Source organism: Leopardus geoffroyi, chromosome D3 (assembly GCF_018350155.1).
Source record: "Leopardus geoffroyi isolate Oge1 chromosome D3, O.geoffroyi_Oge1_pat1.0, whole genome shotgun sequence".
Classification (NCBI taxonomy): Eukaryota; Metazoa; Chordata; class Mammalia; order Carnivora; family Felidae; genus Leopardus; species Leopardus geoffroyi.
In genome coordinates this window covers 19041777-19281644 of record NC_059339.1, presented here as the reverse complement: position 1 = coordinate 19281644, position 239868 = coordinate 19041777, and the positions used below count along the sequence as shown (strand labels likewise).

At 51.8% G+C, this 239868-nt stretch overlaps 8 protein-coding genes across 18 annotated transcripts; all 8 read right to left on the bottom strand.

The window, feature by feature from the left end:
- Window positions 1-6736: 6736 nt before the first annotated feature.
- Window positions 6737-14431, bottom strand: SUSD2 (sushi domain containing 2). The gene is made up of 15 exons (XM_045457557.1): window positions 14250-14431; window positions 12511-12718; window positions 12211-12362; window positions 11617-11784; window positions 10923-11097; window positions 10589-10790; window positions 10283-10368; window positions 9925-10193; window positions 9707-9850; window positions 9454-9612; window positions 8376-8624; window positions 7988-8260; window positions 7678-7854; window positions 7487-7589; window positions 6737-7375 (listed from the first exon to the last, which is right to left on the bottom strand). The coding sequence occupies exons 1-15, from the start codon at window positions 14329-14331 to the stop codon at window positions 7351-7353; spliced, it is 2472 nt and encodes an 823-aa protein (XP_045313513.1). The 5' UTR covers window positions 14332-14431; the 3' UTR covers window positions 6737-7350.
- A 2331-nt stretch (window positions 14432-16762) lies between these two features.
- On the bottom strand, window positions 16763-173464 carry CABIN1 (calcineurin binding protein 1). Of its 10 annotated transcripts, XM_045458950.1 has the most exons (39): window positions 173377-173411; window positions 172979-172990; window positions 160896-161036; window positions 159296-159372; window positions 158682-158774; window positions 157284-157397; window positions 154365-154499; window positions 153043-153223; window positions 149451-149580; window positions 147628-147777; window positions 144423-144709; window positions 142811-142997; window positions 139538-139674; window positions 138785-139002; window positions 137181-137259; window positions 136427-136614; window positions 135450-135602; window positions 133730-133924; window positions 128937-129179; window positions 127473-127629; window positions 122788-122903; window positions 116518-116679; window positions 115549-115755; window positions 115183-115328; window positions 111629-111890; window positions 105054-105314; window positions 101519-101670; window positions 99631-99809; window positions 85253-85435; window positions 79498-79829; window positions 63862-63975; window positions 31845-32008; window positions 30892-30988; window positions 29321-29995; window positions 26812-26886; window positions 23873-24155; window positions 18707-18871; window positions 17418-17644; window positions 16763-17309 (listed from the first exon to the last, which is right to left on the bottom strand). In XM_045458950.1, exons 4-39 carry the CDS (start codon window positions 159296-159298, stop codon window positions 17166-17168), a joined length of 6594 nt encoding a protein of 2197 aa, XP_045314906.1. In that variant the 5' UTR covers window positions 159299-159372; window positions 160896-161036; window positions 172979-172990; window positions 173377-173411; the 3' UTR covers window positions 16763-17165. The 10 variants fall into 10 exon arrangements, with proteins under 10 accessions (XP_045314906.1, XP_045314905.1, XP_045314910.1 ...); XM_045458949.1 differs by lacking the exon at window positions 172979-172990 and having other exon boundaries at window positions 173377-173464; XM_045458954.1 differs by lacking the exon at window positions 172979-172990 and having other exon boundaries at window positions 142811-142979; window positions 173377-173464.
- A 2421-nt stretch (window positions 173465-175885) lies between these two features.
- LOC123588277 (D-dopachrome decarboxylase) lies at window positions 175886-178442 on the bottom strand. The gene is made up of 3 exons (XM_045458957.1): window positions 178222-178442; window positions 177718-177893; window positions 175886-176134 (listed from the first exon to the last, which is right to left on the bottom strand). Exons 1-3 carry the CDS (start codon window positions 178327-178329, stop codon window positions 176062-176064), a joined length of 357 nt encoding a protein of 118 aa, XP_045314913.1. The 5' UTR covers window positions 178330-178442; the 3' UTR covers window positions 175886-176061.
- A 2425-nt stretch (window positions 178443-180867) lies between these two features.
- Window positions 180868-187772, bottom strand: LOC123587379 (glutathione S-transferase theta-3-like). 2 transcript variants are annotated; one of them, XM_045457098.1, is made up of 5 exons: window positions 187536-187771; window positions 186087-186174; window positions 183867-184017; window positions 181640-181816; window positions 180868-181307 (listed from the first exon to the last, which is right to left on the bottom strand). In XM_045457098.1, the coding sequence occupies exons 1-5, from the start codon at window positions 187645-187647 to the stop codon at window positions 181113-181115; spliced, it is 723 nt and encodes a 240-aa protein (XP_045313054.1). In that variant the 5' UTR covers window positions 187648-187771; the 3' UTR covers window positions 180868-181112. The 2 variants fall into 2 exon arrangements, with proteins under 2 accessions (XP_045313054.1, XP_045313056.1); XM_045457100.1 differs by lacking the exons at window positions 181640-181816; window positions 183867-184017 and adding an exon at window positions 185415-185422 and having other exon boundaries at window positions 180868-181299; window positions 187536-187772.
- A 2336-nt stretch (window positions 187773-190108) lies between these two features.
- LOC123587380 (glutathione S-transferase theta-1-like) lies at window positions 190109-201897 on the bottom strand. Its single transcript, XM_045457101.1, is given in 6 exon segments — window positions 190109-190579; window positions 190765-190941; window positions 199125-199252; window positions 199255-199274; window positions 199865-199952; window positions 201786-201897. Coding segments are annotated over 6 exon segments (720 nt in total). The 3' UTR covers window positions 190109-190384.
- Window positions 201898-208737: 6840 nt separating this feature from the next.
- Window positions 208738-216784, bottom strand: LOC123587377 (glutathione S-transferase theta-4-like). The gene is made up of 5 exons (XM_045457096.1): window positions 215986-216784; window positions 214379-214466; window positions 210962-211112; window positions 210225-210401; window positions 208738-209051 (listed from the first exon to the last, which is right to left on the bottom strand). Exons 1-5 carry the CDS (start codon window positions 216194-216196, stop codon window positions 208854-208856), a joined length of 825 nt encoding a protein of 274 aa, XP_045313052.1. The 5' UTR covers window positions 216197-216784; the 3' UTR covers window positions 208738-208853.
- A 130-nt stretch (window positions 216785-216914) lies between these two features.
- On the bottom strand, window positions 216915-219473 carry LOC123587378 (glutathione S-transferase theta-1-like). Its single transcript, XM_045457097.1, has 5 exons — window positions 219024-219473; window positions 218851-218938; window positions 217724-217874; window positions 217265-217441; window positions 216915-217180 (listed from the first exon to the last, which is right to left on the bottom strand). The coding sequence occupies exons 1-5, from the start codon at window positions 219133-219135 to the stop codon at window positions 216980-216982; spliced, it is 729 nt and encodes a 242-aa protein (XP_045313053.1). The 5' UTR covers window positions 219136-219473; the 3' UTR covers window positions 216915-216979.
- Window positions 219474-230022: 10549 nt separating this feature from the next.
- On the bottom strand, window positions 230023-237431 carry LOC123588377 (glutathione S-transferase theta-2B-like). The gene is given in 6 exon segments (XM_045459258.1): window positions 230023-230297; window positions 230602-230775; window positions 230865-231025; window positions 232299-232324; window positions 232400-232503; window positions 237417-237431. Coding segments are annotated over 6 exon segments (690 nt in total). The 3' UTR covers window positions 230023-230087.
- Window positions 237432-239868: the final 2437 nt, after the last annotated feature.

Here is a 239868-nt window from a genome sequence, read left to right as displayed (position 1 = left end):
ACATTATAAAATAGAATCGAGAGAATATAAAAAACTTGGGGCGCCTGGGTGGCGCAGTCGGTTAAGCGTCCGACTTCAGCCAGGTCACGATCTCGCGGTCCGTGAGTTCGAGCCCCGCGTCGGGCTCTGGGCTGATGGCTCAGAGCCTGGAGCCTGTTTCTGATTCTGTGTCTCCCTCTCTCTCTGCCCCTCCCCCGTTCATGCTCTGTCTCTCTCTGTCCCAAAAATAAATAAACGTTGGGAAAAAAAAAATTAAAAAAAAAAAAGAATATAAAAAAACTTAAATAGGGGCACCTGGGTGACTCAGTTTGTTGAGAGTTCGACTTCGGCTCAGATCATGAGTTTGAGCCCACATTGCATTTGCGCCAACCTGTCAGCACAGAGCCTGCTTCAGGTCCTTGGCACCTCCCACCCCCCCACCCCCATCTCACTCTCTCTCTAAAAAAATAAATAAAGCATTTAAAAAGACCTAAATAGGGGCGCCTGGGTGGCGCAGTCCGTTAAGCGTCCGAATTCAGCCAGGTCACGATCTCGCGGTCCGTGAGTTCGAGCCCCGCGTCAGGCTCTGGGCTGATGGCTCAGAGCCTGGAGCCTGTTTCCGATTCTGTGTCTCCCTCTCTCTCTGCCACTCCCCCGTTCATGCTCTGTCTCTCTCTGTCCCCAAAAAAATAAATAAACGTTGAAAAAAAAATTAAAAAAAAAAAAAAGACCTAAATAAATGGAGAATTATACTATGTTCATGGACTAGAAGGCTTAATGTTGTGAAGATGCCCATTCTCCCCATATTCATCTGTAGAGTCGGTGCAACCCTAATAAAAATCCTAGAAGACTTTTTTGTGGAAATTGGTAAGCTGATTCTAAAATTCGTACGGAAACACCAAGAACCAAGACTAGCCCAGGCAATTTTGAAGAATAACCTAAATGGAGAACTCACATTACCAGATATCAAGAATGAGCTACACAATTAAGTAATTATATAACTGGTAAGTAAGGCAATTTGGTATTGGTGAGAAGATAAACTGGGCAATAGGACAGAACAGAGAGTTACCGTATCTCTGATAGAAGGTTCACAGCAGTGCAGAGGGGAAAGGATGCTCTTTCAACACATGGTGAATGTGTATCCTGACCCCTCCTACCTCACGCCGTGCACAATCTATTCCAGATGGCTTGCAGATCTAATTATGAAGTATGAAGCAATAATGCTTTCATAGGAAAACATAGGACAGCTTTGTGACTTTGGAGTAGTCAAGTGTTCTTAAACAGCACATAGAACTGACTATAAAAGAAAAACCTTGATAAACTGGACTATATTAAAGTGAAGAATTTCTGTTCAACAACAGACATCCTCAAAACAGATAAAGGCATTAAAACAGCAACTCACATAGTGGGAGAATATTTACAGTGTTTACATCTGACAGCAAACTCTTATCCAGAAAAAAGAATTTCTATGAATCAATTTGAGAAATTCAGGTAACCCAACAGAAAATGGGCAAAGGACTCGAATAGGCACCTCACAGAAGAGGTGCTCCAGATGGCCAATGAACGTGTATTGCTTCACTAGTGTCAGAAAAACACAAAATAAGTTCACAGTGTGCTGCCAGAACATACCTCTCAGAGTCACCAAAATGAAAAAGACTGAAAATACCGAGTGTTGGCACAGATATGGCAAGATGGAACTATCATACGCTGCCAGTGAGAATGTCAATTGGTAAAATCACTTTGGAAAGTGGGTATTATCTGCTGAAGCTACCACACACGTAGCTCATGCCCAGCAATGCTGCTCCTGGGAACATACCCAACATAAATTTATATATGTACGCATCAAAAGACACATACAAGAATGTTCACAGCACTAGCCCTTATAGCTCCAAATTGGAAACCAACCCAGTGTGCCTCAGCAGGAAAATGGATAAACAAATTCATTTGATGGACTAATACTCAGGAAAAAAAAGTCAAGTGCAGCCTCATACCTCAACATGATTGAATCTTTTAAACATGCAAAAAAGCCAGACATAAGAGAGGATCTGCTCTATGATTCCATCTATGTAAATTACAAAAACGCTCAAAACTATTTTATGGTGTGAGAAATCCGTGGCTAACCTGGGAAGGAGGGGGAGGGCAGTGACTGACAGAGAATGGTGGCGGGCCAAGGGTTGGTACTGTGCAATTTCTTGACCTGAGTGGTAGTTAACTGGGCATGTTCACTTTGGATTAATTCATTGGGCTGTACCCTGAGCTTTCTTGCCTACAACTTAAACTTTATTTATCAGGGTTCCATCAGAGAACCTGCAACTATGGGAGCTGGCCAAGGAGTCTCTGTAAGGCTGTTGTTTTCCACCTGATGTTGGAGCTGGAGGTCCATGTGGCCGAGCGTCTGGAAGAAAAGTTGGCGTTAAGTGGAGGAGAGGATCCAGAACTAGCTGGTAACCCAGGAGTTGACTGGAACCCACACAGACTGGCTGAAACCCAAGACCCTTCTTGTTGCCAAGGGCGATGAAGATTTCCTGCAGAAGCTGGACCCCTTTGTCAGACATCTGGCCCAGGAGTCGGGGAAGCTCAAGGTGGCCTGAGGACAAGTGGAACAGCTGCACCCATGACCTCTGCTGGAGCCGACAAGCTGAGTCAGCAGATAAGCCCTGATGAGTCTGAGCTGTGAACAACGTTGCTGATTCATTTCCCCATTGTAAATCTTTCATGGAAATCTCTCTTGTGGTCCACCCTGCCTGGAAACACACATGGAAGGGAATTCTGGGAATGTCGTTCAGGGAAAGCTCAGTGGGCCTCGCAACAAGTTTCGTCCATCTGGCAAAGAGCGAAAAATGCGAAGGCTCCTTATGTTGATGAGGGTGTAGAGGACTAGGCTCCGTCAGTAGGTTGGTGGTGTCAACGAGCACAACTCGAGGCACAACTCAAGGAGGAAAATGCACGCACTGCTGAGCCAGTCAATCCTCTGGTGTGAATTTCTCCTCTGAGTCAACCTGAACTTATTTACAAGGCACAACAGTGTTTGTGGAAGCAAAAGACTGAGCACAGCTTAATGCCCACAAACTGGGCACTCGTTAAGTAAACTGTTCTGTTTGAATTTTTTATTTTTAATTGTAAAATACAGAAATACATAACGTTAATCACCTTGACCATTTACAAGTGGCCGGTCCAGTGGCATTAAGCATGTTCACACTGCTATACAGCCATCCCCCTCTCCCATCTCTAGAACTTTGTTGTCTTCCCAAACTGAAACTCTGTCCCCGTTAAACACTAACTCCCCGCTCCCCCTTCCCAGTCCCTAGTCCCTAGTAACTTCTGTTCTACTGTCTGTCTCTGTGAATTTGATGACTCTAGGAACTTCATATGAGTGGAATTGTACAGTATTGTCCCTTTGTGCCTGGCTTATTTCACCAACTATTAGGTCTTAAAGCTCATCCATGTTACAGCATGTGAATAACATGCCACTATATGGATGGACCATATTTTCTCTACCCATTCACCGATCAATGGACACGTGGTTGCTTCCACTTTTTGGCTATCGTGAATAACGCTGCTATGAACATTGGTGTATCTGAGGTGGGTTTTTTTCTTAATTTATTTTTAGTTTTTGTTAAGTTTATTTATTTATTTTGGGAGAGAGAGAGTGCACAAGCAGGGGAGGGGCAGAGATGGAGAGAGAGAGAAGCCCAAGCAGGCTCCACATTGTCAGCGCAGAGCCTGATGTGGGGCTCGAATTCATGATCTGTGAGATCGTGACCAGAGCCAAAACCAACAGTCGAATGCCTAACAGACTGAGCCACCCAGGTGCCCCTTCGTGTCTATAGTATTTATTTTCAACACTAATGAAAAGTGTAAGGCCATCTTTTCGCACCTCTGCCTCTGGTGTATAGAGAAACCAACGGCTGGAACAAATGGACCCCAAAAATGTATTAAGGTTTAATCACAAGTTTATTCCTTGTTCCGGTAGCAGTACTGGATGGTAGCAGTTCCGGTGAGCAGGTCAGTGACAGAGGGAGAGGGTTCCCTGCCACATGCTGGGGACCCACTTGGTCCCAGGGCCAGGGCCACCTTTGCATCAGAGGGAGCAGCAGAGAGATCCTGGAAGGGTACCAGTGAGGAGTGTTATGGTTCAGGCCTGGAAGTGTCCTGCCCTTTTCTGCTGGCTTTGCACAAGCTAGAACTCAGTCACGTGACCACCCCCAATTGCAAAGGAGGCTGGGAAATGTGCAGCATGCGGCCCTGACGAGGCACCTGGGGGGTTGTGGACTCCTCTGCTGCTAGTAGGCACCTACTCAACTTCACTCCCCTAATGGCTTTTGTCCTTTTAAGTTTGGCTGAAATGGGACTCCTCCAGGAAGCACCTCTTGATCTCCCACTCCGGAGATGTGCTGCACTGAGCACCCCTTCCCCTCTGAGCAGCCACTGGACTGTGAGCTCTGAGGACAGAAGTGGTGCAGAGTAGGCACTCAGTCACCCCAGGGCTTGTGGGAGGAACCAGCCTGGCCAAGGAAGGGGTCCTGCTCCCTACTGTGCTGTATCTGTTCCTTGGCCCTGAGTTAATGGAAGGGCAGGAGGAGAAGCAGACACTTCCCCCATCTTAGTCCTGTGGCCCCTGCTAGGGCCCGTGGCTTATGTGGTTCCCACTCTTGTGAACACCTAGGCCTGGCTCTGGCACCCTTTGCTCTGTCCCTCAGCCCAGGGGTGTTACTGCCTCACCAGCTACTTGACTTCCTGACTCTCCCATCACTTGTTTCTAAGTCCCTGGATTACTGCCCCTGCCCCCCTCTGCTCCAGAGCCCGACCAGTACAAAAGGTAGGGGACTGGCCATTGGGTTCTGATGCCCTGGGACTGTGGTTTGGGGAGACCACTTCTCTGAGGCAATGGTTCCCTGACTTTAACGTCTCTAAAGGAAGTCTGTGGGGGCTATGGAATCTTCCCCCTCACACAGGCCCAATAGTACCCGACTCCCTACAGGCCCCCGGGAAAACCCATCAGGTGTTGGGGCTTCCCAGCCTGGCCTGTCCCTGGCACTGGGAATTCCTGATGTCTGGGGCCAGGGCCACAGACAGGGCATCCCTTCTCCTGCTGGGGAAGGGTGGAAGCGGCTCTAGGGCCCAACCTGGAGGGATGAATGAAGGGTACAGGAATGTAGGAATGCAGAAATGTCGGGAAGCCCAAGGGAGGCCATGTTTTACTCTTAGGATAAAGCCCAACCACCATTGCCTGGTGGGAGAAGCGTCACTATTCTTCAGACCAGACTCCACTTCTCTTCCTCTGAGCCTCTGCCCAGGCTGTTCCTCTGCCTGGAATGCCCTCTTTCACCAATCACATCTCTGATAATTGACCTATGCTTTCAGGCATGGTCTGGGAGTTGTGAAGCTGCACCTGCCCACCCTTGTGTGCCTGCTCTCATAGGTCCAGGCTGCTTTGACCAGGAAACTGACCTGTCACCCGCTGACTTGTGCCTGGCCGAGCCAGCCTGGCTTGGCACAGGGACACCCTGAGGACCCAGGTCGGTGGGAGGCCAGCCTTGCTTTGCCTCATCTGCAGAGGAAAGTACCTGCCCGGTGGCCAAGGGGCCAGCCCTCAGCCCCATCCTGCCCTGAGCTGGAAGCCGGGAGACGTAGGGTAGTAGGGAGTAGGGCCTGAGAGAGCAGTAAGCATCCACCCCATTCCCCTCCTTTAGTCTCCTGGGCACTTCCCCAAGGATATCCCCAACCCCTCACTCTCATCTCTGTTCCTTTGAATGTACCCCATTGTGCACACTTGCCTCCCCCAGACGGCACCTGCCCCTACCACTCAGGTTTCCCACCTTTGCCCAGGACTGTCGGCCAGGAGCAGGTCTAAGAGATTGGGGAGGCCTGGGTTCTGGCCCCAGTGGTCAGTGTCAACTGGAAAACCTGTGCTCCTGAGACTGGGGGGTGACTTGAGAGGCCCTCCCAGCAGAGAGAGATGCAGAGGTGGGCTTGCATGAGCCTTAGCCAAGGTTTCAACAGCTGGCCCAGCTGAAGAGCAGACACAGACCGCCCTCCCCTAGGACCTTGGGTAGCCTCCACCTCCCACCTCTGTTCCTACCCTCTGCTGCCCCTGTGTGGCCACTCTCAGCACTGCATGTCGCAGTGAAGGGGGCCTCCACTTCCAATCACCTCTCGCCCAGGGTTGTACATTCCTTGGGCAAATTCCCCCAACCCCCACCTCTCAGCCTGAGCCACGAGTCTGGACCAGGGAGCACCAATCTCCAACCCCACCCTCCAATGTGCTTTCTGTGAGACCCATGATACAAGCTTGACCCTATCATGGCCCTCCCATGGCCCCCACTTAGCACCCTCACCACAAAGAGGGCAGCAGTAGCAGGAGGCCTGTGCTCCATACCCAGTTCCTGGGCACTCCTGGGTAAAGTGCCCAGGGACCCAGAACATGGGCTCTGGTCGGGAGCTACCAGTCACTGCCTTCAGGGCAGTGCTAGGGCAGGTGACTCTGCTGGCCCATCCCAATTTCTGGGTACCCGGCATGGCATCCATGATGAACCCTTTGCAGACACTGTCCTTTGTCCTCAACCCACAAAACAGACACTGTTCGCAATCCTGCTTTTCAGATGGAGACAGGCTGGGGAGGGACATGCCCCAGGTGGCCTGCCAGTGGATGAAGGACTCAGATCTGGGTTGCCCTGGGTGCTTTTGACCCCACAAGGCAACCATGGAACTCTCTGGAACTGGAGCTGAAGCACAGCATGAGCACCAGGACACAAGGGAGGGGGCACCACAGGTTTGTTTTCTCCTGGTACAGGTAGGGGTGGTATTTCAAGTGACATTCCAGAACGGTTGGAATTACAAGCCTGGAGTTCAGAGTGACTCTCCACTAGGGTGTGCTGAGGCCTCTCCACACACGGAGCCTCTCCCACTCAGGCTGGGGCAAGTTCAGCAATCAAGGCAGCTGGGCATTAGGACTCCCGTGTTGAGGCACCAGGTCTCAGGTATATCAGGGGTCAGGGTCATCAGACACGGGATCTGAGGTACTAGCATTTGAGTTTCAGGTGCCGGAGTACTGGGTCTCTAGCAACAGGTATTAGAATTCAAGGGTATGGAGTCTAGGGACTAGAGCACCAGGTGCTGGTCTCGGGAACTGCACGGTTAGAGCCGGGTGTCCAGGTCTGAGGTGACAGAGCAGGTCACCAGTCCTCAGGTCCATGGGCATTAAAGGCTCAGACATCGGTTGTCCGGGGTCCCAGGTGAATGGTGCTAGGGATTTGAGGAGCAAAGTAGTGAGGTGCATGTTCTCAGAGGTTTGGGGCTTTCTCCTGGGAGGTTGGTCTTGGCTCCAGGGTGGCCCCGTGTGGCTCCTGCTGCCGGCCAGATGCGCTCCCCTCAGGGCTGTGAACCCCAGCTGGCCCTGCAACAGAGACATTGTCTAGAGCAGGCATAGAGTCTTAGGAGAGCCAAGGAGGGGTACGGACCAGGGTCCTGCTGGTGGAAACCCAGGTCTGGGTGGGTGGGGTCTTACATGTTGCTCTTCCTGCGGCGCAGCAGCGCGTAGACGAGTGCAACCAGAGCCACCACTGCCAGGCCTCCAAAGATGATGCTCAGCAGCACCGCGTAGCTCCGTCCTGGCGACAGGGCAGAGCAGTGAGGGCTGCCCGAGGGCGGGGGGCAGGGGGTGGAGGTAGGGGGGCCAGGTGGGCAGGGCATCCTCACCTGGCTGGCACACTGGGGTGGGCCTGGACCAGGTGCCATCAGCTTGGCAGGTGCTGGCCTCTGCCCCAACCAGGCTGTAGCCGCTATTGCAGTGGAAGTGGACAGTGGAGCCCATCAGGTAGCTGATACCTTCCTTGAGCCCGTTGGTGGGCGGAGCTAGCCAACCACAGGATCTCACTGGGGTAGGGGACCAGAAATAGACCACAGGTTTAAGCCACTGGCTACCCTGCCCCCTGGCAGCTGCCAGCCTAGGAGGCCTTATCCCAGCGTAAGGTGCCCACCCCTTGCCTGTGCCCCCAGACGCCCTCACCAGGCTTCAGGCTTTGCACACGATGCTGGTGCCACTGATGGGCCATCCGTGTGGCATTGCCCACACTCAGGCTCCCAGTGGCCATTACATCAAATCTGCAGAAATGGTTGTCCCCACACAATTCAGCAGCCTCAGTCGCCTGGCTGGGGTTGGGGGTGGTCTCCTCGGGGAACAGGGGCTGAAAGGTGTGGTCATGCTTGGGCTGGTACAGGAAGTTGTTAACCAGGAACCAGGAGTCATAGGTGAGCAGGGAGGAGGCGTTCTCCACGGCCCCTGGGGAGACACGCAGCAGGTCTTGCTGGTGGTCAAGAGTCCAGAGTCTCCCCCCTTCACTTCCACTGACTGTCCCCCCACCCCCACCCCCAGTGCATGCCTCGTGGTCACTCACAGTCGGCCCCAAAGCGGAACAGCTCTCTGGAACTGGAGCTGAGGGGCAAGACCTTCCCATTGCGCAGGGTGAAGTCATCCGTGGGGTCATCATTGAGTGTGCCGAGGAGGCCTTGTGTGTGGGTGAGGAACTTCTCAGGCAGGAGGACAGCCACACTCAGGAATGGACCCTGGACACTGACCTCCAGGCCAGCCCCCGATGACAGCATGATGGATACGCTGTCCCCGGCAGCTGCCGACAGGAACATACCTGGGCACAGTGGAGTTGGGGTCAGCGTTGCCCACTGAGGTCAGCATTCATGGGCTTTCAGGGAAGGGGAGGGCATCCCCAGGGCCTGCTGGGACACCCTCTCACCCCGTGCCGACACCTCTACTGGGACCCCCGCACCAATATAAAGGGCCCAGGCTCTGAAGGGACCCCTCATGCCGAGGCCCTGCATGTGGGGTCACCTGTCAGTCCTCGCTCCTTGAGGAGGCAGCAGCCATGCCCGCCCCCACCCTTCCTGGGGGTCCCTGCACCCTCAGCAGCAGCAGGGCCCATCCCAGTTACCCCCACTCCCTCCCCCAGCCGCAAATCATTTCATTAGCTCAGTTCCTTGAGGGAGCACCACCAGGGAAGGCGGTCGGGCAGGTGGCTGCTCCTTAGCCCTCAGGGCCAGCCAGTGTCCTTGACGCAGGTGATTCCTATCACCGTAGCTTCCAGCTCCAAGTCCTACTGTCCTGGCGTCTCAGGGTTCTGATCACATGTGTCTGGGGCTCCATATGAAAGCATGAGATCAGACCAGGTCCCCTGGCTACACCTCGCTATCAGAGGCCTAGAGCCTCATCTGCCCACAGACAGCCGTGGGCTGGGGGCATGTGTCCACTGTGCCGGGCCCCTCAGCATGGGGTGCAGGGGTGGGGCTGACTGGTGCACCACGAGACTGGGCACAGTGGGGACAGCATGTGGATCATAGCAAGAGGCCTCCATCTCTGCACCCGTGCTCTGAACCCCAGGGCCAGCGAGAGGGATGGCGGCTCCGGCAGGAGGGAAACGGAGTGCAAGTGGCCCGCTGAAGCTCCCGGGCCGTCTCACTCACCATTCAGGTCCATCCAGCTCTGCTCGGTGAAGCTGAGCACCTCCTGGTTCAGCAGCACTTGTAGGACCCCTGCCCCGCCAGCCAGCCGGACCTCTACCACGTCCGAGTTGCCCTCCTGGACAGCCACGGCCGTCAGCCCTGTGCCTCGGTCCCGCATGCCTGGGGTGGCAGGTGCAGAACACTGTCTGCTCAGCTCCAGCCTCCCTCCCAGGATGACCCTGAGCCACCCAGGGCCCACGGGCCCCGGCCTCACCCTCAGGCGTTGTCCCGGGCTCGGCCCGCCCCTGCACCCTTAGGTTGGTCAGCGTCGCTTCCAGCAGCACGTACTCGCCACGCCCATTGAACGTGAAGTTGGCACCATCGAAAGTGATGAAGTGTGGGTCCCCGAAGGCAGAGGCTGGGGAGAGCAGAGGGTCAGGTGGGCCTGCCTGGCCTGGCCCTGCTTGGGGCCCAGCCGCGGCTGGCACCCACCTAGGCGCGGCGGCCGGTAGCTTCGACAGTCACTGGAGGGCCGTCGCTGCATGTATCGGGAGCAGTCGGGTGCCCACAGACAGCAGTGGTAGAAGCTGATGACATCGTAGAGCCAATGGGAGAGACCAGGCACACGGGGTGGTGTGCGGAATGGGGGCGCGCCCCAGTCGTGGCCACGGTCCGGGGTGCTGCCACCAGTTGAGTCAGCTGTCAGGAGCTGTGTGCCTGCCGCCGTGTAGCAGCACTGCTGGCCAGAGGCGTACCTGGGGCTGGGGGGCGGGGGGATGGGTCAGGGCTGCTGTGGGGACCGTGCCCCACAGCCCTGCCCCCTGCCCCAGCCTCCCACTGCGGGGCTCACCTGGCTTGCACGGAGCGCACGCAGTGCACGGCACCCGGATGGTAGGTACACACGCTGCCACGCTCAATGTCACAGCCATAGTCTGTCTACAGAGCAGGATGTTGCTGTCACCGGAGCTGGCCTCAGGCTCCGTCAGCCCCTCGCTGGGAGTCAACCCCTGAGGGCCCTCGGACCCCAGCCTCACCTCCCAAGGGCCTCTACTTCCCCACCCCACCTCCTGGGCGGGTGCCACCGTGCGCGTAGTGGGGACAGCTGGCCCCACCTGCCCCCAACATCTCCCGTGCCCTGACCCGGGTAAGGGCTTACATGGAAGCGGCCAGAGTCAGCCTGGGCCTGAGCCAGCGTGCAGGGGCAGTCAGGCAGCTCCTCCAGGAATTTGGGCAGTTGGTCCTCCAGCTCTTCCCAGGCCAGGCACTGGGCGCGGGCCCAGGCCACAGGGTCCTCCTGGAAGTCGTCACCCAGGTGCCAGGCCAGCGCGTGCTCGTTGCTCCAGAGTGCGTGCACATCCCTGCGGGGGCCACGCACTCACTGAGGGCTGCACCCACCCTCCCCACCCCCAGCTCTGGCTTCCCTGTGCAGCACGGGGAGGAGCTGCGGACAGACCCGCCAGCCCGTCCTCTTCATGGCCGCTGGCCCTTACTTCTCCCCCGCGTAGTATTTGCTGTTGATGATCCGAAGTGCACCCACTTCCCATCTCTGGTATTTTTGAGGTGCGGGTTTTGGAGTGAAGGTGAAGAAGCCGGAGTTGGGGATGTTTGTGACCAAAGGGTACAGGTATGACCACTTTGCTGTCCACTCCCCTGAATATGGCTTCCCTGAGGGAGAAAAGGCCTTTTTCAGCGCTGGGGCTCCTCCAAAGAGCCCCGAGGCAGAGACCAGTTCCCTAGCATGCACAGAGCAGCCTGACAGATGGACAGATAAACAGATGATTCCCATAGGAAGGCCTGCCCTGCTGCTCCAGCAAGGACCCTGGCTCTAGTGACCACCATCTCCTCCTCCCCCACGCTAGGGTCACAGCCCATGCTCGAGGCCAGGCTAGCAGTCCAGGGGCTTGGAGAGGATGGGCGGAGCAAGCTTTTCTGTTTCCGAGAGCTGGGGATGTCCATACCTGCTTCCCGGAGCTGGACCCCAAACAGCTAGGGATCCCCAGCCTCCCCTCCCCCACCCCACTCCCACCCAGTCCCCTTTCTTGCCTGTACTTTTCTTGCTCGAAATCACCACCTGGGATTTGGCCCTACCTGGAATTCTCTTTCTCCCACCTCTGCAAACCCCAAACTCCCAACCCTACTGGCCTACAGAGCTCCTCCGTCAGTCCAGCCGTTGGCCGGCCTCACCTGTCTCCTCATAACCCCACAGCTCGATGGTGACAGTCTCCGTGGGCAGAGCCGAGGCTTGCCAGGTCAGGGTGAGGTTCCCTGTGGTGTCGGCAGTGCCATAGTATTGCCATTGCGTCTCATTCACCAGCTGGCTCTTCTCTGTCTCCGACACTTTGCTGGGGTGCACTGGGTGGGAGGGGAGGGGTGAGCGGAGGCCCGAGGCCCAGGGGCTCTGAGAGCTGGGGGTGCCTCACAAGGATAAAGCGTGGCAGTCCCATTAGAGCAATGACTCCCCCAGACCCTCAAGTGAGGAAAGGACAGAGGCCATGGGAGAGGCTGCCCTCTGTTGCCCAAGTCTCCACCTGGCTTCCCCTGTCCCCTGGCCTGGCTGGGGACTCCTGAAGCCCCCACTCCCTCTGGGCTGGGTCCCCTGTGTGGACGTCAGGGGGTGGGGAGAGGAGCTGGAGAACCCACGCCCCTGTGGTCGGGCGCGCCTCCAAAGGGACTGGTTAAGCCAGAGAAGCAGGGCATGGTTGGCAGGCAAGGTGTGCATAGATTAGCGCTAGGGAAAGTCCCTGTTGGGGAACCGAGGCCCAGGAAGCTGGGGCTCACCGGCCAGCCAGGTGCCCGAACGCGGGAAGGAGCGACCATTGTCCATCGAGAGTGTGAAGGGGATACGGCCCGTCTCATACAGCAAGGGTGACACACAGTGCACATGTCCAGAGGAGTCCACGTGCCCGAGGGTCTGGATGCTCTCTTTAAACCTGTGGGGGGCCGGAGGTGGCAGGAAAGCCTGGGCCAGGGTGGGCTGACCCTCTCCGAGGCCTGGGCTCCTGACCTCCTCCCTGGGGGACCCAACCAGCCAGCTGTCCCTGGGTCCCCAGCATGCAGGGAGCCCCTCGGGCCTCCCACCTGCAGATCACACCATCAGTGGGGTTAAACCAGTTGAGGTGCTGCACTACAAAGTCCTTGCCACCCATCATAGAGCCTGAGTAGGGCGAGATTTCCAGGCAGAAGTCCCGAAAGTCCGAACAGCAGGTGTTCAGGCCGGAGCAGGTCGGGTGGCAGGAGCAGAGCCCATCCCGGTCTCCACAACGGTGGGAACAGGTCCCCTTGGCACCTGGAGGAGAGGGAGGGCCCTGAGTGCCTGGCTGCCCCACAGGCAGGCCTCGAATTTATTTTCCTGGAGCCCATTAGAGAGAAGCATCCCCAGGAGAATGCCAGCCAGGATCGCACTACCCACCAAAGGAACACAGTGGAAACCCACAGGGCCTGTGGGGGAGGGATTCTTGGTACAAATGATCTAGCAGTTGCCTGAATGATTAGCTAGAACAAGAAGAGATAAGGGGAAATGTCTCTAGACAAACTTTTGCAGTATCAAGAGGAGCCCCCTGGGCAGGAATGACCTTCTGCCACCAAGTCCTGGAAGACCACAGCCTCAGATGGCCAGCAGTGGCTGAGCCCTTGACGTGGGCGGGGAACCCTTCTCTATTCACTGAAGGGTCAATAGACCCAGCCTGGAGGACAGTCTGGGGTCTGGGAAGGTAGCTACTAAGAGGCCCATTGGAGGCCTGGCAAGGGCTGATGTCCGGGCTTGGCGTGCTCCATCTCACTTCGCCAGGCAGCTCACCGACCAGCTCACCGACCGTGGCCCCTGAAGGAGCCCCACCCTTAGGGGAGAGGGCAAGGGGTGCTCCCTTCCTCTGAGGGGAGTGGAAGGACATCTCCAGCAGAGGGCCCAGCAGGGCCAGTGTGAAGGAGAGGCTGGTTTGGTGTGGGGCTGTGGACATCAGGCCTAGGCTCTTACCACCATGGGGACCTATGACAGGGCCATATTTTCAGGGAATCCATCCCTCTGCGGCAGGACGTGGCTGGGCAGATTGGAGGGTGGAGACTGAGCTGGGGTGCAGATGCCAAGGCAGGATCACCCGTCCACCTGGCCTTTCCCTGTGACCCTATCAAAGGGGGCCAGTCAAGTGCTGGGACTGGACCTGAGCCACCCCAGTGACCCCATTTCACTCAGTGCAGGGCTTGGCACTCAAGAGCGTCAATAAACGTTTATTGACGGAGGGAGGATGTGATGGCTCAAGGGAGTGGGGGAGGAGGCTGAGTGATGCCAGTAAGTGAGATAAGTGGCAGAAGGGTGGTGGCTTTTACCTAAGATGGGAGACAGGGGTGGGGTGGGGGGCTGGGGAGCCTGTCACTTCCAGCCCAGTCCAGCCTGAGGCTCTGGAGTAGGAGCTTTCCCCCAGATTTCTCGGTTCAGCCCCACCCTAATAAGGACCCACAATCCTTCCTCTTGCCTGACAGGGGGCTTAGTGGGACTGGGGGTCCTCCACGTGTGAGCACATCCTCGTACAGGCCAAGGGCTCTCCTGAGCCCACCACTCTCCTCTAGACCACTTCCCTCCCAGGCAGCCAGCACCTCCCAGCTCCTAGGGGGTTTAGGGTGGGCACAGCTGACTCTCCATCCTGCCAGCAGCCCCTGGACCCTAGGATCCCCAGAATTTCTTCTCACAACCCCCAGTACAGTCCCAGATGGCCTGACAGATGGAGGAGGCTGAGCAGAGGGGTGTCCGCCCTGGGCCTGGCTGCAGCAGGCAGACAGACAGACGGACGGACAGAGGCAAGAAGGGCAGGGTCGGGGCGTACCTGCTGCAGGCCCGGGGCCTGGGCCTGGGACCGTCGCCAGCAGCAGCAGCAGCAGGGCCCAGAGCAGGAGGGGCAGCTTCATGGTGCGGCCTGAGTCTGCAGCCTGCAGCGCAGCAGTGGCTGGGAGCCTGCAGGCCGGCTCACTCCCCACTGGCCTGGCCCCGCCCGCCCCGCGCACACACACAGCGCAGCCGCCCCGCCCCGTCCCGTCTCGTCCTGCCCCGCCCCACCCCACCCCACCCGGTTCCCCTCTCAAAGTCCACAGGTGCCCTCGTGGGCCGGTAGGGCCCAACCTGCGCTGTTAGCACATTCCTGGCCCGCCAGCCCAGGACGCGGGGGAGGGGGCCCGAGCCTCCAGCTATTGGACCTCTCTGGCACTCGGGGATCTGGATGTCCAGAGGCCACAACCCAACCTAGACCACCGGATCCCACCCCAGGTCAAGCCCCGGGGCGGGCGGCCAGGGTGGGGCTCCGCTGGGGATGGGACTTGGCCCGGTGGGTTAGGCCAGGTGGTCCTTAGAATCTCTGGATTCCAGCGCCCTGGGGGCCCTCAGCCCCAGATCTCCCAGCTCCGGCCTCAGCTTCCCCGCCTGGAGCAGGTAGTCCCAATTCCTCCCCCAAGCCTGGCAGGGAGAGGGAGCAAGTAACTTCCTGCTGATCACTGGCTTGTGTGGGTACTGAAGGAGGGAGGGGAGGAGGGGATCCCTTTCTGAGGGAGGGGGCGAAGGCTGTGGGAGGGAGCCTGGCCAGGGCAGGTTAACAGTGGGGTTAGAGGCTGAGACCAGAACCCCCTGGTCTGGAATCCCCGGAGTGGGGCTGGCCTATGAAACAGGGCTCCAAACAGGCCAGGGAGACTGGGAGAAGAGCCACCCAACCCCGCCCACCCCTGGCAGTCACTCAGAGAATTTGCATTATCTTTTCATTGTTCTCCCTTCTCACTGTGCAAGGAAGGAAACTGAGGTCCTGGTGTGGATAGGTGGGATCACTGGGAGAGGCTGCAGTGCTGGGCTAGGCCCCAGGCAGCTTCCTGGAGACCCTCCTCCAGTCCCAGGCCTGGGACTCACTTGGACCCTGCCGCCTGGGCTGGGTGTCCAGACCGACAGATGGTTGTCTCCCCAGAGGCAGCTTCTAAAGGTGTCCGTCCAAAGGGGATACATCCCCAGAAGAAGGGAACTGAAGCTGGTAGGGGCTATGAGCTTAGGGCCATCCAGCGACCCTCCTCAGCTCCTGCGGTCTGGCCAGCCTCCCTTCCCTGGGCACCCCCCCTTCTCATCTGGCCTGCAGTTTCTCTGGAAAGGAGGCTCCTATAGGCATCAGGGAAGCCAGTTGGGGTGGTCAGGAGCTACATCTCCCAACTTGGTTGCTGGGAGCTCACGGCACCTCTCTAGGTGGGTGCTGATGGCTAGTGCTGGGGCTCATCCCAGGCCTTGGGGCGAGGGTGCTCCTTGTGGCACGTCAGGGGAAGGAAGAGGATAGGAATGATTCCAGGATGGGTCCCAGGTGTCCTTGGGGGTCTGAGAGCCAGGAAGCCCTGGGAGACTGCTGCATTATTCCCAGAACTCTTTCTGGGCACTCCGGTCTGAGAAGAAGAGAAGGTAGGAATTTGGGGAGAGGGGCATCAACTGAGTAACCGCTACCCCTGCCCTGCCCTCGCCTGGCAAAGAACCTGGATTTAGGGATGTTTTGGTGAGGACCTCCCCAAGGCTGCTGTGCTGCTCTGTCCCCATGATGGCTCTGCCAGCCTTGGGCTGGGGACCCTGGCAGTGCCCAGCCCATGAGGGGCACAGGGCAGCAAGGAGCGTCCCCATCTCCACCCTGGACAGCTTTTCAGGGAGACCCCTGGGGGCAGGGCCAGCCCACAGCTGGGGGGGGGGGGTGGGTGACAGCTGGGTCTCCAAGGCACTGGGGGGTTTGACAGTGTAAAGGGCAGGTTGTGCCTCCCCAAAACAGACGTACTCAGAGCCTTAAAAGAGCAGAGCCAGCATCGCGGGCTTGCATAATGCTCTGCTGTCACCTTTAGAAAATTAATTTTTGAACAGGAGCCCCAGTTACATGTTGCACTGAGCCCCATAACTGCATGGCCAGTTCATTGGAAGGCAAGTGTGCTGGGGTGTAAGTACCTTCCCTGCCAGCCCCACCTCCCACTTCCTGACACTGACCTTGCCTCTCAGGGGCCTCTGCATTGGGCGCCCATCACAAGACAATTTCTCGGTGAGGCCTGGCACGACCTGCTCCCTGCAGCCTCCTCCACCCACCCCTGCCCATATTCCAGAGGGGCACCCCCCAACACTGAGCCCTTCGGGGATGCTCTTGAGGCCCCTTCCACGCCCCACTCCAGTCCCACATAGAGGGTCTGCCCTACTTGGCCTGTGCTCACTTCTCCACACTGACTCACCGCCTGCCCAGCCCCTGCCTGCTCCTGGGATGCCCAAGGGCTGGGCCCTGATCTATGGGGAGAAGGGCCCAGAAACCCTGGACAGCAAGCCCCCAGGGCTGAACAAAGAGGCAAAGACAACTGTTCCATCTTTATTAGAAAAGAAACCAGAAAAAGGGAGTGGGGTGAGCCCAACCCTAAATGACCCCTCCACTATGACACAGGCAAAGCCCGGCTCATCCGGGCATCAAGGTGTGGACACGGCCACCTAGGCTGGGCGTGGACACGGTTATACAAAGTCAACGTCTCATAGAAAAGGTTTCGAGCCCCGCTGTGCGAACTGCGGCTGTCTTCACGTGGCCAAGCTCGGCCTCTTCCGGGAGCCCATGTGGTGGGGACAGACCACGGCCCAGGCGGGAGGGGAGGATACCGCAAGGGAGGGAGGCTGGGCGGACTGGGGTCTGTGTGGGGAATGGTGCTCTGCCTGGGCCCCGTATGGCTGAGGGGCTCGGGCCGGGGGGGGGGGGGGACGGCCCCACACTTTAGATGTCCATGTAGTCATCATCCTCGTCCGTCTCACTCTCCAGCGAGGACTCCTGGCTTGACGTCTCCAGGACCTCCAGGGCCGGCTGGCACAGGCTCTCCTTCCTCACGTTGGCGGCCGACTGGGCAGACAGGATGGCCGACTGCACACAGAGTGGGCAGGGCACTGGTCAGGGGTGGCCCAGGCCTGGCCCCAGGTCCCCCTATAGCCCACGTCCCACCCATGCCCCCCACTCGGCACCCGTGGTCACCTTCAGCTTCTGCTTGGTCTCCTCCGAGATGCTGCCTTTGGGCGAGAGCAGGGTCGGGGTGGGCGGCGTGACGGTGATCTCAGGGGGGAACTTGGTGGCAGCCGAGGGGATGACGAGCTTTGGCATGCTGGGGAGGAGGCGCGACTTGGCCCGGCCGGGCTCTGCCTTGTTGGGGGGGCCCTCGGGTGACTGGGCACTTGCACCACTGGGCACCTTGGAGCTGGTGACTGTGGGGTGGACAGTGGGAGCTGAGGCTTGTTCACAGTCTCCTGGGCCTGCCTGCCCCTCCTTGGCTTGGGCCTCAGTTTCCCTTCTGGAAAACGGAGGCACCCAGAACGCCTCCTCCTGCTGCGTCAGGCCGAGGGTGCTTTCTCTTGGCCTTCTGGTCTGTGCTGGCTGGCAGGCTCCAGGCCTCCTGTGTCTGCCTCCGCGACTGCCCAGGTCTGGGGACTGGGACTCCCCCCGCCCCCACCCAAGGAGCACAGTGCACTCTGGGAGTCCAGGGCCTGGGATACAGGCAAGCCCCTGGAGCAGGCCCTCCAGACGCTGTGCACACATTAACGGCCGCATCCCTGCAACAATCCTAGGATGCTTGTCCTACTGGTGTCCACACCACAGGGAGGATACTGGGGCCTGTCGCCAGTCACTCAGCTAGCGCCAGGGCGTTCACTTCTTCACTTCCACTCCCACTCCAGGGCTGCATCTCCCAGGAGGCTGGAGGCAGCACTTCCAGGGCTGGCAGCCTCCGTGAAGCTGCAAGAGCTAGGGGCCACCAGGTCGGCCTGGCTGGTCTCCACATTCCTCCAAGGTCCCATGGCTTTAAAAGCCCATGCTTGGCTCCCTCTGGCTGGTACCAGGCCCTACAGTCCTGAGCAGGGTCAGTGAGATCCCGGACCCTGAGGAGTCCCCAGGGGGCTGGCTGGTTGGGAAAGGGCTCTATCCACAGGGATGACTAGGACATGGACAACTGTCTGGCCAGGCTGGCCACCCCTCTGTCTGCCCCAGACTCCTCCCCCCACATGCCAACCCCTCTCTTGGCCCTGTCTGGGGGCCTCCTCTCTGGGACTCAGCGGCCTCAGCTTGGGCTGGCTACCCACCCTCGCTAGTCTCCGTGGAGCCAGAGGTAGAACGAGGGGGTCTCCACTCTGGGCCTCCCTGCCCAGCTGCCTCTCCGCTGTGCTTTAGCATGACTGGGTCCTCCCCGGGCCCTGCTCTGCCAGCTGGTCACCCTGTGACGCCCTCCACCCTTCCAGGTGAGGCCCACCCTGGCTGCTCCCAGCTCGTCTTACCCTGGCTGCAGGTGGGCTCGGCGCCTGTCCGGGGCGCAGCCTCTGGGGGCCATAAGTGCGGCTCTGCCGAGGGGCTGTCAGGAACAGTCTTCACCTGCTCACCGTGCAGTGGCTCCTGGGGCGTGAAGCCCGTGCCCTCTGCCCCTCCGGCCAGCTCTTCTCCGTCTGTGGGGATACAGGAGGGCTGCAGGTTACAACCCTCACCCAGCCTGCAAGACAGGGCCCCTCCCTCCTGCACCCTGGGACACCTGGCAGGGGACCCGTGCCGAGGCAGCTCGCCACCCCCACCAGGGGACCGGCAGGGGCTTCTCTAGAACAACTGCATGGGTAGGGCCGGGCTGGTACTGGCAGGAAACCGCTCAGCCCCCCGTGGACGCTGGTGTGGCTGGCCCACCACCCGGGACCACTGTGTGCCTAACACGGTAGGGGCAACACGGGGGACTGTGAGGCCCCAGCCCCCTCAATCAAACACTATCACAGGACTTTAAGAGGTGGGCTCATGGGCTCTTCCCACTAGCTTATTGGAGTGGTGCTCAGAAACATGGTCAGGACCCAAAACCAAACCAACCAGCTAAGACCAAAGCAGACAGAGCGGCGTGCTGGCACCATGCCCTTCCACCAGGCCACACCTTCCCTGGCATGAGGCAGGGGCCGGGAACTGGCCTCCTTGAGCCAAGGCCTGATGGGCCTGAGGGGTATAGGCTGAGCCTATGGCCGCCAGCCAGGCCGTTAGTCAGCATCGGGCCACCAGCTCCCAGCCCCCCAGGCCCTGCCTCCAGTGCCCTGCAGCTCCTCCCCCCCGCATCCTGCCCCCTCAGGCTCCCTTCCTCCCCTCACTCCCCTCTTCCTTTTTATTTGGGCCTAGATGGCCATCACCCCGCAACCCTTCTACTCTCCCACTTTCCCACTGAGCCCTTCCTTCCCCTTCGCCAGCAGGTAAAGCCCCACCCCCGCCCCCACCCCAGCCTTGACAAGGCAGGAGTGACAGCTCCTGGGACAGGGACAAAGATTGGGCCACTGAGCAGCCCTGGCCTCCCCACTGTTGGCTTCCAGCTCCCAGAGGACAGAGCATTCCCTAGCTACCTAAGCCATGAGCCATTCTCGCCCTTCCTCAGGTCTCACAGCCTGGCCGGCATGGTCACAGCTTCTTTGTCCCAGCGTCCAGTCCCCTACACTATGGCAGGCAGGGGTGAGCACCTCGGAAGGCTCCTCCTACTTCCCCCTGGACCTGGGGAGCAGGGACAGCAGCCGGAATCCCACACCGCTGGTGCAGGACTTGGTTCGCTGTGGCTGGGCACGCACTCATGAAGCAGACTTGGTGGGTGTCTGGTCTAGTGCTCTGCCTGCCTGCCTGCCTGTGTCCGACCTCTTCTCATGGGGCTGTTCCCTGAGGGCCTGGCCGAGGAGCCTAAAGCGGCTGCTTAGGTGGGCTGGGAGGGCTGCTGGCTTCCTTGCTGATTGGTATCTACAGGACAGGAGCAGGACAGGGGGAGCAGGGTGCAGGGAGGGCCTGGGGCTGCCCTCAGAGGGGTCAGGTGTCAGGCTGGCTCTCTCCTATCCCAGGGGACTGTCCACCCCTTCCAGGCCTTTCCTCTGGGTGGGCCACCATGAGGTGAAGGGACACTCGGGCAGGGGCATCTAGCAGAGAGTGTTAAGCACGTAGGGTAGTGCTCTGTAGGCCAGGCAGCCCCCTCCCCTCCCCACCACCACCCTGGAGGCCCTGTGAGGAGGGCTGCAGGTGAGCCTGAGAGGGAGGGGATTGGCCTGGGGGCCCAGCCTTAAGAGAAGGACCATCTGGGTCCCCCTGGCCTCCTTGGTCTCAGGATCCCTGCCTGTGGGAAACATATGGCCAGGCTGGAGTCCTTTGCTATCGGGCTACTCTCCCTGCTCTCTGGGGCAGACTCATGGTCTGGGCACTGGGTCCCTAAGGACCAGTGTCCTGGAAGCACCAGCCCTGGCTCAGACTTCTCCTGGCTTCTCGGGATGGCATGAGGCTGGCATTACAGCTAAGCCCATCGGCTGGGGGCACCCTGCTCAGGCAGGTGCTTTCTGTACCAGGCTGGTCCCATGGCCTGCAGTGCCCTCTCCACTCTTCCTCCCTGATGTACTTCCCTGCTCCTGAAGGCCTGGCCCCTCAGCAAGAAGGACCCTCACTTACCTGTAGACCAGGCACTATTCTAGCACCAAACCAGGTTCTGGCCTGTAGTGGGCAAATATCCAACGAACAAAGAGATAGCACGTGCTCAGCAAGGAGGTGGGGGGCAGGCAGCAAGAGGCAGGGCCAGGCCCCCTCTGTGGGAGACACACGACTAGGAGCTTCTTGGATGTCCATGAACAACCCTGAGCTCCGCAAGGGAATGGATCCACCACATGAGGCCGGTGGCCCTGGTCAGCATGGCCTGGGTAGTTGGGTGAGGCTCAGGTAGTGACCAGAGAAGCTTGAGACCACTCCTGCCCATCCACAGGCCGCAGCAGGTGGGACAAGTCAGGACTGGACACTCCCAGCCACTGCCGGCCGCCTTCCCCTGGCTGGAGCCAGAGGCCTGTGTGAGGGGCACCATGGGAGTGGGGGGTAAAGGGCGGGGCTATCCACCTTGGGGAGGCTGCCTTGCCCGTGCTCTCACACCTTGGGGACATGTCCTGAGAGGATCCGTCCTCAAGCCTGCTCTCCTAGGTGGCTTGCAACCTCCCGTGTAGCCGTCTCTGGCTTCGGTACCACCCTGTACACCCTCTAGTTCCTGGGTGCTTTTGCAGGGCAGGCCTACCCTTCCTGTCCATCCAAACCTATGCCTGGTTCCAGGCTGCCTGCTGGTCACCAGGAGAGGCAGATGCTGGTCACACTGCCAGGTCACTCAGTCACCCTGCTGGATGGCTCTTTCCTGGTGCTTTTCCCTGTTCTGGGGGTTGTGGGAGATGGGCTCTGGGGCGATGTGCCCATCCCAGCACGGCCCTGACACCACTCCAGGGGATTCTGGGGATCATCAGGGGCACGCCCCCCCCACAACACAACCGGCCAAACACCACCTGCTCGCACATCCTGAGGCAGCCCCAAGAGGCCGGCAGGTCACTCCACATGGCAGGTGTGCAAGTGCAGAGGGCTGGTTTAGGAATGTGCTGAGCACCTGGCCCGTCAGGGGGCTACTCCACTGCCAGGTCCATGCAGCACATATTCTCAGCCCAGGGCCGTCCCCACCCCCGATGTCATGTAAGAGTTCCATTCTAGCAAAAGGCTATTTAGTTTTGGGGAAGAAAATAAAAAAGGATCAATTCTCCGGGACGAAGAAAACACATCGGGAAACATACACTCTTCCATTGATCCGACACGGGAAAAAAGTGCAAATCATAGTTTGGAGCCTGCTCGGGACTGGGGTGCGGTGAGCAGGAGACGGAAGGAAGGCAGCCAGGCTCCCAGGGCCCTGATGACCCTGCCTCCTGTTAGACCCTAAGGAACCTTCCCACCTAGCACCCAGTTGTGTATGGCCGACACCAGTGATGGTCACTCACTTCCAGATTAGGTTATGCAGCACACTGAGGCTTCCTTTGAGTGGTCTCGCTCTTTTAGACCTAGACTCTGGGGGGAAGCCAGCAGCCATGACGTGGGGACACTCAGCAGCCTACGGAGAGGCCCACAGTGGAGGAACTGAGGCCTCCAGCCAACAGCTGGTGAGAACCTGAGATGTGCCAGCAACATGAGAGAATTCAGATGACCAGCTGACAGCTCTGATCCTCAGAAGCTACACCACCATGGAGGCAAGAGTCAGGTGGAGGGTAAGACAGCCTAAGGTCGGGGGGACACCTTGCGGGAGCCACGACTTCATGGGAGGGAGTGATTTCCTTGGGCTGTGGACTCTCACTGTCGCTGCCCTTTGAAATCACCACAATCCACCCCGGGGCTGTGCTTGCTGTCCGCCAAGCACTGTGCTAAACCTGTATCACCTCCATCTGACACACTGTGTGCTGGAAACTGAGACACAACAAGGTACACAGAGGGGAGCAGGGACAGCCAAGGTCACCTGGTGGTAGAACCACCACTTACAATCCTTCAACTGCTCTGGTCCTGCAGCCTTCGGAGGCGCCCCTCACAACAAATGGTTGCAGGAGCTGACTTAAGGGAAGTGATTCCTCGTCTCACAAGGCCACAACCAGGGTAATTGTAACCGACTGGGCAAATGGTCCCTACACTTCCATGATTCTCAAAGCAAACTGGGGATGAGCATCAGGTGAAAACATCAGCGCCTAATGCCAGAACTGTAGGAAAGAGTGAAAGGAGGGAGGGCTGCCACCCTCAGTCCCCACCCAGGCAGACCAGCCACGGCAGGAGCTCTCAGGTCTGATATTAAAATGGCTAGGAAGTGACACAGCCAAGGCTGAATGGCCGAAGGGCTGCATGGAACTGTGACCGGGAAGACTGATAAGCCTGCAAGAGTAAAGGCCCCTGCAGGGCCTCAGCAAGGGTGCAGGCTGGTCCCAGGAGCCGGGGTGAGGGGAAGGCCTGACACCTTGCCTGCTGACCTTTGAGATGCCACCTCAGTGCCCCCTCCCTGGAAAGCTGGTCTGTCAGCTGCCCCTGCCAGTAGGCTGTCATTCCTAAGGGCATCCTGGGTTTTAGAAGGAACCAGGACTCTGGCTGACAGAGCCCTCTGTCCTTTGTAATTCACAAGCCCACCCATGAGCTTTATCCCGCTCCTTGCTGGCTGCTTCCATCTGTCTTACCCTAGGGGGCCTACGCAGGAATGCTCTCCACCACAGATGTGCTCAGGGACAGCTCATAGGCCTGTGAGATCTCTGATAAGCCAAGGTCAAGACCCCTCCCCTCTCCTGAATCCCTATCTATCTATTCATCAAGTTTACATGTAAACATATCACTATTAGTGCTGGCTCCCTCTCTCCTAGCCACACACCCCTATGAGGGGACTGCCACCATCACGTCCCTTTTTGGATGGGAGGAAGGTCAAGAAAGTGGTGGGCACTCCATCAGGTCATGTCCCCTGCCCTCCAGGGCCCCCAAGATGTGCTTCTCAAGGATCACCAGGCTGGAGGTCACCCTGGCCACCTCCCCTCCCCCACCCACACTCTCCACACAAGGAGTAGGACTTGTTGCTGGCTGGTAGCAGGGGCCTGGGCCCAGCTCTGGCCTTGCTGTCTAGGAGATGGGCTGGGACTTACCTGGGCCCAGGGAAGTCATGCTGGGGGTGGCCTCTGCCCTGTGTGGCCGGGGGTGCCCAGGGTCCTTGGACGGGTCTGGACTGGAGGCCGACGCTGAGGGAGGGCAGGGGATGATAGCCGTGGTGGCAGCTGGCACCGGGCGAGGCTTGTTGTGAGTGTCACCGGGCCGCTGGAGAGTGTCAGCGGGCACAGGGTCAGGAGCCGTGGGAGCCCCAGCCCCAGGGAAGAAGTTTTCTCGGCTGTCCTTGGGGTGCTTTGGGGTGGTGGGTGTGTCCCCTGCGGCCTGTGACGACAAAGAGGAGGTGAGGATGGTGGGCACCCCACCTCCTAACCCTGGGGATCCACAGCACCTCCCTGGGAAGACGTCCGGCCCTGCTGGTAGGGACTCAACAGAGACCCTGGGGCTGGCCAGGGCCTCCACCAGACCTCACCCTCCAATTCCTGGGTGCCATCCTGGGAAGACATGACCCCAGGCAGGGGTCATTGAGCCTCATGTGGGGCCATCCCTAGGGAACTGGGGTGACACCAAGAGTCAGCTCCCCGAGTTCAAGACCGCAGCCCCAAAGAGGCAGTGCCGGATAGTCCAGCTTTGGCCACCCCAGAAGCTCTCACCTAGGCCTTCCGTTCTCAGGGGAGCAGGGCCCGCTGGGGCCTCTCCGTCTCCTTCCACACAGTTCTCTCTGCCACCAGGGCCCTTCTACTTTGCACCCAAAGCCTCCGCTCCCAGAACAGTGTGAAGGCTGAAGCTCACTGAGGGTGTGCTGCAGGGTGTGAGCCATCCTCCCAGCCCTAGACACCTAGCCTCAGGCCACACCAGGGCTGCAAATGTGGTCTCACACCTGCCGGGGGCACCATGGTGCTGGGGGTCAGCTGGCTCCCCGCCATAACTCTGCTTCTTTTGACATTTGTTCTGCTTGAAACGTCCTGTCCCTAGTTTCAAGGAGCACAGGACAGCCCCTGTGATTCTGCTGTGTGATATGTATTGGGTTGAACCTGAACCTCCAGTCGGGGGGCGGGTGGAAGGTGGGGAGAGGACAGGAAGATGTGCTGTGTCTGTCCTTGCAGGAGCCAGCCCCAGCCACAGTGACAGCACTGAGCCTCTAATTATGTCCAGAGCACTCTCCAGGTGTGCGCTAGGCTGCCATGGCAACTGGGACCAGCCTCTAGCCAAATGGATCCTGGGGCAAGGGGCGGGGGCAGCAGGCTCAGGGCTCGGGCTGCCCCCTCCCCAGCACTGGCCAGAGGCGCCCAGGCCCCACTTGGGTGCTGGTCCTCAATCTCCTCATCTAAAGGACCCTTCCCTGCCTGTGGCTCCTGCTAGCTCAGGATCTCCTTTTGCCACAAGACAGGGAAGGCAGGCGTTTGGAGGTTTTCTGGGGGGTTCTATCATTTTAAGGGCCTTAAAGACTGCATCAGAAAAAGCCACTCTGTCTGGAGTGGTCACTGCATACCTGACCTCATCTGGGTCAGCAGAGGAGGCAGGAGGGGACCCCTGGGCTCAGGCCCTGCACTGGGGCCCTGAGCAGTTACTCCTGTCCCATGTAGCAGAGGTTGCGGTTAGGGCCACGCAAGCCACAGAAACCACAGCGGCTATGATGTGAATCCTGGCTACTTTGGCAATAATGGGGTGGTAGAACCTGGGGCATGTCTCCCCCGGGATTCTGGCCCTCAGCTGGGGGAACAGGCCCACGTGTGTGGCCCACAGACTGCCTGGTCAAGACTGAACTTCTGGACTTCCTCAGACCAAGAGTCCAGGCAGGAAGGGTAGCATGCTGCCCCATTTCACTAAGAGGAAGCTCTGGACACTGACAGCATCTACAAGCCTGCTGCTAGGTGACCTACAGATGGATGCCCACTGCCCTGAACTCCTGCCTTGGGACTCCCTGTGATGTACTTCCCTGGGGGAAATGCCAAGAGAGGGCTGCGTGTGGGCAAGGATGGGAGGGCAAGGTCTGCTCACTTGTGCTGCTGGGGAAGGGGCAGTTGGGCCACCCCTGGGGGGACAAGAGGCCACACCTATTCAAATGGCAAGTACCTGCCCTTTGACCCAATGACCCAGGCCCAGGGGTCACTCCTGCAGAAATGCCCACATGTGGTGCAGGAAGATGCCCCTCTGGTACTGTTGAGCAGGAGCACTGCAGTGCCCCCCAGCCTTATCCCCCCTCTTTCTCTGCCTGCCAGACTCCCCCTGTGGGCTTTCTCTTGAGCTAGGTCTCTCCCAAGGAGATCCTTCTCCCTCACCCCCTCCTCAGTACCCCTTGCTCCTCAAAATCTGTGGCCTCTGAGCCCCAGACCAAAGGCTTTGGGGGCACCTACACCCAGGGCTCCTGCTTGGACCCCTCTCCGAGGGGAAGATATGCTCCCTCACCCCTCCTTCCTGTCACCAGGTCACGCTGGCCCATCTTCTGCCATCTTGGACCCACCTGTTGCTCACCGGGCCTCTGCACCAACCCAGCCTCCCCACTCAACAGCAGGGAGTCTTTCCCACACCTGGCACCAACCTGCCCCCTCCCTTGCTGAATAAACCCCAGGACCACCATCTGCTCTGCTCCTAACCCATTCCTATCCCAGCCCCACATCACTTCCTCCACCCTCATCCCAAATGAAGTCACCTTTCCAGGGGTCAGCTAGGTAAGGACCATCTTCCCCATTTACAGAAAAGGCAGCTGAGGTGAGGGGACCGCTGAGGTCACATACTCGGAGCTGGGGTCTGGGCCTGCCAAGGCCCCACCTGCCACACAATGCTGCCCCACCTGGGCTGGTGGTCAGGGGCTTCCTGTGAGCCAGAGGCTCACAGGCCTCCTGTCCGTCTCCCCTCGGCCCATGTTCAGCCCAGAAACAGTCCCTCCTGAGGTGTACTGCTTCTCAGCCCACAGCCAGGGGCCTTGGCATGGGGCCTGCCTCGTGTAGGGAGGCCAGCACAGGCTGGGTCTGCTTACCTGTCTCTGGGCGGCAGCCCCAAGGTGGACCTGACAGAACTTCACAGCCTGCTCCAGTGCAGCCTCCTCGTCCACCTAAACAAGGAGATGCTCCAAGTCAAAGGGCCAGGCCATGGTGGCTGGCCTTCTCCCAGCCCCTGGAGTATGAGGACCAGCTCCTCTGAAGATCCCCTGACACTCCAGTCCTGCTGGAACATGGCAGGAGCACACATCTATCTCCCGGGTCCATCCTCCAGGGCGACTGCTGTGGGCTGGGCTGGTCCTGTCAGGTTCATGTCTGGAACCAGGTTATTGAGTCCTCTCAGGGGCTGAGGCTGGCAGAATCTGAGCCAGAGCCTGTCCACAAGCGAGCACGATGCAGGGCCTTTCAGAGTCTGAGGTCTGGGTGGGGGGCAAGGTCTAAATGACCCAGAGACCAACAGCCCAAGGTGCAGGGGGATGAGAAGGAGGCTAGGGAGGCACAGGGGGCCGCCGTGGTGGACCAACGGGCAGGGAAGGAGGGAGAAGGGCTGGAGTGTCAGGAGCACCCAGGCCGGGGCAGGTAGGGTGGGGAATGGCCCGCCCTGACAAGCAGGGAGTGCTGAGCTGGGTTCTTCCTAATGTGTCAGCAACAGAAACAAAGAAAGGTTAATCCTGGATGCCAGTGAGGGGGTGATAAAACAGGCGCTCTCAAAAGCGTCACTATAAACAGACACAATCTGGGAAGAAATCGCTTATCAAGACAGGCAACCAGACTGAAGCAGCCATTGCAGTTCCGGGTCTCTTCCTGTGGAAATCCATTTTTTTTTTTTTCAATGTTTATTTTTTTGGGGAGAGAGACAGAGCATGAATGGGGGAGGGGCAGAGAGAGAAGGAGACACAATCGGAAACAGGCTCCACGCTCTGAGCCATCAGCCCAGAGCCTGACGCGGGGCTCGAATTCACGGACCGCGAGATCGTGACCTGGCTGAAGTCGGACGCTTAACTGACTGCGCCACCCAGGCGCCCCTGGAAATCCATTTTTTGAGAGAGACAGCGAGTGAGCAGGGAAGGGGCAGAGAGAGAGAGGGAGACAGAGGATCCAAAGCAGGCTCTGTGCTGACAGCAGAAAGCCTGATGCAGGGCTCGAACTCACAAACCTTGAGATCATGACCTGAGCTGAAGTCAGACCTGCTTAACCCACTGAGCCACTGAGGTGCCCCTGGAAGGCATTTAAAAAAAAATTTTTTTTTAACGTTTATTTATTTTTGACACAGTGTGAGAGACAGAGTGCAAGCAGCGGAGGGGCAGACAGAGGGAGACACAGAATCTGAAGCAGGCTCCAGGCTCTGAGCTGTCAGCCCAGAGCCTGATGCAGGGCTCAAACTCACGAACTGTGAGATTATGACCTGAGCCGAAGTCGGACGCTCAACTGACTGAGCCACTCAGGCGCCCTTTGGAAGTCATTTTAAATTTTTTTTTTTTTTTCAACGTTTATTTATTTTTGGGACAGAGAGAGACAGAGCATGAACGGGGGAGGGGCAGAGAGAGAGAGAGAGAGAGAGAGAGAGAGAGAGAGAGACACAGAATCGGAAACAGGCTCCAGGCTCTGAGCCATCAGCCCAGAGCCTGACGCGGGGCTCGAACTCACGGACCGCGAGATCGTGACCTGGCTGAAGTCGGACGCCCAACCGACTGCGCCACCCAGGCGCCCCTGGAAGTCATTTTAAATAAAGAAATAGCTATATGTCTAATGCATTTAAAAAAAAAAAAAAAAAAAAAAAAAAAAAAAAAAGGAAAGCAAAGTAAGAAGGGTGGCCTAGCCTCCTTACATACTCAGGGCACCATGTCACCTTCAGAGGACAGCCATGAAGGTCTCTGAGGAAGTGCCCCAGAGACTGGTACTGTGTGTGTTTGGGGTTGGGGGGGTGGCTGTCAGGGGTCTCTTCTCCCTGTGTTGGATTTGATAAGGTTTTGTTTCCTTTACAGTTAAAAATAGAGTTTTTCCAAGCTCACCGTTTTTCCTTTTCTTTTCTTTTTGTATATTTTCCCCAGCTTTTTTTGAAATACAGTTGAGGGGCGCCTGGGTGGCGCAGTCGGTTAAGCGTCCGACTTCAGCCAGGTCACGATCTCGCCGTCCGTGAGTTCAAGCTCCGCGTCGGGCTCTGGGCTGATGGCTCAGAGCCTGGAGCCTGTTTCCGATTCTGTGTCTCCCTCTCTCTCTGCCCCTCCCCTGTTCATGCTCTGTCTCTCTCTGTCCCAAAAATAAATAAACGTTGAAAAAAAAAAAATGATATAATAAAAAAGAAATACAGTTGATAAAATCACCCCGTACTTAAAGCGTGCAACATGATGGCCGGAACTGCTTCTTGTTTTTCGGACTCTAAATCTATGGCCTGCTCATGGTAGAAAACCTCAAATGTAGGGAAATGAACAGCACAGGTGGGGTGGGAATGACACCTAACAAACACCCCGAAGGGCCCTCACACTCCTGGACCAGCCAGGAAGGACCTTCCGTGAGAACCACCAGGCCTGGCCCGTGGCCACCCACCTGCTTGATGAGCATGTAGGTCTCAGACATGATCCTCTCGATGCGGCCCAGGTCGTAGGCCATGCCCTTCTGGCCCTGCTGCCACACTCGGTAGGCATCCAGCAGGAGCGTCTTGCCCGACTCTGTGTCCTCTAGGAGCTTCCTCTTTCTGCTGGGCCGTGTGGGTGGCTCCTCGGGGTGACTGCCCACTCTGGCCCCGGTGGTGGCAGCAGGGGCGGTGGCTGGGGCTGGCTGGGCTGGTGTGAGCGGGCTGGGCTGCTGGCGGGCACTGATGCTCAGCTCCTCCAGAGACAGCTCAGTGGGCCGGCTCTCGGGGCCCCGGTCCCTGGGGGGTCGGCCTGGCTGCGGGGGCGGCGCCCGTTCGGAGTCTGAGCAGCGAGTGGTGGCCTCACCCGTGTCCATGGGCTCGGTAGGCCCTGCCCGGGGGCTCTCCCTGTCTTTTCGCTCCCCAGACTGGTCTGCACTGTCTCCGGCCTCCATGGCCACGGGCCGGTGGTTGAGGGGGCCCACTTTGCCCCCTGGCTCGCCTGCTGGCCCTGAGCCATCAGCCAGAGGGGGCTTCTTGGAGTGGGGGAGGGCCTCTTGACTGTCCTCGGGACTGGCCTTGTGGGGGACGTCGGTGGTCATCCTGCCTCCAGGGAGGCCACAGGCCTTGGGCCCTGGGCGTTCTGACCCCTACGAGAAAACCAAAGGTGAAAGACTGTGTCTTTGGGGCTTCTACCAGAACAAGACACCCCTGGGTGTCAGGTGTGCCCACCCCAGGCCACCCTGGCTCTCCCCGTCTGTTAGCTGGCCCAGGCTGGGCCTAAAGACCTGCCAGAGGAAGTCCTTCCCCGCTCTGCTCCTCCAGCCTTGAGAGGGACTAATGGGGCACTGTCGGTGGTACCACTCCAGAAGAAAAGGCCTGGCCTGGGTTGGGCTGGCCTTCCTTGAACGTGGGCCTCAGGGAAGTCCTGGGTATCTTATGGGGAGGTGATCCACCAGGGGCCACCAAATGTGCTTGCTGCAGAGCTAAATACTCCTGATCTGGGCTCCCACTCGCCCCTAATGCACAGTAGTCAGGGTGGAGCCTCAGGGGTGGGTGCTGCCCCGAGCTCCCGCACGATGGCCCAGCCAGTCCTGCTGGGCAGGGGACACTGCAGCAGCACTGCCCTGGCTCAGGTCCCAATGGCCCTAGGCTGCTAGGCTGGTGACCTAACCTCCTAGGCCTTAGGGTGCTCAGCTAGAGAGGGGGTGAGAACTGTGCTTGCCTTGGAGGGTGAAAAGGGACCAGGTGTGCCCAGCCCACCATGAGCCCACCACCTGCTTCAATATCACAGCTGCTGTGACCCCGAGTTCAATCTGCCGGGTGGGGTACACTGCTCAGGTTGCAGCCTCAGGGAATGTCGCTATTGTCTTCCGTAACCACAAGTCCACATTTGCCAAGCGGGTCAGAGCCTCGCTAAATGTCTGCCGATCCCTCACTGTGCTGACCTTTCCCACCCAGAGAGGCAGGGTCTCTACTTCACAGGTGGGGACACAGGGACCTTCCTAATGGCAGGTAAGTGGAGGGACAGGGGCCATGGGCATACCTCTGCAAGTTCGCTCAGGGTGTCCTCCAGCACCTTCACAGTGAGGATGAAGGCCCGCTGCGCCAGGACCTGGCGGTCAGCATCTCGCAGATACTTCCTGCAGGCACGTGGCCAGAGAAGATGACAGAGCCTCAGAGCCACATGGCACTAGATGGCGGCCCATGCCCTTTCCTGCCCCAAGAACACCTGCTGGTCCCTCAGCCTCCCTCCTGCCTAGGTCCACTCCCCGGAAGCCTGCCCTGAGCCTCCTCCCTGTACAACAGACACAGACTGTCCTGGGCCCTCACGGGGGGAGGGGGCAGGGCCAGGCCAAGTTAGGGCTGGGGGCCTCTGGTTTCTCTCCGCAAAGACTGTGTCCAGTGTGCTCCAGGCCCCAGCTGAGGGCCCCTCCCCAGCTTCTGGGGTGAGTGAGACGAGAGAAGGTGAGGTGGTGCAGGCATGGGCAGCTGCTGGCCCAGTTGGGCCAGACCACATCTTCAGGGATCCCCCACAACCCCTGCAACTGCAGCTGAAGCAGATATCCCTCGGTCCTATCTGTCCCACCCTTTCTGGCAAAGGGATGCCCGGTTACCTCCGCGGCCCAGGTCCCCCTGTTGCCTGGCCTGTTATTACTGGCCTTCACCTGGGGGACCCTGGCTATGATTTGGACACCTGTCTTCCCCACAACCTGACAGCACCCTGAAAGCCCCAAGCTGAAGGGAAGCAGGAGGAAGGAAAGGGTAGCTTGTCCACAGCCTGTGTTCACCCCAGGGTGCACAGGGCAGGGTGCTGTCTAGATACCAGGACAGAGAGGCTCCTGAAAAAAAGGGTGGGTCTAGGCTCCACAACCAGTGGAGAAATGCCCTGGGCGGATGAGGGGCTCCAGCCTGTGTGTGCACCCATGCTCTGACCCACGGCAGCACCAGCTGCCCCCACGGGGCTGACCACACACCGGGCCGGGTGGCTGCACTCACTTGCCCTGGTCCGGGGTCCGCTGCAGCATGGAGGACACCTTCAGCAGGGTGCTGTGGTCCCGGAGCTGGGCCAGCACCTTGAGCAGCAGCACAATGGAGCGGTTCATGTGCCAGGCAAAGCTGCCCGGCCGGTCGATCTCGTCCACGGGGATCCGCCAGATGCCCTGTGAAATGGACAGAGGTGGGCGTGTGAGGTGGGCTGCCGCAACTGGAGCCTGCCATGATACCACAGGGGACTCTGCCCAATCCAGGGTGCCTCGGACCCCTCTTGCTATCCCAAGGGAAGTGGGAGCGTGGCCACCCCCATGTACTTCCCTCCACAGATGGTGGCAAAGAATGCACGCACTATTCTGCACTCTCCTCTTCTGAATGGCTGCAAGGTATGTGTTTACTTGTTCTGTTCCCTACAGGAAGCACACAGGCTGCATCCCCTCAGTTAAATGCAACCAGCGGGAGAAGTCTAGTGCCTCTGCGCCTCTGCACAGGTGCTGACTCAGCCATGAGACAATTCCTAGAGCTGAACTGATGAGTCAAAAGGTGGCCAACGTGAACTTCTGGCAGCTGCTGCTGGCCAGACACGCTCAAGCCTGGGCCCCACCTGTGTGCATTCCCTCCAGCGGCACCCAGAGAATGGAGGGCTGGGCTGAAAATGACCTGCAGCTTGCTGGATGCCCAGGTTTCCTTGAACCCGCCTTTGTCCAGTGTATGCTGTGGCCAGGACCCCCTCCTCCACTTCTCGGCCATCCAACCTCACTGTCTGAAGGCTGCACTGGAGCAGGGCCAGCTCTAAGGATACCCGCCACGGTCTCCCTCAGCCCGTGCTTAGCCCACCCCTGCACCTGGCACCCTGCTCATCGGCAGCTCCATGTCTGGTTCCCTGTGGCATCCCCACACCCAGCATGGTGTCTGAGACACACTCGGGTCCAGTCCAGGTGTAGTGAAGGAAAGGATGACCAAGGGAGTGAATTGTAAGTGAACAGAAGCTCATACCTTCTGAGAAGGCCTGAGGCTGCAGGACCTGGACATTAGGTTTATGTCTCTGGGGCAGGACTTTGGGGACCTGGAAGGAGCAGGCAGGCTCACAGGTGGCTTCCTGAAGCCAACACCCTAGAGAAATTCCTGCCCAGAAATTCCTGCCCAGACCAGGGCTGTGGGCAATGCTGCCTCCTGCACCCGGGGCCCACAGAAGGGTACCCAGGGGGTGCCCTTCCCAGGGCTCTATTCCCGTGGGTGCTCAGTGACTAACTCCCGGCTCCAGCAGTCCCGGGAAGAAAACCAGGGCACCCCCAGCCCTGAGCCACTTAAGCAAGAGAGGAGCCTAAAACCTGCAACTCCAAGCCCCCAGAGCCTCCACACTGGGTCACTGGGCTCACACCGGGCGCAGAGAACTGCTCCCCCCACCCCCTGAGCAGGCTGGGGCACTGTGTGAAGGCTGGCAACTACTCTTTATCCCAGGCAGTACCAAATAAGGCACCAGCTGCCTCCCGGCCTAGACAAAACCAGGAGGCTGAGGCCACCCACATCTAGGGCACTGATACCAACGCTGTATCTTCCCACTGGGCACAGGTGGCTTCTGCAGCAGCTCAGGAAAAGCTGCCACTTGAGAGGACGAGGGGCAGCTTTGGACAGCTGTCTGGCCAGTGTGGCCCTGACACTGTACCCCAGATGTGTGGCAGGGGCTGGGAGGTGCCCTCTCTGTTGTCCACCAGACCCACCAGGCTGAAGAAGAGCTTGGTTCTTTCTCCCGAGGCACTGCAGACGTCACCATGCTCTGCATCACAGGCTGACACAGCTATGTCACCATGACATCGTGACATCTCTATGTCACAGAGATGAGGAGCAACTCCCTCAGGGTCACACAGCATGAGAGGCAGTCCCACAGTTGGCCCCTCACCACCACCACAGCTCTGAGCACAGGCTGGACCAGCCAACCAGCTCAGAAGGAAGCCTCCGTCACCTGCTCTGGCCCTCCACCACTGGCCCCCAGCTCCTTCCTGCACCTAACAGGAGAGGGGGAGAGTCGGAAGCACAGTCCCACCACATGCCACGACATTGCAGGTGTGCACCAGGGCCGGCCCAGGGTCAAGCCAGAGATCTGGGTGTGACCCCACTGCTCCCGGATCTCACTCTTCCTTAGGGCACAGAGGGGCATGCTCTGCTCTGCACCCTCAACCCACAAGGGTCCAGGATGACCCTGGATTTCACTGAATGCCTCCCTCTTCCCTGGCAAAACCTCTGAAGACTCAAAGAACAATCAGCGGTCACTCCTCCCAGTGCACCTTGATCCGGGCTCAGAAGGTCTCTCCCAGCTGCCTGATGAGCAGCTAAGGGTGGAAGGTCCCCTGCTCTCCTTGGGGGAGCCACTGGGGAGGATGAATGGAAGACTCACACTTCTTCCTTCAAATCGTGTTTGGGGGTGGCTGTGTGAGGACAGAGGTGTTGACTTTTCTGGCCCCTCCCCTGGGAAAGTGGCCCTGTTCCTCCCATGTCACCTCTGCCAAGGACTCGGGGTGAGCCTGGCTGTGAGGTGGGCAGAAGCAAGTGTCACGGGGGCCTCAGACATGGCGCCAAAGCCTCAGGAGGCTCCAGGCACTTGGGGTGCTTGGGCCCCAATGCCTGGCCCCACAACACACCTGGTGGGCACCAGCTTCAGCCTGTACATCTCAGGAGCTTACCACCTCTGGAGGTGGCCCGTTTCATCCTTGGTAGATTGTTAGAAAAGGTTTCTTCACACTGTGCTGAATCCCCAGGCTGTCCCCGCACCCCTGCCCCTCCCTGGCACCCAAGCCTGCACCTTATGCCCCTAACATTCCTACTCTGGCTCGAGCCTCATCTTGCCTCTTCCTTCGACTCTTGCTCCCCATTCGTCCACCCGGCCTGGGCCAGGACAAGTTAAGAAAAGGATGGTGTGGCTGCATCCCTCACTGCTTATATCCTTGACAAGGCAGCTCCTTTATCTGCCTCAGCGGAAACCGAAGCCTCACTGGCCTTTGCCCTGTCCCTGGACTCGGGACACTCACCATACCCCCTCACAGAGCCGTGAATTTTACCCTTCTCACTTTTTCAGGCACCCTCTCACTTCCTCTGCCCAGCCAGTTTTCCTGTGTCCTCCCAAGCCTGGCTGTGAGGTCATCTCCTCTCTGAAGCCCTCCTGGCTTGCTGCCCTCCTAAGCCTCTGCCAGGACCACTAGGGGGCAGCCCCTCAGATGGTCAGGGGGTGGTGGGCCGGTGGCTAGGAATGTGTCCTAAGTGGGGGCAGGTGTGCTTCAGCTCCAGGTCCCCAGGGGCCCGACACAAAGCTGGCAGAAGCAAGGGGCCCAGCTTGAGAAGGGCTTCCTGCTCGCAGAGAAGCCCAGCTCATCCACCTCCCCACCAGTCCCTCACCCTGGAGATTTTCCAGGCTAAGTGGGAAACAATTCTGCTCCCAGGGAAATGAATGCCCTTCAGAGCGCTGGGTGTGCACATGAGCCCTGCACTGGGGGGTGGGGGTGGGGGTGGGGGGTGGCGGCACACCTCCTTGCCAAAAGGCAATGATGGCGAGTCAGCAACACGCTCCCTGAGGGCTGGCAGGACTTTGGGCTGCTCAGGGGCATATCCGGCCAAGCTCCTGGTGGGGCAAGAGCTAGCTCTCCTCTCTCCCCTGAAAAAGAAGGGGCTGAGAAAGCGATGCCAGAGGTAAAACACATTTGGCCCTCTGCAGGGTGGACCAGGTGGCCACAGCAGACTTGGCAGAAGGTGGGGGGGGGGGGGTGTGGATAGGGCCCCTGCAGAGAGGGGGTCCCAAATTCCCGCTCTTGCTCCCAAGTTCTGGAATCAAAGACACAGGGCATTTACCTGTTTGGTGTCTCTTTTGGAGAAGGGATGGGATGTGCCAAAACGGGCCAGTGAGCATGCTGAGGAAACCACTCGGGAGGGCCCACCAAGCCACCCCCTGAAGTGGGCCAGCCTGGGACTGTGAGGGGTAGGTAGCCTGGCACCGGTGGTAGCCACCAGCAAGCAGATGAAGGCGGGGGCTGAAGCAAGGCAATGCCTCAGATGAGACGCTTTCTGGATGCACACCGATGGGGGGGTCTGCCTACCACCCGCTCCCTGTCACGCCATGGCGCCACTGGCCTGCCTGTCTTACCCTCTGGGACCGCCCTCCCCACCCCTGCCGTTCCTCCTGCACCCGGTTCCTGATTCCCAGGATGCTGCTTCCAGCCAGCACTGACGAATCCAGTGGCATCTGAGTTACACAATCATGGACATTTTCAAGCACACTCAGCTGGCTGAAACTGCTTATTGTGGAGGTGGGAACCGGAGGCCCACTGAGGGGCAGCGAGCCCCCAGCCACGCTGCTGGATGGTAGCCAAGCCCGGAGTGCATGTGGATTCCCTCCTCACGTCTGGGGCCAGTGGGCCACTTTCCACCGGAGCCACTCTGCACCGGCTAGGCACATCTGTGGGGATCACTCTGGGAGGAGACGAGGGTTCCTATGCTCAGGAGCCAGACTCCCAAACAGCTTTCGGCCAATCCCTGAGGACGGACAGAGGGACGGGGCTCTGGACGCACCCGCTGAGGATAGGTCTACTTTGTACCACACATTTCAGAGCGTGGTTTGGATCCTTTTACATGAGGGTTCCCTGTTAACCCATTCCTTTCCAGATATGCACATGCAGCCATAACATACCGCCAGCTATTTCGGAAAGGAAGACCAAACACATCAGGCAGAGTCCACGGAAAATCAGGAGGGAACTACAGGCACCATAAGCCCTGGGGAGGTTCCTGCAGACATGCAGCTAGCCTCCAGGGACAGCTGGCCCGAGGGCGTGGAGCCACCAGGCAGAGTCTTAAGCTGGCAGGGTGGCAAGCAAGCCAAGGCTCTGCCTTCTGCCTGAGCAGGCAGCGCTGGGCTTCTGTGTTTGCAGCCAGAGCCCCCACGACACCAGCAGCCCCAAGACAAGTGGAACACTTCCCGCCCCGCTACAGAGGGGAAGAAGACAAAGCACACCCCCACGTACTGCCCCTCAGGGAACGACAGCCTTGCCAGGCTGTGCCTAGGGAGGGCTATCAAGCCCCTAAGAGAACCGGGGAGCTCCCAGGGAGGGTAATGCACTGGGAAAGGGATGTCTGCACACTGGCGGAAGGGGCACAGTCAGGCTCCACCTGCAGCAGCAGAGGCCACAAGCACAGGCTTCAGGAAGGGTACAGGGGATGTGCCAGGAGGCATCTGAGAGGGAGGAAGAGGGGATCTGATAAGAAGGGAGTGGGCAGCAGTGCCCGAGAAGAGGGGAGGCCGGCACTTGGGGGCTGAAGGACAGGCCAAAACAGGATCGCAGATGAGTGAGTGGCAGGAGTGGGAGCCAGGGGCAGCAGGGGCCCCATGAGGAGGATCTGGAACGGGGCTCACCTGTGAGGCAGGAAGGCAACACTGGTGCCAGGCGGGGCCTGGGGGGGGCATGACTCAGGGCCCCTCCTGCTTCTCCCCTGTGCCCTCCCCAGCTGCCCTCCTGTCCTGCAGTTCTGGCTGCACCCCAAGACTCCCCTCCGCCAGAGTGCAGGCACACCCAATTCCTGGCTGGGATGGTGTGTGCTTGGAGAGCTGTGGGCAGTTGGGGGCATACAGCAGCAGCCTCAGAGCACTCAGAAACATTGGGACTGTGCTCAAAGCTCCACCTCTGTGCATCTCCTCGGGAGCATCTCAGCCGACCCCCAACCCATCCAAGTGGTTCCAGGCTCCTGGCTGGCAGATGAGGTCACTGAAACAGACTATAACTACCTGAATAATTCATGGAGCCCCAGACTCTGTGCTGAGTGCTTGAGACAAGTTACCAAACCCTCCCTGTAGCCTTGAGACTTGGGCATCTTCCTGCTGCTCTTAAGGAAAGAGAGCTTCGGAAACTGAGCCCCACACTAGAGCAAACCTGGAGGTTCATGGAGGGTGGGGCTGGCTGGCATGGTTGAAGGCCCTTGGAAACCAGGGGAGCTTTCCCACGGAAGCTGAGAGCTGGGTCGGTGGAAGGGGTGGGGTGCTGCCGGGCCAACCGGTGCCCTTGCCCATGAACACACTGTCCACTCACAAAGGGGGTTGGAAAGCAGGGCGAGGCTGGTGTCTGAGCAGGAAGGCCACGAGGTCTTGGCTTCTGGTCACCAAAATCTTGGCAGATGACACCTCAGGGATGGATAGCAGATGCCCCTGCTGGCATGGAGCACACTCCTGGCTGCCAGGCTAAGGTCGTGCTCAGTCCTAAGGCTCATGATGTCTCCAGCACACTGGAGTCTGGGGGAAGCTTCTTCCTAGAGGGGCAGAGACTCCTCTCTCCCCAGATTCCCCATCAGCTGGCCAGCCCACACCTCCCTAACTGCCTCAGTGTGGGCCAGAAGGTCTTGCCCATCCAGGCTCCTGGACCCCTGGCTCCCTGCACACCTGCAGGGCTACCAGCACAGCCTCTTCACCCGGCTCAGGGCCAATGCTGAGCTTGGCGGCCCCAAACGGCAGGTTTTGATTCTCACAGTAGCCCCAACTACCCTGTGCGAGGCCACTGTTCAGGCCGTTCTCAATGGTATGCCCCGAGGTCGTTCTGGGGATCCCAGATGCACCTGCCACCTTCACGGACCCCACCTTTCAGTAATGGCTCTCCCTGGGGCTTCCTGCACTCTAAGGGCACAGGCAAAGGCCCCCCAGGAAAACAAGTGGCCTGGAGATGCCAAGGCAGAGAAGGAGGCAGGTGGGAGATGTGCCTGACTAGGCACTGCTCCATCTGAGCCGCACTCAGACCCAGGGCAAAGGCTTGTCACTGTGTGGATGAAGCTCAGGCCATAGGGACCGGATGGAGACTCTGATTCATCCCAAACCCACACTGGCAGGGACTGTTCGAGTATGTAATCGACGCACCCCTCATTTTCTAGAGGGAAGAACTGAGTTTGGACAGCCTGCCCAAGGCTACCCAGTGACCTGGTATGGGACCAGACTCAGGAACCAGACTCTCCTTCAGGTCCTCTCTGAATGCTTACAAAGGTACAAAAGATCATCAACGTGATCTGTGATTTACAGACTAGAAACAGAAACAGAACTAAGCAGTGACACCAAATCACTTCAGTTTTGAGCCAAGGCCTTTGAAGACCTGAGAACGCCGCCCCCCCCCCCCCCCCCCCGAGAGGGCAGATTGGGACTGGAGCGCCCACTGGCAGAGGGATGGGGAGTGAGTGTCCTGCACCAGTACTTCTGAATGTCTCAGAGACTTCATAATCTAGTCCCTTGAGCCCCTGTTTGGGGCATGGCCTCCAGCCTCGGTCTTCCACAACTTGGCGGGGCTCCTCTCGTTGTCCCCTGCTGCCCTACCCATAGGACTCAGATGTCCCTTCCCCGCTCTGCTATTACTGGGGTCATGCCCAGCCAGGGCACCCAGTGAGGCTCAAGCAGGAGGATAGAGGAGAAAGCAGCCACCCCTGGGAGCACCCAGAAAGGCCACAAAGGAGCCGGGCTTGGGTGCGTTGGGGAGGAACTAAAAGGGGAAAAGCGGTCAGATGCCAAGAGCACTGTGAGAGACCTAGGGGTGCTCAGTCCGCTGAGCAGGTGGGCAGCTGGGCAGGCGGTGTCTGCGACACACAGTGGGCCCTCTCCAGCTCACCCAACGCTGCTTCACCCAGAGGGGCCCATGTCTGCCTGGGGCCTTCTCAGGCCTCCCCTACCTGACCAGGAGTTGCTAACAGAGTGGTTAGAAGGGCTGACCTAGCTCTTGAAGTCAATAGCCAGTCCCAAGGACCTGAAACCTAGCCTGCTCCATCATGGCCTCCCAGATGCTGAGCTGCCCACGGGTGGCTCTGGCTCACTGGCACGTCAGGCCCCTTGAACAGAACCTGGCCTCCTGGGTGGAAGGAAAACCCTTCCACAGGAGAGTCAAACTAGGCAGACAGGGATGTGGGCCCATGGGGCCTGCCCGAGGAGCCTCCAGAAAAGGAATGTTCCAGGTCAAAGCCATAAACCCTGGCCTCCAAGTGTCCTCAACCGCAGTGTAGCCCTAGGGTGGCTCTGAGTGAGTCCCCAGCATGAGCCAAGGCCTGAACAGACTCTGGAGAGTCTATGCCCCAGATGAATCCCCTCTGGGTGCTGGAGAGGCCCACCTCAGAAGTTGCTCCAGAGTGGCCCCTGGGTCTGCCAGGGCAGATGAGCCCGGCAACTGCGCAGTAAGCCAAGTACATCCCAGGAACCAGGAATCACATGGATGGGTCAGGCACACCCACCAGAGGGGTCCCCTGCTAATGGGACAAATAGACACATGTGCATCTAGGGTGAAGGGAGAGAAGAAAGGCTGGTACAAGGAGTAATGGGCTGAGAAAGTAAGGACTTCAGGGATGGGGTGTTCAGGGAAAGCCAGAGAAGAGCCAAGAAGGTGCAGGAGCCAGAGGAGGAGGAGCCTCTGCCAAGTGGAGTTGAAATGGGCAGCCCCTGAGGGTCGACCTTATCGCCTGGAGTGTTCCTTGCAGGAGAACAAAAGAGGGGCAGCAGCAGGGCCTGGGTGTCTGACCTATGACAGGAGGTGGGTGCAGGGGGAGCAAGCAGTCCATCATCCTGGGCCTTCCCAGTCCCAAGCTAGCCCCATGTGCCACAGTATGACAGGTGAACAGGCCTCCCAGGGCTGCTCAGGCCCAACATTTCTATTCACAGAAAACATAGTGCTGTGAGCACCCAGCACCCAAGGGAGAACCCGTTCCCTGGGCAGAGGGATTCCTGCAGCAGCACCCCCCGCCCCCCCCCAGCATGGGTGCAGTGGTGACTCATCGCTCCAAACAGGCGAGGGCGGGCAGCCTGCTGGCATCCTATTCCCAGGAGCAGCGGGCTTGGGGCTGTGGGAGCAGCCTGCTTCCAGCCGAGGACCAGCTTCCATGCGGGTGATTGGAACCCCTCAGTAGGGAGGGGTGCTGGGGTAGATTAGAGCCTCTCCCCCCAGAGAAACAGAAAAATATTCCAGCGTCCAGCCTCAGCGAGGCAGCCCGACCCCCAAGCTAAGCCAGGATGGAATCTGGACTGTAGGCCCTCAGGTCGGGAGCAGCCTTGGGAAGAATACCAGCATTCTCCAAAGTCTTAGGGAGACCTCTGTCACCAGCATACCCATACGAGCCTCCCAAACAGCAAGACTACTTGGAGAGAGCATGTAGAGCTGCGCTGGGTGCCTGGGAGCCCTGGGGGGCCAAAGGCACCCAGAGGGTGCCTGTCCACCTTCTACAACATGGGGTTTCACTTAGAGCTCACAGGGAGAGACTCGTCCCAGGGCACACAGCCAACAGGGAGCTGAAACTACAGCAAAACTCAGACAACTCTACTCTTCTCACTCCACCCCATGTCCCCAAGTAAGGCGAGCATCACAGACAGAGCCAGACTGGCAGGGCAGCACCTCTCCCATAGCTAGTCCAGATAGCTCCATCTCCTTCAGGAGCCACCCTCCTCAGGAGTTCTGAGGCCTTTGGGGCCAGGACTCCCCATCTTCTTGATGCCTTGAAGACCTAAGGGCCCTGTCCCTCCCACAGCACTTGTAACCACTGTCCTGCTCCAGGCCTAAGGTTGGCAGCGCAGCCAGAGGTAGGTGAGGTTGAACAGCACCCGCCTCCCCCCGTCCCTCCCCGCGGCTTCCACTGCAGACCCATCAGGGCCGGCTCTCTGGCCGCAGGGTTGTACAAAACCGCCAGGGGCGCCGTTGCCCTCCACCCAACCAGCGGTCCTGGCTGGGCTCCCGAGGGCAAGGGATTCCCCGCGCCATCCACAGGTAATGAGTCCCCAGCACAGGCAGGGGCTGGGGAAGCCTGCAATTTGCTTGCAGCTGGTGCCCGCCTGCTTCCAGCCTCTTCTACCAAATGAGACGTCGCACACTGGGTCCCCAGAACTGCCAGGCTGTCCCTCCCCTCCCCCTCCCGGAGAAAAGCAGAAACAACAAACAACTAAGTGCGTGGGGGAGCCCAGCCTGACAACTCCACCGCGGCCCCGCCTGCGTGTGCCGCACCCCCGCCCCGCGCCCCTCTACACCCTCCCTCTCATTCTGCCGCGGGGCAAGGTCCTGGCCCGGCTCAGGGCTCCGAGCAGGCTAGGCGCTCTCAAACCGCCGGCACCATCCTCCCGCCCCCGCACAACAGCTATTTATAGCTGGGGAAGCACCGCGCCCGGGCGCCGCTGCCCACCCGGCCGGCCCGCTCACCATCCCCGGGAGCGGCCCTGCGCTGCTCCTCCTGGGCGCCGCCCGCCGCGAAGTTGCTCGGGCCAGCGGCGGGAGAGCGGCTTTGGCTTTCGCTTTCGCGCGGTGCAGCGCAGAGCAGCGCACACCCCGGCGCGCCAGCTGGAGGCCCCGGGCTGGGTCGGGCTGGGCTCGCCCGGGGCTCGCTGCGCGGGCTTCTCCCCCGGCGGCGCGGGTACGGGTGCGGGCTCCGCCGGTGCCCGTCGCCCGCCTCCGTGCGCCGCCGTCCCGGCCCGCCCGGCCGCCCACCTGACGCTGTGCAGGGCGCCGGCCCGGGGGCATGGGAGCGCCGCGGCCCCGCCGCCGGCCGACTTCCTCCGCAGCGGCGCCCGGGAAACCACGGCCCGCGGGCTTCCTGCTGCGCCTAGCGGGCTGGGGGCCGGGGCGGGGGGTGGCCGCCCGAGCCGACCTGGGAAGGGCTGAGCAAAAGCTTCGGAAAGCGGGGAGCCGGTGGGCAGAGGAGAGGCGGTCGCGGCCCAGGCCCCCGCCCCCCGGCCCCGGTCAAGTTCCTACCCGCCGGCTCCGCCGTGGCATCTGTGCAGCGGAGCTAGGGCGGGCGCCGGGCCATGGCCGCGGAGGCTCGTTCGCTCGTGGCGGGCCGGGGCGGGGCGGGCAGAGCCGGACGGGGCGCGGGCACTCGCTCCCTCGCTTGGCCTGGAAGCGGGCCCAGCAGCACAACTGACTTTTGCCGGCCAATCCTCGCAGGTTCCCTGGCCCGGTGCGCGCCGGCGGTGGTGGACTGCCCACCCGGCGTGGGGTGCAGCCCTCACCGCGAGGGGAGGGGGGCTGTGGGTCTCAAAGGCCCCGGACCAAGCGGTGTAGAGGCGGCAGGGAGTGCGGAGGGCCGTGGCAGCCCTCACCCCGCACGCGGTCGCTATGTGAATGGCGCCCCCTGGAGTTGTGCCAGGCGAAGGCCCTGTGGAGGGCAGAGGAGTGGGTGTGTGGGGACACGCAGCTACACTGAGCTGTCCTTGCTGATCCAATGGGGCAGTGAGAGGTGGAGTAAAGACTTTCCCAGTAACATCCTCAGGGGGAAGGGCAGAACAGAGATGCCATGGCAGTCCCCCAGCGGCCTTTACAGCTGGCAGGGGCCTCATCTTCCAGTTGGGTTGTAAGGCTGAGCCAGGAGGAGGCCCTGGGTCAAGGCGGTGGGAGTGTCGAAGCTAGACAGAAGCAGGGTAGGTTCAGGATCCCCTCTCAGACTCTGAATTCCAAGAAGGGCAGTAGCATGCCTCCCTCTCAGCACAGGGCAACCTGGAAGGGGGACTGTGCTCATCCTACAGATGAGGAATGGGAGCAGAGGGAAGAGCCTCACCCAAGAACATACCACATGCCCCCAGGACCCACAGCTCCAGTGTGCACACAGCACTGTGGGGCATGCTGCTCCAGGGCTGTCCACCAGCTACCAGCTGCTCCTCCCGTCCCAGGTGAGGAGAGGTCAAGCAAAGGAGGGGATAGTGGATGACAAGATGCTGCGTCAAGCCCTGGCCTGCCACCAGCACCGCCCCCCCCCCCAGCTCCTCTCTCACCACCTCAGCCCCACGAGCTCCTCACTTCCTCCGCCCTCCCCCCACACCCAGAAGCTTCAGATCCACCTGGCCCCCATCCTAGTGACACTTGTCTGGGTGCCATCTCCCTGAGCCGGCTTGTTTCCACCCATCCTACATTCAGGCTAGCTCCTGCGCACTAGTGTTCTCTGTCCTGCTACGTGACCCTGCCAGGTATCTGTAGTCCCTACAGGCTCGGAGCCAACCTTACCTCTTCAGCCAAAGGGATGTTGCACTCTGCCCTCCATCCCTCCCTCCTGGGGATGGGGGACACAGAGGCAGTGTCTGGCACCCCCTGGGGGACTACTACTCCCTGCCAGGCCCTGGGAGAACCAGGTTTCTGTTCTCGGGGTCACTCGCCTGCAAGGAGACAAGCAGCACAAGCCACCCCAAGGCTACGTGAGGACGGGGGTCTCCTGACCGAGTGCTCACCACAGGTCGAGCCTCAGACAAGGAGTTCTAAACCCACATGCCACTGGAATCACAATAGCCCTTCACCATCTACATGCATATCATCATTTGACACTCACATGTGGGGACAGGTTCAGAGAGGTTGGGCACTGGTTCAGAGTCACAAAGCAGTAAGGTCAGTATGGCCAGAACCTGCTCCCTTGGCCTGGCTGGCTCTGGAGCTGGTTGACTCCTCCTGGCTGTACAGAAGCCTGGAGCAGACAAGTGACACTTGTGCCTTGCACAGCTCATGACCTCACTTCATACTTTATCCACTTCCTGTAAGATCGAGTCAGACCAAAGGAGGCTGAGAACACGGGTTCATCACACCTAGGCCAGGAAGAAACTGTGTTGAGTACGTAGTTCTCTGGAAACCGGCCCTTGTGGTGCTCTCAGGAGCACACTGAGGCCCGGGGAGGGCGGTGAGGGGTTGTATACCAGGCCCCTGCCAAGTCTCTGGAGAGAGACTAGGGCAGCCTGGAAGGGGGACTGTGCTCATTCTACAGATGAGGAATGGGCTCAGAGGGGAGATCCTTGGGGCAATGTGTGCTCCCCGTGATCTCCAGCTTCCTCGGCCCTGCCCTGGGAACCCCACAGTACCCAGCATCCCAAGCCCTCTCCAGAGCCCCATGAGATGGGCATTGCCATCTGTAGCTGACAGGCCATGGCACTGAGGCCTAGAACAGGAAAGTGGGGGTCGCCCTCCCTGACCCCCCCCCCAGGAGGAAGCACTCCTGGGTACATCAGAAGCTCTGTGGGGTTCCATGTGAGAATACTGTTAAAGGGACCCTAGCGAGCCTACACCAGATCCTCAAGAATTCTTTGCACCCAAAAGAGCCTTGTGCCCCTTCTGGGACTTATCAGTACCCTATGCAGGAGAGCGCCATGAGTCCTAATTGCTCACAAGGCACCTGGACGTGCAGCACACAGGCCTCTGACTGCTGTCCGGGCAAGATGGCAGCTCATCCACCTCAGGGCCACCCCTGAAAGCTCACCCGAGAACCAAGTGGTGAGCACTCTGTCAGCCTTGGGGGCCCAGGAGGCCATGCTCACCCACAGTATGGCAGGAGCCCCAGGGAGCAGGGAGAGGCTGGTCTAACCTGTGGGCTGGCTGCTCTGGTCAATCCTGGGGATTGGAGTGCCCCTGTCACCTGCCTGGGTGTTGAAGGGCATGCCCCAGCCTGTCCCTGGAGAAGGACTGATGTTAGAAGTGGACACGCTGGCCCCGGGCTGCACATGGGCCCAAGCGTCCTCAGCCTCAGGGCAGGAGGAGCCCCATACCATCAGGGTGCCTCGTTGCCTTTCCAAGGGATGTCTGACCTTAAATCTCCAGAGCAAATTTTGACAATTGATCATAAGAAACTAAAAGTCCTGGGGATGTTGCCTGGTCACCACAGGGGCTTTCCCAGGCAGACCCTGGCTTTCCCCACTCCAGCTCCAGGATCGGTGGGCCACCGTGCAGAGGATGATGGTGGCGAGGGCCACAGGTAGGTGGCCCTGAGAGCTACCTCCCCACCACCAGCCCAAGGCCCCGGTTTTAAGGGCCAAGTCTGAGAAATGTGGACCCGTCATGTCCTTGGCTGCTGCCCACCCAGCAGCCCCTGGCATCTAATGGTGAAGCAGGTGGGCCAGGGCTCCACCCTTTTTCATGTTGAGAAGTTGGGTGGGGGGAGGTGGGGGGTGGGGGCCAGTGATTCTCTTTGCAACCCCAATCCGGCCCTACCTCCCCACGCTTTGCTGGCTGGCCACATTTATTCTCTACACCACAGCCATTTCTAAAATGCAAACTGCTTGCTGCCCTTAGGTTAAAGGCCTGGCCTCCCCCGAAGCCCAGGGATGGTGACCAAAGCCAGAAGGAACTAGAGAAAGTGAAACTGAATAACTGTGGCCTTGTCTGTGTGCGTAGCCCCTGTCAGGAGCACGTGATGTGAGGAGGAGGAGGGTGAGGAGGGTCAGAGGGCAAAGTCCGAACTGTCTCAAGGTGTCAGCATCGTGTGAGGAACAACAGAGGATGAACACTGGCCCACAGGGCAGACATTGTCATCCTGCGTTACCAAGTAGGAAGGAAGACGTGCCAGGTACCTGGGCGTGGAATCCAGGCCAATGGGTGAATGTGTGTATGTCCATAAGCCTCTGTGTCAGCATGTCCTCGCCCTGGGGCAGACCAGCAGCAAAGGCAGACAGGACACTGTTCACCCTCTCCTGGACACTTTCTGGTCACCGCAGCAGTGCCGCCCCCTTAAGCAGTAACCACAGCCTTCCTTGGAAATAGGTGCTTGGCCTTTGGGTCATGAGGCCGGTGAGTGTGAGCACTCCCGCACATCCCCACTACCAGCAGAGGTGGGTTCCGGGCCCAGTGAAGCCACAGCCTAGATCCCAGAGCTGGGCTGCTGCCCAAAGTGCTGCCAGCTGAGCTGCCCAGAGGGACCAGGTGGCCCTAGTGGCCCCTGCAGCCATCCCTTCTCAAGACTGGAGCCAACATGGACCCGTAGGTCACTCCTGGTTCCTTTCTGTTGGCTGTTACCTCAGTCCCCACTTGACCTAACCCCATCTTCCTCCTTGGCTGAGTCTAATGCTGCCTTTAGGTGGCAAGAATTCTCAGAGTTAACAGTCCCAGTCCTCAGCCTTGGAGTTTTGAGCTGCTAACTGGTTTGGAGGTACAAGTCTTACTACTGCTCACCTGCCTCCCTGCTGTGGGACACCGGCTCTGTGTGACGTGTGCCTGGGCGGCTGCTCTGCCAAGAGCATGCCAGCCCAAGACACTGGGCCTTCCGGTCTCATGCTGGCCAACTTCTTCTCCCCTCCTAGACAGCTAAGACAGCGAAACATGCTTCTCCTCCCCAGGTATACAGACCTCCAGCTACAACCCCACTTCATTCTCTCTCATATGCTAGAGCTTCTGGTACCCAGAAATTCTTTAGACTGTGCTTTATGGCTACAAGGTATCTTTGACATCATTGAATCCAGCTGTTTTGCCTGTTTGACCACGAGTGAGGACAGTGGTGGGGAACAGGGAAGGGACACGCCCAGGGAAACACAGCCCGGCTGCTCTGGGCAGCACTCGATGCAAGCATCCCTGTCCCTCGGGCTGTCTGCCTCGACAGACAGCCGTGCCCGTGCCACGAGCACCAGCACGTGGGCCTCTGGCATGTATACGTTCCTGCCAGTGCCTTACTAAGAGGGAAACGGCCGCCTTGGGAGGGCCACGTCCACATCCCAGTCATCGCGAGGCCGCCATGGACGCCAGGGCTCTCACGGGCAGGCACTGCTGCAGCCGCAGTCCACATCAGCTCAGCTTACCTGGCACTTCCAGCCTGGGGATCAGGAGCAGAGCTGGCCACAGAGGGAGAGAACCGAGGACGAGGCCAAGGGACAGGGCACAGGGCAGCTTCCTGGGGAAGACACGCCAGCATCTGGGCCAGGTGCTGTTAGGGATCTCCCCGGATGGGAACATAGGAGAGATGGAGAGACAGGTTGGGGGGGGGGGGGGCTGGGACATCAGGGACAGCTAATGGGACCACGTGGAGGGGCCTCTATGAAGAGAGAAGGGGGAGAGAGGCAGGGCAGAGAAGGAGGCCAACAGGCTATGAGGCCTCTCGGGGTAAGCTGGGTCTTGGGTGTGATTGATGGGGACCATGAGAGCCTCCTTGGAGCGAGATGGCGCTTACACTGGGCTCCTCTGAGTCCACCCCCACGTCAGGGCTGGGAATGAGAGCTGTGTCCAGGTTTCTAGAATCGCCCACTCTTTGGAGGACTGCTGAGCTGCTTCCGCTTCATCTCAGGAGGGAAGCCTGCATCCTAGAAAAGCCATGTCTGACATGCACACTGAGAAAACTAGGACAGTCTTATCTGTCGTCTGACCCCGGGTTCCTAATAAATGGCCTTTGTGGGCTTGGCAGTGGGGAAGGGAGGCAGCTCTGGCTCTTCTGGCTGGTCTGCTAAGTGAGGGGGCAGTATTAGGAACCTCAGTAGAGTGAGGTTCAAGCCATGAGTGGCTGTAGTGGCCTGGCACCTGTCAGGTGTCTTCCCTGGGTAGCCCGACACAGGATCCTCGTGCAGGGAGAGGCCCAGCTGAATGGGCACCAACCACAAGATAGAGGTGAGGTCCTAGGCATAGCTGGCACACCTCTGTGCACATTTGTGTTCCCAAGCAAGCCCACCACTTTCTCCTGGTCAACGATGGCCACAAGCAGAAGCCCTTCACATCTTGTGTATAATAACTCAGAAGGGGAACCAACTCGTCCAGACTCACCCTGCAGAGCAGAGCTGAGTCTTCAGCCTACAGAGGTACTCCCAAAGCAGAACACATTTGAGATGTGACCAGAAGATGGGACCCAAGGGCAGCACCCCTCCCGTCCCCTCTCTAGAGTGATGTGCAAACTGTTATCGCAGGATGCTCTGCTGGCCCATGGCAGAGGGTCTATGCTCAAACACAGCACTCTTCTATGAGCCGAGCCACACCAGGCTGCAGGGGACATGTGTCTAATTCCTCTGTGGCCAGGACCCACCCTCCTCCAGACTCCCCTCTGACACTCCACAGGGCTCTTTCTAGCCCTACTCCAACATTCTCCCTAACCTCTCTAGCCCCCAGACCCTTCTCCAGGCCTTTCCTCTACACTGCATAGCCCACTGCTCTGAGAGCTGCCCGCTTGACCACAGCACTGCTACCAGTACACCCGTGGTGGGTGTACTACCACAGGACAGAGCCAGCCTGCTGACCATAGATACACATGGCCTTGAGGACAGGCCCAGTCACCCTCTCTACCCCTGTCTGCCTTGAGCCCCGTCAGGACCCTCACACCTCACACGCCTCCCTTAGTTCTCTCTCCTGAAATGCCTTCTCCCTGGTCTGACAATCTGAGCAACTTCCAGGTCAGTCCAGGCCTCCAGGAGCACTCCTGGTTCCCTGCCCCCCTTCCACTCACTGAGAGGCTGGTAGATACCCCTCTCCTGCACCCACGGCTGAGACTCACAAAATAATATACTCTGGGTGCCTGGGCTAAGCGCTGGGGATGAAGCTGAAGGCAGTGGGCTCCTGTGCCCCGCTCGGCTATCTCCTGTCTCTCAGGAGAGGGGGCCTCACCTCCCACCCTTGGGACCAGCCTTCCATTTCAAAGGCCTCCACGGCACCACCTCATTGGGTTTCCCACACCCCTGCAGCAGGGCCAGGTTCATTCCCCACCTGTGAGGAGCCTGGGCCTGAGCCTCAGCCAAAGCAAGGCGTGGAGCCCAAGGCTAGCCCCCTTCCTCTAAGTAGATCCAGGTGGGTAGGGAATAAAGCCCGGCGCTGGCCTGATGGGGCGGAGGCGGCCAGGTCCCGACAGATGCTTCTGCTGCCTGGGGTTCCCGTGGCCAGTGCTGAGTGGGCCTCCCCTGCAGCCCAGAACTGGCCCTTACTTGTACTTGTCCTATGTGGGGAGCTGGAGGAGCGGGCTGTGGCTGGACAGAATCTGTGAGTCTGTGCTGTCGCTGGGCACACAGCGATGGGCTGGAGTTCATGGGGAAGTTCCACCTGCTCTGACATACCTTAATTTTAGACTTCTTGTACATACTCAGAGACCAGCATTTTAAAATCTGTCTTTAATCAACCAAATTCCTATAGTTCCTTCAAGAGGCCTTCCCAATTGGTTCTGATCCATCTCACCTTCTCCTCCACTGACCCTAGTGAACCCCGTCACCCATGTGCCTTATGTCACCAGGGTCCCTTCCCCCAGCTCCCTCCTTCTCCTGCAGGGACCCTTCTGGACCCTCTCTGGGTACAACAACTGCCCCAGGGTACATGGCAGGCAGTACCATTATAACCTCATGAGGCAGGTCTGGTCAGCCCCAGTGTGCAGATGAAGAAACTGAGCCTTACCAAATCTGACTGGCTTGCCCAGGGCCACCCAGCTGTATGGGTGGAGCCAGGTTGGGAGCAGGGCCAGGGCCTGCCCTTGTGAGGGAGTCCTTGCTCCGCCCCCAGGGGTACTGGTGGCCACAGCCTGTCACCATGGAAACCAGGCAGGGACTCCTGGAGCTGGAGCTCTGGTTTGGATTTTAAACCCAATTCCGCTCTCTCAGAAGCAACTTGGTCAAACTTTCCAAAGAGGAACAGTGGAAAAGAAGGTGGGGGGGAGGAGGAGGAGGAGGAGGAAGAGGTGAAGGAGGAGGAGGAGGCGGTGGCAAATTTCCACACTGAAGCCACCCCAGAAAGTACGCCTGGCCACTGAGTTCGGGACACCTTGTCTGGGTTGGCAGAATGGTGGCAGGGCAGAGACCCCACAGCCTCTCCTCTCCTGGGCTCCTGCCCCTCCTTCTTGGGAGCCTGGATAGGGCGGGGTGGGGGGGAGGGCGGCCAAAGCAGGTGGCACCCAGCCCTTCCTGTCCGCTAGAGAGGCTGTCCTTTCATGTTTCCCAGCGGGGCATGTGTGAGAGGGTTCTTTTGGAAAACAGGCTGGAAAACCACTGACCTCATCCACTGGCCCACCTTTGGAGATGGTGAAACTGAGGTCAGCAGGGGCCAGGACCAGGAAGTCAACAGCAAAACTATACTCTGAGGTCAGGGCACCATCCATCTGGTCCAGAATGGGGTACACAGGGCAGATGTGTGGATCAGGCCCAACTTGGACCAGGCATGTGGTACCCCCCATCCCAGCCATGCTTGAGTGCCCCCTGCCATCTACAAGCCCCAGCCACACCTGTAGCGGCTCCTGGCTTGAGGCACCCCCATACAAGGCAACCTCGCCATCATGCACAGAAGATGGCTAGGAATGTGACCTTCAACTCTGGGGCTCAAGAGCAGCCCGGGCCCCCAGAAAGCTTCAAGCAGCCCCGTGCTCACAAGAATCCATCGTGAGCAAAACCTGGCAGCCTTATCATCAGATATGCTCTTGTGTGGAAACATCTCTGGGCCATGGGAGGTACTGTTTGAGCCCCTCACAGGGGTTCCTATGGCCTATGGCCAATGCCCATTGCCTCAGGAAATCCATCCCCCTGGCTTCCACTCGAGCTTGGGCTGCCTCAGATGGCCAAAGGCTGTGGGCAGCTCACCCCCGGGCCCCCAAGTTCCCTCAAGGGAACCAATGACCTGCCTGAAGGGACACCCAAGAAGCCCTGGCGAGGAAGGGGAGGCAAACGGGCAGGGAGTAGATGCTAAAGGGCTGCTAAATGGGCACAGCTCTGGGGAGGGCAGGCAAAGGCAAGCACATACATCCTGCCCTTTCTTCTGTCCCCACCCCTGTCGCAAGACCCCTTTGAGACCCTCAACTGCTCTCCGCCCCTGCCACCTCCCACATCTGGAATCCTCCCTGGTTGGATGATGCTACTACTTCCTGTTTTTATCATCTAGGTGGGTTTTTTTTGGAAACAGAATAGGAATGTTCAATGGTGACAACAGCCCAGCAGTCACCAGTTGCGGCGAGGGCCAGGCAGAGCAGCCACACGCTCTGGTAGAGGTTAGGCCCAGAAAAGGCCACATCCAGGCTGCACAGGGCTACTCCTTGGGGCTCAGATATGTGGCCTGTGACCACCTCAACACAGGGGTGGCACCACAACACTCTTTTTTTTTTTTTTTCAACGTTTATTTATTTTTGGGACAGAGAGAGACAGAGCATGAACGGGGGAGGGGCAGAGAGAGAGGGAGACACAGAATCGGAAACAGGCTCCAGGCTCTGAGCCATCAGCCCAGAGCCTGACGCGGGGCTCGAACTCACGGACCGCGAGATCGTGACCTGGCTGAAGTCGGATGCTTAACCGACTGCGCCACCCAGGCGCCCCTAACACTCTTGAGTGTTAAGTGCTGGACACTCCCACCTCCCATCTCACAGACGAGGAGATGGAGTCTGAGCAGTCATGTCCCACCCTGGTACTTCCACACCCTGGCTCTGTCAGCGGGTAGGCTGGGTCAGCGGGTAGGCTAGGTAGGACGGCACCGTGGCAGGGAGCTAAGCCCTGGACTCATTCCCTACGCCACCACTCCCCGGCTCAGTGGCCTGGGGCTTGCCAGCTCTGATTCCTCATCTGCAAACAGGGTAACGCAGCACCCCTCCTTCCTGCAAGGTCTGGATGGGGCCAGCTGCTTGGAGCCTAGCGAGCAGGATGAAATCCAGGGTGGAGGTGGGCAGTCATGTCTGCAGGCCCCCTCCTGTCGGCCCTGGGCCCCACGACCAACAGCACAGGCTCTGTTTGGGCTCTGACCTCAAACCTTGCCAGGCCAGGTGCAGGCTGGGTGTGGGTGGGTATGGGTAGGGGCAGGGAGAGGTCTGAGCTCTCTGAAGCTAGGCTCCATGGGATGGGAATCCCAGGCTGAGGGATGCTGGGCCTGGGCTGTCACTGTTCTCAGCCTCAGCTTGCTCATGAGATGGGGATCATGGGGTTTCAGTGAAGAGTAATGAAGGAGGTGCCTTCCACCCCCGAGATTCTTTGCACCCATGGAAGCAAGCCCTGTGGCCTCCCTCCCCTCCCTGGCGGGGGCCCACTCACTGACATTTTTTCCCATCTCAGCTTAGGAGCCAGGTCATACCCACCAACTCGCCCCCACATCCTGAGGATGGGGCCTAGGGAGGGCCTGCCAGGGAGCCTCCTCATCTTCCTGGCCCTGAGATGGGGTGCCTACAGCCTCAACAGTCATAGCCCTCCCTCAGGCTCTCCCCTTGCTCCCAGCCAGCCTCAGGTCCTTGGTCTGAGTGAGCCACCTGCCCTGTTCTGCTCTCCAAAGCCTTGCCAAGGCCTCCTCCTAGAAGTGCACCTCTTCCTGCTGCCCTCAGCACAAGGGTGCTGCCCCTCCAGATGGCACTCCTGGGCCTGGGGCAGTGTCCTAAAGGGATAAAGCTAAAAGCTCGCTGCCCAAACTGAGACAGTTACGTGCAGTGCCTCAGAAAGATGCGGCAGGGACACTTATTCAAGAGCAAGCCTCTAAAAAATAACTTGCAGTGGGAAAAGAAGTCCACACTGGAAAATGTTCTTCTCTTCAGGAATGTTAAACAGCAAGCTCCTGAGTGAGCACCCCCAGTGGCTGGGTGGAGGGGGCTGTGGGCTGAGGTCAGTTCTGGACATGTACACAATCACTGCCGGCCCCCTGGGCTGGCCGGAAACTCTGGAGTGGAAGCTGGACTGCAGGATGTGGGTCCCGGGCCTGGACTCCAGTCTGGGATCTGCCATTTGCTGGCTGTGTGGCCCACGGCAAGTCACAGCTGTGCCACCCGCAGGGGTCTCTGCACCCCTGCATGGGACCGGCACGGTGGGCAGTTGCGGGACTATCATGGTGTGTGAGATTGCGAATGCCAAGGGCTTAAACACATCATCTCCCTCTGCCCAAGCGTCCTGGCACTGCCACAGCTATGTATCCATATCTGAAGATGGAAATTGTCTCCAATGGTCAGAAAAGACTGTACTCTGGGGGATGATCATCTAAAGGCTGCTTACACTGGATTATTGGTGGTTTTTAAAAAATTCTAGCTGTGAATGAGGGCAGCTGGGCTGGGGCAGGGATTGATGATTGTGCTGTGGTCCTGTCAGGGTAGAGGCTTGGTTGTCCTGTGGCCTTGTCCCTACTGCCCCACTGCATGCCAGCCCCTTGGGCCGGGATACTTGCAGCTTCTCAGGTGGGAACTAGCCCCTCCCCACCTGCCACTTCTTGGGCTCAGGCTGTCATCACAGACAGGGAGGCAGGGATGTGGACGGGAAGGCCTCCAGCACCTGCTCCAGGCTGAACCTGAGCCCAGCAAGCCGGAAGCTGTGAAGTTCAACAAGGCTTGCAGAGCTTTGCAGGACATGGGAAGGAAGGAGAACCCAGGGATAAGCTAAGAAGCCACACAAGTTTGCTAACCTTTTTAAGACTCTTAAAAACCGGACCTTTTTTCCCTGGAGAACTTGAAGTGAATCTTTTGTTTACTTTTGCAACTGGCCCATAGATCATCTCAACAATGCTAAAAATAGCACCACTGCAGCCATTTCTACTACAGCCAAGGAGCTCAGATTTCCTCAATTTAAACTTTTCCCTTCTTTTCTGTTCTCTAACTCTCACCATGATGTGACTAGGTTTCCTTCCACCCCGTTGACGGCGCTGCTGCTCGGCTCTGGGGATCTTCGTGAGGATGAGGGGGAGGCCAGGACACCTACCACAGTCCCCTCCACCGAGGGCAGGGCCAGGAGCAGAGCCTGAGCCCGCTCCTTGCTGGCCAGGTGGGATACCCGCAGCCACTGGGGACTTGGTACCATGGGGGGAGAGGAAAGCCACAACAAACTTCAGATAATTTCCTCTGAGAATCAGATGATATGGGTGCATAGGCAGTAGTGAGATGATGAGCAGTGGCCCTTCAGCGGCATCCTGGCGTCCCACGGTCACACATGTAGACCTGGGGCCCACGCACTGGGCAGGAATGTGTGGGACAGTGGACCTGGTGCAGCAGAGCAGAGCTGAGCTCCAGGCCAGGCCCACCCCTGCCTGTGTGCACCCCCATCCTTCCTGTCCCGCATCCCACTGGTCTGTGGGGGCCCTGCGTCCCTCCTCTGCCTATCTCTAGGGCCCATCCACTGGCTGCCATGCCCACTGCCCCAGCTAGGTTCAAAATGCCTGGGTCCCAGCTCAAGTGCAGACTTGCTGGGGAGCCAAGCCTCAGCCACCATAGCATGACTGCTGGCAAGTGCTGCTGCAGAGGCATCCCACTCTCTTTGGTGGCATCCTCTCCCAGTCCCCAGAGCAAGCACATCAGTCAGGGAGTGGCCTATGAATAGGGCCTGAAAACAGGGTCACAAGCTCTGCTGTCCAACAGGGGAAGCCAGGTCAGACTGGTGGACACAGGGTAGGAAAGGCCTTTTGATTTTGACAGCTCATAACACCTGTTGGTGTCAACTTCCCCTTCTGTACAATGGGGATAATAATAGTATCTTAACCACACAGACATGCTGTGGAGAATCAAAGGCGGCACCCCAAATAAAGCCCCCAGCAAGTGCCCATAAACGGGGCCAGTCCTGCCATTGCCAGGGCCTGGCCGGGCACAGATGCTCTGGCACTGTGGCAACAGTGAAAGCCTCCACTATTACTGTGCTCTCCTCAGGAGCTGCAGCCCCTGGGTGGAGCTAGGCAGGGACTGTCTACCACAGACAGGTGGCCCAACCCAATCATGCCCACACATGCCCACACTGGTATCCACACCAGGCAACAGTGCAGTCCCAGCCCTCTGGGTGGCCCTGGTCTATACCATAGCCCAGCCCTCATCCACCTGTAGTCCCAGCCCCACCTGCTGGGGCAGGGCTAGATGCCCATGTTCCTGTGCCCATTGCTACACCATCCTCTCTACCTAGCCAATGAACCATTTGGGCAACACTGCTGCTTAGGCCAATCCCAGTGTAGGGGCCAACCTTCCCTGGTTTTCCGTTCTTCTTCCCTTATGTGTGACCACCAGCTACCACCCATGGGCTTCAGCACTACATACAGTGAGGCCAACATTCCTCCTCCAACACTAACTGGTCATGGGACCTCAGCCAAGGTACCTTACCTCCTGGCACCTCCATGAAATGGGCCTGCAGACACTGGACCTCACTGACAATGTAACTGGCCCAGGGCCTGGCACACAGCAGGTTTAACAAAGGGGCAACACATTCCTAGAGGTGTGGGCACGGGGACAAGCAGAGGTGGAACCAGAACTTGTCACAACCAGTGCTGAGAGCAGAGAAAGTGACATGCGCGGACTGACTTCAGGAAAGGTGTGGGTCTGTTGCCAACCAGGGGCTTCCTATCCCGACGTTCCCTGGCCCTGACCCGAGAGGGTGGGCGGGACTCTGCACTGGAGCGCCCCACAGGCTGGAACACCCTACGCTAGCGCTCCTGGGGCTTGTTTACTGCTGGGAGGCAGGACAAATGTGCCGCTGTCAGGGGTGGTGTAGGGTATAATTAACTGGGTGGAGACCAACACCTCGTCCCTGGGTCGTGCCTTAGTCTTCCCTGATGACTGCCTGTTGCAAAAGGCCCTGAACTTGGGACTGGCATCTGGGGGTGGGTGTCAGTGACTCAGCTCCAGGGGTAGGTGCAAGTGAGGCAAGAGCTGCCCACGAGCCCACCAGGCATGGTGCCTCTTGGGAATTAGGAGGGTGGTGGGAAAGAAGGGCCAACTGTGGCCCTGCAACAGGAAGCAGACGTCTTGGGCACAGACCCCAGGGTGTGGCCAGAGCTCACCCAAGTCAGGATGGTGCCTATCTCCCCCACTCTGGGGCTGCTCAGTTCCCAGTTAATCCTGTCCCAGAGAACCTTCGAGGGTGGGAAGAATTCAGAGTCTCTAAGCACGCCTCGCCTGTTGGGCACTGTGCCAGAGGGATGTGCTGGGATGCTTTTCTAGATGAAGTCCCCGCCTGGGAGTGCCCAATGTGCCGGATTCCAGAGGCTGTGCCCTCTTCAGCACCACTGGCCTCTATCTGGACCCCTGGCTCTCTCCCGAGGGCCAGGGCACTGGTGGAGGTCTGGCCTGTACAATAGGCACTGTCTCAGGCCCGGCCGTGCATTAGGCTGAGAGGCTGGGCTGCCTGCCTGGGAGGTGGGCCTGCTGTGCCTGCCCCTCCCTAATACTAGGTATCCGCTCACTGGGTAGGTAGAGGGGGGCTCCCCAAGTTCATACAGCCAACTGGTGGGGTTAGAGTAGAATGGGTGTGACTGATTCTTGCCTGGACAGATGGAGTGCTGGAGGTTTTAGAGACCTTCTCTCCTTCCCCCCAGGTCTGGTGGGCAGCTCTCCCACCAGTGGGCTGCCTAGCTTATGGGGGCCTTTCCTCTCACATCGGGGCCCTCAGTGAGTACTCAGGCTCCAGGGCTGGCAACCACATAGCACAAGTGCTTAAAGAACAAAGACAGCTCGTGATGACTATATCTCCCAACACTTGAAGCAACATGGAGTCAGGACAAACAGAACCACAAGGCTCATGTGGTGGCTGCTGGGTAGGAGTGCACGCCAGAGCCAGGGCCAACAGAGGGACTAACCATGGGTACAGGAAGGGGCTCGGCTTTCCCAGTCACCCCATAGATAGGCCAAATGAAACCAATGGTTTTGAGTGCAAGGAGGCGGCAGGGAGGGGGCTGGTAGGAGGGAACCTGGGCAGTTGCTGCAGAACTATCTGGCTCCTGACGTGTAGAGGCACTGGTTGCCGAGGGCCTGTGACTGGGCCTCCACTCTCAGGCACTTGCCCTGGAGACTTGCACAGGTGAGGAAGGAGACCAGGGAAGGCCATGTTTTTGTACCAGTGGAGAACTGGAAGCTACCGCTCCACTGGGAAGAGGGCAGGTAGGTGGGCCGGAGGACAGACAGGGGAGTACTACGAAGCACTGACCAAGGGAGAGTGAGCAAGACCTGCGTCCACAGGCACCAAAGGCCAAGCCAGGCCGCACAGAAAGGGGCCCATGTGGTGGGCAGGGACGGCCATATCCGCATTTCAGGCTGCCCCACTCGAGCGAGAGCAGGGCCTGGAGCCTCCAGAGGGCCCTGGCCAGGTGACAGATGGGGCTCCCACCACATACTGTCGCCACACCCCTTCTGGTGCCGGCACTGCCCTCCACTAGCACCACTGGGATACACGATAAGCCCTAAAGCCCCATGCAGGCTGATTCCTGATCCTAAGGGTGAGTTGTGTGATGTGCCAAGGGTGTGCTTGGTGGGGGCTTCTATCCACTTATTGTGACCCCCCTGCCAACAGGCAGCCTTGTGGAGTGGCCAGGGGCCGAGCCCACCCAAGAGTCTAAAGTCTGTGCTCTTCTCAGTGGCCCCAGGGCCTGGGGACCTGCCCTGGGTGCTGCTGGCCACGGACTGCTTGCCTGAGCTGCAGGCAGACCCCCACGTAGGGCGAGAGTGGCTATGGGGGCACTGTGGCAGGGCAGCCAAGCCCCAGCAAGCCAGCATCTCACCTCTACTCCCTCAAACTCCGGCCACAGCCGCTGCCCACCCTGCACAGTCTCAGACGCAGGAAGCAATGCTAGTTGGGCCCTTGGTTTCCTTTGCTTCTTTCACAGTGGTTGGAAACTGGGTTGAAACAAGAAAAAACCCTGCCTACTAAAATAAGCAAACATTTTGGGAAAGGAGAGAGAGCCATCTCTGGCTTGGTTACTATGGGAACGTTTCTGAATCAACTACAAGAGGGAGAGAAGTTCACTCTGGACAGAAAAGCCCAGCTCTAGCCTATGTAGGCCCACCTGTCCAGAGGTGCACACACCTGCATAGGAAGCTGTAGAAGCTTCTGGGCACTCAGAGATGAGCCCTCAGCTTCCACAGTGTGCTTTGAGCCTGCTTTCCTGGCCCCCTCTGCCCAGAGAGGTACAGTCCCCTGCCACGCCCCCCTCCCCGCCCTGCAGCCCTCTCAAGGCTAGCACTGGCTCAGGAGGGCTCATATGTCCCCCAGGCGCAACCCCCACCTCGATGCCTCCTGTCCCGGGCTTCCCTGTCTTCCCAGCCCCTGTTCTGCACAGCTGGCCTGAGGGGCCACCTCTGAATCACACAGCCACATGCCTCCTGCTGGTCCCGCCCGAGGCTGTCAAAGAACAGGCGCCAGGGCCCAGGCCAGGCCCCGCCGGTGCAGGGAGGGCTGCAAGACCTCAACCAACAACGTTCAACAACTCTGGCTCTGTTTTGGCAAAGACCAGACGGTTCCGCCTGGTGGGAGAGGGCTGAGGTAATGAGGCCCTCAGCTGGGGCTCCAGCCCGCTCCAGAGCTGGAGCCATGGCCCAGGAGCTCCAACCTGCTCGGCAGACAGCCCGCAAGCAGGGCTTTTCCACGGCAGAGGAAGGGGGTGGGCTGGGAACCGTTCCCTCTCAGTCAAGTTGTGGAGCAGTGGGGCTGGAGATGCGCCAAGCTCATTCCTCTCTCTCACATGCTCATCCAACCACACTGCTGCACCCTGCTACACGCCACGTCTACACTGCTACAGGGCCCCCGCCAGCAGTGCAGAGGGCCCGATAAGCCCCATGTGCAAGGAGACCCCACGAGGAAAGTCACACTCATCCGCCCTTCAGCACCCATCGCGTTGTCTAGCCCTTCACACAGTGTTGCCTCAGGCATGGCCCAGCCTTGAGGAGATCCCCCCAGAGGTGCCTCTAACCCCGAATCCCGGGAGGCCTCCCTGTCTTGTTTCTGGCAGAACAGCATCTACTCTGCCTCCAGCACATCCAAGTTCCTTAAGGGTTCCCTGCCTCTCCCATGTGCCTGACGGTGTCCTACAGAGGCCCTGCACGGAGGGACAGGCATGTGGGGCTCTACTGTAAGCCTGCAAGTATCCTGTGGCAGGGGCATCACAGCAGCCAGCACTGGCTGGACCAGGAGGACATGCCCAAAGACCATCTGTTACGCGAAAAGGCACGAATGGAAATCAGTCTATAAACAGCAAGCACCTCCTCTGGGCCAGGCAAAGACAGCTAGGGACTCAAAGAGGAACATGGCACAAAGACATGGACAGGAAAGCCTACCACAGCCTGCCTGGGAGCCCAGAGACCGGCCCCACGTATGTGCCCACTCAAGGAGACTGTGGCCCTCACATGACACAATACTGGGTGGCAGCTCCAAATGTGAGATGGCCTATGCTCACAGGGAAACTTCTGTAAGACTTAGCGTCAGCAAAAAACCCCAAGTTGCTGAAAAGCATGTGTGCACGTACACACGCACACACAATTTTCTCAAGCTGCATGACAAACTTGTCTGATTTTGCACACACACCCCTGAAAAAGAGAACAACCCAACCATGCAACAGAAGCACCTCTGAGAAGGCCACCTGTTCCATTGTGTGTCTGGACTGTTTGCAGTGACAATGTGGTCCCATGTGACTCACACAATTTTCAGAAATTGTCATTAAAAAATAACGGGAGGTTTAAAAAAAAAAACAACAAAATGGGACATCTGAGTGGCTCAGTTGGTTGAGCATCCATCTTCGGCTGGGGTCACGATCTTCGGGTCTGTGAGTTCAAGCCCCGCATCAGGCTCTCTGCTGTGAGCTCAGGGCCTGCTTCAGATCCTCTGTCCCTCTCTGACCCTCCCTGGCTTGTGCACTCACTCTCTCTCTCTCTCTTTCTCTCTCAAAAATAAATAAAGATTGGGGCACCTGGGTGGCTTAGTCAGTTGAGTGTCCGACTTCGGCTCAGTTCATGATCTCAAGGTTCGTTCAAGCCCCACGTCAGGCTCTGTGCTCACAGCTCAGAGCCTAGAGCCTGCTTCGGATTCTGTGTCTCCCCCTCTCTCTCTCTCTCTGCCCCTCCCCTGCCTGCGCTCGCTCTCTCTCTCAAAAATAAACAAACATATATTTACAAATAAATAAAGATTAAAAAAAATAATAATGGGAGGGTCCCCTAGTCCAGGCCCTTGAGGATGATGAGGGGGGCTGCCCAGAAAGCCCCTTGGGTGAGTGACACCAAGGATTGGCAGCCCAAGACAGTGGGGTCTTTGAGGGACAGCAGGCCAGGGTGCCAGATGCCCCTGACTTCACCCTCCCTATACCTCCTCACAAGTGCTAGTAGCCTGGTGCCTTTAGCACCCAGGCTAAGGCATCAAACCCCAATGCACACTGGCAGGGAGAAGAGCCAGCCTGCTCCTCCCGACCTACAGCCCCAGCTGTCAGTGACATGGCCCCATCCCAGCAGAGTCAGCTGAGGAGGCCCTAAATGCTCCTCTGTAAATATGGCAGGCAACCATTCCCTCACACTTGGTCACATCTGCTAGACATATTTGCGTGCTGAGAGCGCACAGGGTCAGCACTCTCTGGGTATGAGGCAGGGTGCATCCACCCTGAGGGTCCTCCCACAACAGTGGCAAGGACAGGGCAGGGTGGGCTCAGCAAAGGCCATCCTGTCACCAAGAAGCTGGGAGCACCTGTCCCTTGAGTACAGGGATGCAACAGGGGTATAAGTGTCTGTTTGGCCTCGGGCTAGAGAAACATGAGGAGCCCCAACCCACCTCCACAGAGAAGAGCTGAGAGAGCAGAGGTGGCCAGGACTTGGGCTGGAGAGCATCCGAGGGTGGTAAAAGCAGCGGGTCATTGGGGAAGCACAGAGAAACAAACAGCTGATACAGAGGAGGTAAAAACACCCAAAACATCCAGTCCGTGCTGGGTGTAGCCTGTATCTGCAGGGGCTTCCGGCTACAGGGAGGCACTGCCTATGTGCCAGGCTCACCCAGGGCTCTGCCAGCCTCCTCTCCCACAGGCAGCCTGACTGCCCTTCTACAGAACTCATTTTCTAGATGGCCCCAGAAACCACAGGAGCTGCTACGGGGAGTGAGCCCAATGGGGAAGGGGCCTGGAGCACCCAGCTGCCAGTTCAGATGCGCTCCAGCTCTGAGGTGCCAGCCTCTTAAACTCTATCGTTTGGAAGGGTAAGCAGTCCACCCATGAGGAAGAAAGGGAGGTTGGGTCTCTCTTTACAACATTACTGCGTAGTCTTTGAGGGCAAATACCAGCAATGTAAGAGGGGAGAAGAAGGGAAGTTCTTTTCTTTCTTGAGAGAGGGAGAGAGAGAGTACACGCAGAAACAGGGGAGGGAGCACAGAGCCCAACGTGGGCTCAATCCCATGACCATGAGATCATGACCTGAGCCAAAATCAGGAGTTGGACACTTAACCAACTGAGCCAACTAGGTGCCCCAGGAAGCTGTTTTCTTGAGCACTTACCATATGCCAGATCCTGAAGTAGGGTCGCTATACCCCATTATATAACTTGATCCCTACAATACTCTTCAAGGCAGGTAGTAATGGTAGCTCATTTTATAAAGGAACCCAGGGAAGGGGAGCCTGGGTGGCTCAGTCGGTTAAGCATCAGACTTCAGCTCAGGTCACGATTCATGGTCCGTGAGCTCAAGCCCCATATTGGGCTCTGTGCTGACAGCTCAGAGCCTGGAGCCTGCTTCAGATTCTGTGTCTTCCTCTCTCTCTGCTCCTCCACTGCTTGCCCTCTCTCTCTCAAAAATAAATAAACATTAAAAAAATTTTTTTTTTTTTTTTTAAATAGAGGCACTCAGGGAAACTAGCTAGCTGCCTGGCTCTGACTTCAATTTGGCAGCCACAGAAAAAAGGTTTGCAGAACACTGACAAAGAGTTCTTACGAATCAATAAGGAAAGGACTAACAACCTAATAAGAAAATTAACAGGAGTAGAAATGGCACCGAAAAAAACTAAAACTGTAAAACTGCTAATGTGATATCATGGGCAATCCCACTAATAATAAATGAAACATGCTAACACTTTTCACCTACCAAAGAGCAAATAAATATGAAAAAAAGTAACAGTGTGGAAGAGGTCTGAAAAAAATGAATCTAAGTTTAGGAACGTGGGCTGGATCTTTGGATGGTACTATCTTTCTTCTAGAACTTTAAAGGCACCACAAACTCTTTGACCAGGAAATTGTTTCTAGGAATTTACCCTCTGAATGGATCCCCAGATTGGCAAAGATGTATATGTGAAACACGGCAACAACAAAAGACTGGAAACCACCTAAATGCCCATCAATGAGGGATGGGCAGGTAAGTTGTGGCACATCCACACGTCGGGAATACTACGCAGCTACTAAAATGAACGAACAAGTTCTAAAACACTCTCCAAGATATGTTCTTAACTCAAAAACCAAAAAACAAAAAAAAAAAACCAAAAAACAAAGGTCAGAAGAACAAATACTTAGTCCTTTGGGTACATTTCTGCTCACTGGCTTATACATAGGCAGACACCCTCTGCAAGGACACACGCAGGATGAGGAACAGTGGGTGGTAGCTGTGGCCTGGGCATCTAGGCAGGAAAGAGTTTCTCTTTCTCTGCCAATCCTTGGTCCTGTGTAGACTGACAGCATCTACTGCTTGTCTATAAAATACCCACAGAGAGAGATGGTAAAGGCAGGGCTCCCAGGCTCCATGGCCCCTGCCTGGCCACTAGAAGGTCATAGCCTGGAGAGGGGAAGAGCCACGGACCCAAACATGTTACCACCTGGCTGGCTCTCAGTGGGGAGGCCCCTACTGCCACGTGCCTCAAGAACCAGCCTTTGACACACCCCTCCAGCCCCAAGACCTACTCTCCTCAGCTCCTGTCTAGGCCAACCCCACCCTTCAGTTTTTATACACATAACAGGGAATCCGGGAAAACAGAGAAGCAACCATAGCTCAGAGGGTCTGGGTAACTTGCCAAAGCCACCCAGCTGGGAGCTGGCTGTCCTGGGAGGGGTGGATGGAGACTTCCAGGTGGAAGAGTGAGGGGTCAGCTATCTCTGTGCAGGACATAGCAAATGAGGGAAGGCTGGGCGCAGGTGGGGTGGCCAGGCAGGGTAGATGTGGGCTTAAGGGGGCCTCAGGGATGGAAAGCAGACAAGCCTTGGTGACAGGCCATGTCCTGGCCAAGGGGTGGGTCTCTATGCCACATAGAATGTGGTCTCTATGCCACATGCTGGAAGGGCACCGAAAGCCCAGCACTGTCCAAACTTGTTTTTCAGGCAGTAGACACGGCTTCAGTCAGAATCTCCTAGGTGCCCAAGACCACATGGGGGCCGACGGAGCTGCTCCAGAGGAGCAGACCATGAGCCTGGAGCCCCTTCACCACTGCCTGCTGTTGCCCCAGAATGCCTGGAGCTCTAGAGAACGCACAGAGCTTATCCATGCCTCTACCCCACAGACAGGCAAACCAGTGCCCAGAGAGTGCAGCGACTTGCCAGAAGTCACTCGGCAAGCACGGCCCCACTCCCGAGTCTGGCGCACTCTCGACTGCGCCACCCTGCCCGCCCTCTGAGGATGCCGCAAAGCCGTGGTCCTGGGAACACCCGCCCAGGGAGGCCATTCGCACACCTCCAGCGCAAAGCAGTGCAGCAAGCAGCCTCGGAAATCAACAAGGCAAAGTACTCACGTTGAAGAAATTGGTCTTGTTCCTCTCGCAGAAGAGCCCCTGTGCCGGCATGTGCTGCAGTTGTTGCCACGGGATACCGCTGCCTAGCAACACGTCGCGGGCCCACTGGAGGTTCTGGGGAAACAAGAAGTAGGTTGGAAGTGAGTGTGTGGGCAGCTCGCGGCGCCCACGGGGAAGGGAGGCAGTCCCCTCCTTCCTGGCTGTGTTGGCAGAGCGGCGATGAGCAGCGGCTCCTGCAGACACCGATCCCACAGCTCCAGGCAGCTCTGGCTGTGGGCTTTGATCATCTGGCTGTGGGGTACATTTCCGGAACTGATTTCCTGCCTAGCACAGCTGACTTAGGAGAGTGTGGCCTCGGATTGCCCAAGAAGGGCACAGATAGGGACCCTGCACCCGGATCAGCCTTGAAAAACTGCTACATGGACCCAGTGCCCCACCTTCTGTCAGGGGAACCCCTGCTGTCCCAAAGGGTCAGCCCTGACTTGTCAGGGTGTCAGCAGTACTTATTGTACCTGGTGACACAGCCACCTTGGGCTTAGAAGAGCTGATCTCTGTAGGACACCAGGGGTCTGAGTACCTGGGAGGGGAGGGGGGCTCCATCCACAGTGCTCAGGCCAGTGCTCTCTGGGCAACGGCGCCTCTTGGAACCCAGGCCCAGGGGGCCTGGTAGGGTGGGAACAGGGGCCTACCAGCCCAAGTGTGAGAGGCTGGGTATACGCCTGGCTGCCTTGGCCTTCTCTGGGGCCTTGTCACTGACTTAGAGAGCAGCCCTTCCCCACTGCCGACCTGGCCTGCCACCTTCCTCTCTCAGGTCTTTCCCGTGGAGACTCCCATGGCCAGGACCACAGCCAAGCACCCTGCACGCACCATCTCACCCCAGCACCCGGACAGTGTGGTCTTACAAGGGAGAAGCCAGCAGGGGGCAGAGCTGGGACCAGAACCTGGACTTCCCCACACCAGACCCTCCTCTTTTGAGCAGTGCCCACCCTCCCCAGCTAATCAGTACTCCTGCCCTACCCCCATCCAGGTCCCTTCCTTGCCTCTCTCACCCCTCGTGCCAGGCCTTTATCACCTCACATCCCAACTGCTTAATGCCTTATACTTCTTGGCCTGCAAGTCTGTCCTACCTGCTCCCACTCTGCTCACTACTGGTCAGGCTAAACTTAAGAAAGCCCCCCCTCATCACAACTTCTGGCAAAAGTGCAAACACCAGCTCCCTGGCTTGCTGGCTTGGAGCCCCTGCTGGCCTGCCCTTGAGCCTCTGCTCCTACCCCTGCACAGAGGGATATGCCACAGGGGTTGCTGTCGGAGACCACAGGAGACCCGTCGGAGGTGAGGGCTCCTCCACACCCAGCACCAGACAGGACTCCATGGGAGTCATATAGAAACGTGGGACATATAGAAACGAGGGTCCCTCTGAGAGGGAGACAAGTAAAGTTTCAAGCACACATCTCCTGGATGACACCCTCACAGCTAGCTCTTCTGTAGAAGCCCGAGGGAGAGCATCATCTCCTGGGGGAAACCTGGATGATTAAGTCTGGCAGTGACTCTCAGGCCATTTTCTACAGGGACGTGGCCTGGCTCTGGGAGTGGCTGAAGGCTGAGGACCTGTAAAGTCGAGGCTGCCTTTGCCCAGCAGGTCTAAGCAGGTTCAATGTGGGGCTGGGGGCTAGAGGGTCATGGGCAGCCCGACACATATGAGAGCAGGGCCAATCCCAGGTGGACGAGAGGGCACACACTGTCCACAGCCCTCTGCACAGCCAACCCCTCTAGCCTGAACTCGGGAGGCTTGCTGTTTGCTCAGAGCCCTCCTTGAGCCCAAACACCTGCTCAGACACATCTGACATGTTGAGATCAGGAGCAGGCTGAGACTCTGCCTCTCTTACAGACTCCAATCAAAACACCAAGGCAAGCCCAGAGTAGGAATCACACCAAGGGCCGTGCGGGGGCTGCTCTCGCTGAGGCTCAGCAGCTGTCAGGGAGCAGCAGCCATAGCGATGGTCTCCTGAGACATCACTTTTCCAGCACTCTCAGGTCTTTCTAGGGCCTCGAAGACTGATGCTACAGCCATTCATGGTGAATGATTAGGCTTCCTGAAGGCTGAGGTACCTCCTCTCTGCCCCCTTGTGGGGGAGGCAGAAACAGGCTAAGGAGGGGCTACCTGGGAAGCAACAGTCCCTGACCCTTGACCAGGAGCACAGGGGCCACTCTGCCCCACACAGGAAGAGTGAATACTCAGTCACTCAGTCCCAGCCTTCAACTTTTGAGCTTCAATGCCCCAGGGGGCATGAACCTGCAGTTCACATTCCAATGTCCAGAGCTGTGCCCAGAAGTCTGGCTCAGAGACCCCGCCTCCCAGACCAGTCCATTCAGAAGCCTCCTGAGGTTGGTTACAAGCTTGGCCTGATGCTTCTGCCAGGGGAGGGAGGGTTAGCCATGGACGAACTGAGCACGAAGCAGGGAAACAGCATGGGTCGGGCGTGCTTCATTACAAGAATAAAATCCAACTCAGATTAGTTCAAGCTGATCAGGGCTCCTCTGGGCTCCAGGACACAGGATTCAAAGAGAAGATAAAGCTTCAGACCTCCAGCAGGAAGAGCAACAGCTCAGGAAGCCCAGGAGTGAGGCTCACAACCTGTATCAATACTCAGCCATGATCCCTTGGTCTCAGTGCCACTTGGTTCAAAGTCTCTCCCGGGTGAGATGTGAGAGGCTGCCAGTCTAATCAGCCACGAAGGAGACCCTCACAGAAAGGGATGTGAGACAGAAGACCAATACCTGCACTTTGAACATGACAGGTGAGCCCACCTGACCGTGACCATGGAGATAGGGCACAAAGGAGACCCACCTCTGGTCCAGCCTAAGTAGGTCAGCGAAGCCCCTACAGGAGACGACACCAGATGGAGCTGCAGTACACCCAGAGCCATGCCATAAAAACCTCTTCTGGGGCTCCTTTGGGACTTATGGGAAGTACCCAGTTGACCCCTTTAAAAAGTAGCAGCAGTCTGAGGGGGGTGGGGAAGTAAGGCTCGAAGAAGCATCTCCATGGTGGCTGTTCTCTTAAGAACATCAAGAAAATAGGGGCGCCTGGGTGGCTCAGTCAGTTAAGCGTCAGACCTCGGCTCAGGTCATGATCTCACGATTTGTGGGTTCGAGCCCCGTGTCGGGCTCTGTGCTGACAGCTCAGAGCCTGGAGCCTGCTTCAGATTCTGTGTCTCCCTCTCTCTCTGCACCTCCCCCGCTCACTCTCTGTCTCTCTCTCTCTTTAAAAAATAAATAAACATTAAAAAAAAAAAAAAAAAAAAGAACATCAAGAAAATAAAACCCAACAGAGACTTCCATGTGGCTGGGGACACGTGCAAGAGAACAGCACCAGGGCCAGGGTGGAGAGAGTGAGGGGACCCTGCTTCCCTGAGCCAGGTGTCATTCCAGGCACTAAGGCTATGGGACAGGGACACACATCCCTCTATGGCTTCTGTTTCTGCTACCACTCTGCAGCTTCTCCCATGACATCTGCACCAAGATGGCCCTTCCCACTGGAACAGTCAGGCGGAAGGTAGAGGACCAGGAAGGGAGGTGGCTGCGGGAGAGGTCCCAGCACTTTTAGAGACCTGAAAATCAGCCACTTGAGAAGAGTGCAGAAAGCATGGGCCTGCCAAACCCGATCAGGATTGTCAATTAGCCTCCTGCAGACTTGGCCCCCACAGACCGGCAGAGAGCAAGGCTCCCCAGCCATCTCCCTGGCCTGCCAGAGAGAGCTGATCGATGGCAAAGGCACACAGTGTCCAGACGGCTCAGAAGAGACCTTAGCTAATGCATGTCTGAGGCCCCGGGTGGGAGCTGATAGCGATAAAGAAACCTACCCAGTAACTGACAAGTGCCAGGCTGGGAGGGGAGTGGAGGGGCAGGGAGAGCTGACCCACCATGACACACCTATACTGCAGTTTGCCCTGCAGCTTCATGCTATGGGAAGGCGAGAGGCACCAGGCCACCTGGCTAAGAACAGCACAGAACTCCTCATCCTATGTAAGTGCCACTTTACCAAAGAGGAAACTTAGGCTCAGAGAGGTCCAAGAGTTGGTCCGAGGCCCCCAAGTCAGGAAGTCAGTGGCAGAGCCAGGCTTGCACTCCGGTCCAGGAACGGAGGACTCCAAGGCCTGGACTTTTTATCGTGCACCCTCACCCCAGGGTGGGCAAGTCACTTTACAAATCTGCCTGGGGTCATGCTATGTGCTTGAAGCCTAGCTGGCCACCAGGGACAGCTCCAAGGCAGCCTGGTCTCAGGCCCTGAGCAAGCTGTCAACACGCCACTGGCCCGGAGCATCGGCTTACTGTCACCTCTGGGAATGGGAGAAACACCATGGGGCCACTTGCCAGATAACAGCACCAATCTTTCTGGGATTCATTGGCCCCCTGAGGCTTAGTGCACACACCCTCCTCCGACAGATGGCAGAATGCACTATGCCCTAACAAGGGGCAGATGGAGGGCAGAGCCCTGCTGAGAGGCAGGGAGAAGAATCCCCAGAAGCATATGGTACCTCAGTGTCCTCCACCACCTGTTGCCTGGCATAAGACAGAGGGACCCTCCTGACTCCTCTGCTTGAAGGCCTCAGCTCCCTCAGAGTGAGAGCCAGCTCCATACCTCAGTTTACCTGCACACACTCAGGCTCATCTCTCTCCTTCCCCTCCCCCATCATGTGTGGCTCTCCAGCCACACTTACCTCTGCCCCTACTTTGGTCCCTGCAGGTCTCTCAGCCAGGCACCATCTCACCCACCCCCACCAGCCCCCCTAATACCATCCCACAGTCCCATGGTCACCTTAAACAGCCTCTTCTGCTGACTCTCTGATGCTTTTGTTGTCTGCCCCCTCTCATCTGTCAGCCCTGTGAGGGCAGGAGCACCATGTGACTTCTTGACTGATGGCTCCTCAGGGGCTAGGTCAGCAGGGGTCCACAGAAGGAATACGACAGATATTGGAAAAAGAGTGAAAGGAGCGAGAAGGTCTGAAGTGCTGAGAAAGGAAGGTATGGCAGTATGTGGGGGGATGGGGGGTGCGCCCAGGACTGGTGCGCCCAGGACTGGAGGCAGGAGTGCTGGAACAGAACCATCACCCTGGGCTCCTTTATTCAAGGAATCTATAGGAAAAGGGACTGCTTGGGAACTCATGTGCTGGGCAGACTGGAGTATGAAGTCTGTCTTTCTTTCTTTTTTTTTTTTTTTAATTTTTTTTTTCAACGTTTATTTATTTTTGGGACAGAGAGAGACAGAGCATGAACGGGGGAGGGGCAGAGAGAGAGGGAGACACAGAATCGGAAACAGGCTCCAGGCTCTGAGCCATCAGCCCAGAGCCCGACGCGGGGCTCGAACTCACGGACCGCGAGATCGTGACCTGGCTGAAGTCGGACGCTTAACCGACTGCACCACCCAGGCGCCCCTGAAGTCTGTCTTTCAAGACACCCTTCTCTGTTCTTCCTTCAAAACAGTAATTCAGAAGCCCTAGGTTTGCCTGGCAGTTCTCCACAAGGGTATGCAGTGAGTGGTACACAATGAAGTTTGTTGAAGGAATAAATGAATGAGTGCCTGGCAGTCTTGGGAGAGTCCTATAGCCTCCTGGAGCCCTGGTTGCCCACTTGAAGGATGCGGGTGGCGGTGACCATGAGGCCACTCTTAGGGTCAGTTGGAGAACACCAACGAGAACAGAGGAAAGCAGCTGTCTACAAACGCACTAAGTTCCCCACCTGTGTCCTGGGGAGAGCACCCCTGCCCATGCAGCCCCCTCCCCCTGCCAAGCCGGGCCTTCCCACATCTTCTCCAAGAACCTGGACTTGCCCTTGAACTTGGCAAAGTGTGCCAGTGCTCATCCTCTGCCCTCCCCACACCGACCCGAAGAGCCAGGACAGAGGTGCACCCCCTGCTGCTGGGTGGGTCTGACCAGCCAGCGGCACCAGTGGGAGAGCAGAGAGGAGGGCAGGGATGAGAGCAGAGCATTTATCCTGAGCTCCCTCCCTCCGCCCGTGCTGAGGGTCGGCCACCAAGGACCAAAAGCTCTGACAGGCAGCCTGCAGCTGAGGCGCCCCAGGGCTGGCCCAGGGCCCTGCACTAGCCCTGCCCTGTGGGTTCCTGGTCTCCACCCAGGCCACTGTAAATGCCTCCTTCATTAAGGGTCTTCAGATTAGCAGCAGGATGGAGCCATCGAAGGCCTGTGACTGGCAAATCCCTTTACTCTCTACACAGCAGCCAGTCTTTCACACACAACCTTGTGGTAGCTCTCACCTCACTTCAAATGCTGCCCCACAACTCCCCCCACCGCCCGATCAGGCCCTCAGGAGCTCTGACTGCATCTTCTTCCCCTCTCCTCGCTGCCCAGCCGGTCACACGGGCTTCTGGCCCACCAGGGCCGCTCCTGTCTCAAGGCACATGTGTTGGCTGTGCTGTCCACCCAGAAGCCTCTCCTTTGGCTAGTTCCCTCACCAGCTTCAGGTCTGTGCTTAGAGAGGCCTTCCCAGACCTCCCTGCCTAAATAGCCTCACTCCCCCAATGCACCCCCTTAGCAGCTTTCTCTTTCTTCCAGACACATCATTAACCGCCATCAGGCATGTTTCTACTCTCCATTCCCTCTGTGTGCACTCGAGGGGAGGGGTTTTGCTGTGTACACCACTGTATCCCAGCACCTCACACAGGGCCTGGCACGTGACAACACAGGGGACAGCTGCTGAATGAATGAACCCGCAGAGATGCATAGGAACCATGCCGAGGGGGCAACGAGGGGACGACACTAAAATACAAGGAGTTCTGCCACGTAGTGGTCTGCAGGATGATAAGGTGGTGGTAGTTTGTTTTCTTTCCAAACTGAGTATTATCTGTACCGGATGCTGCTAGTGGAGTACTCAACCCATTCGAACTGCTGGGATCCAGATCCCTCCTCTTTCCTGAGAGAGGACAAGGAAAGCAGTGGGCCTAACGCAGACCATCGGCGCTCTCTCTTCTGACACCCAAAGGTACAGCAAAATCTTGAAACCATGTTGCAGAGACTTTGGAATGCATTATTGAGATCCCAAAGTTGAGAAAAATCTTCAGTTTCATTTTGTAAATCACAGAAAGCTTACCAAGAGCCTGGCTGGCCAGGATCTGCGGCAGCCCAGGGCTTCTGTGTGGGAAGCCTGGGGCACAGCATCGTTTTGCGTATACAGAAAGGGAACAGGGACTGAAGGGATGGTCGGCATGCCCTCCTCATGCTTGGTCCTGCTGTCTGGCCGGGAATGCCACCTGTTCCTGGGACACTGAGTTGCATGTATGCAGCAGAATCTCGCAGGCTGCGCCGGGGGCGGCTGTGTCACAGCTTGGAGGACTCCCTTCACACCCACCCAGTCAGATAGTACACAGCCTTCCTCATGGACCCTCTTGTTTAAGCCGGCTCTGCAGGTTCCACACGTGCCAGTGGCACAGGCGGGTGGGAAACTACCCACGACAGATGGCTGAGGGCAGAGGTTCACAGCCCAGCTGGCCAGACTCTTGCCCTCGCTCACACCAGAGCATAAACTGACTCCCAAGTCAAATGTCAGTGACTTTTCTGGAGATTACAGGCAGAAGCAGTACTGCTGGGACTCTTCTGGTAGGAGGTAGCTTCAAACCAAACAAGTCCTAAACAGACACTGGGGCCTGGGCTCACCCCACAAAGGCTCTGGGGGCCAGAGAAGTAGGTATGACTAGGCCAGAGCGGCCAGGCCACCATCCCGCCATATGCCATCAGGAGGATGCACTGTAACAGGGCTTGGCCACGATGCTGTGTAGCTGCCTGCGGGAGTACACTGGGACAGGGACAGAGCACTGCTCAGAGTGAGTGGCCTCTGCTCCCATCAAAGCAGAGTGCATGTGGGGCTTGTAAGACAGGCTGCTCTTGTCATTGGTATATATGTTTCCCAGCTGGCAAAAAAGCATTAACTCACTTTTCCTCACAAGAAAACCTATAACCAAGGTGCTGTCATCTCCACTTGACAGCTTAAGAAACCTGCCCACAGGACTGAAACTGGAAGCCAGTTAGTTGGCTAGCTGGCTGAGTACAAGTGAGGTTCTGGGAGCTGGCCCTCGGGAGGGTTGGCTCAGGTTCCAGGATGCATGCTGGCAAGGGGACAAGTGGTGGGACGGGGAGGCACTCTAATCATAGGGTCTGGGAGTCATGCCTATGATCAAAGCAGGCTGAGTAGCCCCTTCCCCATCTCACACCTCAGGTTCCTGAGCAATCCTCACCTGGGTGTCACCTCTTGGTGACAACAGGGTGCTAACTGTATCTGAGAGCTGCTCCAGCTGCTGTGTGTGAAGCCACACAGCAAAAGGTGGGTTTCATCCCACAGCAGAGCCAGCAAGGCTCACGCCCATCCAGGAGAGTGGGAGGAAAACCTTTTGGTCACGCACAGGTCGAATGAAGGCCAAGCCTTGACTCGGGCAGTGCTGGGGCCAGATGAGCAGAGTCCCAGCCCGGGGCCCAGAAACTGGCTGTCTGCCGAGCCCCAGGAAGGTGGCCACTCCCATAGAACAGGCCCTTCTCCTCTCCTTCCTCACTTCCAGCTCCAGCTCACTACCTGACTCCTGCCACACTGACCAGCAGCAGCCCAATTACTGTGTGGCCACCGCTCTCACAGTGGGCTGGTAGGACAGCCTTGCTTCTGCTAAACCACCAGCCTGTCACACAAGGGCTCTTAGTAAACATTTCCTGGTTCAGCCTGATGCTGCCAGGCAGCTGCCGTGTGGCTTTAGCAAGAAGCTGGGCATCCATGCACCTGGCCAGGTGAAGGACCTAGGCTAGGCCTCAGTCTCTCCCAAAAGGAAAGTAGAAGCAGAATAAAGATCTGAGTCCTAGACGCCCTCATCAGCTGGCCAACTCCTCGGGGCAGAGTACAGGCCCTGCAACATCCTCATCAAGGGGTCTGAGACAAGCTGCTATCCCCTCTGAGCCTCAGTTTCCTGCTCGCCCTGCTGGGCAGGGTGCTGTGAGAAACAATACCGAGGAGCTGCCCGGGCCGGCCTGTCTCAACTCCACGCTGGTGTGTGCTTCTCAGCCTTTCTCTTAAGACATCAAGTGACCTGGGAGGACCGCAGGAGCAAAGAACAGGAAGAACATTCCCCAAGTTAAGACCGAACGACAAGCACAAAACGAAGAAGTTTAGGCGAGGCAGTAACCCAAACAAGAGGCCCCTCCACAGAGGAAACCAGCCCTGGAAAGCACCACCAGTGTTCACAAACTCTGGTCTCTATACAGGAGACACAGTCCTGGTGCCCAACTCCCTTGTCCCCCCCCAGAACTGCCAGCAGGGCAGTGGCTGCTCCTGCACCCCCAGACCCCCAGCAGGAGAGGCTGCCAGCCTAGCAGGTGTGAAGTGGTATCTCAACGTGGTTTGGATTGACATTTCCCTAATGGCTAATGGTACTGAGCATCTTTCCTGTGCTTATTTGCCATTTATTTGCATATCTTCTTTGCAGAAATGTCTATTCAGATCCTTTGCCTACTTTTACATTGGGTTGGCTTTTAATTATTTAGTTGTAAGGTTTTGGGTTTTTTTTTTTTTTAATATATTCTAGGTACAAGTCCCTTACCACATATAAGCATACTCAGAGATATTATGGATTCAGTTCGAGTCACAATAAAGTGAATATCAAAATAAAGTGAGTCAAATGAACTTTTTGGTTTCCCAGTGCATATGATTTATGTTTATGCTATACTATAGTCTATTACGTGTCAACATTATGTCTAAAAAAACCCCAATGTATATATCTTAATTTGAAAATACTTTATTGCTAAAAATTGCTAACCACCATCTGAGCTTTCGGCAAGTCATAATAACTGATCACAGATCACTATAATAATAACGAAAAAAGTATGAATTTTTGCGAGAATCACCAAAATGTGACACAGAGACACAAAGTGACCAAATGCTGCCAGAACAGTGCCAAAAGACTTGCCCAACACAAGGTTGTCACAAACCTTCAATGTGTAAAAAACACAGTATCTGCAAAGTGCAGTCAAGTGAAGCACAGTAAAACGAGGTGTGCCTGCATGTGTCCTATAAATATTTCTCCCTTTCTGTGGACCATCTTCGTTTCAGTAATGTCCTTTGAAGCACGAGCTTTTAATTTTGATGGTGTCCTGTTTATTATTGTTACTACTGTATTATTTATTTGTTGTCACCTGTGCCTAGTCCAAGGTCATGAAGATTGACATCTATGTTTTCTTCTAAGAGTCTTATAGCTTTTAGCTCTGAAGCTTAGCTCTCTGATACATTTTGAGTTCATTTTTGCACATGGTGTGAAGCAGGAGTCCAACTTCATTCTTTTGCATGTGGATATCCAATTATCCCAGCACCATTTGTTAAGAAGACTGTCCTTTCCTCCACTGAAGTATCTTGGCACCCCTGTCAAAAATCAATTGACCATAGATGTATGCCTTTGTTTCTGGGCTCCCAGTTCTATTCCGTTGATCTATACATCTATGCTTAAACTAGTACCACGCTGTTTATTTTTTTAAATTTTTCTATTTATTTTGAGAGAGACAGAGACAGCACAAGTGGGGGAGGGCTAGAGAGAGAGGGAGAGAGAGAATTCCAAGCAGGTTCTGCACTGCCAGCACAGAGCCCGATGCGGGGCTCAAACCCACAAAACCACAAGATCACCACCTCAGCGGAAACCAAGAGTCAGATGCTAAACCGACTGTGCCACTCAGGCACCCCCACACTGTTTATTTTCAATTGTGGCACAAAACACCTAAAATTTATCCTCTTACCCATTTTATTTATTTATTCATTTATTATTAAGTTTATTCATTTCCGAGAGAGAGAGAGACAGACAGAGCGTGAGCAGGGGAGGGGCAGAGAAAGAGAGGGAGACACAGAATCCAAAGCAGGCTCTAGGCTCTGAGCTATCAGCACAGAGCCCGACGCGGGGCTCAAACCCATGAACCGCAAGATCACGACCTCAGCCGAAGTCGGAGGCTCAACCGACTGAGCCACCCAGGTGTCCCTCATCTTACCCATTTTAAAGTGTACAGTTAAGTAGTGTTAAATATATTCACATTGCCGTGCAACAAATCTCTAGAACTTTTTCATTTTATCAAACTGAAACTCTATACTGATTAAACAATTCCCATTCTCTCCCCTAACCCCTGGCAGCTACCACTGCACTTTCTGTCTCTCTGATTTTGACTACTTTAGATCCCTCACTATATGGAATCATCTAGTGTTTGATTTTTTGTGCTGGGCTTATTTCACTGAGCATAGTGTCCTCAAGGTTCACCCACATTGTAGCATGTATCAGAATTTCCTTCTTTTAAGGCTGAATAATATTCCACAGTTTTTGATCACTATAGATTTGCAGTAAGTTTTGAAACCAGGAAGTGTGAGTCCTCCAAGTTTGTTCTTTTTCAAGACTATGGCTCTAGGGACCATCTTATAATCCACTCTCCTAGACCACTTGTGGCAGGAGGTGCTGAAGGGCTCAGTTCCCCAGCTGAGCCACAGACAGCAGGTAGGGGGAACTGGGACAGGGGCACCCATGCCTCAGTCTTCTTTCTGGATCCCATTAGTGACTTTCAGAACTCTCAGGATGAAAGGTCCCAATGCCATGTGGTTTCCCTCCTGGGCTGCTCAGGTGGACTCAAGGACACAGGTTTTTCTAAGCATGGACTGACAGCACAGGACTCAAAATCCTGGAGAAGAGTGTAATCTTGGTGATTGTAAGTGATGCAATAGCTAGACTTAGGGCCCTTATGGCCATCAGCATGTGTGATCTTCCCTAAGGTGTGGAGAGCTCTAGGGAGTCCTGCTTCCTCAGGTGCCCCTGGCCCTCGGTGGAGGATAGTGGGAGGCCCACCTTGGGAAGTGCAGGGGCTAGCCTGTGCCCAACAAAGCCAGCCTTGGGCAGGAGGGCGGCCTTAAACAGGCATCAAGGGTCCCTGAGGGGTGGATTCAGCCCTCAGAAGGTCTAGTGGAGAGACCAGGAGCCATGGGAGATGCTGACATTGAGGAAATGGGCTCTGGAGTCCTGGGGAGAGGCCCAATGGCAGGGGAGAGGAGGAATCTTGGCTGAGGGCCAGTGTATGGGGCCCCAAACCCCCACCTCCCTGTCACAATAATTCTGTGCAAGTATCACAAGAGAGGAGCTCCCCACCCCTGCAGAGCCAGGATCTGAACCCAGGCGAGCCCACATTCGCTCCCCCTCCCCCAGAAATTCTGCTGCCAGCAGCTAAGCAAGTGGCTCCCTGTGTCCTGAGGGCAGTCTCTCCATAAAGGCCTAGAATGGGAGGGGGGGGGGGGCGGGGGCTCTGAACTGAACAGAGCTTTAGCTGGGGGCACTTGAAAGACCTGAGGGATCCAGAGTCAATATGCACAGCCCCCGGGGTCTCTCTGAAGGCAGGGATGATGGATGTTCCTGCCAGTTGGCCACTGAGCCAGAAGATGGCAATAGGAAAATGCCACTGCCAAGCCCACAGGCGGATTTTACGAAGAAATGTGTTGCTGTTAAATATATACAGCAGGAAGCATTTGTTACCAAACAGCTGTGTTTGGAAAGCAGTCGCTGCTTGTCAGCTAATGGTTCTGCATTAGTCAGTGAGAGCACCAGTTGTGTCCCCCAGATCTGTGGACAAGCTGATACCCAGCCCCCAGGACAATGGCATGTCCCAGACAGGGTCAGCCCCAACTCAGGCTCTCAGTGCAGTGAGGTGTTAACAACCTACCATTCAAGTTGGGGTGACACCTGCTGCTCAGCAAAGGTCTCTGAGTGAAATAAGCAAAGAAGCCAGTGGCGCTGCCCGGGTGCACCAGGGCCTAGGGTGTGGCAGCCTGGAGAGCTCCCGAGGCATACCTGGCACCCACACACAATTGCTATGTAAGGAAGGGGATCTCTTCCGGAATGAAGACCAGCATTCCATTTCAGAAAGCCAAGGAACCTAACCTGGAAATGCAGCTAACAGAAGAGCCGTGACAGAAACAGAGCTTGATGGCTGTGCAGGGTTTTCTGGGAAGGAAGCCAAGGCAGCCTCCATTCCCACCAACAGGGACGGCTGGATTGACCGGGATCCACCCTCCCTGTAGACCATCAGGATGACCAAAATGACCTGGGGGACATTCGACGAAATAGCAAAATGGCAAACTGAGCATGGATGCTCTAATGGTGGGGTAAGTAGTGGAGCAGCTAGGCTGGGGCGAGACTACCCAAGCCAGTCCCAGGCTATCACTCACCCCTGTGCGACCCTGAGCCAGGTATCTAGATGGAAAGTGGACAGAACAAGATCCCCACCTCCTCGACCTGAGTACTTAGAGCCTCAGAAGTGACAGTCAATGGTGTGTGTGACCGAGAGCTGGGAAATAACACATAAAATGGCTTTTGTTTTAGGCTAGCAGAGCTGTGGCTATCCCCTCTCCAATGTTTTTGACATAGATGCTGCTTTCTACTTTTAAAAAACTCACCCAGCAAGGGGACAGGTTGTGAAAATAGCACTATGCTTGGTACCGGCTGGGGCCCTTTACATGCACTGGTCCTTTGCGCTCAGACTAAAGCCATTTAATGGGGCTCTCCCTCAAATCTCTCTCCATCCAACCCCACATCTTCCCCTCCTTTCCACAGTGGCTGGTCCCTAATAGGCATCTTGCACTCCAAATTCTGTCATGGCATCGGCTTCTGGAGAAGGCCACCTGCTACCGTGTGGGGAAGATTTGGCTCACCCTGGGAAACTCCAAGTAAGTCCTGCTAAGAGCTGACCCCAGCTGGCAAGGGCTGCACAACTGCTTGGGGGAGCATCTGAAGAGGGGGATGCCCAAGGTGGGGGAGGTCCAGATGATGGGTGCCAGTGTCCCTTCCAACTGAGACTCATGAGAGTTCCTGCACTGGGCTCTGCTGCTCCCAAAAGAGGAAAAGAAGGAAAGTTCCCCAAGCAGCACCGGAACATGGTAGGGGGCAGGGGCAGTGTCAGCCACCCCTGAAGATTGCTGCAGAGGAGGTTTTATTAAAACCCAGGTCTGCCTGCCTGGGTTCAGAAGGCCTAGGGCACTAGAGGTAAGGTCCACTGCAAAATACAGGCTGTGCAGGGAGGGACCCAGGCTGAGGCATGGCAGTTGCAGCCAGAAAAGTCAGATGCTCTGAAGGAGAGACAATGCTCAGAGTGAGACCCCTTCCTTCACCAAGCCTGCCAACACCAGCTCCCCCTGCTCTGCTCTGACAAAAACCAACCAAACCCTGTGAGCATTTTGGGCAGATACAACTGTGACAGGGCACCTACCTGTGCCTAGCCCCCAAACAGAATTCTATCAAGTAACAACTTCCTGTCATGTAACCATTGCCAAGCCAAGATCCATCTCTCTGGCCAATTGTCCTTCCTGGTTCTTCAAAGGTCCCACAGAGGCTGGTGAGAAGGGGCCGGCAGAGGGCCTCTGGGAGGAAGATGTTTCTGAGCCAGGACCTGACTGAGTAAGGGAGCCAGATGAAAATAGAGACCACAGACAGACTCCAAAGGCTGCCCCTGCTTAACCCCACCACCCTGGCCCTCTCTGGCCCTTGCCCACACCAGTTTGGCTCACCCAACACTGCCACATGCTCAGGCAATCTGCCTGATCTGGGCTCTCTCCCTGTCCTCCAAACTGCCACTGTCCCCCACTCTGCCACAGCCACCCTACAGGTTTCAGATTAATGGGTGCCTTCATGGTGCCAGAGCAGCACTCCCACTCCTGTGTGTATCCCATTATCTTCTCTTTAGCATGTGTCACAATGGGACTAGCTTTATTTGCTTGTTTCCGTGTTTTACAATCTGCCTGTCCCTTAGGATGTACCTCCATGGGGGCAGGCACCACGACCAGGACACTGTCTCCAGTGCCTCCCGGGTAACTGAAGAGTGAAAGAACACACATGCCACACTCCCTGCACAGATGCTACCTGCCAGCAGAAGCCGTCTGGCTGGGAAGTCCCTGAGAGAGCTTAAGCCTGGGGCACAGCTGTTAAGAATCGCTACATCATCTGCTTTCCAAAAAGAGCTGGAGGAGGCTGTCGGCACCCAACCCCCATGCAGCAGAGGCTGTGAAGATGGTTCTGGCAGCTGTACTGGAGAGGCGAGCCCAGGGGCAGGATGATGGTGAGGAGGCCTCCGCAAGATGCGGCCAGAGGGGACAGAGCCTGCAGCAAAGCCCTGGGCCAGAGAGGAGGGGGATCTCTATAGGGCATCTGGGGATATGCCTGTGGGGCCATGCTGAGGAGGACAGGTGAACAGAAGTGGAGAGGAAGCCGGACAGTGGAGTAAGAGTCACCACACTGGCCCTCACAGGCAAGAGCTGATGAGCCTGTAGGCCCTCACCCTTCAGCCCGCAGCAGTACCTGAGCCTGTGATCTTGCTTTGGGAGCAGCCCCTATACCCGCTCCTCCCTTGATCCCTCCTGTGACCCGTGGTCCTCACCAACTCTCACCTGGAAAGCTGGACCACTCTTGTGTGGACTCACCTCCCGCATCTCTCCTGTCCCACCCCTCCCGTGCACCGCTACCCAAGACCTTCGGCAGCTCCCACCTGGGTTTGTTCTGCCCACCAACACTCAAGAGATGCTCTTGGGCCCTGGGAAGATCAAACCCCTCTCCCGCCCCCCATGGGCTGGCAGCTCGCTCACCCGGTGGGTCTTGCTGTAGGTGTAGAGGAAGGCCAGTCGGTAGAGGCTCTTATAGTGCTGGGGGAAGCGGCTGAGGCACAGGCGGAAGGAGGCGATGCACTGCTCGGTGAGGAACTGGCGCTGCTCTTCTGCCCCAGCCGGCAGCCCCTGGGGAAAGGCTGCGGGCTCCCCCAGGGTGTCCACTCTCTTCCTCCCGTCCCACAGGGCAGGTGCAGATGCTGGGGGTTTGGCAGCAATGCAGGCAGAGGCCGGGGGGTCTGCAGCAGGCTTCTGGCTGCCTTGCTCTGTGGCCCGGAAGCCTTCCGTGCTCTCCAAGGACTCCTCAGTTTTCCCTGTGGGTGAGAAGAAAAAGAAAGTCACCTCAGTTTTAATCCCTGCCCCCACAGGAGTAAGGAGTAATCTTACTGAGGTGAAAGGCACAGCTAAGTCTGTGCCCTTGCTACGCAGCTGCTGGACCCAACAGACCCAGTAGGAGGCATGGGGCCTGGTGCTGGCTCTGCCCCTGCTGGCTGAGGCCTCCATAGCCTCCCACTCTCCTCCCCTGTGAAACAGGATGTCCCAGCTGGCATGCAGCAGAGGGGCCCCGAAGCTGCAGATGGTGGGGGTGGCAAGCGGGGCTCTGGGTCCCCCCTCTGAATGGCAGCACAAGGCTGTCCCGCCTCCTAGGCCTATGCAGGTGCATGGAGAAGCAGTCCACAGAAGGAAGGTGTGGCTGCCACAACCATGGAATAGAACAGCCAGGAAAGGCGCACAAAGAACTGCACCTGCTCTGCCGCTTAGCACCTCTGCCCACAGCCTACCCGACATCCTTCTCCAGAGCTGCTGCTGCTACTGTGCGTGAACCAAGAGCTCACACACAGGAGAGCCCAAGCTGGGTGGCAGGGGCTGCAGGAGAAGGAGACTGGCCCAGGAGGGAAGGATTGAAGGAAGAGGATGGGGGCAAGCAGTGAGGGGAAGGTGGCTTGTCAGGCACCCAGGAGTTTGGCAAGGCCTTCCTGGAGGAGGCCAGAGAAGTAGCCCAGCACTAATGCTGAAGCCTGTCAGCCACTGTGGGCTGAGCTCCTTCCTGTCCTCAGCCTGTCAACCTTTTCCAACTGTAGTGGCAGCCAAAAGGAGGCTGGGGCCTGCTGCGGTAGGGAAGAGTGGTCAAGGACTAAGGTCCCAAGTTCCCCTAAGCAAAACCATCATCAGGTTTGAGCAAAAAGACATCAGGTGCACATCGAGTTCTTTTTGCTAAGGAAAGAATCTGAGCAAGACAGAGCCAAGCTGCTCATCACAGCACGCAAGGCTACCTCCTGTCAGTCCTGTCATCCCTCCTACCTACCCTCTGGGCCTCACACCTTGAAACCAACCATTGGGAACATGGTTGTTCCCATTGGGAACACTGTTGTTCCTTTTGGACTCACCGTCTGCACACCCTCCCCTGCCTCACCCACTCGCTCTCATCCTTCAGGACTCCACTCACTGTCACCTTCTCCTGCAGGCCTCCTGGGCCCCAAGGTGGAGTTTGCAGAGTGCCTTGTGTCCCCACCTCTCTGATGTCACCGATCCCACTGCATTTATGCACGGGTGTCTCCCCCTCCCCCACTGCTAAGAGCCTAGCACAGGGTCTAGTTTGAAGCCGAATGAATAACTGAAAAGCAGGTCACATCTGATCTTGACACTGTGCTCTCTTCTCAGGGGAGCTCAGGAAACCACTTAGGTCCCACAGGCACCCCACTCAGAGCACAATGACAGCAACTAGGAGTCTGCTCAGGGCTGGCATCTTATGGGGACACCACTGCCTTACAAATGTGCCTGATTTCTAGTGTTCAATTCAAGGGACACATTTCAAATGTGGCTCAACAAACACGTTCTCAACGACTCTGGGCCCAGCCCTGTGCTAGGCATAAGGGAGATGGGGAAATAGGATGAAGATAAAGACCTCCCAAGGGCTCAGATAAGGTGCTAAGTGTGTGCTCACACACAAAGACACACAGGAACACATCTCCTATGGAAAGTGAGCACAGGGTCAAGAATTTATCCAAAGAGAGGTCAGAAGGCATGTCTGAAAACACATTAAAAAAGGGAAAAAAAGTAGTGATGCCAGAGTGAATGAAAAACCTAGCTACTCAGGGATCTGGGTGGCCTGAAGAGGTGCAGGAGACATGGGTGATGTGCCTCACACACAGTGTCCACTCCACGGCTGAAAGAGCCTCACAGGTCACATTAGTGGAAGAAAGGGGGGAAGTCAGAAACGTCAATAAGCCCACACAGTGCTTCCCAGCTAGGATGCCTAGTCCTAACCCTGGCAGCATAAAAGTGAGGAGACTTCGTCCTAAAGATAAAAAGCAAGCAAGGCAATGCTCTGGCCACTCTGGTGCTGCTGCTGGCAATGAGGACTGGCTTAGCATGCCCAGAGTGCACACACCAGGCCACCTCCCACTCTGCCACTGCCACCCCTGCCTTGTGCAAGGCACTCAGGCATCATCACCGGGCCTCTACTTGACCTAGAAGAGGCAGGTGCAGCCATGGGATGGTGGTCCCTGAACAAAGTGGCTGGTAGCTGTACCAGCACCCTTGGCCCATATCCTGCCCCGGGTCCAGGTGGCAGGGAGGGCCCGGGCTGGGCACCCGTGTCCACTGTCAGGACCACATAGGCTGTTGACAAACTATGCTGCCCTCAGAGTAATTAACAGAGTTCGCTTCTGTTTAGAGAATGAAATTTGGGCAGCTTTTCCCTCTATTAAAAAAATAAACCTTCAGACTTAGTCTGGGTCTGGGTGGCTTAGTCGGTTGAGCGTCTGACTCTTGATTTCAGCTTAGGCCATGATCCCAGAGTCATGGGATCAAGCCCCAGGTCAGGCTCTCTCTCCCTCTGCCCCTCTCCCTGACTCACGTGCTCTCTCTCTCTAAAATAAAATAAAATAGGGGCGCCTGAGTGGCGCAGTCGGTTAAGCGTCCGACTTCAGCCAGGTCACGATCTCGCAGTCCGTGAGTTCGAGCCCCGCGTCGGGCTCTGGGCTGATGGCTCAGAGCCTGGAGCCTGTTTCCGATTCTGTGTCTCCCTCTCTCTCTGCCCCTCCCCCGTTCATGCTCTGTCTCTCTCTGTCCCAAAAATAAATAAAAGTTGAAAAAAAAAATTTTTAAATAAAATAAAATAAAATAAAAATAAAACAAAACAAAACAAAATAAACCTTTACTGTTGCTCCATTCACTTTAGACATTTTTTGAAGCTCTGACTCCTAAGAAGGTGAGTTTCAACTAGCTGGAGAGTCATTTGTGGCAAAAGCTCCTTCCTGGAGGCACCCTGGCACAAAGCAGAATGGAGAAGTCAAGAGGCATCTGCTGGATGCCACGGGAGGGAGGGCACCTGGGCATCAGGAGGGGTATGGATGTCAGAACCTTTCTTGCTTCGGCTCAGCACCCAGGGCCTGGCACAGACTTGGGCTCCATTGTGCCCTGCTGGCAAACAACTCCCACGAAATTTGCACGTGAGCTCTGGGACACTGACCGGGAGAGAAGCAGCAGGCTGGGGGCAAGGCCGTCCGTGAGGGTGCACCTGAAGAGCTGGGGTATGGAGCACACCAGGGGCACACACCCAGCCCTGGCCCAGAACCATATCCTGGCTCTCTGCAGGGCGCCAAAAACCATGGGAGCCCTGGTGGCCAGAGCTCCTGCCCACTGGGAGCCCAGAGGAGAGTGTGTCAGAGACCACCACTAACCAGGGCCAGGCCTGGAGAAGCGCACTGCTCCCTATGCTGTCTGCCTCGCATGGGCTCAGAACACATTCTCTGCTGTACCAACTCTCCAACAGGAAGTTCACCAATTTCCAACAGGAAGTTCACCAACTTCACTGCGGTTACCAGGAAGAGCTGGGCTTAGAGTGGAAAGATGTATCCACAGAAGATGCTTCCCTTCAAGCCTACGAGCTACTGCCATGACTATGGTTCTACTTGAACTTCCTTTTTACTTTTTGGTAAAATGTTTTATTTATTCATTTTGAGAGAGAAAGCATTTATTTATTTTGAGAGAGAGAGGGGGAAAGAGAGTATCCCAAGCAGGTTCTGTGCTGACAGCACAGAGCCTGACGCAGGGCTCGATCGCACAAACTGTGAGATCATGATCTGAACTGAAATCAAGAGTCAACACTTAATTGACTGAGCCACCCAGGAGCCCCTCAAACTTTCTTTACCAGTGGTGAGCCCCTACACTGTCTGCTTAAACCATTGGCTCTGAATGGAAGGAGGGAAGGGGTGGGATGCCCCTCGTGTGTCTGGAAAGCCCTGCACAGCCTAGGTCAGACCACGGCTGACTCTCTCTGAGCTCAGCACCCCAACCTGCATCCCCCACTTCCCCAAACATGGTGGAGAGAGGCCAGGGTGACACAACAGCACCCACAGCAGTTCGCTGCTTAATGGGCCACGGAGCACAGACAACAGGCCTCACCTGTCCAATAGTTAAAGTAATCTTATTTTTAAGACTGGACATGAACAAGAGTTGCTGTATTAGAGTGCTGGGACTATAGGTTACTTGTTCCTTCCCCTTTCAAGCTCCCTGTGGTATATTTATGTTAGTTGCAGAATGTCAACATCGGTTTGAGATAGCGTAAGTGCCTAGTGAGAGAGTGGGGCACTGGTCTCACTTTCTGTGTCCTCTTACCTGACCCTAATGGGGGCACTTTTGCCAACCTGCAGGGCATGAAGCCTCACCACCTGCTAAGGCCAGCTAGGGGAGGCTGGTGAGGAACACAGAGCTAGGACAGGCCATCCCCAGCACGAAGGGGCCACGTCTACACGTGAACTCCTGAACCTAGACTCTCCCATCCAGGGCCTGTAAAAACACGTCCTAGGGGAGGTCATCGCCAATCCTACCTGCCCCTCCCAGCCCACCCAGAGAGGGAGCATGGGGCAGAAGTTAAGGGTGAGAACTAACCCTGGATAAATTCCCAACCCTCTCTGAATCTCAGGTCTCACCTGTAACATGGGAAGAGCCGCGGGGCTGTTTCCTAGGGTGGTTGGGAGGACAAAAAATAGCACCTGGCACAGGGCCGCTGAGCATGGGTCTGGGTTGTTGTGGTTGTTATTGTTTAGCAGTTCCTGGTCCGGGTGGGAGAGCTCTCAAAACCCAGGGCCAGCTGCCCAGCCGCAGCCCCAGAGGGGTGCCGCAGATATCCAGCCTGCCAGCACTCTCCTGCGAGCTGGGTGTGGGGCTCTGCCCACTGGTTTCCACAAAGGGAGCCCGGGGACCCTACGAAAGCCAGGCATGGGGTTAGATCAGGGCCTCCTGACTGAAAAGGGAGGCACTTTTTCCTGGAGGCCTGGTATGATTCACACTAAAAAGAAAACACATTGGTGACATTTAGGATCCAAAGATTTTTTTTAATAACTAGGTATTTAAGAAAAAAATCCAGGGCGCTCACGTCATGGATGTGGTTTTCCCATATGGCCACGGTGGGGTCATAACAACAACGACAGGTGTCACTGAGAACACACTGTGTGCCAGACACGGTGTGAATGCCTTCCTGAACCACCTCCCTTAATCCTCACAACTCCGGGCGCAGGCCTTGGGCTCCCTCCCACCCTACAGGGAGTGCAGAGGCCCAGGGAGGCGAGCGACTTGCCCAACTGAGGCCCCAGAGCAGCAGGTGGAGGTGTGAGGACAGGAGCCAGACAGGACCTGGGCCACTCGGGAGCCCACCTTCTTCAGACTGCCCAGACTGTCACAGGCCATTTCACCGAAGCAGTTCTAAGCACACCGAGCTAGGTCTTCATACCTCTTTCCTCTGTGGGCCCCTGAAGGTCTTTACCAGTCGGGCCCACTTGGGAACTGGGAACAGGCAGCTTCTTCTCCACATAGAGTTTCCGAGAGCCCTCCAATGAGCTGGCAGGCTCATTAAAGAAGTCCTGTGTCGAGCTGGAGTCCGAGAGTGCCACTGCCGTGCTATCCTGGCTGCGCTCTGAGGGGAACAAAGGAGGGAGAGAGGGCAGCAGCATGAATCCACACCAGCACCAACATGGCGGGGCCTCCCCAGGGTGAGTGTCCTGGTGACTGCCCTGCAGAGGAGACGACATGAGCACAGCCACTGTGACCTTGCTGAGTCCTACCCGTCCCAGAAGGCTGCTGAGCCACTCACCAAAGGCACCAATCTCCACGGTCAACCTTGTGGGGTTTCCCCAAATGGTGGTGTTCTGGTAAATGGTTAACAATTGGCTCTTGGGGTAGGGGGAAAGCCCACATTTGTAGCATTTACTGATTTCTGTGGCATAAATACTCCCACCATGGCCAATTCAGGCTACCAGCCAACCTTATGTCGCTGAACGTGGAGTTGGAAAGAGATGCACGGTAGTACACCATTCTATTGTGTTTCTACCACACAGAGACAATAGGCATGAACAACTAAGGCAAGTAAGAGTCCTGCAGAAATTTTTATCTGGTTGCAATAGGCCAAGAGTGGTCTAGAGTGAGAATGGAGATTCCCGGGGTCGCAGACACAAGGGAGATTGCTACCTACATGTTAGCTCCTCTCCTTGGAGCTCCCCATGCGCTCATGAGAAAGATCAGAGGCAGCGCAGGAAGAGGTATTGAAGGAAACCTTCCTGTGGTGCAGGCCTGGAAAGGAAGTGTGTTCACCGCTATAGGAAAGGCATGAAGCCCTGGTGGAAACTTTTTTCCCTAAGGAACAAAAGCTTTAAGCCAGCTGGGGAGGTACAGCAAATCTTGCTGCCTCCAGGGTACAGGTGAAGACCCACTGCAGCTGTGGGAAGGGAAAAGAAAAACCTCCCGAGGGAGGGGCAGGAAGCCATTCAGGGCCCAAACATTTGAAGTCGCCCACAAATAGAAAAGCAAAGCCCCACTCCTGAGATGCAGGGACACAGTCTGCCTCAGTCTGTGGCTGGATAGAGACAAGAGAGAACCAGCCCTATCCCTACCCCAGGCTAACAAGCACAAGTAACACAAAACAGTCTACATAGGAAGAGGGGCAAGAATATGGAGAGAGACCGTCTTTGAGGTGTGTACAAAAGGCCTAAGGCTGAAGGTGGGAATGGAACACTGAGAAACCTTCTGGCAAATCAGCCCCCCTGTAAGCATAAGGTAAGGTCATAGGAATTTGAAGTCAGTGGTACACTAATGGTAACCACAGCAACAACAAAAACCAACCCCAGCTCAACTTCTGACTAGCCTAACTCCCCCTCCTAACAGACTAGAAAAGGAGAGAGAAGGCCATTCCCAGCATAAATATTACTTATTTCAGTTTCTTCCATCCTACACATAATATCTGATATTCACTATAAAAATGAGGCACACACACAAAAGAAAAGAAACATTGTCAAGAGAGAAAATAATCAACAGAACAAGGCTCAGAGATGACCCAGATGTTGGAACTACCTGATGGGAAATTTAAAATAACTAAGATTAGGGGCACCTGGCTGGCTCAGTCACTGGATCATATGACTCTTGATCTCAGGGTCATGAGTTCGAGCCCCACACTGGGTGGGTATAGAGATTAGTAAGTAAACAAACAGACAAACAAACAAATAAATAAAATACAGTTAAAAAATAACTAAGAATAATATGATCTATAAATGTAATTAGTATGCTAAAGGCTCTATTAGAAAAGGGGGACACAATCGCGAACAGACGGGGAATTTGAGGAGTAAGATGGAAACTATGAGCAAGACTCAAATAGAGATGCTGGAAATAAAAGTCACAATTAGAGACACAAAGAATGCCTTTGTCAAGCTTCTCAGCACACCTGATACAGCTGAGGGAAAAATAACCAAAACTTGAAGATAGGTCAGTAGAAATCATCCAAAGTGAGAGAAAGAGAGTGGAGGGGAAATCAGAACACAGCACACAAAAGCATCCAAACGATCTAACGTACTAATTAGAATCCCAGAAGGAAATGACACAGACACATGTCAGAAGAAGTATTTAAAGAGATAATGACAGAGAATTTTCCAAAAATAATGAAAGACATCAAATCATCAAGAGTTTCTGAGAACACCAAGCAGGGCAAAGACTCCTCCACACATTTAAAAAAACAAACAAAACAAAAACAACAACAAAAAACCATACCTAGATATCTCATACTCAAACTGCTACAAACCAAAGATAGAGGGGAAATCTCAAAAGCAGAGAAAGACACATCATATATGGAAGAACAAAGTTAGGAATTACAGCACACTTCTCATCAGAAACCATGCAAGTCAGACATCTTTAATGCTGAAAGAAAAAAAAAGTCCATCCCAAATTCTATATCCAGTGAAAATATCTCTCAAAAATGCAGGAGAAATAGACTTCGTCAGAAAACAAAAGCTAAGAGGATTCCTTACTATGAAATCTGAGTTATAAGAAATATTAAAGAAAGTTCTTCCGGTAGGATGAATTGAAACCAGACAGAAACTTGGATCCACATAAAGAAATGAAGTTCCTCAGAAATGGCTAAAGCAGTAACAAAAAAGACATTCTTTTTCTTCATGTTTAATTCCTCTAAAGTAGTACTGTCTAAAGCAAAAACGGGTAGCAGCCTATTGTGAGTTTACAGTGTATGTAAAAGTAAAATGAATGAAAACAAGGGTATAAAAAATGGGAGGTTCTTGGTTCTTTCACTGCCCATGAAGTAGTATAGTATCATTTGAAGGTGGGCTGTGATGACTTAAACATGTATTTTGTTAAGCCTAAGGCAGTCACTACATTTTTTTAAGAAGGTATAAATAAAAAGCCATTAATAGAGACAAAATGCAACCTTAAAATATAAAACTTTGTCGTTAACTTTGTGTATCTGAAGGGTGAAGCTCAATGAAATAGGAATCAAGAGAGCCAAGTTCAAGTTCCTCTTAGTGCCACTCACTAGTTATGTGACCTTGAACAGGTTAAGTCCCTTGCCCACCTATGAACTGCAACCACACATCCTTTCAGAGAGGTCCATGGCATAGGAGCTTCTGGGGACACAGGGAGAGAGGCAGACATGGCCTCCAAAACCCTCTAACTCTTTGCTCAACTACCTCAAATACTGGCAGCCCATTGGGAGGGCAGACATGAGCAGCCTGGTGGGCAAACAAACTTGTAACAATACTTGAAGTTGTTTCAACAAAATCAAAGGCCTGGACTCTGGGAGATCCAGGCTGCCTAAGTTTAAATCCTACTCAGTCACTTACTAGGCTGGAGAGACTATGCAATTGCCACAATTTCTTTACATTTCAATTTCCTCCTGTGTAAAACTGTGATATTACAAATGCCCACTTCACAGAATTATGAGGATTAAATACATTAGTACATGTAAAGTGCTTGAAATAGGGCCTGATACCCAATAAGTGTTCCAAAATATCAGCTCAATGACCAATAGTATTATTTCAGAGAACCTGGACCGATTGTTTTAGTAACGTCTCAAACTTGACATTACAGAGATTTTGCTCTGCATGGCAAAGGGTTCTGCTTATGCCAGGCTGAAGATCACACCTGAGTAGCACCATGCCGATGGGGTGGTAATCGCTTCTTATACACTGACATGACAGGGTCGTCCACAGCAGTCCTGCCTGCACAGAGGAACATGGAATTAGGCCTGTGCTTCCAAAGGCAGCTGTGCTGTTCCAGCCTCCTCACCCACGTCTGATCATAGAGCAGGGTTTGGAGACAGGGACCTCTCAGGCAGCCGCACAGAGCCTGCCGCAGCCCTTCCTCCTTAGCTGCCTTTGCAATGTCCGCTGCCCAGTAACGGTAGGTATCAGTCACAGCTGGGCTGGCGGAGCAGTAGAAACTGGGACATGAAGTGTATGTGAGACCCTTCAGCGACCAACACAGAAGCTCTGCGTCTCACTGCTGGGGGAGCAGGGACCTGACTGGACCCCTCTGCCTCACACTTAGTGAGGGGCTTTCCTGACTTGCAAGGCCAGACCCCAAGGCCCTGTGAGCACTGAATGGGGATTACCGGCAGGTCTGCTGCCCTCATGAGAGGTCCCAAACCCAATTCCCCAGTGTGAGGAGATCACTTCTCTCAGAGAAATGGCAGGGGCAGCCCATTTGCTGTCTATGTGGAAAGCGGACCCTTGGCTCCAGAGATCATACGGGGTCACTGCAGGAGCTCAGAAATCGGGAGTCTCAGACTCACATTCCAACCCCAGATCTGCATACTTGGGCTGCTCCAGGCCTCGCAATATGTTTGGCACGTTCTCTCTGCTCTGTTCCCAACAAACAAATAGGATCCCCATGGAGGCCTCCACATCCCAGTGCCTGGCACACAGGTGTGACAGCCCAGTGACCCATCCTGCAGTGCAGCATTTACTCTGGCCCTGACAAAGAGAACACCAATGGCTCGGACAAGTTGGTGGGCCATGCTCCTGCAGTGATGAAGTCCTTCTGATAGGCCAGGAGAGGTGCTTTCCACCAGCATCCAGAGCAGCTGTAGTCACTGCATGGCTGAGCAGCGCACCATGTGGCAAGCGTCCGGGAAGCGGGCCTAGCCAGGAAGATCTCACGAGAACTGGCTTGCTGCCTGATGAGCTCATGCACTCATAAGCTGTTGGGCTTTGGGCCTAAAGAATCGCTAATTTGCTGGAATCTCAGTTGTGATTATTACAAAAACCGAGGATTGGCTTAAGCAAACGGATATTTACTCCCAACGTGCTAATACCCTCCTGATGCTGCCTAGTGAGGGAACCTCTCATGCACCAGAGTGAGCAGGGAAGGCAGCAGACTGCCCTAAGAATGGTGTGGGCAAAAAAGGACCGCACTGGGCTTCAGGGGTGTTTGCTCCTCTGGGAGCAAATATTAGCAGGTAGAGCCTCTACTGAGACTCTTTAAAATAACATCCAGGGGCGCCTGGGTGGCGCAGTCGGTTAAGCGTCCGACTTCAGCCAGGTCACGATCTCGCGGTCCGTGAGTTCGAGCCCCGCGTCGGGCTCTGGGCTGATGGCTCAGAGCCTGGAGCCTGTTTCCGATTCTGTGTCTCCCTCTCTCACTGCCCCTCCCCCGTTCATGCTCTGTCTCTCTCTGTCCCAAAAATAAATAAACGTTGAAAAAAAAAAAAAAATTAATTAAAAAAAAAAAAAAATAACATCCACAGCGGGGTTGCCTGGGTGGCTCAGTCAGTTAAGCATCCAACTCTTGATCTCGGCTCAAGTCATGATCTCAAGGTTCATGGGATTGAGTCCCATGTCGGGTTCTGGGCTGACAATGTAGAGCCTGCTTGGGATTCTCACTCCTTCTGCCCCTCCCCCACTCCCCACTCTCTCTCCCAAAATAAGTAAATAAACATTAAAAAATAAATAAAATAAGGGCGCCTGGGTGGCTCAGCTGGTTGAGCGTCTGACTTTGGCTCAGGGCATGATCTCACAAGTTCGGGCCTCGCGTCGGGTTCTGTGCTGACAGCTCAGAGCCTGGAGCCTGCTTTGGATTCTGTCTCTCTCTCTCTCTCTCTCTCTCTCTCTCTCTGCCCTCCCCCACTCACTGTCTGTCTCTCAAAAATAAATAAACATTAAAAAAACTTTAAAATAAATAAATAAATAAAACATGGGGTGCCCGGGTGGCTCAGTCAGTTGAGCATCTCACTTCGGCTCAGGTCATGATCTCACAGTTTGTGGGTTCGAGCCCCGCGTCTGGCTCTGTGCTGACAGCTTGCTCAGTCTGCAGCCTGCTTCGGATTGTGTCTCCCTTCTTCTTCTCTGCCCCTCCCCCACTGATGCTCTGTCTCTCAAAAATAAATAAATGTTAAAAAGAAATTATTTTTAAATAAAAAAAAGAAAAGAAAAACAAAATAACATCCACAGCAACAACAGCCACAGCCAAGGAGCAGGACGCATGTAAGCACAGGGACTGTGACCAGGCCTCCCGCCCCAAGCCTCTCAGATATACACACAAGAACCCAGAACAGCCTGTCCTCTGAAAGGATGGAGAGAAAAAGCCAATATCAGCCCTGGGGTGGTTGGGGGGGGGGGGGGGGGCGGCGGCACCGTGGCGATTCTGGACAAGCCCTTACCCCAGGGGTGATCATGAATGAGCACCTAAGGAGCCCCGAGGAAGGCTGATGGTCGGGGGGTAGTGAAATAAGTCTAGAAACCGCCATGAGCCACCACAGTTCTGCAGTGCCCCCCTGCAGCTCAGAGCTGGAGAGGCAGGGGCTCTGCACACCGAGGTGCCCTGGCTGGAGCTGTGACCCCCCTACTCACCAGGCCTGTGAAGCAAGGGCATGGGTAATGTTCCTGCCCAACCCTGAGAGAGATGCAAATCTAGGAAACAGAGGATGGGCACATCACTGTAAATGAGAATCCAGAGCCAAGTTCTCTCTAATCTTTTCAAAGAGGGTAGGCACAAAGCTATTTAAAATCATCCTGAGGGGCGCCTGGGTGGCTCAGTTGGTTAAGCGTCCAACTTCGGCTCAGGTCATGATCTCACGGTCTGTGAGTTCGAGCCCCGCGTCGGGCTCTGTGCTGACAGCTCAGAGCCTGGAGCCTGCTTCGGATTCTGTGTCTCCCTCTCTCTCTGACCCTCCCCCATTCATGCTCTGTCTCTCTCTGTCTCAAAAATAAACAAACATTTAAAAAAAATAAAAATTAAAAAAAATAAAATAAAATCATCCTAAGTTTGAATACTAGGAAGCAACCGAGAACTTTGCACCAAGAAGCAAGTCAGATTAAAAGAAAACTAAATTCATTTCTTTTACACCAACAGGGTGAAAGAAAACAATGAAAATCTCTTAAAGAATGACTCTATCTCCTGGGCAGACAATGCCTCTGGGCAAAGCCCAGTCCACCTAAGCACATCCTGACTGCCTCCTGGCCAGCCGAATTCAGCACAGGCTCAAGCACCGCTGTGCACAGCCCAGAGACTAGCAGTGTGCCCTGATAAAGGGACGTGGGGAGCCCGTATGTGTGGAAGAGGTGGGGCAGTTCTGGCTTGGAGAGCACTCGGCTTCCATTGGCAGTGAACAGAGCTTCCTTCCAGGCCTGGCCATAGTCCCACCTTCTCCACGAAGCTGTCTATGGATAGCACATTCCTTATCTGGGACACTGTGGGCCAAGGGTCCAAATGAGCTGACGTACGGCTTTGTGTAACTGTGCACTGATGGCCAGGGGTGCTTCCTCCACATCCTAGAGGCCCACGTATAGGCTGGGCACTGTAGGACACCCCCAGGGTGCTGGCCTGTCCTGATGCTCAGAGAACCAGGTGGGTCTGCCGGTGCTCTGCAGGCAAAGGCTGCCAAGCCTGAAGGCAACGACAGCCCTCCCTTCTCTCACCTGCCTGCTGGAGCAGAGCCAGAGGGAGAGGGCAGGGCCAGGCAGAACTAGCTGGCTCCCTGCTTTGGCCACCTCCTGTAAGTTCTGCAGACTGGCCTGGGCTGGGGGTTTTCCTGGGCTCCTGGTCCTGAGGCGGGACAGGAGAGAGAAGGGAAGCTCTTCTGCACAAGAGACCCAGACTCAGGTGAAGAGCCAGACTTCCCACAGGGCTGGGCAGGACGGCCTTCCAGGGAAGCATGTACCTAAATGGGACTCCAGGGACTGCCCACAGGCCAGGTTCCTGATTTCCTTCAGGAGCTGCCTAGACATCAATAGGAAAGAAGATGCAATAGTGGACAGGCTCTACAGGCTACCTCTGCTCTGCTTCAGAATGTTCTTTTGAAAGTCTGCCCACACAAAACCTGCTCACACTAATTAATATTTGTGGCAAAATTATAAATATTTCACTCTCCTACTGTTAATCACTGGAATGTTTCACATCTATGCCTCTGGGCCACCCCAGCCCCTCCCCCCGAGTCTTTAGAGGGATGTTCGTCTGCCAGCCACTGCTGATGACACCCTCCACTTCTGAGGTGTGACCTGCAGAGCCAACTGCAAAGGAACGACAGCTGCGGATGCAGAAAGAAAGGGACCTGGCTTGGTGACAGAAAGGCTGTCCGTTCCAAGGAGTGTGAGAGCAGACTGTATTGCAAGAATTTGGAGTTTTTTGTTCAGGTTTGACTCAGCTCAAATCCCTTGAACATTCGTAGGATTTCCAGGCCAACCCAAAAGAGCTCTTTGCTTACAAGACACAAGCTTCCTGGTACATTTTCTCTACCTGCTCCAGCAGTTAGAACTAGAAATAGCTCACAACCACTTATTCCACCAGTTCAGTTCAATGAAAGTTTGAGGGGAAAGATGTGGTTGTATCATCAAAATCTGCAGCAACTCTGACTAGCGAGCCCTGAAAAGATCACAAATGTTCTGCCAACTAGAAACAACAGGTTTCTAAGAACAGTAAACTTGGGGGGAATCAATATTTTGAGTAATCTCTCAGCTGGACAAACCCTGCCCCAGTGGGTCCCTGATGACCACCAGGAAAGAACACATCCACTGGAAGCCAGGCTAGCTGTAAGGGAGGGACACCCTCTGGCAGGCCAAGGAGCCTGGACAGACGCCCAAGAGAAGAGACACCAGAAACACGAGGGCCCTTGAAAAGGAGGCAGACATACTGAGGCAACAGGCAGGCACAAGAGTATAACCATGGCCGTGCTCAGACAGCGGCGTCACCACTCTGGGCCTCTGAGGCTCATGCTCAGAGCTGGGAGAAGACTTGTCTTCATGTGCAGCTCTCACTGTGTAACCCTCACCATGCATCACTCTGTCACAAAGAGCCCCTGTGCCCCTATCTCGGACCCAGCTGGTTTCCCAAGCTCTCTCCCTGTAAGGTCTCTCTTCTGTACACCCCAGTGACCTCAGTCCAAACACTGTAGGGCCCTCCAACCTCCATGTCTTTGCTCCCAATGTCCCTCACCTGAAACGGCCCTGCAGGCCTCTCTGGAGGACTACCTCCTCCAGGAAGTCCTCCCAACCCACCAGGCCCCACAGTTAGCTCATGGCACCTTCTCATGGCACCAACTGCTGCCCCAAGACACCACCTAGGGACACACAGATCCAACCAGGCAGCGGGAATCAGGGTGCCCGTGTTGGCTTTCCTCGTGGGCCTTCTTCCTGCCCAGCACATAGCAGGCACTCAACATATACCATGACCAGCTACAGCCTGGAGAGGTTTCTTAAAAGTTAAGAATGGAGAGGAGAACAAAGGTGACTGGCTCTGCCCTCTGACAGCCTCCCTCCCTGCCCCAACATCAGTCCCCACCTTGCACGCAGGACAACCTAAGTGCCACTAGGAGCCTCTCCCACATTGAAAACATCTGTTCACAGCATATAGCTTGCCTACTGTGAGCTGACCTCTCCTTGACCCTGAGAAGGAAGGCTGGTGAGGACTGATGCCACATGCAGCCCCCTGCCCCAAGCCTGGACACCGTGGACTGCACACACAGGGCCCACCTCAGAGCATCTTGGCTACTGTACACAATGTACATTTTTACACACTTGTCCTTCTAAAGATAACTTGGTATCTTAGAGTCTGTTGCCTTTGTTACTTTTTTAAAGCCAGAAAGAACAAAACAATGGAAATACAGGACTGAGCCACCTGCCAGGCCAACGGGCAGTGGGAGGAGGCCACTGCTGCATCTGGCCAGAACTGAGAACATGGGCTGTGGGCAGAAGCCAAGCACATCAAACACACACTATCCAAATCACAGGACCAGCGATGTGGAGGAGCTCCTGGTCACAGGGGAAGCAGGGAGCCGGACTGAGGACTAAGCATGCGGTCTGCGCTGTCCCTTGAAGCGAGCCGTGACAGTGCAAGCAGAAAGACAAAGCCTGGAGAACAGAGTGTGGTCAGGGTTAGGGGCAGCACGGGCAATATTGGTGGAGGCAGTGTGGGTGAGCAGGCGAGGATGAGCACAGATGGCACACGACACAAACAGTGACAGTATGGTGGGTGAGGACGGATGGTCCCATGGGAACTTGCACAGGGCACCCTGGGCTCCCACGTGGCCCATACCCTACAACCTGGGGCTCAGGGCAGGCTCTGTTCGTGCTGTAAGTGGGGCCAGATGGGCATCCCGCAACCATGAACACCAGCCTCCACAGCTCCCGCTCTTCTGACCCCCAGCTTGTGCTCTTTCCACCCTTCGTAGTAAACACTGACACACCCCTTGGGCCTTGGCTAAGCTTTGCCTCCTCAGGAAGGCCTCCTATCCACCAAAGCCAGGCCAGGTCTCTTTGGGGTGGTTTCAGTTGCACCCTGACACTCAGTTGATTCACAGCTTCACACTTGCCTTCCCCAGAACCTGCAACAGGCACCAGAATTGTCCAATGCACCCAGCACAATGCTAATGGGCACTAGATAGGCATGGCCATGGGCTGGCTGAAGAACCCCACAGAAGGCTCAGCCTCAGACTGACCACAGGGCAAGACCTCTGCTCTCTGAGGCCCTTTCTGGCTCCGAGATTCTTGGCTCCGAGATTCTTGGGTAACATGGAGCAGGGCAGGCAGACAACAAGGGTCTTGGCAGTCCAAGAGAGCCACTATGTACACACCCCAAAGGCTGGCTGAGCTGGGCCAAGTTATGGACCAAGGTGTCCTGTAACAGCCCTGCTCCATAGGCCCTGCTACCGACAAACGTCCAACAAACAAAGCAGGGAAATGCACACAGATCCAGTCTCCATCAGGTCAGCGAGCACAGGACCTTCCCAGTGTTAGCCTCTTCTGGCCTGGGGTGGAAGGAACCTTAGACCCCCCCAATTCTCCCTCAGCTTCACCCCAGCTACCAGGCAGCCCTAGAAGAGTGTCCAATTGCCCTCAGCTTGGCTTCCTCCCAGGGAAGCAGGACCAATCGCCAAGCAAGTCAGCTATAAGGGCGGGACCACAGGCACCTCTCCCAGGGCCCAGCCCAGAGCAAGCACACACTGATATGACACGGGGCACAGTTACTCACACACGTGTTCACACACTCCATGCTGGGGAAGGGTATAAAATTTGTTCAGAAATCTCATTATGCTACGTTTGAACATGAGTAAACAGCAATCATTGTGAGACCCTTGAGGGTCACAATGTACTCCCTACGACTCCTTTACCTTGTCAGGAAGCATCAACACTAAGGATTTCAGCACTGAGACAAATCCCAAAATGGACGGGAGAAATAAGGCAGGCTGGGAAGAGTGGTCAGGCAGGGCTGCTTCATTCTCTCTCTCTCTCAGCTTGGCCAGAGGGCCCCTCTTCAGGTCAGCTATGGGCACACTCTCAGCCACCCCAAGAAGGGCTAGCTTTCATATCTGACAGTGATGGAGTCTCAGAGCAACTCAAGGGCCAATCCCAGAGTACCTTTTAGCCAGAGCTGTGGATAGGCTGCTGGAAGCTTCTAACCCTAGTGCAGGATGGCACAAGGGTGCAGATGCGACCAGTCAAGAGAGCAAAGAAGGTTTCTTCTAAGAAGCCATTATCAAATGTTGAGTTACCTACATAAAATCTGGAGCTATTTTTCTAAATCTCTTCTAAAAATTTACAGCAAATAAGAATTGACTCTAGCTGATTTTTTATTTTGAAGCTCAGGTATACAAAAGTAGAAGGGCAGCTCAAAGGTAGGGTATCCTAACCATACCTTAGGGAAGTCCTGATGCCTGGCTCCCTGTCTAGCTGATAACAAGTTAGCCTCTGACAGGCTCCAGGATACAGGAGACTTGGGCCCAGAAACCCAAAGGCCCAGCCCTGCTCAGAGGCTGCTGCTTCCAAGGACACTGCCTGTCCCTCTTCCAAAGCCACACAACTGGCCTGAGAGAGACAGGGTGCAAACTGAGGATGACAGGTCCCAGACGCGGGCCCCTCCTGCTATGCAGTGCTACATGGCCCTTGTGCCAGCTCTGATGACCTGGGGATGCCTGCGTCTAGGATGTGGTTACACTGTGCAAGCACCTTCCTTTAATACTCATGAGAAAAACGTTACTCCTGTTCACCAGGTGAAGAAACTGGCTCAGAGTCAAGTCCCTTACCCAAGGTGGCCACGCAAGGTAGCAGTGGGGCTGGGACTGAAATGCAGATCTCCCTGACTCCAACTTCCCTGTCTTACCTCGAGCGGGTCCCTGAACTGCTTCTCTTGGTCTGCACCAGGGCTAGAAGCACCCATCAGCCTTCCTGTAGAAGGGCTCAGTTATGGCCTGGAGTGAGCACTAATGCCCTGTCCTCCCACAACAGGAGAGCCATGGCTGGTCTCAGGCTGAAGAGTTGTGTGGAAAATGTGGGGCCACACGTTCTCCTCCCAGGGCTAGCAGGCCAGCCTGGTTGGGTCACAGGAGGCAGCAGAGGTGGGCAGTGCAGGCCTTGAGGCCACCAGCCTGACACCAGCAATCTGCTGCTTCTGCCAGAGCCAGGGCCTTTCCCTACGAGCTAGTGTAACAGCTGAATGGGCCACTTTAACATTCTAAGATAGGGCCCAAATATTTTCCTGTTGCAGACACTGCTTTCTTTCTGAGGTGAGGAGGGCAAGAGTTCTGAAAGCACCATGCAGCCAGGCCCGTGCAGAGCACAGCATGGCCAGTGCAGGGCTTCCTAGCACATTGGGCTGGGACTGGGCAAAGGTGGGCCATGGTTCCACATTGTTGACAGAAATCACTTTTAAAAAAGTATTTTTTTTTTCAATCATTAAAAAAATGCACAACCACTGAAACTATATTTGAGCCTATCTGAATGGCTCCCTCTGCAAACTCCCAGAGCAAATAACCATTATGTTGGCATTCAAGCCATGTCACCCCAGTGCCCGTCCCCAGCACTCTGCTTCCCTGCAGCTCCATGTGCACATGTGCGCACCAACATGGGACAGCTGGGCAGCGGTGCCAGGCAGCATCATGGTCCCTTTCTGCCTCCTTTCCTCTTTGCTTCTGGGGTGTGCCCACACCAGGGGAGCTACCTGCAGCTCTGTGCACTCATAGGGCCAAGCACAGTTCCTGCTAGCCAAGCTCAGCTCGAACCTGCAATGCTGGGAGAGGTGCCGGCCACAGGCCTGTGGACAGCAATGAGAGGCGTTCCTCTCTCACAAAAGCTGGCATGATGCTAAATCTTCACAGGAGTACCTGGCAGAAACTAATTTGCAGAGCAAGGATTGATATCCAGTGTGTTTTCTCAATATTTTCAAGAGTAAAAGGTTGGGAACAGGGTAGTTTTCCTGTTGAACCCGAGTTAAGTAAGATGGGGAGGGACCTGGCTTCAGGACATGTGCAGGACTGAATCCGCCCTCTGGGGCACAGGGAGGTGATGGAGCCACGCAGCAGCAGGCATTCAGATGCGCTCAGATCAGCAACCTCTCTCTCCACACCCTCCCCGTACCCTTCTCACAGGCCAAGCAGAATCCAGGAGGGGGCACTGCCAGTCTCCTCTCCTCTCCTATCTCCAAATCCTGGCCCAGAGGGGGCGGTGGGGTGCTGCCCATCTTCCTTCAGCACTTCTCTAAACCTGCTCTCACGCTCTTCTCACCCACAACATCTTACACTCCAGGAACCCATGCGACGGGCAAGGGGTGTCCCATGCCCGGAGGAAGGTAGGGCAAGGCCCGCTTCCCCACAGCCTGATGCGATCAGCGGCGTGTGAGCGAGGGCCTGCTTGTCTGTTGGCATTGTCATTGCTTCCCCAGGGCTCCACCTTAACGCCCTCTCAATCCACCAATTTGGTTCATTCCAGCAAATACTTTATCACAGCTTATCACTGTAAAGGTGAGGAGAACATGAAAAAATCAAGCTACGAGGTCAGCATGCGAGCCTCCTAATGTTAGTAAGAAATGTGGTTCAAAGGTCGCCACCTGCCATATCCCGTGTGAGATGGCCTCGTACGCGGTCCCAGCGGACTCCACCACCCCGTCTGCACTCCCAGGGGTGACAGACTCAGCACCAGTCACAGTCCTCCCACGGCTATCAGAGGATGTGCTGTAATAAGGCAGGCACAATGCCAGCGCCACTGGACTGATTGCACGGAGGTCACTCCAAGCAGCCTGCAGACCCCAAGAGCTAGTCCACGGTCTTTCCTGCCACATCCCCATTCCTGAGGTGGGAAGATGCAGGCTCATAGCTGTGAGATACCTTAGCCTTCCCTGCCCCTTCCCAGCCCCCAGGTGGGCCAGCTGGCAGGTGGCGACCCTGAGCATGTTTTGGAAGCACAGAATCACCGTGAGGCCATGAGGTTAATGAACAGCCGCAACATTGCCCGTGTCACCCCAGACCCAGCACCCCCCCTCACCAAAACAAAGCGAATCATCACCCGAAGCACCCTCCCCCTTGATTGGCGTGCCGCCCTGGGCTGGCAGTAGGGAGAACAGGGACTGTACCGTCCGGCGTCGCCTGCTGGTGGGGTTTTTTACATTTGACGTAATCGTGGTCAATCGGAGTAGCTGTGTAAGGTGGGGATGTCAGACCTGGGCCTGAGGAGGAGGGGAGGGAGGCTCCGGGGCCCGGCAGTGTCCCAGCTGAAGAGTGGGAGTCCTCATCCACCAGGCAGGCCTTCTCTCTGTGGGAAGATGGTTGGGGTGCAGGTCAGAATCTCCACATCCCACTGGAATGGGACGTGTGTTGGTCTGAGACAATCCTTCCTGACTGCTGAACCCCACACCATCTTCACGGGCTTCCTCTGCCCTTCCCAGGGCCCACTGCTCCCACACACCTCAGGTGACCTGCTCCTCTGGCTGGTGTCTCTTCAGCTGCTGAAGAAACTGCCCCCATGGCATCCCCTTGGGCTCCAGCCCCGAAAGACCACCGCCCAGCCATCTCAGGCCCCAGGGAGACTACAGGGGAGCTGACAAGCCCTTCCTCGGAAGCACCCACCCCACACCCTTCCACACCAAGTCAGCACCCTTCCATGTGATGCCTGAGGCTTGGTAGATTTAATTCTCGGTAAGATGCAGACAGAGAAAACATCTGAATTTACTGCAAGCTCTCGTGTGTACGAGGATATCTACTGTTGAACAAAAAAGTCAGAAACACCTGAAATGTTCCATCGAAATAGCTATAGAAAACATGATACACCCATGCTATGGAATAACATGTAGCAGAGACTATGGGTAGCCACTAGAAAGAATGGAGTGAATGGGGTATCATCTCTATGGTTTTGGTCCCAGTCCCTTTCTCAGGGGAATGTAAACTCGAGAATAACACCTTCAGTAGTTTGTTTTTATAAAATAAAAGAAACCCTACAATTGTACATGTAAATGTAAGTGTATATAAATGCACAGCTAATTGTTTGAGAAAATACATGAATAATGGTTAATTCTGGGGAGGAAAGGGGATTTGTCAAATTTTAGCCTATATGTTCATATATTGCCAAAATTTTCCATAACTAGAATATATCCATGTATTATTTGTATAATTAAAAAAAAATTTTAAAGGAGTTATGATCAATAAAAGAGAACATCATTGTACCTTGGGGGCCCTTTGCAACTAAAAAATGCACATCTATAATTTCTAGGGCACACTGTATCCACCTGGGTGACCTGTCACATGCATGCCCATCTCTCCTATAAGACAATGGGCCTCAAGGTCAGAGCCTGGGCACAGGTCTCTCTGGCACTTGGCTGAGCCCTGCACAGTGCCCAGCCAGGCAGGGAAGGGCACAGAGATGAGGCGAGCTGAGCTGAAGCTCCAAGATGTGGACACCAGGGTAAAAGAAGTCTGGGCCACAATCAAGGGAAGGCCCAAGGGTCCTCTCCACCCAGTGAGGGGACCATACCAGGGCCCTAGCATCCTCATGCTCTCTGCAACTACAGGAAGAGTCCATGCCTCTGATGTCCTTTCCTGTTTCTTGGGAGAACAGGCAGCAGACAGGTCCTCACAAGGCCCCCACTCTTGGTATAGGCCCTGGAAAAGGACCCAGGAGTAAGAGTCTGCAACATGAAAACTGCTTTCCTACAGTGTTCTACATAGGACAGAGCTGTGCCCCAGTGGCGATGGGGAGGAGCTGGCTTCTCCTTAGGGCCTGCCCCTGAGGATGGGGTGGTCCCAGGCATGGCCCCAGCGTGAGGTGACATGGGATTGCGCACTCAGCCTCTCCTTCTCAGATTCAACAGAAATACCTTAGTCCAGCAACCAGGAGTCTCCAGATGAGTTCCAGAGACTCAGTGAGCTCCGGTTTACTCAGCAGTAACCCCCCGAATGCCACCTTGCTGTAAATGAGCCATCAGGGTACACATGGGATAAGCTGCTAGGTGAAGAGGTGCTACTCACTTCTCTGAAGCTTTGGGCGTGTTCTTCTCCTCGCCCCTGGCAAAGGGTCCTTCTGCAGCCTCCTTCATGAAGTTGACCAGGACCTCTGCACTGACCCCAGAGTCGGGCTTCCCCAGGAGCTTCAAGATAGAAGCGTGGAGCCGGAAGTACACCTAGGAGAATCATACTTGGGTGTGAGCAGCCTTCCCAGTTGCTTAGGTCCGTTCCACAGGCCAATCAGCCACACTGGAAAAGGGCCACTGACCAAGAAGACAGGCCACCACACACTGCCTTTTTTCATTCGCTTTTAAATCAGCCAACCCATAACTCATTCAAAGCAAGCTCTGACAGTTAAAATGGACACAAACTCTCAGTATTCTAGCTTAAATGTTTAGCCAGTGATGCAGGCAAGTGGTGGTAAGATAATGAGAATAACAACCCTCACCTCTGCTCAGTGGGCATCTCCTCCCACCACAGCCCCTGCCACCCACTGTGTGCCCCTCTCCTGGCGCCCATACAAAGTGAGCCTCCACACCTGTCTCCCACCACACTCCAGACTCCTGAGTGAGAACAGTTGATTTCTGAGGCGCAGAACAGTTGATTTCTGTCTGTGTGCCTGCACCTGGGCAAGCTGGGTGCTGTAGGCCTAGAGAAGCTTGCCCAGGAGGTACAGGGTGAGGGGAAGAAGGCACGCCGCATCATTCAGGGCCCTGTGCTTTTCTTCAGTTCCTTAAGTTCTCACCACAATCCTCCACTTACAAATGTCTGAGGTAAGATGCCCAAATCCCCACAACCAGGAAAGGCCAGGGCCACGTTAAACTCTGGTCCGCCCTGCCCTCTACTGCTCCCAAGTAAATGCCACATCAGACACAGACACCTCTACAGGTCACTTGGCCTGACTTTCGCATCCACCTGTGGGTGCAGTGTGAGCTCCCGCCTGTGGCACAGACTCCCACAGGTGGCACAAGGAGTGTTACGAACGCTGGGAAACCCTGTGGCTGCAGGCCCTGATTAACCAGCCTCTCTCACGCAGAGGTGGTTCTCAAGAGAGGCTGCCAAGGACCATGCAGGTGAGATTGCCAGAGGGTATGGCCCAGGCAGCATTCTCAAGAGGCCATCCTGGACAGAGGGGCCCACACCCAGAGCCCCTCCACCGCTAGCCCGCCTGTGGCCCCAAGTAATTAACCAGAGCAACTCCATTTTTAGGCACAGAAAACCTCTGGGCACACACACATGCCCAGGTGGCCCTGCCAGAAGAGCATAAAGTATTCAATTGGCAAAGTTTAACCAAGTGGCAGGTTCAGTATTTTGAATCCGGGTTCAACAGCAGAGGTGAGTTTTCACCAGGTCAGGGTTAAAGTCTGAAGAGAAATGTCACTTTTAAAGGAAGATATCCACAGGTTGCAGCTGAATGCCTGTTCTCCTGAGAGCCGGCATGGTGTTCTGGGTCTCAGTTCCTTACCTGTTAAGTCCCTGGACCCCACAGGCACACCATCCTGCCTGCTCATTGGTTCTATCAGGCAGCAGCAGAAGCCAAAAGTCAAAGAAACACCGTGGAAGAAAAACACAGTTGTCGTTTTCCTGAGGGCTGGGCTACCTCCCGCACACGGGTTGGGTGCTACACGAGGGCCCTGGGTGCAGGGGATCTGGCCCCAACCGCCCTTCTCTTCTGCTGCTGAATAACTTAGGGCAAGTCACACTAGTCCTCTAGGTCTCAGCCTTCTCAGCCCGAGTGGAAAGCATGAAAGAGCTGTAGTGGGAAGGACGTGGGGCTTGGGGCTGGGAATGACGGCAACCAGGAAGCTGCTGAAGACGTGCTCAGTACGAAAGTGAACTACACTTTATCATGAACCCTATGAAGATGGTCCCTGAAAAGCTGCCGTCAACCACTCGGCAGGCATCATTTTTCAAAGGCAAATTTTTAAAAATGAGACTTTTCTGCTTGTTCACACAAGCAAATATTGGAAAGAGAATACTAACATGGTTGAGGGAAAACAGACATGCTAATTGATCAGTATAACCTTTCAGGGCCATAGGACACTGCGGATGCAACACTAAATGACCCTTGAAAATCCCCTGTAAGTGCTCCCTGATATGCATGCAAGAGCAGGCCCTGCCTGTACCCTGTTGAGGAAGAAGTGGAAGAGAAGTGCACCCTGCATTGGGCTCCACACTGACAGTGCGGGGCCTGCTTGGGATTCTCTCTCTCCCCCTCTCTCGCTCTGCTCTTCCCCTATGCACTCTCACTCTCCTGCTCTCTCTCTCAAAATAAATAAATAAACTTAAAAAAAAATGCCAGTTGCAAAACGGTATGAAAATGTTACTACGTATCTCTATGTCAATAGGGGAAAAATCTAGAAAGATAAATACATGCCCAGACTGTTAATAGGGATTATTGGGTTAAGAGGATAGGATCACTGGGGACTTTAGCTTTTTATTTTAAACACTCCTGAATGTTTGACAGGCACCTGGGTGGCTCGGTTGGTTGAGTGTCCAACTTCGGCTAAGGTCATAATCTCATGATCATGGTTCATGAGCTTGAGCCCTATGTTGGGCTTTGTGTTGATGGCGTGGAACCTGCTTTGGATTTTCTGTCTCTCTCTCTCTCTCTCTCTCTCTCTCTGCCCCTCCCCAGCTCTCTCTCTCTCTCTAAAAAAATAAATATTAAAAAAAATTTTTTTTAATTTAAACACTTCCGAACGTTTGATTCTTATATATATTTTAACCATGAATGTGTGTTAATTTTATAATCAGAAAAAAAGTATATAAAGGTAGACAAGGCATAATAAACAAGCAGATTCTACCCCAAACTCCAAGAAGCTGGCTGGGCACATGGGACTGGCAGGCACTGGGCACGCAGCCTCAGAAAGGGCAAAGCTAAAGTGGTCTGGAAGCAGCAAGTCCTGGGCCAGGCCAAGTATATCTGGATCCTCACCCGTGTGCTTAGTTTCCTCCCTACAAAATGTGCTGGCTGCAGCCTCCCAGCCTGCCTCACAGGACTGCCCTGAGCATCGGGGAGAGTGTGGAGTTGTGTGTTCCAGATATCGTAAAAGCAAATCTGAGCTGTAAACAACTGCTCTTCTCTTGAGGAGCAGCGCAAGACCCAAGTCTGGGGTCAAGAAAACAGGCTACTCCCTTGGCCCTGTCCTGCCAAGCTGGGTGCTCTGGGCATACCCTATGGCCTCGCCAGGGACAAGGGCACCTAGCCTTCTCCTGCCACCCTGCAGTGTGGATGCCCTGGGCACTGGGAGATGCTGTGCTGCACTGATGTCATCACTGAGTCAGGTTCTTGGAACCTACATGTGCTAAGGAAGAAAGATGATTTTCTTCTGGGAGATACAAATAAGACACTCCTCTCCCAGAAAGGATAGTAAGCACTCCTTAAAAGAGAGAGGAAAGGCCGCTTTAATTTAATTGCACACAAAGCTGCTGAACACAGAGAAGTTTCCAGCGGGTTGCATGGGAGTCACTGGGACCTCATGCCCCATCCCCAGGGAGACAGAGAGACTGGCCCACCCCTGCCCTGCTTCCCTGCCCTCGGCCAGCACAGTGTCACCTCCAGGGCCTCCATGGCCAACTCAGGTGGGTTGTGGTAGTGGATCTTCTTGGGGTAGCGGGCAGCCTCTTCGTGCAAGTAGTGGCCAGCCTGTCTATAGTGCAGCAGGTAAACAGCGGGAGGCTGCTGCTGCTTCTCGGCGACCTTGCCCAGCATGTAGTGGATGAGCCACTCTTCCTCATCACCGTCGCCCTCACAGCGGGCCGCCGACGTGAAACAGTGCCTGGCTGTCTCCAGCATGCTGTCGCGCCGGCCCTCCATCTGGAATGAGACCACGAGACGAGGCTGGGCTTAGCCCACGGTCTGACCCTGCACAAGATCATGCCTTATCCCATAGGGAAGCCCTGCTGCCTTCCTTGCGAAATTTATCATCTTGTCAACAACCCTGAGACACAGAAGTGTTATCACCATTTCATAGCTGAGGACAGTGTGGAGAGGCCTAGGGACGCCCCCCGCCCCCCACACCAAAGTACACATCAAGTAAGGCACAGAGCTGGACTGAAACCAGGTCACCTCATGTCAACTCCAGTGTCCTTTCTTTTATTTCCCCCCAGCCCACCCTGAAGGACACAGTTTAGGAGATTATGAAGTACCTACTGACCCCCTTCTTAAGGTCCCAACTACAACCCTCACTGTGGTTGCAGTGAGGGCCTGTGCCTGGGAAGGGGAGACAGCATCAGGCTGGGGCTGCCAGGAAAGCCAGGCCAACAGTGGCCGAGAACACCGAGAGCCAGTGCCAATGTTCTGAGATAAGCCCCCTCACCTACACGCGGTGAGCACTTTTCTCACCTGCTCACTAGGATGGGCAAGCAGAGCTAGACACGATGTACACCCCCAACACCTAGCAACACAGCACTGAAGAGGATGTACACCCCTGGGGTACCATGGGACTTCCCACCCTGTCCTCTGCACCCTTCCGGAAGGACCTTACAAAAGGGTAGATTCCTAAGCCCCACCCAAGACCCACTGCCTTGGAGCTGTGCCTCCAGCCACCCTCTCACACACCAAAAGGTGGAAACAGCTAGGACAGAAGATCAACCTCTAAGATGCTTTCCAATTTTTTCTAGTCCCTGAATGAGGGCTATGGGCCAGCACCTAGGTGTCACTGACGTGAGATGTCAGCCAACAAGTATGTGCATCCCTTCATCCCAGAACTCCTGGGCTAGGAGCTGGAAGAAACCCTGACTTGTGTGGGGCCACAGGGGCAGCTGTTCCCAGCACCGCAGCTCTCTGGGCCCTCATCTCCATGGCTCTCGCTCAGAGGCAGGGAGGCTGCAACCTCTTCTAGTCTCATCTCGGGTACCAGAGGAAGGGAGAGACTGCAGGCACCAGGCTCTGCCTGCAGCCTGTGAGAGCAGTACCCATGCCCCACTGCAGCAATAGCCCTGGGGCCAACACAAAGCAGCCTGGTGCTACCCCAGTGCTCTGCAAAACACTTCCTGGGAAAGAAAATTACCACCTAGGGATGCCTGGGTGCCTCAGTTGGTTAAGTGTTCAACTCTTGGTTTTGGCTCAGGTCACGATCTCACAGTTCATGAGTTTGAGCCCCATATAAGGCTTTGTGTTGACAGCGTGGAGACTGCTTGGGACTCTTTTCTCCTCCTCTCTCTCTCTCTCTCTGCCCTTCCCCAGCTTGCTCTGTCTCTCTCAAAATAAATAAATAAGCTTAAAAAAAAAAAAGAAAAGAAAAGAAAGAAATTACCACCTAAGAATCATGAGACCATCAACGGGTGGGGCACCTGGGTGGCTCAGTCAGTTGAGCATCTGACTCTTGATTTCGGCTCAGGCCATGATCCCAGGTCATGAGATCAAGCCCCGCATAGGGCTCCACACTGAGCATGGAGTCTGCTTAAGATTCTCTCTCTCTCTCTCTCTCTCTCTCTCTCTCTCTCCCTCTATCCCTCTCCCATGCTAGCACTCTTTCTCTCTACAAATCAATAAATAAAATGAAAAAGAAAAGAGACCATCAATGAGTGAGATATGATAGAAAGAACCACAGTGTAGGACCAGAACACAGCACAAGCCAAGTGGCTCCATCATACCCCTCCAAAATTAGATTCTGTAGCAGATCTAAGTATAAGGCAAACACTTCAGTGGAGTCTTGTTATGACTGCTCTGTAACTACGTGGTCTTAACCAAGTCACTAGCCTTCTGCCCACCCAGCTCTGCCACTGAAGGTCATACAGCCACCTACTGAGACAGGAAGGGCAACTGTGAAGAGCCCCATCTAAACTGACACCTAGCATAGATCCCCACCAAGAGGCCAACACCCTCCCTGCCCCACATAAAGCACATGCTACCAGAGTTCCTGTCTTTTGTAGCTGTGCCAGTCAGAACACTTCAGACAGAACAGGAGGGATGGCCACTGAGGATCCAGCATGTTCCAGAGCTCTGCCAGACACCCTCACACCTCCTCTCCATCCAAGAGCGAGATGTGCACCCTCTGCTGTGGCACCTCATTCACCCCATGGCCAGGGTCCCTGGCCCAGGGCCAGCCCATAAGAGGGACTAAGGAGATATCAGTTCATACAATACTGCCATACACGAGGAATGGTCAGCCCAATTACAACCAAAACCACAGCAGAAACATCAAGTTCCTCCCTCAGGACACACAGAAGGTTCTGGCTCCAAAGCCACTGCCCTTGCCTGAGAATGGACAATAAGGGAAAGCATTGGTTTTCCTAAAACAGACACCTTTGGCAAGTTTGCAGGCAGAAGCTGAAGAACACAGCAGCTTATATAGCTATTAACACGTGCCCTACAGCTCATCTGATCAGACACAAGAAACCCAAACATAGCTCTAGCAACCAAGGAAGGGGCTGTGTCCCCATGACATACTTCATAGTAGGAAACTGCCTTGCCAGCGATGGAAAAAAAACAGGAGGCATAGGGCAGCGCTGCGAGGCAGTGTTCACGCTGGATAACAATGCAAAACCTCCTTCCTTCCCTGTCTGCTGAGACACCTGCATGCCTAGTGGATTTCCATCTCTCCTGCCACCACCTTACATTCTGGGAAGATGGCCTGGCAGCCCAGTTTCAGGTCCTGCGATACCTGGGCCAATGGCTTCGACTGGATCCGAATGGAGTTCAACCACAGAGGCTGTGAGCTATGCAGGAGAAAGAACAAGCAAAGGAAAGAGGTGTGCAGGGAGTCAACCTGTGTCTCCTGTCGGTCGCCCACTCTCTGCCCTTCCTGCCCCTTCCTAGGGGAGTCACAAGTTCCCTCCTCTAGGGGAGTTCTACAAATGAAACCCTCAAGTGCCAATGGCAGAAAAGGAATTCTGACTTCTCCTCATATTTACTTCCTGGAAAACCTCTATTCTGCTAAATCCCACTGGGCATCACTGATGGAGGATTAGAGACAGAATCCCAAGGTCCGTGCTCCACCCACCCCAGTGAGTCCCAGTAGAGGATAATAGTCGGTGCTCCTCGTACTGCCAGGATCCATTTCCCAGCCTGCTCAGCCCTGAGGCTGAGTAATAACAGCAATAACAGAATAACAGTAATAACAGAAGGGAGGGAGGGGCCCTTGCGCAGGGCAGTCACCAAGAAATAGGGCTGCATGGCATGGGAAGAGCTCAACATGGTGCTGAGTGAAAAGGAAGCTCAATGCCATACACAGCATGACAGCATTTAGGCTAGAGGAAAGAACAGATAAATCATGGCATTCTTTCTAGGAGTACATGTATACATAAATAACTGTATTTTATTTTTTTTTTTTAAGTCTGGAAAGATAAACTGTAGGTTGCTCTGAAGCAGGAGTGAAATGAGGGGGTGGGACAAAAAGGTTTTAGCTTTGTCTTTACTGTTGCCAATTGTTTTAAAGAAGGTGTTTCTTCGTATAATTGAAGAGGGGTTTCTATAAGTGTTAAACAAGGGTCATGCTGCTCTTCTCTCCCCCGTTTTCTTCCAGGGTTTGGCCCAGTCACAGAACCCGACACCTGTCTCTGGTCAGCTGGTTAGCAGGGTCCCTCATGGCCATGCTGCCCTTCCCTCCACCTGTGTCCTCTGCCACTGGTGCCAGGCCTATCCCCTGGATGCTGCATGTAAACCACCCAGGGACCCTGTTAAAGTGCAGCTTTTGACTATGAGTCCCTGATGCAGCCTTTTAACAGCTCCCCACCCCCTCCAACCCCCCCGAAAGAGGTTCTGATGCCCAGTCAGGTGTGGAAGCTACTGTCCTTGCTGACCTACTTGAGCAGAGAAAGAGAGGGAAAAACCTTAGGGCCAAGGTGCCCAGAGTCTGGAACCCTGAGACAACTGTCCTGGGCTCAGGAGGCAGTGACACCCAGAGCTCATGGGAAGAAGGTGAGGTCACTGGCATTCCTAAACAGTAGCCCCAGATGGTGCTTCCAGCTTACCCTCGTCAAGTATGGGTGCTGTGCAGAGACTGGGAAATGTGTGGAAACAGAAGGGTAGCCTTTTTAAGGCTTTCCCAAAGTGTATCGCACAGCACACCGATGTCCAGCAGGACTTTGTGTGAGAAATCCGAGGCCCCCATGGCTGTCGACACAGGGTGACAACAGTCATCACAGCAGGGGAACATTCAGATGAGCCTGTGCTCTTATAGCACATCCACCCAGCATTTTCACTAAGGTCCATCCCTGCCAGCTCACTTCATTAGTTTTGTAGTCTGTCTCTTGCTGATTTTCACATCAAGTCTGATGGTATAATGCACACCTATTGCAAAGTTAAACTGCAAATTTTGCAAAAGAGGTGGGACTTTGCAAAAGATGCGGGATTTCATGAAGCTGATGAAAGTAATGTGGGCAAAGCCTTTGCACATGAGCACCAGGCACAATTAACATGGATGACAACTGCCCAAAGGGAGGACTGCTGGTCAAGGAAGAGACCGCAACACACACTTCTAAGGCCCAAAGATGTCAGAGAATCCTGGGAGAGGGAAATAGCTCTCAAGTATTTCTGCAAAAGTAGCTGTCGAAATTTAGGCTGCCCAGGTGAAGGAGCGTCATAGCGTGCTATCATAAACTATTAGAAAATTAAGCTCCCCTCAAACCAACCAAACTCAATCATTCTTGGTTCGTTTGAAGAATTAACACATCCTTGTGATCACCAAAGCCCTAGTAACATAAGACTTAGGAGTTATTTTCATTATTATTTAATTACTAAGATAAAGTCCCAATCACACCTTTACCAGGGTAACTGAGCCCCACCGTAAGTGGATTCACATTGTGACCCTTTGCTAGTGCTGACAGCAGCCCCTCCCCTTCTTCTCTGTGCTGTTGGGTAGGGATGTCACCCACATACAAAAGGGGTGACATTTATGTCATTATTACATTCTCATTTATGCTTTTTAAGTTTACTTATTTATTTTGAGAGAGAGAGGGAGAGAGAGAATAACCAGGGGAGGGACAGAGAGAGAGGGGGACAGAGGATCCAAAGCAGGCTCTGAGCTGACAGCAGACAGCCCAATGCAGGGCTTGAACTCACAAACTATGAGACCATGACCTGAGCTGAAGTTGGATGCTCAACCAATTGAGCCACCCAGGCACCCTTCATTTATGCTTTTCCATACCAATTGAATTTTTAACACCAAGGACACCTCACTTTCATATAAAATCAGTAAAAGCAACAAAGAGCTGTTACCTCTTTGCAGTACAAGGCTAGGACTTCCCCTACTTAGCACAATGCTAGGAGGCCAGGGTCACTGTGAGGCCAAGCATTCTGGGAGCCTGCCGCTGAAGAGTGGCAGGTGTCGGAATCGGGGGCTGGGTATGACAACAGAGGTCCACTCTCGAGGACACAGACTATCAGAGGACAGCAGTGGCAAAGCTGTAGCTGAAAGCCTCAGTTGAAAACCTTCTCTTACTGGGTTCCCTCAACAACCCAATGGCAGCATGAAGAAGGTCATCATCTCATTTGGGTTTTGACCACATTTGATCACTAGAAGAAACAGGCCCCTTCCGCACTCTGCTCTCCTAGGAAACCCTTCTGGATTGTCATCTTACTGCCACACCAGCCTCAAAAATGTCATGTGACCCCTTCATTTCCAATTCAAGGAGCCAAGGCCCACAGGCCAGACACCCAGCAACCTGCACTAGGGGAGTACCCTACCAAGATGGACTTCAAAATTCCCAAGAAGTTCCTTTGAAGGGAACAAGGAAGGGGCGCGTTGGTAGCTCAGTCAGTTAAGGTCTGACTCGAACTCAGCTCAGGTCTTGATCTCAGGGCCCCACACGGGGCTCCACACTGGGCATGAAGCCTACTTAAAGAATAAATAAAATGAAGTAAAATAAAACATGAAGGGAACTGGAAATAGACAGCTACTTCTGGTGGCCAACACCCCTTCCCTGCCTCTCAACTGCTGGAAAACTGATGGCTGACCAGCCAGATCATAAGAACCTGGCCTTGAATTCACCAATGCCAGACTGGGTGTCTAAAGACCAGGGACTAAGCTGTCACTGACCACAGTATGGCTTCAGTTTCACGAGAAGGATCATCCATGAGCTCCCAGCATGGTTGTGAGGACAAGTGCAAAAAACAGATAGGACAGAACTTGGCCACCTGAGGGCACTTGGGTGGGATGGCAGCCCTTCTGCAGAGCCCCTCCTCACCTGCTGTACGAGCTCAGGGGGCAGCTCAGCTCTCCACTGCTTCAGCTGGCGTGAGGCAAAGGAGTGCAAGGCATAGGACATGGTGCCATACTCGATCCACAGGGACAGGTTGGAGCTGTCGATCTCCAGGGCCCGCCGGAAACAGTTCAGGACAGGTGTGGCGTGCTTCCAGATGGGACCATCACTCTTCAGCTCATTGGAGTTCAGTTTGTCCTGAATGCGACTGGCCCGGGCCAGGGCCATGCCTGCCCAGGAATCAAACCTGCAGTCATGACAAAAGCACCAGTAAACACACAGCTGCCCTTACAGCACTGTAGACATGGTAGCCTGGGCAAGGCACCCAGGCCCCAGGGGAGTGGTCCCAGGCCATGACCCAGAGCCCAGCTCCACCACTCATGGACTCCATGTTTCTAAGCTATGAAATATGGCTAAGAAAACCCATATCAAGAAAGCTGAGCTGCTGGGACACCACAAGACATGTATTTTAGGTCATTCAGCATCCCGCAGGTACTCAGTAAGTGCTCTAAGAGAATCCCCATGGACTCGAGCCCAAATTATGCTAACATGGTGAGCTCTTGGACTCTGCTCCCCTTTGCTTCCCTGCTTGGAGGGGTTACCCAAAGAATGTCTCTGATGGAAAGGAAAAGGGGTGCTTTACAAGGCATGGCCCATCCAAGGTGACAGGGAGGCTCTCATCCAGCTGCCACCTCACCTAACCCCGCACTGGTAGCACCTGCCATCAACACACTCACTGACCAAAAGCATGGGGCAGCCAAGACCCTGAAAACACTGCCATGTAGTTGCTACATGGTTCTTCCTCTGGGACCTTGACCACATCCTGTCCTGTCCACCTCAGTTCCCAGAAGCAATATGGAGAGCAAGGGGACCACAGGTTGGCTGAGAGCCTACAGTTCTGAGATCACCTGAAAGAAAGTGGTGGGGAAAATGTAAAAGGCTGTGATGATGACGAAGGCCAAGACAACTTCTGGGCACTTGGGAGAGTGGAATTTCCTGAGTGCAAGTACAGACAACAGAATAGACAGCAATCACATAACAGATGCTACCTTCCACATGCTGACAATTCTTGACCTACTGCTGTACTAACTTTAAAACTGGCCAACTAGCTTTCTGGACTATTTTTGACAGTCCTCCAGGTGTGGTAAGGGCAGAGCAGACTTGTGAAGCTCATACGTGCTTCTGCCGTACTCCAGGCACCCAAAGATGAAAAAGTATGAGCAAAGGAGCAGTAAAGAGGCCTGAAGGCTTAAGTGATGATGGGGGATAGCAAAAGTGAAGGCTTCAGCCCCTATGTGGAGGCCCTGAGTGTACCCTTTCCTCCTCAGGGGCTGGGGTCCGGGGCTCTGCTCAGGTCACCCTGGGGGCGGAAGCATAGGGGTAGGTGTCAAGCTCCCCTCCAGATGGTGGGGAACCCTGTCAGGGACTTACCACCAGGGCCAGCTCCTTCCACACTGAGGGTTTCCCCTCTTAATTCCTCCCAGAATGCCTTCAGCAACCCCCTTTGCCCTTGCCTTGAGGGAAGGGACCAAATCACGGTGTGTGCCCGTATACCTGCATGAGTACCAAAATGGAAACCACTAACCACAAAAGAAGTGACCAAGAACACAGACACCTCATCACAGAAACTCAAAATGCTTCTCTGTGTGTCACCAAAAAGTCCTGACACGGGTTCTTGATTCTAGCAGAGCAGCGCACAACCCACACTCGGGGAGTGCTGACCCACAAGGACAGCAGGGAGCCCAAGAGCCAGCGATGCCATGAACTCAGGAGGAAGAAGCATCCAGAGCCTGTGCGCTGGGCTGGTACTCACGTAGGGCAGGCCTGCTCCCAGCACTGGGCTCAGAGTTGTTTGGCAGAGGGAAGAGCTGTATTGGGGCCTATTCCCATCTTGCCCCAGAGAATGCCACTCTATGAAACCCCTGGCCAAGGTGGCCCAATCCCAGCTGAGCAAGAGCAGATGGAACGGTGGACGGGTCAAGAAAAGCTGTCGCGCAGACTTGCTCTTCCTGCAGGGACCACCAACAAACACTGTGGCCGGGACACACCACCACACACCCAGCTGTCTGCCATGGGCTTCACCTGTGTCTAGCAGGCTCTGAAAATGTAAAGAAAAGGCCAGCATCCAAACTTCCATCTTAGCCAGCACAGAAGATGAGACTGAGCCCAAGTCTTCCCTGACACCTGCTCGTGAGGGCCAGAATGAAGGAGGGTCAGGACTAGGCCACCAAGTTCCTCCTGGCCCTGGGGCCAGTCCTCACAGGGCACCTCACCTCTACGGCACGGCTGCCAGCAGGCCAAGCCTGACAGATTGACACCCTCTGAACTGGTGCATGTACAAGTTGGAAGGAGGCCCAAATGTGCTGTCACGAACCTTGTCTTGTAACCCAAAGGGCTGCTGGGTGAGAGGTGTCACGCCAGGCTCTCACCTCTCCACAGGCAGGCTGGTCTTATCACCCTCACTTTTCAGACACGGAGGCAGCAGTGCAAAGGAGGTGACTCCTTACAGCCTAGAGCAGGAGCACTCAGCCAGCCTGAGCATGGATCTCCCCTACCAAACTGGTCCACAGTGACCCCAGAGAGGACATCCAGGGCCACCAATATATGGCTCCCTGCCTGAAGGAAATCATACGCTGAGCAACAAGGGGGCTGGGAGAACCTTTCCCACAAGCTACAGAAGTTGTGTAAACTGGTTTCTCTACTCAGATCCCAGCCCCTCTCCCCCGGGCCAGGTGGGTCCTGACAAGATGGAGCTCTGCGTTTTCCCCTGAGGATGGGCAGCCTCTGCGGCCTGGCCCCTGAGTACTTTACCTACAGATACTACTCTGGACCTTCAGATACAAAGCTTATCTCGACCCAAGGCTTACCTCCTAGGTGTGGAGGCCATGAGAAAATGTTGCCTCTCAATCAAATGAATCAGACTCTATGAGCTTAGCAGAGCCCTTTCAGGATGAACAGGCCAACCATTACAATTTAAGAAAAAGCCACCCGGGCTCAGTGGGAAGAAAGCATGAGCCTCACATACAATAGGCTCTCCTACTTTTACTGTCATGACAATTGCTACTGCCAACACTTGCATCAGAGCAAGGAAAGAGAACTCCTAGCTTAAGTATTTCTATTACCTTCCCCTTTCCCCAAAATAAGGAAACAACCATTAGCTAAAGACACATAGTACACATCAGCCCACTTCCCAGGGCCAGGAGCCAGGAAAGGAGGCAGCACTCAACCAGGAGGATGGAACCAGATAGCACCCCGTTGCCCTGCTGGCCTGGATCCAGATGGAAACCTCATACCTTCTCTGAGGCCAGTGCTCATCCCAGGTATCTTCTGGAAGGAAGCCTTCTCCACTGCTCCTCTTTTTATGAAGAACCTGTCTCTTGCCTTTCCTAATAACTGCAGAGTGCTAACCATACTTTCTCATTCCTTTTCCCCTAATCTCTTTGCTATGGCAGGGAAACCCCAACCTGGCCCAGGAAAGGGTTTGCTGAGCTGGGGTCACCCCAACCCTCCCTGCTTGGCCGTATGCCCAGGTCACTGACCTGTTGGGGCAGATGCAGATGTCATGCATGTAGAACTTGATAGCCTTAGACTGCTCCTTGTTTTTGAAATGGTAATCAGCCAGGAGGTAGTAGAGCTCATTCACCACCGGAGGGGAGGGGTCGGCCCCTTCTGGAAGGCAGGGCACCTGGCAGGTGAGGGAGCAGGATAAGGGGAGATGGAGTCAGGGTCTCAGATGTGACCAGTAACGCTGCAAACCCAGGACCATTCACATTAGCACAGGACAGACACTAGGCTTCTCATGGACCTGACTTCTGGTATAGAGCAAGGAAAGCAGACAAGGTGCAGAAGCAGCAGTGCCGGAGGGAAAAATGATGGGACACAGCTCCACCATGCTCAGTTCCTACCTCGGCCGAGGTGCCCTCAATGTAGGCAGAGACTTTGTCCAGGTTCAGGGCCGGCCTTTCTGTGCGGGGCACAATGGTGGCGATCCTCTTCAGAAGGTTGGCCAAGTCAGCAGACACAGTGCTGGTCTTGTAGCTGTCAAATTCAGGAAGGGTCTTGGGCTTAAAATACTCAAACATAAACAGAGCGTCCTCCCATATAAGGTCCACCTTGAGAAAAGAAAGAAAGCAGATCATAGTACAGTCAGGGTAAAGCAGAAAGGGAAAGGTTCTTCCGTGGAAATAATGCAGACAAGGTTACAATATGTTAGAGTGTAGAAAAAGTCCCATATACTTTTAAAAATCTGCATACTCACTCTAATTCCCAAACCCAAATGTCTGAAGAGCAGAAAAATGAACTGGCATAAGCCCGGCCTTTACAAAGACAAATGTTGGAAACTGAGGGCCACACTCTGTTGAGTCCACATGGCTGAGCCAGAGGGTAGGTTCAATCACGAGTGGGCACTGTGGCCAGGCCACTGATCCTCTCCTTGAGCCTCGGCTGCCCCACTGCTTGCTCTGGACCAGGGTGGGTCTGCATTCTACATGGGACCACAGTGGGGGCCCTACCCAAGGAGCTTACATTCAGGGAATGGAATTGGTAAGAATAAATGACAGTACTGACAAGCCATGAGTGCTTGAAACTCAAACAACAAAAACAAATGAAAACCTCTAAGGAATTATTCATATTATCCGACTGGAAAAGGAAATCCTTTGAAAATTGCCATGCTGCACTTTTGAATGATTGGTCAACATTTACGAAGCTAGTTTTTGCAAGGAAAACCCTTTTCCTATGATCAGACTACATCTGACCATGCTCTCATTCTCCTGGTGCAACTAACCACAAGAGGTGTGTGTCTGATGTCCTCCAGGAGTGCTCACGCCCCTGCTTCTCTGAGCCCCACTCCCTGGGCAGGGCGGGGACACCCTCACCTGCTGGGCTGAGTGCTCCTCCAGGTACCTGGCCTTGCTCTTCTTGCTAGGGAAGCTGTACAGGCAGTAGAAGCACTGTTCCAAGGCGGTCTCCAGCTCCTCCTTGTAGGGGTGCGTGTCTTCAGAGGTGGATGCAGCAAGTTCCTTCTGGAGAACGCGTACCTGTGGTAGGCAGGAAGAGATGCCTGAGGAGAAGGCGCCAGTTCTCCAGCTTCCCTGGCACAGTGCCAGCTTCCCTGGCACAGTGGGACCCCAGGGAGACCACCACGCTATCAAGTCTGTTAACCTGAGGAGGCCGTGTCTCTTGGGCCTGTTTCCTAAAAGGGCCTGTTACCCCCACAGAAGCCATTTCTAGGCCCAGATCTGACAAGTGACCAGAAGGGCGTGCTTGCCAAACTGCCTTCCTTCTAGCGCATCCAGTCAGTATCTACCAGCTGCTAGGAGATATTATATGCCCTCTGGTAAGTTCTCTACCCACTTATTTGGCCATTCATTTGCTCCCCAAATATTTACCAAGCACCTCATTATGTTAGGCACAATGTGACACAGTCTCTGCTTTTAAGAAGCTCAGATGGAGGGGCAGTAAATTAAACAGGTGGTTATAATGCAAATGGTAAATCCCATTAGGACTGAGGGAGTCTCTCTCAGACAAAACATCAATAAGGATTCCAGAGGATGTAAACAACACAGTCAACAAGCGATGCATCTATGAAGATTAGATTCAATGGCTATTGTTATGCCCAACTGTTACTAGATACACATTCTTTTCAAGCATCCATGAGCTTTTTTCCAAAACTAGACAAAAAGCACATCTCAACAAATACTAAAGACAAAATATAATACACACCACATCCTCAGAACATAAGTCAGTAAAATGAGAAATCAGTACATAAAGGTAGCAAATACCACAGGTCAAAACATGGCATGCAGCTAAAAATGTACTTGGGGAAAACTTATAACCTTCAGCACTTGTACAAAAAAGAGTGAACACTGCCACTGAGTGGCCATCTAATAACACAGTGTAGTTTCAGGTTGATAAGCACATGGCTTTTCCCATAGGCTTCACACATAAACTTATATCTTATATCTTATATCTTATATTTTATATCTTATATAAAAGGAAGAAGTTACTTGAAGGGCACTCTATACACCGGGTCATTCAAACAATTCACCAAATGTCTTTTCACATAAGCTTTTATATGTAAGTTTGTAAACACATCTTAATGCTAGGAAGATGTCACTGAATGACCTTATACCTGATGTTAACCCCATGGCTTTTCCCAATGCTTCTGCACTTAATTTAGAAACATTAATACCTTAATGATAGCAAGATGTGAAAAAAAAAAAAGAGTGAACACTGAAATAAGCTTTCACCGCAATAAGTTAGAAAAAGCACAAAGTAAATCCAAAGAAATGACACAGATGTGTGTATGTTTATTTCCGTATTTTTATATTGTGCTATACACTATATAGTTGCATGGGTTTTTAAACTTTACATATAAAACATCATGTAATACATAACCCTTAGCACGTTGCTCTTATTCATTTCACTGAGCTATATTCACATTGATACAAATAAATCTGGTTCATTCATTTGCACTGCTCTAAGCAGTTAAACTAATTAAAATGAATGAATGGACAAGACTTATTTGTATCAATGTGAATATAGCTCAGTGAACTGAAATGAATCTTATTGTACGGGGATATCAAAATTTCAAACTTTTTAGTATGGAAAATTCCAAACATATATTAAACTAGAAATGATAGTATAGTGAGCCCACATATGGAGCACTGATTAATAAGTCTGATTGCTAAGCACTGATTACTAGTAAGCACTGATTACTAAGTCTGTGCATAGCCAGTCCCTCGCCCAACTGTCCCCAATCCACCCCACATCATTTGGAAACAAATCTTAGACATTACATCACTTTGTCTGTAAATATTTGTTACCATATTTTTTTTTTTTTTTTTTTTTACCTTTTCTAATGATAGCATTAAGGGTGTTTATCCTTTTTTGTATATGTGTTATAAACAGCATTATGGTTAACATCCACCAACATGCTATTCTTTTTTTTTTTTTTTTTTAATGTTTATTTATTTTTGAGACAGAGAGAGACAGAGCATGAGCAGGGAAGGGGCAGAGAGAGAGGGAGACACAGAATGTGAAGCAGGCTCCAGGCTCTGAGCTGTCAGCACAGAGCCCGACGCGGGGCTCGAACTCACGGACTGTGAGATCATGACCTGAGCCAAAGTCGGACGCTTAACCGACTGAGCCACCCAGGCGCCCCTACATGCTATTCTTTATATGCATGTGAAAGTTTCTTTTTCTTTAGTGTGGATTCCTATAAAAGGAATTACCAGGTCACAGGGTTTGCACATTTGCAACTTTAAAAACTGTATTTTCAAATTGTTTGCCAAAACAGTTGAACTAATTGTATACTTTAAAAAAAATTTTTTTAATGTTTATTTTTTTGACAGAGAGAGACAAAGCATGAGCAGGGGAGGGGCAGAGAGAGAGGGAGACACAGAATCTGAAGCAGGCTCCAGGCTCTGAGACGTCAGCACAGAGCCTGATGTGGGGCCCGAACTCATGAACTGCAAGACCATGACCTGAGCCGAAGTCTGACACTGAACCAACTGAACCACCCAAGCGCCCCACTAATTTTATACTTCTGATGGCAGGATGGAAATTCCTACACAGCCCCATAAGCCCTAGGTACCACAGACAAATGTTGATGACTGTCTGAAAGGACAAAATGGTATTCCATTGCTTTTAATTCCTTTTTAATAAAGAATTTATGGTTGTTAGTGAGGTTGAGTGTCTTTTCATGTTTATTGGCCTTTAAGGTTTCCTCTCTAGTGATCTGTTCATATAATTTCCTCATTTTTCTCTTGGACTTTCTTCTTTTTCTATGGATTTGTGGAGTTTTTTAAATACCCTGAATTCCAGTCTTTTGTCTGATATGTATGTTTCACCAGTTTCACACACACGTGTGTGTCTGTGTGTGTGTGTGTAGTTCTATCACTATGCTATTTTATGTGGAACTTTGTGTACAGTGTTTGTTTTACAGAATTTTAAAATTTTAATGTCAGATTTATTAGTCCTTTCCTTTATGGTTTATGGGGAGAGGGAAGGACGGTGAGGAAGAGTATACTATCCTTCCTGTAACTTCTTATTTCTATTAGAAGACAGGATTGAAGGGGCGCCTGGGTGGCGCAGTCGGTTAAGCGTCCGACTTCAGCCAGGTCACGATCTCGCGGTCCGTGAGTTCGAGCCCCGCGTCAGGCTCTGGGCTGATGGCTCAGAGCCTGGAGCCTGTTTCCGATTCTGTGTCTCCCTCTCTCTCTGCCCCTCCCCCGTTCATGCTCTGTCTCTCTCTGTCCCAAAAATAAATAAACGTTGAAAAAAAAAATTTTTTTAAAAAAAGAAGACAGGATTGAAGCAAATACAGCAGATGGTTAATGTGTACACAATCTGGGTGGTAGTACCAGGTCATAGTGTAACAGGGACAGTCTGGAAGTTAGTAAAGGCTCTATAGAAAAGGGGCCATTTGAGTTGAGTGTGGATGAATGGATAAGAATTCAGCAACCTGAATATAACATATGAAAAGAAATACTAACTCAAGAAAAGAGGAGATCCAAGAGGATTTCTCCCTCAGAGAATACTTCCACTCCATCCAAGAAGAAAAAATCCACACAAAAGATCTCCCCATGTCAGTCACAAAGCACTCCCAAGACACAATCCTTTATCTGAAGACCACTAACCTGGGGCAATGGGAAGAGCCAGCAATAAAGTATTCACCTTCGTAACGCCCACAGCACCCAGAATGGTGAATGCTCAGCAACCATTTGTAGATCAATGAATGAATAACTTTATGTTTATGAATAACTTTATGTTTATGAATAACTTAATGTTTATGAATAACTTTGTTTACGAATAACTTTATGTTTATGAATAACTTTATGTTTATGAATAACTTTATGTTTATGAATAACTTTATGTTTATGAATAACTTTATGAAACTTTATGTTTCATTTATTTATTCAAGAAACATCAACTGGACAGTAATCTATGTCAGCCACTGCTCAGGGCCCTAGAGATGCTTCAGGCAGCAAGACTAAAAAGGTCTCTGATCTCAGGAACACACCAGCTAGCAGAGAGGCACGTGACACAGAAACAAACAGCAGGGCTGCTCAGCAGTCATGAGGACAGAGTGGCAGGACCAGGGAAGACCTCTTTTAGAAGGTGTCCTCTGAGCTGGGACCAACATGGCAGGAAGGAAAGGGCAAGCCAGACATGTAGACCCCGGGGCAGAGTATGACAAACAGAGGGCATAAGGTGGTCAGGACCTGAGCAGAGAGAGAGAGCACTCAATAAGCAGAGGCCGAGTCCACAAAAGTGAAGCTGCTGCAGGAGCTGGAAGAAAGTAAAGGCAAGGCCTCGGGTAGGAAAATCAGGAGCTATGAAATGAAACATGGTGGTACTCCTATCATGTCCACTCCCTCAGATTCACTTAGCAGATCCTGGCAGCTAGAATTCATACTCTGCCAAAAAAGATGTAGACTAAGGAAAATCCAGAATATGGTCATCCCATCATCGCCCCTGCTGCCTACCCAGAAGGCACCTCAGCACCACTTCTGTCGGGTACCAGCTTGCAAAGGGGCTGACTCATTCTTGACTCTCCCCCAAGCAGCGTAAGGGAAACTGCTTTGTAGAGGTGACCCTGTGGAAGTAGAACAGTGACCCCACACTCTCTCATTGGGAGAGGAAGGCAGAAAAAGGAAGTTGCGAATTCCTGAGCAGCAATACAGTCTAAGCTTGGCACAATTCTTCCAAAAATGGTCCTGAAGTGTGACGCTGACCCAGGGTGAGCACCCGGGAGGCCCTCAGAACTCACAGGGTAGAGCAGATACTCAGGCATCTACAGCTGGGGCTCCTGCCAAGTCTCCACCTCCTCAGCACAAGTGCTCTGCAAACTGTCAAGCCCTACACACACATGAGCTCTATACGTATTCTCAGTCTCGTTCATTCATTCAATCCATTACTTATCAAATACCTACTATGGGCTAGATATGCTGTGCTAAGGTACTGGGATCCAGCAGTGAACAAAAGTAACAAAAATCCCTACCTTCAGGGAAGCTACATTTTAATGGAGAAGAGATGCACAATAAACATAACAGATAAATAAATTATATGGCATGCTAGAAGATGGCATGAGCCATGGGGAAAGCACAGGACAGAGGAGGAAGACAAGGACTGGGGAGGCAGGAGATGCACTTGTAGAGAGGATATGCTCACTGAAAAGGTATACAGCAGAGGTCAGCAAACCTTCTCCTGAAGGGCTATGTAGTAAATATTTTAGGTTTCACGTACCACACGGACTCTATCAGAGCTCCTCATCCCTGCCCCTGTATTGCCAAAGCAGCCATAGTTAACATGTAAATGAATGGTTGTGGCTATGTTCCACTAAAACATTTATTAATAGACACTGCTGGGAGCCTGGCTGACTCAGTTGGTTAAGCATCCGACTTCGGCTCAGGTCATGATCTCGCGGTTCGTGAGTTAGAGCCTCGTGTCGGACTCTGCACTGACAGCTCAGAGCCTGGAGCCTGCTTCAGATTCCGTGCCTCACTCTCTCTCTCTGCCCCTCCCCAGCTTGTGCTCTCTCTCTCTCAAAAATAAAGACATTAAAGAAAAAATATTTTTTTTAAACAGACACTGCAGGCTGGGTTAGGTGCCCCTCTCATGCTCTGTAACCTGTCTGCACTGCTTGGCCTCACACTCAGCAGTGAGGTTTGGGGACAGGAATCATGCTGCTTATCCCCAGTAAGCCCAGTCAATCACAGCTGCTAGTAAGAGACAGCTATCTGCAGTCACTAAATACTTATTTACTAAATAGCTATTGATTCAGCAACTACTACCTTTCGTGAGTGGTGCTGGGCAAACAGGATTCATTGGAAGGTGGTGGTGAATGCAATTATTGCCTCTAAATTACTATGAAGGGCCTGGCCCTATGCCTGACACACACAAAACAGATGCAGTCACGATTAGTGGTTCTAAATCCACTTGTAGGTCAAGGCCACGTCCAGAAGCCGTGAACCTCTCAGGTGCATAAGGGAACCAAGTTCAGACTTTCTGGCAACTCTGAGTAGTCACATATGAATCAAAGAAGAGCAGTGGGCCCCAGTACAGGGGGAGGCCAAGCAAGCCTCAGGACGCCAAACCATCCCTCCCGCCCCACCAGCCCTGGCCAAGAGGGCAACGCTTACATAGAATCGCAGTAGAGCCCCATCGGAATTGCAGCACCAGGACCTTCTCCCCAAATACTCGTGGGCAGTGTTGAGCAGCATGAGGGAGGATGGGAGCATGGGCGTCTCAGCCATCACTAGGGAAAGACCAGACCGACAGAATTAGCGTGGGGACACTTGTGGGACTTGCAAAGCTCAGTCTCTCCTTTGTGGGCTTTTCTGTCTTTACCAAAGTGGCCACAGATTTTTCTTTCTTTCATTTTTTATCTTTTTGTCTTCTTAAGTAAGTTAATGACTTGATTGGCTTTACAAAAGCAATACATACTTTTCAAAAATCAATTCAGGAGCACCTGAGTGGCTCAGTCAGTCAAGCATCCAACTCTTGACTTCAGCTGAGATCATGATCTCGGTTCGTGAGATAGAGCCTCGTGTGGGGCTCCACCTTGGGATTCGCTATCTCCCTCTCTCTCTCTGCCCCTGACCTGCTCACATACTCTCTCTCTCAGAATAAATAAATACACTTAAAAAGAAATCCAAATCATACAAGAAGACATAAGGAATGCCTTATCCACCTCCAAATAAACACGCTGATGTTCAGTGAACATCCCTGGAAGCAGCTTTCTGGGCATATAGGAAACATTTTGAAAGAGAGAAATAACTTTTAATAATGAAACCCGGGGCGCCTGGGTGGCTCAGTCAGTTAAGCATCCAACTTCGGCTTCAGGTCATGATCTCACAGTTCGTGGGTTTGTGCCTCACATCGGGCTCTGTTCTGACAGAGCCTGGAGCCCGTTTCAGATTCTGTGTCTCCTCTCTCTCTCTGCCCCTCCCTGTTCATGTTCTGTCTCTGTCTCAAAAATAAAAAGTAAACAGTAAAAAAAATTAAAAAAAAAATAAAAATAATGAAACCCATACTATATATACCATTTCTTAACTTCAAGATTCTTATTCTAAGGTCTTTTGGAATATTACAGATGAAAAAAAAGAATGACTACCTTTCAGTTAAGTGTAGGTTCACCACTAGAATGATTACTAGCTCCTTAAAGATCCTTCAGTGCTTCTGAAACTCTGGACTATAACCCACTAGTGGGCTTGTAACTAGCATTTTTAAAGAGGATTAAGGAGGGGCGCCTGGGTGGCGCAGTCGGTTAAGCGTCCGACTTCAGCCAGGTCACGATCTCGCGGTCCGTGAGTTCGAGCCCCGCGTCAGGCTCTGGGCTGATGGCTCAGAGCCTGGAGCCTGTTTCCGATTCTGTGTCTCCCTCTCTCTCTGCCCCTCCCCCGTTCATGCTCTGTCTCTCTCTGTCCCAAAAATAAATAAACGTTGAAAAAAAAAATTTTTTTTAAATAAAAAAAAAAAAAAAAAAAGAGGATTAAGGATAGAACACAAAACAGAAAATACCAGTGCATCTTATGCCCAGTAGAATAAGAATTCTTTCATGAAATTTATGTCATACTTTTTACTATTGGCCAGTCCCTGTCAAAAAGGTATGAAAGGCATGGATTTAAAAATAAAAGGGGCACCTGAGTGGCTCAGTCAGTTGAGTGTCCAACTCTTGATTTCAGCTGGGGTCATGATCCCATGGTCATGAGATGGAGCCCTGTGTCAGGCTCAGCGTGGAGCCTACTTAAGATATTCTCCCCCACCCTGCTCTCCGCACCACCCCTTTGCCCCGTGCTCCTCTCCCCAGCTTGTGTGCTCTCTAAAATAAATATATAAATAAATAATTTTTAAAAATAGAGGCGCCTGGGTGGCTCAGTCAAACATTCAACTCTTGGTTTCTGCTCAAGTCATGATCTCATGCTGGTTGGTGAGTTCAAGTCCCATATCAGCCTCCATGCGGAGGCTGCTTGGGATTCTATCTCCCATTCTCTGCCCCTCCCCCACTTTCTCTTTCTCTCTCAAAATAAATAAATAGACTTAAAAAATTTTTTTAATAAAAAACATAACTCAGAAAATCATGAGGAAACTAAACTATGCTAATTTTTTATGGATCTTTTAGTTTCCATTTTCAACAGCATCAAGTGATTCTATTATACAAGATGGGAGATAGCCTTGTAACACTTCCTCCTTTCTCCTCATCTCCCAATTTTGTTGTGCATATTATTTGTAGCACTTCAGGTTTGCAACATTGACACTCTGTTCTGCAACCATAATTAGCATAACTGCTTTCTCTCAATTCCAAGTTTAAATCGATTTGGTGCTCATCTCAAATCCTTGCCTGTGGCTTTTCCACTCCTGACGAATTTCATTCTGACACATGTTGGTTTACTGACTTCATCCTCCAGTGACATCTTTAAAAGCACCCACAGGAGCTGGAATCCTGATTTATAAATGTCTGTTCCCACTATTAATTACAAACAACTTGGCTAGATGTCCTAGATCGTACCATCGTTCCTTGAGAATCATGTAGACTTTTAGACATCACCTCAACTGCTCTGAGTGCAGCTAGGGAGAAATCTGAAATGAGTCTCATGTTTTACCTGTGAAGATAAATCATTTTTTCAATTTAGAAATCTAAAAAATACTTATTTATTTATTTTTGAGAGAAAGAGCAAGTGAGCGAGCATGTGCTTGCACAGGAGCAGGGGAGGGGCAGAGGGAGAAAGAGAATCTTAAGCAGGCTCCATGCCCAGCATGGAGCCCAGTGTGGGGCTCAATCCCATGACCCTGGGATCACGACCTCAGCAGAAATCAAGAGTTGGACACTCAACCGACAGAGCCACCTAGGCACCCCTAAAAAATCTTTATTCTTCAAGTAGGATGTATCTTGTGGCGTTACCAATTTTTCATGGTACATGCTGAACAATGAATCTGCAAGCTCAATTTTTTTTTTACAGAGAAATGTTCCCATATTTGACAGTGGGTTGACTGCTTATCCTATTTCACTGCTGGGGTCTTTCCTTTAGGAGCACTACCTATCCTCACACTGGACAACCTGTTTCCCATATCCATCCTCTTCTTGCTAATGCTGTTAGCCCTGACCTGCATCCATTGGTTTCCGTTCTAGCCATGCTCATTCTGCTCCTTGCTGTCTGGTTTGTTAGTTGTAACAGTGAGACTTGGTTTATAATGTTTTCCCTTAGTTTTGCAATTTTCCTTTTTGTTTCATTCTGCTTATGAGCTCAGATTTTTTAATAAATTATTTCTTGTGCAAATTGTTACAGGGTCCCTGCCTTTGTTCCTCAATGTAAGTTTTCTTCCTGACTGAGTTCGTGTGTTTCTTTTTTTGTCCCCCACACAGGGTGGGGGACAGGCTACGCTATGTCAGCACAGTGGCCATGTCATTTCTTTCTACCCTGCTCATAGTTAGGGCACTTCCTCCACACTACATAAGTAGCTCTAATATATCACCAATGAATTTTCTGGGGCACTCTCCCAAATATAAGCTCAATTTGCCCTTTCCTTAAAACCATAATTTTAAAGCAGGTGTTGCTCTCAATTCACTTGTCTGTAACCTATGTCTGCAGAGACAGAAGAAGGGAGATCATAGGGCTAGTGCTGCACACAATCCTTGCCAGAGAGCTTGGATTTTGTTCTCTCTCGGAGATCCCCTTTAAGGTACGCCTGGCTGCCCAGCAAGAGGAGTGCAGTCAGCAGACAACCCCCAACCGCCAGCTCCTTCAGGGTCTGCTACAGCTGCAGAGATGCACCCCACCCAAGGTCACAGGCTTCCTGCAGGAGTCCCTGTACAGTGACTGAGCAAAATGGGAGAACAGGGCTCCTGGGTGGCTCAGTCAGTTAAGTGTCCGTCTTCAGCTCAGGTCATGATCTCACAGTCCATGAGTTCAAGCCCCGTGTCAGGCTCTGTGCTGACAGCTCAGAACCTGGAGCCTACTTCGGATTCTGATTCTGTGTCTCCCTCTCTCTCTGCCCTGCCCCTGCTTGCACTGTCTCTCTGTCTCTCTCTCTCTCTCTCAAAAATAAATAATAAACATTAAAAAAAATTTTTTTTAAAGAATGATGGGGTATCTTTGTTTAAAAGGTCATTTAGCTGTTATGGTTATTTCTTCAATTCACCACATTTCCTACCACTGCATTGACCTGGCTCAAGTGCCATCTCCATAAAGAGTCCTGGGCTCTCTCTCCAGCTTCTCATTCACAATTACTCATTTGTCACCCTCATGTGCCAGACACTGATTTGGCAAATGATAGCTTTATTATTTCATTTTGTCCTCAGAACAACCCTCTGAGATAGGTACCATTATTCCCAGCATATACGTGGGGTATAGAGGCTGAGAGGTTGTATGACTTGACCAAGGTCACGTAGCCAAGATGTGATAGTTGGGATTTGGACCTGTGCTCACTCCATACTACCCTCCAGCTGTGCACATTGCTGCCCTGACTGGCTCACGCCAGCAGGGGCCAGGGGGCGTGGTGGTTAAGTGTGAAGGCTAGTGCATGGCTGCCCATCTCATAGGGCTATTTTGGGGATTAAAGGAGTTAGCAAGTTTGAGACTGCCTGGAGCAGTGTCCGTGCTCCTTGTAAGCACTCCCCATGCTGTCACTCTATTACCACCTGCACCAGACATGAAATACCACACACCCACTGCCTCTCGACCCCCCTGTGCAATGAGCTCCCCAAAGAAGCCTCTGCTTCTGTCCAGGCCCCACACAAAATCCTACTGACTGAGCCCCAAGCCCACTCACAGCATCTGGATAGGACTGTCAGGGCCCACCTCCACCCAGAACCATTTTCTGCCACCTTCATCCGTTGGGTTCTGAAGCTGTTGCTGGTGACACAGGGAGTGGAAGGTGTCCTCTTCCTGCCAGATGATTCGATGCAGAATGATCCAGGGCAGCACTGAGGAGACATGGGGCTCCTTGGGCTCCTCTTGGACGGCCATGCTGCAGTCAATGACCTGGGAGAGGGAGAACAGGGGTGTCACAGTAGGGCCAGCTCTCCCTCCAACCCTCTGGGGTGACCCCTCAGGGCAGAGGCGGGGACATGACTAGAAAGCACTCCAGCACTCCAGTCATCAGAGTCCCAGGGTGCCCAACAACAGTGGTAAGCCCAGGCATCAGAGGAGCCCACTCCGGCAGTCCTCCCTATGCCACATGCAGTTCCTGAGGCCCTCTGCACCTATTGTGTGCCAGGACCCATGCCAGACGTGAGGGTTACAGAGGTGAGCAGGGCACAGGGGAAGTGACAGCCTGGGGGGAAGAGAACCACAGACAAGCCACTCAAGAGTTAAGAATCAGTATAGTCGCTGTAATTAAAGCAAATGAGGGCCACAGTGGGGTCGCAGAGGAAGGGTAGGGACAGACAGAGGAGAACCTTGATGTTTCCAGGTGAGTGGTTGTGGTGGAACCAATACTGAAGAGGGCAGGAACTAGGGGTACAGGACAGGCATGCAGGCAGAGGCCCAGAGACAGACAAGGAAGTAGATGAGTGGAGAGGGGGCCAGGCAGGTTCAGACACCTTGGGTGATGGGCAACCAGGGGGAACATGAAGGGTTGAAGGGAGGGAGGAGCACACTGGTATTTCCATGTCAGAAAGGTGCCTCTGTGGCAGGGTGGTGGCTGCACCAGGAGTGTAGAGGGGCGGGGAGCATGCTCCCATAGTTCAAATAAGAGACTCTGCCTGGATTAAGGCAGAGCGCTACAGATGCAGAGGAGAAACAAAGGATGGGGACGTTACGGACATGGATTTGGCAAGACCTGTGCTGATGGCCTGAAGAGCTGTTGTCCGGAAAGAGCCAAGGGTGGCTTCAGGAAAGTTTCCTGCTATGAAGCCCACCTGGACGATGCGGAGTACTGGGACCACCCCTTGGCTAGGAGAGCCAGGACAACGTGGGGTGGTGGCGAGCCCCGGCAGGGAGACAGAGGGCCTGGGTTTCAGCCCCAGCTCTACCTCCTGCTGACCACACACAGGTCAGGGTCTCCTGCTCTGAACCCACTTCTGTCACTCAGGGATGGGTGGTCTGGAAGAACCCTGTGATGCCAAGTGCTCAGCAAGCTGCAACCCCCAGACCCGACCAGTCCCAGGAAGGTGTGCGGCCAGTGCGCAGCCACCCACTACCTGAGGTGCCCGCTTCCTGCAGCCAGAGTAGCCAAGGCGCCCCTTTGGGGTCCCTAGCTTGCAGTGAAAGCCAGTGAGCTACGAAGGGGGAATTCCGAGAACCACACCTGCTGGTGCAGGGCAGCACACGAAGGAGTGGGAGATTACCTGGATGAGGTTGTTGGTGAGCCGGGTGAGGCCAGTGGAGGACGATGATTCCTTCAGGATGCTGCCACTGCTGTCAGCAGAGAGTGCCTGCTCGATGCCCAGCAGTAGCTGGGTCACCGTGGCCACCCACTCCTCCTTGGCTGCGGACTCACTCGCATTCACCATCTGCTGGACGGCCTCCTGCAGAGCCACGTCGGAGCACTCAAAACACTGCCGGTGGTCCTTCAACCGGAGCAAGGAGTCCTGAGCACAGGGAGGGGCGAGGAGGAGGGCGTGCCGTGAGAGGACTGTGATGGCGCTCTCCACGCCTGGTCCTCAGGACTGAGGGGCAGCACAAAAAAAGGGGAAGCGGAGGCCTTCCACGGGCCTTGAGGCATCTGTGAGGTCACATGGCGATCTACGTGCAATCACGGCATGGCGTGTGCCAGCCAGCGGGCTTTCAGAAAGGTGCTTGACCTCTGCACCTCAGTTGCCTCATTTATGAAGCTGGGACACAGAGGCCAGAGTGGGCAAACCGCCAAGGTGAGACTGAGTGACTCCACCACCTTTGTCAGCTCTCACCCCAAGCCACTGTGCCCCAGGCCACCCAGTCATGTGCTCATCCAGTGCCACAGCGCTCAGGGGTCTCAGCAGGGGAGGGGTCTCAGCAGACTGTCGGGGAGGGACTCTCTCTGCAGAAGAGGACCTGAGCCAAGGTCACAGTAGAGGCAAGTAGCCAGGCAGCACTGAGGTCATCGTTCTAAGAGTCCCCATCTCCGCCCCCCACAACAGGTACCCTCGTGGAAGAAGGTGACTGGGAGCATGAAATGAGCTGTTGTACCTAGCACACTCAGCACCGTGTCCTGGCACATGGAACTCTCAGAACACCACACTATTTTAAAATCCCCTCTTTGGGAGCCATCATCTTTTGTGAAGCTCCCTTTCCTTTTGCTCTAGAACATAACCCATTTAAGCACCTCAGTCTGAGCCGCTTTCATCATCATGCTGCTGTGTGAGGAAACTCGGTCTGGCTGTGAATTTGCAGATCTGGCAGGCGGCCTGTTAGACCAGCAGGAAGCACCTGCCAACCGGTGCCCCCTCAGGCTCTGACCTCGCTGCAGCTGAGGGCTGGCAACAGCTCCACGCGACACAGCTCTTTGAGGTAACACAGACAGGGGTGGGGCAGAAATGCCCAAAACCGCCTTTGGGATGTGTTGCAGTATCTGAACATAGATCAAAACCACCCCCAATTTAAAAGCCCTAATTGCCAGGAAAATGGGTCCTGTGTTTCTTTAGAGAAAGCCAGCACTCTTTAGCAGGAGGCCAGAGGTATGAAGAAGCCTATGGGGTGCAGACATGGAACCCAAAGGCTGACACTCTCTGATCAAACACCAAACACGTGAGGGACAGGGGCTTATTTTGTAGCAGGATAAAGACTGTGGACCTTTCATTGCCATGAAAGTCAGGGACAAGACAAGGACCCATCAGCAGTGCTCTAATGTGACATAATGCCCAGGGCTCAAACTTAGAAAGAGCTAAAAAGCACAAGAATAACTGCCAACAAGTGAGGAGACCAAATTACCGTTGACTGTGGGCAATATGATCGTCCACCCGAAAAAAACAGAAACTATCAGAAATAATGGGAATGTAGCACAGTGGCTATATTTAAAATAAACATGCAAAAAACCAGTTGGGTTCCTATAAACCAGAAATGCACAGTTGGAAAACATAATGACCAAAAAAAGACCCTGCTCAAAATCGCAAACAAAAATATCAAGAACTTAGAATCAATTCAACCTGGAGAAACTACATGATTATATCAAAGACCATAAAAGGCAGCTTGCCCAAATAGGGAGGGAGACCCATCATACTGCTAGAGGGGAGGATTCAGGCCCTCCCTCCCCTACATACACCGTATAAAAACTAGATGAGGGGCGCCTGGGTGGCGCAGTCGGTTAAGCGTCCGACTTCAGCCAGGTCATGATCTCGCGGTCCGTGAGTTCGAGCCCCGCATCGGGCTCTGGGCTGATGGCTCAGAGCCTGGAGCCTGTTTCCGATTCTGTGTCTCCCTCTCTCTCTGCCCCTCCCCCGTTCATGCTCTGTCTCTCTCTGTCCCAAAAATAAAATAAACGTTGAAAAAAATAAATAAATAAAAAAAATAAAAAAAATAAAAACTAGATGAAGCACAATAAACATGAAACATTAACACCACTAGAAGAAAACAAAGGCAAACAGACTTTTAATCTATTTGTTGACATGCTTCTTGTCTGTCTCCCTTCTAAAATATAGGTTCTGTCAAGCGGGCCTTCTCCCCTGTCCAGTGCCAGATACGCTGTAGGAACTCAATCCATGTGTGAAGAATAAGTGGATAAGGGGCGCCTGGGTGGCACAGTCGGTTAAGCGTCCGACTTCAGCCAGGTCACGATCTCGCGGTCCGTGAGTTCGAGCCCCGCGTCAGGCTCTGGGCTGATGGCTCAGAGCCTGGAGCCTGTTTCCGATTCAGTGTCTCCCTCTCTCTCTGCCCCTCCCCCGTTCATGCTCTGTCTCTCTCTGTCCCAAAAATAAATAAACGTTGGGAAAAAAAAAAAAAAATTAAAAAAAAAAAAAAAAGAATGAGTGGATAAATATTCTTCCAGTCTTGAAAAGGCTATCTAAGCATAATAAACAAAATCATAAATGTTTGCAAATATCAAAAGATTTGACAACACAAAATTCACAACTTTTAAAAAGGCCACAATATAAAAGCAAACGGGCATGGGGCGCCTGGGTGGCTCAGTTGGTTGAGCGTCCAACTCATAATTTCAGCTCAGGTCATGATCCCAGGGTTGTGGGATCAAGACCTGCATCGCACTCCATGCTGAGTATGGAGCCTGCTTAAGATTCTCTCCCCTGCCCACCCCTCTCCCCTCTTGTGCTCACTCCCTCACTTTAAAATAAAAAAATAAATAATAAATAAATAAAAGGAGATTGGGAAAAAAAATATTTCCAACATTTGATGAAAAAAAGATCAGTATCTTTAAAATATAAAAAGCACTCCAAATCAGTAAGAAAACACACCCCCTCTGTAAGAAATTGAGGAAAAAACAAGAGTCACTTAATTCTCAAAAACCAGGTACTTTGACAGCACTTGGCCCAGGCCTTACCACAGCCCTCTCAGTACTGCTCAGTGCCCATCCAACCCAACAATGGAGCACCCCACCACACCCAAGAGTTCTGGACGACAGGAGCAAGCTGACATCTGAATCACTGGGGCCTTCTTATCAGGCACACCGAGGGCTAGCCTCTCCCCCCTCCTTCTCCCCACCTAATGGCCTCCCTGGTACACCCAGACATCCCTCCCACATGCAGTCATGCTGGACACTCCTCCACTCCACCCCCCAAGCCTGCCATGGTAACTGAAGTCAGACAAATCTCATTCCCTGATCTCAGCATGAACCAGCCTGAGCCTACTCTGCCAGGAGCTAGAACCTCCCTTTCCTCCCTCCCAATGTCCCTCCCTCTCCCCCTCCTCCCTCCCTTCCTTCTTTCCTTCTCAGAATCAACTGTTTCCTCTCCTTTCACCACGATGGAGATGCCTCCATTTGCTCCTATAGTCATACCTCTTTACTATTTCCCAGTTCAAGAAAGTTAATTGAAATGTCTCAAACAATATGAACAAAATGCCTGGGAGAAGATTGGGCTCTCTTTCCAAATTGGAGGGGAAGGACCCAATAAGAGAATAAATATAACATGGTTAGTGTGTGACCCATAGAGATGGGATGCCAGGCCACCCAACACCATTAAGCACATCATGTTTATCACCTTCCAAGTTTATCATCCAACCCCATGTTTCCCAAAGATGGCAGCACTGATGACAGTCGGCACCCGTACGGTGCTTGCTACATGCCAGGCATGGTGCCAACACACACTAACTTGTATAAACCCTACAGCAGGTCTCTGAGGGATGAACGATGATCATCTCCATTCTAGAGATGAAGAACCAAGGCACAGAGAGACTGAGAAACTGCCCAGTGCCCAGCAGATCCTGATGCCCAGCGAGCTCTCAGTAAGAGTTTACCTCCTAAAGAAGGGAGGCATGGAGGGAGCCGAGAGGGTGCATGGCTTCAAAACACCACTGTGGTGTTCTTTTTCCTCAAGCACATGATCGTACATGGGTATTTATTTGATCTTGATTACATCGTAGAGTTTGTCCATTTTAACAACTACTCAAAGCTCAATTTTATTTTTTATTTTTAAAAAAATTTTTTTTTTAACGTTTATTTATTTTTGGGACAGAGAGAGACAGAGCATGAACGGGGGAGGGTCAGAGAGAGGGAGACACAGAATCCGAAACAGGCTCCAGACTCTGAGCTGTCAGCCCAGAGCCCAACGCGGGGCTCGAACTCACGGACCGCGAGATAGTGACCTGAGCCGAAGTCGGTCGCCCAACCGACTGAGCCACCCAGGCGCCCCTCAAAGCTCAATTTTAAAGGTAATATAGAAAGACAGGCAGATGAACAAATGGGTGAATGGATGGGTGACATCCTGACTTTTCTGCCTTCCTCCTCTGCCAGGCAGACATTCTGATTCAAGTGTGGGCTCATTTTGAGCCACACAGAACCCTGGAACCTGCACTCCTAGGTTCCAGCTTTCTGCCAGTCTTGACCGTATCTTCTAACTAGCATCTTCCTAGATGCCAGTTAGCAGTTTTTACTCCTACTATTTTCTTCTAGATGCGTGTTCTTGAAAGCCACCTCAAAGCCTTCAGAGAATAAACTCACAACCAAGCAAAGAAGGTATGAGGTCAGAGTGAGGGGAACTGTGGGCACACACACCTGCAGCAGCAGCAGCTGGGCTGGTCTCTCTGGAATGGAAGTCATAAACTCCAGGTGTTTGGCTCGGTCAAATCCACTGGTACACAAGGTTGGGCGGAGCAGATGCACAACGGCTTTGTAGTCACCAGCCTCGTACAGCCGCTGAATCTCCTCCAGGGACTGGCACCGCTCCAGCGACTTCAGGTTCTTATCAATCTGGAAAAGGCCCAGAATGCTGCCCGATGACAAACCTCTCACAGTCTCTGAATCTGGCCAATGTCTGCATTTACCAGACCCAGATGAGGAGTACAAAAGTAGACTCCCCGTCAGTACATCAGCATTTATATAAAACAAATGCTTTACAAAAAGTACTTCTACAGGGGCGCCTGGGTGGCTCAGTCGGTTAAGTGTCCGACTTCAGCTTGGGTCATGATCTCACAATTCATGAGTTCAAGCCCCGCGTCACATTCTGTGCTGACAGCTTGGCACCTAGAGCCTGCTTTGGATTCTGTGTCTCCCTCTCTCTCTGACCCTCCCCTACTCGCGCTCTGTCTCTCTGTTGCTCTCAAAAATAAACATTAAAACAAAAAAAATTTTTAAAGTACTTCTATTAAGGTCAAAGCATTCAATTCTTTAAAAAAGAAACCTAGGGGGGCGCCTGGGTGGCTCAGTCAGTTGAGCGTCTGACTTCGGCTCAGGTCATGATCTCACAGCTTGTGAGTTCAAGCCTCGCATTGGGCTCTGTAGTGACAGCTCGGAGCCTGGAGCCTGCTTTGGATTCTGTGTCTCCCTCTCCCTCTCTCTCTCTCTCTCTCTCTCTCTCTCTGCCCCTTCCCCGCTCACACTCTGTCTCTCTCTCTCTCTGTCTCTCTCTCAAAAAATAAACATTTAAAAAAAATTTTTAAAGAAAAATAAATAAATAAAAAAGAAACATAGCAGAGGCTCCTGGGTGGCTCATTTGGTTAAGCATCTGACTCTTGGTTTGGGCTCAATCAGGTCATGATTTCACAGTTCATGAGTACAAGCCCCACATCAAGCTTTGCGCTGACAGTGTGGACCCTGCTTCAGATTCTCTCTCTCCCTCTCTCTCTGCTCCTCCCTTGCTTGCTCTCTCTCTCTCTCTCTCTCAAAAATAAATAAGTAAACTTAAAAAAAATTGCAAAACATGGGGTGCCTGGCTGGTGCAGTCAGAGGAGCATGTGACTCTTGATCTTAGGGTCATGAGTTCAAGCCCCATGTTGGGTATAGAGATTACTTAAATAAATACACTTAAAAAAAACTCTGCAAGACTCTGAAGGCCACTTTGAGCTGATGTGGACATGTCACAGCCATAGAACTGTGCTGAGGATTGAGGCTGCACAGTGATAACAGGATCAGAACCCAGCACAGCCTAGCATACATGGCTCTGCTGACGCAGCCCCACAGCCAGACCAGCACCAGTCTGCAGTTTCCCTCTAATTCCTCTGGGGTTGCCGCAACACACAGCCCAGGGAGCTGAGCAATGATCACTCCAGGTCTTGCCGGTGAATGCCTCCTTGCCCCCTGCCACCTGGAAAACCTTTCTCTCCCTTTCCCAGTGCACTAGAGTGCCTCTCCCAGGCCCCTTCACCCTCTCCTGGGAAGAAGGAGCCCTGTTCAGCACGTGGGCTGCTCTCCTGCTCCATAGGGACATGGAATAAATAAATCATTGACAAGAATAAATCTTTGGCCAAGAAAACACCATTAAACAACTCCCACTCACCTCCTCCAGGGAAACGACGGAGTCATTGTAGAGGTTGGGCAGGCGGATGACGAGGTCTCTTTGCTCAACCCCTGCCTCAGCCTGGATGGCAGTGGAGCTCTGGAGCATTTCTGTGCAGATGTCATAGTTCTCCAGGGCCTGCTCCATGTCTCCCTGGTCAAAGGAAACGCAGTCAAGGGACAGGGGCAGAAAGAGGGAAACTCACTGTGCCGTGCCAGGTACCTTACCTTCCTGATCACACTAGACTGTAGGCACCACGAGGGCAGCTTTGTCCAATTACTGCTATACCGTCTTAAAAGGGGCCTGGCACACAGCTGGGGCTCAACAAATATTTGTTGGATGAATGAACAAATGAATGAATAATTCATACCACAGTTCTAAGGAAAGGTATCATTAACTCCCATGGTGCAGATGAGAACACTGAGGACACTTGAAGAAGGCTGAGTGTCTTGTTCAAGATCATGAACAGATAAATGGCAGAGCCAGGATTAGAACCTAAGCTTATCTAATTCCAGAACCAACTATGACAATCTTATTCATTCTACCACAGTGTACTGGGTACCACCAGGTATATCCTGGCCATCCAGACCAGGCTCTGAGGAGAAGCCTTCTGAGAATTCACACAAGATAGGTGGTTTCCCCTTCTAGAAAGCTCTGCATCCATTTGTGCATTCATTCAGGCTCTCTCAGGAAAACACAGGCAAAGGGTTCAAGACCGCAAGGCAATCCTGAGTGAGGGGGTCTACAGGGGGCACAGGAGATTCCTTCCAGAGCTCTGTGGTCGTGCTCATATGCTGTACAGACTGGGGGCCATGCTGGGGTATCTGCGATCTGAAAATTCCCCACGTCCCACTTCCTCACTCTGAGCCCAGTGTCAGGCAGGTGCTGCATGTGCACATACACATGAATCCTCAACACCATGTCTAGCTCTCCTCCCTCCCTGTTGGGTGCCAGGGAATGCCAACTGCAGAACCAACCTGCAATGCCAGGAACCGAGCCTTCAACCAATAAACACGGACCACAAACTCCAGCCAGCCATCCTCAAACAGGTCCCGCTGGGATGAGGCAAATGATAGCTGCAGGAGGTCACCCAGGAAGTGGGTTCCTGGGAAATCAGGCCCAAACCTGCCATTCACCACACCAGCAGGGCAGCTCCGAGGAGACACTGAAAACCATTCAGGCCAGAACAAGTCAGCTTCATGTGTACGGTCCAAACACCCTTCTCCTCCCTAGAGGTTGCCCTCAGCTCTCGCCCTACTTGCTTTAGTGTCTTGGAGTGCCCTGAGCCCCTTGGAGCTTTACAGCCTCTCAAGTGGCAAGGATCAGAGAAGTCAGAGAATCAGAGAGATGCAGAGACTCCAAGGGCCCTCATTTTACATATTGAACTTTGTTCACTGGGTAGTGGTTTAAATCATCCAGGAAAATTATTGGGACACATAAATTATCAAGTGATAACCTGAGAAATCTGATCCTATTTTCTTTAATCCTGAATAGAAAAAAAGCAGGCAGGTGACTTCCTCTGGGAGCTCAGCTACTGCTAACTATTTCTTGAGTGTCCAAGGGGTTTCTCTGGGACTCTGGATTTTCCCTGGCCCAACAAGCCAACCCAGGAAATGTGCCCACTGAAAACTAAGTCTGAATTCCATGACTCAGCTTCCCCACTCCCGTTACCTCCTGGTTGCTGAGGGTTCAGAAAATTACTCCTACCACAGAACACAGAATGCCTCCTACCTGCAGAGCTTCTGCCCTTGGTCAGCAGCCACTGGTCCAGCTGGAGCTCCATGCAGGACAGAGACATCAGCATCATATCCTGCAGGACAGGTACCGGAAGGTCAGGAATGGAGTTACAGAGTTATTAAACAGTGATGGATGGGATGAAATGAAACTAAAATTTACTTTGATAAATTGATAAAGTAAACCTACTTTCCTTTTATAATCAGTGGCTACTTGCCAGGACATAAAAAGAGGCACATGGATCCTCCTTGGAAGGAGCTAGAGATCTGTCTTCAGTCCTAAGGGACTGCCCAATGGAAGAGGCATCTCTGTCACCTACCAGGCCAGATGTTGCATCCATACTACAGCACTTAAGCCTTAAAAGTAGCTGGGTCAAGGGGCACATGGATGGCTCAGTCGGTTAAGCATCTGACTTAGGCTCAGGTCATGACCTCGTGGTTCGTGGGTTTGAGCCCTACGTTGGGCTCTGTGCTGACAGCTCAGAGCCTGGAGCCTCCTTCAGATTTTGTGTCTCCCTCTCTCTCTGATCCCTCCCCTAGTCGTGCTCTCTTTCTCTCTCAAAAATAAAAAATAAATATTAAAAAAAAAATTTTTTTTAAAGTGACTGGGTCAGGCCACAGTACATAAGGCAGCTGAGGTCCGGAGATAAGGAGGCACCTGCCAAGCAGGCACAGCAGAGAAATAATCAACCTGGTTTGTCGGGAAACCAAAGCCTCACCTCCTCCAGCCACTCCAAACTGCCCCTGGGAGAACAGACTTAATGAGCAGCAGCTGCCAGGACACAGTCCCTGAGCTGTCCCAGTACCTCCACACTGCCCTAAGGACCTGTCAACCCCGAGCTCCTCCACTTTCTGTGCCCCCAGCCAGAAAGACCACCCAGATGGGCGCTAAAGCTCCCAGTACACCCCTCCCGGCACCCAGCCTTCCTCCTATAACAGGAGAAGGGCACCAGAGCATCCAGTATTCCCTTGAGCCTCAGGAAGCACCGAGCGGAGGAGCCTGGAGTGCAGAGTGCAGTCAGCTGGTAGGCTGGGTACGGGTTAGCCCCCTACCACCAGTGGCCCCCACCACTTCCCTAAGCAACCTATTTAAGCCTCTGCATTTCTATTTTCTCACCTGCTAAACAAAACGCTAACACTTCCTGGAACCTGGAACACAGCCAAACGTTCCACTTCTGCCCACTCTCTCCACTGGCTCCCCTCCATCTCCACCACTCCACCACCAGCCCTGGTACCTGAGCCAGACCTAGAAGCACCCTCTCCTTGACCATCTCATTCCCTCACCTCCACCTGCAGCTCATCCTGTCAGCTCTACCTACAGAACCCTCCACCCCAGTGCCACCACAGTCACTCACCTGGCAACAGCCTTCTAATGGCCCTGTGCCCACTCTCAGCCCCAAATACAGCCTCCACTTAGCCTCCAGGGATCTCTCTAGACACAAACCAGGTCCCATGACTCTCCAGGGGCCCAGGTCCCAGTCCCAGGCCCACAAATGGAGGTAGCTCAACATGACAGTAACCCCATACCCACGGAAGGTCCCTGTGCCCATCCCCTGGTCCCAGTCTGACAATAGCCCTCAAGAGGCCCCTGGCCCACCTGACCTTGATGTGCTTGTTGCTGCAGTCCCTCAGCAGTGGGTTGGGCAGGCTGGTGCTGTGCCTCCTCCAGCTGTGATAGATGCTGAGCACAACCTCCGCCAGGCCCGGCGGCCACCTCAGCAGGAACTTATGGCCCATGCCCTTCAGGTAGCGCATCATCAGCTCCAGAATGCCCCCATTGGTCAGGTTTTCCAGTAGGAATGCATGCACATCCTGCTTCTCTGCCCAGGGAGGGAGAAACAACTGACTTGAATGAAGGACCTTCTATGCCAGGGTCTCCCATTTTCTTTGGGAGATGAGAGGCAGGGGCGGGGCAGGGTAGGGGCAGAGGCAGAGAGCACCTATGTCCTCCTACACAGTGGTGCTGAGGCCAGGCTGCTGGGCCCCAATCCTGGCTCCAGCCCTCACCAGGTATGAGCAAGCTTCTCTGAACCTCCAGGCCTCAGATAGGTATTGAAGGGCCAACCTCCATGCGCTACCTTACAACATGCACTCAACAGTTGTGTCATGTGCATTTGACTTGCAAGGCCATACCCCTGGCTTCAGCCTGAAGCACGTGTCCTTCAGGGAACACAGTCAAGTATGAGCCCAGACATTTCAGCAGACCTCCCAGTTGACCACGGAGCTCAGGCGCAAGACAAATCCAGGCAAACCCTTGACCATACTTTATCCCAGAACCATTTTCCCAGTACAAAACCTAAGCAGGCTATACAGAATAATGGGAGGAAGAATTCCCACAAGTTACTCAATTCTTACCAGACTCCATGAACGTAGCTGAGTCGAACGACAGTCTATGAGGTCCAATGTTCGGGAAGCTTTGCAGTTTGGCTTCTGACTGGACTTCATAGGTATTAAAGGGATCATCTTCTTCCTCCGGGTCCAGCTTTCTTAGCCTGCATGGAACACACCAAAATCACAAAAGTGATACCACACCACACATTCTGAAACAAGCACACAAATTCTTCCAAAGAGAGAAACTAAAACTGAGCAAGAGGGAAGATACTAATGAGCGAGTGGCGGGATCCAAAATCCAGGCCTCCGGGAGGCTCTGCCTCTTTCTAGGCCTTTGTGAGCTGGTATCTAGTCTATACCCTCACTCATTCATTCATCCCACCAATAGGATGTGTTGATCCCTGATCAACTGGTGACCAGGCATGTGCCAGACACTGAAATTCAGCTGTTAGTGTGGCAAAACCTGCCCACAGTAAACTTGCCTTCTGATGGGAGAGACAGACAATATACAGAAACACAAAGACAAAGAGCCCACATGAGAACCAACCACCAGAGAGTACTTAAGACAGAGTCACAGGGGACCTCCTTTAGAGAGCTGAGTCAAGATGATCTCTCAGAGGGGGTAATGTCTATGTGGACAATGGAAGAGAAGGGACTGGCTGTGCAAAGCAGCAGGACAGATACAGAGGCACAGGCCAGAATAACACCAGGTGTACATTCTAAGACCTGAGGGGAGCCCAGCTAGCAAGGATAAAGTGGGTGAGTGGCGTATGAGGGCACAGAAGACCCTTCTGAGCTTGGTCCCTCAATGGCTCCTCACAAAGCCGTGGGCCTGGGGAGGACCATTCTTTCAGCACCTCCCAACGACCACGTTTTGGCCTTCCTTGTAGCTTCCCCTCAACCAAACAACCCTGAAGCATAAACACATAAAATAGGGCACTTTTCAATCACTTCATTCATTCATTGCACACACACCCCCATAGTGGCTACTGCAGGTGAATTGTCATGTTGTTCTTGCCTGACCATTTGAAGAAGCAGACATGGAAACCTACAATCAAAATAAAGATAAAGAGGGGCGCCTGGGTGGCTCAATCGGTTAAGCAGCCGACTTCACCTCAGGTCATGATCTCATGGTCCGTGAGTTCGAGCCCCGTGTCGGGCTCTGTGCTGACAGCTCAGAGCCTGGAGCCTGTTTCAGATTCTGTGTCTCCCTCTCTCTGACCCTACCCCGTTCATGCTCTGTCTCTCTCTGTCCCAAAAATAAATAAACGTTAAAAAAAAAAAAAATTTTTTTTAATAAATAAATAAATAAAGATAAAGAAGCCACAAACCATTCCACATAGGAATGGCGCAAGAATGGAGGGCAAGAATGGCGCATGGCTGGCTCAGTGGGTAGAGCATGCGATACTTGATCTCAGGGTTGTAAGTTTGAGCCCCACATTGGGTGTAGGGATTACTTTTAAAAAACTTTAATGTTTATTTATTTTTGAGACAAAGGGCAAGCACAAGCGGGAGATGGGCAGAGACAGAGATACAGAGGAGACACAGAATCCAAAGCAGGCTCCAGACTCTGTCAGCCTACAGCCCGACACAAGGCTCAACCCCACGAACCGTGAGATCACAACCTGAGCCGAAGTTGGATGCTTAAATAACTGAGCCACTCAGATACCCATAAAAAAAATTTTTTAATGTAAAAAAAAAAAAAAAAAAAAAAAAAAAGGCAAGACCCTTTCAGCAGGGCTGAAGGGAAGATGGGGAAATGGGTCACTCAGACCTCTTGATATCATCAGCCACAGCCCCAACCTGCAGCTGTCCTGAAGGGAGACCTGCTCCTGGCCCTAACCCTGAAGAGGAATTTATCAGAGAGAACTGATCACATCCTCTACTTAGAGAGAACAATCCTGATTTCCAAGCACTTTACTTCCACCTCCAAAAGAAAGACAACAAATGAAGAAAATGGGAATCTTGCTATAAAATGGATTCACAATCCATCTAAAGCTTTTGGCTCCTCCTTCTGCACTTGGCTATTGTCACCTGTGAAAATAAACTGGCATAGGCCAAATCACCAGCTGAGGACTCCTGGTTAAAGATGCAAAAGGCGGGGGGGGGGGGGGGGGGTGGGGGGGGTGGTGCCTGGGTGGCTCAGTCAGTTGAGCGTCTGAGTCTCGATTTCAGCTCAGGTCATGATCCCAGGGTCATGGGATAAAGCCTCACATCGGGCTCCATGCTGAGCATGGAGCCTGCTTAAGATTCAGTATCTCTCTCTCTCTCTCTCTCTCTCCCTCCCTCCCTCCGCCCCTCTCCCCTGCTCAAGCTCTCTTTATAAATAAATAAATAAATAAATAAATAAATAAATAAATAAGCCAGCCTGCTGAATATACACAGTTACCTCCCAAACTATTCCAGTAACTGTGAAGGGATAAAAAGGTATGAACTCACAAAGACACAGGGGATAGGAGAGGAAGCCCCAGCAGACAAGAAATGTGCCCACCAAATGTCAGATGGCAGCAAGATGACGGAACAGCACAACCAGAACTACTTTCTCCACTCAGCTAAGAGCAGGGGAGGAGGCATCAGGAAGCCCACCTACTGGTACCATAAACAAAGGTGCCCAGGATGACTCAGGAATCAAGAGCCCGGGAACCTTTGGAGGAGGTAGGGAGACAAGGACAAAAAGCAAGAGGCCTGGTGAAAACAGGCTTAAGGAACATTGGAGCCCAGGCCCCTCCCAACTTGGGGCAGCCTGGGCACTGCTCCTCCCTTGAGGCTTCTTTGAGAACACTAGGAACTGGCAAAAGCAAGAGGATTTACAAACCTATCCTCTTCCTCCTCAGAATTTGAGGGAATCCTACTGAGCCTGGAGAAACCAAGCACACATACTCTTCCCCAAAGCGAATGGGTGCTCCCTTCTGTGGGGTTTCCCAGAGTCTGCACTCCAGCAGCAGTAGCCCTAGGCTTCCCAGCAAGTGGGTGTCTGTGCACGCATGAGGACATGGGCGAGTAGCCTCTAGCTCGGTGATCCATCCATCTCCTGAGGGCCCAAGGAGCATGCGGCCCTCCAAAAGATGTGCAAGTCATGGCTCCTGACTCAGGAAGTTCAGAGGGAAGAGAAGTGAGAAGAACCCAAGACCCCAAACCAGTGACATCTGTGCTTTGGCTACTGGCACAGATGTCATGGGGACACAAAGGAGATGCCAGGGAGGGGGTGGCAATGGAAGGAAAAACTTTATTGGTGGCACAGGCTGGAGGCTTATATGTTTGCTTATTTTTGCAAATGAGAAAACATCTGCATAGTACCTAGATGGCAAGAATTTCATCAGAAGCTCCTGGAAGTCTACTTTCTCTTCTTTCTTGCACTTAGTGTTTCGTACACGGGCAGAACGCCGCTTCGCTGTCTCTCCACTCTCTTCTGCAATCTTCTTCCGTTTTACTCCTTTCTTGGATTTATCTCCCCCAGAAACATCACCTTCACAAAGAGTGCAAACTGAAATCTTATAAGGGGCAGAGGTAAGAAAACGCACCAAAGAGGCACATTAGTGCCCCTAATTTTCTAATTCCACCAGTGTATTTCATCTTTATTTCTGGCATTCAAGTAACTGTTCGTCTTTTAACAAGAGTCCTGAATAAAGTTAATTTCAAACTCAAAATACTTAATTCATACCTTGCTTGAATTCACAGAACCCAAAAGCCAAATCTCAAGATTATTCCCACAGCTACAGAACACCAGGGTCTCAAAGACTCCCTGTCCACCCCCACCCCACCCCCACTGGCTGCAAGTGCCTCTGGCGCCTCAGTGGATGTACCTGGGACATCACAGAGCAAACAGCAGCGACATTGATTCTGTCCACTGCCCAGGACCTTCTAAGCACCCAATGATAGGACACAAGCAAGAGAATTGTGTGCATTACACAGAGAGCAGAGGAGTGTTATGCGTGATTGTCATGTATGATTAAGCAAAAAAGTTAGAACCAACATACATGTTCATTCAGAAACTTCTTTAACTGCTAGATATTCTTTTTATCAGGGACACAGAAATCAAGAAAAAGCTTAGAACTTTTGTCTGAAATTTTTTTATAACTTCATTGACACTAATTATAAAAAAATCAATAAAACCATTAAAAAATATATTACCATATAGTGGTAACTTTGCAGACTGGTTTTTTTTTTTTTCAATATATGAAATTTATTGTCAAACTGGTTTCCATACAACACCCAGTGCTCATCCCAAAAGGTGCCCTCCTCAATACCCATCACCCACCCTCCCCTCCCTCCCACCCCCCATCAACCCTCAGTTTGTTCTCAGTTTTTAACAGTCTCTTATGCTTTGGCTCTCTCCCACTCTAACCTCTTTTTTTTTTTTTTTTTCCTTCCCCTCCCCCATGGGTTTCTGTTAAGTTTCTCAAGATCCACATAAGAGTGAAACCATATGGTATCTGTCTTTCTCTGTATGGCTTATTTCACTTAGCATCACACTCTCCAGTTCCATCCACATTGCAGACTGTTTTTTAAGGTCAATGTCACCCTCAATGTCAGCGCACAGCAGTGCCCAGTGCTATGGCACATGGCCAGCAACAGGGCAGAACCAGCAAAGGGACCTGCCAGCTCACATATGACAAGTGGGAAGAGCGACCTTTATGCCAGAACCTACTAGCCAGGCGTTTAGCAGTCCTAAGCAGCTGCATCCCTGAGCTCTGACCCCCTCCCCTCGGGGGCTTCAGTGCTGAAGTGACCCCTGACCAGCAGCAGCCCTGTGGCCAAACCTCCCCTGCAGAGCTAGGGGCTCCCACCTAAACCTTGAGCCAGGAGCATGAGCAAGACCCATCTCTCTGGAGAGGCCAGGGCATCACAACACTCATTCTTGCCCAGCAAATGGGGCCTCCCCAGAAGTGACCCCAGGAGGTTTCCTCACCTGCAGGGACACCAGTCTCCAGCAGGCTGGGACTATGCAGTGGGAAGCTGGCTGCAGCCACAGGGGCATAGGAGAGCACGGGTTCTGCCACAGTCACAGCTGGATTGGCAGGGACGGGGCTTGGTTGGATCACGCTGACAGGTGCCACCACCACAGAAGACACCAGAGGCTGGCTGGGGTCCTGATAGTCAGACAGGTCGATCCTCTTGCCGAGGCTGGGCCGCAAGGGCTCACAGGTGGTGAGGTGGTTGTACATGGCCAGTAAACTCTCCCCGAGACACTTCCAGCTGCAAGAAGAGGGTCACCACACCTGGTCAGCACCCATAATCAGGTGCTCCAAGCCTGTGGAGAGGCGGCAGAACTGGCCCCACGACTGCCATCTCCATGAGGGCAGGCCGAGTGCTCACGGTTTTGTCGTCGTCGGTACGGACAAAATCCCGAGTCTAACACCACTGAGGTGGAACAGACCGAGCAGGAGGAGCAGGGCCCAGCAGCCTCCTGCCCTCACCCTGGCACAAGCCATGAAGCAGCTCAGGCACCTTCAGACTCCACCAAGCAGGCATGAAAACCACTGACTCACTTCAAAAGCTCCTTCCCTACAAGGTCGAATTTTTAATTCATCTGTGGCATTTCTCTGATGCCACTAATCCTATTTTTGGTTGGGGGAGAGGAAGGTGAAGAGGGGCTGCTAACAGGGATGTCGTCGAAAGCGGCTGAATGGGCCCTTGGGCAGGGCCCCTTGGGAGCAGCATCTCAGTGGGTCCCCACCTGGGCCGAGGCCTGCAGCATGGCAAACCAAGACCACTGTGTGCTGTGGTGTGTGCTATGTCGTATGTCGTATGCTGTGTGCTATGTGCTATGACAGGTGTCTGTCTTACTGTGGTGTGGTATGATATACTGTATGCTGTCTCTCGCTTCATGCTTTATGTTGTTATATGTTGTGCTGTGGTCCGATATGGTGTGGCACGATATATCCACCCACCCATCTCTGATTGGCTTCCCATGCTCTCAGGCTAAAAATCACACCCTCGGCCTCAGGGCGCCACATGGCCTCGTCCAGCCAACTGACCCAGCCACACCTCACACTCCACCCCCACCCTCTCACCATGCTAGCTTTCTTTCGATTCTACAAACAAAATCATACCCCTACATACCACAGGAACTTTGCACAGGCTTCTTTCTACCCCCGATGAGGCTCTCACTCACATCCCAGCCCCTCTGCCACTCCTGTCAGACTCCAGCTCTAGCACCTAAGCCTTTCCCTGAACCCCAAAGCAGTGCACACTCCATTATGAGCTCTGCACAAGGTGCTGTGCTACTCTCCTCTAAGGCTCCTCAGCATGGGGCATGTGCTTTTTCTTCCAGGTGACCGACTACCCCTCAAATGCCCCCAGAGAGGGACCAGGTCCCACCATACTGAGTCCCCAGCACAGAGCACAGTGCCTGGCATGAAGCTGGCACCCAGGAAATGCTATGGAAAGAATACAAATGGAAGATGCTTTAAAATCCAGAACCTAACCAAATGGAGGCTCCTAGGACTAGAAGGGATTTCTTACCTGTTCTTTTCCAGTCTTCAGTAAGGGTTACATGCAGATGGGGAAAAATTTGCTCACCATCTGTGTTATATCTAACGCCTTAAATACACAATTTCATATACCTAGGCAATGAATAGACCAAGGGGTGGCAAACTGTGGCCCACAGACTGTTTTGTACAGCCCACAAGCTAAGAACAATATTCGCATTTATAAAGGGTTGTTACACACACATACCCGAGAAGACTATACAACAGAGATGGGACCTGGCCCACAAAGCCTAAAGCATCTACCATCTAGTTCTCTGTGGGAGGAGTGTGCTGAGGCCTATAATAGACAGTGGTTATTTTAAAAGCCCCACCCACCCTCCCAGAGAGAGAGAATCTCCGCACTCTTCCTCTAATAACCCAATCCTGGACTTCACTACCAACTAGTACTTTCTCCAGCCAAGCCCACCCCCCTCATGCTTCCATTTGGCCTTCCGCCTGCATGAGGGCAGGCTGGACACCGGTTTCACAGCTTCTCTTCTCTAGTCACATCACCAGGATGCTCTCCAGCGTTCTCAGGCCTTCCTCTCCTTCACTGTAACAGGGAGACATCCAGGGTCCTTCCCAAAATCCCAAACCTCTTAGCTAGGAGCCCACACACTCAAACAGAATGGGGCTCCTGACCCAGCCGACAAAATAATGGGAAGGCCATCTGACTAGATGGCAGAGCAGCCCCAACTTTCCAACCGTCTCAGGGTCCAGGCGGGAAGACATTCCTGGCAGACTCAACATGTGGAAACATACCAGCAAGTCATACCATGGATCGAAAGCTAGCTCCTCCCGAGCGTGTGCCAGGTGCTGGCTCTGTGCTGGCCAAAGCTGCTCTATTTCAATATCATGACAACCCTACAAGAGACGGTTGCTCTGCCTGTTTTTAGGGAGTGGCATGTAGTATCCCAGGGTCACCCACTTATGGGTGCCAACACCAGCCCCGGGTCTGCCTGATCCAGGGCAGAAGATGCAGACCGCTACGTGACAACACCTGAGTAGGAGAACATTGCTGTCAAAGCATACTAAATTTAAAGATTCAGGATTCAATGTCAGAATTTTAAAAACAAAAACTGCACGCCAGATCTCACGAGGGGGCAGAATGACCCCAACTCTGGGAGGCTGCCAATACCAGTTTTCTCTTCCCTGGGGACCGCTCACACACTGTGGGATTCACAAAGGCTATCCTGAAGCCCATCCTTCAGTGCATCCCACATAGCCCTTGAGGGAGACCATGGGTTCAAGAGCCACAGAACCCACACCTAGGATCAACTCCAGACTCTCCATTCACCATTTCACTGCTCTGAACCCAGTTTCCTCCTGTCCAGTGCTTGGCAAATGTTAGTTTCATTTTCCCCTCCGGGAAGGGCAGACTGAGAAGGGGTTTACAGGGAGGTGGCAGGTGGCTGGCATCAAGAACGGCAAGAGCAAAGAGAGACTTAGACGAGGCACACTTGTGAGAGACTTGGCCTGCTTCTTGGCAACCAGCAAGTTAAGTGCACGCCTCTAGGCATCTGTCCAACGTGGACCCAGCTCCCACTCACACCATCAGCCCGGGCTCAGGCCTCGGGGCCTCTCCCTCCTGTGCAGGGTCCACCCGCCAACCCAGCAACCCCAGAGACCCGGATGACGACCTACGTGAAGAAGGGGATGGGCTGCACCAACTTCAAGTCTGGCTCCTTCTCCCGCACGGTCAACGCTTGCCTCTTCTTCCGCAGCCCCAGGGCCTCCTCTACAATGGCCTTCGTCTCAGCTGCGCTCACTGACACATCATGGATTGACATGTCACTAAAACCATGTAAGACACAGAAATTATAATGTCACAAACTAGAGCCAAGGCTGAAATTTTACAGACAGGGATGCAGTTAAGTTAATATCCTTTAATCTGTATTCATTCTTCTTACAAATAAAATAACCCCTTGAGTCTGGCCTCTAAGAGCAGTAATTAGCATTCTTAATACCCACATACACTAGAAGTGACTAATACCCTTTGTTCCTTCTACAATTCAAAATTGAGCAAAGGGTTTTCATATGTATTAACAATACGACAGTAATGTCAGAAAAGCCACAGAAAAATATAACCTTGCTCTCAATTATGTACAGAGAATTTTAAAAGAACTTTCCTATCCTGTCCTATCCAAAAAAGTCATCAGACCCCCCAAACTCACCAAAGTCCCTGGTATATCCAAACTACAGAAAGGGTGCGTGGGGGCTTTGAGGCCTCAGGTGCCCTCACACAGACACACCTCCACCTGAGGTGGCCCAGCAATACCTGCCCTCCTGCCCAGGTTGTCCTGATGCCTCTCAGCAGGGCTCTACCACAAAGTCACTTGCTTATGGATTTATTTTTCCATTTTATCTCTCTCCAAAGACGGTTAACACCATCAGGATAGATATGAACAAGAAGTATAATCTCAGGGGCGCCTGGGTGGCGCAGTCAGTTAAGCGTCCGACTTCAGCCAGGTCACGATCTCGCGGTCCGTGAGTTCGAGCCCCGCGTCGGGCTCTGGGCTGATGGCTCAGAGCCTGGAGCCTGTTTCCGGTTCTGTGTCTCCCTCTCTCTCTGCCCCTCCCCCGTTCATGCTCTGTCTCTCTCTGTCCCAAAAATAAATAAACGTTGAAAAAAAAAAATTAAAAAAAAAAAAAGAAGTATAATCTCACAAGGGACAGACAGAGATAAATATCCATCACCAGCTGAGTTCCAAGGGCCAAGGACCAGAGGACAGAGGAGTTGGTTCATCTGGAGGGTTGGGGGAAGAAGACAGCCAGAGTTTGGAAAGCTAACCAAAGGTGACCTGTGAGCTGGAACACAAAGATGGAGCAATGGCACAACAGGTGGAGAGGCGGAAAGATGGCCTTCCAGGTGAGGGCATGAGGGAGCCAGGGCACAGGGACAGGCCAGTGCACAACAGGGCCAGGCCTGGAATCTGTTGGGGACCCCAGGGCACTCTTCTCCCCTGGGAGGGAGAAGGGGGAAGCAAGGAGAAGAACCAAGGGGGTCAGACTGTAAAGGACCTCCTAGGTGATGTACTGAGCATGTGCTTTGTCCTGGAGGCAAGGCAGGGGTGGCACAGGGTCAAGGTCATTTCTGGGACACTGAACATGGGAATCACTGGGAGCAAAGCCCTACAAAGGGAAATGGCAAGAAGGCAAGGTGAACAGCAGGTTACAGCAACATCCAGAGGACAGCTGGTGAATGCCAAGAGCCAGCAGGGCAGTAGGGAAGGAGGGCAACAGAGAGCCAAGGAGGCACCACCATGATTAAGCATACAGGCAAGTAATAAGCAAGGGCAGGATCAAAGCCAGGCGAGGGGGTAGTGCGGAGAATGAAGTGCAGGGGCTCATCTGCCAGAAGGTCAGGACCTGAGAGAAGGCGGTGCACACGCCTCCTGATATCCACCAACCACACATTGCTGGGGGAGGAGGGGTGCAGAACCAGCATAGGAAGAGGCAGGACCCACCATTTAAGGAACATTCGGAGGGAGTCCTTCCGGAGACAAGGCTGTTCTTCAAAGATCTTTTCCTTGAGAACCAGTCCTTTGCTGTACCGGCAGTCCTTCTCCAAAGCTTTGCAGATAAAGTAGAGACATGCTGGCAGGGAAAGAAACAATACGACCTCAGAGCTTGCACCCCAAACCTCTGGCCTTCCCAGTTAACACCAAGAAAATGTCCCTACTCTGGAATGGAAGTAATGATGGTAAACAATAAGGAGATACCACTTTACCTAATTCAATCAGGAAAGATACTGAAAATACTATCACCCACAGTAGATGAGGCAAACCCAAATGCTGCTATGTGAGGACGGACTATATGATCTTTCTGGAGAACTGGAGGCGTTACACACAAACCCTCGGCCCAACAATCCACCTCTGGGAACTACTGCAAACACCTAAAGGCCCACAGTGATTGGCTATTGGCTAACCGAAAGACAGCCTTCAAAAAAACCAGGAAACCACCCTGCCTCACCAGGGGAGCCTAGTTAAGGAAGGCTTCCCCAGTCCACACACTGGGTTGCTGAGCGGCCGCCACGCAGATGGTCGAGGGTGTGCTCACTGACCAGAGGGAAGGCCACAGGACAGCATGGGGAGAAGGCAGGAAACCAAACAGGCCACACGGTGTGACTCCATTTGTATACATAATACCAGCTTCTGTTCCTTCTGCTTATCTGTATTTTCCAATTTTCCTCCTTCTCTTTTTCTTTTCTTCAAACTCTTCTTACCAAAAACAGCTACTGCTTGTAATTAAATACATGTACACCATTCATGTCAATGAGCCTCCTCAAATCAATGATCTGGAAAGTCTGTGCCTTCTCCAGCTCCTCCAGGACTAGAGACAATAACAGGCAAAGCAACATAGAGAAAAAATGGGAGGGCGAGAAATCACAAAGCAGAGCTACGATGTGAACTAGGAAAGCCTTTAGCATTTGTAAGTGGGATTAGCCCAACAGACTGGACTGCCATGAGTCCCCAGCAGACTCGGTGCCCGCAGGCCTCACCTGTGAACACACAGGGAAATGGTACAGTGCAGCCAAGTGCCAGCTCTGCTTTTGCTGGGCACTTGGACCACTACCGTGCTCTGCTCAGCTTCGGGATCTGAGTGTGGATGGATTGCAAGACACTCCTATCAAGAATAACCAGACAAAGAAGGAGCCAGGACTAAGGAGGAAAGAAAGAGCAGAAGTAGAGATGTGGGCATGGGAGCTTTGAGAGACAGAAGGAAGTGGTGTCCTCCTAGAGTTCCATAGGAGGAGAAAACAGAGCCTGGTCACAAAGTTCCACAGGTACCACACTGCCCCCCTGCAAGGCACACGAAGGCTGTGCAATCTGTGAGCAGGGAGGGCCCGGGTAGTCCCAGCACAGCACAGCAAGCAGCTGACTGAAGAGCTGCTAGATAGCCCACAGGCTCCTGCCCCACACAAACAAGAACATGGTCTCTCTGGGACCACAGACACCACAGACACCCAGAGAGAAAACCAAGGAGGCCCTGAGCATTTGACGATGCTGGCTCTCAGCAGGCATTCTGGCTGCAGTAAAGCTCACCGCTCTAGCTGCACTACACCACTGTTCCCACAGAGGGAAGGCCTAGGAAGTCCCAAGGGAACAAGAGGTGGTCAGCAGGCATCAACCCCAAGCACCCTGCCTCCTCATCTCAAGTGGATTAAGTGCCGCTGGGAGTTGATACCACATGCTGCTTTTACTTTGGGGTTTCAATGAGCATCAGGTCAATCAGGGCAGGGCTCTCCCAGACGGCACAGCCATTCAGTCCCCCAGGCCTGTTTTCCCCCAAGGACAACTTCTCTCACCATGAGAGAGGAGTGCAAAGAACTAAACCAGGTGGCTGGGGAAAAGGAAGGCAGAACACAAGCCTGTCCACCTCAAGATGGCACCCAAGCTGCTGGAAAAGCTTCCAAGAGGAGCTTAAACACCCTTGGAAGAGGAAGCTGTGAGGGTCCAAAGGCGCCCCACAAGGACTCACATTCTGCTAGTGGGGGGTGAAAACTGCGGCAACCGACAAAACAAGTGCTCTGTCCACCGGCGGACGCACACAAGAACATTCACAGCAGTGAATGCAAAACCTCAACTCTGGAAACGACCCAGTGTACAGGCACAGAATGGTCAAATTGTGTACACACATAACAGATGACAGGGCAACAAAAAGGCCCTAGTCACTGCCTGGGTGCGCTCATGGACAGGAAGACCACAGTCACAGGAGCCAGGCTGCGGAGGGTACATACCACCATCTGATGCCACATAGAGGAGGCTTGACAACAAGCAGAGCTCATCTCTGGTGAGTGACAAAAGGGAGAAATCAAGATCACCTCCGGGGTGGTAATGACTGGAATGGGACCCAAAGCAGCATGCCTTCTGGGGCTCTAGAAACAATCTGCATCTTGATTTGTTTTATGTATACACACTGTGCACTGTATGTGTGTTCTACTTCAATTAAAGAGCTTTAAAAAGTGGTTGTGAAGAACCAGAGGTGGACAATCGTGAGCAGGGCCTAGTGCTTCTCAAAATAATCCATGCTATTTGTCTTTAAAAAAGGGAAGGGAAAGGGGCGCCTGGGTGGCTCAGTCAGTTAAGCATCTGACTTCGGCTCAGATCATGATCTCACAGTTTGTGGGTTCAAGCCCCGCATCGGGCTCTGTGCTGACAGCCCAGAGCCTGGAGCCTGCTTCAGATTCTGTGTCTCCCTCTCACTCTGCCCTTCCTGGCTTGCACTCTGTTTGTCTCTCTCAAAAATAAATAAACACTTAAAAAAGGGGGCAGGGGAGGAGCCTCTGCCAGTCAGTCTTCCAGGCTTAGAATGATGGCAAGTGCTCATCAGCATGTTTCTCCTAAAAAGAATAGCAGCTCAGCCACATACAGAGCACCTTCACACACCAGACCAGCCTGCAGCAAACACAGTCAGCTCACAGAGCCCTGGGCTCCCACTGCACTCAGCCCTGCTCTGAGCACTCCTGGAGAGCCTCTTTCCGCTCTGGCCTCAGAGGACACCCAGAGGATGCTAACTCCCAGAACACCTAATCAGTGCCTGCCTCAGGACCAGCCCATGCAAGGGACAGAGGTGTTCTCTGCAGAGCAGATGTCAAGGCTGGAGCAAAGGAGCTTAAGCAATTAGAGGGCAGACTGGGGCTCCATCTGGCAGAGACCTTCCCAGTAGCCCTGCTGCTCTGCAAAGGAAGAGACTGCCTCCAGGGACAGTGAGGTCCCAGCACCAGAAGGAGTCAAGCGGCAGCTGCTAGGCTCTCTGTCAGCAAGTTATAGAAAGAGGTTCTGGCACAGGATGGGACAATGCAAGGATGAAATGAGATAACCAAAGGAAAAACCACTCAGAGAACATGCCACCTATTACTACAATGCTCTTGATAAATCTCATTTGAGTAAGAAAGACATACGCAATAAAGCAGGAATGCAAAGTCATCTCCCTTTCCTGATAGTTAGGCAGAAAGCCCTTCAGTGTTAACCTGGCCTCCAACTTACCCAAGCTGTCCTCCCTCCTCTGTCCCAAAACCACAAGCACATGGGAGAAAGCCATCAAAGCCTGACTCACTTGTGTAATCACTGAGGGTGTACAGGACAGTGATGAGGTTGTCCAAGCAGGGCCAGTGGTCAGGATTGCACCGGAGCCCTTCCTCAAAAGCGTGGCGAGCCAGGGGGACCCGGATGAGCCTCAGGGCCACGTGTCCAATTTTATACCAGAGGTTGACATCCGTGGAGTCCAGCATGACTGCCTAGAAGGAGCACAAACAGAGTGTATTCACAGTCAGTCAGCTCTCTTGCTGAACAGGCACCCAGTGGTGATGGGAGGGACATAGCACTGGCCCAGCCACTCAATCTACCCAGAAAAAATGGCAAATACAAGGTACATGAATCAAATGATCAAATTCAGAACATTTTCTTGACATACTTTGTCTCTCTGAACATCTGTATTCCTTACATAACTGATAGATAAAAGAAGCGAAAGTACCATTAAAATAGGTGATCTGTGGGGTATTTCTATTAGATTTAAAATTTTAATTTAATTAAAAAAAAATTTTTTTTTAACATTTATTTATTTTTGAGACAGAGAGAGACAGAGCATGGACGGGGGAGGGGCAGAGAGAGAGGGAGACACAGAATCGGAAGCAGGCTCCAGGCTCTGAGCCATCAGCCCAGAGCCCGACACGGGGCTCGAACTCACGGACCGCGAGATCGTGACCTGAGCCGAAGTCGGACGCTTAACCGACTGAGCCACCCAGGCACCCCAAAAAATTTTTAATTTAATTTTAAATTGTGGGATCCTAGAAAGATTATAGGCTAGAGACAGATCTCAGTTCACATCCCTGTTTCTACACTGACTAGCAGAGTGATCCCGAGCCTCAGTCCCCTCATCACTAAAATGAAGATGAAGACACCTTCCTGCAAGATGGTGCAGAGTTAGCACATGCATGGAGAGCAGTTCGCATGGTGTAGAGCACATCAGGGGTACCCACCAAGACGGTGACGGTAACGGTAACACAGAAATCATGGCGATACAGCAATGAGCAGGAGCAGGGTACCAGGGGGCAGGCTGTGCTCTCATAACTTGTGTATGTACCAATTCATTTAATTTTCATAAACACCCTCCTTCTTACTATGCCCATCATCCTGGTATGGACCTGGAGGCCCAGAGAGGGTACGCACACACACATGAGTGGCAGAGGACGAATGCACATGCGGGCCCCTGCTCTCTCTGAACTCCCTGTTACCACCCGCTGATGAAGGTCTCAGGCACCACAGCTCAGCAATGCGCCACTACAAGTTCTTCTCTTTAGCCAATAAGACCACAACCTCACCCCCTCCACCGAGAGCTTTCAAAAACCCTGAGGGAGCTGAGCGCTGCCAAAACCACACCTCCAAGTAGAATTCCATGGCTGTCTCCAGGTCTTCTCGCTGGGCTGCCAGCTGGGCCAGGTTCTTATATGTGGAATATTTCAGCATCAGCCCAGGGTGCTTCAACCCTTCTTTCTCATCACCAGACGAAACTGCCTATAAACAAAAACAGAGACACCTAGAAGAGACACCTAGGCCTTGAAGCCTCGGCAGGCAGTCAGCAGGATACCTGACTTCCGGGCTGGTCTCTGCCGCAGGCCCTTGGCCCAGTCCGGTGGCACCGTCCATTGGAAAATGAAAGCACTACGCTAGATGTTCTTGGGGGACCCTCCAGCTCCAAGCAGACAGAGAAGAAAAGTCAGACCACCACAAGGCAGTTTGCAGATAGTCTGGGAACGAAAAGAGACAGGGGGAACCCTCCCTATCGCTACAGCCATGCCTGAAAGGTCAAGTCTGGAGCCCACAGCTCCCCCACATCACCAAGCCTGCAGAGGGGGAACAGGGCATGAGGAAGCCACCTAGGGGCAGCAGCAGGATCTGGAGGTGCCTAGGCAGCCAACTTACACATCTCTACACATTCCGCAGCAGGAAGACTATTGGATTAGGAGTCAGGAAGCTAAGCTCCCACCTCTGTAATCATCACATGACTGTGGATAAGTTACCTTAACTAAAAAGTTAGTGCCCCAAGGGCCTCTGATTTATAACAGTAAATCCTACCCTAAGTATCAAAAGTGCAAACGAGACAGGAGAACGTAAAGATTGTAAACGTGCTTTATATAGAAAGTTACTTCACTACAGCTTTTATGAAAACTCTTTGAAAATGCTACAACTTCTAAGACATCCCTGATGAGACAAACTACTGCTCTAACCATGGGACAAGGAGTAAAACATTTTCTAACAGAAAAACTCGGTGGCGCAAAGAAATTCTTTCCAGGGGCAGGTCCAAATCCCAGCCTTGTCCTGGGACAGGTCACCCCCACACATCATTCTTCATGGTCAGGACAGGTAAGATCTCAGGACATAAGATCATGAGACACTTTAGGACACACCCCTTGACTAATCCCAAGAAATCTACCCTAGTGTCTTAAGGAATTGCAACAAGAAGACTGAAAGGCTCAAATCAGGCTTCATTCACGATCTTCTCCTATCATCTGGCTTATGCTGCAGAAAGATTCCCAACGACAGGGTGACCAAGGCTGGACACCAGGTACCTTTGCCCTCCAGGTACAGAACTGTTCAAAAGCCCTTTTACAGAAGCTGTGTGAGTCCACCCTGGAGACTAGATAGTAAGTGGTACATCCAGACACAACAGAAGCTCTTGTCACTAACCTCTACTTAACCAGCTGGACTCAGCACCATTCTCCATCCTCCGTGACATGCAGGCTGATGCCACAGGAGACAAAGAGTTCGCCCCAACAAGCCTCCACCAGCATGTATACCAACTAAGCTGTCTGCTTCTTAGGATTCAGCTGTGTTCCATGACCTGTTTATGCCAAGTGTTTGTGCTACTATAACTACATAATTTAGTTTTTAGGTACACCAATGCCGGATGAATGTGAAAACAAACTTTTCTGTATATTTTCTGTACTTTTTGATTGTTTATGGTGACCACCTTTTACTTTTATAAGCCAGGGAGGAGAGTGCTACGGCAGTCATTTAAGACTGAAATTGATATACAGAGAGATGGACACAGCTATGTACAAGGCCGACATCCGGTCAGCACCCTTCCGACTCGGTGCTGTGCTCACCTGCTCACACCTCTGAGGCCCACTCTTCTGTGATCTGAGGGAAGATCCACTCCTGAAACATATCCAGTCCCTGGCCCATGGCTGAAGTTCGGTAAAGTAGAATAAAGTCATTTTCATCTCTGGGCCCTCACTCACTTTCTACTAAAGGGGGAGGTATGGATCGCAATTCCCATGGCCCTAATTCTAAGACGCTATAACCAGCACTAAAGAATCCTGACAAGCTATCCAATTAGGAACATGAACAGATACCTTGAGTAAGAGAAGGGATAGACTCCTCATACTGACAATTAGAACTCAGTTAGCATTTTGCCTCATTAGTGGTAGAAACTATCCAGGGGTAGGGACTTGAGACACAAGTGTTTGTCTTCCTAGAGGTATAGGAGACTGCTCAACTGAAGGACTGTGTTCTAGAAAATGTCCATGGATAGTGTCTGTCTGCTTCCTTATTGCATGTCTCTGTGTTTGGTGTTTGGCTACTTGAAAACAAAACCTTTCCTCCTAATGAAATATAATTCTTCTTAAATCAATTTTAAGTTGAGACTCATTTTCAAACCTCCAGGCAACATCTCCATGACCCAGTCAACTCAGGTTGAACTCACTCATCACTAGCATGGCCCCAAGGCTGGATCCAGGTCCTGCCCTGCCTGTCCCTCTCTGCCCATACCCTGTGTTCTCAGTGTGCCTCTGTGTTTTTTTTCCAGCCCTTTCTCCAACTGTTTTTCAAATGCCCACAGAGCATCTACACAGGCTTCCTGAGCTCATGGGCTATCACCCAAACGGCATTTGCCAAAATGTGTTGCCAACAGGATCATTAAGTATCAGGAAACCATAGGTTCCAATCCTGGCTCTAATGCTTCACTAGTTGGATGGCTTTGAGCTATCAACACTTCACTAAGCCTCCATTTCCACAACTGTAAAACAGGGACAATAGCCCCCACCAACTTGGCAGAGAAGTTGTAAAGAAAATGTAATAAAATAGCTGACAAAGAGTTCTTACTATGCACCAAAAACCACTCTAGATGCTTCACTGAATTCACTCAACCTTCAGGGAATTCACAGCAATCCAACGAGGCTGACACTCTACAGGTGGGAAAGCTGAGGGGCAGAGAGGGGAGGTAACATGTCCAAGGTTGCCCAGCCAAGAAGTGGGAGGGCAGAGGGCAAGCCCACCACCTGGTCTATGGTGCCTCACCTCTCGCAGCAGGCGCGCCTCCAGGAGTTCATGGTAGGCCTTGGCTGACTCCTCAAACCGGTCATGTTTCTGGAGGTCCAGGGCCTTGTGATACAAGGCAAAAGCCTCTGCTTCCTGGGAACCAAGATAAGAGATATTCTCACACAGTATAAAGGTTTGTCATTTTTTAAGCCAAAAGTGTGTGTAAGGGAGACTGCAGTCAAGGCCATGTTAACTGACAGCTATAACCTCTGTAGTGGAAACAATTCTAATACTCCAACCTCCCAGGAGCTCATTACTATGAGAAGAACCCCTCAGGAGTCCCCCAAGGAGACAGGAGCAACACAGGCTCAACTGAGTCTAAGCAATAGCAAAAAACACTGGCCCAGGGACACAGGGTCACAGCAACAGCAAGGTTATAAACTCAGCCGGACCTTTCTGGGTGAAGCTGGGAGAGTGGCCTCACCAGCCATAATAACCCAGTGATTCCTAGAGAATATGGATGGTTTCCATTGTTTTCTCCCTGCCACTCTGCCCTAGCCTCATCATTGCCCAGGCAGGGCGACAACCTCCTCCAGGACAGAGGGGGCACTGGGCAGGCTGGGCCCCACTGACATCCCTTGAGGACCAGGGATAGAGGACTAGCAGACTTTTGAAAGGGCTCCAGACTGCCTTGGTTTCTCCTGTGAAAGAGGAGGCACATGTTTATTCCAGGGAAACCCAAGGCAGGAAGAAGAAGAGAACCACTGCTATACTAAGGCAGGACACTGGTGGAGACACGGATGGGTGGATAGATGAATGGATGGATGGATGGATGGATGGGAGGATGGGAGGATGGGAGGAAGGGAGGAAGGGAGGAAGGGAGGAAGGGAGGAAGGAAGGAAGGAAGGAAGGAAGGAAGGAAGGAAGGAAGGAAAGAGGCAGGCTGAAATGGAAGGAATGCCAGGCCTCATAGTAGAGAGGAAAGACCAAGAATCCAGAGAGCTGAAGTTGAACCTGGCCCCCGACCAACCCCATCAAGGCAGCTCCCATCAAGGGCCTCCTCACATTGGAAAGTGAGGACAGTATACCAGGAAACCTCAAAGCACCATCTACCATTAATATGCTACCATCCCTTGGGTGCAATCCCTGAAGCATGCACAAAGAATGGGTTGCATGGAAAGCTAGCCCCAGCTGGGGAAGCGGGCCCAGGAGCTGGACTGGTCCAAACACTGCTCATAGAATACAGAATTTCTCTTCAGTGTGACCATCTCTAAGTGAAGCAGGTTTAACATGAGATGGAGAACTAACTAGCTATCTTTCAAAATGGGATTTTCCTGTGAAATCCCATTAAGTCACTTGAATGCATTTAAAATGAGGTACCACCTACAGAAATGGAAAGCAAGGTCTACCTGCAGAGGAAGACCATGGATTACATACCTGGGCCTCCTTGGTCTGCGTTTTGTGGCTTTTAAAGCTTCCTTCATGATCATCCTCAACTGTAGAGCTGGCATTTAAGGCTGCAATTCGAATCTAAAAACAGGGATTTGAGGGAGGAAAAAAGTTGCTTTTGAGATGTCACTTATCTCTTTAACAACCTACAATGAATACAGCTCTGCTCTGGCACATAATCTTTTCTACCTCGAACAGCTATGGCCATCTCAGAATCTGAGTAATGAACAACAAATGATCATTGAGAAAAAAAAATAAGGACCAGAACATGTCTGAGGGACCATAACAATCTATCTGGGGAGCATGTCCTGGGTACTGTTCACTGCGTAAGGAACAGACTGGGGACACCCTAGCAATGGCCAGACACAATGGAAGACTCCAACAAAGCATGCTAACTTTCTACCTTTCTTGCAACTGTGATGAGGCCCTGCAAGCCACTCCAACAGAAGGTCAAATATCCTTACCCTCAAATGAGCCAAAAGCTCTCCCAGGAGGAAGGCTGCCCCATATTGAGTGTCACCTAGGAAAATGTCCCACATTCCCAGGAGCAAAGTGACAAAATAACACTGATGCCAGGAAAATAGGCAAGCACCAATCCTTACCATACTCAGAGAGCTTCACTGCTGCCACCGAGCACCACTTCCCATCACTGGCAGGGGTTGTGCCAGTCCACAATCTCCTAGACAGGAAACAAGAGAGACTGAGAGAGGGCCCAGGAAGCACCAGCAACATCATAGTTCCGGGGGCCCACCACGAAGCAGTTCCCAAGTCCAGGGGCCTGACCAGCTCTAAGCACACAGGCTGGTGAGCGACTGCCTTGGGACAGCTGTGATGTCACCCAGAGCTTCTCTCTAGCCAGATAAGACACCAGGCACAGGGGACACAGAAGAGTGAGACCAACTCCTGCCCCCAGGGCTCACTGCTCAGCAGAGACAACAGACCTATAAACAGTTATTTTTTTCAACAGTTGAATGAAACGAAGAGAAACCCAGGCAACATCTAACAGTGGAAAACAATTCACTTGAAGTGATCAAGGATAGTGATCAGGAATGGACAGCACTGCAGTGAAGGGTGGCGAAACAAAGAGGCGGGGGCGGGGGCGGGGGGGGGGGGGGGGTGGAATGGGGACACGTGCGGGTGCCAGTACAGCCCAGAGTGCAATCTTAGAGCAGAGATGGTGTGGATGATGAAAGGATACCATGCGGGGGGAACTAGGAGCTTTATCCTGTTGGCAACGGGAGCCACTGAGAGTTTCTGGGAAAACTAAATTTTAAAAATATAAACGAAAAAATATCAGAGCCAGTCTGAAGACCAGTTTTAGTAGACCAGTTTGAAGTCTGCAAAAAATGACAGGATTAGTGAGGATGTGAGAAATTAGAAGCTCATACATTACTGATAGGAAGGTAAAGTGGGCAGCCACTGTGGAAACCGGTCTGGTAGTTACTCAAAATGTTAAACATGGAGTTACCATATGACCCAGAAATTTCATTCCTAAGTATCTACCCGAGAGAAATGAAACACATGTCCACACCAAAACTTGCTCACAAATGTTCATAGCAGCATTATTCATAACAGCTTCAAGGTGGCAACCGCCCAAATGTCTGTCAACTGATGAGTGGATGAATAAAATGGATGGATATATAAAATGTGTTATGTTGAGGGGCGCCTGGGTGGCTCAGTCGGTTGAGCGTCCGACTTCGGCTCAGGTCGCGATCTCACTGTCAGTGAGTTCGAGCCCCGCGTCGGGCTCTGGGCTGATGGCTCAGAGCCTGGAGCCTGCTTCCATTCTGTGTCTCCCCCTCTCTCTGCCCCTCCCCCGTTCATGCTCTGTCTCTCTCTGTCTCAAAAATAAATGAAACGTTAAAAAAAAAAAAAAAAAAAAAAATGTGTTATGTTGATTATTCTTCAATCATAAAACAGACTAAAGTACTGATAGCTGCTACATGAATCAACCTTGATGCTAAACGAAAGAAGCCAGTCACAAAAGGCCACATGTTGTCTGATTCCATTTACATGCAATGTCTAGAACAGGCAAATCTACAGCAACAGAAAGTGGATAATGGGCAGCAGGAGAGGGGCAAATGGGGAGTAACTACTAATAGGTACAGGATTTCTTTCTAGGGGGATGAAAATGTTCTAAAATTGGTTATGGTGACAGTTACACAACTCTGTGAACACACTGAAAACTACTGACTTACATACCTCACACAGGTGAACTACACGGTATGTGAATTACATGCTGTCATTAAACAAAGAGATGACAGGAACTTGGATGGGGCAGTGGTAGTGGACAGAAGGGACGCACTCCAGGAGGCAGGCTCACAGGACTCAGCACCGGGGAGCCTGGAGGGAACAGAAGGTTTCTGGATAACACCAAGGGTTCTGGCCTGAGGGGCTGGGACAGAGGGCATCCCCAAACAAGCCAGATAGGGCCAAAAGAGGAATCAGAAAAAGTCCCATCTGAGATGCTGGCAGAAAGAAGGCCCTGGAAGGATCCAGCAGTGGGGGCGAGCCCAGGCATACAGACTGAATGCACGTTCCACCCCTATAACTTAAAAGGACTGCTACTGTTGCCAACGGCACCACAGCAATGATTTGTAGTAGGGCTTCCACACTGGGTTCTGAGTTCTCCAAGGATTCTTACAAGAAAGGAAGTACAGTCTTTTCACCTACAAGGAAGATTCAAACATCCCCTAGGCTAACAGCTATTTTATCTCCTGGGTTCTATATTTAGGAAAAAAGAATGTTTCTACTAAGTCTGGAAATTGCTGCTTCACCATAAGCTATGCCATGTTAGACACTGTGACCACCACACGATACAGAAAAAAAAAAAAGAGAGAGAGAGAGACAGTAAAGTAGAAATTATATGATTAAAACTCTGCATCTAAACTATTATTCAAGGGACACCTGGTGGCTTAGTCGGTTAAGTGACTGACTCTTGATTTCAACTCAAGTCATGATCTCACAGTTTGTGAAATGGAACCCTGTAAGATTCTCTCTCCCCCTCTCTGCTCCTCCACTGCTTGTGCGCTCTCTCTCTTTCTCTCTCTCTCTCTCTCTCAAAATAAATAAAATCAACAACAACAAAACATACACACATAGAAAACAACACGCTTTGGCAAGAACATAGAGAAATTAGAACCCTCATGCACTGCTGTGGAAAACAGTATGGCAGTTCCTCAAAAATTTAAACCTAAGGTGACCTTATGCCTCAGCATTTCCACGTCTGGCTCTATACCGAAAAGAACTGAAAGCAAGGGTAAACAATTATAAATTGGGGTAAAGAGTGCAGGGAGGGTGGTGCTGACACCTAACCATAGGCCCCCAACCAGCTCCCCACAGGGCAGGTGCTAGCTCCAGGTCACAGCAAGTCTTCCCAGACGCCACCTGAATCCCCATGCAGAAAAAAACGAGAGGAGGACCCAGAGATGGCTGAGGGATCAGGTCTCTGTGTAGCAGCAGTGGGACCCACGTCCATAGGTGGGAGAACATCGGCCCAGGGCCGACCTACTCCTGAAAAGAGGAGAGCTTGCCTGTTCTTGCTCAGCAGCACCTAGCAGGAAGGTACCTAACAACTACCGGGATTGTGCCAGATGGGCCGGTACCTTCCCCTGGGGCTTCTGTGTCCCCCAGGACCAGGATGAACTCAGGTTCCATTTCAGAGCTGACAGGAGACACCTCCTCAGGACAGAATGAATGAAAGATAACCAGCCAAGCTGGAGGGAAAACCATGTGCTCCAAGTCAAGAGAGAGGTTTCTGGTCCCACCTGCTGTGTAAGTCCCTGCCCACCCCTCTGCCCACCTGCCTCCATAAAGAAAGCCCCTAGACTCCCCTAGTGCTCCCTGGGTACTACAGTCAGGGCCAGGAAACCCTCGAGGAGCCCATGGTGCCAAAGAGAAAATAGAAACTTCAAGCTTCCTAATTGTTTTGAAATTGCTAAAATCCATGCTAAAACTCAAGGCAATTGTCCCCGCTGGAAAGGGCTCCTGGGCTAACTTTAACATAATCTAAAAATACAGTACCTTCCACTCCTCTACCTCTATAGTCTATCCCAGACACTTATAAGGCACATTTGCATTATCTCACTTAAACTTAAAACAGCCTCTGGAAAGATTACTGGGCTTAGGGTCCTATTTTTCTTCTAGCACTGTGACTTCAGGCAGGTCAGCCAGTCCCTTATGCCTCAGTTTCCTATTCTGCAAAATGGGTATGATAATGCATATCTCATAAGGCTGGCAGTTGGGAGGGCTGGACACAGATACATACTGGAATTGAGGCATACTTGTAAGTGTTCATACAACATTTCAAGAGGAACCTAAAAAAGTGATCCTCACAAAGACTCATGCACATTAGTCCCAGGAGACCAGCATCCCCTCTGCCATAGCCCCTCAATCCCATCCGATTATGGGACCACTCTTCCTCAGCCCCCTCAATTCCCAGTAGCAAAATAAAGAATGAGTCAGAATACTGTACTCTAATACACATTGAGAGAACTGTGGAGACTCTGTAACACAGACTGTTTTACTTTACTTCTGCCAAAATAGTACATAGTAATTATTACCTTAAAACTGGCCTTGGATTTTTAAATATCAGTACATATAAGAATTTTTTACCTAAAACATAAAAATAAAGCTTTTCGAAACTGAAAATGTTACACTGATTTAATACAGCAAGAGTACGTTCTAAATTTCCTCTACACAGTCTCACCTCTGCACTGGAATTACCCAGTCTCTGGGTCTCTCCCACCTACTAGCCTATAAGCACCTGAATAGTCCTGTCTTTATCTTTTGTACCAACAGAGTACTCCATTAAGGAATGAGCAAGCAAATGAGTGGTATCTAGGCAGCTTGTCTGTTTCAGTAGAAGACATTTAATTTCTCAGTCAAATCTTTCTCAAAGACCAGCATCTGTCACTCACAGGATGCCCCCTTGTAGGGCAAGCCAAGTTGAGAAGCCACATAAAGGAACAGCTCACTGATGGCTTCGGTAACACTGTGAACTGTAACATTCCTGAGTAAAGAGAAGCATTCCCATCTCAACCCAAATAGGACTTCATCAAGGAGCTTCCCCTCTGATGTGGCCCCTACTGCACATGATCATCACACACTGTGTTCTCCATTTATGATTAAAAAAAAAAAAAAACTTTTAGAAAACGAGGAATGAAAGGAAACTTCCTCAATCTGACAAAAAGCATTTACCAAAAAAGCTACAGCTAACATTATACTTAACCATAAGACTGAATGCTTTGCCCCCTAAGATAAGGAACAAGGCAAGGACATCCACTCTTATCACTCCTATTCAACAGTATACTAGAAATGCTAGCCACTATAATAAGGCAAGAAAAAGAAATAAAAACAAAAAGAGATAATTAAAAAGGAAGAAATGAAACTGTGCATATTCACAAATGATGTAATTGTCTACATAGAATATCCAAAAATATCTATAAAATGAAACACTAAGTTTTTCTTTTTTTAACGTTTATTTATTCTTGAGACAGAGAGAGACAGAGCATGAACGGGGGAGGGGCAGAGAGAGAGGGAGACACAGAATCCGAAGCAGGCTCCAGGCTCTGAGCCATCAGCCCAAAGTCCAACGTGGGGCTCGAACTCACGGACCGCAAGATCGTGACCTGAGTTGAAGTCGGATGCTTAACCAACTGAGCCACCCAGGCGCCCCAAAAGCCCTAAGTTTAATAAGTATCAAGTGGGTTTAGCAAAGCCACAGGGTAAAGGTCAACACCCACAAAGTGACTGTATTTCTATACGTTAGCAACAAACAAAGGGAGATCAAAATAGAAAAAAAAATATGTCACAACAGTTGCAAAAAAATAAATAGGTACAAATCTAAAAAAATATATATGGGGCTCCTGGCTGGCTCAGTAGGTTAAGCATCTGACTCTGGATTTTAGCTCAGGTCATGATCTCATGGATCTCCCTCTCTTTCTCCCTCTCCCCTGCTCGCTCACATGCACACACATGCACATTCTCTCTAAAATAAAATAAAATATGCTATGGAATTAAAAAAATATACACCAAATAACATAGCAACCAACTCTCTGCAACAAAAACCACAGGAGATGCTAGGACACATAAATAAAAATGCACTAATAATAAGAAATTTGGCTCACCACTCTCAGTATAAGACAGGCCAAATGGAGAAAAAAAAAAAATAAGTTAAGGAGATAGAAGATCTAAACGACCAAACAATTACAGAACTTACAGATGTATATCACTCTATACCCAGCTAACATAGACTACACATTCTCCAGTGCTCACAGCATGTTCACAGACTTCTCTGAAGTCACAGAGAAAACATCTTTATAAAGTACAATTAAATCTTAAAATATCTCTGATCACAATAAATTAAAACTGGAATTTAATAATACTACAACCACCACCATGAACAACAACCAAAGACAGGTCCTTCTATCTAAAAATTTAAGAACCTCCACAACTTTTGGATGAAAGGAAATGCAATTAAAATTGGAGAAATTTTAATGAAATACTAACAATAAAAACACAAATACTCATATACGTGAAAACACAATAAAATCATCTAAGGACGGGGGGGAATCGTATTATTATCTCCAAAGAAGAGAAAGCCTTTAACAAAATTCAACACCCCTGATGATAAAAAGCACTCAAGAAAATAAAAATTGAAGGATACTTTGTTATATACATTAGTCCTAAAACCAAAATCTTACTTAATGGAGAAACACTAAAGGCATTTCCATTAATATCAGGAACAAAGTAAGGATGCCCATTATGTCTGCTACTATCCACCACTGTACATAGTTTATTAGCATTGCCATAAGAAAAGGGAAACCATTTAGAGGTATAAGAATGGGTAAAGAAGAAGTAAAATAATCTTTAATTTCAGACAATATAATAAAATACCTGGAAAACCCCAACACCAACGATAAAACTTAATAATAAAAGAACTCAATGAAGTAGCATGATAGAAAATTAACATAGAAAAATCAATAGTGTTCACATAAAAAATAAACAGAAGACATTATGATAGAGAAAAATCCTGTTTATGGTAACAAGATGATTAAATATTTAGAAATTAAGTTAACAAGAAATGTGCAACCTATGCAAGGAAAATCTTAAAACACTACCAAAAGACACTAAAGTTGAACAAATGGAATGACAACCTAAGACATTCTTAGACAGAACTCAATATTATAAAGATGTCAGTTCTCCCTAAGTTAGTTTATAAAATCAATGCAATACAAATAAAAGTATCAACAAGATACTAGACAAGTTGACATATAGACAAGTTTTCATATAGAAAAACAAGCATGTAAGACAGCTAGGAAAACAGTGAAGAAGAAGAGCTACAAGAGGGGGATAAGCCCTACCATTAAAGAATACTGTATAAAGCCTTAGTACTTAAAAGAGTAGTACTGATACATGCATGATACAGAGATCATGCCCAAACTCAAGGACATATGAAAATTTTAAATATGGCAAAGGTGGGGGCACCTGGGCGGCTCAGTTGGCTGAGTGTCCAACTCTTGATTTTGGCTGAGGTCATGGTCTCAGGGTTCTTGAGATCGAGCCCAGCATCAGATCAGACTCCGCACTAACAGCGCAGAGCCTGTTTGAGATTCTCTCTCTTCTTCTCTCTCTGCCCCTCCCCCCCACATGCGGGCCAGCGTGCACACACACACTCTCTCTCTCTCGCTCTCACAAAATAAATAAATAAACATTAAAAAAAATAAAATAAAAATAAAATATGGGAGGGGCACCTACTTGGCTAAATCAGTCAAGCATCTGACTCTTTTGATTTTGGCTCAGGTCATGATCTCACAGTTGGTGAGACTGGGCTCCAGGGTCAGGCTCTGCACTGCCAGTGCAGAGCCTGTTTGGGTTTCTCTCTCCCTCTCTCTCTCCCTCTCCCCTCCACCTGCTCTCTCTCTCACACTAAACATTTAAAAATAATGATAAAGGGGTGCCTGGGTGGCTCAGTCGGTTAAGTGTCCGACTTCAGCTCAGGTCATGATCTCACCAGTTGTGAGTTTGAGACCCTCCCACATCCAACTCTGTGCTGACAGCTCAGAGCCTGGAGCCTGCTTCAGATTCTGTGTTTCCCTCTCTCTGCCCCTCTGCCACTCACACTCTGTCTCTGTCTCTCTCTCAAAAATAAAAATACACATTAAAAAAATTTTAATAATAAAATAAAATATAGCAAAGGTAGTATCTCAAGTCACTGGGGTCAAAATGAACTCTGTAGTAAGACTTGCTCGGAAAAATTGGTAACCATTTGGAAAAGGATAAAATTAGATCCTTACCTCACCCCATATACATAAATAAACTCCAAATGGATTAGGGATCTAAATGAAAACCAAAGGAACCATACAAATACTAGAAGAAAATATGGATGAGTCCCTCTTTAACTTTGTATGTGGAAAGTCTTTCTCACCATGATTTAAAATCCAAAGGCAGTGAAAAAAAGATTAATATATTTAACTACATAAAAATGGTTTTAAATTTTGGGGTGTCTGGGTGGTCAGTCAATTAAGCGTCAGACTTCGGTTCAAGTCATGATCTCCTGGTTCATGAGTTCTAGCCCCACATAGGGCTCTCTGCTGTCAGCACAAAGCCCACTTCAGATCCTCTGTGCCCCTCTCTCTGCCCCTCCCCCACTCGCACTCGGTCTCTCTCTCTCTCTCTCTCTCTCAAAAATAAATAAACATTTAAAAAAAAAAAAAAAGAAGATTTGTGGTTATCAGAGGTAGGGGAGGGAAGTGGAGAGAATTGGATGAGTGCGGCCAAAAGGTACAAACTTCCAGTTATAAGTAAGTACTAGGGATAACTATAGTTAACACTGCTGTATGGTGTATTGTGAAAGTTAAGAAAGTAAATTCTAAGAGTTCTTATCACAAAGGAAAAACATTTTTTTTCTTTTTTTTTTTTTGTATCTATATGAGATGAGATGATGGATGTTAAGACTTATTGTGGTAATCATTTCACAATACATATAGGTCAAGTCATTATGCTATATACCTTAAACCTGAATAGTGCTATATGTCAATTATACCTCAATAAAATTAAATAATTTTTTAATTAGAAAAAAAATTTTTTAATCAGAAAAAAGAAGTCATAAGTCAACTGATAAATTGGGAGAAAATATTTGCAACATATACTGTAGACAAATACGTAAAGAGCTCTTAAAAACTTAATAGACACAGCATTATTCACAATAGTCAAAAGGTAGAAGCAACCAAGTAAGTGCCCACTCGTAGATGAATGGAGAAACAAAATGTGGTATATAAATACAATGCAGTATTATTCAGCCTTAAAAAGGAAGGACATTCTGACACATGCTACTACACGGATGAACTGTGAAGACATTATGCTTAGTGAAATAAGCGAGCACAAAATGACAGTGTATGATTCCACTTACGTGAGGTACCTAAAGCAGTCAAATTCATAGAGACAGAAAGTAATATGGTGGTTGCCAGGGGCTGGGGGAGGGGAGGAACAGGGACTGTTTAACAGGTACAGGGTTTTAATTTCAGAAGATGGAAAAAAGTTCTGGAGATGGATGGTGGTAATGGTTGCATAACAGTTTTGATGTGTTAATGTCATCAAACCGTACACTTAAAAATACTTCAAAAATTAAATTTCACATTAAGTATGTTATACAATAAGCAAAGAAAAAAACCTAGAAAAATAGGGAAAATATATAAACAAACAAGTCACAAAAACAGACATTCAACTGGCTATCAAACATATGAAAAAATGCTCACACCGCTTATAATTAGAGAAATGCAAATTAAAACAACATTGAGACACTATGTCTATCATACTATAACTATCACTGGCAAAAATTAAAATTAATGGGGAAAAAAAGCAGAAAGGGAAACAAACGACAAGAGACTCTTAATGATAGAGAACAAACTGAGGGTTGATAGCGGGGGGGGGGGGGGGGGGGGGGGGGGGGGGGGGGGGGGGGGGGGGGGGGGGGGGGGGGGGAGGGGGAGGGGCAGCGGTGGTATTAAAAAGCGCACTTGGAGTGCCTGCATGGCTCAGTCAGTTAAGCGTCCGACTCCAGCTCAGGTCATGATCTCAGGGTTGGTGAGTTTGAGGCCCGCGTCGGGCTCTGTGCTGACACCTTAGTGCCTGAAGCCTGCTTCAGATTGTGCCTCCTTCTCTCTTTGTCCCTTCCCAGTTTGTGCTCTTTCTCTCTCTCTCTCTCTCTAAAGTAAATAAACATTAAAAAAATTTTAAAAACAAAAAGGGCACCTGTTGTGATAAGCACTGGATGTCGTATGTAAGTGATGAATCATTTAATTCTACTCCTGAAATCAATATTGCACTGTATGTTAACTAACTAAAATTTAAATTCATTAAATTAAAGTTAACAAATTTTAATTGTTGGAGAGGTTGTCAGGAAACAGGCATTATTTTCATACACTGTTGATGGGAATGCCAACTAGCACAACCACTCTCGAGGGGAATTTGACAAGAGCTAACAAAACTACAAATGCCCTGACGTTTCAATCCAGCAATTCCACTTCTAGGAATCAATCTTGAAGATGTACCTCCAATAATATGAAATACATACACACAGGGTTATTCATTCCAACATTGTTTGTAATTTCAAGAGACTGGAAACAACCTAAATGACTACAGATAGTGTAGTGGATGAATAAACTATGGTACATCCACACAATGAAGTAATATGTAGCTGTAAAAATTAATGAGGAAATGTTTATAGAGCATTATTCATAATAACCAAAAATAGAAATAACCCAAATGTCCATCAACTGATAAATGGATAAATAAAAAGTAATGAACACAGACAACAGGATGAACCATGAAAACATTATGCTAAGTGAAAGAAGCCAGTCACAGACCACATCTTGCATGATCCCATTAATAAGAAATATCCAGGAAAGGCAAATCTATATAGACAGAAAGTATTTGTGACCACCTCGACATAGCGGGGGGAGACAGTGAGAAGTCTTCTAACAGGTACAGGGTTTCTTTTTGGGGTGACAAAATGCTCTAAAATTGATTGTGGTGATGCTCACACAACTCTATGAATATTAAAAACCACTGAATTGTATGTAAAGTTTATCTCAATAAATAGGCACATTTTACCTCAATAAAAACTTTTTAAAAATGAATAAGATCTCTATGAACACATACAGGAGGATTTTCAAGACATTTATTAAGTGACAAAAAGAAACACAATTATCTTTAGCATGCCACCTTTCATATATAAAAGAAGAGGAGCTAAGAAATTACATGACCGTCTATTCATTTGTGCAAAAGAAAGGATAATCCAGACACCAAAGAGATCAGTTAGCTGCAGGGGATAAGTGGGAAAGGGGTGAAAGGTGGAGGAGAACAGGGACAAGGTGGCAGGGGCGGGAGAGTGAGTGACACTTTCCAGAGTATACCTTTGTTACAGTTCTTTCTTACTCTTAGAAGCACAGTCATGTTTCCCACTCGAAAAATAATTAAAACCAACTAAGTTCCAGGGGGAACCCAAAATGTAATACAAACATTAACAATGAACCTACTGCATTACAAATTACATAACCACACTGAAGGGCATAACAAAGAATTATGATTCCAGAGTAGGGGCAGAGAGTACACAAGATAAGCCTGGAACAGGGGCGCTTGGGTGGCTCAGCTGGTTAAGTGGGTTAAGCAACCAACTCTTGATTTAGACTCAGGTCATGATCTCGCAGTTCGTGATCCAAGCCCTGCATAAGGCTCTGCGCTGAGAGTGCAGAGCCTGCTTGGGATTCTCCCTCTCCCTCTCTCTACCCCTCCCCTGTGCTCATGCTCTGCCTCTCTCTCTCTGCCTCAAAATAAATAAACAAACATGAAAAAGAAATTAAAAAAAAAAAGATAAGCCTGGAACATCTTGTGGTGCCAGAAAATAAGTAAATCCTCCAAAAAAATGGTGAGGATCCAATGACACAGCAGCTAACCTGAAGGATATCCTGAACAGGCAAAGCCAGAACTGTGAACAACAAAATAATGGTAGCATTAGGTTTTAACCCATAAAATAAGATGAATATCCGTGGTCCATACTAATATAAATAAATGAGGGAAGGGACAGTTCTTCCTTTAATAGAATTTGAATTAATAAGAGTAGAGGAAAGAGAGAAATAGGTAATTACCTTTAGGCAAATACCACAGAGACCCACAGATGGATGGATGCTAACTACAGTCAGGGGGCGTAAATTTGAGAGAACCAGAATTCCCATCCTTTCAAAGCATTTCCCCCAAGATGCTTACTAACTAGAAAGAGAAAGATAGTAACCTTATAGTATAGAAACCTAGCAGATATCAACTAAACCAAGCAATCAAGACAAACATCACCAGTAATAAGACCTATCAGCATCTCGAACTCCTTGATATGACACACTGAGGACAACACAATGTTTGTATCATTCTGGCCAAAAATGCATGGCCTCACTCCAATCACGAGAAAATATGAGACAAATCCAAGTTGAAGGATATTAGACAAAATAACCGATCAGTACTCTCGAAAAATGTCAAGGCCAAGAAAGACAAGACTAAGTAATTAAGGATGAAGGAGCAATCACTAAATGCAATGAGAAGTTAGATAGGATCACAGAATGAAAAATAGAACATTGTGCAAAACTGGTGATATTCAAACTAGGTTAATGGCTGAGTTAATAAAACTGTACCAATATTAGTTTCCTGTTCTTGATAGTTCTATCATGATTATGTAAGATGTGAATATTAGGGAAAGGAGGGAAAGGATGGACAGAAGGAAACTCTGTATTATTGTTGCAACTCTTCTCTAAACCTAAAATTAGTTTAAAATAAATATAAAAAGAAATAGCCATTTGAGATTATGTATTCATCATCTGTAAGGACTGTGAGGATGGGGACCATGTCTGTATTGTTCACCACAAACCCCAGAAACCCACTAGCAGGAGGAAAAAAAAAAAAAGCAGCTATTGAATAAAGAAAGAAAATATCTATTCATTTCTCAGCCTCCCAGCCCAGCAATCATATTATCCCAGAATAGCACATTCAGGAGTTTAACCTCACAAATTTCCAAACTCTTTAGGCTATGGTTTCCACAACCTTAAGAACACATAAAGAACAGCACACTTTGAGTACCTCGGCACCCTGACCAGTCAGTGATAAGCAGTGGTGTTTCCTGACATGCTCTGGTCTGGGAGTCAGGAAGCCTAGGTCTTGGGCCACATTGTGGCACTACCTGGCTGTGGCATAAGAGGTCCCTCGCTGGGTCCCACTTTCCTCTACCCTAGGAGGCTTTCGCCTACTGTGTTCATACAGCCCAGGAGCAAAGAATGGTTTTGACATTTTTAAATGGATGAAAAAAATTTGTGACACATGAAAATTATATAAAAATTACATAAAATTCAAATTTCAGTGTCCATAAATAAGGTTTTATTGGAATACTGCCACTGGTGTACCTATTGTCTCTGCATGTATCCACAACACAATGCCAGAACTGAGTTGGGGTGCCTGGGTGGCTCAGTCCGTTGAGCATTAAGCATCGACTTCAGCTCAGGTCATGTCTGGTCATGATCTCACAGTTCGTGAGTTTCGAGCCCCACATTGGGCTCTGTGCTGACAGCTCAGAGCCTGGAGCCTCCTTCAGATTCTGTGTCTCCCTCTCCCTCTGCACGCCGGCTGGCGCGCCCACTCTCTCTCGCTCTCCCTCAAAAGTAAATAAACATTAAAAAAAAAAAAAAATTAAAAAATAAAAACAATGCCAGAACTGAGTAGACAGAGCAGGCCTCCTATGCTAAGCCTAAAATACTATTATAATTATGTTTATTACATTCACAACATACTATGATAAAATTACATGTTAATATTATAAATATTATTACACTTACAACTGAAGTTTGCCAACCTCTGAAGGAAGTCTTTGACCCAGAGATCCATAGTAACACAGGCCCCAAAGAGTTAAGTGGCTCCAAAGTCACTTGTGCAAGACACCTGAGAGTGTCAGTAGACTCTATCTAGCCAAGGTCCTCCTCCTCCTCCTCCTGGGAGGCAGTGCAGTCAAGATATTCAGTCTGGCTGGCTCAGTCGGTAGAGCATGCAGCCCTTGATCTCGGGGTTGAAAGTTCCAGCCCCATATTGGGTGTCGAGATTACTAAAAAATAAAATCTTAAAAAAAAAAAAATGTTTTTGTCTAGATTTCGTCTGACCCACTAGTTAGCTAGCTGACTCTGAACAAGTCCCTTCCCCTCGCCTCGGTCTCAGTTTCCACCCGTGTAAATGGCGCTAATAACAGCACTCACCTCGCAGGGCTGCTGTGAAGGTGAAGAGAAAGGACGTCAGTAGAGGGTTAGCACCGGGCTCAGCACCCGGCGGACGTAAAATCAATGGTGGCTTCTGCTGCTGTCACTGAAAACCACTCCCGAGACTGGAGCCCCGTCCTAGGCACCCGAGGATGGCGACCATGGCCCTGAAGAGGCCCACGAGACAGCCTGGAGGCCGGGCCTCACCGCTCCCGCTCTCTGGCCTCGGTTTCCCCGACTGTGCCACTCAGACTACCAGAGGCGCCCCCTGCGTCGACACCAGCCTCGGCCCATCCGCCCGCCGCCCCTCAAGCTCGGGCCCCCGCTGCTGCCGCTGGTTCGGCAGAGCCGCACCCCCACCAGAGGGATGCCCCCAAACCTGCAGTCCTGGAACTCACCAGGCGTCTCCACGGCAACGGCCTGCCTGCCGCGACCCCCGAGCCGGCTGGCCGCCCGCCTGACAATAAGGCGCGTTCCCATTGGCTCCGTTGCCGGCTCCGTTAGCCAATCAGTGAGGGCGCACGCGCTGCTCGCCCGCCGCGCAGGCTCTCGTCGACCCTGCGGGCTGCAAACAGCCTAGCGCGGGAGTGTAAACCTTCCAGGTCCTTGCTTTTTGGTACTCGAACTATTGTGGACTCGGAGCGCCAGCTTGCAGTCGGACTCCACGCCCCATCGCTTGTAATATTTGGGAAGCGCCGAGTTCGGTGCCCGGCCCTGAGCAGTAGCTAAATGACGACGGGCGGTGTTATCGTTTGTTACAACCTGAGACAGGTACTCTGAAGGCAATGTAAACTTGGGGAACACTTGGAACCAGGGGAGGAGGGTTCTCCTTTCTACTACCCCGTGCCTCATCTTTTTCAGAAAAGAATTTGAAGCCCAAAAGGCACAGATACAATCAACTATGAAACAAAGGAAAAACAAAAACAAAAATCACAAAAAATCAAGGCCGGGTAGACGAACGGTCTATCCAGGGAGTGACAGAATTCCAAAGTCTAAAGGAGGATTCGCATTGAAAGTTTCCTGAAAACGGCCTTGGGCTGAGAGAGGTTAAATTCTTGGGAGCGAAGCTTTTTTGAGAAAGACTTCACAGCCTTTCCAGCCTTTCTTGATTCCAGCAACCATGATTTAAACAGGAATGAAGGTTATGGCTTTCTCTTTGACCTTACATAAAGATGGTAACATCATGGTGAAGAATTCAAAGCGCCAGTTCAGAACAATAAAGCCTTAGTGATACCCGGGAGTTTCAAAAAGAATTGAGTCACAAACCTTGACTTTGCCTTGGAGGGAGGGGCAGTGGACAGAGGCATAAACAGATGGTTTTCAAAGTTTCATGGATAACACCCATCCTTGGATGCAGCTCTCATACCTGAGTTGTATCTTGAAATAGCTCTTGAAACAGTTGAAAAAAGATGGGAGAGTGGTCCCATAGAGAGCTATGTGGCAAGCTTTTGGAGGTAAGAGACATTGCAAGCCATGCTGTATCCTCAGGAAGCACAGTATTACCAGGGGGCAAAGCTCAAGGCCACAATGGGGCTAATGTGGAGAGGGGGGAGGGACAGTCGTCCCCACAGCAAATAGATGACATCACACTCACTACAGTGGGGATAAGACATTTAAGGTGGGACCAGGTAGAAGGCTGCTGCCTTATAGTCCTGGCTAGGGTTAGGCCTGAATCCCTTCTTGGGCACTTCAACCATTCATTCAATGATACAAACATTCCCTGAGCCCCTTTGGGAAGCAGGACACCCATGTTGGCAGAAGGAATGAGTGCAGGAACAGTTGGGACAGGGGGCCAAAGGAAGGAACTCCAAGCTCTGTTAATGGCATTCCACAGCAGTGGTCAGGGACAAACACCACAGGCACAAGAACACTCCACTGGAAACTAACTTTACTAACTATATTAACAGGACAGACTTAAAATCTCAATTTGGTATTTCACTGGTACACTAAAGACAAGAATGATCAGGCCTTCAACTCTGTAGGGAAATAGAGTGCCCATCACAGTGTCTAAGGGTCATGATATGTAAACTCTGCATCAAACATCTGGGAAGAAACCAAAAAGGACACCCTTTGCACCCTGCCCATATATCCCTGAAAATGGAAAGTATGATATAGTATTTAGAGTTGGGGCGGGGATTGCATTCATTCCGTTTCTAATGGCAGACAATGTATTTCCAGGTTTACCATTCCAGGACATGGGTTTTACAAGGTACACAGCCACCGAGAATTTTTAGCAAGACTCATAGGAGAAGATGGGAGTTTCGAAATGCCCAGGAAAGGTCCCAGAAGCCCAGCCATCCTGCTCTCCTGCTGAGCACACCATTCCATGGGCAGTAAACTGCATGGGCCAACCCAAGCTGACGGCAAGAACATCTGGTTAGCAAAATCTGTAGGAAGACCCAAGCTGGACCGGTGCCCGCCCAACCAACCTGCACAGGGCATGGAGAGCAGGGGCCTAGGCTTCACCTTCCACACTTGGATTTGAACAGCCTACATACAATACAGTGGCCCCGAAGACAGAAAAGATCCCATCTCTCAGGTTCCCTAAAGTTCCCACCTCATAAACCAACACCACTGCCCAGGGTGACAGAGAATGCCAGGGAGGGGTGAAGGGAGATAAAGAAGTCATGTTTGAAAGAAGGTTGCAGGGCACCTGGGTGACTCAGTCGGTTAAGCATCCGACTCTTCATATTGGCCCAGGTCATGGTCTCAAGTTCAAGGCCTAAGTCAGGCTTCGTGTTGAGTGGAGAGCCTGCTTGGGATTCTCTCTCTCCCTCTCTCAGGCTTCGTGTTGAGTGGAGAGCCTGCTTGGGATTCTCTCTCTCTCTCTCTCTCTGCCCCTCCCTCACTCACATTCTCTTTCTCTCAAAATAAATTAATAAACATTTAAAAAAAGAAGAAAAGAAAGAAGATCTCTTCATTTATTTGACACAAGGATGGGGAGGAAGAAGACTTGTGAGGCCACAGGCATATCTGCATGAAGGGGTGCCAGAAGCTGGTATCCACTAGGCCCTTCCTCTGCCAGGAGGCCTCTCTGGAAGGGGTAGAAAGCTCACAGATGTCCTAGATGCCCTCTGTGTCAATCATAGAAAAGTCATGACTGTCCCTTTCTTGCCAATCTGCCAGGGCTCCAGGGGGAAAAATCGGATAATTATCCTTCAAGAGACAGAAAAAGAAAAAAAAAAGATGTCATTAGCTCCTTGGCTAATGCTTCATATTCCAAGACCCCTAGCCAGGCACTCCCACCATGGGTTCCCTGACCAGCCTGCCTTAGCCTAGAGGGCATTTTGGAAGCCTGCTTCATCTCATTAATGATCTCCCCCTGCAGGCCTGTCAGAAGCAGGATGGTGGCTGTCCCTGGACAGACACTCGACGCAGCAGCCTTGATGGTCACTGCATGCTCTGTGAGCTCAGAGGGGCAGCCCTCCTGCTTTCAAACTCCAGGCCCCCTGGGGGCATGTGCAGTGCCCCAGACACCTTTGTTTTCTCAAAGCCTAGCTCAAAACCAGTCATAGGGTGACCCCCCCCCCCCCCGGCGATGTCTATGGAGTGAATAAACATGCCCCTCTCATAGAAGTGATGGGAAGTTCCTGATGAAGAGCAGGATACTTGGGATAGTCTAAGGGGTAGTAGGGGAAGGATTGTGTGTGACAGCTTTAGTTTTCCCATCTGCAAACCTCATGGGGATGGCATGTCCGCACAAGGCGATGTGAACAGAGGGGTAGGGCTTGCATGGATCCAACGGGATCATGCATACAAGGTAGCTATAGATAAGCTGGCACATGGTAGGCATTCATATGTTATGTATTGTTGTTACAATTATTCTCTCACCCCAGCTTGAGGACCAGGTCTGAGCACTCCCAGGAGTGACTATTCCTCACCAGCCTTCCTGGGCTAACAAAGGATCCATTCTGGAAGGTTCTTTCAAGCTTCTCATGCTCTTAGTTCCTCATAGGCATGGGCTTGGCGCAGGAATATTTTTCACCCAGGAAGAAACTTTAGCCCTGCCACAGAATCCCATGTTTGGGGGCTGTATGGTCTTCTTGGATGATCTTTTAATACATGCCCCTCTATTCACAGAAAAAAGGCTACAAACCAGAGGTGGTTCACTTTCAGGTTTGTCAGGCATCCCCCAGCTGCACTGGACCTAGAACCCAGGTCTCCAGACATCCAAGCCAATGTCCTTTCCACTACTCCCTGACCCTCCTGGGAGCCTCACTTGGGACCTAGCTGGGCTACACGGCCAAAGGTCACACAGCCTCAGGACATACCCAGAATCCCTCCTGACCAGCCTGGAGAAGCTCTCCTATTAAATTACTCTTGGTTTTCTAAGTTGTGGAGAAGACTAAAGGCAGATGATAAATGGTTATAGCTTTGTCAGGTTAATAACATTCTACCCTGCACGGTGCCAAGGGAGATACAGGGCACTGCCATCTCACATGACTCTGGCAACTCCCCCAGGAAGTAAAGGAGAGCCTTCCCACTTCACAGATGGAAACATTGGGGTTGGAGAAGCCACGCCTTGCCCACATGTCAAGGGAACCATGGCATAGCCAGGAATTCATTCAATTCCACTACCATTCTGAGGGTAGACATACCATCCGAGGACCTAGGGCCCTAGGCCCTTCTTGGGCAGGGAGAAGAGTGCATTTTTTACCCCCAGCCTTGCAAGGGGACTTGGAATGGGATCACTGCCCCCATCTTCTCCCTGCCCCCATCTTCTCCCTGCCCCCACGCACCGATCCTGGCCCAGGCCCATCTCCTTGGTGAGGAACTCGAAGAATCGGGCGCTGTGTCCACGGTTCTCCTCGGCCGTGCCCACCACACCGATGGAGGAGATGCTCAGCTGCGCGCAGGGATCGGTAGAGCCGTTCACCGCCATGGCCAGACCTGGTCGCAAGGTCACGTTCACGCGCTGCGGAGAACAGGAAAGTTTCTCCTGAAGCTTGTACAGGCCGAGTTGCTCTGAGGACCTGGGAGGGCAAGAGCCTACAAGCGTGGACCCCTGGGGTCAGGGCTAGAGGCTCGGGGCGGGGTCCTTGGAGGTCATGTTGGTTTCAGGGCCAGGGAAGGCAGCAAGGAGCAGACATGAGGGGTGGGGCCGCGGGGTCACAGAGAGAGGGAGGCCGAGGATCCCTGCGACAAGGAGCCCGGGTTGCGGTGAGGGAAGCCGGGACGTGGGCAGAGCCCGACCCCTGGTCCACCAGCCTCATCCCGCCCCGTGCTCCCCGGTCCACGCTCACGTCCTCAGGTTTGCTCAGGATGGCTGCAGTGGCCGCGCAGAGCCGCTTCTCCAGTCCGGCGGGCACACGGCCGGCGGGCAAGTTGGTGTCCAACTCAACAAACGGCATGTCTGGCGGGAAAGAACTGGACAGGCCACACGAGCAGAGAAAGAATACACAGGGTACAGATCGATGTTCCCGAGGGTCGCGGAATAGACAGCAGTGGCTGGGCGCCACGAAAACCAGGCTCCTTATTGGCTGGGCAGACACGCAGAGCCCCGGGATTGGCTGCACAGTCCACACCCCGCCTCTGCTGGCGCAGATTTCCGGAAGTCCTAGGCAGGCGGGGAAGAGTGGAGCTCGTGACCCTCCCCCAAAGACACTGGCTGAGCCATGGCCCCACCCACCGTGTCCGAGGCTCTCCTGGCTCCAGCCACATTGGCCAGGGGTTTTCTGGCTCACTGGGCTTTTAGGTGCTGCAGTCCTCTGCTTCTTAATCCATTTTTAGTTTGTTAACCTTGAAAATAAAATAGTCCGTTATTTTACCGGTAAAAATGGGTTTATTCGGGGGGAAATTTTTTATTTGTTCGAGGATAGCAGAAAATTGCAATTTGGGACATGCAGCCTGAGGCAAAACCATAGGAAAATCCAGCCAACAAAGAAGAGAAACTTTTTTTTTTTTTTTTTTTTGGTTTTTGTTTTTTACAGAGAAAAGGGAAGAATTGGGAAGGACTGTTAAAAACAAAAAAGTACGTGGGAATAAACTGGGAGTTAAAAGTGCAATGGCTTTTCAATTGCAGAGCTGTGACAATCTCATTGGCTGGACTGTTTCCGGGCGGGGATCTTTCTTTCCCCTGCGGGTAGTATATAGTCTTCTCACCTTGGGAATGCAAGGTAAATCTCTTCCTTTTGGAGTGGTAAAGGGTTGCGAGGAGGAATAGGTGTGAGAGCTCCCCCTTCTGGCCTCCCAACTTTATTTTAAATGAAGGTTCCTTTATTGAGTTTCACAGAATGTGGGTCTGAACACACACGCAGAACACACACACCTGTGTGAGACCTTTCCCAGTCTCCATCCTAACTTGTTTTTGTTTTTGTTGTTTGTTGTTGTTTTTTGCCACGTTACCACCATTTCCAAGTTAGGCAACTTCACATTATATGTGAAAATCTGCACTTCTCTTGACCAGGAGCCAAGTGACACTTGTGAATTCAGGTGAGGCTGGGTAGAGAACTCTGGCTCACCACAGACATCTATCTGCCTTTGTGCCCTCTTGCACCTGTGGTAACCTTGTTTCATGCTGAAGTACTATCCACCAAGGGGGTGAAAGCCAGGTCCTAGCCAAACTGCCAGCCATGTTTACAGTACCCTATATTTTTATAGTCAAAACAAAATGTGTTACTTAGCACATGGAAACCTGTTGATATGGCTAAACATGGTACTCTCATCAGTGTTGCAAAGTTGTCTGAATTGTAAGTGAAAATACAGTTGAAATTGTGTGGGTGTGTATAAATAATCTCAATTACACTTCTAAAATTCTATGTGGGTGTGCATATTAAAGGAGCCTTGGGGCGCCTGGCTGACTCAGTCAGTGAAGCATGCAACTCTTGATCTCAGGGTTGTAGGTTCGAACCCCATGTTGTGCATAGAGATTACTTAAAAATAAAATCTTAAAAAAAAAAAAAGATGGGGCGCCTGGGTAGCCCAGTCGGTTGAGCGTCTGACTTCAGCTTAGGTTTTGAGTTCAAGCCCCACATCGGGCTCTGTGCTGACAGCTCAGAGCCTGGAGCCTGCTTCAGATTTTGTGTCTCCCTCTCTCTCTGACCCTTGCCTGCTCTCTCTCTCTCTCTCTCTCAAAAATAAACATTAAAAAAATAAAAGGTGGGGCGAGCCTCCATGAGAAGGCAGGCAGGCTGAGAGGCTCTGTTCAGGACCCAATCCCATTAGCAGTTTGTTGGATGACTAGGCTATCAGAGAGTCTAGAACACAAGACAGGTGGATTGTGATAATCTTGAGGAGAAAGGAGAGGGACAGGTGGCAAGTCTGGGACCCAGGGTGGGGCATAGATAAGACATTGGTTGGGGTTATGAGTAGGCTTGGGAGAGCAAGGCCTCTCAGCAGCACCCAGAGGGCCAGGAACTAATCCGGGACTTCCCTCCTTGCGAGGCACTTCATAAACCAACCTTCCACCCCACCTCTGGGAGACAGAATCACCCCAGAGGGATGACAGAGACCTAAGAGATGAAGTCCATGTCCGATTCAGACATCCCTTCCCCAGGTCAACCGCCAGCTGAGACAGGTGCTCAGCCCAGGGGGTGTGGAACCAACTCTGTTCTAGGACTGAAAGAGGGAAGGTCTGGGGCTGAGGAGCCCAGGGGGTCACCGGACTTGGCCTGGGGCTAGGGAAGTCAGGGAAGTCTCACTGGAGAAACAACATGGTGACAAAAGCCTAAAGACCAGGAGGGGCACCAGGCAAGTGAGGAGGGGTCCTATAAGCAATGGAAACAGCCTGAGCTAAGGCCAGGGAGTGGAAGTGGGGGTGGCAGCTGGGAGAAGGGGTCTAAAATGATGGGCTACTGTGTGCAACCAGAAGGGGGTGCCCTGGAGGGGTGGGCAATGCAAAGTTCAATGATTCATACTTTAGCCTCAGAGCAGTAAGGCACCACCAGAAGTTTCAAACACAAGGGGGACAAATATGTGTTTACTAAAGCTCTTTCCAGGGGTCACATGAAGCCAGGGTGGAAGGGGCAGGAGTGGAGTGAGGAGACAGACAAAAGGAGGAATGAAGATCTCATGCATGGAGGGAACTAAGGGCCAGAGGCTGGACAGCAGGCCTTGCTCATAGCCTAGGAGGGGCGATTCCATCTCTTCTTCCAACAACAGAGTCTCCATCATCTCTGCAGGCCTGGTCCTCCACTCACTGCAACAAAACCTGCACCAAGGGCTTCAGCTTCTCCTTTATGGCACTGTCTGCTGGAGGCAAGTCCTTGGCCTTCATGACAACTGCATGTGCCTCCTGAAAGAGGTCCTTTCCCACGGCGGCCTCCACGCGTTGGCGCCATGCAGCCAGCTTGGGTCGGCTTTTGAAGACTTGGCAGCCAGCACTGACAGGCTATGGGGAGAGGGAGCCAGGTGGAGTGGCTACACATGGACAAGCACGAGGCAGCATGACCTGGTTGAGGGATTCCCCTGGGTGGATTTTCCCTCCTCTGCCACATATGGAATAGGCTGGAGGTTCTCTCCCAGGAGACACTAGGAAGCTTCTCAATATCACTGCAGGATAGGGTCTTGAAGCCCCATTTTACAGATGAGAACACTGAGGCTCAGAGAGGGAAGTGACTTGCCCAGGGCCGCACAGTCAGAAAGGGCAATGTGAGCTGGTATGTTGGCACCCTCCCAGGACACCCCACTGCCCAGTGGACCACCCTCCCCCATGGCACTCACATGCATCAGCTCCGTGATGGCCACCAAATCAGCCACTGAGATGTGGGGTCCAGCAAGGAAGTCTTGGTCCTTTAGGAATTTGTCCTCAAGCAGCTGCAGGCACCTTTCCAGCTCAGCCAGAGTAGATGCCAATGTCTCAGGGGGCACCTGTTCGCCCAGGAACACTGGGAACATCATCTGGTGGGTGGGCAGGCAGAGAAAGGGCTCAGGGTCTGCCCAAAGCGCAGGCCGGTTCCTGCTCTCATCCAATCTACCACCAGGCCTTCAAATTTCTCCTCACACTCACCCACTCCATCCACCCATGGCCACCACCAGCCCAGGCCTCATCTCCTACTCCAACATGGACAGCCTCCACCACTCCCTAGGTCCTCCTGCAGGGCAGCCGGGGGTGGGGGGGTAGGGGGGGCGCAGAACGGGGATCTTCTGCAATCCCAGTTTGCCCATATCACCCCCTGCATAAAGCCTTCCATGGCTCCCCACTACCCTCACCATGAAAGCCTACACCAGGCGCCTCCTCAGCACCACAGTCACCCTCTCCCCACTCCCCACCTCCTCCTCCACCCCAGGCTTCTCAAATGGGACAATGCATGCAAATCCTTCTGGGATCTGATTAAAGTGCACGTTCCTAATCTGTATGCCTGTGTGGTGCTTGAGACTGTGCATTTCCAAGCTCCCAGGTGGTGCTGATGCTCCTGGTCCCTGGACCACACTTTGAGTAGTGAAGGTCTATATTCACTCTACTTGACTACTCTCCATTCTGCCTTCAAACGCACCAGGCTCCTGCCCCTACCAGCTTGAGGGGGCTCCTCTCTCAGCCCCAAGAGGCTTCAAGGAAGGCATTTCTAAGGTTACAGAAACCTGCGTTTTGCCCAACGACCCTTCAGAACAATGATTCTCTACCTACAGCAGAGTATGAGCATGCCCATCGCATGCTCCCTCACATGCACAGGGCACCCACTGTGTGCTGGGCCCTTTGTAAGTACGCTAAAAATAATAACTCAGGGCACACATTTCAAAAACATCTGTACATCTGATGGGTAAAAATGGTATCTGTGTCCTGCTTAAATGTGCATTTACTTGATTCTTAGGTTAAATGTATTTTCATCCATTTAATGACCATCTCTCTCTGTCCTTCAATTAAATCCCTGCTGGTTTCTTGTGCCCGTTTTTCTCCTGTGCCTTTGTTTGATGGCATTCTGAGAGCATCTTAAATAGTAAGAATGTTACTTCTGGGGTGTTTCTTCTGTTAAGCATCCAACTTCAGTTCAGGTCATGATCTCACGGTTTGTGGGTTTGAGCCCCAGGTCAGGCTCTGTACTGACAGCTCGGAGCCTGGAGCCTGCTCCCGATTCTGTCTCCCTCTCTCTCTGCCCCTCCCCTGCTCATGCTCTGTCTCTCTCTGTCTCTCAAAAATAAATACACGTTAAAAAAATTTTTTTTAAAGAATGTTACTTCTTTCAGGGTACCTGGGTGGCACAGTCGCTTAAGCGTCCAACTCTTGATTTCAGCTCAGGTCATGATCTCATGGTTGGTGAGATTAAGCCCTGCATCAGGCTCTGCACTGACAACATGGAGCCTGCTGAGGATCCTCTCTCTCCCTCTCTCTCTGCCCCTCCCCTGGTCCTTCTCTTTGCTCTCTCAAAAGAAATAAACTTAAAACATTTTTTTTTTGAAAAAAAAAAAAAAGAATGTTACTTCTTTATAACAAATCCTTACCAGTTTTTTGCTTATTTTAAGTCTAATTCTTTCCTCTTACACAAAATCATTGTATGTGTACAATCTGTTAGGCTCTTCTTTGAGTTTTTCAGTGTTCTTAGGCTTAGAAATCCTTGAATACCCAGAAATCGGATCAACTTTATTGAGATGTCTCCTCATCTCTGCTTAGTTTAAGATTTTTCATTTAACACTTCCCTACTTGAAAAGTATGTGTGTGGTTAGAGGGTTTGACTTTTTTTCTCTCCCAAAAGGCAATGTCTCCAGGCAGTCTGGAGGATGCCAAAGGGCATAAAATTGATTCTCACCAGCTCAAGAATCAGAGCACATTGGGCAAAGTCAACTCCCTAGTTCTGCCTCGGTTTCCCCTCTGGGAAACAAGTTGGTTGGACTAGGGAGTCTCTGGGATTCTAGAATTTGGTGTTCTAAGGCCTCCATTCTGAATAAAATGTTTTAAACAGAAAGCACTGTCCCTTGAGCATCCTAGAAGAGTCCCCGTCCTGCCACAGCTCACCTTCTGCCACATGGCTCGTGTGCAACTATTCCGTAGGGCCGTGTGCTGCCATGCTAGGTACTCGTCCACACGGGCACGGGCCTGCAGGTCCTGAGGGTACCAGTGGTCAGGGACCTCATACTTGCGACACAGATACAACAGGATGGCCACACTGGGGGACACGGAGGGGGTGGGAACATGTACTAGTCACTCTTCAGCCACTCCATAGGGGCCAGCCCACACTGCTCACATCTCCCCAACTCCTACAGGTGGAGCATTTCACTATCTCCATGGTACAGAGGAGGAATGTGAGGCTCAGAGAGGTTAGGTGACTGCCTTGAATCACACAGTTCTACATTAGGCCATCCTACCATCTGAACTAAGGGCACCAAGTGAAAAACAACATGTCTTAGGATTTCAGAAGGAGGGGGGTGGGGAACTCAGAGGAAGCTTCCATGAGGAAGGGGCACCCAACATGGTTCTTGAAGGACAAGAGCAACTCAGATACCACTCCCCACCATATCCAATGCACGGCCACGCCAGGAGCAAGGCCAAGTCCTCTGACACTCCCTGGGGTTCAGACAAGGCCTCCCAGGTGAATGGGTCACTGCTTTCCACCGTATCCCATCTCCTCTCTACCTGCCCAAAGGCTCCAGCACCCTCCCCCAGGAAGCCCTCCCTGACCTCCCCCCTTCCTCCTCTCCCTCCACCATGTCTGGCCTGTGCATCATATCTGGCCAGAGCACCATGCCTCCATGGATGTTGGATTATCCAGCGGCCAGATGTTCTGGAGCCAAGTGGAATGTGAATCTGGCTCTACCATGGAGGTACTATGTGGCTTCGGTAAAGGATACCACCATTCAGCTGCCAACCTTGAGGCTGGCCTGGGCTCTCATCTCTTCCACCCACCTCCAGCTCTTCAGCAAACTTAGGTTTGACCTTCAAGGGCATCCAGAACTGACCACTACTTTTCCCCTACCCCACCACCTTGGTCTGGGGCCCCAGGACCTCTCTCCTGGATTAGCACAGTACCTTCTCAACCCAGCCAGAGGGATCCTTTAAAACCTAAGTCGGGGGCACCTAGGTGGTTCAGTCGGTTAAGCATGTGACTTTGGCTTGGGTCATGATCTCAGTTTGTGAGTTTGAGTCCTACTTGGGGTGAGCTTCTGTCCCACTTCAGGTGAACTCGAGCCCTGCTTCGAGTGAGCAGAAGCCTCGCCCTGGGTGAGCTCCAACCCCGCTTCTCTCTCTCCCTCCTCTCTCTCTCTCTCTCTCTCTCTCTCTGTCTCTGCCCCTCATGGGATTCTCTCTCTCCCTCTCTCTCCACCCTCACTCACTCGCCAACCCCCGCTTTAAAAACAACAACAAAAAAAAAAAAAAAAAAAAAAAGAAACAAGAAACCTAAGTCAGATCTCAGCTTTCCTCTGCTTAAATTCCTCCAATGGTCCCATATTACCTACAGTAAAAGCCAGTCTTCCTGGCCCCACATGCTACCCTGAGACCTCAGCCCTTGCTTTCTCCCCTTGCTTACCCTAGCCACACTGAATGCCTTGCCTCTTCTACCTGTACCCCAAGCACTGTCTCACCCCATAGCATTTGGCTTTGCTGTTCCCTCCAGCCAGAACACTCTTCCCTACATACCTTGCATCTCTGTTCCTGCAGGTCTCTGCCCAGATGCCTCCTCTTCAAGGGGCCCTTCACTCAACATCCTCCTCAAAATCGCACCCACCCTCACTCTTAGCCTAGTTATTTCCTCCATCGCACTCATCACCACGGGATGTGTTACACCTTTACAGAGATGATTACTCCCCCCTTCTAGAATATGAGCTCCATGAGGGCAAGGGCTTAGAATTTGTTCACTGCTTTGGCCCTAGGGCCTGGATGCTTCCTGGCCCTGGTGGGTGCCCAGCAAATAGCCACTGAAGCTCTCTGGGTGTTCTCTTGACATCCAGGGAAATAGGACTTGCTCCCAAGATTTGTAGAAGAGTAGCTCTGCAGCTACTCCTCAATATTTTGTGCAAGTCCCTCCCCTCACCCGGCCTCGGTTTCCTCATTTGTACCATGCCAGGGGGGAGTGGAGATGCCATGACTTCAGCAGCCCCTCCCAGCCCCAGGCTCCTCTGCCTGCTGGGGCTGGCACAGACGCTCAGCGCACACAAGCTGTGATCCAAGCCATCAACGGTAGACACCCAAATGGCTGACCGGCCTCACAAGGCCTGTAGCAGCCTGGGGACTTGATACCTCTCAGCCAAGGTGAAGTCCCCATCCTTCAAGGCTGGCACCTTCTTCAGGGGGTTCACCTGGGCAAAAGCATCGCTGTGGTGCTGACCTGTGGGAGAGACCGGTGAGGCGGGTGAGGAGAACCCTAAGCCCTCTGAGGTCTCTGCCCAACCCCCACCTCAACATCCAGGCACCAGCTCTTTCCAAGGCCCCTATCCGGGCGGGGCAGCGGGAAGGAGAACACTCTGCTGGTCACCAGATCACAGGCCCTGACCTCCCCAGCAGAGGCCCACCCTTCCTGTGTCCACCCCCTTGGAAATCCGGGCCAAGCAGCATCTCAGCTTGGGCAAGGAGAGAGGGCGATTGCCAGCAGCTGCAATCCAGCCCCACCCCCAACCAAGTCCATCCATTTGTCGGACACTCCAGCCTCCTCCCTGGGCTCTAGGCTTGCCCCCTTCAGCCATCTTCCTATGCCGGGTGGGTGACCTGTCCACACCACAAAGCTCCACACACACCTGCTCCCAGCCCTCAGTCCAGCCTCGTTCTCTCCAGGAGCCTCTGTCCCATTCAGTCACCCAGACTCCACCAGCTTAGCTCTTCTTTCTTTCTGGTGCCAAACCCTCACGGCTCCTTCCCCAGTGGGTGTTCCCAGGTCTGACTCACTTCTGCATTCCTTGAGCCGGATCAGTGCTGGGAGGTACGACAATCCCTGTGTGTGGAGTCAGAGCGATTCCACGGAACCAGGCTCCCGCCTGGCCATAGGGCCCTCTTTGCCCTTCTACTGGGTGAAGACAATCACCGCCACCCATTCTCCCTCCAGAAAATGCCTCTGTGCCCAGCCTCCATCCCAAAGAGGGCTAAAAAGGTGGAGCAAGGTGGCAGCATAGCAGTTGGTGTCCCAGGTTGGGGACACCAAAGACAGAAGGTGGGCAGGCTCAGCCAAGAAGGGGTCTCCCTCCTGGCCTGCCCAAGGATAGGCCTACTGTCCGATTACAGCCCTGCCTCCTCCACTGGATCCTGTAAATGTGGAGGGGAGGTAGGCAGGCGTAGGTAGAAGTAAAGAGGGGACGGGCTCCAAGTGGAACAGCCTTCTCTTGCTGACAGATGCAGAAATTCCAGAGATGCGGGCTACTCCAATAAAGAAATGAGAAGGCAGTTTCATGGTTTCCTACAAGCCCCGGTGTGGGGGTGTTGGCGCACTCACTCTGGTTCCCCACGCACCCCCCTTCCCGTCCCCCGCGCCCCCCCACTGCTGTCTGCTCTGCTCCCTCTTAACCTGTATTTTGAAAAACGTTTCGTAGTCACTAAGCAAAGATCGGGGCTGTTGAAAAATACACCACCGATAAGTGATGTCACGGCTTCCGTACTGGAAAGTGACCCTTCCAGTCGCTCTGCGGCGCGCGGCCCGGCGGGGGTCCCTCAGCGCACAGGCGGCCCTGCCCCCAGGGCCTGTCTGCCGGCCCGGCCCACCTTTGAGCAGCTCCACCGTGCGCAACTCGAAGGGGATGCCGTTCTTCTTGGCGAAGATGTAGACGGCGCGGCAGGGCTGGGACATTAAGTCCAGGTAGAGCTCTAGGCCCATGGCGAGAGCGGAGGACCCGACCCCGGGGTCGCGCCTAGGGTACAAGACCGGGAACAGCAACGGCTGGCGGGAACTGCCGAGAGCCCAGCGCAATCCGCAATTCGGGCGAGGAGTTAGGGGGGAGAGGGGGGGGTCTGAGCCCCGCCACACCCTCCCCGCCCATTGGATGGCTCCGGAGAACTTTGGACCAATCAGAGACACCCCAGCTCTCCCTCGGTCCCTCACCGGGAATCCCTGTAGCGGTTCTCTTGGTAGCACTGGGAGACTTGGCCTCTGACCCGAGCTTTCGCTGCCAGGTCACACCTCTTCCCCTGACCTCAATATCTACCTGGGGTTGGGGAAATCAAATAACTATGTCCTGGTTTAGGGGTTACAGGGAACGCATTGCAAAGGAGAACACTGCTTTCTGGTGTTGCTGAAAACAGCAGACTGCGCTTCGCTTATCTAGTTAATGTGTATCTAGCGGGCACTCACTTCGCTTATCTAGTTAATGTGTATCTAAGGGTTAGGTCCTGCCGGTACCCATAAATTCCTTGGGTCATGTTATCCCATGGAATATTTTATCCTGCCTTAACTTGTTTTTCTGCGCGTTTTCTATACGTTCTTCCTGGCACATAGCCCACGGACGTATTGCACAATGTTTCCCTAAATGTATGCTCAATAAATACGGGAGCTTGAGAGCAACTCTGGGAGACTTCCCTTAGCCTCCCCCTCACCTCTCCTGACTTGCACGGAGTCTGGAGTAATCCTTTCTGCCGTCCTCAGCTTTGCTGGACGAAGCCAAAAGCCGAACCCACACTGGGACAGTGAGGGAAGATAATGGGAACAGGATGTCAAGGACGCTTCCAGCACGGAAGGTCAGTGAATTTAGCAGCGGAAAGGGCTTGGCTGCCTTCCATTGGCCCAAGCCACCTCCTCAGACTGAGAGAGAAGGGGCTTCTGATTCCCGGGGAACACAAAGGGAGGCAGAGAAAGGAGGTGCAGTAGCCTCCCCTATGGCCAGTGCTCAGGATGGAGGCTGGGGAGGTTTCTGGATCCCAACTCACTGTGGAGGCCAGGCCCACACTACTGGGAAGAATGAGCCCCCCTCCCTAATCCCTGGGGTCATATTCCTTACACTCCAGCTAATCCCTCTAGCAAATGGCAGGAACCCATGGGGCCCACCTAGTGACTTGCAGGGGGACTGAAACTTCCCCAGCTCCTTTGCAGGGCCAAGTCCCTCCAACTGACACCGTGGGGGCTCCTGAGGTCTGTGGCTATGGACCCCCATTCCCTAAGAGAGGCTCTTGGAGTAAGAAAATCCTGCCCCCAAAGCCAAGATTCAGAAAAAGCCCCTTGACAAGAGGATGTTATTGGAAAATTTAAGAATAGTTTGGCCTCCCTGATCCCCTAAGTTCCCTGTTTATGTAAAACCTATTTCCCCAGGAGAGTGCCTTCACAGCCTAGTGCTGGAGCCCTCTCCAAACTGGAAGGGGCCATGTTCTCCAGTCCCTTCATTGCCCTGCCCTCTTGCACAAATCGCCTTTGGCAGGATTACTATAATATCCAATCTCCCTGCTTCCTCTCTGGCCATCCTCCAGTCCAACCCCCCGCATCCAGCCAGAATATTATTTTAAAGTGCAATCTAGTGGGGTGACTGCCTGGCTCAGTCGGTAAAGCATGTGACCCTTAATCTCAGGGTTGTGAGTTGAGGCCCCACACTGGGTGTGGAGCCTACTTAAAATAAAATATAAGGGGGCGCCTGGGTGGCGCAGTCGGTTAAGCGTCCGACTTCAGCCAGGTCACGATCTCGCTGTCCGTGAGTTCGAGCCCCGCGTCGGGCTCTGGGCTGATGGCTCAGAGCCTGGAGCCTGTTTCTGATTCTGTGTCTCCCTCTCTCTCTGCCCCTCCCCCGTTCATGCTCTGTCTCTCTCTGTCCCAAAAATAAATAAACGTTGAAAAAAAAAAATTAAAAAAAAAAATAAATAAAATAAAATAAAATAAAATATAAGTAACTAAGTAAATGAATAAATAAATTAAATAAATAAATAAAATGCATTCTCAGCACACTATGCCTGTTTATGGTTTACAAATCGTAGGCATGGCCTTTAAGGCCTGCATAATTGATTTCCTGACCGGGAGAGCTGCTATTTGGATTTTCCCCTCCTGACCAATCCTGCAGAACACAGTCAGGACACATGAGCTACAGTACTTGGTGCCAAAGGGCCATATCCTGGGAGGTTGGCCCAGCCAACTGATTGATCACCATGCCTACAGCCACCACATATGGGACGCCTGCTGCCCTCTGTGCTGTCTGACAAATCACTTTCTCCAAGAACTAGAAGATTAGAGGGCGTTTCTTCATTTCACTCCTGGAAACCATCATGGAGAAGCTGACCCATAGGGCTTAGGAAAAGGGGTTGTCTTTGGGATAGAGAAGAAGACGAGGACCAGGACAGAAGGTCAAATAAATCACACATTATTAGAAGCACAGGCTCAGGCTGAGCCCAGGTTTATTTCCTAAACTGAAAACAAAATGCAGTGATTAAAGGAGATAAGATCTGGGTGTTCCATTCTCATTGTGGCTTTCAGGCCGCTGTGGAAGATGGTGTGGGTGTAGGGATCTAACCTGGGGAGCAGAGGGGCAGTGGGACTCAGGCAAGTCACTCCTGCCCTCTGAGCCAACCTCCCATGGGAGATTGGAAATGAAGATGCTTTGCGAACTATCCTGGGCAGAGCAGGTACAAGGCTTCCTGGCTCACCGGATCATGGCCAGCACCGCAGGCATCAGCTTCTGCTTTATGGTGGGGTCTGCAGGTGGACAGTCCTTGGCCTTCAGGATGACCTCATGGGCCTCCCGGAAGAGATCCTCTCCCACTGCTGCCTCCACACGCCGGCACCATGCAGCCAGCTTGGGTCTACCTTCAAAGACTTGGCAGCCAGCACCCACAGGCTGTAGGGAGAAAGAGAACGGGATGGGGGTGGGTTGGCAAGGTCAAGAATGGCAGCATCTGCCCGGTTTGGGGGCCACATAGCTCCAGAAGAGGTTTCCATAGATAAGCACAGCCGGTGGCAAGACTTCAGCAACTCCCCAGGCCCCTCCCCGCCTAGCAGGCCCACCTTATCCATACAACTCACATGCATCAGCTCTGTGATGGCTACCAGGTCAGCCAGGGAGACATGGGGCCCAATGAGAAAGGCCTTGTTCTGGAGGAACTTGTCCTCAAGCAACTGCAGGGTCACATCCAACTCAGCAAGGGTGGTCGCCAGCATCTCAGGAGATACTGGCTCACCCAGGAAAACAGGGAACATCACCTGGTAGGTGGGGAAGCAAAGCAAAGGGTTAGGGGCCAGCCCAGCCAGCCTCAGGGGCAGGAAGGCATGTGTGCCTCCCCACCCCAGTTTGAACTGCTTTCTGGCTGCATGCACCTCTCTTCTATAGCCTGGGTAGGCCTGCAGGGAAACTCCCAGAGGACCATCTTTCCCAGAAATATTCCTTCTTCTGTGATCTCTGATGGCTGAACCTCAGGAGCATCCGACAGAAGGACTCAAAGGGGACCTGAACAATGAGTTTTATACTTTGGAAGTAGGTATTAGGCTTGGGAACAATCTATTTTATAACATCTTTCCCCCTGAATATAAAGCCAGTACCTCTTACTGTATAAGTAATTAGGAAGATAAGCTAATAAGATTTCCACCCTGCCACTTATAGAGTGTATGGACCCAAAACAAAATCCTCAAACACTCTGAACTTCAATTTCCCCGTCTATAATATAGGAATAATAATAGTGCCATGACTCCTCTTGTAAATGGAAAAGTGGGGCCCAGAGAGGCACCGTCACTTGCCTGAAAGGCACAGCCAAGAAAAGACTAAGTCAAGAGTAGAACCAACATTTTCTGAGGAACTAAGGAGGAGGGCCAAGAAAGAGTGGTGTCCAGGATTCTGGGAGGAAGCTGTTTTAGGGGGAAGCCATCAACAGCCTCAAGGTTGGCAGAGCTGTCTGGGAGATACATAGATGGGGATCATGAGAGGGAGGCTTCATGCTTTGTTTGGTAAGGTCGTTTGGGAGAGCCTGAGATACAGGTAAACAGATACACAGGACTAGGATTGTACACGAGCCCTGGCTTTGGGCTTCAGTTTCCTCTCCCATACAAGGTAGACAGAATCAACGATCGCGCACTGGTGCCCTGGAGGCCAGTTCTGAGCTAATAACATTGATCTGGCTACAGAGTTTTTAAAAATATGGATCAGTTGCTGACATTTAACATGGGGACATTTCATATGAGAGTCCAGACTTTCAGTTTCTTTTTAATTAAATATTTTTTAATGTTTATTCATTCTTGAGAGAGAGAGAGACAGAGAATGAGCAGGGGAGGGGCAGAGCAAAAGAGGGACACAAAATCTGCAGCAGGCTCCAGGCTCTGTCAGCACAGAGCCCGATGTGGGGCTCGAACCCACGAGCTATGAGATCATGACCCGAGCCGAAGTCAGACGCTTAAACTTAACTGACTGAGCCACCGAGGTGCCCCTCCAGCTTCTTTTGAATATAAAGGGTGCTGGCCATAGGGTATCCCTGCTCAGTATCTAAGGCTGATGTTCATGGGCTCTCAGTCTGCAGAACCCCACCTAGGCCTCTTCCCTCTATTATCCGCCTCACCCTTGCAAGAGGTTGTGGACTCTACATTTCCCTTCTGTTCCAATTTGGTAGATTCAAAATCCTTAGGGTTTTAAAAAGTGGTTTTGTTCCCCTTTATTATTTTTTTTTAAGATTTTATTATTTTTTTGGAGAACTATAGACCAATTTCCCTGATGAACATGGATGCAAGAATACTCAACAAGATATTAGCCAACCAGCTCCAACAATAAAACATTAAAAAAATTATTCACCACGACCAAGTGGGATTTATACCTGGGATGCAGGGCTAGTTCAATATCCGCAAAACAATTAATGTGATTCATCACATCAATAAAAGAAAGGACAAGAACCATATGATCCTCTCAATAGATGCAGAGAAAGCATTGGACAAAATACAGCATCCTTTCTTGATAAAAACCCTCAAGAAATTAGGGATAGAAGGAGCATACCTCGAGATCATAAAAGCCATACATGAACAACCCAATGCTAATATCATCCTCAATGGGGAAAAACTGAGAGCTTTCCCCCTAAGGTCAGGAACAAGACAGAGATGTCCACTCTCACCACTGTTATTCATCATAGTATTGGAAGTCTTAGCCTCTGCAATCAGACAACAAAAGAAATAAAAGGCATCCAAATCGGCCAAGAGGAGGTCAAACTTTCACTCTTCACAGATGACATGATACTCTATATGGAAAACCCAAAAGATTCCACCCAAAAACTGCTAGAATTGATTCATGAATTCAGCAAAGTTGCAGGATATAAAATCAATGCACAGAAATCGGTTGCATTCCTATACACCAACAATGAAGCGACAGAAAGAGAAATCAAGGAATCAATCCCATTTACAATTGCACAAAAACCATAAAATACCTAGGAATAAATCTAACCAAAGAGATGAAAAATCTATACGCTGAGAACCATAGAAAGCTTATGAAAGAAACTGAAGAAGACACACAAAAAATGGAAAAAGATTCCATGCTCCTGGATAGGAAGAACAAATATTGCTAAAATGTCGATACTACCCAAAGCAATCTACATATTCAATGCAATCCCTATCAAAATAACACCAACATTCTTCATAGAGCTAGAACAAATAATCCTAAAATTTGTATGGAACCAGAAAAGACTCAGAATAGCCAATGCAATCTTGAAAAAGAAAACCAAAGCAGGAGGCATCACAATCCCAGACTTCAAGCTATACTACAAAGCTATAATCATCAAGACAGTATGGTACCAGCACAAGAACAGACACTCTGATCAATGGAATAGAATAGAGAACCCAGAATGGATCCACAAATGTATGGCCAACTAATCTTTGACAAAGCAGGAAAGAATATCCAATGGAATAAAGACAGTCTCTTCAGCAAGTGGTGCTGGGAAAACGGGACGGCGACATGCAGAAGAATGAACCTGGACCACTTTCTTACACCATACACAAAAGTAAACTCAAAATGGATCAAAGACCTCAACGTAAGACAGGAAGCCATCAATATCCTTGAGGAGAAAGCAGGCAAAAACCTCTTTGATCTTGGCCGCAGCAACTTCTTACTCAGCACATCTCCAGAGGCAAGGGAAACAAAAGCAAAAATGAACTATTGGGACCTCATCAAAATAAAAAGCTTCTGCACAGCAAAGGAAACAATCAGCAAAACTAAAAGGCAACCGACAGAATGGGAGAAGATATTTGCAAACGACATATCAGATAAAGGGTTAGTATCCAAAATCTATAAAGAACTTATCAAACTCAACACCCAAAAAAAACAAATAATCCAGTGAAGAAATGGGCAAAAGACATGAATAGACACTTCTCCAAAGAAGACATCCAGATGGCCAACCGACACACGAAAAAATGCTCAACCTCACTCATCATCAAGGAAATACAAATCAAAACCACAATGAGATACCACCTCACACCTGTCAGAATGGCTAACATTAACAACTCAGGCAACAACAGATGTTGGCGAGGATGTGGAGAAAGAGGATCTCTTTTGCATTGTTGGTGGGAATGCAAACTCGTGCAGCCACTCTGGAAAACAGTATGGAGGTTCCTCAAAAAACTAAAAATAGAACTACCCTACGACCCAGCAATTGCACTACTAGGCATTTATCCACGGGATACAGGTGTGCTGTTTCGAAGGGACACGTGCACCCCCGTGTTTATAGCAGCACTATCAACAATAGCCAAAGTATGGAAGGAGCCCAAATGTCCATCAATGGATGAATGGATAAAGAAGATGTGGTATATATATATATATATATATATATATATATATATATACAATGGAGTATTAGTTGGCAATCAAAAAGAATGAAATCTTGCCATTTGCAACTACGTGGATGGAATTGGAGGGTATTATGCTAAGTGAAATTAGTCAGTCACAGAAAGACAAAAATCATCTGATTTCACTCATAGGAGGACTTTAAGAGACAAAACAGATGAACATAAGAGAAGGCCAACAAAAATAATATAAAAACAGGGAGGGGGACAAAACAGAAGAGACATAAATATGGAGAATAAACTGAGGTTACTGGAGGGGTTGTGGGAGGGGGGACGGGCTAAATGGGTAAGGGGCACTAAGGAATCCACTCCTGAAATCATTGTTGCACTATATGCTAATTTGGATGTAAATTTTAAAAACTAAAAAATAAAATTAAAATAAATAAATAATTAATTTTTAAAAAGTTTTTATTATTTTTTTAAAGTAATCTCTTCACCCAACACGGGGCGAGATCAAGAGTCACACGCTCTACTCACTGAGCCAGTCAGGTGCCCCTGTTCCTCATTAAATATAAAAGACCATAATCGGGTAATAAATACATTCTGATGTATTTATATAATGAATTACTACAGAGTAGGTTAAAAATGGATAAATTAGATCCACCCATGGCAATATAGAAAAATGCACGTTGCAGAATGATATGGGGAGCACTTACATAAAACTTTAAACACTCAAAGCAAAACTTTATTTTGTTTATAAGTACACATAAATGTAATAATGTATAAAATCGTGAACTGGAAGGACTCCCACCAGATCCCAGAGCAGGGTGGCTTCTCAGGAAGGCATGAGGGCAACCAAGAAGTTTTTTGGCTTTTGTTTTCTGTTTCTGTGTTACATATGAAATGACAGGAGATAGAACAATAAAGCCAATGACCCATACACTTTAAATGGTTTTTTTTTTATGTTTATTTCAGAGAGAGAGATAGACAGAGTGTGTGTGTGTGTGTGTGTGTGTGTGTGTGTGTGTGAGCGGAGGAGGAGCACAGAGGGGGACAGAGGATCCAAAGTGGGCTCCATGCTGACAGCAGAGAGCCTGATGCAGGGCTGGAACTCATGAACCGTGAGATCGTGACCTCAGCCGAAGTTGGATGCTCAACCAACTGAGCCATCCTGGCTCCCTGATGACCCATACACTTTAAAAATGAGGAATCCCATTTCTTTTTTTAAATTTTTTTTTTCAACGTTTATTTTATTTTTGGGACAGAGAGAGACAGAGCATGAACGGGGGAGGGGCAGAGAGAGAGGGAGACACAGAATCGGAAACAGGCTCCAGGCTCTGAGCCATCAGCCCAGAGCCCGACGCGGGGCTCGAACTCACGGACCGCGAGATCGTGACCTGGCTGAAGTCGGAGGCTTAACCGACTGCGCCACCCAGGCGCCCCAGGAATCCCATTTCTTATTGGATACCAAAGTCACAAAAACCATGGCTCCCATCATAATAATGGTGGAAAGAAAATAATCTTATTTTTCTTTAAAGCCATCAAAGAATTATAGAACTGTTTAAAATGGAAAATAAAAGAAAGAACAAAAAATAAAAGAAAAAAAGCCAAGGGTGCCTGGACGACTCAGTCAGCTTGAGCATCTGACTCTTGATTTCGACTCAGGTCACGATCCCAGGGTCATGGGATTGAGCTCCATGTCGGGCTCCTCACTGAGCATGGAGCCTGCTTAAGATTCTCTCCCCCCACCCCCCGCCCTCTCTCAATCTCAAAAGGTTCAAGCAAGTTGGGCTCTGTGCTGACAGCACAGAGCCTGCCTGGGATTCTCTGTCTCCCTCTCTCTGCCCCTCCCCTCCTTGCACGCACTGTCCATCTCTCTCTCTCAAAAAATAAATAAATAAACCTTAAAAAAAGTTTTCATATGCTTAGAGACAAATATCTCCTTCTGGGAAAGAGAACGAATGAGAGATAACAACTATCAGGGAGTAATGGTTACCCGGGCAAAATTAGAAGTAACAATTTAAATGTTGCTTGCAGGAGTATTTCTATTTACCAAGAGCCCTAAAGAATGTTGACCATGAAGAGAGGCATCCTGTGATTGTCCACTAAAAAGTGACCATCACAAGATAATGACCGTGGGACTGAAAGATGTTTCCCTGCTCCCAGCCCCTCACCCTTTGGAAAAGTGCCTTTATAAGCTGTACATGTTGGGCGGGGGCGGGGGGGGGGGTGGCAACATTCCTCTTTCTTGTTGGCTCCCCTGTGTACAAGCTATCTCTAATAAACTCCGCCTGCTTTCTTTCTCAGTGTTTATTTTTGTGACATTGAGATTCAAGAACTGGACTCAGGGGTCCAGTAGCATCCATCTCCAAACTCATTCATCATCCCAAACTGAAACTCTGTGCCCATTAAACAACTTCCCTTTCCCTCCTCCCCCCGCCTCAAACCCCGTCCCCTGTTAGCCATCTTTCTACTTTCTCATCTTTATGAACTGAAATAGTCTAGAGATCCCACATAAGTGGAATCATACAGGGGCGCCTGGCTGGCTCAGTCAGAGGAGTGTGCGACTCTTAATCTTGGGGTCATAAGTTCCAGCCTCACGTTGGATATAGAGATTACTAAGAAAAATAAACTTCAAAAAAAAGTGATAAAAAATCTTTAAAAAGATAAAACAAGGGGCACCTGGCTGGCTTAGTCCATGGGGCATGAAACTCTTGATCTCAGGGTTGTGAGTTCAAGCCCCATAGTGGGTATAGACATTACTTAAAAATAAATTTAAAATCTTAAAAAATAGGGGGGCCTGGGTGGCTCAGTCGGTTAAGCGTCCGACTCTCTGTTTCAGCTCAGGTCATGATCTCATGATTTCATGGGTTCGAGCCCCACTTCAGGCTCTGTGCTGACAGTACAGAGCCTGCTTAGGATTCTCTCTCTCTCTCTCTCTCTCTCTCTCTCTCTCTCATTCTCTCTCTCTCTCCCTCTCTTTCTCTGTCCCCGCCCCCTCTCCCCCCCCACTCATGCTATCTCTGTCTCTCTCAAAATAAATACATAAACTTAACAACAAGTTTTTAACCTTAAAAAATAAATATATAAAAGTGGAATCATAGAGTATTTGTCTTTTTCTGTCTGGCTTATTTCACTTAGCATAATGTTAAGTTTTATCCATATGATAACATATTGCATTATTTCCTTCCTTTTTATGGCCGAATAATATTCCTTGGCATGTACATACCACTTTGCTTATCCATTCATCCATCCATGGACACTGGCGTTTCTCCCACCATCTAGCTACTGTGAATAATGGTGTTGCGAACAACAACAGGGGCACCTGTGTAGCTCGGTTGGTTAAGTGTCCAACAGTTGATTTCAGCTCAGCTCATGATTGCACAATTCATGAGTTCGAGCCCCACATTGGGCTCCGTGCTGACAGTGCAGAGCCTACTTGGGATATTCTATCTTTCCCTTTCTCTGCCTCTCCTCACCTCAAAATAAATAAATAAACTTAAAAAAAAAAAAAGACATCTGAAACCAGAGATGAACTGAAACTAACTAAAGCCACAACCTAGCCCACCTCCTGATTAGCTGGAAGAAATTAACCTCATACCATGGCTGCCTGATAGAGGAAAATACAAACTCTTTCTAGAGGCATTTAGTATGTACTTCTATCTCTGACTTCTTTTATTTATTTTTGTAAAGTTTGTATTTATTTATTTATTTATTTATTTATTTATTTATTTATTTATCTTTGAGAGAGAGAGAGAGAGAGCACAGAGGAGAGAGGCAGAGAGAGAGAATCTTAAGCAAGCTTCATGCTCAGCATGGAGCCAAATGTGGGGCTCAATCCCACAACCCTGGGATCATGACGTGAGCTGAAATCAAGAGTCAGATGCTCAACCAATTGAGCCACCCAGGCGTCCCTCTACCTTCTTTCAAACATAATATGTAGCACACAATATTAAATTATGAGACATGCAAAAAAAAGAAGAAAATGTGACCCATAATCAGGAGGATAAAAAACGGCCAATAGAAATAGGTCCACAGGGGACCAAAGTATTAAAATTAACTGACAAATTGGGGCACCTGGGTGGCTCAGTCGGTTGAGCGTCCGACTTCGGCTCAAGTCATGATCTCACTGTTCATGGGTTCGAGCCCTGCGCCGGGCTCTGTGCTGACAGCTCGGAGCCTGGAGCCTGCTTCAGATTCTGTGTCTCCCTCTCTCTCTGTCCCTCCTCTGCTCATGCTCTATCTCCTCTCTCTCTCTCAAAAACAAATAAACATTCAAAAGAAAAAATGTTTTAAAAAAAATAAAAATAAAATTAGCTGACCAAGACTTTTAAGTAATGATTATAAATATGCTGAAGAATTTAGAAGAAAATATGGACTAAGCAGGTATACAGATGGTGAATTTCAGCACAGAAATGGAAACCTAAAAAAGAACCTAGTGGAATTTCTAGAACTGAAAAAAAACTATCTTAAATAAAGACTGTATTACATGGGTTTCATAGCATCGTGGGGGCAACAGAAGAATTAGTGGAGTCAAAGTCAGAGCAGTAGAGACTCTCCAAATGGAAAAGAAGAATGCGATGGTGCTTTAGCCCCTTTGGGGTGATACCCTGACTGACCTCCCCACCCCAGGGCCTCACCTTATGCCACAGGGCCCGGAGACAGCTTCTCCGCAGGGTCGTATGCTGCCATGCCAGGTACTCATCCACACGGGCACAGGCCTGTAGATCCTGGGGGTACCAATGGTCAGCGACTTTATACTTGCGGTCAGGTAGAGCAGGATGGCCACACTGCAGGGGAGGAAGGACACTGTGCGAGGGGCTTTATACAGAGTCCCTTCTTTAATCGTCCTGACAATGTGCCAAGGTATTTGCCTTATTCTTCAGACAAGGAAGCCATGCTTAGAATAGTGAAGGGACTTGCCCGGGCACAGTTTCAGAAGAGCTGAGAGTCTATCTGAGGCTCATCCTACCACCGGGCAAAAGCCCACAGCAGAATATCCTGCCAAGTGTTCGGAGACAGTTTCTGACCAGAGAGCTTCCTGGAGGAGATACCATCAAAGCTAAGCCTTAAAGAAGCTTAGTTCTTCTTAGCCTGCATCCATTCTCATCATCTGGCATCCAGCCTAGCCTCAGACGGCCTGATTGCTCAAAAAGGCTTTCTTGTCGCCTCTGGTCTCCCTAAAGCATCCTGTAGGAAACACTGGGGGTGCTGCAGGATCATGGAACAGAACAGACAAGGCCCCTGGAGCTTCCTCCTGCCCTGGGTTATGAAGGTGTTGTGACAGGGGTGGACCTAGAGGGCCCCTGAGTATGCATGAATTGTCTCTAAAATAAAGGGGTAGGCCAAGATGGTTCCAGTGAGGTCTGGTAGCAGTTACCTCTCAGCCAAGGTGAAGTCCCCATCTTTCAAGGCAGGCACCTTCTTCAGGGGGTTCACCTGGGCAAAGGCATCGCTGAGGTGTTGGCCTGCGGAGAGCCCATCGTGTTGGGGGAGGGAGTTACCACTGAGGCCTGCGTGGCCTGTGCCCACTCCCTCCTATGCCCAGGCCCCAAATTCATGACTTTTCTCCAGCCCCCAGCTGTTCTCCTGCATGGCCTAGGCTGGTGAGGGCCACTTTGGAAGAAACAAGAGACTACTCTGCCAAATGTTGCAAAATGAACCTAGTCAGCCCATGCCAAGTCCCTTTGTGCACAGCCCAAGGTGCAGGATATGATGCTTCAGTTGGGCCTTCGTACGCACCCCACCCATCACCTTTGCACCAACCCCAGCCTCATAAGTTCATATTCAGGGTGCCCCAAGCTTTCAGAGCAGGGTGGCTGTTCACCCTAATGGAGCTCTGACTGCGTACTGTTTCCCTTTCCCTGTGGACTCTAAGGTAAGGTCACCAAATACAGAGAAGTGGCCTCTTCTGGTATCTGTTTACCTGCAAAGAACTTCTACCAGCTCTTCTGTGTCCCCTTATTCACCCTGTCCTGGCCATTAGGGACGCAGGGGCTGGCCCTACCTTTAGGCTCTGCTGGAGCTGGGACAGTCACATTTTTGTCCCCAAAAGGTGCAGCCTAGTGTCCCCGGGGACACAGGCCTCTGCTTGAGCGCATCTGGGTGGTTCCTACTCCTTCAGATGCAGCCAGAGAGAAGCTTCTGAACAGCACTTAAGCTCACTGCCATCCTGCTCAACAGTCTTCAGTGGCTCCCTATTACCCCAGGATCAGGTGGAAGTTCCTCAAAGCCGTATATGATTGCCTTCACCCTCTAGCCTCAAACACACCCACCATCCTCCCACTTCCCTCTCTGAGACTGCTCCTTCTTCACCAGACACACCTGCCCTCCTCTCCTAGTGAAACACACTGCTCTCTGCACCCTTTATTTAACAGCCTGGCTGGGATGTTCTCTTGTCCCTATGCCTTCTCCCCTATACTCTGCAGAGGTAACCCCTGGGCAGGACAAGTGGGAAATGCCCTGGAGGGGGGAGAAGATGATGATTCAGGCAGAGGGACAGGCCAGTGCAAAGGCACAAAAGCAGGCAAGAGCCCCACACTCGTGGGGAAGTGATGAGGGGAACGACTCAGCCAAGGAGAGTTACCCTACTTGCCCACGCAGGAATACCTGGGTCCTGCCTCCCTCTTACCCCCCAAGTTCCAGCTGTGTCCTTGGAGCCTCGGGAGCCTGCCAGAGAAACAAATCCTCCTGTTGAGAGTGCAGGGATCACCAAGCCCAGCAGCCTTCCCTGCAGTCTCCCCTCAGGCTCCCAGCACACCCCCAGGGGGACCCCCACCCAGCAGGAACAAGAGAGGCAGAGGACAAGGTAAAGCAGGAGAAGGCAAAGCAGAAGAAGGAGGAAGGGACAGAGGGGGACCCCCAGTGCAGACTGGACCAATGCATAGAGCAGGGCTGGAAAGTGAGACCCTGGGACAGTGACTGTTGTTGCAGAATTTCAGCAGTTGGGGGCCACCAAGGAGGGACTCGGCTCCGCCCCGGTCTCTGTGCTCAGCCCTCCCCCTGCCCCCATCTCTGTTCTGGAGGTCCTCTATCCCTATGTCCAGGTGTACCCTTTCTTTTTGCTCACGAGGTCTCTCTTTTTCAAGTTCTCCACCCCTCTACTCGGCCTCCGCCGAGCCCCATCGCCTACTCGGTGGGACGGAGCACTGTTTGGGGGATGAATCTCGGATCTCCCTGGCGGCTCACCTTTTGCGGCCATGGCCCCGAGAAGGAGCTGGCGCCGGAGGTCCTTTTAAGCAATATTTGGCCTCCCCGTTCCTCCCCGATCTCTCGATTCCCAAACCCGAGCCTCGGCCCACCTTTGAGCAGCTCCACTGTGCGCATCTCGAAAGGAATGCGGTTCTTCTTGGCAAAGATGTAGATGGCGCGGCAGGGCTGGGACAGCAGGTCCAAGTAAAGCTCCAGGCCCATGGCGGGGCGGAAAGACCCGACTCGTGACCCGAGGGACTCTGCAAACCCCAAGCTGCCAGGGAACTCACACACAGTCCTCGCGGCCACGCCCCACCGGCCACCACTCCCCATTGGGCAGCTCCGGGCACCCCGGCGCTTTGGTCCAATGGCTGCGCGGCCATGGGCCTGTCTGACAAGTTGGTTAGAGCAGGCCCAGCAGGCCAGGTGGTGGCGCGATGGTCATCCCTCGGAGGGTCCTTTGTGACTATCTTATTTCACTTACCATAGTGTCTTCAAGGTTCTTCCGTGCTATTTGTGTCAGAATTTCCTATCGTTCCCATTTTAGAGATGTCGAAATGGAGGCAGAGAGTGATTAAGGACCCAGAAGTTCCGGCTCCAGAGATCTTAGCCCCACACCCCAGAGATCCTGATACTAGCCAATGGCACAGCCTCAGGGCTTATGTCTAGCATTTTGTGGTAACTCACTCTGCTCAGATGGTACTCCCTGTACTTGGGTCTTCCTGCTCCTGCCGGCACAGTGCCTCACATTACCTGAATTTGTTTCTTCCCTCATTCACATCATGGGGAGAGATCCAGCAATCTCATTTCTGGACATATATTCAAATAAAATGGAAACAGGATATGAAAGAAATATTTGCACGCCCACGTTGATGGCAGCATTATTCACAACAGCCAAGATGTGGAAACAACTATTCGAGGGATGAATGGATAAAGAACATGCGTACAGACACAATGAAATACTATTCAGCCGCGAGGAAGAAGGAAATCCTGCCATTTGTGACAATCTGAATGAACCTTGAGGGCATTGTGCTGAGCGAGGTAAGTCAGACAAAGAAAGACAAATATGGTATCACCACACTTCTATGCAAAATCTAAAAGAAGCCAAACTCACAGAAACTAAGTAGAATAGTGGTTACCAGGGCCTGCGGGTGGGAAAACTGGAAAGATATGTAAGGGTACATACTTGCAACTAGGAGAGAAATAAGTTGTGGAGATCTATCACAACATAATTACTATTAGTCAACAACATTAGTTGTCAACAGTATAGTCAACAACTGTATTACAATCTCAAAGTTGCTGAGAAACTAGATCTTAATTGTTCTCCCCACAAGAAAGAAACAATTAGGTGACATAATAGAGGTGTTAGTTCATAAATAATATGTAATATATATATATATATATATACACATATATATATGCAATATATAAATGTATCAAATGTACATATATAATATGTAATATATATATGCATATATATATGCAATATATAAATGTATCAAATCACCATGTTGCACACCTTAAACTTCCACAGTGCTATAGGTCAATTATATCTCAGTAAGAGATAGGTAGGTAGGTAGGTAGGTAGAGAAAATGGTGGGGAGGCTAGAGCCCTCCAGGCCCTTGCAAGTTGCCACCCCTAGACACACCTCTGAGCCTTGATCATAGGCCTATTCCTTGCTACCCAGGAATCCCCCTAGAGCCTGCCACCTGGCTGCTCAGATGGTGTCTGTGTCATCTTCTAAAACAAGTCCAACTGAAAAATGCACCTGCAGGAACACGAGGTTTTCTACATAGTAAGGAAGATTTCTGCAAAGAAAGGAAATGTTGGTAATAATGATCTTTAACAGAGAAAAAAGTTTTTTAAATTTTTTTATTTTATTTCATTTTATTTTTTTTAGAGAGAGCACACTCAAGTGGGGGGAGAGCAGCAGAGGGAGAGAGAGAGAGAATCTTAAGCAGGCTCCACACTCCACGCGGAGCGACATGGGGCTCAATCCATGACCCTGGGATCATGACCTGAGCCGAAATCAAGAGTTAGACACTCAACTGACTGAGCCACCCAGGCGCCCCTCACTGGGAAAAAAAAAAAAAAAAAAAAAAAAATTAAGGAAGGATGAGAACTTCAGATTTCAGTGGTGAAGTTTGAAAAAGTAGCTAGACACTCAGATGAGGCAACAGTTAGTTATCCAATGCCCACTTTCCACTGACCCCAGTCAGCACCCCCAGAGGAGCTGGGCAGGATCCTATCTAGGGCTCAGCCTCAATCTTGAATGTTCAAAACCTACTTTGGTCCATATTCAGGATTAATCCTTTTCTTTGGGTCTGACTCACATAACCTATCTCACAAGAGACTGATGGATTTATGATTCTGTAGAAAAAGAGACAAAGGCTATTTATTTATTTGTGTTTTATTTATTTTTGAGAGAGAGAGAGAGAATGAGCTGGGGAGGGGCAGAGAGAGACACAGAATCTGAAGCAGACTCCGGGCTCCCAGCTGTCAGTACAGAGACTGATGCGGGGCTCGAACTCATGAACTCCACCATTAAGTATGATGTTAGCTGTGAGTTTTTCTTTCTTTTTTTTTTTTTTAATTTTTTTTTTTCAACGTTTATTTATTTTTGGGACAGAGAGAGACAGAGCATGAACAGGGGAGGGGCAGAGAGAGAGGGAGACACAGAATCGGAAACAGGCTCCAGGCTCTGAGCCATCAGCCCAGAGCCCGACGCGGGGCTCGAACTCACGGACGGCGAGATCGTGACCTGGCTGAAGTCGGACGCTTAACCGACTGCGCCACCCAGGCGCCCCTAGCTGTGAGTTTTTCATAGACGCCCTTTATCAGGCTGAGGGAATTCCCTTCCGTTATTTGTTGGGTTATTTTATCCTGAAAGGGTGATGGATTTCATCAAATGCTTTTTTCTGCATCTATCAAGATAATCATGTGATAATCATGTGATTTTTTTTCTTTATTTTGTTAGTATGATGTGTCATAATGATTGATTTTCACATTTTTTTTTGTTTGTTTTATTTTTAAGTAGGCTTCATGCCCAGCACGAAGCCCAATGCAGGGCTTGAACTCGAGACCCTGAGATTAAGACCTGAGCTGACATCAAGAGTCAGATGCTTAACCAAGTCACCCAGGTGCCCTGATTGATTTTCATATATTGAATCATCTTTGCATTCCTGCTCATGATATACAATCCTTTTAATATGCTGTGGATATGATTTGCTGGTATTTTGTTGAGAATTTTAACGCCTACATTTATAAGGAGTATTGTGACATAGTTTTTTATTTTCTCATGTTCTTTTTCCTGTTTGGATCTCAGGGTCATCCTGGCTTCATACCGTAGTAGCACTCCACCCAGTCTTAAGGGTTCACTTGCTTCAAGCTTACGCACTCCTTGCTTGCTGACTTAAATCCCTTGATCTGTAGCAGAACTTATTTCCTTGAGATTTGAACACCACTGGCCTTGAGGAGTGAAGGACCAAACTTACCCGGAAGATAAGGATTGACTACATCCCAAAATAGCTGCCAGTGATGCCAGCAAGTCTGTTCAGGGTCACGTCCACATAGCACTAGCTGCCTGGGCACCTACATCTCCCCCATGTAACCCCACTCCCTTTTCCTGTGCCTTCCCAATTAAAACCCTCTGGCTTCACCTGGACGAGGAAGATGATCTTAGCGACATTTATCCACCATCTTCTCAGGTTTTCAGCTTCCTGAATAAAGCAAACTTTCCTTTCCCCCCCCCCCCCATCATTTGTCTCTCAAGTATTGATTTTCAAGCCTCAAGCAACAAAATATGAATTCGGAACTGGTTCTCTAATAACAATGGAATCAAGTGGGAAATGTTTCCTCCTCTTCTATTTTCTGAAAGAGTTTGTAAAGGCTTAGTGTTAATTCTTTTTATGCTGTTAAGATTTTATTTTATTTTATTTTATTTTTTTAAGTTTCTTTATTTACACTGAGAGAGAGAGAGAGAGAGAGAGAGAGAGAGAGAACAAACTGGAGAGGGGCAGAGAGATGGAGAGAGATTAAATCCCACATAGGCTCCACACTGCCAGTGCAGAGCCCAGTGGGGGTCTTGAACTCACAAACCGTGAGATCATGACCTGAGCTGAAATCTCAAGTTCGAAGCTTAACCAACTGAGTCACCCAGGCGCCCCTAAGATTTTATTTTTAAACAGTCTCTACACCCAACATGGGGCCAGATCTCACAACTTCAAGTTCAAGAGTTGTATGCTCCACTGACTGAGCCAGCCAAGTGCCCCATTTGGTGTTAATTCCTTAAGCATTTGATAGGATTCACCCGTGAAACTTTCTGATCCTAGGTTTTTCTTTGTAGGAAGGTTTATTATTATTTTTACTATTTCAATCTCTTTACTTGCCATAAGTTTATTCAGATTTTCTATTCTTGAGTCCATTTTGGTGGATAATGTGTTCTAGGAATTTTCCCATCTCATCCAGGTTGTCTAACTTAATCTCATACAATCGTTCCTAGCATTTTCTTTACAATCCTTTATACTTGTGTAAGATGAGTAGTGATGTACCCACTTTCATTCCTCATCTGAGTAGTTCAAGTCTTATATTTTTCTTGTTCATCATAGCTGCTAAAGATTTGTCAAGTTTGTTGATCTTTTCAAAAATCCAATTTTGGGGGTGCCTGGGTGGCTCAGTCAGTTAAGCAGACGACTTCGACTTACGTCATGATCTCACGGTTCGTGAGTTTGAGCCCCACATTGGGCTTTGTGCCGACAGCTCAGAGCTTGGAGTCTGCTTCAGGTTCTGTGTTTCCATCTCCCTCTGCCCCTTCCTTGCTCACGCTCTGTCTGTCTGTCTCTCTCTCTCTTTCAAAAATAAATTTAAAAAAATTTTTAATCCAATTTTGGGGGGCACCTGGATGGCTCAGTCAGTTAAGCATCTTGATTTGGGCTCAGGTTGGTAGTTCCCAGCCCCAGGCGGGCTCTGTGCTGAGATTGGGATTCTCTCTCTGTCCCTCTCCCGCATGGGTACACATGCACAATTGCACATGTACTCTCTCTCTCTCTCAAAATAAACATTTTTTTAAAAATCCAATTTTTTTGTTTCATTGATTTTCTGTCTTGTTTTTCTCTTTTTAAAGGGTTTTATTTACTTTATTTTATTTATTTTTTTTTTTTTATTTGAGAGTGAGAGATAGCACCGGCAGGGGAGAGAAACAGTGGAAGAGAGAGAGAATCCCCAGCCTCAGCAAAGAGCCCAACTTGGGGCTTGATCCCACGACCCTGAGAGCATGGCCTGAGCTGAAATCAAGAGTCTGACACTCTGGGGCGCCTGGGTGGCTCAGTCAGTTAAGTGTCCAACTCTTGATCTCAGCTCAGGCCTTGATCTCAGAGTCATGAGTTCAAGCCCCACATTGGCTTCTGTGCTGGGTGTGGAGCCTACTTTAAAAAACAAAAGAGAGGGGCGCCTGGGTGGCGCAGTCGGTTAAGCGTCCGACTTCAGCCAGGTCACGATCTCACGGTCTGTGAGTTCGAGACCCGCGTCGGGCTCTGGGCTGATGGCTCAGAGCCTGGAGCCTGCTTCCGATTCTGTGTCTCCCTCTCTCTCTGCCCCTCCCCCGTTCATGCTCTGTCTCTCTCTGTCCCAAAATAAATAAACGTTGAAAAAAAATAAATAAATAAATAAAAATAAAAAACAAAAGAGAGAATGTATTGTTTAATTTCCAGATATTTGTGAACTTTCTAGTTTTCCTTCTGTTATTTTCTTTTTTTAGTTCATTTTTAGTTCATTTTTTCTTTATTTTTGAAGGAAAGAGAGAGAGGGAGGGAGGAGCAGAGAGAGAGAGGGAGAGAGAGAATCCCAAGCAGGCTCCTTGGTGAGGAACCGATGTGGGGCTTCAACCTCACGAGCCATGAGATCATGACCTGAGCCGAAATCAAGAATTGAATGCTTAACTGACTGAGCCATCCAGGTGCCTGTCCTATTATTTTCTAATTTCACTCCATTGTGTTCCCAAGAATATACATGATATGACTTCAATCTGTTTAAATTCATGGAGATTTATTTTGTGACCTGACATATGGTCTATCCTGGAGAATATTCCATGTGTGCTTGAGAAGAATGTGTGTTCTGGGGCACCTGGCTGGCTCAGGTGGAAGAGCATGCAACTCTTGATCTCGAGGTCATGAGTTCCAGCCCCACAATGGGCGTAGAGATTACTAAAAAAAATAAACTTAAAAAAAAACAAAAAGAGTGTGTATTCTGTGGTTGTTGGTGGAGTGTTCTGTATATATATCTGGTAGGTCCATTGGTTTATAGCATCGTTCAAGTCCTCTATTTCCTTGATGATTTTCTGTCCTACTGTTTTATCCATTATTGAAAGTGGGGTATTGAAGTCATCAACTATTATTGACAATTGAATCATGTTTATTTTTTAAGTTATATTAAATCCAGTTTTTTGTTTGTTTGTTTGTTTTTAGGTAAGCTCTATGCCCAACTTGGGGCTCGAATTCACAACCCTAAGATTGTCGCATCCACACGACTCCTGAAACAGAATACTATGGGCACCAATGACAGTCACAACAAAGTTTATTGCAATGAGAGGCAAGGCCAACTGATCAAGACCGACACTCTTGACCCAAGTGCGGTCTCAAACAGCCGGGGTACAGAGTTTTTATAGCTGACCACATGGTCTTATCATCATCTGGGAACAGAACAAAGAAATAGTTCCCAGATGGGGGTGGAAACAGTTCAGACCTGCCCTGCCCCATTCCAATCAAACACTAATCCAGTTGATTTTCCTTGAACTTTTGTTCCCTTGATTGATAGGCCAAGGCTGTTATCTCTTAGTCTACGGTGTTAAAGCTGTTATTTCTTAAGGCTACAGGTTAGCCCTACACTACAATTTAACCCTTACAAGATCAAGAGTCACATGCTCTACCAACTGAGCCAGCAGGGCACCCTTAATCGTATTTAACCTTTAGCTTTTAAACTCTTTTTGGAACCTGGGAGGACCCATCACCACCACCTTCTCCCACACGAGAACTTATGCTCACACCAACTGTCCCAGGCCCAGCAACCATGGTGGTTGTGACAGTACTTTATTAGGTGGAGAAGTGGAATTGTTTTCAACATCTCCCCTAAGGAAAGAAGCTCGAAGGCCTGGGCCAGCCAGGCCCTGCAGGATGGGCTGCTTCTACTTGAACTTCTGCAGCAACTCACAGATCCTCTCCTTGACCATTGGATCCAATGTTGAACTGTCCCACTCGGCCAACCTCATCAGCCGGTCATGGGCCTCCCCAAAGAGGCTAGGGCCAATGGCCAGCTCCACCCTCATGCGCCACTCAGCAATCTTGGAGCTATCGAGGAAGACATTATAGTTGCCTCCCATGGGCTGTAGATACACAAAGAGGAAGAGATGGTCAGCCAGGGGACCAGCCCTACCTACGTCCCCTCCTACAGCCTCAGGGTGTCTCCCTATCTGCCGCTGCAAAGAGTCTGTGACCCATCCCACTCCCAGGCCTGAGCAAGGGGTCATACGCTATGTGATAGATGTGAGGTGGGGGCTGGAAGGTCAGAATCTCCAGGTTCTCCACTGGTCTTGCTCCAAGGTTCCTGAACCCCTCTCTGAGGTGACTCCTGGCCCAGATGACTCCTACTTTTTAGTGTGAAACCTCCCATGAGCCCTGCCTTCTACCAGGGAAATCCCTTATTCTCAGATGAGAGTGGGAAGAATTCACACATTGAATTTCCTCCACATTGAGCCTTCCTCTGTGATCAGGCGCAGGGCCTGGAATGGGAGACCCAGCAGGTAGTCTAAGAAACCTGCACGCAAAAAGCTTGGGGGCTCCAAAATGGGGTGGGGTGGGTGAAATGTAAGGGGTAGGGTTTGAAATGTAGGGGACTACACCACCTGAGACAGAAAAACTGAAATGGTTTTCTCTGGTGCTGATCTGCCCTGCACACTGACCATGGACTAAAGCGGACATTTTGCATACTGGCCAGAAATTGCGTTGGCCTCTCAAGACATTGGCCGGGGTCTCAACTGGCCACCCTGCATACCAGCTAGGGCAGAACTAGCCACCCTCCCCTGCATGTAGAAACCACATAACTGTCCCACACCCAGGTGGACCCCCAAAAGCACTGTGGATGCCCCTCCGACCCAGAACCAGGGAGCTTCCTTGTATAGCTAGATGTCTGGTGCTCTAGAAAAGAGGCATTCATCCAGAAGGACACTTTGGAGGCCTCTGGACACTTCCTGGAGGGTCCGGCAGGAGGCGGAGGCATCCAGGACCCTGGCTGACTAACTGAGAAATGTTGTGTTCTTCTCCCTGTCCCAGGCCTGCCTTCCAGCTCCTGCCCATGCTGAAAAAGCATTGTGAAGCATGGATAATCGTGACCCTCCTTGGTTCAAAATCTCCTGTGCTTCTGGTTACCCCTGGGTCAGGTCTAGGCACCTGGCTCCCAGAATCCCTCTCCCTCCAGCAGCCTATCCTCACACTATGGCCCGAGCGGTCACAGAGGAGTCCTACCTCTGCCCAGGCTGTGTCCCTACCCCACTGCACACCTGCATCATCTCCACCAGGGCCACCACGTCAGCCAGTGAGATGTGGTCCCCAGCAATGAACATCTTGTCCTGCAGAAACTTCTCCTCAAAGAGCTGCATGCTGTTCTTCACCTCTGCCAGCATCTGCTCCACCTTCTCATCTGGAACCTCCTCACCAGTGATCATTGGGATCAGCATCTGGCCGGGGTGGGGGAGAGGAGGGAAGAGGAGGTTGCACCCTAGTCCCATCTGACCCTCCAATCTTCAGCATCCTTGTCTGCTAGAGAGGTGTTGGACAGAACCAAGGATGTAAAGCAAGTTCACCTCTTTTAGCAGTTCTGGTTGGTAGAAGTTACCTGGGGCCATTGTCCAGAAGGATTTTGAGATCCTAGCAGGATGGAATCCTGTGATTGATTAGTGATGTCTGTCACAGGCATGAGATAAGAAGTAAGGGTACATATACATACATTGGCTAGTCGTCATCTTCAAATTTGGTGGTCTCTCTGGGCCCTTTGACTGTGATGTTTTCTAGTTCAGAATGAAATTTCTTGAATCTTATCCAGTCTTGAGTAATATCAGCCCCTCCTGGGTACCCTTCCCCTTGTCTTTATAAGGCTTTTTCATACCCAATGGTTCATTCCACACTCCCATCAGCTCTGTAAGGCAGGCAGGAGAGGGAGCTGAGGAAATGATGCTCAGGAAGGGAGGGAGACTTGCTTGAACTCACTGGTGGTCAGCCCGGCCTTGACCCCACTCACCTTGATCCAGAGGATCCTGCTCATGGGCATCTGAATGGCAGTGTGCTGCCAGGCCATGAACTCATCCACGCGGGCACGTGTGTGCAGGTCTGGTGGGTACCAGTGTGAGGGTGTGCTGTACTTGCGGCACAGGTAGAAAAGGATGGCCACGCTGCAGAAAGGAAAAGTCGGGGGGCACTGCTCTTGCCTTCCTCAACATTGTTACACCCACCACCCCAGCATGGCCGGGGCGCAGTGTGGGGCTTCCAGCCACAGGCAGGTGCTAGGCACTGACATTCTTCTGGGGGGAGGATGAGCCCAAAGGGTGCCAGGAAAGGCAGTCAGTCCACCAGTCAGCGAGTGCCCGAAGGGAGACCAGCAGGGTGAATGGGATCTGATGGATGGCATGAGGAAGGGCAGTGTAGACGGAAAACAACATGTATGGGAATTCAGGGGTAAGAGGTAGCCACACTCGGTCTCTCTTTGTCTCTCAAAAAATAAATAAACATTTAAATATAAATAAATAAATAAATAAAAGAGGGGCGCATGGGTACCTCAGTTGGTTGAGTATCTGACTTCAGCCCAGGTCATGATCGCACAGTTCGTGAGTTCAAGCCCCCAGGATCCCAGCTGACAGTGCAAAGTCCACTTCAGAGCCTCTATACACTCCCCTCCCTGTCCCTCTCTTGCTTGTGCTATCTCTCAAAAATAAACAAACATTAAAATATATATATTTTAGGGGCACCTGGGTGGCTCAGTCGGTTAAGCGTCCGACTTCGGCTCAGGTCACGATCTCGCGGTCCACGAGTTCGAGCCCCGCGTCGGGCTCTGGGCTGATGGCTCAGAGCCTGGAGCCTGCTTCCGATTCTGTGTTTCCCTCTCTCTCTGCCCCTCCCCCGTTCATGCTTTGTCTCTCTCTGTCTCAAAAATAAATAAATAAACGTTAAAAAAAATTTTTTTAATATATATATATATATTTTAAAAAGGGGGGGAGCGTCTGGGTGGCTCAGTCAGTTAAGTGTCAGACTTCAGCTCAGGTCATAATCTCACGGTTCATGAGTTCAAGCCCCATGTCAGGCTCTGTGCTGACAGCTCAGAGCCTGGAGCCTGTTTCAGATTCTGTGTCTCCCTCTCTCTCTGCACCTCCTCCGCGCGCTCTCTCTCTCTCTCTCTCAAAAATCAATAAAATTTTTAAAAATTAAAAGAAAAAAGGGGCGCCTGGGTGGCGCAGTCGGTTAGGCGTCCGACTTCAGCCAGGTCACGATCTCGCAGTCCGTGAGTTCGAGCCCCGCGTCGGGCTCTGGGCTGATGGCTCAGAGCCTGGAGCCTGTTTCCAATTCTGTGTCTCCCTCTCTCTCTGCCCCTCCCCCGTTCATGCTCTGTCTCTCTCTGTCCCCCAAAAAATGAATAAACGTTGAAAAAAAAAAAGAAAATAAAAAATAAAAAAATATAGTTGCTAAGAGAGTAGGTGTTAAAAGTACTTATCATAAGGGAAAAAAATCTACAACTATATGTGATGACAGACGTCAACTAGAACTTACCATGGTGATCATCAGTTCACAATATATACATAAACTGAATCATTATGTTGTACACCTGAAACTAATATAATGTTGTATGGCAATTGTATCTCAATTTAAAAAAAAAAAGAGGGGTGCCTGGGTGGCTCAGTCAGTTGAGCGTCTGACTCTTGATTTCGGCTCAGGTCATGATCTCACAGTTTGTGGGTTCAAGCCTTGGGTCGGGCTCTGTGCTGACAGTGCAGATCCTGCTTGGGATTCCGTCTCCCTCTCTCTCTGCCCCTCCTGTGTTCTCTCTCTCTCTCTCTCTCTCTCTCTCAAAACAAACTTAAAAAAAAAAAAAAAGAACCAGATCTGGTACTTGGGTGGAGGGGTTCTGAGGAGGACAGGGGCCACAGGGGTACAGGGAAGGTACAGACTGGAGGCACAATTTGGAGGGAATGGTCTTGCTCTTGGCTGGTGGAGGGCAGGAAGGGAGGAACTCAGAATGGACACATGTGTTTGAGGTGTCTAGAACATCTGGGGTCCCAGAGGGTCCTGAGTCAGAGTCTGATATGACATCAAAGTCCAAGAAGTGGGAGCCTGCCCCCCTGTGCCCCCGCAGCCCACCACAGAGTCAGCAGGTAAGAAAGGAGCAGAGGTGGGAGGGGGGAGAAGGGAAGGAGCAGCCTGAGAGGGAGGTCCCAGAGGTAACTGTCTAAGAAGGTGGGAAACATCAAGAAGGGAAATCCTAAATCCTGAATCATCTCAGTTGATCTCACAATAACCCTGTAAGGTGGGTCCCAGTATGCTTACATTTGGGGAAACTGAGGCTCAAAGATAACAACGAACTGGCCAAAGACACATAGCCTGAGGCTACCAGAACCCAGGAGAGAAGCTTTTCCAGCTCCTTCACAGGGGTTTTGACGTCTAGCCTCTAGGAATGCAATACATTTCTGTTGTTCTAAGTCATTTAGTCAGTGGTAATTTTTTACAACAGCCCTAGGAAAGTCATCCAGGACTGGGGCCACCCAAGGTCTATGGTCCACCTGGAAGATACACTTGACAATCATGAGACCGCCTCTGAAGCTGTCTGAGAAACAATAAACCCCTGAATCTCACCAAACCTCTACTTCCAATGACCAATTTACAGGAAATGAAGGGACAGAAAAACCATGTTAACATGACACCATGAGAACACGGTCAGCAAAACTTAGACTGTGGGAAACTCCTCAGGACAAAGGATTCTGTTTCTTCAACCATAATGAAAATGTAAAGGCAGGGGCACCTGTGTGGCTCCGTCGGTTAAGCATCTGCCTTTGGCTCAAGTCATGCTCTCACGGTTTGTGGGTTTGAGCCCCACCCTGGGCTCTCGGTTATCAGCTGTCAGCATGGAGCCTGCTTGGGGTCCTCTGTTGCGCTCTCTCTCTACCCCTCCCCTACTTGTGCTCTCTCTCTCTCTCAAAAATAAGTAAACATTTTTTAAAAAGTATATTAAAAATGCAAAGGCAAAAGGTGGGACATGGAGGGAACTATAGGCAGACCACAAGCTGCCATACTTGTAGTTTATTTGGAGCTGGATTCAAATGCACAAGCCACAAAGAAAATATTTTGGGGATTTTTTTTTTTTTTTTATGAGCCCTCATCTTTTATCTGGCAGGTAGGGGAATAGAGGGGAATAGAGTGGGTTGGTTACGGGTGATGCAAAATGGGCTCCCCACGTGGACCACTGTTGGAATTGTGTGATGGGTATCCTGTGGAGGTCTTCATATCCCTCATTAGTTAGTATTCATTCTACTTTGGTGTACATATAAAATTTTTCACAGTAAATAAAAAATAAGTACTAGTAGGTCGGCTCCACATGAATGTCCCAGGAGGAGCAGAGACAGATGGGACTTACCTTTCAGATAAGACCTTCAGCCCAGGTAAGAAGACTTACCTTTCAGATAAGACAAATTTTCCATCTTTGAGGCTGGGTACCCTCTTCAGGGGGTTGATCTTTATGTATTCCTTGCTGTGGTGGTGACCTGAGAGGGGTAGGAAAGGTCTGAGGGTGCTGGGACTCTAGGAAAGAGAGGCCCAGGTCTCCCAGAGGCAGATGCCTTTCTCCCCCTTTTCTCTAGAAGGAGAAACAAGCCCAGAGGAACACCATCCATGGCTCACTTCAGGTCAAAGGGCAAGTCAGTGGCAGAATCGGGATTAGGATCAAGACTCCTGCCCCCATCCCAGGCTCAGTGACCAGGACAACCCGTTGGCTTACAGAAGTTGGAGGCCTCCAGCCCCCACTCCCAACTCGGCCTGAAGCCATAGCCTGTGAATCCGCAGCAGCCCTAGAAGCCTGGATCCCACCCCCACTCCTTCAGCCCCAGCCCCAGCACACAGCTGGAATCCAAAAGGGAGCCTCTCATATACAACGAATCTATCAGAAGACTTGTTTTGTTGTGGTGGGTTTTGTTTTGTTTTGTTGTTAAGTAAGCTCTCCGCTGCACAAGGGCTTGAACTCATGACCAGCCCCAGAGATCAAGACTCCACAAATTCTAGCAACTGAGCCAGCCAGGCACCCTGATCTAGTGGGAGTTTTAACTCTTCCTCAACCAGCTGCCTCGGTCAGAAAACATTTCTGGGGCTGGATTCACACCTCATTTCGGAGCACCTGGCCTCCTCCTCTATGTTCTAGAGGCTTCTGCCTCTGCAACGTGAGCTTTTTTTTTTTTTTTAATTTTTTTTTTTTTTCAACGTTTATTTATTTTTGGGACAGAGAGAGACAGAGCATGAACGGGGGAGGGGCAGAGAGAGAGGGAGACACAGAATCGGAAACAGGCTCCAGGCTCTGAACGTGAGCTTTTAAGAACCTCCTCCATGCTTGGGGTAATGTTGGAGACCAGTGCTCTGCACCTCACCCCGGGCCTGTGTCACCCTGAGCAGGTGTGAACGTGGAGGGAGAATGAGTGTGGCCTGAAGAGGTAGTGTTGACTCAGATTTGGATGACCACACACTCCTGCGACCTTTGCCAGCTCATCTGATGTGCTGCAGCTAACAAGATACTGCAAGGCTCTAATACGATACTGCCAAGGGCTCTAGATGGGAGACCAGGGGATGCCTGGCACTCTTCCTTCCACTTTATCTTTATAAGAGCCTGTTCATAGGGCTCCTGGGTGGCTCGGTCAGTTAAGCGTCCAGGTCTTGGGTTTCAGCTCAGGTCATGATCTCACAGTTTTGTGGGTCCAAGCCCCACATTGAGCTCCACGCTGGCAGTGTAGAGCCTGCTTGGGAATCTCTCTCTCACTCTCTCTCTACCTCTCCCCCACTCACACTGTCTCTGTCTCTCTCAAAATAAATAAATAAACTTAAAAAAAAAAAAAAGAGCCTGTTCATCATAGCAGGGCAGAATTAGTCACAGGGCCGGACAGCCTACGATTCCCTTGGAAAGTCTGGACTTTAAGGTGGGGAGTCGCCTCTGTGTCTCCGCTTCTCAGAGACGCTCTGACCTTGCGTCCTGCCTCCCTGCCAAGGCCAGACCTATGCCGGGCAGCGTGGGGTGCCTACCTTTTAGCAGATCCACAAACTGGAAGTCAAAGGGGATGTCGTTCTTCCTAGCAAAGATGTAGACAGCGCGGCAGGATGCTGACAGCAGGTCCAGATAGAGCTCCAGACCCATGCTGAGACACGTGTCGGGCACCCCCACCAGCCACAGCCAGCAGGCTCTGAACCTGAGCCTATATGCGGCCTGAGCCCCTGGGCCTGGCTCTGTGCCCATCGGCCCTCTCCAACCCAGGCCTAGGACCCCGCATTCTGGAACTTCTTGTTTCAGTTGGTGTTGTCATGAGGCCAGGAAGCCCGGAATTCTCACAGCAGCAAGAATTCTCGGGAGACTCAGGAGTAGACAAGGGAGAGGACCCTGGCTCAGGGGCAGGAGGTGGGGGCCACCTGCAACCCTGCCCTTCCCCCTTCCTCTTGGCACATGTGTGTGCCCGTGGCCCATGTCGGAGAAGGACTTACACGCAGGAATTGTGAGGGCAAGAACTTTATTATAGAATGTAACCCAAGGGCCTCTGCTGGGTCCAGAACGAGGATGGGGCAATAGGAAGTAACCATGGAGGGTTTCAGAAGCAAGGATTGGGGGTATGCATAGGTCAGTCTAGCCTGAACTATGGTTAGAAAAGTGTTGAGAGAAAGACAAACAGGATCCTAGGGAGCAGTCAGGGCACCGGGGACAATGCCACAGGAGTATCTAGGGTCAGCCAGTGAAGCTGTGCCATGGAGAGAATCCCAGAAACTTCCGGTCTGACTTGGGACTGGCAGTGGCCAGTGGAGTTCAGCAGCTGGCAACTCAGGAAGGTAACTAGAAGCCCACGAGAGGCCTGAGTGCTGCTGCCTCTAGGCTGCATCATCTCGGGAGATCTCTTGTCCCTCCAGATTCTGCTCAAAAGCGGGGAGACCCCACTTGGTAAGGCAGAGGAAGCTGGAGACAAGTAGACGTCACACAGCATGTTTATTGTGGGTGGGAGAGTGCAGGGGAATGGGCTGGGCCACATCCCTCTCAACTGAGCCGCTCCTGCAGCCGATGCACCAACTCCTGTGCCAGCCGGGGGTCCTGCTGGGCGTCTCTGGGGTCCCGCGGCTGTAGCACAAGCTTGTGCGCATCTTGGACAAGCTCAGGGCCCAGGGCAGCCTCTACTCGGGCTCGCCAGGCTGCCAGCCGGGGCCAGTCTCGGAAGAGGTCGCAGCCAACAGCAGTGGGCTGGGGAGACAGGGTAGCCAGAGCAGGGGACTCAGACCAGTGCCCAGAGTGCCCCCAGAGGGCAAACAGGCAGGAGAAGCTTACCTGCATCAGCTCCGTGAATGCCATCAGATCTGCTAGGGAGACCTGCTCGGTAGCCAGGAAGGGTTTGGCCGCCAGGACCTCCTGATCCAGGTGCTGCAGGGCTGGTTTCAGCTTCTGCAACAGCCGGTCTAGGCGCACGGTGTCCACAGGCTGCCCCGAGAAGTGGGGCAGGAGGGACTGGGCCAGGGGGAATGGAGGCAGCTTATCCTGGGTTCCTCCAAACATCCTCAACCACCTCTCCACCCCTCCCTGGCCACCGTCCATTAGTGATACCCCCTGGGGCACTGTATTCAGAAGGATCCTGAGGATTCGTTTAGACTCGGGAAAGAATGCCGTGATCAATTACAGATGTCTACCCGGGACAGTGGATAGAGGGCTGTATATGTGCCCGTGGGTCCTTTCCAGCACTGGGGGTTCTCACTGCTGCCCAAGCCTGCATAATAGGGCGGGGAGGCTCACCTTACACAGGTAGACATTGGTGGCAGGCAGCTGGATGGCCGTGTGCTGCCACGCCAGGTACTCGTCCACTCGGGCGCGGGCCTGCAGGTCAGGTGGATACCAGTATGGCGCCGTCTGGTACTTGCGGCTCAAGTATAAAAGGATGGCCACACTGCAAACAGGGGGTGTCAGAGAGTCCCCCACCCCTCAGGGCTAGGCAGCTTCATCTCTCACAAACAGGGTGATTTGACTGGATTTCTGTCCAACACCACCTCCGGGGGAGGCCAACCCCACTCCCACATCCCCACCACGGGCCATCTTTTCTCCACCAAACTGCTCCATTCCTCACGCGCTCCCCGTGGACCCATATTTCCACCGCCCCTCCCCCGACTACTAACCCAGCCAGCCCTCTGCCTCCAGACCCACCTCTCTGGCATCCGGGTCCTACTGAGCAGGAGGGAGGCAGACCCGCCATGGATATCCTGCGCAAGGGATCTCCCAGTTCCCTCCCGGGCCAGTGCTCCCTAGCAGCCAGGGTCCGGGGGAGGGGATCGAGGAGAACCCCTTTCTTGATCCTCCCTGGGCTCCTGGCACCCAATTTCCAAATCAAATAATAAAAATATAATGGCAACTAGAAAACATTTTATAGAAAAAGGTGGTGCCCAGTTTCCATTCTCAGGCGGGTCCTGGGAGGGGTTACATTACTACTCCATTTTACAGGGGAGAAACATGGGACACGAAGTTCTGTGGCCCCTCCGTGGCCGAGATCGAGGATATGGGGAACTGGGATTCAGAGCCCAATGCAAATCTGGGGCTGCCTAGCTCCTGGCTCCTGTGACTTGAAAGCCAGGTTCGGGACTCCTGGGGAAGGTTAACCTCAAGCTTGGATCTTCCCCAGCAGAGTCCAGGTTGTCCAGGCCTAACAGAGTGACCTTTGCCCAGCCCTCCATGCTGAAGCTACCAACCAGCTTTAGCCCCAAAGCAGCTCCTAGTCCAGCCTCTTGCCCCCAAGCTGGGTGAGCTAAAAGGAGGAAGAGGAGACCACAGCAGTCTGGAAAGATCTCCAAGTGTGAGACCATCAGCTTTCTGCCGTCCTCTCTCCACCTCCCCCAACCTCGAAGCCTCCACAGGCGCCAGGACCCCATTACCTCTCCGCCAACAGGAAGTCTCCATCCCTCAGGGCAGGCACCTTCCCCAGGGGGTTCACCTTCAAGAATTCAGGCTTCAGGTGCTCCCCTGGGGGATGCAGAGGATGGGTGGCTCAGCAAGATCTGGCTCCTGGATGCCACCCCCCATGTGGCCCAGCCTAGCCAAGACTCACCTCGTCCCAGCTCCACAGGCCGAAACTCAAAGGGAATGCCGTTCTTCTTGGCGAAAATGTAAATGGCACGGCAGGGGGGCGAGTACAGGTCCAGAAACAGCTCCAACGGCATGCCTGCCCCGCCCAGTGTCCTCCCCTGCTCAACACTCTAGCCTGCTTCCGGGGAGGTTTGCTTGGCCCCTTCAAAATGGGACCCAAAGACGTCTGTTCCCCTCCCCCAAGCCTACTTCCTCTGAGCTACGAGCTGGGCGCCCTGGCAAGCCTCCCCACCTCCTGGGCTGTCGGTTGAGTGGAGGCAGGGTGGGCTGTTGAATATTTGTCGCTGGTTTTTCAAAGCAGGGTCCCCAGCCTGGCCCTCCTCCTGCTTCACTGGGTGTTACAAGCCCCTGGACATCCCCAGGTCCTGCCTCTTCCCTCTGGCTGGGCCACTCCCTGATCTCTGCTTCCTGGCAGCCGGGGAGGCTTTCACAACCTTTCTGTCGAAGTAGGAGTCTCCCTGGCAGAGGCGCACTATTGGTCTTTAAGGCCTCTTATGTTTTTCCTCCCACTGCACCTGTGCCTCACACACAGACTCACACAAACTCACACACAGAGTCCCACACACAGAGTCTCTCTCTCTCCTCTCTCTCTCTCTCTCTCACACACACACACACACACACACACATGCTCATGCTCATACTCACATGCCCCCAGCCCAGGCCTCTCCTCTCTCCAGTCTAAGTAACTGTCCTGAAATCCTGACGTTGTAAAGGCATCTCTCTCTTGACTGTCCTCCTCCGGTGCCCCCCACCGCCTGGGGCTCAGACCGGCCCCCTGGAGTCTTCCCTCTCCTTACCCACACCTGTTCCCTCCGGCCTCACCAGCTTCCTCACCAGCCCTTCTACTTCCATCCCAGGGCCCGCTGTCCTGGTCCACACAGCACCAGAGGGGATTTCTCAAGTCCAAATCTGATCCCATGCTCCCAAGCGCCCTCAGCCCTGCAGTGCTCCCTCTCCCCACACTCCCCAACCTTGTCCATTTGCCTCTCAGCCTTCCTCTGGGACTGTCCCGTGCACTTCTCTTCTGTCAGAACCCAAGTCTTGAGACACTGAGGGTGAGGTTGTGAGGCAGGGCCTCCATGAACCCAGACAACGGCCATGGGTGGGTTGGGAGCTGGGGCCTGGCATCCACACTGGCCCTGGCCGGTGGGGCGACTCGCGGAGCAGGTAGCAAGCCAGAGTAGCCCCCTGGGAACTGAGCCATGGTCTCCCAGGAAGCTGCCCCTAGCCCCATTCTGGGACCTGAGGAGGTCAGAGCCACTGACCATGCAAGGGAACTCTAATGCCTTCCCCACTGTTTTCATAGGAACTGAAGTCTGCCAGGCAGGACTTTTTAGGGACACATTGCACCCCTTACAAACACACATACTCACAGGACATGTGGCTCGGGCAGAGCTGACCCCACCCTTAGTTTTAAGGATAGTTCATGGCCCAGCCCAGCCAGTGAAGACCCTGTATCCCTTGACCACTCTGAGTGGATCATGCAGGGTCCTAGGGCTGTGAGAGGAGTTCCTGGGAAGGAAGGACTGGGAACAGGCCCAAGGCTGACCCCTGCTGAAGTGCATTGTCATTCCCAAGGAGAGGCCGGGAAAGCGACTGTCTGCAGAAGGAACACAGCTGGCTCAGATTCTTCCCTGGTGGAGGAGGACAAGGGCTGGGCAGCCTCCAGGAGCCAGGCTGTCCAGAGCCAGCCATCCTGGAGCCCAGGCAGAAGGGATTGAAGCCAGGCAGGCCCAGCAAAGCCAGCAGCCATCCAGCAAGTCTGTAGATGGGAGGCTGGGCTCAGACTTGGCATGTCCAGAGCCATCAGGGAGCCCTGGGTCCAACACCCTGGGACCTGTAACCCAACCCTGCACAGAAAACCCCAACTGGGTTTACCATATTGGATAGGGGTCACAGCCCTACGGTGAAGGGGAGGAGCAAGAGAAGGGAGGAATAGACAGAGAGTAACCTGGAAGCAAGGTGGGGAGACAGAGATAGGGAGGAGGGCAGCAAGGGACTCTCGTTCACTCATTCATTATTCATTTGCTCATTCATTCGCTCATCCAACAGAGAGACTCAGACAAACCAAAAGGCCAAGGATAGGTGACCAGAGAGGAGTCTTTCTTATATCTCCCAGCCTTCTAAGCGGACCTATGATGTAACTCTGGTGGAGCCCCCGGGAGGGATTGACCACCTGCCCCCCGGATCTTCAGGATGGGGCTGTGGCCCTGGCACAACCCTGTACCCAGGAGAGCCTCCATTAACTCCTGCTATGCCACCAGCCATGACCACTCTTCCCAGCACAACACAGCCAAGCCCCACATGGGTCATAGGGCTCACGGACAGGTCAGTGCTGAGGCTTTGATTCTAGACTCCAATACAGGAGTCGGGGATAGCCATGCCACTGACCCCAAGGGCAGCCACAGGACCTGAGGAAAGCCAGGGAAGGATCCCACCATCTGTCAAACAGAGATTTTGGCCCCCTGGCCCTCTAGGCAAGGTCAGCGGAGGGAGGCTGCCTGGCTGGTCTGAGCTCATGCCTGCACCAGCAGCTCCTTCAGCACCATAAAGTCAACCAGCGTCACCTGGGAACTTGAGACGAAAGCCCTGCCTCTCAGGAATTTGTCTGTCCCTGTTCCTACCCAGCTTCTCCCTGGGCACTTGCCTACAAACGAGCAGAACCAGCACGAGTCAGGTGAGTGGAGGGTGGGCTCAGTCTGCAGCCCCACCCTCCAGCACCTTGGCCTTGCCTACGCCTGTCATACTCCCTCATCACCCCTCTCACCTGGGTCCACACAGGCATGCCCAGGGGGTGTCCTGGACACAGTCGTCATGCCAGCTCGGGCACTCATTCATGCAGGCATGGGCCTACAAGTGAGATGGCATCAGGGGGCTGCTGTCTGGTATTTGCAGGCAGGGTGGGGGCAGTGGCCTTGAGGACCCTGGTACCTAGCCATTCCTACCTCCCTCAAAAACTTGCAGGCCTCTGGCAGAAGAAGTCTCTGCCATTGATAGATTCCCCCTTCATCCTGTCCTCCACCCAGCTCTCTCTACCCCACTCCACCATCCAGTGGTCAGGCCATGCCCCCCCTCCCTCCCCCCCCTGCTGGTTATGTACCTGGGCAATTACAGTTCCTGGGAACTAACGCCCAGTCCTCAGCGTGGCTCAAGAGCCTGTGCTCATCTTGCCACGTTGACCTTGGTCTCCCAGCATATGCCCTTGGCCACACCCGGCTGCTGGAGAGTCAAACACACTCAACCTTCCTGCTTCCAGCATTAGCTCAGGCCCTTCCCTCTGCCGAGACCAATTTGGGATTTAAGGTCACTTCCAGGAGTCTCTTCTGTCTCTCCTCCTGGCAGGCAACCTGGGGATCCTGCTGCCCCTCTGTCCTATGATGGTGCCCAGCATGGCTAGTTCGGTTGTGGCCTCCCTCCCGGACATAGCTGTCACCTACACTGAACTCACAGTGACTGTTTAACTTCATTAACTTTATTGTTCGTTTACTTCTTATACTTTATTGCAGTGTCTGTTGAAAGAGAAACCATCCAATTGTTTGAACAACAAAGTAGCTGGTTTGGATCTAGAAGGCACAGGCTGCCTCCACCCCCAACCCCCTGGGGAAAGATGGAAAAGGCCCCGGAAAGCAAACAAGTATGAAGGATCTCTGAAAGGGAGTCCATCAGAACAGGATCTGAGGGGGAAGACAACCCCGGGGCCCCCAGGGCAGGACAGATGTAACATGGGAGCCTGGACTCAGGCTGGAAATGACACAGGCTGGACCAAGCAGGGGCACCAAGGCCCAGGGAAAGGGGCTCAGAGCCCTAGGTTAAGGACCCCATTTATTGGTTGGCACTGACATCTACTGTCACATCTAAGAACTGCAGCCACATGAGCCGCGTGGCCTCCCGCTGTAGCAGGGGGAAAGGGGGTGCCTGGGAGACTGGATCCTGGCTCTCTCATAAGAAAACTATTCACTCACTGGAAAACAAATATTGTCAAATGGAACTGTAAGAAACTTGAAAGTGTTGTGTACTTTGACAAGGTCTGTTTCTGTGACATAAGTGCAATTTCCCAGAAGTTTTGTGTTCAGGCACGTGGTTGGTGATGAGAAGCCCTTGATTACAAAACAGGGTGTTGGGGGGCGCCTGGGTGGCGCAGTCGATTAAGCGTCCGACTTCAGCCAGGTCACGATCTCGCGGTCCGTGAGTTCGAGCCCCGCGTCGGGCTCTGGGCTGATGGCTTGGAGCCTGGAGCCTGTTTCCGATTCTGTGTCTCCCTCTCTCTCTGCACCTCCCCCATTCATGCTCTGTCTCTCTCTGTCCCAAAAATAAAATAAAAAAAAAAAGTTGAAAAAAAAAATCAAAACAGGGTGTTGGCTTTCAGTGATTTTTTTTTTTAATTTTTTGTTTAATGTTTACTTATTTTTGAGAGAGAGCTAGAGACAGAGCACAAGTGGGGGAGAGTCAGAGGGAGAGGGAGACACAGAATCTGAAGCAGGCTCCAGGCTCTGGGCTGTCAGCACAGAGCCCGACCCGGGGCTCAAACCCACGAACCATGAGATCATGACCTGAGCCGAAGTCGGACGCTTAACCGACTGAGCCACCCAGGCGCCCCTGCTTTCAGTGATTAAAGACGCTGTGTTCTTTCCTTCTTGAGACACCGCTAAGATGCTAGTGAAACCATTCACCAAGGGTTAACCAAGAGTTAACAAGGCAGGTAGTACAGCTCAAATCTTTCCCCCAAATCTGCTTCTCTGCCACCTTGTTTCGGTAAGATAATATTCATGCTCGATGCCATGATAGCCAACTGTGAATTCTGTTGTTTTGCAGGAGATCAAGTTTTCATAAAGAAACCTGGGGCGCCTGGGTGGCGCAGTCGGTTAAGCGTCCGACTTCAGCCAGGTCACGATCTTGCGGTCCGTGAGTTCGAGCCCCGCGTCGGGCTCTGGGCTGATGGCTCAGAGCCTGGAGCCTGTTTCCGATTCTGTGCCTCCCTCTCTCTCTGCCCCTCCCCTGTTCATGCTCTATCTCTCTCTGTCCCAAAAATAAATAAACGTTGAAAAAAAAAAAAAAAAATTAAAAAAAGAAACCAGCCAGGGTGGGTGGCTCAGTGGGTTAAGTGTCCGACTTTGGCTCAGGTCATGATATTGTGGTTCATGAGTTCCAGCCCCTCATCAGGCTCTGTGCTGACAGCTCAGAGCCTGGAGCCTGCTTCGGATTGTCTCCCTCTCTCTCTGCCCCTCCCCCACTTGCACTCTCTCAAAAATAAACATTAAAAAAAAAAAAAAAAAAAAGCCAGCCAGAACCCAGAACCACTGACTCTCTCTTTGAGCACAACAAAATGAGATTGGCCCTCCCATATTTACCAACTTTCTTTGGCTGAGGAGTCATGTGACTCCTCTCCACTTTCCCCAGACCTTCTTCTGATGGCCTTTAAAAATCCCTGACTCAGGATCACTTGGGTGGTTCAGTCAGTTAAGCATCCCACTCTGGGTTTTGGCTCAGGTCATGATCTCACTTTTCCTGAGATCTCACCATTCCTGAGATCGAGCCCAAAGTTGGGTTCTGCTCTGCGCTGACAGCGTGGAGCCTGCTTGAGATACTCTCTCTCCCTCTCTCTCTGCCCCTCCCCCACTCACATTTCTCTCTCTCTCTCTCTCAATAAATAAATAAATACACCTTTTTAAAAAAATCCCTGGGGCATCTGGGTTCCTCAGTCGGTTAAGCATCTGACTCTTGATTTGGGCTCTGGTCATGATCTCATGGTTTGTGAGATTGAGCCCAGTATTGGGATCTGTGCTGACAGTGCAGAGCTTGCTTGAGATTCTCTCTCCCTCTCTCTCTCTCTGCAACCCTCTCAAAATAAATAAATAAACTGTGAAAAACTTTTTTTGTTTGAAAATGGCCTGTGATAGCAGAATCGAATCTATAACTACAGAGGACGAACTATTGGGTGCCAGAGGGAAGACAGGGTGAGGGCATTGGGAAAATAGCTGAAGGGGAGTGGAGGTACAGGCTTCCAGTTATGGAATGAATAAGTCAAGGGGATGAAAGGTACAGCACATACAGTCAATGATATTGTAAGAGCATCGTATAGTGAAGGATGGCAGCTACATTTGTGAGCACAGCATAAAGTACAGAGTTGTCAAATCACTATGCTGTACATCTGAAAATGGTGTAACTGTGTGTCCACTAAAAAGTATTTTTTAATAAATAAATGATTTTTAAAAATCATTCCATTTCCAGAAAAAAAAAAAAAAAAAAAAAAAGACGCACGATACCCTTACCCAGCAATGCCATTTGTGGGAGTGTCCCACAGTTGTATTCAGCAGTGACCCACGAGGGCAGTGGCAGTAATAGTCACAGATTACTGCTCCATTAGCAGGAACTGGGTGGCCCTGTTCCCGTCCACAGGTGCAGTGGCCACCATGCACCGTAGTAAAGCGCACTTTACTCAGTGACTCAGTGAGTTCATACATGCAATGTGCTCAGAGCTGGGCGTGGCTCATCAGAAGCATATTATACAGGGGCACTGTGGTGGTTCAGTTGGTTGAGCGTCCGACTTTGGCTCAGGTCATGATCTCATGGTCCATGATGAGTTCAAGCCCTGCATCAGGCTCTCAGCTGTCAGCGCAGAGCCCGCTTCGGATTCTCTGTCCCTCTCTTTCTCTGCCCCTTCCACACTTGCATTTGATCTGTATCTCCCTCTCTCAAAAATAAGCATTAAAAAAAAACTTAAGAAAAAAGAAGCATACTATATAACTCAGCTGCCCCAGTTCTTAAAAAAAAAAGTTCTCTAATGAAATGACCATGTATCAAAATACTTCTCAATAACTAGTGTCTCTCTGACACCAGTGCCTCCTGGTCCATCACACCAACCTTTTCACCAGTTACCACTTCACTGCTATTTTCTTATTCAAATACAACTACAAATCTCTCCAAAGATGCAGGATGCCACAAAATAATGGCAGCAGATGCCTTTGATCCACGGTCAGGTCTGCAGACTTGTTTAGAAACCTGTATGACAGTGATTTCACTATTTGAAGCCCTTAGGGCAGGATTCATCGAACGGAATATACAATGAAACTGTCAAAATTCAGTCACAGTTGGTCTGAAACCTATTTGGTGTTAGACGCATTGAAGCAAGCCCAGGCAGAGCTCACAGCTCATCAGGAAAAAAATTCTCCATGCTAACAACCTCATTGGTATCTCAATTTGGGGACTTAATGCTGATGCTACACAACTGTGTGATTTTACGCAGCTGGAGTGTCTGTATTCCAGGTGTGTATTTGACTGACCTCTCCCTGTGTCTTGTTGTATCTGTAACTGGAAGCAAGGCCCAGATACCAAAACAACGTGGCCTGAGACCTTATGATGCTGGACAACTTATTGCAGGTTATGATCATATGGGTCTTCACTTTTTTTAAACAGACTGAGCCTCCCAAGCACCTCAAAAAAGATTTTATTTCTAAGTAATCTCTACACTCAATGTGGAGCTCAGACGTACAACCCTGAGATCAAGAATCACATGCTCTACTGACTGAGCCAGCCAGGCACCCCAATAATCTATACTTTGAACCCAAAGATACAGGGTGGTGAAAAGTACGTTTTAAGAATCAGTACAGATGTGAATTTTTTCTCATGCAACCTCACTGAAACCATATAATGGGGTACGTTTTTCTTTGAGCAAGTCTATACGATCGATCATTTTCTAGAAAGTATCTCTGTCTGTACTAATGTAAAAATAAATGAATAGGGATGCCTGGATGGCTCAGTCTGTTAAGTGTACGAATCTTGATTTTGGCTCAGGTCATGATCTCATAGCGGGTGGGTTTGAGACCTACATCGGGCTCTGTGCTGACTGTGCAGAGCCTGCTTGGGATTCTCTCTTCCTCTCTCTCTGTCCCTCCCCCCGCTCCCTCTCTTTTAAAAATGAATAAATAAACATTAAATATTTTATCTATCTATCATCTATCTATTTAAATTACCATACTGGCAAGGCTTGGGATCTCCCTACTATGGACTAGATATTTGAATTCCCTTCTCCAAATTTATATGATGCAATCCTACCCCCCAAGGTGATGGTATGAGTCCCTTGTGAATGAGATTACTGACCTTATAAAAGAGATTCCAGGGAACTCTTTAGTCCCTTCTACCACATGAGGACATGGAGAGAAGACAGCCATTTATGAACCAGGAAGCAGGCTCTCATCAAATACTGTATCTACGGGCATCTTGATATTGTGCTTCCCAAACTCCAGAAGTGTTGAGAAATAAATGTTTGTCACTTAAGTCACACTGCCCAAGGTTCACAGGGAGGAGGCATGAAGTGGTGGTTATGTTCTGACATGACTGACTTCCCTCTGGGTAAGGAAGGCTGCCAGGCACAGATGGAAAAGATCCCCAAAGGTGGGGGTGAGGAGGGGGACTTTAGGAGGAGGAGGAGAGGGACCTTGGGAGGATCAGGGCCTCGGAGAAGTACTGCTGAGTCCGGCTTGGAGGAGATGCCATTCCACCTGGTGAAGATGTGATGGGGCAGCTGGCCTGGGACACCAGGTGCAGGTAGCGTGCCAGGTTCATGGTGGGGCAGGACACTGTGACTAGCATGGAGGTCTGAGGGCAAGCAAGACCGGGGCCAATGAGAGGCCACCTCATTCCCACTGGGGATTCACCAGGAGGGCAGCTGGAGGCTGACCCTTTCACCACCTGGCAGAACACACCAAAATCAGGGTGTAGGAAACCGACAAATCAAAACTGAAAAATAGCCACAAGCCCCAGGATTAGGAGACAGTTCCAGAGAATAAAGAAGAAGTGCCAAACCATCAGCTTTCTTGGGTACTGATCTGGGCCAGGAGACTCATGGCTGAATTTTGAACATCCTGGAGCAGGCAGCCAACAAAACAGTCCCGCAACCCCCACCAGAACTCTACTCATATATGCTATTTTGTATTTCCAGGATCCCCTGAGGAGTCTGGAAGAGGGACTGATGGTTGGACACATGGTGAATTTGAAGACAGAAGTCTCCCACCTGGCCCGGGGCTTTGTTTCAAGCCACCCTTCCATCACTGTCAGGGATCTCATCACCGTTAGTTGGGGGTGGTGACACCTGGGGTTGAGCCCATTGCTTCTTACCCAGTATTCTAGATGTTAGTATGGTCCTGGGTCAATGTCTTCTTATCTTCTGTTTGGTTGAACTCCCTCCCAAAAAGCACACCTTGCTTTTGTTAGGTAGCTCAGGAGAGGTGCACAGCTGGCATTTTCTATCTTCCCACAAGAGTGCTATTTTGGTTGGGTATAAAATCTTATGTGGAGAAACCCATTTTCCTCAGAATCGTTTTTCTCTTCTAGCACTCCTGTTCAAATAAATGAAGACATTTTGATGCCCAGGCAGAAATGGCCACAGGGATGGATGCAATTGACCACCAGCTTCTCCAAGAACAGAGGTTTTTAGATCATGCCCTACACCATGGGGTATTAGACACAGGATTAAGCCCTGCCCTTAAAACACTGATACCATGAACTGAGTAGGAGGCTAGAGGAGGTCAAAGGTTCCGGACACCATCAACATCCCCACACCAACAGGTCTTTGCTCTGGGGGCAGTGATTCTCCCATAACTGCAGTTGAACTCAGTTTGCAGTTTTCCAGCACAACACTCTTAGGACCATTGTTTTCATTCACCCTGAGAGATACCAGAAGCCTCTTCCATCAGTCCCTTTTCCAAGGTCTGATCTCAGTCCTATGGGGCCATCTTTGGGGTTCTGGAGGCAGCAACACCCTCCTCAGAGACCTAAGTTCTACTTCTCCTTCAGCACCTGGATTTTAATACTTCCAATTTCCTCCCTTGGTCCCCCAGCCCTAGGGTTATTGGCTGTCTCTGGGATAATCTGGGTTTTCTTTGCCAGTGGAGTTCTATCATGCCTGGTGACCAATTCTTTCTATTACATTCTCTCTGCTAAAATTACTGATGTGGGCTTGGTCATACAAATAAACCCAGCTGATATACACGGTAGCTTATGCAACAATCTATAACCCCATAGTTTGCTGTTATGCTCAAACTGCTGGAAGACAGGAGTGCTAGTTGTCTTTTAAGTTTCCCAGACTTCAAAAATCATTACCATATCCCATGAAACACCATCTATATCCCTTAGTAGTTTTCAATTCTCATTGATTTCTTAATATTTTGTTGTCCTGGTACCAATGCTATATTGACTTGTTATCTGTGAGGTTACTTTGGTTAACTGTGATGAGGGTTATTGGAACATACTTTTATTCCATACATATAATACAACAGTGTAATAAAACCAATAAGTCTAGGGCCTGGGTGGCTCAGTTGGTTAAGCATCCAACTCTTGGTCTCAGCTCAGATCTTGATCTCAAGGTCATGAGTTCAAGTCCCAAGTTGGGCTCCACACTGGGCACAGAACCTACTTAAAAAATAAATAAAAATTAAAAAAAAAAAAAAAAAAAACAATAGTTCTTGGTTCTTTATTCAAGTTGGAGTCTTCATTATTTAAAAAAAAAATTTTTTTTTAATCTTTATTTTTGAGAGAGAGACAGAGTGTGAGTAGGGGAGGAGCAGAGAGAGAGAGAGACACAGAATCCGAAGCAGGCTCCAGGCTCTGAGCTGTCAGCAAAGAGCCCGACACAGGGCCCAAACCCATGAACCATGAGATCATGACCTGAGCCGAAGTCGGACGCTCAACCGACTGAGCCACCCAGGTGCCCCAAGGAGTCTTCATTATTTTTAAAAGACCAATGACATTTGCTGATTTTTAGTTGATTTGTTTTTCTTCATGTTATTGAATTTTCAGAGCTTTTCACATATGGTAGATTTTAGTCTTCTATTGATTATTGTATCTGCTGCACTGAGAAGAAGCACTACCAAGGACATAAGGTACCCTGCCTGTGCAGAGCTCCTCCTGGGGTCAGAAACAAGACACTGAGGCAAGATGGAAAAGATGAAAAAGGACAAGTAAGAAACTAAGAATGAATCTTTATTGCTAATCTCCTGGCCTCCAACCATCAGTCCCTATTCCAGATTCCTCAGGGGATCCTAGAAATATAAAATAGCATATAGGGGGAGAGTTCTGGTGGAGGCTGCGGGACTGTTTTGTTAGCCGTCTGCTCTACGATGTTCAAGATGGGGCCATGGGTCTCCTGGCACAGATCAGTACCCAGGAAAGCCTCTACTCAGTCACGCCATGCTGCCAGTTTCAGCTGTCCCTCAGATAGGTCACAGCCAAGAGCCACAGGCTGTGGGGACAAGGATGGGAAAGTTAAAGTGATACTGAGGCCTCAATGTCAGGCCCCTTCCCCAAACCCCATGTAAGGCCCAGGGCAGTGTGGCCAACATTAGGGCCCAAGAGCACCAGCATGAAATACACACAGGAGGGGAGCAGGAGGTCAGGGCTCCATCACTAGTTCAAAGAGAAACTTGCTCTGTGATTCTGGGCAAATTCTTAGCTTTCTGTAGGCCTCAGTGTTTCTGTCTGTGTAATGGGCATGGTGATAGGAGGAATGCTGCCCACAGATGATCCTCCTCTGGCCAAGCTGGTACCTGCACCAGCTCCTCCAGCACCATGAGGTCAGCCAGCGTCACCTGCTGGCTGTTGAGGAAGGCCCAGCCCCCCAGGAACTTGTCCTCCAGCCACTGCAGTGCCCGGTCCGTGGCGGCCCTGTTGCACTCCACCTTCTCCTCAGTCACATGGACCCCAATGAGTGGTGCCAACACCTAATGGGGGCAAAGGGTGGGCTCAGGCTGTGGTCCCTGCCTCCTCCTGGGTCCCTGACAGTCAACAATCCCCAGATGGCTCTCCTCACCTGGGTCCACAAGGGCACGCCAAAGGTATCACGGATGCAGTCAGCATGCCAGCCCAGGTACTTGTGGGCATGAAAACGGGCCCAAAGTTCAGATGGGTACCAGTGGTGTGCCGTCTGGTACTTAAAGCTTAAGTAAATCAAGATGGCGGTGCTTGGGGCGCCTGGGTGGCGCAGTCGGTTAAGCGTCCGACTTCAGCCAGGTCACGATCTCGCGGTCCGTGAGTTCGAGCCCCGCGTCGGGCTCTGGGCTGATGGCTCAGAGCCTGGAGCCTGTTTCCGATTCTGTGTCTCCCTCTCTCTCTGCCCCTCCCCCGTTCATGCTCTGTCTCTCTCTGTCCCAAAAATAAATAAACGTTGAAAAAAAAAAAAAAAAAAAAAAAGATGGCGGTGCTGGAGATAAGGGCAAGAGCAGCAACTGTGATGACCCCGGTTCGTGGCCTTTACCTCAGCTGCTCCCATCCCTCAGTGGGGTTCTGGGGCTTCTCTGTACTTGCTGGCCTCCAATCCTACCTGCAGCTCCCTGGGCATTGCCTCCTCTCTCTCCCCTGACTCTACCCTCCAGATTTCCCTGGTTCCTTTGCTATCTCAAGCAAGGAATCTTGGCCAAACCTGCTGCTTTGAGCATCAAGAGCCTTCTCTCTGTGATATCACAGCAGCGGCTCTCTGAGCTAGAGACTTGTCATCACATTTGTGCATGAGGAAACAAAGGTTCAGAATAGTGACTTGTGCAAGGCCTCACAGCTCAGAAAAGACTCTCTGGGCCTCTGAAATCTTGTATCAAGTCTAAGTGCATGGGTCAGAGGCCAAGAGGGGAAACATGTCCTCAGATCTGCCATGGGTCCCTTCTGACAGGGTCCTCTGGCCATCACTCCTGCAGCCACCTGACTTCTTGTCCTCTATCTGCCTGGTGGCTGGCCCTCACCATGGGTCATGCCCTCAAGTCCTGGCAGACCCTGGAGGGTAGCCTGAGGAGTCAGAAGAGGCCCTTTTGGCTTCCATTTGTCGAACCTGCTCTCTGTGCAACACTGGATAAAAGTTCCCATGTTCTCTTTTAAATTTTTTTAATGTTTATTCATTTTTGAGAGAGGGAGAGAGAGACAGTGAGCATGAGCAGGGGAGGGGCAGAAAGAGAGGGAGACAGGATCTGGAGCGGGCTGCGTGCTGACAACACCGGAGCCAGACGCATGGCTTGAACTCACGAACCGTGAGGTCGTGACCTGAGCCAAAGTCAGACGCTTAACCAACTGAGCCACCCGGGTGCCCCCACATGTTCTCTTCTAGTAACCCTCAGTCTGGGGGAGGAGAGGCTCTGCGGTCCAGAAGGGAGGAGGAAGGCAAAAGAGGTACAGAGGCATGTTGTATCAGCCCACCCTACCCCCCCAGTCATCCTGATCACCTCCCTCCCCAGCTGTCAGCTCTCACCACACCCCTCACCTTCACCCCCACCTGCCCCCTGTGGTCTGAGAGGGCACACAGTGGGAGAGCCAGAGGCCAGGTGGGCTGGGGGCTTAGGAGGAAGGAGGGAAGATGAGCACCTTTCAGTCAAGACGAAGTCACCATCCTTGAGGGTGGATACCTTCTGCAGGATGTTACACTGGGAGAACTCCCCGCTCACGAGGTGCCCAGTAGAGGAATAGCCCTTCGGAGCAAGAACCACACCCGCTGTGCCCTCCCTCTCCCTTCCCCAGCCAGAACCCCAGGGGCCAGGCTGGGCTAAGAAACAGCTGGGTCTGTGGGGAGGGCTGTGTGGGGCCATGGCAGGGCCATGGCTGGGCCTTGGGACCAGGAATGAGGATGGCCTCCTTGCCCTGCCACCTCCCAGGGTGGCTGAGGGGTTTCGGCGGGTGCAGTCAGGTGCTCCAGATGGATGAAGAGGAGTTATTTGGCCAGAACTAGGGTGGGGAGGGGGAAGGGAGGCAAAGAGGGGAGGCTCAGCAACTCTTACCTCTAAATTCTCACATTGTGGCCATGTCCCCAGGGTCTTTAGGGTTTTATGACTTTAAACACAGGCTTTCAAGGCAGGAACTCTGAAAATCCAGTTCAGTAGTTTCTTCCCATCACACAACGTGGAAATAACATTTTCCTCCTTTTCAGAGGGGAAAGCCAAGGTTCAGAGGGCCTGTGACCTGTCCAAGGCCACACAGCAGAGGGCAGTCTCTGGTGGGAGACACAGATGAGAACAAAGGCAAAAGAAATGTAGATAAAATGAAATTTGCTTACAACTTGCAGCCCTTTGATAAATACCAGAGACGGAGACAGTGTGACTTTCCTCAAAGAATTCACAACTGCCTTAATGTTAATGTTTTGCCAGAGGCAAAAAGCAACATTAGCTTGACAATAGCCAGACCTCCAGGATCCTGTAATTCTTCTGTAACACACAGAAATCCCTTTAAAGACTTCCTTTGTCTCTACCTGCCTCTCCCCCACCCAATTCCTAAATACCTAATCAGTTGCACCTCATGATCCCAGGGCAACTTTCTCCCTCTAGTCTTGTCTCCTGTCTCCATGCTATAATAAAAGGATCTTTTTGCACCCGAAACGTCTCAAGAATTCTTTCTTGACTGTTCCCTCACTGGCCTAAAATTATTTTTGGCGCCTAACGTGGGGCTATTCCTCTTGTCTGGACTCTGAGCCTTGGTGCAAACTTGGTGAGTTATTCCCTCTTCTTTTATTTCAGAGGCTTTTCAAGAATGTGGTCTTAGTGGAACACTTTCATGTCGATTTCTCAGGCTACAATTTTCTAGCCCGTAGCTATGTTACAGAGAGGAACAAAAGCCTGCCTTTTGGCTGGAAGTTAGTACCTTGATCAGAATGGTAATAAGACGCAGAAACTTAGTGCTCTCTCTGTATTCTTATTCTTACACAGAGTTGCCTTTCTTGGGCACGGGACAGCCACCTAAGTCACTGGGACAGCTGCCAATTGTAAGACTCCCATGTAAGGTTTCCTCTTCATTGGTCCAATTGTGATCCCCTCCACATCTCTGGTCTAGCTCTTCTACCTGAGAGACCTCCACTCAGAGCCAGCTAAAACCAAAACCTGATTGAATTAAAACCCAACTGGGACCGTTTCCTAGGGAAATTGGCTATAAAGACTACATGTGTTGAAATGTCCCTTAGACCACGATGGATTTCCATCTTTACTATTGTTCATCAATGTCCTCTACTGACTACTTAAATCGTAACGTTAGGTATTTCCCCTCCTGCAAATTCTTAGCATTTCCACGGGTTAAAACAGCAGGGTCTCTTGCTCCCTCTACCGGCACCTATTGTGTCTGGGAAAAACAATAAGGAAGCAAAGGGATGTCGACATCCCTTCAGGAAAAAAGTCAGTACTCAATATGGCTCTTTGAGGGATGCCTCTTGTCGCTTTGAACACTAGAAACCCTTGATATGATCCTGAGTGGGATGCCACCCAGGAGTCAGGGGGGTATGGTAATGGACTTTTCCACTTTTATAGGACCATGGGATCTTCCTCTTCAGTCCCTAAGGACTCCCTGTTGGGGCATCTCTTAACCCATTGGAACCAATTTGGATTGCAAGATTTAAAGAAGAAAAGACTCATCTTCTGTAATAATGCATGGGCTCATTACTCCCTAAGAGACGAGGAAAAATGGTCCATTAATGCAACAATAAACTTAAATACTATACGCCAACTAGATATCTTCTGCAGGAAACAAGGCAAATGGACCAAAGTGCCCTATGTCTGGGCCTTCATGACCTTAAATCAAGATCGTGACATAAGGGCTTCTTACAGAATGTGTTTAGCCACCAAGCAGGTTAATAAACCCCCTCTGGACATATTGGATGATGATTGTCTAAATAGGTCCCCTCCTTGTAACAAACCTGGGCTACCCGAGGAATCATCATCCAGTTCAGACAAAGGGGACATTGACTCTGTTACTATCCCTCCTATAAGCCCCAAGACTCTTCTGCCCCCAAACCAGCTGGGCATGCCAGGAGTGGAACCCCCATCTTCCAGGAGCTCCTCCAAAATCTGGACTATATCCCCCTTGGGAGGTTGCTAATGAAGAAGTGGGCACAATTAGAGTCCCTGTCCCATTCTCCATGGCAGACCTGGCTCAGATAAAACAATTAGGATGATATTCTGAAAACCCTTGTCAATTTATTGAGCGTTTTCAACAGTTATCTATTACGTTTGATTTGACCTGTCGAGATATCCATGTTATATTAACTCGTTCTTGTACCCATGAGGAAAAGAACCTTATCTGGGCAGGGACTCAAGAATTTGCTGATGAACTAGCAGCCAGAGATAGAGATTGTTACACGGTAGGGGGCGCTGCTGTCCCAAATACTGAACCACATTGGAATTATGCAGGCAGGCAAAGGGAAAGAGGAAACCATAAGATCGCTTGTTTAATAGAAGGAATGAAAAAAGATTCTAAACCTGGAAGCTTTGTTAAAATTCAGAAAGTTCCTCAAGGAGCTGATGAAAATCTGATATGCCCCGATTCGAGAGACCCCCCGAAAACAAACCACCAGAGTCCAGAGTCAAAGCCAAGCAGCAAGGGTCGTTTATTGCAGGTTCGAACCCGGTCCTCCGCGCACTCGTTGCCAGTGACGCCAAGAGGCCCCGAGCGAGGATCTTACAGCTTCTTTTATAGACAGGCACAAACAAGTTAGGGATTTTTTTGTGGTTACAGAGCTGTTATTGGTTGACATTTAAATTTGAACACTCAGCAGAACTTGATTGGTTCCCGCCTTTTTTTCAAACCACTCAGCAGAACTTGATTGGTTCCTGCCTTTAGGTCAGATCACAACCGGGCATGCCCTGGCTGGCTCCGGGAACGGCGGGGGGGGGGTCTTTTCTTTGCAGTTGTGAGTACACCTGGTAATTTTTCTCTTAGCCTCCTTCTCCCCTCTCTTTGGCGCTTTAAGAGCCAATCTTGGATCTTATGTGTTTGACTCAAATGTTTCGGTAATGACGGGTTGGTATTGGGTCCCAAGGACCATCAGTTGGATCGTGTTAACTCGGTATTTGATAAAGGCAACTAGTTTATTAATAATATAAGGCCCAAAGGTGAGGAGGAGAAGGAGGAGTATAAGGGGCCCAGCTAAAGTAGAAAGCAGGGTAGCTAGCCATGGGGACTGATTGAACCAAGACTCAAACCAGCCTTGTTGTTGTTCTCGTTCACGCCTCCGTTTGGCCAGGCCTTCTCTAACTTTAGTCATGGACTCTCGGACTACTCCGGTGTGGTCAGCATAAAAACATTCTTCTCTTAAGGCTGCACATAAACCTCCCTGTTGGAGGAAGACTAGATCCAGCCCCCTTCGGTTCTGTAGGACTACTTCAGAAAGGGAGGTCAGAGATTTTTCGAGGTGTGAGATTGAGTCCTCAAGTCTGGCTATATCCTCATCAATGGCTGCCCTTAGGCTATTGAACTCCCGGTGCTGGATGACTAGTGATGAGATCCCTGTTCCTGCCCCTATGGTACCGAGGCCAAATAAGGTGGCCAAGGTTATGGCCTTAAAGGGTTCCCGTTTTGTTCTTATTGACTCTCTTGCTTCCGTCCCTTCTGTCCACAGATCATATACAACATTTTCTCGGTGGTAAATAACCTTTGGAAATACTAATACCATGATACAATATTCAGGTGATGAATTACAAACATCTCTGCTAACACATGGGGTGAGCCCTGTCTTAGAACAAATCCACCAACTGTCAGGAGCTGGAATTATCCATTTAGATTCATCTTTAGAGTAATTAGTCGGGGCACAGAGTTGGATATGGCTAGAGGGGACCTTTCCTATACAAGTCCCATTGCCAGTGACCGCTTGCAGTGTGAGGCCGGGGCCCTTTCGATTCCACTTGCAAGCTGCTGGCGACTCTTCTCCTGACTGTGAAAAAGGGGCAGCTAGACCTATGGCTTCGTAGAAGGGGGGTTTTATATCATAACAGCCAGCAGGCCCTTGTTGCCTCAGGGTCCGATCGGTTTAAGGCCTCATACACTGCTGTTAGCAATTTCCATAGGGAGTCTATGCCTTCTGGGTTCTGATTTTCTTGGACAGCTAGTGTTTTTACTCCTGGGGTAAGGACGGGGTTCCTGCTGGAGGGAGTAGTGGGGATCTGCCTGGGGATAGGCTCGTCTTTTTTTTTTTTTTTTTTTTTCCTAATGCCTGATTTGGCCCCACTGGTTGTACAAGAGGGGAGACTTTTAATTTTATTTGAATGGCAGTCCCAAAGAGGGGACGTTGATATAAGTAGAGTCCCCAAGTGAGTCCTAAGACCCATCGCCTGTCTTTTTTCCCTTCCTCTGTAAATCTTTTTTTTTTTTTAATTTTTTAATGTTTATTTATTTTTGAGACAGAGACAGACAGAGCATGAACAGGGGAGGGTCAGAGAGAGAAGGAGGCACAGAATCTGAAACAGGCTCCAGGCTCTGAGCTGTCAGCACAGAGCCCGACGCGGAGCTCGAACTCACAGACCGCGAGATCATGACCTGAGCTGAAGTCGGCTGCTTAACCAACTGAGCCACCCAGGCGCCCCCTTCCTCTGTAAATCTTACACGAATAAGGTTACAGTTTTCATCATACCTGGTGCGGGTACATGGTCGGACATAGGACATTTCAATAAATTGGGGTTTTACTTCCCACTTCCATTCCCCATCACTGGAGGTGACGCAACTCCAGGCTGCGCATTAGAGGGTTTCAAACCCTCCACATGTGCGCCTCATCGCCCCCGTCCTAAATCCCGGACATGCATAAAATCCATTTCTACTTATTGATACCCTCCTTTGCAATTGCCTCCATTTACCTCCTTCCATTTCTTCTAATGGACTAACTTTTTCTAAATTAAAATATAAATCTGGCCACCAGGTATTTAATGGGGCAGTTCCTAGGGTTTTGTTGTAGATTTCATGAGTCTCTAAGTTAGTAATTTCCCATGTCAAATTATAGGGGGTGTGGGGGTTTGGACTTACAGACAGAATTTGCAGAACAATCAAGAGGAAGGCAAGTACCATAGTTATGGCTCAGTCCGTTGGCGGCGTAGGGTCAATTTTAAAGGATTGTCCTTAGTCCGATCAACAGTCCAGGTTGTCTTTGAAGGTCCGATGAGGTCTGAGAACGGGTCCACTGGTTTGGTGTGGGCGAAATGGATCCAGGTGGCGATTCCGTCTACTTTGATGGCAGTAGGCGTTGTCAGGATGACCTGGAAGGGTCCTTTCCACCTGGGCTCCAGAGTTCCCTGCCGATGATGTTTGACGAGGACCCAATCCCTGGCCAGAATTGATGTGGAGTAGGCGGGGGTCCAGTCTCATAGAGTTCCTTTAATTTGGGTCATACATCTTCATGGACCCTCTGCAAGGCTTGTAGGGAGAACAAGAATTCAAGACTATTATCGTTCTCAACTTTGACAAGGTTATCTTTTAGGTTAGGGATGATGGGGGGTGGTCTACCATGTATTATTTCATAGGGTGTGAGTCCCAGTTTGTATGGGGAATTACGCACCCTGAACCGAGCGTAGGGGAGAAGGACCACCCAATTAGCGCGAGTCTCCATGGTCAATTTGGTTAGGGTCTCCTTTAATGTTCTGTTCATTCTCTCTACCTGTCCTGAGCTTTGGGGTCGGTATGCACAATGTAATTTCCAATCAGCCCCAAGTATGGAAGCCAGTCCCTGACTTACCTTAGAGACGAATGCAGGTCCATTGTCTGACCCTATCATTACTTGAAAACCATACCTGGGCGGGATTTCCTCCAGGATCTTTTTGGCTACAATCTGCACCGTTTCATTCTTGGTTGGAAAGGCTTCAGTCCATCCTGAAAAGGTATCTACAAAAACTAGCAAATACTTATATCCGTATTTTCCTGGTTTTACCTCAGTGAAATCTACTTCCCAATAGGTCCCCGGTCTGCTCCCTCTTTGTCTTACCCCTGTTGTCTGAGGATTGCTACTCGCATTGTTGAGTTGGCACACTGTACATTTAGTGACTACTTGATCGACTTTATCAGAGACATTTCTGATTTTTAGTCCAGTCTGTCTCAGTAAGTCCAACATTCGCCGGGAACCTAAGTGGGTGCTGCGATGGATCCGCTCTAGGACTTGCCATCCTAGTTTATCTGGGAGTGTAATTCTGCTTTTGGAGTCTCTCCACCAGCCATCTTTGATTCGGGTCATAGGAAGTTTACTCATCCATTGAATGTCGCTTTCTGAATACTCAGGGCTGGGGGGCAATTCCCGGGGTCCGGGGTCTGGCAGCTGTAGGGTCAGCAATTGCGCTGGGGGCCGAGCTATGTTTTTTTTTTTTGTTTTTTTTTTTTTTGCAGTCTGATCGGCCAAATTGTTGCCCCAGGAAACTGGGTCGGTTGTCTTCTGGTGTCCTGGGCAATGCACAATCGCTAGCTTTTTGGGTTCCCATAAGGCTGCTAGCAGGGCTAGAATCTCTTCTTTATTTTTGATGTCTTTCCCTTCAGCTGTGAGGAGCCCCTGTTCTCTGTATATCGCCCCATGCACATGAGCGGTGGCGAAGGCCTATCGGCTATCAGTGTACACGGTTAGCTTGCGGTCTCTTCCTAATTTTAGGGCCTGGGTTAAGGCTATAAGTTCAGCCTTCTGGGCCGAGGTTCCGGGGGGTAGGGCTTCTGCCCAAACCACCTCGGTTTCTCAGTCACTGTGGGTCCCCCCGGTTGGAAATGAATTTGGGCCCCCATTTTGGTAAGCAAATCCCTCCCCAACAGGGGGCAGGGGCTGTCGGGAATGACCAGGAAGGAGTGGGTTACCTTCCCAGTTCCCAAGTCCACAGTCCTCTGAGTTGTCCAGGGGTACTTCTTTATTCCGGTGGCCCCTTGTACCCAGGATGATTTTTCAGATACTTTTCCATGGGGCTTGACCAGAACTGAGTGCTGTGCCCCGGTATCAACCAGGAACTGGACCGGGGTCCCCTCCACTTGCAATGTTACCCTAGGTTCGGGGAGGGGATCCGAACCTCGTCCTCCCTATTCCGTATCTTGGGTAAACAGTATGAGGGCTATTTTAGGCTGCCATT

Bases quoted from the DNA above. Each gene is read 5' to 3' on its own strand.
- LOC123587379 (XM_045457098.1), bottom strand. From the start codon at position 187,647: ATGGGCCTAGAGCTCTACCTGGACTTAATGTCCCAGCCCTGCCGCGCC. The intron at 184,018-186,086 runs GTATCAAGTCCC...CGTGTCCCCCAG, and splicing joins GACTTCACCTTGGCTGAGAG to TGTGGCCATCCTGTTGTATC. The intron at 181,817-183,866 runs GTGAGCTGTGGC...CCCACCCACCAG, and splicing joins CACGAGCCATGTGGCAGAAG to ATGATGTTCCCAGTGTTCCT.
- LOC123587378 (XM_045457097.1), bottom strand. From the start codon at position 219,135: ATGCCGTTGGAGCTGTTTCTGGACCTGTACTCGCCCCCCTGCCGTGCC. The intron at 217,875-218,850 runs GTAATGGGGTCC...CCCTGTTTGCAG, and splicing joins GACTTCCTGTTGGCGGAGAG to TGTGGCCATCCTTTTATACT. The intron at 217,181-217,264 runs GTAAGCTTCTCC...CTGTCTCCCCAG, and splicing joins CATTCACGGAGCTGATGCAG to CCCACTGCTGTTGGCTGCGA.
- LOC123587377 (XM_045457096.1), bottom strand. From the start codon at position 216,196: ATGGGCACAGAGCCAGGCCCAGGGGCTCAGGCCGCATATAGGCTCAGG. The intron at 214,467-215,985 runs GTAGGCACCCCA...TACCCCTCTCAG, and splicing joins GTTTGTGGATCTGCTAAAAG to GTCACCACCACAGCAAGGAA. The intron at 210,402-210,961 runs GTGAGTGGGGTC...CACCCCGGCCAG, and splicing joins GCAGGATCCTCTGGATCAAG to ATGCTGATCCCAATGATCAC.
- CABIN1 (XM_045458949.1), bottom strand. The intron at 136,615-137,180 runs GTAGGAGGCATT...AATGGTTTTCAG, and splicing joins CAAGGGCAGAAGCTCTGCAG to TGTCTCCTCGGAGCTGCCCT. The intron at 18,872-23,872 runs GTAAGTCCCAGC...GTATCCCCACAG, and splicing joins CATGACTTCCCTGGGCCCAG to ACGGAGAAGAGCTGGCCGGA.
- SUSD2 (XM_045457557.1), bottom strand. From the start codon at position 14,331: ATGAAGCTGCCCCTCCTGCTCTGGGCCCTGCTGCTGCTGCTGCTGGCG. The intron at 10,791-10,922 runs GTAAGGGCCAGC...TGGCCCCCGCAG, and splicing joins AAATACTACGCGGGGGAGAA to GGATGTGCACGCACTCTGGA. The intron at 7,855-7,987 runs GTGAGGGCGTCT...CCCCTACCCCAG, and splicing joins TGTGCAAAGCCTGAAGCCTG to TGAGATCCTGTGGTTGGCTA.
- LOC123588277 (XM_045458957.1), bottom strand. From the start codon at position 178,329: ATGCCGTTTGTTGAGTTGGACACCAACTTGCCCGCCGGCCGTGTGCCC. The intron at 177,894-178,221 runs GTGAGCGTGGAC...TGTTCTCCGCAG, and splicing joins TCCTGAGCAAACCTGAGGAC to CGCGTGAACGTGACCTTGCG. The intron at 176,135-177,717 runs GTGCGTGGGGGC...TGTCTCTTGAAG, and splicing joins ATGGGCCTGGGCCAGGATCG to GATAATTATCCGATTTTTCC.